The sequence below is a fragment of the Euleptes europaea genome, chromosome 4 (genome assembly GCF_029931775.1).
Source record: "Euleptes europaea isolate rEulEur1 chromosome 4, rEulEur1.hap1, whole genome shotgun sequence".
Taxonomy (NCBI): domain Eukaryota; kingdom Metazoa; phylum Chordata; class Lepidosauria; order Squamata; family Sphaerodactylidae; genus Euleptes; species Euleptes europaea.
Window position 1 is genome coordinate 87,287,879 of NC_079315.1, and position 288,358 is coordinate 87,576,236.

At 42.0% G+C, this 288,358-nt stretch overlaps 7 protein-coding genes across 7 annotated transcripts; 5 read left to right on the forward strand and 2 right to left on the reverse strand.

Annotated features, from left to right (window-relative positions):
* The first annotated feature begins 25,945 nt into the window (after positions 1–25,945).
* Positions 25,946–43,204, forward strand: OCLN (occludin). The gene is made up of 8 exons (XM_056847970.1): positions 25,946–26,023; positions 28,278–28,974; positions 30,669–30,827; positions 34,574–34,707; positions 36,103–36,294; positions 39,115–39,286; positions 40,764–40,805; positions 43,018–43,204. Exons 1-8 carry the CDS (start codon positions 25,974–25,976, stop codon positions 43,117–43,119), a joined length of 1,548 nt encoding a protein of 515 aa, XP_056703948.1. The 5' UTR covers positions 25,946–25,973; the 3' UTR covers positions 43,120–43,204.
* Positions 43,205–56,861: 13,657 nt separating this feature from the next.
* Positions 56,862–70,942, forward strand: GTF2H2 (general transcription factor IIH subunit 2). Its single transcript, XM_056847964.1, has 15 exons — positions 56,862–56,949; positions 57,048–57,125; positions 58,655–58,691; positions 59,009–59,095; positions 59,497–59,547; positions 60,928–60,982; positions 61,300–61,405; positions 62,424–62,514; positions 62,705–62,792; positions 63,733–63,840; positions 64,458–64,521; positions 65,843–65,946; positions 66,480–66,582; positions 69,139–69,178; positions 70,714–70,942. The coding sequence occupies exons 1-15, from the start codon at positions 56,894–56,896 to the stop codon at positions 70,825–70,827; spliced, it is 1,182 nt and encodes a 393-aa protein (XP_056703942.1). The 5' UTR covers positions 56,862–56,893; the 3' UTR covers positions 70,828–70,942.
* Positions 70,943–74,902: 3,960 nt separating this feature from the next.
* Positions 74,903–87,683, reverse strand: LOC130476102 (survival of motor neuron protein-like). Its single transcript, XM_056847965.1, has 9 exons — positions 87,621–87,683; positions 86,193–86,264; positions 84,110–84,235; positions 83,239–83,439; positions 82,205–82,351; positions 81,441–81,512; positions 78,260–78,370; positions 75,961–76,022; positions 74,903–74,995 (listed from the first exon to the last, which is right to left on the reverse strand). The coding sequence occupies exons 1-8, from the start codon at positions 87,672–87,674 to the stop codon at positions 75,966–75,968; spliced, it is 840 nt and encodes a 279-aa protein (XP_056703943.1). The 5' UTR covers positions 87,675–87,683; the 3' UTR covers positions 74,903–74,995; positions 75,961–75,965.
* A 6,582-nt stretch (positions 87,684–94,265) lies between these two features.
* SERF1B (small EDRK-rich factor 1B) lies at positions 94,266–98,515 on the reverse strand. The gene is made up of 3 exons (XM_056847967.1): positions 98,463–98,515; positions 95,108–95,216; positions 94,266–94,809 (listed from the first exon to the last, which is right to left on the reverse strand). Exons 1-3 carry the CDS (start codon positions 98,467–98,469, stop codon positions 94,737–94,739), a joined length of 189 nt encoding a protein of 62 aa, XP_056703945.1. The 5' UTR covers positions 98,470–98,515; the 3' UTR covers positions 94,266–94,736.
* Positions 98,516–100,773: 2,258 nt separating this feature from the next.
* BDP1 (B double prime 1, subunit of RNA polymerase III transcription initiation factor IIIB) lies at positions 100,774–155,916 on the forward strand. Its single transcript, XM_056847960.1, has 40 exons — positions 100,774–101,000; positions 104,182–104,734; positions 109,321–109,430; positions 110,744–110,797; positions 111,915–112,055; positions 112,329–112,462; positions 113,584–113,678; positions 115,700–115,754; positions 116,572–116,730; positions 118,494–118,772; positions 120,711–120,885; positions 121,528–121,672; positions 122,934–123,007; positions 125,352–125,496; positions 125,679–125,770; positions 130,129–130,372; positions 132,065–132,261; positions 133,369–133,591; positions 134,231–134,412; positions 134,785–134,998; positions 135,323–135,456; positions 137,279–137,486; positions 138,576–138,781; positions 139,524–139,725; positions 140,316–140,524; positions 140,713–141,103; positions 141,839–141,964; positions 143,226–143,259; positions 143,590–143,673; positions 144,472–144,814; positions 145,651–145,808; positions 146,768–146,941; positions 147,399–147,577; positions 148,837–148,888; positions 149,936–150,119; positions 150,924–151,143; positions 152,605–152,647; positions 153,170–153,452; positions 154,562–154,781; positions 155,797–155,916. Exons 1-40 carry the CDS (start codon positions 100,774–100,776, stop codon positions 155,914–155,916), a joined length of 7,068 nt encoding a protein of 2,355 aa, XP_056703938.1.
* Positions 155,917–161,226: 5,310 nt separating this feature from the next.
* MCCC2 (methylcrotonyl-CoA carboxylase subunit 2) lies at positions 161,227–211,288 on the forward strand. The gene is made up of 17 exons (XM_056847962.1): positions 161,227–161,358; positions 168,098–168,164; positions 169,528–169,612; positions 175,468–175,569; positions 177,105–177,232; positions 177,960–178,072; positions 182,184–182,297; positions 187,289–187,353; positions 187,617–187,716; positions 187,844–187,939; positions 190,508–190,580; positions 190,845–190,921; positions 191,938–192,004; positions 193,631–193,787; positions 194,797–194,911; positions 195,619–195,704; positions 211,102–211,288. Exons 1-17 carry the CDS (start codon positions 161,227–161,229, stop codon positions 211,217–211,219), a joined length of 1,695 nt encoding a protein of 564 aa, XP_056703940.1. The 3' UTR covers positions 211,220–211,288.
* A 12,853-nt stretch (positions 211,289–224,141) lies between these two features.
* Positions 224,142–226,022, forward strand: CARTPT (CART prepropeptide). The gene is made up of 3 exons (XM_056848809.1): positions 224,142–224,285; positions 224,644–224,727; positions 225,818–226,022. The coding sequence occupies exons 1-3, from the start codon at positions 224,142–224,144 to the stop codon at positions 225,923–225,925; spliced, it is 336 nt and encodes a 111-aa protein (XP_056704787.1). The 3' UTR covers positions 225,926–226,022.
* The last annotated feature ends 62,336 nt before the right edge of the window (positions 226,023–288,358 follow it).

Sequence of the window (288,358 nt, forward strand, 5' to 3'; positions counted from 1 at the left end):
TTTTATCCCTTCCCTCTCGTTGCTTTAAAAAAATTCATTTCCATATTTGGATATAATATTGTGGATTATTTTGTATAATTATGGTTGCAATAAGGAATTTGATATGAAAGAGCTGTATTGTGAACTTATTATCCCCACACCCTTTCTTTATAAATGCACACTTGCCTGGGCACGGCTGTGTACACATAACTGTGCGCACTTAGCCATCCCAAAAGCTAATTACCTATTTGGAGGGGTGGGGCGCCTGAATCACACATCCTTCCTCATCCTTTGAGGAAAATAGCACCTGCATTCACGCTTATTCCCCCCAATCAGGCAAAGCAAGATGGTGAAAAAAAAAGAGTTATCTTACATGTGGGTCTGTACACACTTTTCAATGAAGTGTAGAAAACTGTGCGCAGTGTAGAGTGCTGGAAACTCCTGGAATAATGAAGAAAGGAAATTTTTGTACATGGAATTTGCAAAAAGAAGCTTGCTTCTGTATACACATTACAATCTATAACAGCAAAAAAAAACTCGCTGATCAACTAATTTTTTTATGCTACTGAATTTTATAAAATGCCTTCATGACAGTTGAAGAAATTAATTTTCATATATATAATATTTAGCAGGGAGTTTTGAAACAAATGAATGTTATGCTATATTTTGGGTGCCACAGATGTGATCTGTTTAAATTTAGGAGAGGGGATTGTCATCCTGCAGTTACCAATCACATGTATAATCTGTTTGAGAACCGGAGAGACATGTATCTTCAGTAATATTATTTTTCAGATCTCGCGCATACAGGGTGATGCTACAGAAGGAGATATTTGTTCTGTACTATGTGTACCACTAAATAGACTTGGCGCTGTCAGCTCCGGTAATACTGTAATCTCTGATGGGGAAGGCAGGTTGAATTATAGCTTTCTTTCCCCAACAGATATGTAGCATTCTACTTCAACAGCAGATCTTCAAGCAGAAAACTGTTTCTGTGTGTAGATTGCTGCCGCAGGATACAGGTGCCTAATTAGAAATCCCCTGCAATTTATATGTCTTTAGGGAAAGTCTTGTTGATGAACAGTATGTGCCTGTCTGCATTGCATCTTAATTTTGCAAGCAAACATTTTGCCTTACCATAATATTCTGTATCTTTTTGAGAGCGCCTGTAGCCTGGGACAACCAATTCTTACCTGTTGTAGTGATAGTTTAAAAGTTTTTTTGATAACTGGGAGATTTTTCTTGTTGACTTTCAGTTTAATATTGAATAAGTTATAGATTCTAGAATCTAGAACAGTCAGATCACTTCTATTGATCTATTCTTTGTGAAAGTGTCAGGAATAAAGATGAATAAACCTTAATAACATGTATGTATTATTGTTATTCTACTTGACTCTCAGTGAGAAATATGGGCTATAAATAACGCTGGATTATACAGTGTAAATCAATACTGTCATAGGGCTAGGAATTACAGCAATCTTGAAGCATATAGTGTTAGATGCTGTTAAACGCAGAAAATGGCATTACATAAGCATAAAACAATCAGCATGAGTAGGATACTATGTACATCTAACTGATAATATATACTTTTCATAATGGTATAGTTCACAATCCCATTCCTTTTATAAAAGGGCTTTCCTGAACATTTTGTTTATTTAGAATCCTACCACCTTTATAAAAATGCTCTCCTACACAATTCTGTTGTTCATAGTTTGCGGAATGATAGGAGAAGGGGGATTTCACACATGCTGAATAGTGCACTTTCAATCCACTTTCAATGCAGTTTAATGATCATTTGCAAGTGGCTTTTGCCATTTCACACTGTAAAATCCAGCTGCAAAGTGGATTGAAAGTGCATTATTCAACATGTGTGAAAGCGCCCGAAGAGTTGGTTTTTATATGCCGACTTTCTCTACCACTTAAGGAAGAATCAAACCGGTTTATAATCACCTTCCCCTCCCCACAACAGATACCCTGTGAGGTAGGTGGGGCTGAGAACTGTGACTAGCTCAAAGTCACCCAGCTGGCTTCATTGTAGGAGTGGAGAAACCAACCCAGTTCACCAGATTAGCATCCTCCGCTCATGTGGAGGAGTGGAGAATCAAACCCAGTCCACTACTACAAACCACCGCTCTTAACCACTACACCATGCTGGAAGGCACATGAGCCTTACTGACCACCTCAGGCAGGCCAGTCCACAAGGCGGTGGCCACAGCAGAGAGTACGCCTGTATAGGCTGTTGTCACGTTGCCCATTTGTAGGGCGGTGTAATATTACATCCAGTTCATGTTTTATTATACCTGTTTCAAGGGATCAGCTGTTGATATAAAACAAGTTTTCTGCTGCATTAAGGACCACACAAAGATTTAGATGTTTTGTCTTGTGTGGGATGAGCACATGTATTCAGTAGCAGTTATTACTGTCATAGACAGGAAACATATCAATGGGGAAACTCATCTGACTTAAATCTTGCATTCTTATGATGAGGAAAATCTCAAAACAGGATATAATACCATTCCAGTTGGTTGTTCTCTGTTGTATTATGTGTTGTGCAATTGATTAGTACAGATGTGTAAACAGCATATTTTATACCACCATATATGTAAATATACTTCTAAGAAAAATATGTATCACTTGCCACTTGTACATTTTACCATTGAGATTTTCTTTGGATATGTGTAATACATTTTTAATTTTTATTAATGTATTCAGAGCAATGCTGATTAGCATTTTGTAATTTGTGTTAACATTCAGTGTGTTCCTTGTTTTTCTGATGTCAGCATATTTTATGACATAGTTTCAAAACCACAAATGATTTCTCCTAAGGGTTTTACACAGAGATTTCATAGAGCAACCCTTTGAGTGTGGTCTGTAAGGAATGATTTAAGCCACTCCAAAGCATACCCCCGATACCTGCTTCTGCCTCTAAACTTGTGAACAAAATGGTATATCCTGCAGATAATTCCGGTAGGAGCAACAAAGAGACACGGCCTTTGTCTACATTCAGATGGAGGTGATCAACTAAGGCCAACAGTGCTGTTTTTGTCACATAACCCAGCCTGAGTCCAGACTGTAAAAGATCGAGAGCAGAGTTGGATCCACCACTGCTGTCTCAATCACCAGAAAGGGTATATTAGAAACTGGGTGCTAATTGGCCATATCATGCTCCTGTATACTGGTTTTTAAAGTAGTGGGTGGATGACTGCCTCTTTGAATGGCTGAGAGAAATGGCCTAGATGATATATTATACATTTCTTCTGTAGGAGCTATGTTTCAGCCAGCATTGAGAGATTCTATCAGAATTTTTTTTGGGAAAGCGTCACAACTAATTATCTGTTCCTGTGGCAATACAGCCTCAGATTTAGGAGCCAGCAAAAGCCAAGGTATCTTAAAGAATTGGGATGGTTGGGAACTAGCTACTTTTGTTGTCCCTAGAATTAAGTTGTATAGATAATTAACTTCATCAGCGAATAAATGACGGTAAAATTTTTGGTAAATAAATTGCAGCAAAAATCACATCAAATCCATTTTCTTTTAAATGTGTAGGCATAGATTCAGGGCAGACAAAAATGTGTGTGCAGTAGTGGGCTCTACTCCCATATCTTAGGAAAATATTAAAAGATTTCTATATTTCTAAAATGAGTCTGGGATTACCAATAATACAGATTTGACGCTAGTGGGGATACTGTTATAGGTTTCTATAATGCAAATATATATTGTATGTGTAAAAATAAGAACTGACATGATTGGAATTATAAGCATTCCCTGTGGCATCAAAACTTCATTTATTGCCTCACTTTATTCATTATTGTTGGTTATTCAAAGGATTCCTTTGAAATGTGGTGTTGGAGAAGTTTTACAGATACCATGGATTCTAGATCAAATCAAGCCTGAACTCCCTAGAAGCTAAAATTACTAAACTGAGGCTATCATGCTTTGGTCACATGAAAAGGTAAGAGTCACTAGAAAAAAACAATAATACTAGGAAAAGTGGAAGGCAGCAGGAAAAGAGGAAGACCCAATATGAGATGGATTGACTCTATAAAGGAAGCCACCGCCCTCAGTTTGCAACACATGAGCAAGGCTATTAACAATAGGAAATTCTGGAGGTCACAGGGTCATCATGTGTCGGAAGTGACTTGACAGCACTTAGTACACACATTCTATAATGATTAACCATTTCAATTTGTGATATCAGTTCAACAAAAAATGTTTTGTAGATTATATTGGACACATTAATGTAGCTTAGCTTTAACTCTGCTGTTTGTGAAGGATAGAGAATATTTTGCATGTATACTATCCAATTTCCAACCCAGTTAATTATTGTTACAGCTGATCAAAGAGGCTGACACACTGACACCATTATCTTAAAAATATAAATAGCAATACAATGGCATGTGCTGATGAAGTCACAGCAAGAAGGTAGGTAGGTCAGGTTCATCTAATTAAGTTGTAAATTCATTGTATTTAAATTCTAATAGTCCTTCTGTGGCCCTGACCTGGATAGCCCAGGCTAGCCCAATCTCATCAGAGCTCGGAAACTAAGCAGGGTCGGCCTTGTTTAGTATTTGCTGGGGAGACTTCCAGGGTCGCGACACAAAGGCTGGCAATGGCAAACCATCTCTGAATGTCTCTCAACTTAAAAACCCCATGTGGTCACCATAAGTCAGCTGTGACTTGCCGGCAAACAAAAAAATTGTCCTGTCAAATATTAGGAATTTAGGTTTCATCGGCAAACCTAAATTCCTGATTTTGTCCACCGCTAAATATATGTTCTGAATGTTATAAATATGAATATGAAGCTAGTGATGGCAAGTTAGAACACTCATTTACTGGGCTAGTTTCAGGTGGGTAGCACCACCTAAAAAGTAGAAGAGCAAAATTCAAGTCCAGTAGAACCTCAAAGATTTCCAGGGTATAAACTTTTGAGAGTCAAAGCTTTCTGGCACTGGGAGCATTTACTCTTGAAAGCTTACACTCTAGAAATCTTTTTGATCCTTACGGTGCCCCTGGACTTAGACCTTGCTCATTTACTGGCATTTACCCTTATCTCTTAAGGAGGTAGCGGTTTTGTTTAAATTCTTGGCACAGGGAACATCCATAGTTGAATGAAGCCTAGCAATGTGTTACATGTTTTTCTACTGAAGTTAGGTTATACAAGTTAAGGGCTGAGTGGGGGGAAACAAAATTGGTAAATTTTGTCCCACCACCCAAATTTCCCTCCATGGGCTTGAACAGGCCAATCCGCCTCTTTGGACCTCTTGAACTAACTAGATAGTCCAAGGACAATGAGCATACTTAATCTTCACCCGATTGTGGTGTAATTTTTTGAGGAGAGTCCCCCGCCCCAGTTTTTAAGCAAATGTTTTCTTGCACTACTAGAAAGTCTCAAATGTGCAGAAACTGCTATCCTGTCTGCAGGTGAACCTGTTTTGCTGCCTTTCAATAACTACTTGATTATAAAGATTGCTATTAGAGGGAACAAATTGGGGACTGATGAATCATTAGTGGTAATGATACATAAATGACTTAGAAAAACCTCAGCTACCTTTTCCCCCTACAAAAGACTCCAGTCTCCCTTTCCAGGAGATAAACTTTCATGGGGTTGAACAATTTCCTCTGTTCTCCTCCCCCCACCCTCACTTTAAATTATTGTCAGCATTCTGCGCCTTGTGGAGCATGCTCTGCCAATATTAGGTTTTGGGGATTTAGTCCACAAAGTCATGTTTTGGTACAATCGATTTATGTCGTAAGTCTGTAGACACTATGGATGGCCTGATTCTGCTGGTGTGAATCGCCTACTTTACTCTTAAGTAATAATGATGGGCCCTGACCTGGATGGCCCAGGCTAGCCTGATCTCATCAGATCTCAGAAGTTAAGCAGGGTCAGCCCTGGTTAGTATTAGGATGGGAGACCACCAAGGAATACCAGGGTTGCTGTGCAGAGGAAGGCACTGGCAAACCACCTCTGTTAGTCTCTTGCCATGAAAACCCCAAAAAGGGGTCGCCATAAGTCGGCAGTGACTTGACGGCACTTTACACACACAATAATGATGGAGAAAAATTATGTGTGAAAATCGAAGCGAGTAACAACTTTAGTTCAGTTTGAGGTCTTCATTCTTTCAATACCTGCCAATAATTAGTTTTGAACACAGTTAAATAATGGCAAACGAGTATGTTTGAAGTTCTGAAACTCATTATAGGTGCCTATAAAGTGGATAATTATGGAAGGTCAAAAGACATGAGCAAATTGATTTCTGAGGGTTCAAGGAGTTATGTTTTGAATGCAAGATGACAATGTTACCTCATATAATACATTTGACCCTCAGTGGTAAGTAGAAGAATATGTTTGATATTGCCTGATGACAAATGCCGGAGATGAAGTCACTAAAGTAAAAAGGTAAAGGTAGTCCCCTGTGCAAGCACCAGGGTCATTACTGACCCATGGGGTGATGTCACATCATGATATTTACTAGGCAGACTGCTTATGGGGTGGTTTGCCAGTGCCTTCCCCAGTCATCTTCCCTTTACCCCCAGCAAGCTGGGTACTCATTTTACCGACCTCGGAAGGATGGAAGGCTGAGTCAACCTTGAGCCGGCTACCTGCAACCGACTTCCATCGGGACTGAACTTGGGTTGTGGGCAGAGCTTTGACTGCAGTTTACCACTCTGCACCACGGGGCTCCTACACCAAAGTAAAGGCACCCATATATTGGCTGTGCCCAGAGACAGTATTTTCAAACAATTAAGGCAACTGGGATATTTTGCAGATATTACTACTATCTCTTGACCTGGTCACAGTTCTTTTGGGGATAGTGTTTGAAAGAATTGTGTTTGGAAATTTAAAATGCATTTTTTCTTTCTGGCTGAAGCAAAAAATTAATTAGAGTTTAGTAGATTCTAATTATTTAGTTGACCTGAGAGAGAAATCTAAATAAATGTGCAAAATAAGTTTTTATAACTAATGAGTATATTGCATAAAATGCAGAAAAATAAAAACGACCTTTACAGCTTTCTGGTAGAACATAATTAAACTTGCCCCTCCTCACATTTTTTTTCTTTATTAATATGTGTATGATTGTGTGTGTGTGTGGGGGGGGAGGGTTCTGCTGTTCAACAATTAAATTTAAAAAAACCTCACTGGGTATATTCTCTGAACTTTTAGTGACCCTGGCTAATACCCCAGGGCAAATATTTGACATAGTATAAGACAACATTTTAGTATGTTGCAAGTTGTTGCTAATATCACATAAATATTTTTCATTTTGCGGACTGATCCTATGCTATGCTGTATGAAAAGTTAAAAGGGAACAGGCGTTCAGAAATGTCTGTATTCTAATATCTCCACTAAATTCAGGAGTACTACACTTTTCTGGTTCTACGTCTCGTGGCATCGACTTGAGGTTTATAACCTGGGGCAGCAAGTACCTTTGCTTGGCTTCCAACATGTGGCAACATTTAATCGTATTGAGCTGCTCATATTCTTGACTTACTAGTTTTTCATGGACACCCTGAGCTCCTTGGAGGAAGAGAAACAAAAATATGCTTTCAAGGTAAACATTTTAGTGAAGTACGCCTCGGAAATTATTAGGTCATTCAACAGATGAGAAAGATGAAAGAAATGCCTGAAGAGCAGGTAAAAGGTTTCAGGAGGGTGGTGCAACTCTTATCGCTGCTGGACTGATCCATGTGTAATTATAAGGATGCATCATCCTCTTTAATTACTTGTTTTTGAACATATGAACCGTGGGAAGGATGAGATAATTGCTAAATGTACACTCTTATGTATAAATTTAGGGAGGAAGCATTCTCAGTCATCATAAACAAGGAAGCATATATAACTCTAGTGCAAGATTCTAAAGGCAAAATTGTCCATAAAAGCTGTGAAGGATGATAATAATTTTCCTACCAAACTCTCTTGTTAAGATAAAGCATGCCAAGATGATTTTAGTCAAAAGCAAGCAGAAGTTTACTGAGTACCGTAATTCTTTAATATAAAATTATTAAATCATCCAATATCCAAATCCATTTTATCAGCATCCTCCTATCAATATAGTTTCCGAGTTGAATGTATGGAATTACTTAAGCTGTAAATAGGTCTTTGAGCAACTGTACTTCTGATTCAGTAGCTAATCCTCTAAAGTGGATGGAGGAGGTGACACTGCTCAGTCGTTTACAATTAAATGTTATGTGCAAAGCTAACATGTAAAGCCGTACATCCAGGATGAATGGATGATCCCTATATCATGATTGAGCCTATTCTATCAGGTAGATAATAGCTGCATGTTTGTTGGGGGAGAGTTTGGTCTTCATGTCCCAGCTTACTTCACGTTCTTGGCTTGGTTGAAGCGCAGGTTGTTGCACTTGTCTCTCAGTGGTAGCTGACAGAAAGAATATAAATCCTACCTGCGTTGCTTGTACTAATACAACAAAATGGACCCAGCAATGTCAGTGCTTCACCCACTCCTGAATTTGTTATCTTCTTGTTGGGAAGCATTCAGAACATTTATAATTCAGAATATTGTGTCCTTTCATAGCTATGTTAGTGTGGCTGGTGAAATAATATCTTCTTTTCATTAATGTTTAAATATTCAGCACTATATAAATATTTATGAAAGGATGCTATTGGCAAGTTGTGAAGAAGTAAGCGTGTGAATGAAAATGCATATAATTGACTTTGTAAACTTACCAGACTTGAGTAGCAAGATAGCCTCCCTGAACCCCACCTTCGATTGGAAAGGTAGGGCGAATTTAAAAATAAATATATTAATAAATACATAAATAGTGTTTTAGTCTGAGCAGACAACATGGCATTTGTAAAATACTTTATCAAGGCAATACCATTAAAAGTATTTTTGTCTTAATAAGATTAACAGGACTGAAAAAGATATAAAAATTGCAGAGGTGGTAGAATCACCTACAAGATGGCACTAGACATTTGCATTATGTATGGTTTTCTTACTGTGTTTATATGCATGATGGCAACACTCTAGACTAGAGCAATCACTTTGAGAAGTTGGAGCATAAATGTAATGCCTGGCACTAACTTGGAAACACTCCCCCACCCCCAGCTAATATGATGAGCTGGGAAAATGAAAGGAGGCTGATCAGAGGAAGGGATAGAGGAAAAGGTGTGGTAGATGCTTAATTAACCACTCTTCTCCATGTCAACAACGGGTTAGCCTTTATCTCTCATCTTTGATTTCACTCAATATATTGTATATCATAACATTCCTTAATAAAAAGTATAGAAATAGTTTTTAAAACATTGGCAATAAAAATATAGCTGTCTTTAAGCAATAGCACGGATATGCTCACAGGAATCACATTTATCATTCCTTTAGCATCATCCGGCATTTGTTTTACCAAGAATGCAACTTCATATTCAGTGAACAGGGCTGAGATGCTAGTGCACTCATAGCCTTACATAGAGGAAATGTCAACCATGATAATTCCTGCATGGGACTTGTTTGGGACCAAGTAAAAAAAAGATCATGGATGGTTTTGGTCAGTTTTTTGTTTTTAAAAGAAACCTGGAATTCTATTCCGTATGCATTTCACAATCCATGAAGATGCTAGAGATGTTTGTAAAGAAAAATCTGAAAAATCTGGAGCTTTCCTCCGTTATATCTAAAAGGTAAGTATTATTAATTCTAAGTAACTGTGGCTTCCAAACATATTTTGTTCAAAATATTGTGATCTTGTGAAGTCACAGATATGTTCTAACCTTTCCCCAATAGTTTGAGCAGTGACTGAAAATGCTGCTATGGAAAGTGTAAAATGTCCCTATGGCTCTAAAGAACTAGCTAGTCTTAAGGAAATAAAGAATTGTAAATTTATGGTTTATGAAGCATGATAATTGTAAATGTCTCACTCGTATAACACAGTTCTTTTACTATGAGTAACACCCAAAATCTACTTTGTAATGTACTAAGTCCTTTGTACAATTATTTGGGGTAAACCGTATTCACTTCTATGAGATTTCCAAGTGAAAGTGTATAGATGGTTCTCAAAATGCCTTTTTTGTTCTGCTTTGTTTTCTTTGACAGCCGCGATTAAGTCTCCTGTCATGAATGCAACCCTGGTATGGGGAAAACAATGCAAAGTTTTGGGTGGAGATCTGAGCTGAACCAAAATGTCATTCTTCCAAGATGGGCAAGGCACAAATACATTTAGGATGTGGTACTTTGCTTATAGATTTGACGCTGGGGATGCCAGCCTCCAGGTGGGATCTGGGGATCCCCTGGAGTTACAGCTCATCTCCAGACTACAGAGATCAGTTTCCCTGGAGAAAATGGATGATTTGGAGGCTGGACTTTATGGCATTGTACCCCACTGAGGTCCCTATCCTCCCCAAGCTCCATCCCCAAATCTCCAGGAGTTTCCCAGCCTGGATCTGGCAACCCTACTGAAGTGAACACTACCCCCTCATTCCCCACCGGTGGTCAGGGTGGACCTGGCAACCCTGTTTGACACATGGCCACCTATCAGAATGGCCTGTCAACCTTCACCCCAAAGGGGATCAAAGGAAAGTTTGCTCCAGTCTGACACTGACATCTCTAACATCTGCTCTGTATCCGTCTGTAAAAGGTCTGAGTGCAAAAAATGTATGATCCTGGGGGAAATTGCCTTTTTGGAGGGAAACTTTGAACACCTTCCCACATTTTCTGATTGGCCCAAGGTCAAAGTCTGATGGACCCTCCTTCCCAGAATATTCTTGACATTTGGGATGGAAGGGAGAGAGTTTGTAATCAGAACCCAGACATTTCTGTCAGTTCTATATGGACTATCAGACCTGCATCCAAGTGGAGGAGTAATCGCTAGAGAAATCCTATTTTAAGCTAGCCAGAAAGCGTGTTTTTATTTATTTCCTATGTTTTGTATATCCCAACCTCAGCTCCCCCTATTTCACTTTTGTGTGTGCTTAGCAATAAGCCCTTTAAATACGATCTTTTTGTAATAACTCCACAGCACCCGGTACCAAACCAGAACAGAATTTTATTAGATCATAAGCAAGGCCTGCTCTGGGCCCTGCTAGGCCATAACCAGCCACAGCCAGCAACCAACCACACAAGGGAAAAGTGAAACTAAAGCAAAGGCTTTTACCTTAAGAGATCGTGTTAAAATAACTACCGTATACCACACAATAAGGAAACATCAACAAAAGCAACAGTTGCCCACAACATAACCTATTTAGTCTGAGAGAATAGGTATGCATCATGACTAGTATCCATTTTTACTAGTAGCCATGAATACTCCTCTCTTCCATGAACATGTCCACTTAGGGTTGCCAGGTCCCTCTTCGCCACCAGCGGGAGATTTTTGGGGTGGAGCCAGAGGAGGGCGGGGTTTGGGGAGGGAAGGGACTTCAATGCCATAAAGTGGCCATTTTTTCCAGGTGAACCGATCTCTATCAGCTGGAGATCAGTTGAATTAGCAGGAGATCTCCTGCTACCTGGCAGTTGGCAACCCTATGTCCACTTCCCTCTTAAAACCTCCCAAGTTGGCAGCCATCACCACATCCTGGGGCAGGGAGTTCCACAATTTAACTATGCGTTGTGCAAAGAAATATTTCCTTTTATCAGTTTTTAATCTCTCACCCTCCAGCTTCAGCAGATGACCCCGCGTCAGTTACTCAGGGAGTAACAGATCAGTTTTGCTAGGATTAAAACCTCATATGGTTCCAGTAACAAAAGAAACTCTTGGTAAATTAGTTGGATAGAGGAAGAAGCAGAGCGTTAAAGTACATGTTCAGAGACAGGATATCCAAAGTAAAGCACCAACTTTTTTGGGGCAGCTCCGGTACTTTTAACAACAGCTGATATCAAGCAAGCACCAGTTTATATTTTGCAGGGAGATGATGGAGAAATCTTAATTAGCGCATTGTTTTCATAGTAGCTGCTGTTGAAGACCAGGAAAACGTGGCATTCTGACAGACAAGGGACTTTGAAGCCAGAGGACTTTGTGGTCACAAAGTCATATTCAAACTTGGATCTTTAACAGAAAAATTGAAGAGAAAATTGTGCCAGATGTGTCACAACTGCTGAACAAGCGTGGCAAGCTATGAAGGAAGGGGGGGAGGGGAGGTTCTGATTTGCTCTGTACTTTTAATAGTACCTTGAGCTGCAGTATCCTACAAGTGTAGCTTTTCTCAGCAAAAGCTTTTAGCAGCAAAAATCCCAGCTGCTGTTAAAAAGGCAGGGGCTGGTAAAAAGAAAACTGGGAGACCTACATCTATGTGTACATTAGGACCCATGTTATTCAAACATGAATAAGTTAATGTAAATAACTAGCATCTGATACTAAATGATACTAAATGATTGCATCTGATACTAAATGATGCCAAGAATATTGTTTCAGCATTGTCAAAATCAGTGCCCAACTTACTGGGAGAGAAGAATGCTTTCATCCCTGGGTTTAGCTTTGTTTTTCTGTGCTCAGAATGAGGTAACTGTAGTCTAAACAAGAGTGCTGGCTCCTTCCCCAGCATACTACTATTTGAATTAGATGCTTTCATCTTGAAATTCTACTTGGCTGCACTAAATGGTCCTCTTAAACAGAATAGGTATTTTATAATGGATGCAGTACTGTATCACCGCTGTTTGAACCCATAAAAAAAAAGATTCCACAGCATTTGAATGTGCTCTGTGCACCTTTGAGCTGCCCTTCTTAATTGTGCAAGTGCCTATTTTATTTTAAATTCATTTTTATTGCATTTTGAACATAACATGAAGGCTGCAAGCCTGAAGGAGAGGGTGAAACTCCTTAGGAGCCAGTGTGATCCTGCGCTGGTGTAAGCGCCCATTTTATCCATGATAAGGGGAACTTATGCCATCACGGGTAGCATCCACACTGCCACTGGGACGCCACACTGCAGCTTGGGGCTTGGTTGCATGCGTGCTGCCTCCTGGAAGTGTCCCAGCGGCACAAGTGTCCCATGCCAGCATCCTGGGAGGCGTTCCCGGTGGTGGAGCTGCCTTTGGGCAGCTTCCTAACCCCTTTAGCCCTGGGAATGCCCCTTCCTGCAGTGGCGCAGCAACATCTTGTTTGGTGTTGTAGCCTCGCTGTTTTCAATGGGGGCATTTTCCTTTTATATTTTAAATTCCTTTTATTTTATTTTCAGCAGCCAGGAAGCCTCTGTGGAGGCGGCGTGGTTACACCGCTCCCAGCCGCTGCCTGCCCCCCCTTTCAGGAATGGGCTGCCTGACACAAAGGAGAGGAATGGACACACAGTTACAAGTTTAATATGTGAAACACAAGGACAACATTGTGATGTTATCCTGTTTTTAATAATGTTCAAGAATGTAATATTTGTAGTTTTTTGTAGTTTTAAAATATTTGTAAAAAAACGTTTTAAAAACTTTCAACACTAGTTTTTATTCTCGTGCCTCTTAGTGAGCAACCCTAAACAGGTATATTCAGAATCCTACTTGGAAATATTTATTTAAGAGTCCTAAGAAAAATTGATTGGACTGTCAGACCCCGTTTAGCTGGTTTGAGCTAGTCTGTTTGTTGTTTAGAGGCTTTGGATTTAGTGTTGTGTTTAAGACCAAGTACATCTGTCTGGGTTTTTTAAAATATATTTTTAGTTGAACTTTTGGTTTCAGTGTGGTATTATAAGTCACCTCTTGAATTTATTTATATAGAGCAGTAGGGTACAAACATATAAACGGAATTTTTTATTTTAATTATTGCCTTTATTACCTACTTCATCAATGTCTGCCATTGCATGTGTATGAATTGCAAAAATTATTTTGGATTTGTTAATTGCACCTATTTATCCAATACATTACAGTCCATCTTACTTGACATTGTCCAGTTTCTAGCAAAGTTATCATAAGAACCATTCTAGACTTGTTAGAATTTGGGGGTATGTCACTGTATGGCAATATAAAAAGGACAAGTAGTTGGTGACATCTTGGTGTGAAAAATGCTATTTGGGTTTAGCTTACCCCCCTGCATCCATTAATTGAAGTGACTATCAACACACTGTTAGCCCCAAGTCCACAAAAGAATTTTGATACTCATTGGTGTTTTCTATATGTGGAAGATATTCAGTCCATAGATTAGATAGGAACACTTTAACTGATAATTATATCCAAAACACTTCCTCTCCTATCTCTTCTAGGTCTCATCAATAATTATATCACTCTTCTATTGGGTTTATCATGTCAGTGTTCCATCCACGCTCTTGGCATGTACTGTCGTGTGGTAACTGACCCAGAAAAAACAGGTTTTGTTGGTCCAGAAGAGAACTGTGTGCTAAAATCAGGAAGCTAGCCTTGCAGTCTGCTTTGATCCTATATTGCTCCCTGCCAACTTTGTGGGAGGCCCACACAGGCAAGTAACTGAGTGGATTGTATGCTATCACTCTGCTGTGCTAAATGTAGAAGCATCATTTGGTGGCTCTTCTGCTAGAAGAAGGCTCCTTGGACCAGAACGCTCCATGCTTAATGGAACAAAGTGGTAGGATACAATCCAAAATTTCCACTCACCTTTGGCAAATGGGCACTGAGCAGGCCTACTCACTCTCATCATTCAATAGGGCTTACTCCCATGGAAAGTGCCCTCAGAATTACCACCTGAGTGACTTGCAGTTCCATCCTCAGCAAAGTTACACCCAAAAACCCCACTGATTAAAAAGGGTGTAACCGTGCTTAGGATGCACCTTTGTGCATATTCACAGCTGAGTAGATGTCTGGACTCAGCTGTCCTAGGTTTACACCTGGCCCTGTTAATTGGCCTACAGGTAACATTGATATGTCAGTAATTCATACAATGATCAATATGTAGCGTTATTCCAGGTGGATGCAAATAAAAACCTGCAAAGCTTCTCCACAAGAATGGAAAATATGAAGAATTTTTCCTTGGCAAATGAGATATGCAAGACAAGCAAAGGGCAACTGCAAGGAGGGGCATAACAATGTTTATTGTAAAAAATATTGTCGAAGGCTTTCACGGTCAGAGTTCATTGGTTCTTGTAGGTTATCCGGGCTGTGTAACCGTGGTCTTGGAATTTTCTTTCCTGACGTTTCGCCAGCAACTGTGGCAGGCATCTTCAGAGTAGTAACACTGAAGGACAGTGTCTCTCAGTGTCAAGGGTGTAGGAAGAGTAATATATAGTCAGAAAGGGGGTTGGGTTTGAGCTGAGTATTGTCCTGCAAAAGTATTGTCCTGTAAGTATCAAGATAATGTGCTAATGAGGGTATGGTATGTTAATATGGAACCATTGTATCCTGAAGTGATCTGTTAATGTGTGTAATCCAAAGCTAATCTGTATGGCTATTGTTGAATGTTGTCTTTGTCTGGAGGTTTTTCAGGGCAGGAAGCCAAGCCTTATTCATTCTTAAACTCTCCTCTTTTCTGTTAAAGTTGTGCTGATGTTTATGAATTTCAATGGCTTCTCTGTGCAATCTGACAAAATAGTTGGTAGAATTGTCCAGTCTTTCAGTGTCTTGGAATAAGACCCTGTGTCCTGTTTGTGTCAGTCCATGTTCAGCCACTGCTGATTTCTCAGGTTGGCCAAGTCTGCAGTATCTTTCATGTTCTTTTATCCTTGTTTGTATGCTGCGTTTTGTGGTCCCGATGTAAACTTCTCCACAGCTGCAAGGTATACGATATACTCCTGCAGAGGTGAGGGGGTCTCTTTTGTCTTTTGCTGATCGTAGCATTTGTTGTATACAACAAATGCTACGATCAGCAAAAGACAAAAGAGACCCCCTCACCTCTGCAGGAGTATATCGTATACCTTGCAGCTGTGGAGAAGTTTACATCGGGACCACAAAACGCAGCATACAAACAAGGATAAAAGAACATGAAAGATACTGCAGACTTGGCCAACCTGAGAAATCAGCAGTGGCTGAACATGGACTGACACAAACAGGACACAGGGTCTTATTCCAAGACACTGAAAGACTGGACAATTCTACCAACTATTTTGTCAGATTGCACAGAGAAGCCATTGAAATTCATAAACATCAGCACAACTTTAACAGAAAAGAGGAGAGTTTAAGAATGAATAAGGCTTGGCTTCCTGCCCTGAAAAACCTCCAGACAAAGACAACATTCAACAATAGCCATACAGATTAGCTTTGGATTACACACATTAACAGATCACTTCAGGATACAATGGTTCCATATTAACATACCATACCCTCATTAGCACATTATCTTGATACTTACAGGACAATACTTTTGCAGGACAATACTCAGCTCAAACCCAACCCCCTTTCTGACTATATATTACTCTTCCTACACCCTTGACACTGAGAGACACTGTCCTTCAGTGTTACTACTCTGAAGATGCCTGCCACAGTTGCTGGCGAAACGTCAGGAAAGAAAATTCCAAGACCACGGTTACACAGCCCGGATAACCTACAAGAACCAATGTTTATTGTGCTTGCTTAAATGTCCTATCCCTGGTACATTAGGAAACATTCATATGGTAAGGCAAACCATGCTCACATTTGGAAGGTCATACAGTGCTGTAAAAGAGTCAAGACAAAAATGTTTTTACTCACAAGCCCAAGTGATTTCAATGAGATTTTCTGAAACATGAGCAGATGGAATGGCTAACTTGTGATTAAAACAAAAACCTGGATGCAGGTTTGACCAGTCAGAAGCCAGACCTTGTTTATTGGAGATCATGCAGGTGAATCCTGGTGAGTTTTGACTAATCACAGACAAGATCCGGTGGGTTTGGCAGACCAGTGGATGGATCCTAGTAGTGTGAGGATCAAAGGAAAATATTGCATTCTCCTGGTTTATTCAACAGAATACATTAGACTAATCTGGCAGTTAAAATAACTGATGATGACTAGCAGTTCTAAATGCCATGGCTTGTGTTAACAGGTTGAGGTCTGCACGTCTTCTGAGATGTTCTCTGTTAGTGCTCTGTGTTTCAAAGGGATGTTGATAGGGATGCCAGCTTCCAAGTAGAACCTGGGGATCTCCTGGAATTACAGCTCATCCACAGACTACAGAGATCAGATCCCCTGGAGAAAATGGATGATTTGCAGGCTGGACTCTATGGCATTGTACCCCACTGAGGTCCCTGTCCTCCCCAGACTCTATCCCCAAATTTCCAGGAGTTTCCCAACCTGAATCTGGCAAAAGTATCCCCCCATCCCCAGTCAGTGGCCGGGGGAACCTGGCAACCCTAGATGTTTTTTTTGGGGGGGGGGAAATAATTGAGAATTTGAGTCTTGGTTCAAAAATCCATGTTTTTATTTTCAAACAACAAGAAGAGTTGGGTTTTATATGCCTACTTTCTCTACCACTTAAGGAAGAATCAAACCGGCTTACAATCACCTTCCCCTCCCTACAACAGACACCCTGTGAGGTAGGTTGGGCAGAGAGCTTGAAGAGAACTGCAACTAGGCCAAGGTCACCCAGCTGGCTTCAAATGTAGGAGTAGGGAAACCAACCTGGTCCACCACTCCTAACCATGTTGGCTCATCCTAAAACAAAGCATGTTTTAGGATGGAGTTGTTGTTACATTAACATTTTATTATTATATTAATATTTTATTTTTATTAACAATGTAAATATGTGTTTTTATATCAAAGAAACATGCCCTTATTCAGGAAACTCAAAGTTGTAGAGAAACCAATGGAAAAATGCCAGTAGGGAAAAGATCACCCCTTTCTCTCCCCATCTCATCCTTCCCGAAGGGTAGCCCTGTTAGTCTATAGCAGGCAAGATAAAACGAGAATCCAGCAGCAGCAGCTTCCAGAGACTCACAAAAGATATTCCAGTGTTTGTGAGTCAGAGCTATTTTCAATCAGATGCATGAAGAGTAAATTTGTTGGATGCCTGGCCGATATGCACTTTATGCACCTGCTTGAAAAGAGAGCTTGCGAAAACTTCCGCTGGAATAAATTTTCAGTCTCGAAGGTGCCTGTATTATTTTGAAAAATCCCTCTATCATCCCTGTTTACAGTTCCACTGCCACTGGTCCCATCCTTCTGGGCAGCAGCTGTGGCAGGTTACCTTAGAAGCATTGGGCCATCTCCAGCAGGTGAGCAGTTTGGTTTAGTTTATAGACAGCCTTGGTTTACAACACAATAAAACACATTAAAATGCATCAAACCCAGTAAAATGTATAAAATTCGGTTTTACAGCAAAAGTGGATAAAAGTCAGTTTCCCAAGAGTCCCTAGGGGCCGTTTATGCATGGGAGGTTTTGCTTTGGATTTGCCGCTCTCTAGATGCCCATTTCCCCCGTCCAAATACTCAAAACTCTGCACGGAGTGGCTTATTTATTTAGTTTGGATGGGGAAAATGCGCACCTAGACAGCAGCAAATCCAAGGCAAAACCTCCCATGCATAAATGGCAAATAAAATCACAAAATCAAGTTTTATTTCGATACAATATCAGCTCTGAATAAAAATCAAAGTTAGGCTAAAATAATAAAAGTTGACAATTCTGGGGGGGGGGATGATTTGAAGAAGTGGAGGAAAGATCTACGGGGAGAGGGTTTTCAATTAGCCGTTTACGAACCCACTAGACCGGAGGCAAAATTTGGCGCATAAATGGCACAAATAGAACTGTAGTAGTAGAAAAGGGCAAGAGTCCAGTAGCACCTTAAAGACTAATAAAAATATTTTCTGGCAGGGTGTGAGCTTTCGTGAGCCACAGCTCACTTCTTCAGATACAGCTAGAATGTGAATCCATCTGTCTTTAAGTAGAGGAGAGTGAATTCAGACAAGCATTAGTATGTAAATGTTAACAGTATGTCAATGTGAATAGCAGGCGTGATGGGATTAGGTGTGGTATGCAGAAGAGTCTGTGATGTCCAGGGGAGAGATGGGTGTGGAGAAATCAGCATTGGTAATGAGCCATGAATGCAAGGTCTTTATTCAGCCCAGGTAAATGCATTGACTTTAGTTTGAATATCAACTGTAATTCAGCAGTTTCTCTTTCCAGCCTCCCTTTGAAATTCCTTTGTAAGAGAACTGCTACTCTTAAATCTGCAACAGAACGTCCTGGAAGGTTGAAATGTTCTCCCACTGGTTTTTGAATATTGCTTGTCTGAATTCACTCTCCTCTACTTAAAGACAGATGGATTCACATTCTAGCTGTATCTGAAGAAGTGAGCTGTGGCTCACGGAAGCTCACACCCTGCCAGAAAATATTTGTGTAAGTCTTGAAGGTGCTCCTGGACTCTTGCCCTTTTCCACTACTGCAGACAGACTTAACACGGCTACCCACTGTGAACAAACAGAACTGGTTACAGAACTGGTTGGAGAGCCATTGCCAGTTGGAGTAGACAATAGAGGGCTGAATGGAACAATGGTCTGACTCAATATAATACAGCTTCATGTGGAAGTTCTCAGTAACTAGATCACTGGGTTTTGAACTATATTCTAGGGAACCCTGGGGTTTCTTAGAAGCATTTCTGCAGTACCTCAATGAGGAAATCAATAATGACAGATAAGCTTTCCTTTGTTGTTGCTGTTTATAACAAAACCAGAAATCATTCCAGTGCCACATTGAACAGAGGTTTCCATAAAGTTTTGTTGTTGTTTTTTAACTAAATGTTGAATTTGTGCTGTGGCATTTGACCGTATCTTACTGCTCTAATATGTTATAACTCTTGCCCAATATTCAAAAGATATTGTCAGGTCATAAATTTCTGCACGTTCACAAGCCTTTGATTGTGGGATCCAAAGAAAAAAGACACTGTCCTTCGGTGTTACTCCTCTGAAGAGGCCTGCCACAGCTGCTGGCGAAACGTCAGGAAAGAAAGACCACGGTCACACAGCCCGGATAACCTACAAGAACCAAAGAACTGGTTACAGTTGCACCTAACAGGTGAGGCGCGGCCAGAGCGCAACTCTTCTGCTCCTCCCAGCAGGTCCTTGCCGCTTTAAGCGCGCGCGCCCTCGCCCTGGGGAAAAGGGCAGGTACAACCTGTTTGCCCCCTCTGGGCGAGTTTCAGGCGAGCGGCTCGCGCGCACGCGCAGGGGCCCACCCAGGCCTGGGGCGCGCGGGAGGCGCCGTGCCAGCGGAGGGGCGCGCGGGACGCCTCCCAGGGCGCGCGGCATTCCAAGCTCGCGACCGGCGGGGTTGGTCAAGCCGCCTCTCTCGGCCCCTCCCTTTTCCCCAGGTATGCGAGGCAGTGCGCATGCCCGGCGCCTGGGTGGGGCGTGGGCGCCTTGGCCGCTGGAGGAAGGGGAGGGAGCGGCGCGCTCCTGGGAGAGCGGCTGAGCAGGTGGGGAGAGAAGCCTCGTCTCGGTTCCCAGGTGAGTTTCGTCGCGAGTGGACTTCCCTTGCTTCCCCTTTGCGACGCGCAAGCCTGGCTGAATGCGGGTTGGGTTTCGACGGCTTAAGCGGCCGTGAACTCCCAGCTCCAAGACGGATTTGTGGAGCTATTCTTCTCTGAAGTTGGGTTGTGGTTTGAACTCGCGTCGCGCGTGGGTCGGTTGGCCGGCGGAGCGACCCTTTTCTCCTTCCGTGTATCCCAGGTGAATTTGTACCGCGCGGGAATGAGGTTTGACTTGCTTTTGATGCAACTGATTTAATGCAAATACTCCTCGAACTTTGATTTGTCTTGAAAGAGGTTAAACGTTGGAAGCCTAGATCTGCTGACTGCGAATTCCAGTCCGAATGGAGCCTGTTTTTTTTAGCAAGCCCTTGGGCTTTGCTCTTCCTCGTGAATTTCCTTTGATAGTTTCGGGAAATAGTTTTCCTTCTCTCTGGGCTGTGATCCGTTGAGAGAGTGGTTGGAAGCAAAGCACTCCTCCTTGGTACTGAGCTCAGAGGACCCAGAAATCTTTAGTATCTGGTGGATAATTGGTATTCTTTACTACTCAAAGGTTTTATCAAAAAGTGCCCGCTGTCTGTAAAATTGTGCTGCCACTATGTCACTTTATTCAGCATTGCTTTAACAAGCACACATTCCAGTGCCACTTGCACAAGAATGCAATTGCTTAAGTTGCATTAATCAATCGGGAGCAACTGCCTATTATTAACAAGTCAGTAGGATGGATTTGTTTTGATTTATATGCTGCTTCCTTCTCTGCTCCAGGACATAATTCTCCTTACCTCTTTGGTGCCTCACTTCTCTTTACACACAGGAAATCCACGTATGCTGTATAGGGCTTCCTACAAGATTACTTCCTCTCTCACAAATTTGGCCACCATTTTGCTTGCCCTGGCAATAGGCATCTAGAAATGCTGGCTGAATTCTCAATTCAATAAGGAATGGTGCTGCCCCCCATGATATACTGCAGATCACTTCATTTATAGAATCAGCCCTTGGTTCTGGGTTTGATTCCCCTCTCCTCCACATGAGTGGTGGACTCCAATTTGGTGAATTGGGTTGATTTCCTCACTCCAACACATAAGGCCAGCTGAGTGATCTTGGGCTAGTCACAGTTCTCTTAGAGCTCTCTCAGCCCCATCTACCTCACAGGTGTCTATTGTGGGGAAGGGAAGATATTGTAAGCCAGTTTTATTCTACCTTAAGTGGTAGAGAAAGTTGGCATATAAAAACCAACTTTTCTTCTTTCAACCCATACATCAACAGTGAGGAAAAGGCCTTTACGAGAGATCTGACCTAGACACTCCGTGCTTATGAGCTGTCTTTGAGTCACTTGTTTTCTTTATGTTAAAGATCCTAACTTAGCAGTCAGTGTTGAAAATATTTGAGAGCTTAATGGTTCTGATTTCTGAGTACAGTGGTTCAGAGCTTCTAGTGAGTTGGAGGAATCCTGCAGATACATCATCAGGTGTTACAAGTTGTAAATAATGCAGTAGAAAGCTGTGGAAGACTGGAAGTTTGCCTTCAGGGCCAAGAAGGGCTGAGATTGGAAAGGAGAGGCTGTGGCTCAGTGGTAGAGCATCTGCTTGGCATGCAGAAGGTCCCAGGTTCAAGCCCCAGCATCTCTAGTTAAAAGGGTCTAGGCAAGTAGGTGATGTGAAAGACCTGAGACCCTGGTGAGCTGCTGCCCGTCTGAGTAGACAATAGCGGCTTCGATAGACCAAGGGTCTGATTCAGTATAAGGCAGCTACATGTGATATCCTAAAAGCATAGTTTCCTCAAAATTTGGGGAAAAGTTCCATAAGTAGACCTGCTATAGAACTAAATAACAGCATAAATAAGTGTGGTCAGGTAGGATGAATTGAAACTATAACTACTGTTAATGGTGTGATCCAAGTACAGTTTTTTTTTCTTTCTGATTGCCATAGCCTTGCAATAAAAAGATTAAAATGAACAAACATGTTTCAGTTAATAGTATGGGTATTGTTCAAGGAGTTACTTCTCACCTCATTCATGTTCAGCAAGTTACTAAAAGAGCAACTTTGTTGAGAATACAGGAATTGCAATTAGTTTGTGTATTTTAGCTGTCCACAATGGACAGCCAAATAATCTGACCCTGATGGCAGCATGTTGTTGGGATTGCTGGTTCTGCAGAAAGAGAATGTGAAATGCACCTTCAACAAGGTGTAGAGAGCAATAGCAATTGTATTGGAGCTCATAGTAAACGCACTGCAAGCGCCCAATTTTGGGATGACGTGTGGCTGATATCCCCATGACAAGCAGACTAAGAAAGCCAGCTGGTACCTGCTGAGGTGGCTGTGTCCCCTTGACATCCGGTCACTGCCACCCATATGCAGAATACACCAAGGGTGAGACCAAAGGGCATGGCTGGCATCATCTTACCCCGAGGGGGGGCAGCTGTCGGTGCCCAGGGCTTCTCACAGGGCTTGCCCACGTGCCTTACCTGTTGCCTACTCACCTGCCTTGCCTTCTGCAAGCGTTCTGCCACCCATGTAGCCAGCTGTATGCACCCGGGTTGCTGTTTTCCTAGTGGCAGTGGGCAACCTCCTGCTCTCAGTCCCCAGCCCTTTTAGTGGCTAGAGAAAAATGGGGGGTGGAACAGGTTTTACCTTAGAGATGGGGAAATGCTTAGAGTGGTGGTAATAACTCTGTGGCTCATGAAGAACTGCATTTGCAATTATCAACCAAAAGAGGCACATTTACTGTCATCCCTGGCATGCGACCTGCACCTCAGAGAGACTCTCAGCTTTCCCATTCCTCCAGTGCTGGCTGTTTCAAGATGGGAATGACCTACCAATCACAAGCTGTGCCGGGCAAGGGCCCTGCCCACTCTCCTGAATCATGGAGCGGCTGCCACTTGGGAAATGGTGCTCAGAAGAGCCACAAGTGGCTCCCAATTCACTAATTGAGGTATCACTGTCTTACAGCATCACCTGGAAGTGAGATTGTAGCCAGTGACTTCTCCACACAGAAGTAATATCATTTCTAGGTGGTGCTGTAGGAATTTCCCCAGTCTCTATGATAAAGACCATAGAAATTTAGAGCCTTCCTAGAAGGGCACAGAGGCATAACCAACGCTACTGCTTAAAGTCCCACATGTGTCTTGGGAGGCTTTGAAATGAATCCCACCAGGCACAGCTGAGATCATGCCCTGTCAAACTTAATTACGCATGCTGATTGGTTGTACCACATGCCCATAGTTTTTTTCTGGCTAGCCCCCATGCACCATCTCTCTGCGGCACTTAGGAGGCTAATTACTGTCACCCTTTCCCATTTACCCCAGCAATGATCTGGGAGAGTGAGTAATTTGAAGATCCATCCTACCTTGCAGGAGCCCCTTTATACACCTATTGGACTACTCCCAGCATAAGCTGTATGGTGAAGACAGCTGAGGTCCATAACAAAGAGGAGATGGGGAAGGATAATTATCTGTCTAACCCCATTCATGCACAGCTGTACAGCATTCCACGCATTTATAGATGTGGAGATTTATGGAAAGCAAGCCAGATGAATCGGGTTCCCAATCGTTTTGTTCCACCAAGGGTCTCTGGTGCCTGCTTCAGCTGCACTGACATGCCCATAAGAGGGACCACTGTGCTTGCATTACTGCAGGAACTAGGCTAGAACAAGATTTGCCAGTCCCATGGCAGGGCTGGAAGCATGTTGGTAACTGGCTACTGCTCCGGTGGTAGGCTTGGCAGATGGCTGCCACTGCACTGTGATGGGACTCCATCTTGGCTTTCTCTTTGTTGGATGGCTGTCTGCAAAGAGTCCCAATGACAGTAACGAGTAACATTTCACAGCAGCGGCAACAATAAAGAGCAAGTGGGCTTCAGGTCTGTACATGGTACCCTTGCAGAGTCCATGGCATCCCCCCTCTACTCTGGGGGCTCCCACATGATGGGCTGTACCTGTTAGGGGACATGGTATAACCATTGAGCCAGCACTTACACACATACGCATGCATTGTAGAACATTGCAGTGGAAATGTGTCTTTTGGGGCTTCTCCATGGGGTTGTGATCCTGTCAGGCAGTAGACACTATAGGACGAGCAGAAGCCCAGTAGTAGAGTAGTGTGGCTGACAGTCACTCCAGACTGTAACTGTATCTCCACTTGCAGGGAGGGAGTTCCACCAGCATGATGCCATTCTGCCAGATTATCTGCAAGCCGCCATCCCTCATCTGCACTGTGCAGGCATACTACTTGCAATTGTTGAAGGAGGAGCAGGGTTGGTAGAGCAATGTGTAGGGTAGATGCTGGGGGATGGAGGCTCAGCAGTTGTACCTATCACAGCTTGACACAGGCCCCTTCCCTTACTTACCTGTGAGGGGTACACTATCCTTATATGCCTAGTTGGAAGTGTGGGGCTTCCATCAGTTTTATCTGTAAGGACTCTGAGCAAAGCAATGTTAGATGTATGTTGTTCAGCTATGCTTGTTCTCTCTTGGGCTCAGGGCTCCCTTTTTGTACAAAGTTCCCTTTCAGTGGGATTCCCATTACCAAAGCACCCCCCATGAGGTCATAGAGACATAACCTCATACCATGTGCCCTATCTTCTTAACTATAGGCATCTTGGCTGGGGTTTATATAGTGCCTTAGAGGGCTGTGGTTTGCTGCAGGCATGGTAACCTAGGCTGTCGGAGACATCACTTGGGATGGCGCTTCAGTACGCTTCAAAAGTATCACGAATACAACAACTGCTGAAAAACAAGTGGTCATCCTTTTACCTTTAACAATTCCAAAATATCCTAGCATGTGAATATGTAAAATCCTTTGAGGTAGTCATTCCAAAGGCCTAAAATAGGTTTACAACATGTGAGATTTAGGGATTGTTTGTGTATGTGTGCAGTCATTGTATTTTTGAGTTCACACGCCTGTATAAATGCTAAAATCGTACATGTTAAAATAAAGTGGAAACTCGGGTGTTCCTCAGTTCTATTGAGTGGTGATGGAAGGAAGGAGAAAAACTTTCCTAATACAAAAAAGTACTGCATCACATTAGTGCATCTGGTAATTTTTAGGGAACATGAGTAAATCCTGATCAACTGATTTGTGTGCCCACAAGAATGCATATACGGATCTGCTGACTCCATGAGAACGAGTCGCCCACAGGGGAAGAGTGTGCCTTCCATTGCTTCTGCTGCCGTGTTTTTTTAAAAGCTTAACAAGGTTGAAAAAGTATGAAACCAAATTGGTTTTAGTAGTTTGAAAAGAAAAGCTAATCATGGAAATCTTCAGGGTGGGATTTTGGTACATGGTAAATATTTAATTTAGTGAGCTGTCTATAAATTACAAAGAAGAGGCGATCTTTCCTCTTCAGCATCTCTGATAATACAAGGCTCTGCAGTCCAATGTCTTATGTTGGGCTAACAGTTTGCGATGAAGGTTTTTTAACTTTAGAAATTTACAATTGGTATATAAATACTGATGTTTCTGTTGGCTATGCTAAATATGTCTTATTAGATCAGATATTAAGTGGTTCCTTATGACATTTATTCCAACATAATACTTTGTTGATGCATCTGATAAATTGAGCCTTGACTCACAAAGATTCTGCCGGAATAAATTTTGTTAGTTTTGAAGTTGCCACTTACCTCTGGGTCTGTTTTGCTGCAGCTATGGCTATCCTTATGGAATTAATGTCTTGTTAAATTATATTTTTCATTATAGGCATAAAGTCTTTCCGATTAACGGTCCAGAGCTTCCGCCATGTCGTCCAGACCTTTTGAAAGTCCACCGCCTTATCGACCTGACGAATTGTAAATATCTACTTTTCTTTTTTTTCTTGTTAGTTCAAACTATTGCAGATAAGTTGTGTACACTGTTAGAGATAGGAATTTGTGCAGCTTTCAATGTCGGAAGTATAAACTGTAAGGGCGTCACTGCTGTTATTCTGCTGGATAGCATGTTGCTTTAACTCCTCGTTCTTAAAAGTGGGATCGTTTACTGATTCTAAGGAAGCTGGCCCCTTCTGGATCTACAAACACATGGCATTCTTGATGGGTTGGATCCAAATGTTCTGTTAACTCTAACAGTGCAACCATCCTTCAGGGCAAGGAACATTCCTTTAGTAGAACTCACCTTTTCTGATAGAGTGGCTTCTTGCACCAGGAGAAGACTTAGAAGTTAGTGGAACAGAACCTTTGGAGCCAATCCTCTGTGTTTGGTATTGAAGATTTGGTCTTTGAGATTCAATGGCATAGTTGTTTTGAGTACTCCGCTCCACTGTTAAGCACTTTTGAAGAATGGCTTCTCCCTTTATTTTGGGAAGTATGCTTTGCTTCCATCTTTTTCTGTGACCCTTTCTGTAGGTGTTCCCATCTCCTGGAACAGCTGGGATGGGTCTTCTCTGACACTCCAAAATCTCCATAAAATCCTGATATGCGTGAAGGAAGCTGCAAACCTTATTGCCACCTTAAAACTGTTTTCTCAAGGACATCCGTATCTGCTGAAATATTATCCTTAGGGTTGGAGCTAAGGTTTTTGTTCTGCTAATGGTGGAGTTGTCCTCTGACAGAAGGAGTCTACCCTCCATTGCAAGAAGCCTTGCCCTGGTAGAAAAAGTTTGTTTTGTGTGTCCAGGATAGCTCCGCTGTTAGGAGAATTGAAACTTTGGATCCATCCCAATGTATGTTGTGGTATTCTTTTGAACAGTGTTTGTGCGCTTCGTTTTAAAAATGCAACACCTTCCCCAAAGTCTAATGATTAGGGTATGGTACACATTTTCTAATGAATAGACTTGTAAGAACGTCTGGAATGACTGCAGATTTAGCACCACACAATGAGACACATGGGAAAATATGCCTGTACTTATAAAGGTGCAGTAATGTGGCTTTCCCTTTTAAAATCCATTAAAGTAATGTGTGGGAAGTCTTTCTCTTTGTGCCACGGGTTCATAGGGGAAAGTTACCTTTTTTCCTTGTTCAAGATATACCTTGATGTGAATTCTGCCTACCTCAAGAGATAATTTCTCCCTTTTTTGTTCCTTTATAGATGCATGCATACCCTGCATTTTAGCCAGATGGCTTTCCAGAGCATTTTACAATTCAGAGTAAAGCAGGAGTCTATTGTTACCTTAAAGACTAACAAATTTTATTCCAGCATAGGTGTTTTCTGCATGTTAATATATCTGTAAGGGGTGTTAACTATGTCAGCTATATCTCTCTTAACTTTCTGGGTTTTTTCCTGCTTATCCAAATCCATTCCTGCATTAGGTTTTAACTGTGCCTATCTAACAGTGGTTGGGAGTGTCTCGCACCCATTCTGAATGTACTGGTTATTCTTTTCCAAGACTGGATCTTATATTGACTGGTCTCACTTTGTGACATTTCTCTGCCCCATCCCTTTCTGTTATGTATCTAAATCAGCCTGATGGATGTATACCTCAAGCATTTAATGAATGAGCTCTGGCTAGTAAAAGTTCATGCAGAAATAAAATTTGTTGGCCTTTAAGGTGCCATGGGACTTGTGTCTTATTCTACAACTACAGTCTAATGTGACTGTGTATCTGGATTTCCTTCAAGCAAAGGTTGTTGTGTACACTGACTCTCCCCTTTGGTCCTATCAGAGGCAAGGAAGCTTTGGGGTAACTAAGATGACTGAAGTGTTCATAGCAAGCCTCCTGCCAACCCAGCTACTGTTGCAACTGCTGCTGATCTGTCTGTTCCCTGCTGTATGTTGATGTTAACATGCACATGCCATAAATTAGCTAGATTTGAGTTCAGTAGCACCTTAGAGATCCTTCGTCAGAGCTCTGACTCTTGAAAGCTCATACCCAGAAAATCTTGTTGGTGTCTAAGGTGCTACTGGACTCAAATCTAGCTGTTCTACTGTAGACCGACACAGCTACCCGCTGAAACTAAAATAACCATACGTCGCATATTTCATAGCATTTTATATATATAAAGCATTGTTTTTGAAAGAATCTATAGAAATGACCTTGGTATTTCATAGTGTCTCCATAAGAGGGGAATAACTGTTCCTAGCTGATGGCAATGTTTTTTGTCTTTGTAGCAAACCTTCACAATATGCACCGAGTAATAATACATATGGTGGTGAATTCCATTCTCAGCCCATGTTCTCCCAGCCAGCGTATTCTTACTATCCGGAAGAAGAAGTGCAACATTTCTACAAATGGACGTCCCCTCCAGGAATAATCAAGATCATGTCAATTCTCATAATAGTGATGTGTATTGGTGTCTTTGCTTGTGTTGCTTCCACGCTACCTTGGGACCTAGATATGTATGGAAGTACTCTGGGGACTGGTATGGGATATCCTAGCTATGGTGGATCTGGTTTTGGAGGCGGCTATGGTTACGGCTATGGCTACGGAAGTAATAGCTATGGAAGCAGTGCTTATGGCCTTGGAGGGAATTATATTGAACCTCGGTCTGCAAAAGGCTTTATACTTGCGATGGCAGCTTTCTGCTTTATTGCTGGACTGGTGGTTTTTGTAATAGGCGTTACCAAGAATAGCATGGCCAAGTCAACAAAGTATTATCTCATAATCATCATAGGAAGTGCTCTCTTGCTGTTCTTGATGTTCATTGCTACCATAGTATATGTGCTGGCAGTCAACCCAACTGCACAGGCTTCAGGATCGGTGTTCTACAATCAAATTTATACCCTATGCAGTCAATTTTATGCTCCAAGTGCCGCAGTCTTTGTGAATCAATATTTGTATCACTATTGTGTGGTGGAACCTCAGGAGGTATGTATACACTTAACTATGCTAGAACAACTAAAGCTAGTATAGTAACCAAACAATTATTTGGCTGACTTGTACTACTAACTGTTTGGTAGCCCTTTTTAAGCTTTCACAGCAATGCAGTTATTTTCCTTTTCATGGTGGGAAAAAGGGAGGAGACGGAGAGGTGAATTTCACTTCCATGAGCTGTACTCTAGTAAATTGCCACAGTTTCTCTAGACATAAATGTATTTAAATTATGAGGTAGAAACTTGTACTTTAAGAGAGCAGATTACTATATAGTCCAACATGGATCTCTTTAATAGTCAGAAATATTCAGCTCACACTTGTCTCCTCTAGTTAACATTCTATTTGAGCTTTAATGCTTCCTCTGAAGAAGCTGGACCCCCAGTACTTCTAGCTGTTCATGTTAGGTGCTTGTCAGTAATAATCTTTCCCTGTATAACCTGATTTGTCTGTTATGGACACCGTCTCGAGATGCACTGAATTACTTTGTGCATATCTCAAAGCTGTCTCTGGGGCAGGGATGACCTGAACTTCAATGGTAAGCCTGATACCATTGTTGTGAAGATCTTGGAGAGGATTTATAAAGCCTCATGAGAATCCTCTAAGAATGCCAACATACATGTTTTGGGGTCTACAAGTGCATACTCTTCAAACAAGGATGAAGCACAGAAAACCATGCTTAAATCCTCTCTGAAATATAACAGGCACACGGATTCTCTCTCCATTTTAAGCATGTTTATTCATAAATAATTCTCTGTTCAATAGGGTTTGCTTCCTGATTATAAGCTTAGGATTCCCATCTCAGTTGCCTTTTATTCAGGTACATAACTGTGCCAACTGAAGCAGTTAACACCTTTCTAAGCCCATTGATTTAGAATGGCCCTTTTATTGGTTATGCTTTAAAAAAAAAATGATGCGCAACGTTAAGTCTGAAAGGTGATGAGGGACTGGCTTGGTCTGTAGAACTTTATTTCAGAGGTGAAAGGAACTAAGCAAGCAAAAAACAACAACAACCCTGTGGTGCTAACTTTCCCTGATATATTTCAGGGCCATTTCTTTTATTGCTGTTTGTACTGAGGAACTTCTTTCTGAGTACACAGTGCTCAAAAATGGCATGGTTTTGAATGGTGCACAGGTGTGTGGCTTTTGCCAGTAAAACATACATAAGTTGCCCTAAGGTGCCTTATTTTTTTAAGTACTTGAGTTCAGTTAATGGATAATTGACTCTGGGAGTTAAATACAGTCCTTTAATTATTGGGAGAACAACTCTCAGCCTTTAATGTGTTATCTCTCTCAGCCTTGGTGAGGCTTGAAATTCAAACTGACAAGCTTTGGGATGACTTGAGGAAATGGTCTATGTTGAAGAAATTTCTACCTGCATTGTAGTGCTAGTTAAAGCCTACAGCACTTTGTAGTAGAAATACTTTACAAATTTGAAAAAATAAAAGTCTTGTGGCCCCTTCATCCTTTCAGTGATTCTTTGAAGCATTATTATTAGCGAGAGCTGCATCTAGGAGACAGCTACCAAATCCACTGTGGCTGAAGTAAGATCTCAGTTCTGATACCTCAGATCTATTCACTGGCTCCTCCTGAACTTTCAGTTTGAGAGGAATCCACCTGTTTAAGAATATTATTTGTTTCTCTGGTGATTTTAAAATGGAGTAAAACATTAGTATTTGTTCTTTTCCTAGGCTATTGCCATTGTCTTAGGGTTCCTGATTGTCGTAGCTTTCATCATCATAATATTCTTTGCGGTAAAGACACGGAATAAGATGAATCGCCATGGTAAAATAAATATCCTATGGGATAATATAAAAGATTATGAAGAAGCTCCCAATGTAGAAGAATGGGTGAGTTAACTTGTTTTTGGAGCCTTCATCTTACATTGTGATATATTCATTTGTAGTTTTCTACAAAATTGGGCTTATAATTTTGTTTTGGTACAGAGCAAGTGTAATGTTTGTTAAACCACTTCCTTAGGAGTATTTGTTGATGTAGCAGTTGTAGGAGAAATAGATTCTAGGAGGCCAGGGCAGGTACACTTTTTCTGGCCTGTATTGCATCATGCATTTGGCAAATAGGTTGTCATAGTTGAATGGTGTCAAGCAAAACTTCAGTTTGCACTCCGAGGAAGCAGGATCAGTTGGTCACCATGAGCACTGTAGACTATGAGCAGAGAGAGAGCGCTCAAGCTACAGACAGAGCAGCTGAATGAATCATCCCTTGGTGTGTGTTGTTGTTTATTAAACTTAAACGCCTTTTGGGAACTTAGGTTTTACATCCCAATCTTAAGCATTCTCTTTTGAGGTAACTGTGCTAATGTGAAGATGAGCATTTTCAAATCTTGCCCTCAAGTAAAAAAGCTCCCCGCCTTATTTAAGCTGGAGATGCTGGAACTAGCTAACTTCAGGGTCTGTTTGTTTTTGTGACCTGGCGTAGTGCTGTGTTTTTGAGTGTGTGTGTATAGTATTCAATGAACGCTGGGCTTTTTTAATGATTCTCATGTGATGTTGGTTGTTTTGACCTTTATCTGGTGGCTTGGCGTAAAGAAGCTCTGACTACTTCGTACAGTGCTGTAAATGATATGAGGTAAATGTTTCGGTGAGACAGTTTCGGGGCGTGTTCATTACTAGCTGCTGGAATTGTTTACTCATGTTTCACTCAGGTAGGAAAGGAGCAAGTTCAAAAAAAAAAAAAAAAACCCCGGTGAAGAAACTATATCAGTGGCTCTTTGGTTATGCCTCAGCGGCTATCTTAAAGTATGCAGCTGGTGTCGAAACTTTTATATCTTTTGATACCTACGCTGGCTTTATGTCTCTCAAAACAAATGTATTTCCTCACATAACTGCTGTTTATACTAGAGTTTGTATTTTTCTGCGTGATCTGTGTTTTTATCATTACATCTTAGAGTACTTTCAAGTGTACCCAGAGCAAACGCACCATATATCCATATGCAGCCGTAAGGGGGCCAATTTATAGAGTACATGCCAAGCTCAGCTTGTTGCAACCTGTGACTGTGGCCGACTAAAGTAACTTTTGAGGCTCAAGATGAGGGCAAAGGAGCTAGATTTATGTTGCTTTGTGGGTGTCCTTGAAACGGCCTGGCTCAGCCCTGACTACAGATAGTAACAAACAATTGCTATTGCTGAGTAGTATATTGGGCAGTAGGCCAGGTTGTTTAGATGTGGGTTTCTGTAGGGTTTATGGAGTAGACGTAAAAGTATTATTTGCCACCGCAATTCGCACCTGCAAGAATAAGGTGTGAACAAAAAGGGAATGGTGTTATCATGACAAGCTTTGGTTTAATCCCAGTCGTGTACACACTCCAACATGCAGAGCTGGATTGAATACTCCCTGACTTCACCAGGATTTAATTTTCCATGCTGTCTGAATGCAGGATAAGAGGATCATGCGTGTTATATTAGGTGCTTTGGAACACAGGCAGGACAATACTGCTGCAGTTATGTTGTTTGTGGGCTTCCTAGAGGCACCTGGTTGGCCACCGCATGAACAGACTGCTGGACTTGATGGACCTTGGTCTGATTCAGCATGGTTTTTCTTATGTTCTTAACATCTGGAGATGTTTAAGACACATTAGTGCCACATAGAGTAAACAGTGACAGATTTTTTTTAACCCTTATTTTTTGTCTTCCTTGGAAGCTTCTTCTGCAGATAATAATGTAAAGCTTGAGAAACCAGTTAAGCGACTCTTTTTTCCTATCTGAGAAATTTTAACCTGAAGAGACACAGTTATGAAGTCAAAGCTAGAGCCCATAACACTGACAATTAGGAGTCATCTGTGAATAAAGCAGTCCTTTGTTATGATAGTTACACCAAATTCTTGATACTTTTCTTCATTTATTTTTCTTGTGGGCCCAGTTCAAAGCCCTAAACAACTTGTACCGAGCAACTGCTACATATTCCTTTCTAGATATATAGAATGAGGAAGCTCATCTCTGTGTCCCAGTTGTTAACTCCTGTTAGTGCAGAGATGGGACTGTTTGTGTAGTTGTTCCTGCCCTGTGGTGTGCACTTCCTAGAGTAATTTGACTTGTTGCTTCCCTGGCTTTTTGCTGAAAAACAAAACAGAATGAAAACATGACTGTTTTTGAGGACACTTTTGTTGACTGATTTGGCTTGTGTTTAAGCTTTTAATTGGCCAATTATACAGTAGTGATGGCTTTGTTGATGGACCACAGAGGTTGTTTTTATTTCAGTAGTTAAATGTTGTTCAACTGTTTTTTTTAAATTGTGCTTAGTAGTGTGTGCACTTTTACAGCAACAGGTGTAGTTAAACATCAGAATGAAATAAACTGTATTTTCTTCTCAGTGCTTGTTGTGTGTTTGTGTGTGTGTGGGGGGGGAGTCATGACAGCAAAAGACTTAGATTTAGAGAGTCCTACTGTTCCTAGATGCAAAAAGCCTGCACGATGTGTTGATGCCCAGTGTGATCCTCACCAGTTTCAATCTCCTAAGGATTTCTACAGGAAAAATCTTTTATGAAGTCATTGATAATATTTACAGCAGTTTACACAATCACTTTTCCTCTTCCATATCTGGGTATGAGAGGCTGAACTGATAAATGCAAGAGTTACTGCAGTATGACTTATTATATGTCTCTGAGTGGCACATCTGTGGCTGTGACTGCATATGAAGAGGTTTGAGATGACTTCCTCTTCTCAGGCCTCTCCACATGGGGGAAGACTGAGACAAAATGTTGGGAGGAGCCAGTATGCTATGCTGTCTAGAGTGTAGGACTCTGGTTCAAATCAGTTACTGGGTTACCTTGGGCTGGCCAGTCTGTCTCAGCCTAACCTTACATGGCAGTTGTGAGGGTAAATAGAGAGGAGAACTATGTATACTGCCTTGAGGACCTTGGAGGAAAGACAAGATAAAAATGTACCAAATAAGTGTTCACCATACAAAAACGGTAAAGAAGCAGTGGCATGGATATGACTTTGCCTCATTTTTATGCAAATGTAGGACTTATTTTGAAGTTGAATATTGGCAGTGAAAAAGTCGTAATTCCTTCTGGGGTACAGTTTCTTCTTGTGCTTCCTGAGAGTGGACAGCTGGCAAACATCTTTTTCTCTAGCGATTTTGTGGGTTCAGCCATATGTTGCCGAATTTAATACTTTATTAGGACACAACATTAAGCTCTGAAATGGTGTTGTCCAGTTGCGTTGTACATATCTCTATATCAAATTCCGAGCTGTGGGGACCCCTGGGTCTGCAGAAAAATCCGAAAAGTTTTTAAAATACAAACAAGAGGTTTAAATCCCCCAAAACTACCTTTGGCGGCTGCCAGAGGCAGCTGCTCCATGTGTGTGAGGGAGGTCATGTATTGGCTGCCTTGGCTGACAAGCCTGGAGTAACTCCAGTCTCACCATCCAAGATCGGGGCTGTCTGTGTGTGTGTGTGTGGGGGGGGCAGCCTGGCGGCCTCAACTGATAAGCCCAGAGCAATTTCAGCTTGCCCACCAAGATTGGGACTGTGGGGAGGGGTGGTGGCCTCAGCAATGGGGGGGTAACGATATTCCCCCCTGTCAGTTTCGCAGGCCCCCACTTGTTTTAATATAATATTGTCTGTTTTTCAGGTGAAAAATGTTGCGCCTGCATCACCCATGCCAGTAACTGACTACCCAGACAGAGTTGCTAGTTCTATGGCTTACTCAACTTCTGATGTTCCCGCGCATCGTGCCTATCCTGAAAATAACTACAGATCTACTCCGTAAGTAAATTCTTCCCATTGTATTTTCTCTTGGGCTATATCTGAAGGCTAGTAATTTTTTATATTATAGATTGTTTGATGCTGTAAGCTGCTATGAGGCCTGTTAAAGTAGAAGGTCAGAATGAAAATACTATAAATTGTGGATTGATTGGGAGTAGACATTGGGATTATATTGTCCTTCCCTTTCAGACCATGAATTTGCTCCATCACTTACTGTGGTGTTTGTGATAAGTCTGTTCCAGGCCAGTGTTTTAGACTGCCCAAGTTCACTCCAGGACTTGGTGAGGGCAAGAACAGAGAAAAAGGGAAGTCATGACTGCAGCCCCACACAAAATACCTGGTTTACTAAACTGTGCTGCCTCCTTACTCTGATGGCTTGTGGGGTGTTAGATCTTTTAAAAAAACATCAGAATGAGAGCCAAGATCAGCTTAGATGCATTAGAAGATGTGATCCCAAAGGTAATGGGGTTGGAATCAGACTAAATAGTCTTTTGGGGGTGGAAGAGTCTTTTGTGTTAGTAGAAGGCTCCATGAACAGGAATAGAGTAGAATGTAGCCATAGGATCTAATCCTTTGTGTGTTCACAGTTCACACATTTGTGTTGCAGTCGTTCTTAAGCATTGGTGGTGGAAAGTGCTGGCAAATCACAAACAGTTTTGGCGAGCCTGTGGAGTTTTCAAGGCAAGAGATGAACAGAGGTGGTTTACCATTGTCTGCCTCTGCGTAGCAACTCTGGACTTCCTTAGTGGTCTTCAGGCCAAGTAATAACCAGGGCCACCCCTGCTTGGCTTCTGAGATCTGATGAGACTTAGCCTGGGCTGTCCAAATCCTAAACCTTAGATGGAGCACAAAATAGTGCAGGTCTAAAATATGGCCAACACATTATGTATCAGATTTGTAGATGTCTAGATGGGCAGGCATTTGGAATTCTTCCACTATCGACTACTGATTCTCTGATCCGGTATTTCTAGTGTGCAAATACTTTCAAATCCTTATTTAATTCATCTTTGCAACCATTCATTAAGCTGGGTCATTTTTACTTCCTTGTTGTCAGTGGAGAAGTCTGAATAACTCTTCAAAATAACCAATTGCCTAACTAATTGGAATTCCAAAATGTGAGGTTGGGGTCAATGTCTGGTACTGCCTGCCATTGTGTTTTCTACTGGGCTGCGGTTGCTTAATTTTGTCATATCCCTCAGAGCAATTCCTGTGTATAAATGTCTTTCTGAATGTTTAAGGGATACAAAATCTCTTCCTTTACATACATACCCTTCAGAGAAGGAACTCAGCACCAACAAATTAAAATAACTTATTACCTGTCTCTTAATGATTGTTTAATGTACTGTTGATGTTTTGACTCAAAACTGGAAACTAATTATTCTAATTTTGTAATAGGGTGCTTGGAACTACTGATCCTTTAACAAAACAGTCTCCATTTGCTAATACCAGCAGCTACAATGGGTCAGCTAAGGATCCAGCACAAAAAAGAAAAGCAGGAAGACCGAAAAGAATCAACACTGACAACTATGATGCAGATTATACCACTGGAGGGGAATCGTGTGATGAACTGGAAGAGGACTGGGACAGGTATGGTCATCTCCATAAAGCTGGGTATTGGCACGCAGTAATGTGCCAAAATCAGGTTGGACAATCCTGGTTTAGGCCATGCTGGTTGTGGGTTGTCAGGATCTGTAGCAGATGTCTATGTGACAGGAAGGAATAAGAAGAAATCAGCAAGGATAAGCACTGGAATCTAGTCACCTACTGACCTCATGCCCACTTTCTCACTAGCATAAATTCCTAAAAGAGGCCTTGGTTTCCCCTTGGTAATGGGAACCTAGTGTTTTGGTGGTGAAGGAGAGGCACTATTAACCCTACTATCATATTTGAGCCAAAGTTTTTTTCACAGGATGCTGCTGCAGTCATCTTGTTTGTGGGCTTCCTAGAGGCATCTGGTCAGCCACTGTGTGAACAGACTGCTGGACTTGATGAGCCTTGGTCTGATACAGCATGGCTTTTCTTACGTTCACATGGGCTAGTATACACAAATATAAACCTATTGAACAAGATAGGGCAGTGAATGCTTTGTCAATCTGTATCTAGTTTATCTAATGTTACTGGCTGGTATGGATGCTTGCAACAAGAAATGGAAACACTGTGGGTTGCACCCTACAATACCATTCTGCAAAATGGTAGCTTTTTCCTCCAGTGCAAGAAGCAAAATGGAGTGGTACAATTTAATCGACACAGTAATTTAAAAAGCAGCCAGTAGCAGGATAAAATCATACCTGAAATAGGCAGTAAAATTTTTAAATGCCATAAAGATAAAAATGAAAAAGTGGTACTTCTCCGAAATAAGCAGTATGTAATAGAGCCTCCAGAATAAAGCAGCTTCAGAGAATAAAACCACTGATTGCTTTCTGGAATAAAACCACTCATGGAATTCTGGATGGTAAAAAGGGAAGGGATTTGACAGACTTCCCAGACAGGGAATTTCATAGTCTGGGGAGGGAGGCACAGCTTGAAAAGCCTGCCCTGAAAACCTGCACATCTCATTTCCTATTAATGCAGAAACACAGAGCAGAGTACCAGTAGCTGATCTTAGATCCCAGGTAGGCTTATATAGGTAGAGGTGATTCTTTACTTTGATAGTTGCTACACTATTTTCCTGTCATGTCAATTCAAGATTTGTTTAGGGCGGAGCAGGTAGTTGCAGCCAGATGTTTTATATTTAGGAATACAGCCCCTGAAAACTATTTGTAGAATGCCCACTTATGTTGAGATGCTGCTTACGTGCTTATTGGAAAAGTCTCTAGATGCTTTCAATTCTAGGAATAAAAATGTAGCAAATGGGGCAACCTATGCCTTAATAATGTGGTCCAAGTAGTTAAATGCTGATCAATGAAGCTTTTATAAGTGAAAGTGACATTGAATCAAGTATATCAACTTTGCACTTGGCAAGAATCTAATGACATCTAACTAGCTGCAGTCTCCCTTTTGGTTGATGATGGAGCCAAGGAACAGAAAATTTTGAACAATTTCAATTTCGTAGCCGTCAACCTTGATGTTGTGCAATTCGTCAGTAGTCATTACTTTTGTCTTCTTGATGTTCAGCCATAATCCTGCTTTAGCACCTTCTGCTTTAACCTTCATCGGTAGTTTCAAGTCTTCAGTATTTCCTGCCAGTAATTTGGTGTCATCAGCATATCTTTTCATGTTTCTCAGTCAAAAAGCTTTGCTATAATCTATGAAACACAAGCTGATTTTCTTCTGATTCTCTCGTATGCGCCAGTAAACAACGTAAATTTGCAATATGATCTCTAGTGCTTCTTCCTTTTCTGAATCTAGCTTGAACATCTGGCATTTCTCATTCCATACATAGTAACAGTCTTTGTTGTAAGATTTTGAGCAACACTTTACTTGCGTGAGAAATCAATGCAGTGGTCCAGTAGTTGCTCTAGCCTTTGAGGTTTCCTTTTTTCAGAACTGGAATATTGATTGATCATTTCCAGTCTGTGCATCATTGTTTTATTTTCCATATTTGTTGGCATATTCTGTTAAGATTTTGACGGACTCCATTTCTATGGCTTGGAATAGCTCTGTGATATCCCATCTACTTTTGCTGATTTGCTTCTCCCAATTGCTCTCAGTGTAGCTTTCACTGTATACAATAGTTACTCAATATAGAAACTGCAACATCGTGCACACCCATAATTAGATTGCTGAGCTAGCTTTCCAGTATCTTTTTATTCAGAGATCTGAAACAATATTACATGTACTAGTATTTCAAATGTGTAACTGCACTAAGAAAGAACAGTGTAACTGAAGTCTGTTTGCAGTCTGCTTGATCAAGTCAGATTGTGTAGAATACTATCAGTCATTTAAAAACATACCATGATGCTGTACGTTAAGATAAAAAGTGCAGTCTAAATATTAAGCAGACTAGTATGTTGCTAAGACTGTTTTGCATACCAGCAATATTCTCAGAGGTAAAACTACTCTGACTATATGTTTCTAAAGGTAAAGGTCCCCTGTGCAAGCACCGGGTCATTCCTGACCCATGGGGTGATGTCACATCCTGACGTTTCCAAGGCAGACTTTGTTTGCGGGGTGGTTTGCCAGTACCTTCTAGTAAGGGAATAATTGTTTTGTGTGCTTTGGGTTGGATCCAGTGACTCCCTTCTGTGTTTAAATGGAAAAAAATATTTGCACAAGATTGCTATGGAAATATGAAAGTTCAGTAGCAGAATGAGCACATCTAAATTTTATGCCTAAATTATGGCACAAACTGAGAGATGAATTTAGCTACCAATTATATTAGATATTGTTTCCCTATAAATCCGCTAAGTTACCTCATTGTCCGCTTTCTTCATACAAAAATGACATTTTACATTGTTCTTTACCCAGGGAATATCCAGCTATATCATCAGACAATCAAAGGCAAACATACAAACGAGACTTTGATGCAGGGCTGCAAGAATACAAGCGTTTGCAAGCAGAGCTTGATGAAATCAGTAAAGAACTTTCTCGCCTTGATAAAGCATTGGATGACTACAGTGAAGACAGTGAGGAATATAAGGTAATTCTGTTGATTTAAACTTTATTCACTGTAAGTATGAGAAATCTTGAATTCACAGAACAATTGTGCTTCTTACTAACCATTGTGTGACTGTGTGGTAGTGTTAAATTCTGGTTTTAAGAAGCTGTGTTGGTTTTACCATCTGCTGTTTTTAAACCAGGCTTCTCCCTGCAAAAAAAGGCCCTTTAATTTCTGTAAGTGAAAATAAATGGCTACTGATTTTTCAGCTTTGTCCTACTGATTAATTAGCAATGAAAACTACGGGATTACAAACCCATTACTCTTAATTCCAGACTAATGTGTAGAAGGGAACAACACATATTTTTCATACAGAAAGTTCTGGGTTCAAACTCCAGTGTCTCCACTTAACAAAAACTCTTAGGAGGGGAGGCTTGAACATCGGCTGATAACCCCCCCCCAAAATAAATGACATTGGATAGACCAACAGTCTGACTTGGAGTAGGAGAACTACTTGATATGTTGAGAGGGCTGGTTCTATACAAACATAAAATGAATTGGTGTAGGAGTGAAGTTGACTATGATTGATATGATCCTTCTTATGTAGGCGTCTCTCCAGATGTTTAAAACAAAGACTCAAGGTCAGAAGGTACTTTTTGTTGTTGCCATTGCAACATAGAAATATAGCATCTCAATTGCATTGATTTGGAAAAACTTATCTAACTATAACTCTTAAGTTATGTACTTGTGAGCAGTTCTGTATTAATGAGGAAAGGATGCTGCACTTTGATATGACAAACCTACATTGTAGCCTTAATGCTAGTTGGAAATTCCTTGTGCTACCAAAGATTTAAGCACCTGCAGATATGAAGGAAGTGACATAGTTAATGAAGAAGGAATTTCCTCATCTAGTATACTCAACAAGAAGATTGAGTGGGAGTTCACAACGTGGAAAGTATTTGTTGCTGTTTATGACCTCTGTTGAGCAAGCTCTAGGTATCTAACTCCAAAATTTCAGAGCTGTTTCTTACCATGTATGGTTGAGTCATCAGGACTTCTAAGAATGAGTTCTCCAAATTCTGTGGTGGTAATACAGTACGTCCCTGACCTGGATGGCCCAGGCTAGCCTGATCTCGTCAGATCTCAGAAGCTAAGCAGGGTCAGCCCTGATCAGTATTTGGATGGGAGACCACCAAGAAGTACCAGGGTTGCTGTGCAGAGGAAGGCACTGGCAAACCACCTCTGTTAGTCTCGTGCCATGAAAACCCCCAAAGGGGTCGCCATAAGTCAGCTGCGACTTGATGGCACTTTACACACACGCACAATACAGTTAGTTCTTAGCCTGTTGTACTCTGCTTGTGGATGTTCTGCCCCTGTCAGCAGTCAAGAATAGAACCTGGCAGTTACTTGCTTCAGCCTCGCTCAAGGACCACTATTGATTGCCTTCCATCACTATTGATTGCCTCCTTATATTAGGTTTTGACAAGTGTGTTTGTCTAATTGTCTAATTTTTTCCCAGGCTGCTGCTGAGGAATACAACAGATTGAAGGATATCAAAGCAGTAAGTTTGTTTAAGTCTTGCTTGAAATGTTAATTTAAACAGGGATTTCTGCTGTGCCGGTAGTGTGCCAGCCTAGAAGAGGCATAACTGGATTACTTAATTTTCGCGCATCTCCAGTGTCAATTTGAGTTGCCCGACTGTTACACAATAGAATGCATACTTAGAAGTAAATCTAGTTGTATTAAATGGAGCTTATTCTCAGGAAAGTGTGCATAGTAAAAATCCTGTCTTTTTGAAACAAGTTCATAATTTAAAAGTGTTTCTACTTTTTAGAAATACAGCAGTTACTTATTTCAATATTCCATGGTGACATTATAGTCCTGATTTTGTAACATTCTTAAAGCTTCCACTCTTTATCAGGTCATACTCAACCTTCTATATACATAACACATTAGGATCAGGATAAAGTTGCCTTCAGCATATTAAGGTAACCCCTACACAATTTTTAGGCCAGTGTTTAACAATATTTACTTCAAGTATTCATCTTGACTAATCCATTCAGAAAGAACTAACCGTGTCTAGCCAAGATGCTTAATGCCTTTTGGAATGCCTTGGCAGTCTTTTAATTGGAATGGGCTTCACCCCTTGAGGCAGAATTACTTCAATACAAGTTGATAATGGCACATGTAATTTTCTAAATATTTTAAGGTTAAATCTCCACTAAATGTTAGAGGGCCAGTATTGAGCATTAGTGAATAAGTGTTAAGACTGTATGTGGGAAACAGTGTCAAGTTTCTGTTTAGCTGTCAAGAAGAAGAGTTGGTTTTTATATGCTGACTTTCTCTACCACTTAAGGAAGAATCAAACTGACTTACAATCACCTTTCCTTCACACAACAGACACCCTGTGAGGTTGGTGGAGCTGAGAGAGCTCTAAGAGAACTGTGACTAGCCCAAGGCCACCCAGCTGGCTTCGTGTGTAGGAGTGGGGAAAGTAATCCAGTTCACCAGATTAGCCTCCGCCACTCGTGGAGGAGTGGGGAATCAAACCCGGTTCTCCAGATCAGAGTCCACAGCTCCAAACCACCGCTCTTAACCACTACACCACACTGGCAAATAGGTAGCCTGGGATAAGCTACTATTACCCAGTCGAACCTACCTAGTATGGTGGTTTGAGACTAAAATGCAGCAGTTGAGTGGTTAGAAACCTGTGATAAACTTCTCTTGTATGGATGGGATGCAAATATAACAAGTAAAACAAAATCTTCTGGCATTGGATATTTTGGAGACCCAGCAATAAGATGGAAAATGTGTCTCCCCCTCCCCTTAACTTTTAGTCTAGCAAGTCAAGAGCCAGTGTGGTGTAGTGGTTAGGAGTGGCGGACTCTAATCTGGAGAACCGGGTTTGATTCTCCACTCTGCCACATGAAACCTGCTGGGTGACCTTGGGCTAGTCACAGTTCTCTCAGAACTCTCCCAGCCCCATCTAGCTCACATAGTGTTGTGGGGAGGGGAAGGCATTTGTAAGCCACTTTTGAGTAAGCCACTACTCCTTAAAGGTAGAGACAAAGCGGGGTATAAAAACCAATTCTTTTTCTACTTCAAGTGACTTAAAATCTCAGTATATCTGAAATACAAATTCTTCTCTTAATGCCTCCAGAGATTTTACGTACTATGGCAAAGCTGTAAAATGTGACAGCAAAATCTAATAGTCTAACAGGTACATCTTCAATAATGCCAGTGACTCATCCCATCAATGTCTTTCCAGTCAATACATTTTTAAAAGGCCTGGAGGAAGTATAACATTACTTCTGAAGTTTCACTTACTCTTTCTCCCAACATTTGAGGTCTGAAAGCTTGTTTTTGTTGGCTTGTTTGGTGATTGATAAGGCAGGGTAGCCACTGAACACCTTTGTATAATGCCTTGGCCCATATTTGGTGACTTTACTGCTGTTGCTGTGACACACTTGCTGAAATAGTAGTCCACGCATGCAGCTATGCGTTGTATATTTTGCCACAGCAATTTCCACTTCTTAAGAGGCAAATGCCAGTTAAAACTGCACTGAGGCTTGTTTCTTTGACAATGGCAACTTTTATGGAAAGGGAAGCTCTGGTTCTATGGGTCATTTGTGCTTCTTTTGCATAAATGCTGATATGGAGCCCTTTCTCTAATATAAGAGCCATTCTGTGTTACTTAATCTAGCATTCTCAGCCTTGAAGATTATTTCTTTCCCCTTCCATAGTAACCTTGCATTGCATTTTTTCCCCTCTAGTCAACAGACTATAAGAACCGAAAGGAGCACTCCAAGAAGCTGAAGAGCAAACTATCACACATTAAAAGGATGGTCACTGATTATGATAGTCGGAAGTCATAACAAGGGGTGGGGAGAATGTTTGCTTAAATGTGTACATTTTCATAAAGCTGGGATGCAGTTGTTTTGGATCACAGGTAATTGAAGAAAGCCTTTGTTTCTTTTTTTTACTTTACAACTGCAAACAATTGTGCCAAGTTATTATGAAGCCTGAATTTTGGCACTCCATATATGGGGCCTTTTCTACTTTTTACTGAGTCAAGGAATTTTGCTCTGTACATCCTTAACATCCTGTTGGCCTACTATGTAGTGGAACTGTTTTTTAATTGTTTGAATTGTTTACCTTCCACTTCCATGATGGCTCAAGCTCCATTTTCCTTGGTGTGTTGCTGTGTGCCTTTTAAAATCAGTTGAGAAATACTGGGCATTGTCTTCCAATTCCTTATACAAACTCTACTTGTGTTTGTTTCTGTGTTGTATAATTCCAAATGCCATTTACAATGTGGGTTTGGTGCTTTTACTGAAATGTTAATGTTACTGCTTCACAAGTTTTGAAAACAACCTTTTTTGTAACTAGAGCATCTGTGAATGTCAAAGTAATAGAATTAAATTTTTGAAAAATAGAATTAAATTTTTGAACAGCAGAAAAGTGTATCTAAATTCTGCTAGTGTTGCTCATCTAGTATATTACAGTAATTACAATGTGAAACTGAATGTAAATATATTTACTCTTTTTAAAAAATATATCAATTTTTATTTTTAGACTATGTTTTTATTGTACAAATGTAACTTTGAGTGATCACAGTTTATCATCCAAATGTCTACTGTAGGTTGCTCTTCATGTTCTTTAAGTCCTATTTGATTAATTTAAATTGCCAAAGTGTAGACTACTCTAATGAAACAGATTTGTCATGGTCTAAGAAGAACAAAAACCAAAGTAGATTTGAATGTTCTTTAGAATAACCTTGATGGCTCCCTTTTAAGTTAATGATAGTTATCAAAACACAATCAAGAAAAAGAAAATTGTCAGCAAACTGGTGTCTTTAGAGTGACTACGGTTAATCTAACATCAGTTCATCAATGTTGTATCTGTAGGGTTGCCAGGTCCCTTCAACTGGCAGGAGGTTTAGGGAGGCGGGTTCAAGATGGCGATCAGTGGCACCTATGCAATGACGTCACTTCCGGTTTAGTGCCAACATTGCACTGTGTGGATGCCATAGCACTCGCGAAAAAACTGTGGTTTCCATAGAGTTTTTGGGGAGAGTGCTAGAGCTTCCCTCTATGTAATGCCGGCGCTTCTGCATAAACCGGAAGCGATGTCATTGCAAAGGGGATGTCGATTGCTCCTCCTCCCTTCCCTGGGCCTGCTTCTGCCCGCAGAGCAGCTGAATGTTGGCGGGCAGCTAAACCAATTGACGGGCGATAGCCCCTCATTACTGGGCAATTGGGCACCCTATGTACCTGCTAGGTCTGCTAGGCTGAGATTTACTTTCACCAGTGTGATACTGTAATACTGTCTTGTGTGTCACATTGCTAAAGTGAGGGTAACATTTGGCTGTATACAAACTTGGTTTTGGAGAGAGCTTTTCTGGCAGGGTCACAAATGGGCTGTTCTGTATCTGACAGCAGATAACAGAATGTTGTGGTAGCTTTTTGAACTACTCGGTACATGGGATTAAACTGTGTAAGCATTAGTATATTGAAACTAAACTTTAAAAACCTGAATTGATTAAGCATCGTATACAATTTAACATGACTTTCCATAGTTTTCATAACTGTTCTTAGTGAGGTATAAAGATGATGATGAAATATTGGTGCTCTTAAATCTGTGTTGATTGTAATTTTCAGCTAATGTTGTGAAGATGGGCATTTCTTTAGGTCTGGAGAAAGCCACATTTGCAATCAACCTTTCTGTGATGCTGACTGTATTACAGTGATGCAGCCTTAGGGATGCAAGCAGGTCTCCTGCTTTTTAGCTATGCCAAGGGAATGTATATGGTTCAAAACTGGAATACCCTTATCAGCAAAAGGGAATGTATATGTGAGGAAGTATCCCATATAGATGCAGGGCTCTGGATTCCAGATGGCTTTTGAAAGTATTTCAGTAGACTGCTAAAAAAGAGAAAAATCAGGCAATAGAGAATTAATAAATATAATTAATATGAACAGAACTTGGACTTTCATGTGTCTATCTTGAATGTTATAACTGTGTACATCAAGGCTAGTTTTCTTGACACATGATATGGTGTCAATAAAACTCAGGTTTTTTACATAAAGAAATTTTTAATGAGAATTAGACTGAGCTTAAGAGTGGGAGTGTTTGATTTACTCACATTTATAGCCTTAACCACTATAAAGGCTGGAATGAATGGCATTTCCTACATGCTAACTTACTCCATTAAGAACCTAATTCTGAGAGCTTGCACAAGGTGCTCCCTATACAAAAGGCCCCCTCATCTCTTTGCTTGACAATCCACATTACCCCCCCTTATGCTGGGAAAGCAGCAATTGTTGATTCTAAGAGGAGTACCTGAAAGAGATTTTCCCAGGTCAGGGAGTGGGCAAGGCAGTGCACCCAAACTCTAGTACGTCATTCATGGAGGTGGCAACAGTTTCATTCTTGCCCATTCACAAAAGTTAAAAGGATACAGGGATTTGGGCTTTAGGAGAGTTTAAAATTTGCTAATTCTTAGTTAGCCTTTTCTACTCACAATTTTAGCCAGGAGCTAGTTACTAAGGCTTGATGTTTCTGGAATGTCAGCCAGTCTCTTTTGATCAGCTAACCTTCCGACTGCAGTAAGTGTTGGATGACTTTAAAAGGGGGCTTGGACAAATTTGTAGTAGAGGATAGTCTAACAGTTATTAGCCATACCAGTTAAATGGAACATCTCAAGTTCAGAGGAAATGTACTTCTGGATATTAATTGCTGGAAGTGTGAGTGTGTGTGTGTGTTTAGGAGACAAACAGGGAAGGGGTGTTTCCTTACTGCATATGTTTGGACACTGTTTGAAACAGGGTGCTGAACAGGAGGGATCATTGGCCTGATCCAGCAGCCTGGCCTTCTCAATTTTTTATGTAAGCAGCAGTAGTCCTCTATTTTTTTTCCAGCCTGCAAGCCAGCAGCTCTCATAAATAAGGGTTAAAAAGTGTTACATAGTTGGGGAAGAGGATATCACTGGACATCCCATGTGGTCTTCGCCAATCACAGCATGCCAAGTCAGTGTAATGCTCAGTTGTCTATTTCATGTTTAATCTTAATTCTAGATTACTAGAATCTGGAGCAGTGCCAGTTCAGGTTTTATTCATGTCTCTGGACAAGGTGGCTAGAGGAACTGCTATGAAGACCAATTTATCATGAATAAATTTACTAGATGTGTATTAACGAGACCATCATACTGGCCATATTTTCTATTTGGGCAACAAATGACACCGATATTTTCCCCATCAAGGAATGGGTGGGATGGGGATAGGTGAGTGCTGAGACATTTGAGAGCCAGCATGGTGTAGTGGTAAAGGTCTCAGACTACAATCTGGCAAACCCAGGTTCAAATCCCCTCTCTGCCATGGAAACTTGCTGGGTGACCTTGGGCCAGTCACATGCTCTCAGCGTCAACCTTGGCAAGTATTTGGATGGGAGACCTCCAAGAAATACCAGGGGTGTGATGTGGCGGCAGGCAATGGCAAACCACTTCTGAATGTTTCTTCCCTTGAAATCTTTACAGGGTCACCATAAGCTGCGATTTGATGGCCAAAAAATAAAATAAAAGACGTATTTATTCCAGTTCAGCAAGACTTCTGATTCAGTTGATCAGCTCCAGAGAGCAACAGATGATCAAAACATGGGGAATATGTTTACACACACACTGTATTAACCAAAATGAAGAGCACCCTGAATCTAAGGCAATCCCGCTAAAGATTAGACAGTTTTGTGAAGTGCAACTTGTATGCAAATTTAATATGACCCCTCCCCTATTTTTGTTGACAGCATTCCTTGCCAAAAAACAACAACAAAACAACCCCTAGTCCTCTTCAAGTAAACCAGTTTTATCAAATCATCTTAAGGACTTGATGAATGTCAACAATAAAGACTTGTATGATGGTGTACCACAGGTACCTTCACCATAATGTTCAAACGCAGCTGCTACATCAACTGCGGCCACAAAGATGTGTGCAAGTTTAGTCAAGGATTGTTGATTATTTATAATCCAGGTTTCGGACTTGAAGAGTATCTCTGGTCTAAAAAAGTTTAATATATCTGTAAAACAATCTGGAAAAGTAAGAAACGGAACAAGGCAGAAGCTGTGTACACCCATTAGAATCAACAGTAATGCTCAGTGATGATAAATCCCTGAGAACTTGGCTCTTTAGGTCTTGTTTAAAGGCCTATCCCATGCTTAGGTGGGGAAAAAATGTTTTCCCCAAGATCATTATCCCAGTTGGGAAGGTACTGGCCATTTGTTGAAGCACTTTTGTGATCATGTGTGTCTATCTTTAATTAAAGACCATGTTTTGTTTTGCAATCAATGACAAGCAAACATTTGGTCTGCCTTACATCTGTGGGAGAAGTATTTTTATAAACACAACAGCAATGCAAACATAGTCCTCACCCAGTTTCAAACTGAGTCAAGAGAAAACACTGATGGGTGTGAGCCATGAATTGCACTCAGAGATTCCATGAATGTTGATTAACAAGCACCAAACACTGTTGGTGCTTAATAAACTACTGACTCAATAAGTTTTTCCAGAAGAAATATGGTAACTATTTGCAGAATTTTAAGGATGGCATGGTATCCTGAACTATGCAAATAAATTGCAGAGTGGAAAACCCATCTTTAATTGCAAGCCCTTGTAGCATACCATAACTGTAAATGTACTCACTACAAAGTTGCTGGGAAATGTGAAGGTGCTAGACTATTATGAAGTCATAATCATGACACATTCTTCCAGTATAATGTTTTTAATATGGTGCAACCTAAATGGTCATAACTTTATAATTATGTTTAGTAAGATTTATTTAATATCTTAATAAAAATTAAACCGTTAATGGCTGATTAATCAGGAAAGTTGTACTTCATTTCCATGGATTCTGTGCATGCCTTGTGGAATTGAATGGGTGTGGTGCGGTAGCAGAATTTGATGGGTTGGGTCCCTAAATATGTGATATTTTCTTTCTTACAGGGGTCCTTGGCCTTTTTGAGCCTGTGAGTACTTTTGGAATTTTGGGAGGGGTTGGTGAATAGCATCCCAAAATGGCTGCCACAGCAGTTGGAGTCAAGTGCGACACCTCCCTCCTTTACAAAATAATTGCTGAAGGGGAATAAAAAGGTATGTAAGAGAGCCAGAGGGAAGGGTCAGGAGGAATTAAAAAAAAGAGGAAGGAAAGCCCAAGGGAGGAGGGAGACTGAGGAATAAAACTAATTGAAGAAAATCCAATTCTCCTGTTCCTCCACTGGCTACTCCTGTGTACACCCACTAGAAAACCCTTTCCTTTAAATGTGGGCAGCCAATAACAAGCCCTGCCTTACAATGGCTCTGCCCACTTTATGAAAAGATTGGTGGACACTCAGGGATACCACACTGGGGAACCCTGAAATAGTATATATGACTCCACTAGGATAAATAACTTGGAAGTCAGCTAGTTTCATACTTGCATTTTACACTGAAGCACCACAGCATTTTAACATTATAGCACTGAATATGGTAACATTTGCCATTTCTGTGAATCAAAGATACAACACAATACTTCCAATGTATATGGCATCCAGAGTCTAAAACCTTAGCTAAGAGAAGACCTCTGCTAAGTCCTATATTGGCTTGACATACAGATTGACTACAAATTATTTACCACCACACAGCAACTTATCATGGTGTGCATTTAACCACTTGGTAAACCTTTCATCTGTAATATCATGGCGGTGGAAAGGGCCATCAAGTTGTAGCCAACTTATGGCGACCCTGTAGGGTTTTCAAGGCAAGAGCTATTCAGAGGTGGTTTGCCATTGCCTGCCTCCACATCACGACCTGGTATTCCTTTTAGGTCTCCCATCCAAAAACTAACCAGGGTCAACACTTAGCTTCTGAGATTGCGCTATCATGCCAAGAAATTTCTAAGTTTCTGCATTTGCACAGAAATCCTGATGACACTGCAGAGTAAACAAAACATTTGGAAGAACATGAGATGGCTGTATTTGGTAGGAGTCACATGTTGATGGAAATCCAATGGGTGAATATTCACAACAGTACAATATCCATCAATGTGTGGATCTAGTTCTTGTGAGGGCAGAAGATACCTCTGCTCATGCAAGTGAGATGTGTACCTGCAGTCTGCTCATTTCTCTCCCACCTCTAGCTGCAATTTTCCGTGGAACATCTCACTATTCCAGAGATCTCTAGCCTTTGGGAGCTGCTTCAGTAGCCGGCGGGGAAAGAAGACAGCAATGTCCATTGTGTAAATGGAAGTTTACTTATGTTTCTCGGGGTCAGTTTCCCTCTACAGAACTGTTCTGTCAAAGTTTGTAAATATGGAGCTTTATAACTCCTTTCCTTTGTATTTTGCCACAATTGAAGGGCATATTCCCTTCTGCATTTTCTCTCTTCCACACAATGGGGGTTACCACACTATATTCCCAGCAATGTATTAAGAGTTTGAAAATGTTGTAAAAAACATCGCTTTAAAAGGGTTTTTGGATACTACGACTTATAAATGGTTGGAAGACGTCTTCACAGCTAAAGGGGCCAAACAAAGTGCACAGTATTTTTTATAATGTTTTCAAACTCTTAATACATCGCTGGGAATACAAGTGCGGTAACAGCCAATGTTATGCTACTGCAAGAAACCTGACAAAACAGGTCTTTCAGCATTATCGTTGCTCTCTTAGATCATAAACTGGAGTAAAACTAGATAGTTAACCTGTAACTGTCAGTCAATAACCCTTTACACAGCAATCCCCCCCCCCCCGGTATAACAACATTTAGATTTGGTTTCCTTGTGCAGGATACAGGCAGCTTGGCCTACAAGGAACAAAAATCCCTTTTCCTCCTGTGCTTAGTTTAGTGTAGCCTTGCAGCTGTGCATACAAAAATTATTAGTATTTGCTTGCATATGTTTAGTAACTTGTAATAAATTAACAGCATGCAGTAAAGAATAATCTTTCTTCCAAGCAGCAGAAGCTTCCCTGGTTGGAATTTGCCCTCTCCCCATTCACTTGACTGCTGCTGTGAAATTTATTGGCTCTCCTTCTTCACATGATTTTATTGTTCCTGTTTTAAAATATATTATTCACATCCTTACCTACTTATGGTTTCATGATTTTATTGTTCCTGTTTTAAAATATATTATTCACATCCTTACCTACTTATGGTTTCACTCTTCTGATTTTACTGTGCTATGATATGACGCAGAGTGGTAAGATGTAGTACTGCAGTCCAAGCTCTGCTCACGACCTGAGTTCGATCCCAACAGAAGTTGGTTTCAGGTAGCCGACTCAAGATTGAGCCATCCTTCCGAGGTTGGTAAAATGAGTACCCAGCTTGCTGGGGGTAAAGGGAAGATGACTGGGGAAGGCACTGGCCCTGTAAACAAAGTCTGCCTAGGAAATGTCAGGATGTGACGTCACCCCATGGGTCAGGAATGACCCGGTGCTTGCACAGGGGACCTTTACCTTTACCTTTTTATTTATGCTGCTGCTTTTGCTGTGTATTATTTTACTTTATGGAAGTGCTGTGGGAGTTCTTCATGAAGATTGTGGCTAAAACTGATTTAAATACTATTTCCAAATCTGTTTTTGTGGCTCTAATTATGTTGTTTTGATTGTGTTCATAATGTTTTGTCTTTTATACTCCTACATCAGCTAAGCAGGGTCAGCTCTGGTTAGTATTTGGATGGGAGACCACCAAGGAAGTCCAGGGTTGCTATACAGAGGAAGGCACTGGCAAACCACCTCTGTTAGTCTCTTGCCTTGAAAACCCCATAAGGGGTCGCCATGAGTCGGGTGCAACTTGACGGCACTTTACACACACACGCTTATGAATACAATGCTTATACATTCACTCTTCCAAACCTTTCTAAATTGTGCAGATATATTACTTGAATTTAGAGGAGGGGCTATGGCTTAGTGGTAGAGCATCTGCTTGGCATGCAGAAGGTCCCAGGTTCAATCCCTGGCATGTCCAGTTAAAGGGACCAGGCAAGTAGGTGATGTGAAAGACCTCTACCTGAGGCCCTGGAGAGCCGCTGCTGGTCTGAGTAGACAATACTGATTTGATGGACCAAGGGTCTGATTCAGTATAAGGCAGCTTCATGTGTTCATGATACTTTAAAAACAAACTAAAAAACACATTTTTTTTTAACTTTCCTTCCATCTTGCATTGTTCCAGAATAAGTAGTGTGGACTATTTTTTCAGCTCTGAGAAAACTACTGGTAGTATCACTTTTATGACCATGAATTTCTATCATATAACTTCATTGTTTGGTTTGGGTAGTGAATTTGGTGGGAACATTTTTCAAGCTGCTTGTTGAGCAATGCAGTACAGCAAGAAATTCTTTGTCTGCCTCACCTAGATTCTGCTTTGAAAGTCATGCTTATATGGTCATATTTTAATGTATTTATCTGAGACACCACAGCTAAAAGAGAAGCAGGTTTTGGATTTCTGTCACTGCAAGTGAATAAAAAGAGGAAAAGGAGACTGAGTCCTGGCCTCAATGTATTCTCCATATGGGCAATGAAATGGCTCATTAAAAAAGCACCACAAGTCACCACAACTGTAACTGAACAAAATCTACTGATTTGCATAGTGTGTGGTCCGCCTTGCGCCTCAGTGAGAAAGGTGGAAATGTAAATAAGGTAAACAAAGAAACAAACAAATAAAATAAACTTGCCCATGTTCAGAATGGGGGAAACGGGTAAAGGCGTTGTGGTCAAACTTTTTTTTCTGTTGAGGAGGCAAATTAATAATTTAGGATTTTCCTTGTTGGTATTTGGTGGCAGTGGCAACATGATGATGGAATAAAATTCTGACACGACCATATCCCTGGTTCCATAATGAAAACAAAACGATGGAATGTCCTTACTATATAGACTTGTGCAATTCTGGTTACACCCAGTAAAGGGAAGTGGGACCCTAAAAATACATTATGGATAAATTTAAAACCAGAAAGAATGTGCCGTCGACTTGCAATCGAGTCATGGCAACCCCAACCATGGGTAGGGTTCCCAGGTCCCTCTTCTCAACCGGTGGGAGGTTTTTGGGGTAGAGCCTGAGGAGGGCAGGGTTTAGGGACTTCAATGCCATAGAGTCCAATGGCCAAAGTGGCCATTTTTTCCAGGTTAACTGATCTCTATCGGCTGGAGATCAGTTGTAATAGCGGGAGATCTCCATCTACTACCTGGAGGTTATAATCAAACAACGGCTTACAAGTGCTTACAGGAGTATAGAATTCAAAATATGGCACAAGACAAATATTTCCAATATAGGAAAATAACAATGCAAATCTTGCTTTTAGAGGAATATATTGAGAACAAATTACATACAGTCACACTTCTTAGAGCAACAAATATGTGACAATGGGTCAAAAATGATCCCAAAATTAACACAGACCAAGAGAGCTATCAAAGTCTATACTACCTGGAGGTTGGCAACCCTAACCATGGAGTGTTCAAGGCAAGACAAGAGCAGAGGTGGTTTTGCCATTGCCTTCCTCCATGTACTGATCGTGGTTGACCCTGCTTAGCTCCCAAGCCCGGAGGAACTCAGGCCAAACTGTGATATTTAGGGCGGTTTAGGACCAGAAATGGGAGACAAACCAACCTACTTCTAGGAACATCCAAGGCAACTGGGGACAAGTAGATTGGCCAGTGGCAAGAATACAGGGAGGAAGATTCCTGGGGCCTGTCCTTCTGTGGGGCCAGCAACATGCATGGAGGTAGTCCCTTTCCCTCTTTGCCAAAGAATTCAATGGAAAAAGAAAACACATAATCGCAAGCACACACTCTCAATGCTGGCCAAATTCCGCCCAAATGTGCGTACCAAATAACGTGTAGCAGTGCAGTGAGATTTGTATCTGAGCCAATGTGCTATAGTTACTCTTGTGGGATCATGACCAGGGAGACCCCTGGTTCAATTCATCTAGTATGCTGCTCTTGAGTCTTTTCCAGACTAAAAATACCTCAAATGGGATAAAATATGAAGGAGCTCGATTATAACAGCACTACTTTTCGTGCTCGTCGCGTCTGTTCATCCCAGTTCTTCGGAATACCCCCTCCACGTGGTCTGCCTGCCTATACATATTATCTGACAACTCCTCGTCTCTGTACAGCTTTTTGCTTGGCTAGATTGAATGCTAACCCTTCTATGGTAATGCAGGGCAGAATCCTGAATACACCATACTCAGACAGGATCTGCCCTTGCTCCTCTGGCTCTATTGACTCATTAGCCTTTTTGGAATGCCGCTTTTACGAGGAACTTCGATCGCACTATATTTCCCCCCTTTTAATATACAAATCCAATGCCTCTGTGACTGACACAATGCCTTTTTTACTAAGCGACAGGGACCCCAAGGCTACATGGTCAGTGGCAAGATGTGTTTCAGTCCTTATATCCCTCCAACACTAGATAGATGCTGCTCAAGATCAATGGATCAAGGAGCTTCTAATTGATAAAAGGAAAGGAAAATATGAATGAAGGGTTGGTCTACGCCTTCCTGGGCTCCATGGAGAGTGGGTGGGATAGCATCTATAAAGAAAAAACTATTATCTCCGCGCAGAGGTTTTGGTTTTTTTTTTTTTTTTGCGGTTTATGGCGACCCCTGGTGGGGCTTTCAAGGCAACAGATGTTCGGTTCGCCATTGCCTGCCTCCGGTATTCCTTGGTGCTCCTCCACTCAAATACTGACCAGGGTCGACTTTGCTTTGCTTTCCGAAACCTGATGAGATTCGGGCTAGCCAGGCCAGGGCCGTACACAGGGAAGTCTAAGCCCATTTATTTAAATTGGTGTCGACGGGAATAACTGAAGGGGGTTGGGCTGTAACGCCGCAGGCGTAGGAAATACAGCCTAATACACCCGGCAGCAAAATTAAACAAGTCTTGTGTACCATCAGACCTAGGAACGTTCAGTCCAGTATTGCTTCATTTTTGCACGGGAGGTTGTGCCTTGGATTTGCCGCTCTCTAGGTGCACATTTTCGCCATCCAAATTCTCAAAACTCAACAATAAGCCCCCATGCAGAGTTTTGAGAATTTGGATTGGGGGGGGGGATGTGCATCCAGAGAGCGGCGACTCCAAGGCAAAACCTCCCGTGCATCAATGGCCAATAAGCCCCCATGCAGAGGTATGAGAATTTGGATGGGGGAAAATGTGCATCCAGAGAGCAGAATATCCAAGGCAAAACCCTCCCGTGCATAAATGGCCAATAAGCCCCCATGCAGAGGTATGAGAATTTGGATGGGGGGAAATGCGCATCCAGAGAGCGGCAACTCCAAGGCAAAACCTCCCGTGCATAAATAGTGCACCACTCTGCTGTTGGTTTTTTAAATCGGACTTTCCCCCCTTACCGTCAACTCCTTTCTAGCGGAACGCTTCTTTTCACGCTGGCGCCGCGGACGGAGTGTTTTAAGGGGGACGCTCACCAGAAAGAAAAACCATCCTAGAAGGCACCCGAAGCGCTTGCGAGTTGGTGTTCCGCTCTAGGCCCAGCTCCTTTCGTTTCCCCCACCTCGCTGTAGCGGAGAGACAAGAGAGAGGCGCGGGGGGGGGGGGGAGCTGCAGGATTCCCCAGGTAGTTAACAGCGAGGAAATTCTCTCTGCGGGTAATAATGCTTTTCTGCCTACGAGCGCCTGTTCGTGGGACGAGGGAGCCTTACCATGGCCTGGTCCCTTTCTTTGGGCTGCGATTGCAGCAATGCTGAAGTGTGTGTGTGTACAGTGCCGTCAAGTCGCAGCCGACTTATGGCGACCCCTTTTTGGGGTTTTCATGGCAAGAGACGAACAGAGGTGGTTTGCCAGTGCCTTCCTCTGCACAGCAACCCTGGACTTCCTTGGTGGTCTCCCATCCAAAGACTCACCAGGGCCGACCCTGCTTAGCTTCTGAGATCAGGCTAGCCTGGGCCATCCAGGTCAGGGCGATTTAATGTGTAGACCCTCATAAAGCCTGTCTTGTGATTTTCAACTCTCAGACAGCACCAGCTATGTATGAATTTATTTGCATGTTGTGACTTTTGAAAGTTTTATGGGTGATAGTAGAACAGGGCAAGAGTCCAGTAGCACCTTAAAGACTAAAAAAATATTTTCTGGTAGGGTATGAGCTTTCGTGAGCCACTGTGGCTCACAAAAGCTCATACCCTACCAGAAAATATTTTTGTTAGTCTTTAAGGTGCTACTGGACTCTTGCCCTGTTCTACTACTGCAGAGACTAACACGGCTACCCACTGTGAATTATGGGTGAGAGAATGTGTTGCGAGTGCCCAGCGTACTTGTTAACTGACTTGTACTGCAGGGGAATGCTTGTCAAAAGACGGCACAGCTTCCTAAATGGCAGGGTGGTCTTTGTACTCTGAAATGCTATCGTTAATTTTCCAAAAGTGGCACGACAGCTCTGTGTATTAGCTAGTGCTGCAGCAGTGGAATTAGCTATATGTTCTGAGCTGGCTAAAGTAAGATCCTCAGACTTTGATGGGACATTTGTAGATCCTGCTTTCACGACCTCAGCACCTGTCTCCTTCCTCAGTTTCTGTAATGCTTCATTATAGCCGGTGCAGCAGACTGGCCTCTGCAGTTCCTACAAGACCACAAAATTCCAATAGACCAACTGCCAAATACTGTTGCAGCGTAGAATTACATCCTTATATTCACTGAAGGATTTAGAGTGTTAAGCTGCAGTACTGCAGTCAAAAGCTCTGCTCACGACCTGAGTTCGATCCGGACGGAAGTCGGTTTCAGGTAGCCCGCTCAAGGTTGACTCAGCCTTCCATCCTTCCGAGGTCGGTGAAATGAGTACCCAGCTTGCTGGGGGTAAAGGGAAGACGACTGGGGAAGGCACTGGCAAACCACCCCACAAACAAAGTCTGCCTTGGAAACGTCAGGATGTGACGTCACTCCATGGGTCAGGAATGACCCGGTGCTTGCACAGGGGACCTTTACCTTTTAACTCTGTTTAGGATTGCACCATCATGGGCATTCTTAGGGTTACCAACCTCTAAGTGGTGGCTGGAGATCTCCTGGGAGTCCAAGTGATCTGCAGGCAACAGAAATCAGTTCACCTGGAGAAAACTGCCACTTTGGAAGGTGAACTCTATGGCATTATACCCTATCAAAGTCCTTCCTCTCCCCAAATCCTGCCTTTCTCAGGCTTCACCCCCTAAATCTCCAGGTATTTCCCAACCCAGAGCTGGCAACACTAGGTATTTTGTATATGTTTTTGAAGGAAATAGCTTATTTGCAGAGTCCAGTGAGACCTGATTTAAACATGATGCAGTGAGGCGAAGCATCTCATCTGTGGAATTTTGCATTTGCACAACAGCATCTTGTTTAAACTGCTGCCAATCATGCAAAAAAAGCTATGCATTCTTGATTAGTACAGTACAACTCCCACCCAGGCTAACTAGGTTCTTTCCTTGTGTAGCAGCTACGCAAATACAAAGCCCTGTGTTGCCTTTCTGTATCATGTTTAAATCAGGCCTGTGATACAGCCCTCTGAGAATTAAGCCTCAAGTTTTTGAGTTTGTTTTAGCTAATTATTTGTTGTGGCCTTGACATCAATAAAATATTTTGAAGTGTTGTTTTAAACTAAGCACAATTCTTATATAATCTCATTGTCCTAACCAGGAGGTTTTGGGCTCAGAAAAATGGAAGAGGAACCAGAAAGAACCAAACGGTGGGAAGGTGGCTATGAAAGAACATGGTACGTTTGCCTTTATAAATTTCATTTTAAAAATAAGTCTAAGAATTGCAATCTCTGTATTGCATGAGCGTACAAAACACAACTTTGTTTGCTTGTAGGGAAATACTTAAAGAAGACGAGTCTGGATCACTGAAGGCCACTATAGAGGATATTCTTTTTAAGGCCAAGAGGAAACGGTAAGCACTAAGCTGCACCTCAGCTTTTTAAACAATTGATTGCAAAAAACAAATAATATTCTGAAGTTATCTGCATCCTTGTGTAATTCTACAAGGAGAGGCTGAAAAGTTCTCTGTATTCAAAATGTATTCTACTTAGATTGAGAATATTTTAGCCATTCCTTGTATGAAGTTATAGCCAATCAGGTGACTTTGGTAAGTCTCTATCAACCATAATTACAATATTACTTTAAAACTCTGTGTAAACTATAGCGATGGTAGTATGTAAAAGAATAGTAATATCAGTGAGTTGAAAATGTATGCCCTGAGAAAAGTATATGCCATAGATATGTATTTGTGTATATCACTATCTTTGGCAAAATGTAAATGTGCCATTTACAAATTACTGTATTGATATATAAATGATGTTATAAATTATGCAAATATGTGGTTTACACCTCCGTTTAAACTTATTTTCACTAACTTATTAAAATATTTATGTTCTGCTTTTACTGATGGCTCGAGGCAATTTACAAATTATAACTAAGAGCATCACAATTTAAAACCAGCAAACTAAACCCCCAAATAATCCCCTTCCTATAAAATACACCTGCAAGTTTGTACCCCCTTAAAAACCCTGGCAAATGAAATGGCCTTGCAAAGTCTCCTAAGCAGCTCCCTGGGAGCTGCAATGCACAGGCTCTGGTATACTTTAAGTGGGGCAACAGCCAGTAGGCTGTAGCCTGAGCACCATAGTTGTTGCATAGGGATATATGGTAGGAGACTGTCCTTTAGATATGTGGGTCCTGGCCTGCGAAGGGCTTTACAGCTCTGTACTAGCGACTTGAATTGGACACTGGCAGCCAGTGGTGAGATTGGCGAGATCTGGCAGCCAGATGGGCAAGATTAGCTCCTGTTGGTCAGCCTTTGACAATAATCAGGCTGCCACGTTTTGAAGCTGTTGAAGTTTCTGGGTTGTCTTCAACGGCAGCTCAACATGTAGACCACATAATAATAATCTAATCGTGAGGTTGCGGAAACATGCAGATATTGAACTGAAAGTTTTTTAAATAACACGAATTGATTTAATTGGTTCTTGTAGGTTATCCGGGCTGTGTGACCGTGGTCTTGGTATTTTCTTTCCTGACGTTTCACCAGCAGCTGTGGCAGGCATCTTCAGAGGAGTAACACTGAAGTAACACTGAAGGACTGAAGGACAGTGTTACTCCTCTGAAGATGCCTGCCACAGCTGCTGGCGAAATGTCAGGAAAGGAAATACCATGACCACGGTCACACAGCCTGGATAACCTACAAGAACCAATGAACTCTGATTGTGAAAGCCTTCGACAATTGATTTAATTCTTAACTCATCTTAATTCTTAACTGGATCAGAACCTACCTTCCAAATTTTGGTTAATATGTTTGAATGTTGAATTTCTTTCTGCTTTTTGGAAGCAAATACAACCTTTCATGTTCATGTTAGCTTTGCAGAATGTATGCTATGAAATTCAATAACCACTGTCTCTGAACATAATTATTTCTCCTTCAAGAGTCTTTGAACATCATGGACAAGTTCGACTTGGGATGGTAAGACTCTTTCCCTTGTTTGTTCTAAAGTTAATTTGGCTGCCTTTGAACCTACTTGCACTGGAATGCTATAAAGAAATTAAATGTCTGGTTCAGAGGATATTAAGGACAATGACCTGACACCTTATTTTTCTTCATGGATTGCAGATAGTTGCAAAAAAGACTCAGCTACACCATCATTCAACAAATTTCTAAGTTTTAGAGGCTGAATATTTCCTGTAGTCTGTTATTTGTTGGCTGTGAAGATATCATTTTTTTCAGTTCATAAAATGATTTTGGACTGCTACAAAAAAATTTTTTTTTTAATCTTTGTATAGATGCGTCACCTGTACGTAGTGGTCGATGGATCGAGAACGATGGAAGACCAAGATTTAAAACCGAACAGGCTAACTTGCACCTTAAAGGTATTTATTTTTTCAAAACACATTAATCTTTACGATGTTTAAGTCAGTACCAGTGGTAGGCAGACTACTGGTATTGAACAGGGAAGCTCAAATTTTAAACAACTGCTCAGTCATGAAGGTCACCGGATGACTTAACTTTTAATTAAATATGTGGACTGGGAAGTTAATTTTTTCAAATAAACTTAAATCATTTCACTTCAGGTCTCATAAATCCAGAACCTAGATCAATCATAAATTTTGCTAATATTTCCTGTACTTGCTTTTGAAATAACACTGGTTGATCCTTAAAAACATATTTTGAAGAACAGGTCTAAAAATGATTGTGGAGATATTAGTAAAGCTGTGTTTCATAAAATAACTTCAATGCTAATTGTTCTAATTTAATACTTATATTTCCATAGCTCTTGGAATATTTTGTTGAAGAATACTTTGACCAAAATCCTATTAGTCAGGTAGGTACACTAGGCACCCAGAATATGCTTTTTCTCTAAGTTTTTGCCCTGAAACATGCTTCTAGTTTTGAGTACAATGATAAAGTTAAAAACATATGAAGCTGCCTGGTACTAGGACAGATCTAACAACAGCTCTCCCATGTTTTCAGATAAAGGACTGTCCTTCTGCCTTGGTTCCTAGGGATTGAACCTGGGATCGTTTGCATGCAAAGCATGAGCTCTTCTGGAGAACGAGGGGGAAATGCTGTACACCAGGCCTGGATACATTTTCTTTGGCCCTAGGAGGTCAGCCCAGAAATTAAGGAGCCATCCTGATTTTTCAGACTTCAGGGTTTTGATTACATGAACAAATGTTCTGATGAGCAGTATCATAAAACCTGATCCTAATCTCTTCACTCAATTTTAGCAAAGCTATGACAAAAGCGTTGTAATACTTAAATGAATAAAGGGGTAACCCTTCACATATAAACAATGATGAGAACTTCATCCTTTTTATGTCATATCCCCAAAAAATCCGATGCAAAATTATAGATAAGCTTTGAGTTGGATCTAGCCAACTTTTTCACTCAGTCTGTCCGTTCTACTCTTTTACATTCTCCATTCCATGCAGGGTCTTGTGAACTCCAACATAGCCTTTTTAGTGGTCAGAGAGAACCTTTTCCTCCCTCTTTCACCAGTGGAAAAGCTGGTTGGATCCAACCCTTTGTACTTCCACTGAGAATTGCTAAGAAACGCTACTATAAAATCATTGCTGACAATACTAGCTGCCGCAATGAAATTTCTAGGCGAGGGAGGCTTCTGATGGTCAAGCAGTTCTTCTCTCGCCACCGGCTGATCTTCAACCAACTCTAGGCCCAATCCTGAAGCAAAGAGCTGATGGAGAAGAGCCCTTCAGCTCACACCTCTGGGCACACCCAGACCTTGCACACCTGTGCAGAGAACAAACTCTGCAAGATCTTCCAGAACCATCAGGATCTTCCGTAATTCTGCCCCTGCCAGTCCTCAGAACAGAAACTGATTAAGTAAGGTCATTTCAGGAATGCTGAAAGTAACAAGCTGTTTTTAAAAGAAGCAGAGCCCTCTTCAAGAGAAGGTGCGAGGAGGAAATTGGAATAGTGGTTGCTGGGGAAAGTAACACTTTTTGCAGAATAGCATTGTTGGGCTCTGAGTGTTGTGTGGATGCACTGCCAGCTGTTCAGGAAGGGAATCCATACCGGGTTTTAGTTGGGGAAGCAACCCAATGTTCCCTTGTGTTGGTGTTAGAGGCTAGCACATATTCCTGGGCTCTTCTGCCACCAACAAAGTACATTATTGGACTTCAACTCCTGTGAGACTTTATTATGCTGTGAAACCTATTAACAGCAGGCCTCTTTGTTGCAGGTTGGCATTATTGTAACAAAGGGTAAAAGAGCTGAAAAACTGACCGAGCTTTCAGGTATGATAAATGCATTCCTTTTATTCTGAGCAAAGATCAATGATATCAGCTCTTTCTGAGTGAACCATCAGATAGTTTGGCCTTTTTGGCCATTCCTTCTGATTCGACTAATACAAATATTTATGACTTTGCTCCTAAATACATTTTTAAAACACAGTTAACAATACATAAGTGACTTCTGGTTGCTCTGTGGATAATTAGAGGATGATCAGCATTTTAGAAAACAGTTTGTGACTTTACTACCTTCAGCTGCATATAAACAAAAATTTGAGGTTTTTGGATTAATTTATAGGGATGGATATTTTTTTTTCTTATAGGGAATCCAAGAAAACACACAGCTGCTCTGAAGAAAGCTGTAGACATGTCCTGTCATGGAGAGCCATCACTATATAATGCCCTAAATCTGGCTGCACAGACATTAAAGTGAGTATCTGTAGTCTATTTAATATTTTTATGAAGACAGAAATAGAAGCTAATTCTGGTTGTGATCATACTAAGGAATAACAGAATTATTAACTTTTTAGAATGTTACTACTGAGCAGCAGTATTTCAGTTCAAAATGCCACATGTAGATGTTCCTGGAGGGTAGTTCCTCTTGGGACCAAACTACATATGTCCCCACCCTGTCCTTCCTTCCTCTTCCAGGAGCTCTCTGTTCCTACATTTTATTCTTAGAATAACATTGCGAGGTAGGTTAGGCAGTAAGAGAGTGACTGGTCAGCGTTGATGGGACCAGGACTACCTTACCGCACTACCATGCTGGTTGTCAAGACTGCCCCACTAAGTGGAGGCTTTTTTTTAACCCTTCTGCCTCCAGTGTCCTTTTTCCAATGGAAATCTCCTCTGGAGCTGCTATTAGCCAAGGTGAGAGAGAATTAGACAGACACACACACCTACCTTCTTTCTTCTGCCACTGCTTTTTTAATGTTACGAAAACATGAAGAATGCTAATCACATATCTTCCATGTAATACGCCTGGGCTTTGGCCATTCTCGATTAACTCATATCAAACTGTGGAAATATTCTGGCAACTAACATGTGCTGTATGTATTCTGAGGAATGCATAAGGTAGCATCCTTATGCTCTAAGATGATTTGTTTCCTCTTTTCTTTTCTTTGCTCTCAGCCGCCTTAGATCACTTGCCAACTATAATTTCAGCTCTTCTGAGTTCAAATAATGGGGGGGGGGCTGCTGAAAGTGTCACAGAAATGAGCATGGGAGATTCCATGCTTTGTGCACAAGCTCTTGTATGTGCATCAGAGTCAGGGGGGCTGGATCTGCTGCTTTTTGCATAATCAGGAATTAATCTTAATCTTGTTTTAGCCAATGTGTAAAGTATAACTTACCACTCCTTGTTAAATTAAAACTGAGAAGGCTCTGCCTTAGATATTTAGAACCTGTTTTCATAACAAGTGTAAATGAATGCTTTCTTACTCTGCAGGCATATGCCAGGACATACAAGTAGAGAGGTTTTGGTAATATTCAGCAGTCTAACAACATGTGATCCTTCTAATATATACGATCTAATTAAGGTACAGAAGTTTAAAATATTTTACTATCTAAACAGTCTAAAAAGATGCAGGGCCTTTCTTGACGGGGGATAAATTCAGGGGGACCTGCTTGGTTGGGGGGAATATGTGTCACAGAAGTCTGAAAGCTTTGTGTGTTTTACAGTTTCTTAAACCTCTCAGTGTATGTTTTCTCTTTTTTTTCCTTTTAAAGTGTTTAAAGGCAGTCAAAATCAGAGTGTCCGTCATAGGCCTCTCTGCTGAAGTTCGAGTTTGCACTGTACTTGCGCGGGAAACTGGTGGTATGTATGAGTCTATAAGTATAAGAAAAAGAAAAATCCAGGGGACCATAAACGAAACTCCTCACAGGAAGAGATCTGATGTCCTTTTCTACTGTTGGCCCCTCCCTCTCCTGAGGACTAGGGGACATTCAGATATTATATGAGATGTGAGAGGTTACAGCTAGAGTGAAAAAATGTGCCTTCTATTCTTACAAGGTTGTGTCTGGATCCATACCACTGAATCCATACATAAGCAAATGCTGCTTACACACAAAAAAATGGGATGGTGGTTGATCCCACAAAAGCACTAGTTGCCAGTATTGGCAGGTGTTGTTTTTCATTTCCCTGTGACTTTTAAATTTCTGATTGGAAGTCACATTGAAAAATTGCTTGTTTAATGGCTTATGTCAAATAATTGATATGTTATATAATTTGTTCTACATGAAATAAAGTAATTCATAAATTAGGGACGTTCTTTTTAATTGTTTATACAACAAGTTAAACTTTCCTTATAGCCAGTATATTTTGACAATGAAAAATGGTGGTAGATGGCAGATGGTAACATAACTATGTAAAGTAAAATGAATAAGAGAAACTGCCTAAATTGTGATATACTTTACACAAATAGTCCTATTGAGGGTCATCAAAATTTCTTCAAAATCATAAACTTCTTCCTTTACATATTAACAAGTATTTCAATTGTTACATGAATATTCTCAATCAGCTTAGAAAACAAGTTCACAGTTTACTAACCAACAGTTTTACTAACTCACCTGCCCACATACACCTGCGTTAATAAGTTGTGACTTAAAAGGGGGGAAAAAGCTGCTTGCTTTTTTGGGGTCAAATTCCCTTATTGCCCATTTGGAGGCAACTGTTACTTGGCGCAGGTGGTGAGTGAGCGACTGTGTGCAAAGCTGCCCTCGGAACACTGAACCGTTTGTTCTTTCGTGTGTGGCAGGAACCTATCACGTAATTTTAGATGAAAGTCATTACAGGGAACTCCTGATGCAGCACGTCAGTCCACCACCAGCCTGTTCCAGTTCTGAAAGCTCCCTTATTCGAATGGGTAAGAAATTTATGTTATATTCCAAATACTTCGCGTTTAAATGAGCCTGACAGCTCTGGACAATCTATTTGTGTGTTGAGTGACAAGCCTCTGGCATAGATCTAAAGAAAAACAGAGCTGGAAGATTTCGCTTATGGTTTGTGGTTGGAAGGGATTTTATACCATTGGTCTGCTATTGCTGTGCTGAGTGAACATATTATATTTGACATGCACAGTACTTATTTACAGTATTTGATTAAGATGTTTGCTACAGATTTACCAATGATTACAGTCCATGTGTAACGTGTATCCAAACTGCTTCATCTACATTAGTGATACTCTGTGGCTCAGGAATTACGTGTGGCTCTTTAATAGGCTGCTTGTGGCTCCTCTGACATCATGTTCCAATGTGGCACTCCCCCCATGTTCTTGGTAGAGCTTGTAATAGTCAAATGCTTTGTACCTTGAAGCAGCCTCTGAACTACTGTGTATGAATGTATCATTCACAGCTTCTGGAAAATTATCATCTGGGTTCCTAGGATATTTCACTCCAGGTTTCAGTATGTGAACACATTCACCAAAGCAGTGGTAAAAATCAAGCTTTGTAATAACTGGGTTTCTTTCCTTTTTCTTCTTAGGGTTTCCTCAGCACACTATCGCGTCTCTTAGTGATCTTGATGCAAAACCATCATTTAGCATGGCGTGAGTAAAATGTATTTGTGATACATGGTACTTGAGCCACAGTCCCCAAAAGATATACAAGAGCTTTGGAAAACAAATATGCATGTAGCCAGATCTTTCTTTGAAGTTTCTGTTTTTGCTGCTGTAGGAATTGAAGAAGGGAACTGATTTTTGTTTAACAGAACAGTTGTTTGTCTCTTCAGCTGCTGGAGCTGCAGTGGTGAAAACCTAAACTTTTTCCTGTGCATAAGTTGTCCTCTCTCATGCCTACTTTCGGGGTGGGGGGTGTTACCTTGAATTCTGCCTAAGTGTTGCTCTTGCATATTTATACATCTGCAGATTATCAGCGCATTCCTGAGATTCGGTGTATGTGGGCGGTGGGGAGGAGGCGCTGTTTTAGGATTCAAGTGTTTTTTCCTTCACACATTGCTTCTCCAAGGCCCTAACTCACCACAACCAACTACCATGCACTCAGTACTGGCTCTGCCATAAGGCCAAGTAATGACAGGTGGCAAATTTTGAGGGGCGAAACCCACTGCCACCCTCCATCTGAGAGTACATGGTTCTCCTTGTGTTCTTTCCCCTCAAATCCTCTTTAAAATTGGTTCAGCAATTTGCTTATATCTTATAGTGTTTTCCTAAACTCTCACAAATTTCTTTTCTTGTGCTAGATATTCCCATAATTTTGGTTGCCACAGCCACCAGAATAATGAGCAAACTCTTATTTATTAACCTCTCTGAAATAATGATATCCCACTTTTCTCATGATCAGTGGACTCAAAGTGGCTCTCATCATTAAAACCAGCCAAAATCTCATTCTCTCTAACCTAACTGGAGGAACTGATAACCCCATCTCTGATGATGCACACAGGGGTGGAGGGAGTCCCATGGACATGAAGTTCCTAGGTAATGAAGGGCTCTAAAGGTTAACATGGATATCTTCAATAAATTGGCACCCAATATCGTGGTCTTAAACTGTCAACAATCTAGCAGCATCATTCTGCATCAATTGTAGCTTGCTTGTTGCCTTCAAGGGCAGCTCTTCATAGAGCACATTACAGTAGTCCCTTACTAAGATTACCAAAACATGGATCCTGCAAAACAAAGGTTCCGGAAGCCCTATAATGCATATGTGGCTCATTGGACTGACTTTAATGAGGGCTGGGAGAGAAAGGACAAGGAACACGATCTGCTTGGGTGGAGGCGGTGGTAGAAGGGGAGGGGGTGTTGCGAGGCCTTAGGCAGAAAAATATATCGAACCAGTGCCACACATGCTAATTGTTCTGCATGGGCTAAATATTTCTGTTTAACATTTTCCAGAAAACTGTGTTGTTCTTAATAGGCACCTGGAAAACAGCAATGAACCGGGTCTTACACTGGGAGGTTATTTCTGTCCGCAGTGTAGAGCCAAATACTGTGAACTTCCTGTGGAATGCAAAGTTTGTGGTAAGTAACAGTCACCATGAGACTAGATTCTGGTCGTTGAAGGAATTTTGTTCATTCATAGTATTTGTATCAATAATACAAATTGATAGTGGATTGTATTGCAGAACTGAATGCAGATGGTTCCAAATAGCTTTTTAGGAGGACAGAATTGTGAAGTGTCAATAAAATGGATTAATGTGTAATAATAATATTTATTGGTACAGTCAATCAGACCAGTAAAAGCTATACAACAATAAACCTCGCATGAACAATATTAAAAAAGCATTAAAAAAATTAGACATAATTATATAAATTTTAAGAACACTTTACATAAAAGTGGATGGAGTAGAAAAATGTGCAGTAAGTGCCAATAGCATCATTCTAGCAGAAGTCTACGAAGCTTCATGGAGACAGCACAAAATTTGGCAACCTGAGTTTGTAACCTGAGGGTTCTCGCCGATTAATGTGTAAAAGCTGTCTTTCCCCCCCTAAAGACACTTTGAATGGTTCTTCAAGTATCTTCCTTATAATTCCCCAATTTATTTATTTTTTAGCGCTTACACTAGTATCTGCGCCTCATCTGGCTCGATCTTATCATCACCTATTTCCTTTGGATGCCTTTCAGGAAGTCCCAGTGGAACAGTATAAAGGAGAACGGTATGTAAAGTTGCTCGATGCAATCAATGTAAATTACAGGTCTTTCCTGTAATTTAGTAAACTGATAGTTCAACTTTGTTTAGTGTTTCCTACATATAACTGGGTACCAGCATGATCTACAACCTCTAGCAGTTTTTTGGGGAGGCAGCGTAACAATTTTCTAAATAAATACTGTCCACAATATCTTTGACAATGCATGACAAATAAGAGCAAAGTTACAGACTATTTTATTTGTCATGGCAGCTACAAGCACTAGATCATAAAACTGCTTTTGATAATTCATGTGCAAAATATCAAACATTCATTATCTCAAAATTGCTTTTATCAGACTGGTTTGATAGTTATGGCTGCTTCAGCAGAAAGCAGGAGAAAGCATATGTGTGCCGTTGTGTCTTATGGATTGCTATAGTTTTCTGGTGTTCCTGTTGGGTTCCCTGTTGTTACTTGGAAAAGGTGGGGAAATAGTTTGTAGGTTTTTTAACACTAGCTTAAAAATGTGGTGTTCATAGGTTTTTTTAACACTAGCTTAAAAACGTGTTCATTGACAGTAACAGCTTTTAATACAATAAGCAAATTGGAGTTTGCTGTGATAAACTGGGCCCTTTGTGGAGGAATATAAGTGACTAATGCCTTCTGACAGTAATCTGTTAGCAGTATCTGGAATATTTATAGATCAAAGCCTTTGCTCCTTTATGTTTATAGCAGATATAGTCAGGTGTAATGATAAACTAGTTTATAAACCGTGGATGGACCAAAAACCAAATAGTTGTGCAATTCAGATGCTACAGCAAAACACCACTAGCTACATGCTCTAGTTTGCAATTGTAGTTCAGTGCCCACCAACAAACCTGGGTTTGTTGTTGTGACACCCTTTTCACTCACTCAGAGACCCTACCACTCTCTACAACCTCTGTCACACAGATTCAGGGTTACAGGTAGGTCAGGCAGTCACAGTTCGCTACCTGTCTTACCTCCTGAGAGCCAGCATGGTGTAATGGTTATGAGCGGGGGACTCTAGTCTGGAGAACCAGGTTTGATTCTCCACTCCTCCACATGAGCGGCGGACTCTAATCCCACCTGCCTCGCAAGGTGTCTGTTGTGGGGAAGGGAAGGTGATTGTAAGCCGCTTTGAGACTCCTTAAAGCTAGAGAAAAGCAGGGTATAAAAACCAACCCCTCTTCTCCTTCTAAAATATGTAGAGAGCCATGATTCTTTCACATGCAAGGTCCCCTCTCTCTCATTCACAGAGACACCACAAGAGAGGATAGCCCAGTCCCCTTTATTAATCACTCTGTATATTTATAAAGATTGCGAACTAGTTTGAGTATGTGCGCTTCTTTCCCGAGACCATACACATCCAGCCCACAGGGTTAAACAAACAAGGGTGTTTTATGTATTATGGTTTGAACACAACATTGGAGTGGATCGGGTTGAGATTACAAAGTTTCTTTACAGTGTAACTTTTGAACCATAGCCCTGTTCAGGCATTCAGGATTCTTTGTTACAAGCCGGCTTTCAGCAGCAGGTTGCTGTTATGTTGTTGTCAGGCTCAAGCCACTTCTACTGCCAGCTGGCTCTGATTCCACCTCCCTTAGTGGCTGTTTAATTGTCCCTCTCAGCAATGTTCTGTCAGCTCCCTTAAAAAGTAAAGGTCCCCTGTGCAAGCACCTGGTCATTCCTGACCCATGGGGTGACGTCACATCCCGCCATTTACTAGGCAGACTTTGTTTACAGGGTGATTTGCCTTCCCCAGTCATCTTCCCTTTACCCCCAGCAAGTTGGGCACTCATTTTACAGACCTCGGAAGGATGGAAGGCTGAGTCAACCTTGAGCCGGCTACCTGAAACCAACTTCTGTTGGGATCGAACTCAGGTCGTGAGCAGAGCTTGGACTGCAGTACTGCAGCTTACCACTCTGCGCCATGGGACTCCCTTAGGTCACTCTTAAGTGGAACCTAACCTGTCCATCACTGTTGGTTTGTTGGCGGGCATTGAACCAGGATTGCAAACTAGAGCATGTAGCTAGTGGTGTTTTGTTGTAGTGTCTGAATTCACAATCAGCCGTTCACTGAGCACACTGCCACGTGCAGCTGCCTAGCCGCCGAGTTCCTCACTGAGAGGCAGGAAAGAAGCTAATAAACAGACAAACTAGGTTTACAAACTAGGATTTGTTACTGACATCTGGTAAACTAACCACAATTTGTAGTGCAAACCATGGTTTAAACACAATATGTTTAAGTGCAACTAGCTTGTATCATTAGAAAGACTGCAGTTATCGATGTCACAAAATAATGCTTTTATAAAAATCACTGCAAAAAGCTTGTTACTAGGGATGAATTCCCAAACATCAGATAAATGATTAGGCATTTGTTTATGCAGCTCCTCATCAAAGGTGTCGCTTGTCACTCTTGAGAAGCTAGTTGAGACTATCCAGTATTTTGCAACAAGAACAGCAGCTGCTGTATAGTTGCTCTAATAAGCTTTATTTGCCATAAACATGCAGTATGTATTTACTGGTCTTCCTAAAACATCTTGGTAAACATTCTCTTTTAAATAGTTATTGTCAAGGTTGCCAAGGAGAAATCAAAGATCAACATGTAAGTACTAAATATTCAATATACCAGTTGCATTGTGTTAGCTTTCTCTCAAAGCAAGTCATCTTTAGGAAATGTCTCTTTTGAAGCACATGCCAATAGCCTGGTTATCTATCAGTTTTTTAACAAGGCATCATGATTTAGTAATATGCAAATGGTTAAATTGGATACAAGGTAGAAGATGAACAAAAAGCACCTCAGCTTTTCAAGTTAAATGTACAATGACACTTGGGCCTTGTACCTTCATAGTTTTTAAAATGCTTAAAGTAGTTCCACAACACATGGAGAGCTGAACTTTGGTGCATATGCAAATGAACTCACTCTGCAGAGTAGAAGAGTCTGAATATGGGACAGTTTCCACCTAACAATTCACGCATACAGTGTTAGATTGAAAGCCATCTTCCACTAGTAGAAGGATTTTGTCAGTTCTCCCTTCCTAACGTTGTCCCCCACTGCCCACATTATACTGTTCCTGAGAAATTTCCAACCTCCCAGGAGCAGCAATAAACTGCAGTGGGAAAGGGGAAGTGGGAAAAGATCCACTCTGCCAGCAGAGCTCTGCACTTAAGTCTTTTGGATTCAATCTCGTGTAGAATTGACCTTCTAATAGCAGCTGGCCCTTTAGCAGAAAGTCAGCCAAACTAGAGGTGTAACAGAATGCAGGTATGTGGGAATTCTTCCATCTTCTAATGAGGGAACAGAAGGAAGAAAGGATTTGTAGTGATATATTTGCAAAATAAAATATTGACAGCCCATTCCTGACCCGAAAGGACGAAAGTCCTTAGGAGGCCAGCAAGGGGCTGTGCCGATGTTTGTGCCCCCTGCGCCAGCGCCACTTACGCCATCCAGGGTGGCATGGATGCCGGCGGGGGGACCCGGACGCCATCCTCCCAGTGTCACCCAGGGACACTGGCTGGGCCTCCCGCCGGTGTCCCACCAGTGCAAAGCCCCACACTGGCATCCCGGGGAGCATTCCTGCGGCGTGCTGCGGGGGGTGGAGCTGCCGGTAGGAAGCTTCCTGATCACTTTTGCCCCATGTAAGCAATTGAAAACAACAGTGTTGCTGTACCAGGTTTTTGCTGGCGTAGCCTCGCTGTTTTCTTTGGGGCAGAATGTCCCATTTTCAAAGAGAAAACCTTTAAAAAGGCTTTTTAGAGTCTTTCAGTGGCTGGGGAACAGCTTTGGAGGCACCGGGGTGGTGCCTCAGCCACTCTGTCCCTGGCCACCGAAGGCTCAGGAATGGGCTGCCCGTGTACACACATTTTTAAAACTTCATTTGTGTTTGTCACAAACTCTTTACTGCATGTTGTTTTGTTTATATATAGTTGCAAACACTGATATATGCCAACTAATGTGTAATATAGGGCTGTAAAATCAAATACTATGACGACATCAGAGGCACAGAAGAGAATCAATCTGTTTAAAAATTCCTGAATATAATTAGTGTGTGTTCTCTGCTGTGATTGTAACGCTATTTTAAATCTATTAAAATCTAGATTTTAGAATTTTTAAATCTATTTTAAATCTGTTCCCCTCAGGTCTACATTTGTAAAGTCTGCCAGTGTGTGTTTTGTGTGGAATGTGATCTTTTTGCTCACGATACTCTGCACTGCTGTCCCGGCTGCATTCACAAGCATCCTGTTCCTCCCTGATGACGATACCACCCTTTGCTAGACTGTACTTGTTACATTCCTGCGCAGAGTCCACTGTGTCTATTCAGAAAACGTCTTCAGCAATATGTTAAAGATGAGTAAGAGCAACTAGATTTATGCTTGTGTAAATGAGTATTTTATTTTCACACCAACTCTGTAATATATACATACACAAGCACAACCTCATTTATTTGATATTAATAACATGTTTTTTTAAAGTATTTAACTTTCTTTGGGATTATTCTGAATAATGTGCTCATCTGTATTTGTGAAAATGATAAAAGGGATATCTGTACTAAAATTATGGCTTGTGTTTTCATGGTTTGAGGGTTTTTTTTTGTAAGATATTTTCTCAACAAAGTAAGAAGGAATGTAATCTTTTTGTTTAAGTGCATCAGTTGAAAATATGGCGCGATGCCCCTTCTCAGCTCTCTTAAAGCTTTTACAATGAAACAATTCCTTATTCCCACTCTGCCTACACAGAATGACGTCAGGTAACCAAAAACCACACCCACTTGATTTTTGAGAAACTTTGTTACATTGATGTGTTGCCCACTGTTCACAGGCTAAAAGCAAAAATTGTTAGGAAAAGTTCGGGAACTGCTCTTCAATGTTTGTATGCAAGAAATGGCATTGTAGCACACGCTGCTCTGCCTCTTGTTCATAAGGCCAAAGGTTCTGTGAATGATCTTCTTACTCATAAGCAGAAACACACCCATGCAATCTGAATTGGCAGGCCGAAGGAAATCTGAGCTAAAATGCAGGCTCTAATTAATTTTAATACTTGAAGGAGTGAGAAATACCAAAGTATTTAAAAAACCCTCTCTCCCTACCTTTCACGTTTAAGCTTGCCTTTATTCCAAAAATCCCCTCAACCACACTCTTCTTTTAATTTAAGAAGTGTTTCTTTCCTGCAGTGTGGTTTACCTTTCTAATTTCAGGTATGGTTTACAGTATTAGTATATCTGAGATTTTCTGTTTGACTTTTACAAATAATTAAGTAAAGTGTTTTTACTTATTTAAAATATTTCTAGCCTGCTTTTCCACTCAAATAGGGTTCCCAAGGTAGTGAACATTAAAACATAAAAGTAGCATTTAAAATAAGGTATATATAAAATATTTAAACAATTCAATGAAAACATATCTATATACTATTTCCCAAGTGTGCCCCCTAACTGTGGATATCTAATTTTGCTGATCAGGGCCACATTTACCCAAAACATTTTTTCTATAAATTTGGGGGACCCCCTAGATTTGCAGAAAAATCTTTTAAAAATTCATTGGGGTGGGTTCCCTCAAAAGTAAAAGAAATGGAAGGCCTCAGTGGTTGTTGCTAGGCAACCACAGCATTCAAGGCTTGGTTTCTGTCAGTAAAAGGCAGGGGGAAGGGGGCAGGGCACTCTCCAGGGCTGTTTTGACCATTGAGGAAAAACTCAGCTGGGCCAGGCCTGGCAGCAACCACTGGGTGACTTGTTACCCCCCCAACGTGCCTGACTGACCTAGACCTGGCTGTGTGCTACTGTCCAACAGCAACCACACTATGAAAGCCTGTGTAGTGTAGTGGTTAGCTTCAGAGTAAGGTCACCAGTTAACCATGGAAGTTTACTAGGTGATGTTGGTCAAGTCACATACTTTCAGCATAACCCACCTCTCAGAGTTGTTGTGAATATGAAAAAGATAATGTTGTAAACTGCTTTGGTCCCCAACTGTGGAGAAATGCAAGGTATAAATGATAAATATAGCTGAAGATGGTATACCCTGGCCAGATGTGCAGCCCTACCATCTGCCATATTAGAAGGGAGATTTAAGAAGATCTCCAGGGTGGAGACACTTTGCCCGTGTAACACAGGGGAGCTGGAAACATTGAGCATGTATTTTTTAGATATCCCCCCTACAAGTCCGCCTGCTTCATTATTATTGACCCTTTGATTAGGGAAATAGGCTCTGGTGATGAGGGTGAATGGACCAAAAAGTTTCTGCTGGGAGACAGCTCACCAATCACCACCTAGGTTGCAAAATATTGTGCAGTAGCAATGAAGCTGTGTCTCTTTAATTCCTTAATCTGTGGAAACATAAAATTGGGTGATTCCTAATTTTGTTGGCCTTGGTTGTAAACATCTACTCTGTATGGTCAGTTTCTGTTTCACCTGTTTTATCTGGCACATTAGCCACAAATTAAAATTTATTTATTTATTTAGCTGAAGATGGGAGGCAGATAAAAGGTAGGTTGATGAATGATTGAGGATACAATGAGGCAGGGAAAGAGAAGAGTATGTGGTGGTTGCCAGGAGAACAGAAAGAGGAAATGTGGGGTGGAAGATACAGGGGGGAGTCAGGTGCCTCCTGCATGTTCTTGCAGGTTCCCTACCATGCAACTGGGCCTGGCTCAGAGGCCGGCATCACACAACTAGGCCATTGTTTTCCTAGGCAGAGGCTGCTGGCAGAGAGAGAGAGGGAAAGCTGAAGACAGAGGAACAGATAAAGGTAAGTTGGCCATTGGTTGGGAAGGACAGAAGGAAGCAGAAAAAGGGGAGAGGCTATGGGGGCTTTCAGGAAAGGGAGAAAAGAAGTAGTGGAGAAGGGGGAAATGAGTTGCCCCCACAAGTCTTTGTAGGTTCCCACTTGGAAACATAAACACAACAGAACCAGGGAGGACAAATAAAGAGTTACAGGGGTATGCCAAAGCAAAAAAGTCTTCATGCTCTGGCAGAAGACACCAATAGAGAGAGACGAATCTCCCTGAGGGATTTCCAAAGCTTTGGCATTGTGACCAAGAAGGCCCTTTCTTGTCTAGCCTCAGATGGCGGAGGCCTCTGGCAACAACATTCTGTACCCACTGTACCTTCTGGACAGTCTTCAGGGCAACCCCATGTAGAGCACATTGCAACGATCTAATCTACTTTTACCAGGGCATGCAACATAGTAGCAAGATTTTTCCTGTCCCGGAAAGGCCACAGCTGGCTCACCAGCTGAAGCAGGTGAAAGGCACCTGTGGCCACCACTGCCAGCAGTTTATCCAACAGAAGGCATAGGTCCAGCAGCACCATCAAGCTATGAACCTGCCCCTTTAGGGGACTGCAACCCCATCCAGAGCAGGAGATACCTCAGTTTCTATGTCAAATTTCCCCCAACAGTAGCACCTCCATTTTGTTGGGATTAAGTTCCAGCTTGTTAGCTCTCGTGTATCCTAAAACTGCCTCCAGACACCTGTTCGTATTTCCACGGCCTCCCTGGGATCTGCCAGTAGTGTAAGAGTCAAGTGTCTTCTGCATATTGGTGGCAACTCAGCCCAGATCTCCAGATGACCTCTCCCAGAGGCTTTAGATAAATGTTGAAAAGCATGGGGATGACAAGACAGAACCTTGCAGAACCTCACAGGCTAGAGGTCAAGGGGCAGAACAGCTGTCCCCCAGCACCACACTCTTAAACCTACGGTGATTCCATTATATCTTTCCTATATGCAAGTCCATTCTCTCTGCTAAGATGTAAATATCATCTAAACTGTCAAAGAAACAAATGTTTTACAAACTAATAACATTGTAAAGAAAATTTGAAAAAAAAAGTTTATTGAGTATTTTAAACAAGTTCAGTGACATCACTGATAAGCAATAGGTTCACTTGAACAGAATTGTTCTAGCCCCATTGTCTAGACCACTGGGTAACCAACCACAAGCATCTATAAAAATCACTGACTGGTGTCACTTCTAGAAAGTTAAGTACATAAGCAGCGATGTGAACCTGTCAAAATATTTTACTGTACACACACACGGATCAATTCTAACCAAGATCTTAAAAACGGTGAAGAAAAAAGGTTATTCTTTCTATGTAGTCTTGAAACCAGCAGCAAATGCTTACATTCTCTACAATTAGTTTCTTTACGCCTGTTGTCACTGCCAAGCTTAGACATCATTTTGTCATCATAGAGGACTGGATAATCAGATGCACAGGAAGATTAATTAGTCCAGCACAGGCACTCATGAATGGGACAATGGATAACAAAAGCAGGGTTAAGCTAGCAATCTTGTGAGCAAAGTATAATTTGTGCGGTATGTAAAGTGATGCCTCTGAGGGTTTATACAGTCAGTGATCTTCATATCAGCGAACACTTCATCTTTGTTGAAGAATATACACGTGGGACATCCTTCTCCATGGGAGAGATTTTTTACACCTGGTGTTTAAAAGAAGAGCACACAGGTAAGTTAAATCATTTTAAAAGTACGAATGCCAGTCAAGTTCTGTCTAAGATTACTTATTAGTATCAGAAATAGGTGAAAATTATGTCAATAGCCACCCCGTTCTATTCCACATGCATGCTCAAAAATGAGGTGTATTTAGCAATAGGCAATTGTATGTTACTTTTTTAACCCTCTTTCAGCCTCCTGAACTTATTTATTTATGTTACTTTATTATCTTTGAAGGAATAGCTAGTGAATCTGTTGAACTGATTTTATGGATGAAAATTCATTCACATTGTTATTGCTCGTGACAGAGAGAATAGTGACTTGCTTTTGTTTACAAAAACTCATCTACAGCCCTAAACCCACAAAGCAGCAATAAGTCAACTCCTCACTGTTTTCACAGCCACACTTCCCATGGACTGCCAAGAAAGCATAATGCAGGATGGTTCTTCCCACCCCTACCCTTGCATCCACAAGAAAATCTATGTCAATAGCCCAACACTTAGAATTATAGAGTTGGAAGGGACCACCAGGGTCATTTAGTCCAACCCCCTGCAAAATGCTGGAAATTCACAACTACCTCCCCACTCCACACCCCCAGTGACCCCTTCTACATGCCCAGAAGATGGCCAAGATGCCTTCCCTCTCATCATCTGCCTAAGGTCACAGAATCAGCAGTGCTGACAGATGGCCATCTAACCTCTTCTTAAAAACCTCCAGGGAAGGAGAGCTTACCACCTCCCGAGGAAGCCTGTTCCACTGAGGAACCGCTCTAACTGTTAGAAAATTCTTCCTAATGACCAGACGGCAACTCTTTTGATTTAATTTCAACCCGTTGGTTCTGGTCCGACCTTCTGGGGCAACAGAAAACAACTCGGCACCAACTTGTGCTGTGTCTCCATGATACAGCTGGTACAGCCTGCTCTCTACTAAAACAAAATGAATAAATACTTACAACAGCTACTTAGAATGGGGATGTCTCCCTGATGTAGCTTCCATTCGGCTCTGTTTTAAACCCTGTGCAATACAGGATACAGAATTGTTTGTAACTGAAGACCAATTTGTATTACAGACCAATATGTTATTAACGGGGTGACAATAAAATCTGATTATCTATGTCTGGGTCCTTGACCTTTTTGAGCCTGTGGGCACCTTTGGAATTGTGAGGCAGAGTGGTGGGCAGAACCACAAAATAGATGCCACAGGAAGTGCAGACAACCACAGAGGAAATCCAAGTGCAGGGAAGAAGAAGGGTTATTTTTAAAAATCCACTGGGAAAGAGGAGAATAAAACCAATGCTATGGTATGCTGCTAAAACCCAACACTATGGTATGCTGCTAAAACATTATTTTAATATGCACAACCACTCATATCTCCATTGGCCAATCAGAAGCCCTGCTTGGCAAGTGCCTGGCCCTACCCATTTTCTAAAAACACTTGAGGGGCACCAGGAAAGGTGTCGGGGGGGGGGGTACCATGGCACTCATGAGCAGAACACTGAGACCTATGATGTATACTTTCTTAAAGCGATGAGAAGGTCTTCGGTTACCAGATTAATCATCTGGGGCTCCCTGTTGTAAAAGAACAGTGGATCCAGGATGGCTACGTGTTTTTTAAGAGGATTTAAACATGACCTCCCACTCACCACTTCTGAACCCCTATGCCTTTTGGTAGAACTACTCCAGCAGTGAAAGTATAACAATTTGTGACACTGAAGGACAGCTCCAGAAAAGCCACCTCCATGATGTGTTTGTATACAGCTTTCTTGGGCAATGAGGAAAGCTGAGATATAAATGAAGTAACTTTTGCTGTTCCAGGAGAGCAACTGCCTCTCCCTTCTCCACTTTTCTGTGCACAAAGTAGCACGGGTTGAGGAGGGGGATGTGCAGGGAAAAGCCCAGGACACCTGAAGACTAAGATCCATTTTTAAAAGAGGTTCATTATTTTAAACTTTTGCTAATGCAAATGTTCCCTCCCAAAAAGTCCAGATCAATAAAATGTATCCCCAGGATTATGTGGGTGGTGCATGCAGCACTTTTGGGGTTGCGCGCAGAGCTAACAGCAGACTACAGAAGCAGGGAGCAGGCTGCAAAGGTTCTCTTGGTCATGCACAGCAGAGATGTCATGATGGGAGGAGGGAGGGGGAAATGTTTCTGAAGTGGGAAATCAAGTGTAGATGTCTTTTCCATTGCCCTCCTCCGGCAACCAAGTGTGGGACCTGTCTGAATATTTAGCAGCTATCCGGGTGACAGTCAGGAGGACACAACATCATAAGATGGATTTCTGGTCATCTAAGTTAAGCTGCAGTACTGCAGTCAAAAGCTCTGCTCACGACCTGAGTTTGATCCTGACGGAAGTCAGTTTCAGGTAGCCGGCTCAAGGTTGACTCAGCCTTCCATCCTTCCAAGGTCGGTGAAATGTGTACTCAGCTTGCTGGGGGTAAAGGGAAGATGACTGGGGAAGGCACTGGCAAACCACCTCACAAACAAAGTCTGCCTTGGAAACGTCGGGATGTGACGTCACCCCATGGGTCAGGAATGACCCGGTGCTTGCACAGGGGACCTTTACCTTTTATAAGATGTTCACAACATTACATCTCAATAGTGAAACACCACTCATTACTCCTATAACCAAAGACACTGGAAGAGAGCAGCACATGGTCAGTTTCTTCCAGGTTCTCTGTTCGTGCAATAGGTCTGTAAACAAAGAACTTGGGTGATTTTTAAAAAGTAGGTCATAGATAGTGAGTTAGTGTTTAGTTTTGGTTAGCTAGGGCAATGTTGATCTGACTCTCAATTTTTGCTTTAATCTTAAATTAATAAGAAAATGGCAGAAACATTTGGACAGCATTTCCACTTCCATGAACTCTTTTGTCTATAGCAGAAACCAAGACAAATATCAACACCACACTGAATTAATTCTCCATGTGCAGCATTTCCTCTCATGTAAGACTCTTGTTTTTGTTGCAGGAAATAATGCAGACACATATGATGGGATGGATCTGGACCAACTGTGGTTCTCTTGGATCTGGGGCTTTAAGGTCAAACTACACATTACGGTCATCCATGGGTTGTCTGGGTCCCCAAGCTGATGGGTGACAGCCACCCATAATGATCTGATTTAAAACTTGCTTTTTATTAGGTTAAGATAATGAGTCACACAAAAGGCTATTCTATTCAAGTTGTGTTAATAAAGGAAGTGGTTGAATAGGTAAGCAGCATTTCAGGAAGAAAAAAAGAAGACTTCTCTCTTACCAGATAGTAGCCAGTGTGATAACCACTCATATACCAGGCTATTAACATACTTCCTAATGCTTCGTCATCTTCAGAAGAGTCTGGGCTCATAGGTGGTGGTGGTGGAATCAACTGGGAAATGAGAGTTTAAGCTGAGCTGGTTACTTTCTCTTTAGAACGATTCAAAAAGCAGAAAAACTCTAAAATGCATGCTTTTTTCCCAGGTTTATAATCTGCAAGCTAGTAGAGTATTATTTTAGTCATCTAAAATTAGCACCCATATTTTCAAAACATGTTTTAAGAGCTAAACGCTCAGGTCCTACGGTGATTGCAGTTCTAGAATCTTACATCATGGTTCATTACAAGCAATCATTTAAGCAGCTTCTAATTCCAAGTTAACTGAATTAGGGGGCTAATATTTATTGGCAGTCTGCTTGCATCATGTTATCAGATTCACTCTAACTCAAAAGCTATTACTAGAGCTTGCTGAAATCTTAGACAAAAGAACATGGGAAGGAAGGTAAAGAAAAAGATCAAGACTTCAATTTGACCAAAGCACAGAGAGACACTTCAGTGCAGTCTCAACAAATTTACAAAGCGGAAGAGCCCAGAGTAAGCAAATACAATCAGCAGTATGAACATCCAGTTCTTGCCAAATAGCAAGTAAAATAATAAACTTGTGCCTCAACTATGCCAGACTAGGGATGCTGCACATTTCATGGTGAGCATATGCAACTGCTGAATATACATTTTCTCAGCTGTCCCAAACACAGGTGATCCAATCACCACCTGGCTTAGCTGTTAAGGAGAAACAGAGCTGGGGTGTTATCTGCATACTGGTGACAACTCACTCCAAATTCCTATTCCACCACTCCCAGCAGTTTCATGTAGATATTACATAGCATGTGGAACAAGATGGAACTCTGTAGGATCTCACAGCACCAATGACACAGGGCTGAACAGCAATTCCTCAGCATCACCTTTGGTAACTGGCTGGTCAAATAAAGAGTGGAACCACTGAAGCACAGCAACCCCCCCCCCTTCTAATACAGCTAGCCTCTCCAGAAGGATATCATAGTCAAGGTACTGAAAGCCACTAGGAGGTCCAGGATAACCAGCAGGGGTTCACTCCCTGTCACAGGTCAGTCAGGGTAACCAAGGCCATTATCATCCAAAAACCAGGTCTGAATCTGGACTGAATGAAATAATCTGTCTCCTCCAAACTGCCTAAAGCTGTATAGCCACCACCCACTTGAACACCTCGCTCAGGAATGGAATATTAGCCACTGGGTGATAATAGTTTAGGTCACGTGGCTCCAAGGATGCTTTCTTTAGAAAGGGTCTCACAACCACCTCTTCCAAAGTGGTTGGAAGTACATCTTCCCACAGAAAGGCACTTTATTATCTGGACCCAGTCAACCAACCCAGCCTGGCATGATACTATTCGCCATGAGGGGCAAGACCAGAGACGGTGGGCCACACACTCCAAAGCACCTCTGTCCACTCCATCAGGTCTCCAAAACTAAAAGTCATCCATACAACTAGGATGAGACTGGGCACCAATAACACCGGGTCCGACTGTGGTGAACAACCCAAATGGCTTCCAAGCAGAAACTGAAACTTCTTGCTCAGTCTCCACTTTGCAGGGACCTAGTGAGAAATCTGGAGTTGGAGTTCAAAAGCTGACTCTCAGGTGATATCAGCTGAGTTGGTCCATTTGTTCTCCACCCCCACCACCTAAGCTTCTCTATTGCAGCAAGGGTGGAACACAAGGAGAAACTTGGGGGTGGAGAGAGCAGGAATGACTGGCTTCTTTCCCCCTCTGCCCCAAAGTGTCAGCTTGGGTTGCCAAGAAAAGGAGCAGACCACTCCTGTACCCTGCAGCAGAAGTGATTTTGGCTGGTGATGAGTAGGTTTTCCTCATGGACTGCAAAGAGTGGAAGCAGATCACTCCTATTCTCTGCAGCCCATACATCAGTTTTAGGGAATGATTAAAGGATTGATTGCCTTTCCCCCCAAAACCCAAAACGGACAAAAAGGGTTCCAGAGAATAGGAAGAATCTCCTCCTGTTCTCTGCAGCCCAAACTAACAAACTGGAGCGGGGAGAAGAGAAATCCCCCCACAACCTTGTTGAGATAGAGCAAACTATCCCAACTGGGACAGAAGAACCTGATTTTCAGCTGATCCCTGCAATCAACACAGTTGATTTCCCCAGCAGGAGTTCAGAAGCTTTCTCCTAGTTGATCCCTCATCAACTGGCAGGTGGGTCCAGATAGCTGCAAGTAACCTGTTCCTACAAACAGATGCAAACAAGATGCAAATAGCTTGTTTGCATCTGTTTGCAGGAACAGGTTACTTGCCGCTATCCAGACCCAGTTGAGCTTTTGGCAAAGAAGCTCCTATTAGGAGAAGACCCTCAGCTTATGCTCCAAACTGCCAAGTTCTGCACTGTTGCTATTAAAATACGCAGAGCTTTATTAGAGAATGATTATTAGAATATTTTACAATTTTATCAATTTTAATGTGATAATTTTAACCAGGGGTTGCTTTTATTGACCTTACACCATTATATGTACAGGCAGTCTGTGATTCTGCGGTGCAAAACTATTTTGTCTGGAAATTTTGATGTGTTGGCACGTGATTGGTCAGTTGACCGTATTAATAAACGTGACTTGAAGATGCAAATAGCTGAACAGCCTGTCAATCAATCAGCTGCCTGATTGCCAAGATGACTCAAACCAGTAGTTGTTTGAGCATCCCTTTTCTAGGCTGCATGTAGCTGACTGAATTTATCTAATGTTCCTCCTATATGTAGAAACAAGCATGTCTGTGATAAGCTAGACTAGATCCTTTACCCACACCTTGCCAGTTTTCTATGATAGTGAATTTTTGTATGCAAGAACATTCAGTTATGTAAATGCCTTCTTGCAGTCTGAAGTAGTGCAGATCAGAAATAGGTTAGACATGTTGGCTTGGATCCCAAGAAGGAAAATCCATCTACTATAGCCCCAAATGATAGCATGCCGGAGGAGTACAAGTGGCAGGTGGAAGTCTGTAGTGAGATGAGGGGAAAATCAGCAATAACCACCCCCCATCCATCTTTGGAAATCCTCCATTTGATCCAAACCCTTATCTACTCTTTGAAAGAACAGGGTCTAAGAGCATGCCTTTTTACTGTCACACGTTTTCCCTATTACTCACCGGTGGTCCTGATGGAAATGGAGGAGGCCAGCCTGATAAGAAAGATGGAGGTCCACTGAACTTTGACCCAGACTACATTCATGTTGTTTAACATGCAAAAAAAGAAGATTATATCCATGATTATGAAACTAAGCAAGCAAACTAACACAATGCATTCCCAACAATGAATTATGTCACAGGTTTTAAACATTTCATAACATTTCTGGACCTTAATGAATATTCATGCTCAAAAGGCACCAAGTTCTGTGATTAGCTTTCCAAAATACATTAATCTTATGTGAAGGACACACAGAACAGAACAAGGCTCTCATTTCGTTAAGGTAAGGGTCCCCTGTGCAAACACCGGGTCATTCCTGACCCATGGGGTGACGTCACATCCCGACGTTTCCAAGGCAGACTTTGTTTACGGGGTAGTTTGCCAGTGCCTTCCCCAGCCATCTTCCCTTTACCCCCAGCAAGCTGGGTCCTCATTTTACCGACCTCGGAAGGATGGAATGCTGAGTCAACCTTGAGCCGGCTACCTGAAACCGACTTCCGTCAGGATCAAACTCAGATCGTGAGCAGAGCTTGGACTGCAGTACTGCAGCTTACCACTCTGAGCCACGGGGCTCCTCTCTTTACCTTGGTAGAAATTATTATTCTTAAAGCTGTAGCCCTTAGTCTGGTAGTACAAGGCCAATTACGATTAAGCCTTTTAAAAGTAGGCACTACTCCACTAAAACAGTTGAATGCTGCCATACAGTAACTAGATGACTTTCTCTTACCCTTCCCAGTCCCGGTGGTGGAGGTGGCAGTGGTGGCAGAGAGAAGTGAGAATTCCATTGTGCTGATTTTGTACGATTATGTTTACTTCCAGGTGACTGGAAGGACAGGTCGCTTTCATCGGTTGAATACTGAGTCTCGTTTGCATTCTAGAAGATATAATTTCAATTAGAAATTCGTCATAAGACATTTTCAAGCTACATTTACAAGGTCCAAATAATAAATACACTCTGGCCTTCCTGCTTTCGGATCTTGGGATGTCACATAACACAGCTTTTAAATGCAACTACCCAAGGACAGCAAGTAGCGTTGAAAGGACTGCCTTTCCCTATATGGACCTGTGTGCCTAGTTACACCCTCATAACAAACTATTCTGGCAATGCCCTCCCTTTGCCAGGTGTATTCTTCTGTGGCAAGGTCTCATGCCTTTTCTGATGTGGCATTGATCCTATGGAATGGACTTCCAGAGGCATGGAGGGCACCCTCAGTGGAAGCCTTCCAGAGTACAAATAAAGTGCTCCTTTTGGATAGAGGCTTCCTCGATGGACTATATCCATCATTTTACCTGCAGGAAGGAAAACCTTTAATGGCTGTTTAATGTAATTTTTAATCTGCCTTTTCTCTATCAGGGACTCAAAGCATGTTATAATGATACATACACAAAATATAAAAGCAATAATTTGAAACCAAACAGATAGTTGGCCAGCCAACTACTGCTGCCCCCAGCAACCATCTAATCCTTATTTAAAGGCCGGCCTCAATTACTCAGCCTTGCGTGATTTGTAGATTCACCCCCCGCCCCAATATCATTACCACCACCACCAAGAAGGCCATGCCACAATGTAAGTGCTGCCACCAAAAAAGCCTGTGTACAGGCCAAGGCTGATTTAACTTGCATGCACAAGGGAACAGAGAGCAAACCCTGGTTGGACGAACACAACTGCCATGTGGGTACATATCGTAAACCCTGCAAAAACTGTTAAAATAAGACATTTCTCCCATTTCAGTAAAATGGGAATTTTATATTGGCTCTCACCTCCCCGGCACTTCTTTCCTCATTTGTTCCCTCAGCATCTATTGGTGGCAGCAGATCAGACAGCCGGTGCTCTTCCCTATTTCCATATCCAGTATAAACCACTACACACGTCCCTTTCTTCCAGTTAATTGAGGTAATAGTCGCTTGGTACACATTACCATCTTCAGACCAAACTGCACTGCACGCATCATTAACTCTCCACTGCATTGAAAGAAAAAAGTTACACACGTAACGTTCCAAAACTGGTTTCTGCATTGGCCTCCTACATTAGCAAAATTTCTTTTGTGGAAAAAAGACCTTTACTTCAAGCAGACAGTTTGTAAAGTATACTTTTATACCTTCACTGAACAGTTAACATAAAAAGTTTGCTTCCTTTAGTCAAATATATGCTAGTTTTAAAGAGCTCTGTTTAATGTCATGCTACTAAGTGACCTGCCACTTTTTAAACTTTCAAATCAGTTTAAAACTGTAATAGTTGTCACCCTGGTTTGAGACCTTTCTTCAAGTGCACCACCTGAAAACACTGAATCAAAAGTGGTTCTCTCTCCAGCAGCTTCTATTCTGATTACAAAAAGGATCATTCCCATTTCAAAAACTGAAAAATGGAACAATACCAGGGAAACAAACATATTATCAAGACAGCAACATATCACAGGGCTTCTCAAATATCAGGCTATCCTGTTCCTGTAAAATTTCAGGTGCAGCATAACTGGAAACTGAAGATAGCTGAAGAGTCACGTTCGTATCCTCATGCTTATATTTGGGAACTCCAGTTTCGATTAATAGGGTCTATTTCATATGAAACAGGAAAAAAAGAAACATCCTAAGAGTTTTTTGAATTTTGTCAAAAGCACCCCCCCCGCGCAGTGACCTGTTTCTGTGATGCAGCATTACTTTTCTTCCTACTCTTGTTCTTTTTGTTATTTTTTCTTTTTGTTCCAGCATTTTGCTCAGTTTTATCCAAAGGCTCTGAACAGTCACCATTTTTCAAAGCATTCTGTTAGAGAAAGAAAAAAAAATTGAGTTATTTGTTCCTTGAACTCCATGTCAGAGCAACTGCTCAGCACAAGTCCAGCCATACCCAAGAACACATGATGGGAAGAGTGATTCATATTCTAATTACTACTTGGAAGGTATTGACCCAGGTTAGCCCAGGCCTTTGAGGTTCACACTAGCTAGACTGCTTGCATTTTTGCTGCCCAGTCTTTTGAAACAGACTAGAGCAACACTACTTTTAAAATTGCTGTTCTAGTATCTCGTTCAAGGCTGCAAAGGCAAGCAGCAGCTCTTACCAACTTGTTCAGATTTTAGCACACAATTCTCTAGCACAGGTTTAGCAGCCCTCCCCACCAGCTAAATGAGACTGACAAATGAACCTTGATGATTACTAACTGACAAATCTGCATGTCTTTTGGCTGCTGCCCTCTATTTAAGAATGCACACAAGAAAAAACACCACAAGCTGCCCAGAATCAGAACTAAATGACAAGACGACTCCCATGGCCGTTCGGTAATTAGCAGTGCATTCCAGGCTGAAGTGCCCCACATATTTTTTTTGTTTTTCATGCTAAACCGTCATTCAGGAAGTGACTGCGAAGCCGGAGCATACCTGCTTCACATTTCTTAAGAGCCCCTTTAACACGACCTTTTCAGTTTGCTCTGCCCCCGCCTTGAAAAATCCTCTCAACGAAGCATGCAAAATCACAGCCAAGTCGCCTGCTAATGGCTATGCAAACAAAAGAAGGAAGGAGCAGGCGAGTGGGGTGTGTGTGGAATTTCTCTGTGAATAGGCATTTTAAAGGTCACATTTTTAAAAAGAGCTTTCAGCGAGCATCAAAATTGGCCCTGCATAAATGGCCCCATAACTGAACTTTGTCAATTATAGAATATTTTGTTTAAAACTAAGTTGGCAATAGAAGACTGAATTAACCATAAGCAATATAGTTTAATCACAAGAAAAATGCTGGTAATATTGTCTGAATTGTATTTTACTCAGTGATGAGGCACTAGAAGGGGATTCTCCAATCATGAGCAATCTGTATGCCACATCACAGACTGTCAGATTAAACAGAATGGTGGTATCCTACCTATGGCCAGCAGTCTTTTTCACATTCTCATTTTCCCTGAAGCCCTGAAACTTGCAGGAGAAACATGGAAAAAGAACCATGTTGACTAAGGGACTGGCGTAACAATGGGGAAAAAATCAAATGATGTCACCCTCACTCTTCTGCCAGCAAAAAAGAAGAAGTTCAATTGAATGTCATTACAGTGATATCACAATCTATTTACCAGGTTCTTTGTATTCCCAACTTTTATGTAACCGCCCCGCCCCCCTTGGTTGAACAGAGATGCTTTCCCACATATCTCCACAACAAAATGAGACAGAAACTTACTTTGTAAAAAAAGAGTTAAACCTGGGAATTCAGAGAATCTGATACACATATTGACATAACAATAATCAACTGCTGATTAAAACAAAATTGCCCTTGGTGGTGGGCAGGGCGGATGGCTGCTGCAAGAAGAGGGGGAGGGAAAGCAGCTGCCATAAAGGCGGGACCAGGAAAATCTGAACTTTCCCACACATGTAACTATCCAAGCTTTGCTGCGATCATTCCCAAAACTTTGCACCAAAAACAGGTTTGGGAAAGACTGAAGAAAAGCCAGGGGCAATCCAGGAGATTAATGAATGCACCTTGATGCTGTGGAGAAGCAGGAGAAAAACACTTCCCAACCGCATCAAAACTGGGGCAAATAAACTTTGTGGAAATGGCCCTAGGACATACTGCATCTACGAGGAACTTTTTTGCCTGTTGTTCAACTGATGTCTCAGCCCTGTCCAGCCTTCTTTCCTTGACAACTGCTGCTTCTGGAAACATTCGAAAGAGCAGCTTCCATGGAAGCTTAAACCTCTGCAGGCCACATTTTGCACTGAGAACCCCTCAGGGTGTGCTTTACCTTGAAAGATGCCACTGCTTTATCGTACGCTTTTATGAGGGCTGTATCATCCCATATATCAGAATCATCGCTCTGCAAAGGAAAGAGAACAACATAGAGAGGCTTATCCCACTTTTAAGATGCTTATAAAAGCATTGAGAAGTAAAGCCTAGAGTTGCCAACTCCTGTTCGGGAAGGGACAGAGCTTGGAGAGGTCAGGGTTTGGGGAGTGGAGTAAGCACATTGGAAATATGCTGAACAGCCCACCCTCTGCTATTTCCTCTAGGTGTTTCCTCTAGGGCAGTAGTTCACAAAGTGGGCGGTACCACCCCCTGGGGGCAGTGGGAATACCTAGGGGGGCACTAAGAGGCGAGGGGGCAGCAGGGGGACACTAGAGGTGGGCCCCTTCAACTGTGTTGTTCACTAATTTACAATAGATCAAGCTATGGCACCATGCTAGCACATTTGGTGGAAACTATCAGAATTTTTTCCCCATACTTTGAAGAGCTAGTACCACCGGATCAAGTTCATCAGTTTTGTTGATATGCAATTAATTGTTGCTGTTTTGAAATTTTATTGTTCGTATCTTCTTTAGTGTGTCGTGCAAACCCCTATTCTGAACAATGCTTTTTATAGGCTAGGACAAGGGGGGCGCTGGGGTTGAGTTTGTGGGACCAAGGAGGCGGTGTTTGGGAACCACTGCTCTAGGGAGAAGTCATCTCTGCAGCCTGGGGATCGGCTGCAACTCCTGGAGAACCCCAGGCCCTTACCTGGAGGTTGGCGACCTTCTTCACGTCTTCAAATACATCAACAGCTTGCTAAAATACAATATGTCATGTAACGCCACCCCACTAATTTCCTGATTCCAAGATTTCCTTGCCCTGACCTGGATGGCCCAGGCTAGCCTGATCTCGCCAGATCTCAGAAGCTAAGCAGGGTCAGCCCTGGTTAGTATTTGGATGGGAGACCACCAAGGAATACCAGGGTTGCTGTGCAGAGGAAGGCGCTGGCAAACCGCCTCTGCTAGTCTCTTGCCTTGAAAACCCCATAAAGGAGTCGGCTGCGACTTGAAGGCACTTTACACACACACACACACACACACACACACACGATTTCCTTAGTCATGCTTGGAAAAGTTGAGGGCAGCAGGAAAAGAGGAAGACCCAACAAGAGATGGACGGACTCAATAAAGGAAGCCACGGCCTTCAGTTTGCAAGACCTGAGCAAGGCTGTCAAAGATAGGACATTTTGGAGGACTTTCATTCATAGGGTCGCCATGAGTCGGAAGCGACTTGACGGCACTTAACACACACAACACACACACGATTTCCTGCCACCTCCGATCCACGAGCAGCAACACGCGGTAGATGAGCCCGGCCGCCCACGAAAGGACCCGCCAGAGCGATCCTCGCAAGGGGAGAGGGAAGCCCCGCCGGGGCTCACCAGTACCTGCCCGGCCCCTCGGCGGAACAGCGTCGCCTCGTCCTCGCTTCGAGCAGCCATGAGATCTCCCGGATCCCGTCGACCGAGCAAGAAAGCGCCCGCTCAACAGGCCGCCGCCATGGCTACGTCATCAGCTAAGGACTGGCGGGGAGGAGCGAGCTGGGCGGAGGCGTCTCCCAGCGCGGCTGCCTCGTCGGCGCCGCTCGAGCAAGCGCATCAGCGACCCCTACCGGCAGGGAGGCCTCAGCTTTTTCCTGGCCGCTTTACCACGGCGCTTCCTTTTTGGCTGCCCCGCAAGAGACCGATCCCGGAAGCTAAGCAGGGCCGGCCCTGATTAGTCTTTGGATGGGAGACCACCAAGGAAGTCTAGGGCTGCTGTGCAGAGGAAGGCACTGGCAAAACCACCTCTGTTAGTCTCTTGCCATGAAAACCCCAAAAAGGGGTCGGCTGCGGCTTGAGGGCTCTTTACACAGACGCACACATAAGAGCATCTCGGCGCAAAGCGCGTCAAGTCGGGCATCCTCTTCAGATGCTCCTTTTTGGCTTTGCGTGAGCAGTTGAGAACGGGTGACACCTCCGTTCCGATGGCATCGACTTATTCATTCATTTATTTAAAAAAATTATTGGAGAATAACAATAACAGCAACTGAAGCAGAAAAAAACGGCAATCTTCATGATTTAAAATACAATATATCTATAAACGCAGTGGGTAGCCGTGTTAGTCTGTCTGCAGTAGTAGAAATGGGCAAGAGTCCAGTAGCACCTTAAAAGACTAACAAAAATATAACAAAAATATATTTTTGTTCGTCTTTAAGGTGCTACTGGACTCTTGCCCTTTTCTATCTATATACAGTATAAGATAACAGGATTCCTATGTTGCAGCTTATTTCTTCATATTCACCGTTCCGCCCTGACTGAGCACAACACATTCCCCTTTCTCACCCTTATTTATAAAATTCTCTATTTATAGTTTGTGACCACAACTCATCTAAACTTATTGTATGTTGTTAGCTTAATGATGAAATCGACTTTTGATTTTATCTTTTACTCAGTGTTTATTTATTTTAGCCTTGAACATAAGGAAAGCCATACTGGGTCAGACCAAGGCCTATCAAGTCCAGCACTCTGCTCACACAGTGGCCAACTAGGTATCTCTAGGAAGCCCCCCAAAAAATTGAACACGTGAAGCTGCCTTATACTGAATCAGACCCTCTCCATCAAAGTCAGTATTGTCTACTCAGACGGGCAGCAGCTCTCCAGGGTCTCAGGCGGAGGTCTTTCACATCACCTATCTGCTTAGTTCCTTTAACTGGAGATGCCAGGGTTGAACCTGGGACCTTCTGCATGCCAAGCAGATGCTCTACCACTGAGCCAAGGCCTCTCCCTTAATTGTGTTGCAATGAGACATGGCTATTGCTTGTGTAGGTGTGCATACGATTTGTAAGTGGCGTTGCCACAAGCATTGTGTTAGCCTTTCCGATACCACATGATTCTCTTTCGCGGGGCCTTTTAAAACGGAATTTTGACTGGGGGAGGCAACGTAGAGGGGGGACCCATTCATTACAGTCCAAATCTAAATTAAACTATACCTAATTGAATACACAATATGAATCAGGTGAACTATTTTACATTACATACCAGTTACAAATGGGACAGAGTAAAAGCATTAACCAAGGAATAGTACCATAAAAAATAGTGGGATGCTTTACAGTTAAACATAGGTAATGAGGCTCCTTATTCATCTACACATTTCTCATGATTGCAGTCTTCTCATATTCACTATATGCTCTAATCTCTGCCTGTAATCCTAAAGTTGCTACACAGTCTTGTTGTCTTATATTTTATAATCCATTGATAGACATTATATCTTGTAATCAGTTTACTGATTAAAAGGTTTTACCCTCATCTGCCTTGAGGCCCAGTGAAAACAATAGATTGGGGGGCGGGGGGAGAAAAAAAGACCAGACACAATTCCTGATTACTTTCAAGGGAGCTTCTTAATAGCTGTTCGGAGGAAGAATCCACTAGTTAGGAACTTGGCTGCCTTAATATTCTGAGCCAATAACTGGCAACAGATGAGTTGCTAGCATCTTTTTTGTGAGTGCCAACCTGGTCCCCATGATACCGTTAATTAAGCCCCCAAAACATGCAGTCCCTTTGGACAGCCACTCTAGCAGGCCAGTAAATAAAGCCTTAGTGTTTCTCCTCCAAGAGTGATCAACTGATTGGTTTAACAGCTAGAATCAAAAAGAACACATCCTGTAAGGTGGTGTGTGTGATCACAGAAAAAAAAAGGTTAAAGCCCTGAAGGAGGAGTTACACTTGCCTTTCCCAGGAACAAGCAAGGAAGAGGAGCCCTTCTTGCTGGACAGGCCGAGGTCAGGCCCACATGGCTGAGTAACTAGGGAACCAGTTTATTCAAATTGATTTTATGTTTTTCATTCTCCTATATGTGGAAAACTTCCCTCAAGTTTTTCTCCCCTGCAAGTAATTGCATCCAGCTTATTTTGTTTCCCCCAAGTAAAACTTCTTGTTTAAGAGCATCTGTATTGTTCCCAGATCACTGTATTGGGTTATGAGTCAGCTCTCAAGCCAGATTCATATTTAACTGAATGAGGTGTGACAAGATAGGCTAAAGTAGATCTGTCAGACACTGACACAGCTCTCAAAGTGACAGGTAGGGCCAACTTCCCAGTGTATGTGGGTTATTGTTTAAGGGGCAAGCAATAGGAAAATGGGCTTCAGGAAGGCTGGAAAGGTCAGGCCCTCCATCTCTGCCCTTCCTTCATGAGGGGGCCTGTGACAATCTTAACAAAAGATCATTAGTGTTGCCCAATTAGAAAAGACAAATCTTTTAAGTTAATGGGAGAAACAAAGGGGGTGATCATAGCAAGTTTGAAAATGAGCTTGGAGTTGCAGCTGTTCTGTCCTAATCCTTGGGGTGATGTTCTTTGATAAACTGCTGCAAAATTACCAATTATGCAGCTTCTTTTGGGGACCTTATTTGTTTACAACTGTACACAAGTATATTACAAACCTACCACAAGTCTCCAGCTTTGCCTCTCATTCAAAGCTACCCTTGGACTCCTCACTGCTCAGGGAAATATGAATTACTTGACATTACTTTTGGGATGATAAATGTGTGTGATGCCCTTTCTCCACTCACACAGAGTGCCTACCACCCTACCACATCTCTGCCTCAGGTTCAGGGTACATGTAGGTCAGGATGTCACATTTGCCACTCTTCCCTTTTAAAATCTCTAGAGAACCATGACCATTTCACACCTCAGGCCCTCTCTCACAGAGATATCCACAGACAGGGTAGCCCAGCCCCTTTTAATGACGCCCTCACTCAGTTATTGGGGTTGAAGCTCAGTTCCATTCACATGGTGCCACCATTTACTCACATCTTATTAATACATATACATAGACCAAGATATTAACTTGTGTTTCTTTTCCTGAGACATAAAGCCCACAGGGTTAAACAAAATGAGAAGTTAACTTTTATTTATGGTATACATAACATCGAAGATCGTAAGGTCAATGTCACAACTTTTCATTTCCAATAGAACTTTTGAACTGTTTCCCTATTGCAGAGGTGGGGAGCCTCAGGCCTGGGGGCTGTTTAAGGCCCGCCAAATCATTTGGTCTGGCCCTTTGTGGGTCCTGGCAGACCTCTAGCTCAGAAGGATCTAAGACTGGTGATCCGCCCCCTCCCGCGGTCAGGAATAGCCTCTATTCAAGGCGGATGTCAGTTTGTTTTGCCGAGAAAAGGAACCTTCTTTCCCCCTTGCAGAAGAGTCCTTAGCTATGGAGCTGCTAGGACTGCCCAAGAAACCGTGTTAACCCTTTCCCACCCAAGCTGTGGAGAAAGGTATTCCCTCTGTACAAGAGGGCTGGGGGCGGAAGTGGTGACAATGGAGGGTGTGTGTTAAAGGGGGCAGGGCCAAAATGCAGGGTGTGTGTGTGTGTGTGAGTTCTTAGCCAGTGTGTCCTCATTTCACCCCTGCAGGCGGAGGTAGCAGGAGCTGGCTGTAGAATCCAACCCCGACCATGCGGAGCAGGAGCGACTCGTGTGTGTGGCTGGACGGCTATGCCCAGCTGGTGCAGCAGACCATCCTTGGCCACCAGGTGGGCAAGTGTGCCACTGGTTGGATGCCTGCCTGTTTACCTGTGCCAGGGGAGCATCTGGGGCAGCTGCCTGCTTGGGGCTTGGTTGGCTAATTTTTAAGTTGATAATTTTGTATGGCCCTTGGCGAATGTTATAAATATCCAAATGGCCCTTGGCGGAAAAAAGATTCCCCACCCCTGACCTATTGCAGTATCTTGGATCTTGTGTTACAAATTGACTTTTTAGTCAGCTAGCTCTAGCTTAGGCTTCACCTAATCAGACATCCTTTTTCCTCTAATCTCCCAACTGCCCTCTTGACTCCGTTTTCCAACTGTTTCTTCCCAACATTCCATGAGATCCCACTGGTCACTAACCTGTCCGTCACTGTGTTACTCTACACATTACTTGTTTTATAATCAAACTCTATGACTGCTTATTCAGAAGTAGGTCACAGTAGAGCTTACCTGCAAGATTGCATAAGATTACTGGTCCTTCGGGTACCTTCAAGGTTTTGGCTTATTGCGTCACATAGGGCTGAATTCATTATAGTGTATTTGAGCATGCCTGTTGTATTTCACTGTGGCATGCTGCAAACTTACCTTGACTCCCTTTATTTACACTTGAGGCAAGCTCCTGGTTATTTTCAACAGTTTTGTGGTATTTTCAGGACACTGAACATACATTAGATATTTAGAAACAACTACCCAGAAGCCACCTTCAGCATGTGCTACTTATGCTTGGAACATGAAGAACTATAGAGGGTTGATTTTGGAAAGGTTCTTTCCATACAAACTAATTAAGGGAATTGTATACTAGTGACAACACCTCTCTGCTGAACCACAGGTGTTTTCTGTGACTAACACTAAATTGAAAAACATGTTGCCTGCATGTCCCTAAGACAAGGGAAACATACCGGAATGATACACAAGGTTGACAATCTGTCTTCCTACATCAGAAAACAAACAAACAGCAGCTTCATCTCAATCTATAGACTAGACAGGTGGGATACAGAAGGCAAACATGGACAGGGATGAAGAGAAGCACTGCCTTCCCTCAGCAGAGAACAGACCACTATCTTCACCACCACTGCTGCCCAAGACCCATGTATGCACTGCAGGCAGCCTCTTTCTTGAGTGGAAGGGGTATTCAGATTCACAAGCCCAAGCAGTTGGCTCTAAGCCTTCACTACTCAGTCAGCAAGTTAAGGGATATCATTAAGAGGCTATCTTGGAAGAGCAAATAACTATTTGAGAGACCAAAATAAGGGATAGAAGCTGCAGATACCCTGAACTGCCTGATGGCTGCATGTCCCAAGTTCCTTATACTGATACATCCCCACCCAGCAGTGGAGGCTAATCTGGTGAACTGGATTTGTTTCCCCACTACTACACATGAAGCCAGCTGGGTGACGTTGGGCAATTTACAGCACTGTTAGAGCTCTCAGCCCCACCTACCTCACATGGTGCCTGTTGTGGGGAGGGAAAAGGAAGGTGACTGTAAACCGGTTTGAGTCTCCCTTAAGTGGTAGAGAAAGGTGACATATAAAAACCAACTCTTGTTCTTCTTTGAATGTAGGATATCGCATAGGTGCATGTGTAGTTACTTATCTGCTTTAACATATAAGCACAACTCCCCCCCTCCCAAGAAAAGAACTATGAAAACCATCAAGAGGTCGGATAATCACCTTCCCTTCCAAAGAGTTAGGACTTCAAAGAAATATAAATTGTGGAGAGAAAATTAATCTACTACACTAGAATTCAGGATGATGAGATTATCCAAGAGCTTATGACTGTATTTTAGCAATAATAGGCAGTACTGCCCAAGTGAAATTCACCTATGTACCAAGTAGCCAAATTAACCTATGGAATGACAATGTTTATATCTAACTTTAATTACTGTAACTGAACAAATTCTGCATTATAACTCTATTAGCCTTTAAACTTCATTCCTTTCCACAGAATAGTTCAAAGTATTTTGCTTTGAATGCTCATGCCTGAAGGATCCTACAGTTTCAGTGCTTGCTCCACACTCAGAACTCATCAACTTGGTATCCTGTAACAAACAAGACTTTGAACTTCAGGACCCAGAAAGTTTATCTTGACCCACCTCAGTCCCCAGTCTGCAAACAGACTTCACATAACTATTGTTTGGGATAAACAGCAGGGTACAAAGAATAACTGTTTAATTTTTAGTCAGCTGACTTTCTTCTGCCTCACATGTAGTTCTACTTGGACTTAACACAATGTGTGAGAGGTTCAAGGAACCTATGCCCTGGCTGCCATTCCTATGATCAACCAGCTTTAGTCAAAAGATAAAAGTTTAGATTTTTATTCATATTAGATTTTAATTGAAGTTTTCACACAATATATTTAGGGAACTTTGTTCAGTGGTAACTGAAAAATTAGGAGTACTTAGGCTGCCCAAAATAAGGTGTTCAGTTTGGCTGTGCTGACCCAAAAACTTTGGATAGTGTAAAAGTGTCAGCAACAACTAGAGCCCATTACATCTGTCTTGAGCACCCATTCCAAAGTACACAATACTTCATGCAACATTTTTATTGTAAAAATAATTTAGATTAACTTTACAGCTGACCTTTACAAATTGGAAAGCAAGTACAGAGCAACTGGGCTTTTTAGGTATTCCATATTTGAATGTTAAAGGTTCCCAGTTTATCTGCATATATGATAACTGGTACAGTTACACAAGCCATTTACTGAGCCAACATTGTAACAATGAAAACTGCAGTCAAGCTACTGCTACCATTACTAATAGACATGCAAAGGGAATTGATAATCCAATTTTATTGGAAGAGATTCTAGTAATTCAATTAAAGCCAAGTCAGCTGCAACTGCACTATACTAACAAGTTCTAAAATAAATGCATACTGGACAAGTGAGCAAAGAGAAGATAAACATTAACCATTTAATGGCTGGCTACTTTAACAAATATGTCTTTAGGCCCTCTATTTCAAGATGCATTGCAGCATATTTAGGTCTTTTTGTAGCCATAATCTATTTTGTTCCTGACTGAAGAGTCTTCTTCTCATCAGCAGCTTTCTGCTTTTGCTGCATTATTTCAGAATCTCTGTAAAAGAAAAGCAAAGAGTGAGTTTCTGTATATTTTCTATTTTTACTTCTTCAGTTGAATCAATAGACAAGAAATCTGTTTTTAGAGCCCACTGTTGTTCTTCAAACCCAAACCCATACTACTCAGCATTAGCAAGTCTAATTATCACATTATAATTAGGCAGATCCTAGCCCAAGCCACTCTTTTCATTTTAAGCCCTTCCTATCCAGTGGTTTACAGTTAAAGATAAGATCACAACCATTCAATGTTGTTCTTGATCTTTACACATTAAGAGTCAGAACTTTACGCTACTTACCTTTGTTTCCTCTGAGAAGCAGACAAAGCATCCTCTTTTCTTTTTCCTTTGTTATGTTCTTGAGTTTTCTTCATGTTTTTCTGGCGAGCAAGTTCACGCTGGTTCCCACCTATAAGTGCAAACAGTGGTAGGGTTATGTGCCAAGTACCTTACTTGCAAGTAATTTAAAAGTACATTAGGATCAAAGGTGCCCTACCCTCTAGCTGCAGGACAACAGGGGCTGCTGTCAATATTCCACATCTTCACTACATAGCCTCTTAAGTACATCAAAAGGAGACAAGAATAATCCTGGGAATTAAAAGTCAGTCCGTTCCATGGTTTAACATGCAACTGCCTCTGGTATCTCACTTCCTTCCTTATATAGCCTAGACATGATTACAATATGTCACCCCTGCTAATAAGACCCAGGAAACAAAGGTATCAGAGAGTTTTAGGAACACTCAAGCAGGGATCCATGACACTTGCAGTAGGGGAGAAGGAGGATTCTATTCTTTTTCACCCCTCCTTGCTCCCTTGGACTAGCTCACCAGCACATGGATCCAAACTAGTAAGTTTTTGTTCAGTGGGATGGAACTACATCATCTGCACTTTTGCAGACAGCTCTTCTCCACATGGGACTTTTGTAACCTCCCCTTTTGTAAGATTTTGGATTTTTTTGCACAACTGGGTGTCCCCCATGTTTGCTGAGATCTCTCTTCAACGTATATGCCCCCAATCTGTGGCTATAAATCTGCCATGTTAAGAATCAGAAATAATGATGCCCTGATAATCCCCTCCCTCCTATGGTTACAAGCACATTAAGCCACCCTTCTGTTTAACTGTGCTACTTTCAGTTCTCTTGCTGAACCTACAATTGCTTTATTTCTGCTCCAACCTCCTTCATATCCTCCCTCTCATAACCTAAAGTTTTATCTACTGAACAAAGGTCACTGCTGCAATACTGTACTATTTACACTTCCATCCAAATTCTGCATATTTTTATCACTACTTTACTATGTTCAGTGCACACCCACCCTATCACACTGAACACTATGGTTCACCAAAATAAGGCCTCCCACAGGACACAAGTCTATACACTTGTTCATAAAAGATGCAATTGAGTGTTTATAGCAAACCTATGCATTACATAGACGCTTAGCAAGGAAACAGAACCATGACAGCTTCCTGTCAAGAGTGCACTTGAATTCCTTAAATGCATCCTAATCCCATTAATCCCCCACACTGGGAAATTCCAGCCACAAATTTCCATTGCCCAACAAGGTTAGAAACCAGCACCTCAGCTCACAAAGCCACTACAAAACACTGACTGTGTAGGCATCATACACAGCTATGGTTTAATCAATTAACCTACCGTTTGTGTGATCAACCGAACACAGATAATTCCATTAACTATTACTAGTTGAGTATAACAAATATGGATGTCAAACCATAGCCATTAGTGCATTAGCTTCCGTTAAGTTTTGGTTATGACTTTTTGTGTGACATATGAATTACTGACTTAACCCTGGTTTGTTTCCAGGTATCATTTGCACACCAGGACACTAGCCAGACCTATGTAGGAGAAAGAATGAAGGCAATCCAGAATCATCATGATTGCAAGCAAAAGCTTGCTTTAATAAACTAACCATGGTTGACATAAACTATGGCATTTTCTAAACAGCCACAGCATCATGATCCACTTCACTTTCTTAAACTAATCTATATCCACACCAAAGCATTTCTACAGAAAAACAATTACTGACCATAGAGTGCAGTATTCTCCCCTGTCCCACTGCAGCCATGAAATACTGCTTCTGGGGGACCAACGAGAAGAAGCATTTCAAGCCTGCAGTGGGACAAGGGAGAATACTGCACTCTGTGGGCAGAAACTGGTCCATCTGCTCCAGCACAGCCAAGCAAAGGATTGGCTGTTACTGCACGAGGTATTCCCAGCGATGTATCAAGAGTTTGGAAATGTTATAAAAAACATTGCTTTAAAAGGGTTTTTGGATGCCACAGCTTAAAAATGGTTGGAAGACGCCTTCACAGCTAAAGGGGCCAAACAAAGTGCAAACGGTATTTTTTATAACAGTTTCAAACTCTTACTACATCCCTGGGAATACCTAGTGCGGTAACAGCCATTGTTGATTCCTAGAGAAAATGCCAACATCAGCACAACCAGTTTCATTCAGCATTTTATAAAACCAAACTATGTGAACAAGTTTATGTGCACTCAGAAGGTAACTTATTTGAGGGCCAGATCCTGGCCAAACCAATGTATTAAGACATAGTGTACCATAAACACCAAACTGTTCTGTCCGCTCTGCAGCCACCATAACCTGTACAAACAGCCTAAAAGTGTTAATAAAGCTGCATCTGCATTCGTACATTTCATCCAAGTTATTTGCACACCAATGCTTGACCAACAACCAACTTCATTTAGTTACATGAAAGTAGCTCCAGCTGAACTCCACAAAGCTGGCCTTCAAATAGGCCTGCAAAGATCACACGGCTGGCACCCACCTAGCATTTCAACAGAGTCACTTGCCAGTACCAGAAGCAAACCAAGCGTTCCTATTTAAAGCAGTCACCCTGAACAACAGCTTTTGTGTCAGTTCCAATTACAAGAAAGTGAAGTGAAAGCACGACCATTTCCAAGCATAACCAGAGGGCTGAAAGACCCATTCCCCCCCAAATAGGCGTTTCAGACCACATTCACTATCCCCAGGTCATCAGACTCCCCACCGTAACCTTCACTACGCTTATATAAAGAGTTCTTCCAAGAAGAGGCTCGTTTCAATAACGGCCTTTCTCAAGACTGGCTGGAACAGAGACCTACTGACTAACACTGCAAAGTGACACCATCAAGAAAAGCTGCCTGCTTCCCTAACCACCACAGCAAAGAACTACCACAGCAGAGGAAACCCAGGACCTGGGCCTAGTTTTTCTTCAGAAACAACCTTTCACGCCTATAGCCTGTGCATACTTCTTCGGAAATAAGCCCTCCCCCCGTGTTACTGCCAGGTCGAAGACCCCCCCACACTCTTCGCCCTCCCACCAATGCAGATGCTGCTTAACAAGGAAGGCCGAGGGAAACCCACCCCACACAGAGGAGCCTATTGTCTGCCCCCTGCCCTGCCGCTTGGCTTAAGCGGCCCCTCTGCTAGACAAGCTTCCACCTCCGCAATCGCCGCCCACAGAAGAGGCGGCGCGCTCATCGGGGAGCGGCGGCGCCTCCCCCTGGCCGAGCGCCACCGCCGGGCCCGACCGCTCCGAGCCACAGCGGCGTTCCCAACCCACGGGACCGGCGACGGCGGCGCGCTTCAGCGGGCCGAGAAAGTGGCAAGGGCCGGCAGGCTGCACGCCCGATACTTACGGGCCATGGCGAAACAATAACCCCAGCGGCGGCGGCAGTAACCGTTACGCGCGAGCCACGGCAACTCCCACCAACCGCTCCGGCTGCCAGAACCTTCTGGCTGCCCCGCCCGCGGTGGCGCTGCTTATGTAAGGGGCCGCCTTTGTGACGTCACGGCGCTAGGTCCCGCCCGCGCCGCCCCCTAGCTCCGCCCTTAATGACGCTATTGGAATCTGGGGCTCAATGCGTGGCTCTGTTGTTGTTATTGTTCTGCAAGGTGGGGGCGTCCGTTGGGTTAACTCGTTTAGTCTCAGGACTAGCGTGATATTTTAAAGACTTGCAAAGTTTTATTGTACTATCAACTTTCGTGGGCTACTGGCCGCTGATTTGTTGACGTGGGATCTCACCCACGATAGTTTATAGTAGTATAAATTCCAGTGCCTTAAAACTCCGTGGATAGGTTTTTGTTCTGGATTACTTGTTGCCAGCACATAAAGCTGCAAACCTACATACCCTCGCCTGGGATTGAAAATGGGATTTACTTCCGAGTAAACCCGCATAGAAAGAGGCCGTGACACGGCTACGATTCAGACATTTGCACAATGGGGTTTGTTTATAATTCGAAGGTACAACTCATAGAATTCGAAGGTACAACTCAAAAGTAAAGCCCACTTGAATCCAATGCGGTTTACTTTCTAGTAAAGTCATCTATGCATTATCACTTGGGACTAAACTCACTTGGGATAGAAATCAGAATTTACATTCATGAATTATTTTGGAATAAAGTTGTCGACTCAACAGTTTTATAAAAATTTAAATCATAATATTGACACATTGCTATTATCAATGTTTCCAGTATTTGGAGAACACAACCTAGAATAAATTTTTCCAACTTTCCAAAAAAACCCTCAAAAAATCCGTATACACCCATCCCATAATTTTGTACACTATCTCCTTAGTCCTATACTATGTGGAGTAAAGAAGAGCCTGTTGGATTAGCCCAGAGGTCAATCCAGTCCAGCATCTTATTTCACACAGGCCCATTTCACACAGTTGCTGTGAAGGGACAACAAACAAGGCCCAGAGGCCCAGGCCCTCCCCTGCTGCTTGCCTTCCAATACAACAGGCTTCAACTAATTGAAGTCAATGGTTTGTGAGCCTTTGTATAGGATCAGGCTTTTGCACTATACATAAACAGAAGTCAAGTGGCACCGTACAGACTGACAAAATATAATTGTACCATATGCTTTCATGTACCAAAACGCACTTCTTCACATGTAATGATTGGCTTCTCACTAAATAGATTTTTTAAATGCAGGAGATATCGAAAAAATAAACAGAAAGGTCAAAGGATCATGAAACCTAGGTGAAAATTGTATAAATTAAAATCTAATAATGAAAAATGCATAGAGCTTTCATTGGTTTTGTTAAACTGTAATTAAGCTCAAACTATTTTAGCAAAAATAAGGAACAGTTTCTATATTTGTTCTTTATTAGTTTTAATTTTTCATAATTACATTTATTCCTGAACTTCCTGCATGTCATGGCCCAGCGCAGCCCTATGCAACTCGGATTTATTAACGATTAAATTCGGACACGATCACAGCGTTCGTTTTCAGTTGAAAGAAGTAAAACGTCTGCAGCAGCTTTTAAGATTTAAAAAACGGCGAAGCAGAGCTGTCAGGCAAGGGGGATCCCTTTACTTCATGAGGACGGAGAGTCTACAGACAAAAGACAAAAAGGGTACACGCCTAGAATCGCGACAAGCAAACCAAGCAGCTTTTCTTTTTTCTTTTTTTTAAATAAATTTTTTATTATTTTCTTTCATTTAAGACATCCATGTAAAATTCAATATTTAACGCTAAAAGTTAATAAAAGTAGTAAAAAATCTATAATAAAAATCTATAACAAATCATTAGACTTCCCCCTCACTCTCTTCCATTACTTTTGCCAATTAAACTAATTCCCATATTATTTAATGAATATATATATATTTATCTTATATAAGCAAACCAAGCAGCTTTCCTCCCTTTCTTTCGAGAGTTTAACGGGAAGGGGGGGCGTTATTCAATCGTACTGTCGCTTTCCGCATGCCTGACACGTAGGAGGCGTCCTGATCACGTGGGGCTGAATCCCCGCCCCTGTTTTGTCGCAGTGTTATGACGCGAGCGGCGCGCCCTCTCGCAGCAGCTGACAGGCAGCGAGAGGAAGGCGGGGGGAGGAGCTGGGCTCGGACCGTCTGGGGTCGGTGACATGAGGCGGCCCCGCCGGCCGGAGGAAAAAGGGGACGGCGGGCTTTAGCTCGAGTCCGGGGCCTCTCCCTCGCGCCGCCATGTTCCGCCGCGCCAGGTTCAGCGTGAAGCCCAACGTAAGACCGAGCGCGGCCGGCAGAGGCAACAGTGGCCGCGGGAACGCCTCAGTCGCCCCGGCGGCGGACCCGAAAGCCCGGCATGGCCCGGAAACCGCCCCTGGTTCCGCCGAGGCTGCGGCGAACTCGGGTTCCCAGCCGGGACCTGCCGAAGACCTTCAGCAAGGCCGGAGTAGCAGCGGCGGCAGCAGGTGAGCTCGGCCTCTGGCTCTAGCTGCCGTTCATTTTTCTTCTCCCGGAATACGGAGCCTGTGTCTAACGGAAAGCGGACGAGTCAGAAAACGGGGTGGTGGTGGTGGAGATCCACTTGTGAAGAGTCAGATACAGAGCTGTAGCTGTTGATAAACCATTTCTCCGTGCGCTTCTTTAGTCCCCGTTTAATCCATTTAAACTGGTAGTCGTCACCACATCTGCTGGATTCTGTGCATTCCAGAATTATATACTGAATGTATAAATCCAGATCCTAAGATCTCTTTCCTGGTCGATTGCTGCCAGTCCAGGCTTCATCAGTGTATATGGAAAGCTAGAAATATTTGCTTCAGTGTGTATCACTTTAATACTTTGCAGTGGGTAGCCGTGTTAATCTGTCTGCGGTAGTATTAAAGGGCAAGAGTCCAGTAGCACCTTAAAAACTAACAAAAATATTTTCTGGTAGGGTATGAGCTTTCGTGTGTCACAGGCTCACGAAAGCTCATACCCTACCAGAAAATATTTTTGTTAGTCTTTAAGGTGCTACTGGACTCTTGCCCTTTAATACTTTGAATCTTGTTGGCCATTTTTGGTTCATTTATTCAATGTAGAGAGGTCTTTGCAGTCTGGTTAATTTGTCTGTTCAATTAACTGAGTTACCTTTCTTGAATATTTTTCTGTCATTTACAAAACCTTCAATGTCACCTTCAATGTTCACCCCAATTTCACATCATTTATGAACAAGTTAAATAGCAATGGCCTCAGTACATATTTTTGAGGCATGTCACTGTTTGTTTCCTATCATTGTGACAATTATTTGGGACTGTTCTGTGCATCTTAGTGTTTAACTATTGTCCTGTGAGGGGGCAGATTAAAATACTGCCCAGGTCTAGGGTATATTGGTTCTTGTAGGTTATCCGGGCTGTGTGACCGTGGTCTTGGTATTTTCTTTCCTGACGTTTCGCCAGCAGCTGTGGCAGGCATCTTTAGAGGAGTAACACTGAAGGACAGTGTCTCTCAGCATCAAGTCCTGCAAAAAGTATCGAAGTATCATGATTAGCACATTACCTTTGATACTTTTTGCAGAACAACTCCCTGCCCTCCTCTAAGTGACAGCCTTTCAAATACTTAAAGAGAGCAATCATGTCCCCCCTCACTGTCTTCCTCTCCAGACTGAACATTCCCAAGTCCCTCAGCCTATCCTCACAGAGCTTGGTCTCCAGGCCCCTGATCATTCTCGTCGCTGTCGTCTGCCCCCACTCCATTCTGTCCACATCCTTTTTGAAACGAGGCCTTCAGAACTGCTCACAGTACTCCAGGTGCAGCCTGACCAATGCGGTGTACAGCAGGATTATGACATCTTGCAATCTGGTTGTTATGCCCCAGTTAATACCCCCAAGTCCACATTAGCCTTTTTTGCCGCTGCATCACATTGACTGCTCGTATTCAGCTTACAGTACATCCAGACCCCTAGATCTTGTTCACACACAGTAGTGGTAGTGGTGTTTGGGATTATGTTAAGAATTTACATTAATAATAAAAAAAAATTACATTATTGTTTAGCTAATTCTATGGTAGGCATGTTATCTGTAATCAGATTTCTGTTAATGCATCATGTAGCATTAGCAGAATTTGTCACCATAGGGAATGTCTCTGGGGATGTGGATCACTAGCTTGTAGCTTGCAATTCTTTGAGGGCTTTTGAACAATACATGATCTCTTCTGAGCAATTTTGAGCTTGTATTCTAGTTTTTTATTGATGTGGAAAATGTTAGCTCTCAATGTCACTTTATAGTTTCCACGTGCAACGCAGAGAAGTTATATGTTCTTTTGACCAACTGATATGTTATCACTTAGGGTTGAGAATAAATAGTGTTGAGCTTGAAAATGTATAGGTGTAAGCATTTTAATTGACCTCACTAAAACTGCTGAAGATACTGAAATACTCAAGCAGTATTTGTCTAGCAACAATTGCAAATGAATATTTTGTTAGGTGAAAGAGTGGAGGACTAGTAATTAAATTTGAGTAGCTGTAAGTGGAGAGATTATTGTATGTTTAGAAGTATATTTATTTAATGCCTATTACTTAATCTAGGGGCTTTAATCAGGAATTATGTGAAAATAATGTTGGTGTTTGTTCCTGTGTCTTTTACTATCTCCTTTGCAAAATTATGTAACATACTAAAAACTATTTGGAAGGATTTCCAGGAAATCAGACTGTGGAAGGTGTTTATGCATAGAAAGCCTCTCTTGTGTAGCATAAAAAAGTTAGAAAGGTCTGAAATGCATTTTGTATTTGAAAGGCATCTGGAGCAGGCAGAGCACTTAGATGAATGCAATTTTTTTTTTTTTTTTAAAAAAGCTGGGTATTAATCTTGTACTTGATAGGTGTATGAAAGGTTGTGTCCAATTCCCAAGTGAACCCAGTAGTATGCAACAAATGATTGTACAGGTGTCCAAAGAAGTCCTAGGTCTAATTGACAAATTAAAAATTAATAAATCACCCATGAGGTTCTTAACTAAAAAAAATAAATTGTTTGTCATGAACATCAGCCTCTGTGCCAAAAGATGGTAAAGTAACCAATTAGATACCATTTTTTGAAGAAAAAAACTAAATCATATGTGAGTAGCAAGCAGTGTTATGCTTTTTATGCTTCCGTAGTGTTTGAATCCTTGTTCCTGTCTTTCTAAGACTGCTACCTGTTGCACATTTACACAGAAATAATCCCACATATATAGGATCTGGTTTTAAATCGTGGTTAAAGTTTTCAGTGAATAGGCTTATTAAATAAGGCTTAGCTGTATTAGGGTTATGAATAAATTCTTTCACACACTTTTCAAAAGTATATACATCATTAGCATGTACTATAATAGTTTCTTTTTAAATATATGTTTTCATATGAGCAGTGAATATGAGTTTGCCTACTGCTGATATTAAATCACTAACAGTAAAAAGCTGGGTTTATCACTCTGGAAATATATTTGCATTCAACCAGATGTGCAGCCTCAACTTTATTGAGTTACCGGTAATTTTGATGTCTAAACCAAATAAATGTGTTTTCAAAAATGAATCCCCTGATATTCTATACTTTGGGGCATTCACTTATTTTACTGATAATTGTCCAACTGCCCTTTTATGACAGGTTTGTTTCCTGACAGTTTTTTTCACTCTGAATTTTGCAGAGATGAAAAGAGCAGCATCCCAAGTGGTGATGGAGATAGTAGTAAACTCACAGACACCCCTTTACAAAGACGAAAACGAATATCCACGATGCCCAATCTTGCTAAGCCAAGGGTTGCACCTCCTTCTGCACGCCGTGCTGTCAGTTCAGCGTCAAAATGTTCTCAAAAGGAGGTACCTCATTCTCCTCCTCCTGGTAACTCTGCCCTTCAGAAGGAATCATCTTCATGTGAGAAAGTTAATCTTGAAAAGTCTCCCATATTACCTGAGAAGAAAACACCTCTTCCCCAAGTACCACAGTTTTCTCCATTTAAAGCATCTGTTAATAAGGAGACCAGTCTGACTGTGACGGCTCATAAAAGTGATGAATCTCAGCAGAACAACATGTCCTCACCCCTCAAAGAGAGACCCACACAAGAAAGTTTGATTCAGGAGGAAATACAACAGCCAAAACCAGCAGCAGCAAAGGAGAAAAATACATGCTCTGATCATGAGAAAATATTCAAAGCTAAGAAGCTGAGGCGGCTGCTCAAGGAAGAATTGAAGAAAGAAAAGGTATAGTAATTTATTTTTGCAATATTGTTATGAGGATGCTGATGATGGGTCTTTTGTAGGGGTGTGTGGCTTGTGACATGCTTATCGCATTTACTTACAAACATCCCCCCATGCCATGATTAGAATGATCTTCTAGGCCAGTGATGGCGAACCTTTTAGAGACCGAGTGCCCAAACTGCAACCCAAAACCCACTTATTTATCGCCAAGTGCCAATGCGGCAATTTAACCTGAATACTGACTGAGGTTTTAGTTTAGAAAAAACAACTCATACATTCACATCTTTTGCCTCAAAAGAAAAACACAATAACAGAGCTTTCAATGATACAAACAACTTTTTATTGAAAGGTAAAAGTTTGCATTTGGCATGCATCTCTCCAGGACTCGTCCTCTGCTCAGCCTGAACCTCCTCAAGAAGTGCTTGAAACTGTCGACAATTCAGAGCACGAGCCATGATGTAATTCACCATTTTTGTGACATCTTTGAGGACATCGTCAAATTTTTTGAACAATTAATGTGATTTTTGCTGTTGTGTGCATGCTGATAATTTGTCTAACCTTGGCTCATACTTTGTAAGTTTGAGAGCAACACATGCAGCACTCAGGTCATCTGTTAGCCTGTTTCTGGTGTCAGATTTGATATAATTCAAAGCTGAAAACAGCTGCTCACAAGCATAAGCTGATCCAAACAAAGTAAGGAAAGCAATCCCAAGTGCTTTCATTGACTTAAAATTATTTGGCAGAGAATTCCACATTTTAAGGATTTCCTTTTCAGAACTAACTGTGCTGTCCTTTGTCATCCCTTCTATCTTCTCAAGTGTTTCATGCAGGTCATAGAATTTATTTTCCAGATAGAGCTTTCTTGAAATTCTATTAGCTCCATTTTCAGATTTTCTAAATCTAACCAGTGTAGGAAGGAAAGATCAAGTTCTTCAAATTTGGCTTTATCTGGAGAAGTAAGAAAACACAGGGTTGTCTCCATCTTACGGAACTGTACAAATCTGTTACTAAAATTCACCTTTGCAGCTGCTACAATGCTAGAAAATTCCTTGTAGATTTCCTGATGGCTTGTAGGATTGTCTGCAAATGTAGAATTTTCTAAATGCATTTTTAGATTTAGAAAATATTTCAGCTGCCCACTTTCAAGGTCTCTTTCAAAAACCTGCAGTTTTCTCTCAAATGTTTTGATATCACAAAACATTCTTTCTGATGTTTTCCCTACACCTTGTAGTTGTTTGTTCAGTGCATTGAAGTGTTGTGTAAAATCTGTAAAAAACATGAGTTTGGTAAGCCAGGCCATATCAGTGAGCTGTGGATATTCTTGCCCTTTTGCATTCATAAATGAATGAAATATGAACCAGGAAGCTCTATTGGTCAATTCTCGCCAATAGAACATACTCTTTAGCCCAAATTACACATTATGAATTTCGGCATGTCAGGTCCAGGTTTCCTGGACCTGACTCAGTTTCCCCTCCCTCTCTCAGCTGAGCCGCGGCCGCAGCTCAGCTGAGAGAGGGAGGGGCCCAGACATAGCCTTTTGGAGCCCTGGAAGAGCGGGGCAGAGCCGGAGAGGCGAGCGTGCGCCCAGGAACAGCTGAGCCGTGGCCACAGCTCAGCTGAGAGAGGGAGGGGCCCAGACGCAGCCTTTTGGAGCCCTGGAAGAGCGGGGCAGCCAGAGAGGCGAGCGCACGCCCAGGAACAGCTGAGCCATGTCCGCAGCTCAGCTGAGAGAGGGAGGGGCCCAGACGCAGCCTTTTGGAGCCCTGGAAGAGCGGGGCAGAGCCGGAGAGGCGAGCGCGCCCCCAGGAACAGCTGAGCCACGGCCGCAGCTCAGCTGAGAGAGGGAGAGGCCCAGACGCAGCCTTTTGGAGCCCTGGAAGAGCGGGGCAGAGCCGGAGAGGCAAGCGCGCACCCAGGAACAGCTGAGCCGCGGCCACAGCTCAGCTGAGAGAGGGAGGGGCCCATACTCAGACCCGGGAGGCCTTTGAAGGACGGGAGGCTCGGGAGGGGGCGGACGCTGCTGCCGTTCTCCTGGCCCTCTCATGCAACCGCAGCGAGCCACTTACCCGCATGTGCCCACAGAGAGGGCTACCCGTGCCGGAGTCAACACGCGTGCCATAGGTTCGCCAACATGGTTCTAGGCCATGTAGCCTGGCACTGAAGGCTCAAACTGTGATGCTATAATACAGTGGAAACCATACTTGTTTAGTGCAGAAGAGGCCCCATGCTCAATGTGGGGCAGGCATCTTTCAGAAGACAGTGATTAATAAAAGAAGTTGTTTGATAGGCTCACTCAGCAGCCTGTCCCTCTCTCAAACTCTATCCGTCACCTTTGTTCTGGCTAGCCTTCCACAGCCACAAGTGCCCCTTTTTGAGTGGCTGATAATTATTGTCCTAGTAGACCACATGATCTGTCTCCTCCCATCTTCGCTTCAAGCAAGTTCATCTGCATTGCTGGGGATGGGTAGGGAACATGCTTTAACAATACTGGGGATGGTGCCTGAAAAAACCAAGAAACAATAATGATGAGTATGACATCAGCTAGGTTAGTGGCTAAGCTTAGGGAAGCATTGCAAAAGGCATGGGACAGTGAGAGAGGGCACAGAAGCACCTTGGTTCTCTTCCAGCTCCCATGGCTTTGCCACCTCCTTCTTGCATGATAGTGCTGTCCTTAATTAGGGGAATTACTGTAGTTACTTAAACAACATTCACCAGTAGAGCACTTCCAACCAGCATGTTTGAATCTGGCGTGGTTTTTCTCTTCCCCTGCATGCTAGGGATTCCTTGCAACACCTCAACCAAGGTCAATGCATGTGGGGGGAATGTTCAGGCCTCAACACCAAAAATGGTGTATTCACGTAACAGAAGTCCTCATTTGTCCATTCTAAGAGCCAAAATCGACGTTACTTTTTTGCACTTACGTACAAGTTCATTTAAATGTTCCCCGCAGCCTCATAGCAGCTGTGGGGAGCTTCTTTAAAAAAAAAGAGAGCGAGCTCGAATAGGCTCGGAACAGCACCGCAGGCAGATGGACGTGTGGGGAATTATTTTGACGGTTTTTTGGTTCCACATGGAGCATCTGTGCACATGAAGCAGAAAAACCAGCAAAATAACTCCCCCCATCCAGTTGTTGCTTGAGAAAACTGCTTGGGGGGGAAGGAGGCAGGAGCCCTTCCTCCCCCACGGTGCCATTCCAAGTCCATTTGGGCTCTCTCTCCCTCTCTCTTTTTTTTTTTTTTAAGAAGCAGTTTCCCACAGCTGCTATGAGGCTGTGGGGAACACTTAAATGCACATGTATGCAGGTGCAAGAAGGTAAGGTCAAGTTTGGCTCTAAGTGTGTGTGGAGTGAGAACAGAGTGCTGTAGCTCCACTCCTCACGTCTTTCCTCTGAGTGACGAGCAGCCTGATAAAGGTCCCTCCGCTGTTGTGCTGTGATGGGCTGCAAAGTTAGTCGGGGGTCTTGTGCTCTGCTGGAGCTGTGTGGGTGTCTCAGGAGGAGCTGGTTTAGTTCTGATCCTACCCTTGTCTGCCAGACAAGGGTAGGATTTCACCATTAGCATGTTTGAAGTTTGAATATAACATCAATTTTAAAAAGCTACAAGCAGGGAAGAATTTTTTTCCAGTGATGGAACTGACTTTAAAAGTGAACCCTTTCCATATTATTCTATGGAAAAATACAGAAATTAGATATGCTCAAAGAACATTTGGTCCAAATCGTAAGGTGTATGTACATAATTCCAATAAGTAAACAATATTTAACAGCATGTCTGTATATTTAGGATTGTGGTACAAATATGGTATCAACTGTATGATCAGAACATTAAAAATCTGGGGTGGATAAAAATAATTTTTTATCGTTTTAAAATTGCAGCTTCACTAAGTCACTTAAAATATATATTTATATATACACTGTTTTAAAAATGAAATCTAGTACAAGCAGACCAGTTAAAGGTTATGTGTATAGCCTCTTAAAAAATATCCATATTCTTCTCCTAAATACTTTTTACTGCTATGTAAATGAAATGTGAGGGAGCTTCAGGCTCATTCATGCAGACCTTCCTTCCCTTCACTTGTGAGATAATATAGTTATTTTCACTTTTTCATTAAATCAGTTTTTTGTTTTATCTAAACTGTAAAAATATGTCTACGTATGTTTTTCTTAAGAAGTAAGTGCTATTGACCCCTTTCTGGGTTTGCTTCCAAGCAACGGTATCTCTGTTTTTAGCCCCACCCTTCAGGTATATGGCCTTACTTATTGTGTCTCAATTTGCACAAATGGTGCCAAACAGAACTCTGTTAATGTCACTGCTGTGTCTCTTGGTTCTAAGCAGACATCATTCTGCAATGTAAAAGGCATATCAGTGAATATATTACATTAGGATATTTATTTGGTTCCTAATGACTATACACACTTTTAATTATTATAGAATCCAAACAGTATGGGCATTTGCACAGAAAACACATTGATGATACAATGGGAAACATTTTGTCGTGTTAAAAGCCGCTTCATAACTTTCACAATTGCCACCCGTTGTTAGAGAAACACTGCAACAAACAAAATACAAATAAAAATTATTGTTTGTGTTTAGCAACAACGGAAATACAAGTATCCGATAATTGAAAAAAATATGCCAGAGGATCGTTCAAAAATGATTATGAGAGATTTCATATATTATCTGCCCGAAAACAATCCCATGAAGTAAGTGTACACTTTTATTATAAAAGTAAATTGCTTTAATTAACTAATTAATTGCCTTGATATTCTGACTTTCCTCCAAAGATATTAGGTTGGCATACATAGCCCCTGCTGCATAGGCAAAGAGTGAATGATTGGCTTAAGTTACTGACTGGGTATTTGAACTCAGGTGTCCTAGTCCAAATACAATACTCTAACCACTGTGCTATAGTACTAGTAATAGTAGTTGAAAAATTGTAAATACGCGCAAGTTGTGGCTTGAATCCTAAGCAGTGTAAGCGGAGTCATGTTAAAGGAAGGCAACATGCCCCTCAGCCTCCTCCTACTGTAGTCTTCTATGCCCCCAGCACTTGTGCTCCTGATGGTCAGCGGGCCCAAAGCATCAGCTTGGGGAGTAAACTGGGATTCCTCAGCATGAGGAGGAATCGGCAAAAAACATTCCTTCACAGATGTAAAAGCTGGTCCTTTGGAGAAGCTGCCGCTGCACGAATGGAATGGCACCTTAGTATCCAAGCCTGTATATCGACTTATTCAAGCATCCCCTCCAATTCACTGCCACAATCCCATACACGTATGTATGGAGGGTTTGGTGCTTATCCCCTTCTACCTCACTGGAGGAGAGAAAACATGAATGGGAGTTGGGGATCTTGCATGTAGAGTGGCTGTTATGCTATTGTAGCGTATTACACTATACTTTGTTCTCTCTTTAAATAATGATTAGCTTGGGGAAAGTAGTCATGCCTTATTTCAGAACAGAGAGACACAGTGCTGTTGCTTGTTTAGAAGAATGGTTTTCAGATCATCTACTGAATTTCATGGTGAGCGGGGATTTGAACCTGGTTTCCCCAGTTTTGAGGCCAGCTCTTTAACTGCTGTGCCACACTGGCTCTATTTCACTTCCAATCAGAAACATTAGTATTTTTAGTTATCTTTGTACAGTTGTCAAATTGTGTTGCTATTCTCAGCTGTACAGAAGAAACTTCCCTAAGAGCCCTGCCTAAATTGAGAATACAGTTTATGCTCTGGCCCTGGGTGACTGATATCAGGGGGGTTTCAAATAACTGGATTCTTAGCCCTTGTTGGTCCTCATGAACAATTCATACACAGATTTGAGTCCAGTACGTACGCACTTGGCTTAATTCATGGGCCTGGGGAAAAAGGTGAATTTAAATCCTAGTATTTCAGTTAAGACTGTTTTTTGCCAATAGGGTTATAACTCACACAGGAAGATTAGATAATTTGCTGTAAAACTAAGACCCAATGTTTGAAGGTTATTTTTGAATAAATGATTAATAAAAATGTTTGATATTAAACAGGTCTTCATTGGTGGAAGAAAAGAAATCGGAAAAGACTTCGGCCCAAGCAAAAGAGTAATCTTTGTATTTTCTGTGGGAATAGAATTGGTTACATGTCTGATCATTAATATAGAGGGATTTGTAATTTGTTTAATATTCTAAAGCTGTATGATTGTGATAAAGATTATAATCCTAGTATCTTTTTCTGAAGAAAATGTATTGGGTAATGTTGCTGTTAATTGCTCAATGTTAAAACTTTGCTAGGCGTATTTAGAAGAAGTACTAGACATTAATTTAATTAAGGAGCCAGGAACAAGGTGCTCTGTTTCTCTTTTTTGTTTTGTTTACTGAAATATTTTATAAATTGCCTTTCTCACAAATATCCAAAGTGGTATACAGTTAAAAATGCTAGAGAACAATGGTATACAAACGAACTGAAAAAAACAAACAGATTAACATCAACTAGACTGCTAAAAGCTCTTCTTTCCCCTTCTTTTTGTACGCAGATTCTCTCACTCTGCTGTTATGCCTCCTTTTAAATTCTGGATTAGGAAGACCCCCAGGGTTAAATTTAATGATGGCTAACTTCTGTGGTTAATGGCAGAAGGAAGAATTTGTGCTTTTAGTCACAATTAATAGTTGGCTATCATTACATTTGTAAAGGGGATTTTGCTAGTTTTTGCATTCTTTCAGCCAAGGGTTAACAGAGATTCTTAAAAGCGAATGCAAAAAGTCATTTTAGATAGAATGCTGCTATATATCACCCTAAGAAGAGCATGTACAGTAAGACTGTAGACTAACCTACACAAGCAGTACAAAGAGGTGGTAAAATAGACTGTACCATTTCAGACCAGGTAAGGGATTACGTTTTTTAGAGTTTCTCCACACCAATAACTCTTTGTAACTTGAAAACTAATAGGACATTGCAAAAGGCTAGGATATTTTTTTTCTTCCTGATGTAGTAATTCTTAATTTGAGGAGAGATTTTACATGGCGGAAGCCTTAAGCATTTGACACCCTATACTCTGAAGTGGTTCAGCTCATTATTCCATCTCATTCTGCTGTGTGTATTCTAAGGCAAGACAGAGAGAGAGAGAGAGAGACTTAGAGAAGAACATGAGTTAGAAAAGAAAACAAGTACTGGGGAACTTGGATGAATATTTCTGTGAAGTATTACTTTCCAAAATTTCAGACCTGAGGAAAAAATTGTTGCTGACCATGAAGATGAAAATGAGGAAACGGAGGAAGAAGAGGAAGAAGAGGATGATGGCCCCCTTCTAGTTCCTCGAGTAAAAGTGGCAGAAGATGGCTCAATTATTCTAGATGAAGAGAGGTTAGACTTTGACAGTTTCTAGAACGGTTAGGGATTTTTGTTCCTCTCAGTGGTCTTTATGGCTAATGAACTACTTTATGGTCACCATGGAAAATGTAGGGCTTTGTTGGAGTTCATTGAAACACTTTAAAATTATTAATTGTAAATCTCTGTAGATGCAGTGCATAGCTTCTCATGTAATCTTGGTACCAACACTGTTAAAAGACCATTGGTGCATTTGACGTATCATTATTTTTTACTGCATTTCTTTGTATTCTGTATGTCCTGATTTAGTTTGACTGTAGAAGTTTTACGGACCAAAGGGCAATGTGTGGTGGAAGAAAATGACCCCATATTTGAGCGTGGTTCTACAACAACCTACTCAAGCTTTAGGAAAAGCTATTATACCAAACCGTGGTCAGAAAAAGGTAGGCACACTTTTAGCACTTTGAACATTAATTACAGTGATGTGTTCTTTCTTTGGATTTGCTAAGGTTACCAGATGCTGGCTTAATTTAAGAGGACGCAGGCAAACAAAATAGAGTGGAAAGAGAATTTGTTTTATCCATGTGTTATTTTTACCCTGTATCTTGATCACCCATGAAGGGACAATGTATATAATTCATAGTGTGGTACAACACTGACCTGGATAGCCCAGGCTAGCCTGATCTCATCAGCTCTCTGAAGCTAAGCAGGGTCAGCCCTGGTTAGTTTTTCAGTGGGAGATCGCCAAGGAAGTCCAGGGTCACTACACAAAGGCAGGCAATGGCAAATTACATTTGAACGTCTCTTGCCTTGGAAACCCCTCGGGGTCACCATAGGTCAGCTGTGACTTGATGGCACTTTCCAGCACTACCAGGTTACAGCAATATTGGTTCTCGTAGGTTATCCGGGCTGTGTAACCGTGGTCTTGGTATTTTCTTTCCTGACGTTTCGCCAGCAGCTGTGGTCGGCATCTTCAGAGGAGTAACACTGAAGGACAGTGAGAGACCACGGTTACACAGCCCGGATAACCTACGAGAACCAATGAACTCTGACCGTGAAAGCCTTCGACAATATTTACAGCAATATGTTTGGGAAGTGTTTGATGTACCTACATAATGTGCAAAAAAATAATAATTAAAAAATCAAACTCTTGTCTATTTCAGTTCAGTTCAGTTTATTTACGATCATTTGTCTATTTATATTATTGTAGACCCACAAAGTTAACTAAGTCTCCAATTTATTAAGCAACTATGGTCTCATAGAATCAAATTGTAAATTAACTGTATGGTGTTAATACCTGAATGCGTTTCAGCAGTCATAATCAGCTGCTTTTCCAAATACTTTGAAGAATGGAATGTGATCCATTGAATTTGAAAGTTTTTCTGAACATACTAAAATATGCACAACAGTGAGATAAGAAACATTATTGTGAAATATAGTATATTTTATAAGTAATTTATAAATGTTTTGATAGTCAATTTAATCTAAATCTACTCATCCTTTTGTTCAGATTAATTTATTAACTGTTATGCTCATTTTAAAATGTCGATTTTTTTTAATGCAGAAACAGAGATGTTCTTTGTAGCCATAAGCATGGTAGGAACTGACTTTTCAATGATTAGTCAGCTTTTTCCTCACAGAGCAAGAATAGAAATTAAGGTAAACATTTTAAAATTATAAATCACCAACGGCATTCTCTTCTCATGAATCTCTAATATTTTATGCTATTCTATTTAATATATAACACTGATAATCTGAATTAATGTTTCCTATTAGATTAAAGCACTGATATCTGCAAATGATCAAAGCAGGGGCTACATAGAGCTTATTTTGTAAAATTTCAGGCCTGTGGGCTAAATCTATTCATCACAGCCTTTTAAAATGCTTTCTTCATCTCTGTTTTCATATTGTTTGCATTCAGCTTGCTTATCATCTAACTTCTGCTTCGCCTGCACAGACCATATTAGCTAGGGGCACCTTTAAAAGAAGTCATGGGACACTTCCTAGGGACAAGGCCTCTTATATTGTTTTTCTCTACACACACTTAGGCTGCAATCCTACAGGGGGGATGAATCTACTTAGGAGCTGGCGTGACCCCGCACCGGCATAGGTGCCATTTTATCACAGAATAAAGGGGCACCTACATCGATGCAGGGGCAAACATGCCGGCATCCAGGAGCCACGGAGCTCTGCCTGGTCCCCCGTCAGCGCATCCACTCCAGGAACTAAATCCTGGAGGAAACCGCCCATTCAGGCGTGTGGGAGGCATTCCCAGTGTGTGTGTGGTGTCTGGGGGTGGAGCTGTCTTTGGGCAGCTTCCTAATCCCGTTCGCCCCAGGAATGCCCCCTTGGGCCACAGTGTGGCTGTGCCACCTTTTTTAGTGGTTTGGCCTCACTTTATTCAATAGGGCATTTTCCCCCTTGTTTTGTTTTTTTATTATTTTAAACTACTCTTTTTCCCTCTGCGGTGGCTGGGAAGCCTTGGAGGAAGCAGCACAGCCTCACTGCTCCCAGCTGCTGCCTAATTGCCCCCCCCTTCAGGATTGGGCTGCCCCTTGATCTGTACTTAAGCAGTGGAAGAATCTTCCCTCTGCTACCCAGGAAAGCGTCTACATGGATACTGGAATGCACCCCTCCTCATCCCTGTCCTATTTCCTACAACATGGTCTACCTTTCTACCTCAAAAGTGTCCCAGGGCAGCCCTTCAATTGCAGTAAAGATTGCCCAACCAGGCAGGATGCTGGCTTTCCAGTGGGAGGAGTACTTGTGTTTGCAAGGGTGACTGATTTCGAGGCATACCCATCCCTGTGTGTGTCAGAACCCACATCTGTATTCTTGATGTGTTCCATATGCTTATTTAAAATGGGCAAAGTGCTCCTCATACCTGCAAGGCAAGGCAAAAAATCTATGTTCTGCCTTCCCAGATTTAAAAAAAATAGTTCTAAGCCAGTATCCCTTGAGAACTTGTGTGCGTGGCAGGGAGAAGGTAGGAATTTAGAAATCCTGCCCCATCCCCAAAATCTCCTGTCCAGCATTCTGAAAGTGGGTTCAGCAGACTTTCCTCTCTCCATTTTCTCCCTTTGACTGACTCTGCTACTCTCAGCATCTCTCCCCTTCTGGAATATATTTACAGTGTATTCATAAGAAAAATTACATTCTTCCAAGCCCGTTGACCTCGGTGAACTTAGACGGGTATAACTCTACTTAGGTTTATGTTGTTAGGCCATTTTTGTGGGGTTTTCCCTTTTTGGGGGGTAATTTATAGAGTTGTGTGCTTCCTTATGCGTGTGTGTTGTGGAGTATGTAGACACTCCTACCTTGTCTGAGTAGTCTGGTTTATAAGGCTTTTATCATTCATGTTTTGTGTCTTTTAATAAAATAAGCTAAATATTGGGACCTCTTGTCACAATATAAAGATTTTGAGTGAAGATTTTGAGTGAGTAGAAAGCTCCTTTTATCAACCAGATTGGCCAGCTGATTTACTATTAGATACAGTGATTTTATTCTGAATAAAAATAGATGAACTGATTCAGTGCTGAATTAAAAAAAAACACTTTTGTAAAAACACACATTTGTCACAAGCCCTAAGGGGAAGGGGAATATATTCTGTAGCTCAGACTAAAATAAAATTTCATTTCCTTATTGAAAATCAGTAACGTGACACAACTTTCTATTTTCAGAATAAATTTAAACGGGAAGAAAAGGCCAATGGATGGAGAATAGATAAAGCATTCAGTAAGCGTTTCTAAATTAAGTGTTATCCTAAATGGAAAATTGTATGTGTGCCTTTTAGTAAAAATAAGTGAAAATTAAATATTGATATCGCTTGTAACAATGTAAAGGTTTTGAGTGAAGGTTTTGTTCACCGCTTGTAGAGTGGAAGGCCTGTTTCAGTATTAGCATCTCTGAGATAGACAGGTTCAGATATCACTACTATTGAGGATTGTTTAGCTCTTCCTGGTACTATTCAGTTAGTGGGATTTTTTTGTCAATGCAAGTCCAATGTGATTTTTAAGTTTCATCTTAAATCCTCCTGCATTTCTGCAAGAATTTAAGCAGCAAACTAGACCTGGCCGTCATGAGGAGAGCACTGCTGCTGCCGCTGCTTGAAAGTCAGTTTAAAATGTCACGAGGGCCCAGTCCTGATTGGGCCTGCAGCATGGCACTCTAGTTTCCCCCACTTGTCATTTCAAGTGACGAAACAGCTGGAGGGGGGAGGGTGTGGTGGTTTCAGACCTTGATAAGGCTTGGGGTTGGGGGAGTAAAAGGGTCTTAGCCTGCTGCGCTGCAGACCCAATCAGGATCGGGTTCACCTTGCAGCATTTAAAAATGACTTTTACATGGCAGCAGCACCCTCATCGTGGTCACAAGGACACCGTCATGTCTAGTTTGGCCCCGAGTCACCTACTTATTACGGCATGAATGTTAATTTGGTCTAAGAGTCTGTGTTATTAAAAAAAACTTAACGAAAGATCGTGACATGAATTTATAATTATTTGGACTATTTGTTTTCGTATTACATAAACCTTCACATTATTTTCTTGTTGGACAGAAGAAAAAAGGCCATTTGATTTTGATTTATTTGCAAAACTCCTTGAGAAAGTCCTGGAGAATGAGAGAAGGAAAAAGGCAAATGATGTAAAATGTCAGCCTCAAAAAGAAAAAACAGCCAATGAAAAAAAAGTGGCCAAGTCTCAGAAAAAGCAAAAAGGTATTTAAAAAGCGAAAAGGTATACATCTTTTGCTAAGTAATAAATACATCTCTTGATTATTAAATCTCCCACCCTTTGAGATCTGATTGGGAGCCTTTTGTTCCTTCCATGTGGATACTTAGTGTGTGCTGCGTGGTGGTTGCTCTGCAGTTCTGGAATTCCATTCTAAAGGAGCCTTGCTTAACACCATCCTTAAGGGTAGGACTTTTGTTATCTTCCAGGAATATCTGAATATTTAACTGCTGACATTAGAATACCATTGATTTCTGTGGAATTTTGGCTGCTTTTCTTGCTTCGATAGTTTTATTGTTGTTGTATTACTATTTTTGTTGTATTGTTAATTTAACACTATGATTTTGTTGTTGTTGTAATGTAGTATATAAATTGTGCAGGTGATTGAATAAATGGTGACTGGGCAACTTCAGGGATTCTTGAATGAAACAGATTGTTTGGATCCATTCTAATCTGGTTTCAGGCCTGAGGATGGAACTGAAATCTTAGTGGATGACCTTTGCCAGCAGATGGATGGGAGGAGTCCAGCCCTGTTAATTCTCCTGGACCTCCCAGAGGCATTTGATACCATCAGTCATGGTATCCTTCTGGACATCCTTTCAGAGTTGGGTCTAGGAAGCAGTGTTTTGTGGTGTTTTGTGTCCTACCTTGAAGGTTGTGCCGGAGGGACACTGCTCAGCCCCTTGACCTCTGGCCTGTGGTTTGACCCAGGAATTGGGCTATCTGGCACTGTCCCTGAAGGAGCAGGGGGTATATAGCTTGGGAATGTTGCTGTACCTGGGTCTACAGTTTGATAAACAGGTGGAAGCTATGGCCAGGGGCACTTTTCACCAGCTTTGGATGGTCAGAAAAGATTTTGCCGCTGTGGAGCATGTCCTGGTAACATCTAAATTAGATTACTGCAGTGCACTGTACATGAGACTGCCCTTGCAGATTGTCCGGAAGTTACAGTTGGCACAGAATGCAGTGGCCAGGATGTTGACTGGAGTGAATCAACAAGGCTCCAGTCTTGTTCCATCTGTACTGGCTCCCAATTGGTTTCTAGGCCCAATTCAAGGTCCTGATGTTGACCTTTAAAACTCTTTATGTGTGGGGGCAGGATACTTTAAGGACTGCCTACTCCCTTCTGAATCTACCTGACCACTTTGGCCATCTACAGAGGTCCTGCTTTGGGTGCTCCTACCATCTGAGGCTACATGGGTGGCAGCCTAAGAAAGGGCCTTCTTGGCTGTGGCACCAAAACTTTGGAACTTCCTCCCCGGTGAGATTAATCTGTCTTCCTGGCCTGGGGCAGTGGGTGAAGACTTTTTTGTTTTGTTTTGCATTCCTTCACTAACTCTTATTAGCCCTCCTCCCTGTTCGGGTACCTGTGTGTTCATGTGTTTAACTGTTTTGTTTTAAATATTTTATATATATTTGTATTTTAAATGCTGTTTTAATGTTCAAAATGTTCAAAATGCTCACTGCCTTGGAAACCCTCAGTTGGGTGGAAAGGCACCATAGAAATATTTTAAACAAAAAAATATTTTTTAACATAATATGGGAGGAGGATCAAGGAGTTTCATATGTAGTCAGTGCCGGAGTAGTTTCATGATGGTGGGAGGGGAACAGATGGCATACCAGGCATTTTGAGAATTTAACATGGAGAAAGAAGAATCCTACTGCTTCTTAAAAATGCGGGGAGATTATTTTTAGTTTGCTTATTGGAGCTAAATGACTGTAGGTGTATTTATATTGTCTCTTTTGATAGCCAAACTTACCAATGGACATCCCAGCCTTGGACAGGATGATCAGAATGTCAGAATTTCTGACGCAGAAATAGAAGTGGACTGTGGGACTGCAGAAAAAGAGAATGAAGAGTCTCTTAGCATCTTGGAACAGACTGAAGGGCAGACAGTAACTGAGTCTGGAGTGATGAAAAAGAAAAGAAAAAAGAAAAAAAAGGATTCTGAACAGGGAGCCGAGAACCTTCCTGAAGGAAAATCTATTCCTTCAGAATCTGTGGAGGGAGAAAGACTGAGAATGGAAAGTAAGAATCTAAATTGCTTTAAAGTTTGTGGTTGTTTTCATTGTGTTGATATATTTTGATATTATTGGGTTGTTGTTTTTTCCATTGACTAAACACTGTATGGTATAGGCTAATTGGCAATATGTGTAAAACAGCAAATACAGCTTGAAGAACCACTATTGTCCTGGCACACTTACTTACTTTCCTGCTGCGTGCTGGTCATTGACCGTAATAAAGATCAATGAATTACTTTCCTTCCTTCCTTTTATCCCTTAGAAGCTCCTTGATCAATTGATCTTGAGCAGCATATATCTAGGGATATAAGGATTGAAACAAATCTTGCCACTGACAATGTAGCCTTGGGGTCCCTATCGCTTAGTAAAAAAGGCATTATGTCAGTCACAGAGGCATTGGATTTGTATATTAAAAGGGGGGAAATATAGTGTGATCGAAGTTCCTCGTAAAAGCGGCATTCCAAAAGGGCATGGGCTAATGAGTCAATAGAGCCAGAAGAGCAAGGGCAGATCCTGTCTGAGTATGGTATATTCAGAATTCTGCCCTGCATTACCATAGAAGGGTTAGCATTCACTCTAGCCAAGCAAAAAGCTCTACAGAGATGAGGAGTTGTCAAATAATATGTGTAGGCAGGCAGACCACGTGGAGGGGGTATTCCGAAGAACTGGGATGAACAGATGCGACGAGCACGAAAAGTAGTGCTGTTATAATCGAGCTCTTTAATGCGCTTTTTAATTTTGGTAAAAGTTTCAGTTTTCCCAAGATCTAATAACATATCCTGCGAGAAGCCCAACAACGACAGTTTCTCATCTAAGGTATTTTGCCATGAGGATTTAAAAGGGTCATGCTTCAGAGAAACTAGGAGCCCCTCAGTGCTAAAGCACAGTTTAAGGTGTAGTTTAAAGGCGGCCAACCACGCCCTAGCTTCAAGTGACATTTCGCCACATTCAGAACGAAGAGTAACGCCAGCAACACATCGAGGGGCATTTAGGAGTTTTCGTAAGAACTGAAGCAGTGGACGATCTATAGATTCATTGATGACTGTTATCCAGATGGCAACACCAAAGAGGATAATTGGGGTAATTTTCAGGTTAAAAACCTGAATAGCCCCTGGAATATATTTGCCACCTTTGGTGTGAAAAAAGTTGACAGTAGCACCAACCCCAGGGTTAATTTTGTTGGACACTGCTTTTTGATGAGCATTCCAATTTAGGTTATGGGAAAACAGAATGCCAAGGTAAACAAACTCCTTGACTTGATCAACCTCAAAGCCATCTAATACCCAGCGTAAAAGAGGCATTTTTCTCCTCTTAGTGAAGATCATAATCTTAGATTTATGATAGTTTATTTTAAGACCTTCTCTAAAGCAGTACTCAGAAAAAGTTTGCAAAGACCTTTTCAAACCAATTCTTGTGCGGGACAGGAGAACTGCATCGTCAGCATAGAGTAGAATTGGGGTGAATTACTTTCCTGCTGAGACTAAAGGTGGATTGCATAGTGTAAAGCAGTGCAAGCAAATAGCATGAGTTACCCTATTAACAATGCAATAGGACTAGGATTACAATTTTTTTAAACTTCAGGTGTTCCACAAATTACTTTGGTGCATATTGCCAAAACTAAAGCATTTTTCTCAGAGTACTGCAAGAAGTAACAAAAGATCCAACTTAACAAGAAATGTTTGAACCACCCAAATATTGGATAGCAGCAAGAGGAACACTGAATAGTTTTCGTCTTCCTTCCCCTAAGCTCACACTAGTATAAAATAAAACAAAGAGGTTTGCTCAAAGCGGTGTCTTTTAAAAAGAAATCTATTCCATAAAGTTGCATGGCTAAAGCAGGCGTTTGGGCATCACTGATCACTTTGAATAAGTATGCCTTCATTTTGTACTTGTAGTTGAATTACTGGCTTCGTGGGATATATAATGCTTGACCATTTGTTGTTAGGAAAAAGTATATCGTCTAGCACAGAGAACTATGGCATCGATGAAACTGGTGATGAACTAGAGGCCCCTGATGGGCAGGCACTTGAAGAAATTTTTCTCCCAGTGGAAGAAGATCCACAGTGCTGCATACAGCTAAATGAAGGGATAGAAGGAGAAGATAGTCTGATTGTATCCAGGTAATGCATTACATTGGGGCTTAATTTAAGTTTTACATATACAGTCCAATATAGCACATTCATGGCAATACAGTTTCCTTTGCTGGAACTACTTATATTACAATACTGCATAGTCCCCGTTACATTTGTGGCTTAAGCTCACAAAGGGGATACAAAACTATCAGTGCAATCCTAAAAAGAATTATACCCTTCTAAGCCTCTGTTTAGGATTACACTGTTAGCTCCCAATCCAGGCTGTAGGTCAACATGTTAGTGACACTTACAAGTTCAGGACTAGCTAAGCAACTTTCTGCTTCCATATCCCCAAACCTTACTGAGGTTCAGAACGAGGTGGCTAGGACGCTATTCATCTAGCCCCAGAGTTCAACAGTGGGGCGGGGGAGGGGCTTCCTAATAGTTTATCCCTCCTTCCCCTCATGGGCCTCCAGCTTGTATGATATGCATGCCAGTATGAGGTCTGAGCTCAGGGGATCCAAGCAGAAAACCTTTCACTCACAGTGTAGCTCATTGGGTAGCTTTGGGTAAGTCAACTTGCAGCGTTGTGCGAAAGAGGAAATGTGAAGCTCTAATCCTGTATTAGCCCATGAAATAAGGCAGGAAAATATTCCAATAGCACGTTTTCTTGTGTTCCAATATTTCCAGTGTTCATGGTGGTACATATGTTGAAGAGGAGTCCAAGCTACAAGTTTCAGAAGCTAGTTCTGAGCACCTTGTTGGGCAGCTTTCAAACTCTCCAATTTCTTCAAGCACAACTAAAGAAGGATTTGAAGGAACCCATGCAGAAATGGTAACAATATTTGTGCAGATTTGTAGCATACTGATTCTCCTTATTCCAGCAAGACATTTTGCATGTTGCATTATGGTGTGTTAAAGATTTACATTCTGATCTAGCAAGGGCAAATTAGTACAAAGCTGCACATGGATTGCCCTTGTGGATGCGTTCCGTTGTACACAAAACAATGCTGTGGTGGGGAGGAACTCTACTTTTGCATGCATGCATGCGTACTGCCAAATAGCTGATATTATCTTTTCTGTATCAACCTGTTCAGTTGAAGGCTAGTTCTGGGAACCTCTCCCCTGCCCCATTCTAACAATTTAGTAATAAGGGTGGGGGAACTTTTCATGCGCAACAGACAGAATACATTTCTGTCTCAGTGTCATGTTTTTAAAGAAAAAGAGGCAGTGTGGCATAGTGGTTGGGGCTGGACTAGGGAGACTAGGATTCAACCCCCCCTCCCCTGCCTTGAAGTCCACTGAGTGACGTTGGGCCAATCAGTATATATCTGCCTAACATACCTTGCAGGGTTGTTGTGGAGATAAAATGCAATTAAGGAGAGGGCCATGTATTTTGTTTTCAATTTCTTGAAAGAACAGCAGGAGAAAAATCAAGAAGTAAGTATTAGTACTGAAACAGATGGAAGAGGCACATAGTCAATTGATTAGTATGCATAAGTTATTGACGTTGGAAATTTTGTTTGGAAAGTGACCATTGATACAGGGGATGCATGTATATTTTATTTTTCTAAAAAGTTATGAAGAACAATGAATGGGTTTATTCCATAATAACCTAAGCAAGCCTGCCAAAAGTAATCTTTGTACAGATAGTTTGTACTTGGTAATTTATTTTTCTTCATTAAGGCCTAATGCTATAAACCTGTGGGAAACTTACCAGCTGACTGTGAATTCCCTCCCCTTTTTGTCGAAGAAGTTGGCTTTCTGTTGCTGTCCCATAACAGTAGCTATGAAAGAAATCAGAAGCATTATATGTACTGCTTTTGGTAAGAAAGGTAGTAAAAGTGGAAATCATGCTAAGAAAGTAAATAATACTGAAGAAATTATAGTTTATAGCAAAAATGACAGATATATACCATAACGCTAAATGTAAAGCTTAGAAATATTAAGATGGCTATATATTGTGACTTTAAGAACTGTTAAACATCAACTCTGGAAGAAGCCCAATCTGTATATGAATGGGATGTATGTAGTGTTTGTTGTGTTAAAATCTAATAAAATGTTATGTAAAAAAAGAAACACTGGTTTCCTTACAGAATGAAGTAGCTGAGTTAGGTACATTGGATGAAAGACACAGTGTGCCATCAAGATACAATGATAAAACTGAAACGTGAGTAGTATCATTCTTCATGCACATAACCAAATGTATTAAATCTTAAGACCAGGAAAGCATCCACACACTGATGGGTGTTGTGTTATTGTGGCTCTGTAGAAGTCATTAATGCCTGGATTTTCTTGTCTGCACAGGAAAATTCAACTGTGAGTGATTGCTATAGCACAACTATAGTTCAATATTTAACGGTGTGTTGCTGCAGCCCAAGATCCTCCACACCATGGGTAGGAGCCAAAGATTCCATTCCTGCTGGTGGCAGAGTCTTCCTTTCATGGCGGAAGAGGTGTCCTTGCCTTGGAGGAAAGCTCCACCATTAGTGGAACCGAATTCTGGGATCCAATCCCATTAAACTAGTTCTGTGAGCTTAAAAGGGCCTTTAGACTTCTTTAGCCTTTTTTAGAAATATGGGCTGGTCGTCTCTGCTTTTGGCTAGTGCAGTGGTCGGCAAACTCATTAGTCAACAGAGCCAAATATCAACAGTACAACGATTGAGATTTCTTTTGAGAGCCAAATTACTTAAACGTAAACTATATAGGTAGGTACACTGTTTATTAACTTAATAAACTTTAATTAAAGTTTTAAGTCTTAATTAAACTATATACACTGGGGGGAGATGCTAGGGTTGCCAGGTCTCCAGCCACCACCTGGAAATTGGCAACCCTAGTAGAGGAAGGGAGGTGGGAGGGATGGAGAAAGGAAGGAAGGAACTGGGAAAGGAAAGAGAATGAAGGAACTGGGGAAGGAAGGAAGGAAGAAAGGGGGAGGGGCAGAGAAAGGAAGGAAGAAAGGAAGGAACTGGGAAAGGAAAGAGAAGGAAGGAACTGGGGAAGAAAGGATGAAAGGGAGGAAGGAAGGAAGAAAGAAAGAGTGGGGGAGGGACAGAGAGAAAGAGAAGGAAGGAACTGGGGAAGAAAGGATGAAAGGGAGGAAGGATGGAAGAAAGAAAGAGTGGGGGAGGGACAGGATGGCTGGGGACGGCAGGCCTTTCTCTGGCGGAAGCGCGGCTGTTGAGGGGCTGCCTGGCCCTCCTCGAGCGCCCTGAGGAGGAGGAGGAGGCGGGCGAAAACGGGCAGGGGAGAGGCGCCTGAGGAGGAGGACGATGGCGGCGGACTTTTGGGAGCGCCTGAGGTGGACGAGGAGGAGGAAGGCGGCGAGGAGGAGCTGCTGCTGGAGCCTGGAGGAGGAGGCCCGGCCTCGTTGCTCCTGGCCTCCCTGCCGCCTGTCAGCTGTTGGGGGGCGAGGGGGGGGGAAGAGGAAGAAGCCAGCCGCATGCGTGCAAGGCAGGAAGCCTTCAGCCCTGCTGACGCGCGCACGGTGGGGGGGGAAGGTGTTGTGTTGGCGCTCTTCCCTGCCGTCCCCCTCGAAGGCCCCCGCCAGTGGCAGCGGCACCGAGCCCAGCCCAGGGGATGACAGCGGGGGCGGCGAGGCCAGAGGCAACATGGCCGGGCCTCCAGGCTCCAGCAGCAGCTCCTCCTCGCCGCCTTCCTCCTCCTCTATCCCTTCAGGTGGCTCCCAGGCCTTCGAGGGGGGCGGCAGGGAAGAGCGCCAACACAGCACCTTTCTCCCCTCCCACATGAGCACGCACGGGTCCCAGAAGGGCTGAAAGCTTCGTGCCTCACGCAGGCACGCCCGCGGCTGGCTTCTTCCGCTTCCCCCCTCCCTTGCCGCCCAACAGCTGACAGGCGGCAAGAGGAGGTTTAAAGGGCGCCGCAGCGTTCCTGCATGCTGTGGCTTTCGGAACAGTTTCGGGGAGAGCCGTGCTGGCCCACATTTCAATGGATGGGCCCTGGAGCTCCCCCCGGCCATTCTCCACGGTGTGTGTGTGTGGGGGAGAAAGCGCGCCCGCTCGCGTGCTCTCTCTCTCTCTCTCTCTCTCTCTCTCTCTCTCTTAGGCGCGCCGGCTCTGGACAGGAAACTCACCTCCGCTCGCTCTTGCTCTCTCTCCGGCGCAAAGGGAGCAAGCGCAGCCCGGCTGCCGGCGCGAGCAGGCGCGAGATCAGGGGCTCCGAACCAAGTGGAAGAGCCGCACTCAAGGGGCCAAAGAGCCGCATGCGGCTCGTGAGCCGTGGTTTGCCGACCACTGGGCTAGTGAACCAGATAGTCTAGGCAGGGTTGCCTTTGTAATATAGTCTTGGGGAATGTTTATGGAAATTTAGTTATATCTTAGTCTTTACAACAGATCTTCTCCTGTGGAGGAGGATGATTTGTAGACCGCTGAAATCTGAAAACTTAATTTATTTGGGGCTTTGATTTTCAGTGAGTGGGCCTGTTTTTGGAGGATGCACTTGGTTGTGCAGACTATACATTTCATTGTGTTTAAACACATCCAATTTATTTTCAGGGACACCGAGAGAGCAGCTACTGAAAAGCTCACCATAAAAGGGCAGCTGCAGAGCCTCGAACCAAACTTAACAAGAACCTCAGAGAAGAGTGAGTCTTTAGAGGACGGGCTCTCTCCTTCAGAATCTGTGGGTGGTGTAGGAAAGGTATGATAAAAGGATTTTAAAGTATGTATTTTGCGTTGTCTCAAACCCATTAACTTTATTGCCTTCTGGAACTTGCAGTGATTTTGGTGATTAACTTTGCCTTTCAGAGTGCTCAAGAAATTGTTTGCATCATTGTGGAACACGCTGATAAAAAAAAAATTCTTCATGTTTCTTTCAATTAGACTGTTTTGGAAGATAAGGCAGCTAAAATAACTGGATCTACCACAGATGAATTGACAGAACGATCAAACAGTGATGTGGGCAGGGAATCCCAGTAAGTATACAGAAAATGCATTTTTTTCAAAACCTCCACTGCTTCACACCACCGCATAAGTTATGTTGAAGGAAGCTGCTTCTATGCATGTATGTAAAGTGCCATCAAGTTGCAGCTGACTTACACAACCCCTGGTGGGGCTTTCAAGGCAAGTGATTAAGCAGAGGTGGTTTACCATGGCTTTCTACTGCAGAGTACTCCTTGAAAGTCTCCTGTCCAAGTACAGACCCAGCGTAGCTTCTGACATCTGATGAAATCAGGCTATATTATTCTATTCCACATCCCAGCTGCTTCTCTAGGCACCCATATAAGATGGTTGCCAAATCAGGCATTGCAGGAAACTATGATTAGTCTTTGCTTGGATAGTAAGAAATGGAAGAAATGTTGTTGTGATTTTTGAGGGAAAGACTTGCTTTATATGGAACCAGGTATCTTCCTTTTTGGTAAAAGAAAGGTAAGAGTAAATACAAATATTTCCAGAAATTGAGTGATAAGAAATTATTCCATCTACTGAAAATGGCAGCTGTTTTTTTTAAAAATCATGATTGCCATTTAGGATTCATACATTTAATTTATTTATACATTAATTCAGGGGTCCCCAACGTCATTTTGTTGCTGCTCCCGCCATGCCGTGCCAGACTTCCAAAGGCGCCCACTGTCTCAAAAAGGTTGGGGACCCCTGCTTATCTTTACCACTCTTCATATTCTGTCCATTCTAAATGGAGAATATAAGTCACCTCAAAGACATATTTTGCTTACGTAGAGTTGGCATTTTAAATTGTGAGTGTGAAATGGTTCTTTGTGCAGAGAAACTCAGAAAGCTCCTGAAGAAAAGATGGAAGCAGGAGGCTGTCGGCAAAGACCTAAACCTAATATAAAAGCATCTTGCAGAAAAGAAGCTCCTCTCGAGGGCAAATCAGAGTACAGAATGCTTTGTCCAGAGCCTGATGTATCAGTGAGAAAGGTATTTAGTATTTATTTTTCTGTATCCCACTTTTCTCTGCGATGCAACTTACATTGTTCTGCCTTCTTCCATTTTATCATCACATCTTCCCTGTGAGGTAGGTTAGGCTGTGAGTGACTGGCATAAGGTCACCCAGTGAGCTTACATGGCAGAATGGGGATTTGAACATGGGTCTTGCAGATCCTAATCCAGCACTCTAACCACCGCACCACACTGGCTGTTTAGTTTGCCTAATTTAAATATTTATTTTTCATCTGAGAACTAGAGAAATAATAATAATTATTATTATTTAGGAATTGAAGTCCATTTGGGGCAGGAATCTGGGAATGTACGAGGAGGTTGCAGTAAACTATAGTAGGGTCCTTTATGCCAGTCCCTTTTTTGGTTTCTTGGCTTCCACCAGATACTATCTACATGTTTCCAAGCTTTTCAACAATGTTACCTGATTGAAGGAAACATTTTTAGGATGCCAGATCAATTCCTTTTAAAATATATATATTTATTTATTTTTGAAAACCATGCATTATCCATTATAATGTCATTATATAAATTATAATTATGCAAAACAAGATTCAGTTTGAAAATCAGCTGACATCCATTTATTTCTGTACCACCAACTTTGTGTCTTTTAAAATGTCCTTAGTGTGTTTCTCTTTCTCACCCATTGGTGAGCCAAAAAGGACTGGAGACTGAAGTTACAAATCCGTTATAATCCAAGGGAAGGTAGGGGGGGGGGCAGAAAGTTTCTTTTATTTCATTTCATTCAGAACAAACCACTTTGGAGAGAACAATCACTGTGACCACTATAAAGTTTCTATGCCATGTCACTTAATTATCCTCCAATTCTTTTCTCTTAGCTCAATGGTCTTTAGTTTTAAAAGAAACTTTTTTTTTTTTTGAGTGCGTCACTCAACTGGCAAAAAGCCAAAAAACAGAACAAGAAAGCCTAACTGAATTATAGATAGTTTCAGAACTGTCCTTCAAGAAAAAAAACTGCCACACACCCCAAATAGTGATTTTTAAAAGTCAGAAAAAAAACTTTATTGATAATCCATAAAACAAAAAGTCAGGTCCCACCTCGCTCTCTCCTGCCGTCTTCTTAAGATGGCGCCGGCTCTTCGGTGGAATCTGCCAGAGCGACCGCCGCCGATTTCTCGGCGACTATCGCTCCCATGGCAGCTCCGCCACCGGCACCCAGGACCGCATCCCCTCTTGTCCCGAGGGGTGCCGCTTGCAGGCTCTTCCCGGGGCTAATTGTGTGCCCCGTAGCAGCGGACGGCGGGAGCGCGGCTTCGCGCTTGCAACGGGGGGGGGGGTCACCTGACCCGGAAGTCCACATCCATTTATTTCTAACTAACAAATCACACTATTTTATGCATTACTCTACCACTAAGTTTAAATATCTAATTAAGGATTGCCAACTTTCTTCTTCATACTTTATGCTCCCAAAATGTTACTGTGCAGTTAATTTTACCCTTTGCAGAGTATCATAAACTTTTAACAGCCATTTTCTTTTATTAGGAAGTTTCTGGGTCTTCCAAAGTTCATTGAAAATAATTCTTGTCTTGCTGTGGAAGGGTGCACCCGTTTACTTTTATTTCTACTTAATTCTCAGAGCAACGATCAGGATGATGCAGTTGATGCCACCCCAGGGGAGACTACAGAAAAAGACTGCCAGGTTTTAGATGCTGGATCTCTGTAAGTATGGCAAAACAGGGAGCTCTTGTGCTGCCTTCCGTTTTGTATCTTGCTGAATTCCGTTCGGGCACAAGCTCCTTTTCTTTGAACAACAAAAAATCATGGTTTCTAAGTGTCCTTCCTCTTCTGCTACTGCTTCCCTGCCCACGTATCATGCCATTTTTGAGGGTGCCAGTACTCAGAGATTTCACAAACAGATGTCTGCGTACACTTCTCTGGACCCCACCTATGATGGATACTTTTTTTTTCTCCCCTTTTTTCTCTCACCACGCTCACTCCAGAGATGTATGAAATGCCTCTCACATTGTTTTTCTGCCCCACACTTAGAAGTATGAGGGATCCAGCCCAAAATCATTGTATAAGTCAGAACGTGGCACACGAGAGGCTGATTGAATTATAAACTCAGAACTATTTTATATTTCTCTTTTGGGGAAATGATAAATTCAGGTTGTCAGGGAGATTTCAAGAATAAACTTGGCAAGTAAAACAACAAGAAGAATGAGGAAATAGACAATACATATTTTGTATTCAGTATGTCACTGATGGTCCTAAGCTGGATGGCCCAGGCTAGCCTGATCTCGTCAGATTTCAGAAGCTAGGCAGGGTCGACCCTGGTTAGTACTTGCATGGGAGACCACCAAGGAATACCAGGGTCGTTATGCAGAGGAAGGCAACGGTAAACTACCACTGAATGTCTCTTGCCTTGAAAACCCTACTGGGTTGTCACAAGTCAGCTGCGACTTGATGGCACTTTATACACACACACGTCGCTGATGTATTTCACAAACTGGTGTTTGTTCAATGGGAGAAGATGGCAAAAACAGATCAAATTATATTTCTGGGGCATATCCTCCTCCCTACTTCCAAGTGGCAGCTTGTGTGGTTCATTCTGGCTAGTTCTAGCCTCACAACAATTCTGTGAGGTGGGTTAGGCTGAGAAAGGCTGACTGGCCCAAGGTCATTTGATAAGCTTCATGAGTGGCTGCAGATTTGAACCCAGGTTTCCCAGATCCTGATCTAGCATTCTAGCCACTGATGTTCTAATTTTTTTAAGTCAGCAGGCTGTATATATGATTTTTTTTCTACTAGGGAGAAAATACATCTTGAGTACACAATTAATACACTGCTTTAGTTTTTTCACATGTGTGAGTTTGCAGACCCCTAGCTTATTGTTTAATATTATATCTTTTTGCCTTTCTCCCTGCCAGTGGTTCCCCAAATTAAAGAATAACAGACATGCTGTAGAATTCAGACATGCTATCTGATGAAGGAAGATTCATGAAGGACCATTAAAATAGGCTTGCTTCAGCAACTGTAATATATATAAACAAATTAGCATTTAACCCTACTGCAATGAATATTAGGAAAAAATAGTCGAAATAATGCACATGGTTGGACTTACAAAATTTGAACTGGTAAGAGCAAAACATAAGAACTGATCCCCACTGTGGCAGAAACCTTCTTTGTAGTTTATAGTAGGTGTTTGAAATAGGTTGCAATCCTAAGAACACTTTCCTGGGAGTAAGCCCCATTTAATAAAATGGGACTTTCAAGTAGACTTGCTTAGGATTGCGCCCCTCCCTTCTTAATGTTTAAAGCATAGTATAAAATGAAGGATGTTTGCATTATTTAACACATACCATACTTCTAATTCTTAAGAATAGCACATGATTAAAAAAAAAAATTGGTCTTTCAGGACTTTTGAAAAATCCACATTACAAGAAAACACCAAACAGACTGTCCAGAGACCTGTGCTTATAGCAAGAGGGCAAATGAAGAAACCAAAACCGAATTTAAGAACGGCTGCTAAAAGGCAAGCAGAACCACCAAGGAGGTCAGCAGCAGCAGAAGAAAAAGCAACAGAAACAACTGTGGAAACCAAGAACAATCTAACACAACATGAGTGCAGCAGGAGTGACCTCCTCACTATGCAAGCCACTGTAAGTAGACTGAGTTGGAACTTTTCTCCAAATGATGGTGCTTTCCTCCAGTACTAAGAGTCTTGTGCCAGGAGGAAAGCCTCTTGCACTGGAGGAGAACACTGCAATTAGTGAAAAAGTTCCTTAGGATCCAGTATACTGTACGTAAAACGTTCTTGGTGAACTTTGCATGTTGGATGAATAACAATACAATCCTAGGCAGAATTACTCCAGTCTAAGACTTAGACTGGAATATTTCTGTCTTGTATTGCACAATTAGGCCCTTAAGTCCCAAGGTTCATATCTTTATGAGTTAGTCTCTAATATGCCATTGTACTCATAAATGCAAGCTTATCATCAGGCTAATTGGAGCGTTATTTATTTAATTCCTTTAGACCCTGCATTTCTCCCCAATGGGGGCCAAAGCTGCTTACATCAGTCTCCTCTCCTCCATTTTATCCTCACAACAACCCTGTAAGGTAGGTTAGGCTGAGAGAGTGTGACTGGTCCAAGATCACCCAGCGACCTTTCATGGCACAAGTAAGGATTTGAACCTGGGTCTCCCAGACACTAGTCCAGCACCTTTAACCACAACACCACACTGGCTCTAGCAATTGGTTGTGAGCAGGTAGTGAGTGGTCAAGAGATAAGAAATGGTGGAGATTGTTAAAGGCTGTGGAAGCCAAGTAGATAGTTTTAATAGTGGTAGTGAAAGGGATTTCAGCCTTAATCACACATTACTGTGTGCACTTCTGTATATGTGGCTAGTATAGCAATGTAGTATTTTAAGACTGAGAGCAACCTCTACAAAAGTCCCAATCTCACTTTCTCTTGGTTCATGTGGACACAGATTAGACCTTGAATTCAGAATCGTGGACAATTGAAATTCTGCTGAATTCCATGCATGCACTGCGGTTCTTCTTCCACCATAGTAGACCACAGATAAGCCCTTTATGTAAGCTTATGGACATAGAACAGAATTGTAGCCTAAATTTCAAAACAAATCTGATATTGCAGCATTGTTTTGTTTAAATATGGTATGAGCAAAAAACATTGTCTGAATATATTGGACTTCATAGAGAATTTAAAATTGGATGATTTATTTCAGGCAAGATCTAAAGTAGCTATGTTAGCATGATAGAGCTGCAAGTCAGTTTCAGGTAGCCGGCTCAAGGTTGACTCAGCCTCCCATCCTTCTGATGTTGGTAAAATGAGTACCCAGCTTGCTGGGGTAAAGTGTAGACTACTGGGGAAGGGAATGGCAAACCACCCCGTAAACATAGTCTGCCTAGTAAACGTCATGGTGTGATGTTATCCCTTGGCTCAGTAATAACCCAGTGCTTGCGCAGGGGACTATCTTTATCTTTTATGTTAGCATGGTAGAGCTGCATCTTTTTGAATTTCACTGAATAATTTTTAATGCGTGGAAGAATCCTGTGTATTCTGAAAGCTTTGCAGTCTTATCCTAACAGCACAGTTTGGTCCGCTAAATCACTTTGGGGCCTAGATAATTTCATATCTGTAGAGCTGGAGTGGCTTTTACTTTTGTATGTTCTCAATTGTCCTGGATTTTATATTTGTAATCTGAAGCATTAATGTGTATTAATGAAGTTTGTACCCTCAGCTGGGTAACTCTAGTCTAATGTCTTTATATCATATCCTCTAGAAACGCTTAGACTGTGGAGATTTTAGAGAATTTAATCTGTTTCCTAGGAGGCCACCAAGTATGAAGTTGACGCGCCACACTCGAAGACCTTAGAAAACAAAGCTGCTGCTACTCCCAATCAAGTGGGTTTAATACACTCAATCAAACCTTCTCTAAACAAGCTATTAGAATGTGCGAGTTCTGAGCTAAGAAAGGCATCTCTGTCGAATGACACTGTGGAGGATGCGTCAGAGGCTGTTAGTGGGTAAGTTTATTCTCTTTAAAGATGGAGAATATGAAGTACAAGAAGCCACCTCTTAATAGAAAACACGGTTTGTGATGCAGTCTTCAGTGTGTGAATTCTTCACTTGTCTTAGCCATGTGCTTTAATGCATGAAGCTTCAAAAGTGGGATTTTTACTGCTCTTACAACCAAGTGAAAATGTTACCATCCAGATTTAACTGCTTTTGGGGGTTATTATAGATTATGGAAGGGAAAAGATTAAAGTTCCTAACATGCATTTTAAAAACATTATCCTTCCCCTGCAACAAGTGGAATATACGAAGCTGCTTTATTTTGGCTTAGACCGTTGGTCCGTCTAGTCTAGTACTGTTGCCTCTGACTGATAATGGCTCTCTAGAGTCTTAGCCCTGCTACCTCAGATAGTTTTAGGGGAAGCTGGAAATTGAGCCCGATGCATTGCAATCCAAGGTGTTTGCTTTTCCACTGAGCTGCAGCCTTTCCCTAAAAATGTTATGCAAGCTTGTGTTGTTCATGTGCACCCCCTTCCCTCTGCAGATGCCTTTGATAATTTCCTGGGTCTCACAGTGCAGCGGGACCAGGCAGTCTTGTCCCCCATGTGCCCTTTCAAATGCTGAAACAGCCGAAAGAAGAATTTGGCCACAAGGGCCTTTTAGAATGGCCAAATTCTTCTTTAAAATGGCAATAGCGGCTATGAGTCAGACCTGTGGCCACTGTACTGTTGAGTTTCTCTTTGAGATCCTAGAGAAAAGACAGCTGGGAATTGCTAGAGAATAGAAAATTTGCTACAGCACGTTTTGTCTGTGTGATCATCATTGAAACAGCTCATTGAAAATTACACATAAAGCATGGATAGGCCTATATTGTATGACTCCTTTGAAGCCTTGTGGGTGTCTGTTCATCATTTCTAGTTAAGGAACAATCTGTTTTAATATCTGGGAACTTAGTGTTTGTTCAGTTGGGCTATCTTGTTTAGTGATGTGTTTTAGAAAATGTTATATGTTGACTTTTACCATGATGCAGAGATTTAGAACATGAAAAGAGATCCTTGCATTCCTGCTAGGCTATATAGTAGCCGCTGAAGTTTCAGTGATTTTTCTTGGTCTTCCAGAGCTGCCAGCCTTCAGGAAATAGAGAAAGAAACAGCTTCTGAAACACAAGATTGTTCGGAGAATTTCACTCAGACTCTAAAGAAGAATTTAGGAGAGGCGGCTGAAAGAAAGGAAGCTTTAGGACCAGAAAAAGAGATCCTTCAGGACAACCTCTTAACTGGAAGTGCCGAAAAGAAAACAGTACATCTCAGCAATGAATGTGGCAAGCTGACTGACCTAAATGTAAGATGTCAAAGCTGCTACTTTTTGATTGGCAATTAGTGTTATTCTTGAGTCTGTAAACAACCAGTTGCTGGTGAAAATAAATCCACTGGTTTGTAGAATTTACATTTGCTTCAAACTTTACTTGTATTTCATTGTTGGACCTTTCAAGGCTTTCTCAGTCTTGGCAGTCAGTTTGTATGTCGCTTCTCACAGTAGGTGATTTGTTGGCTTTGGGCCATAGTTGTGAGGGAAAGGAAGAGTGATAAATTAGAAGTTGCGCTAGGCATTTGGCAATGCCTTTACTATACCCAAAGAATCTCTCTAGAATTGTAGTTTTAAAGATAGACAGCAATTCAGTTTAGCAAAGAATCAGTAGCATATTTACAGGGCTAGGCGTGCAGTAAACCCTTTACAGAATTAAAGCAAAAGTAAGTGCTGAAAGTATTGGAAGCCATTAAAACACCTTGGCAGATTGACATTTTGTTTTTTACTTAGTTTCAGAATTAAAAAATATTATCATGTGGTAAAAGGGCAACACGCTAGTTCCTGATTAGTATTAGTTTTAATAAGCTTGGTTTTATTTCCTACTTGGGCTGTTTGTGTTATTTTTTTCCTGTGCTTTGTGGATTCTGCTTTGACCATTCTAATATATTCTAGGAAGGAGCAAAATGTGCAATCCTGCCAGCTCCACGTTTGACAGAGGGAAACCCTACAGATGCTCAAGAGTCAATTGCAAGGCATGCAACACTTCCGTCTCCCCCAAATGTTTCAACTCTAGACAGTGGTTTTCCTGTTGAGGTTTCACTGTCCAGAGATAGCCAGGAAATACCTTCACTTTGGTAAGGACCTGTTGACTGTTGAGAAGGAAGCTTTCTCACAAAGCCCTAGAGATCTCTGGCCCCGTTGGATGGCTGTTTATCTCACTCCACCATCCCACAGTGTAATGATTTGTGAGCCACCAACTTGTAATTATTTAATATGAAAGCAAGCTGATATCACACAATTTAATTTGGAATGAACAGAAAAGAAATATAATCCCTCTAAAGTTCTGTTAGATGTTTGAGGATTCTGTCAATAATTTTAAACCTATTAGCTTCTACTTTCAAAAAGCCTCTTTTCTGTTTAACTAATAGTTTTGTCGTTTAACTTGTCATATATGGGTTCTTTGATGTGTCAATAGAGAGCATGTATTCTCTCCGCTGTTTCTCCAGCAAACAGAACACAGAAGAAGAAAGCAAGCAAAGTGCTGTCCGACCAGTGCCACTTCTCAGAAGCAGACTTCAGAGACCCAAACCTAATATTGGAAGAGCAGTTGGAAGGAAAGAAATACAATCTGCAGAGAAGGATGAAGTAACTGCAGCAATCTTAGGAACGGAGAAGTCAAAACTACAAAAATCTGAACCTAACAGAACTTCCTCTACAGCAGTAAGTCCCTGGACTTTTTTTGAACAGTTCAGCAGCAAAGATGTCTTGAACTCAAAATATGCAATGTGGGCAAACTGTTTCTTAGCATTCCCTGCTATTATGTTTTTCAACTGTACTGCACAGCCTTCTCCAAGGCAGTTCCTTTATTTGGAGTAAGTTTTGTAAATTAATAGCTACTACTGCTATCAGCATTATATGCAGTTTAATTTTTTTTTGCTGTCAAGTCAAATCTGACATATGGCGACATACGGTGTCAAAGTTGAGCTTATTGTTACTAAAACAATTTTTCAGGTTTGTAAAATTCATGTTGCTTAATATTTGCAGCTTCAGTTAATGCTTGGCAATAAAGTCTTACCTGAAGAAGCCTCAGAGGATAACCTTTTGGACTGTGAGAAAACGGCTCAGGAAGATCCTCCAGTACCCAGTACCTCTCAGAATATTTCAGATTGTCGTGCCATGTGAGTTTTCAAGTATCGTCTTGTTAGTTTACCTTTTCATCCATCACACTGTTCTGTATTCAAGTAAACATAGTGTGCATCCGAATAAATACAAGTTTCATGAAGGTGTATATAATAATGTATTTATGTCTTTGGAATCCCATGTTACATGTGTGGATGTTCCCAATTAGAGTTTGGTACTAAAGTATTTTCATTTTCAGTTAAGGATAAATTTCAAGGGCAATGGAAAGGGATGAGTGGATGGAATTTGTCCCCATCCCCTATAATAGTGAACCTGAAAGCTGATTTAAGCATTGTCGCTTTTGTGCGGAGTTTGCAAAATGTATTTTGGTGCAACGGCAGTCCATGAGCAAGGTTTAATGTCTGAAAGCCTCTTATTGCTTGCATTAGTGGCATCACTTGTCAGTGCTGTACCTCCCTGAAGACAACTGACACTACTGTAGAGATGTTGCGCATTATTTTTTGTATTTATTTAAACAATTTTTATGCTGCCGTTCCCCCTGATCAGGGTCCCCAAGGCAGCAAACATGAAAACATTAAAATGTTTTGAACAATTAAGAGCAACGTTTAAAATTATAAAATAATCCAATAAAAACCCATCAACATATTAGGTGGCTACATGTGATAAGGGGCTTTCAAATGTAATATCTGTTGTGTGAGGGTCTACTGTGTGTAAGTGCTTTTCACTGACTCAGTCTGTTGCTAAAGGTATTTGGCCTTTAGCAAAGAGCGGTAAGTAGACTCTCTTGGCACAGGAATCCTTGGCTCAGCCTGTCACTGCTTCTCTCATCTAACAGGGTTCTTTCGGTTCTTTCCAAGAATCTAAACAGGTTTGCTTGAGTTGGCTCTGCTACCACAGAGCGAAGGTTGTCTCTTGCCAGTGCTAGATTTGACCTCAACTTCAAGTTGGCTGTGGCTGGAATAGGTACTAGGGCATGAGATATGCTGGTTTTGAGAAATGCAGCAGTGTTTGCTTGGCTTAAGAGAGAGCAAGCAATGGCTCCTTTTATGGAAATTTTTCTGCCTTGTTCTGTGAAATATATTCCTTCACTTATCTTGATTATTTGTTTAAAGTTTTCCCGTAATGGGAGGAAACAAATTGACATTTCCTAGTTTAATGGTCAGCAGTAGGTAATGATTTGTTTGTTAAACAATGAGAATATCTCACTGTGAGTAGCAGTCTCCCTTGCTATTACCACTGCTTTGTATTATACAACTATGTACATTATTCAGAACAGAGTTCTTCAAGTGCCTGAGTCTATATCATTAAATACACTGGGCCCTTCATAGAGGGCCTTCGTTGAGTCTCCCTCCCTCATAGTACTAGAACGCAGGGTCATCTGCTGAAGCTGGAGGGTGAGAGATTCAAAACAGATAAAAGGAAGTATTTCTTCACACAGCACATAGTTAAATTGTGAAACTCCCTGCCCCAGGATGTGGTGATGGCTGCCAACTTGGAAGGCTTTAAGAGGGGAGTGGACATGTTCATGAAGGAGAGGGCTATTCATAGCTACTAGTAAAAATGGATACTAGTCATGATGCACACCTATTCTCTTCAGGATCAGATGAGCATGCCTATTAGGTGCTTTGGAACACAGGTAGGATAATGCTGCTGCAGTTGTCTTGTTTGTGGACTTCCTAGAGGCACCTGGTTGGCCACTGTGTGAACAGGCTGCTGGACTTGATGGGCCTTGGTCTGATCCAGTATGGCCTTTCTTATGTTCTTATGAGGTATCCAAGTGGCTGTTTGCACACTTGTTGAATCATTTCATGTAACTTTTTTGTCATGAATTTTAAATCCTTCTTTCCAACTAAACTGTAGCAGAAAAACCCAAGAGGATAAACCGTGTACTATCAAGCCAGCTCAGTTAATGAGGGGGCGGTTCCAGAAAGCCAGACCTAATTTGGGGAGGTTGAATGGCAAGAAGAAAGAACCTATGTCTGAAAATGTTATTGTTCCAATCGAAGGAGAAAAAGAAAAAACAGAGACCGAGACTGTCAAGAAAGGTGATCTTCACCCACCTTTAAAAGTAAGCTATTTATCCATTTTGTCTTGTTTTATGTATTAGAGCTTACATACATGGGAGAGATGTTTCAGGGCATAGTGGAAGTGCCAGCAGCTTCAACTTGTGTACTTCAGAAATGAAGCATTGACTGTGTTGCAAAAACAACTGGATTAGTTGGGTGCGAACCAGATTTTCAGTTTGCACCAAAGGACAAAGACAGAGGGCAAATGCTTTTTTCCTTTTGTGACTATAAAAGCCAGTAGTTAATGAAGTAACTTCTAGCTTTATTAATGTAAGGATAGTAACTTAAGTTGTTGCATTAGGTAAAGAGTCAATGGAATGAAAATTGTAGATGGTCTTTAAAAAACAGTCAAATTATCATTCAGCTGTCAAAGAGAAGAATGCTTCAACTGCAGGAATGTTAGTGGGACTTTATTTATGAAGGTTGTTCTGACTTGGATAGCCTAGGCTAGCCTGATCTTGTGAGATCTCAACAGCTAAGCAGGGTTGGCCCTGGTCAGTATTTGGATGGGAGACTACCAAGGAACACCGGGGCTGTGACGCGGAGGCGGACGATGACAAACTCCTGTGAATGACTCTTGCCTTGAAAACCCTACGCAGTCACCATAAGTCAGCTATGACTTAACAGCAAAATAATAATAATTTTTTTTAAGGTAACATCCAATTTGACTTCCATTGACTCTGCAGCTAGAGAGGGGAACTGAAGAAAACTGCAAAACCACCTACTTTTTTGTGAACAGAAGTACCTTTCGCTTATGGACCCAGGCTAAGTCTGAAGATTTTCCTGCATAGTCTCTTGTATATTAAAATCATTGTGAGTTATATTTTAAAAAGCCTTTTTAATGCAGAGTTAGGTTACCATTTGAGGTATGTGACAAAGTGGCTTCTAGCCCATTAAAACATTAGGACAAAACAAATTTGTTATTTTTATAATTTGTTTTGTTCTAAAGTTTTCATGGGCCAAAAGCCACTTTGTCATGTGCCCGAAATGGTAACCTACCTCTGTAGGACTGCGTGTGTATGTGTGTGTGTATAGACTTTAGCTCTATTTTCTGTTAAACATACAAACTTGTCTTGGTTCTAAATATCTAGGATGAAGGTGATGTCTGTACTTCCTTGAGTAATTTGGAAGAAAAAGTCCGGTCAGAATCCATTGAAGCCATCTTGCCAGAAAGATGTAGTGATCAGAAAAAAGTTTCTTCTCCTGAAATGTCACAAAGCTGTGATTTTTTAAAAGACCAAGTAGAAACTTGTATGTCTAAAGATGCTGAGGAAAAGCGACTAGATACTCGTGCAAGGTAAAGTAATTATCTGACTGAGTTTCTGATGTCATCTCTGTTGTCTGGTATCAAGAATGGTGAAAATTGTCTTGGAATCCCTCATACAGCTGAAAATAATTGTGCCTAACAGCCTATTCCTGAGCTCTGGGACCGAAAGAGCTCAGGAGGCACGCAAGTGGCAGCACCAGCATCCGGGCGGCTTGTACCTGAGCTGCTTGCACCACTGAGAGAGGCAGGAATGCCGGGGATGGGGTGTTCATGCCGGCCTCCCCAGTGTCCTGGGGGCATTCCCAGGGCGTTCCAGGGGGCGGAGGTGCCAGTAGGCAGCTTTGTGACCCCTTTCAGGCCAGGAACACCCCTTCCAGCAACAGTGTTGCTGCGCCAGGTTTTTTCTGGCGCAGCCTCACTGTTTTCAATGGGGGAAAATGCCCCATTTTCAGAAAAAAATATTTCAAAAGGCTTTTTAAAGTCTTTCGGTGGCCCGGGAACTGCTTTGGAGGTGCCACAGTTCCACCTCAGCCGTGCTGTCCCCAGCTGCCGAAAGGCTCAGGAATTAACTATTGGACTGATTTCTTGTGTCATACTTGTTTTTCTTAAACTACCCAAATTGTACTTACGCCTTAATTCATTCAGAACAGTTCTTTTGAAGTGTACATTTAATCTAATACAAGCAACCAGAGGTATATTTGTAAAAATGTATTTTGGGGGTGCCTGTAAGCTGGTAGGATCTCAGTTTGTTTTTGTTTTGTTCTGGGCTTAGTGGTGTTTCTGCCTCTCAAGAAAGAAGTCCATCAAAAAGTATAAAGCCTACTTTGCTTATGAGGGGTCCTCTTCCGAGGCCAAAGCCAAACATATCCAGAGCAGCTAAAAAGAAAGCAGTTTCTTCAGAAGGAGAGGGAAGTACAGAAGACAAAGCTGGAAAAGATACGGAAGACAAATTAGGAAAAATATCCTCATTAATGGTAAGTATTGATCATTCATCCTAAATCATCTGTTGACTAATGAGCGTGCCATTTTGCACAAACATGCTTGCTTTTGAACTAGACTCAGTCACCAAGTCATCTGCAGCTGTTTATGAACAAACATTGTAAAAACAGTTATTTTTGAAATAATGCACGGAGGGCCTGAGGCTGATTCCATTTAAGGTGTTACTGAAGCCCTCTTTGGGCAGAAGATCCTTATTTTAATGGCACTTAATCCTTCACATTATTTTCTCTCCCTTTCTTCTCCCTTTCATGTTCTCCCTAATTAAGAGCTGTTTACTTTTCTCCTTCACTCTCTTCTCATCTGGATGTTGTATGCTTTTGATTTTCCAGATGACTTTCCTACTTGATTATAATAGTTAGGCATGTACTTCAGATGTGCATCAGCTAGCATAACTTGGCTCAGTTTCTGTAATATTTGTGTACAGAAAATGACATTCTATTCTACATATTGGCCTAAGTGTGTGGGTTGGCATTTTCTATAAAGCCGGGTAGGGAGGAGGAGGAGATAGGTCTCAGATTGTCGTCGTAAAAGAAACAGCTAATTTGGCAGGGTTTTTTTTCTTCAGCATGATTCTGGAAAACAGGTGGCAACATTTTCTGAAACTTGGAGACCAGAGAATTGTGCAGATGATATTAAACTGGAGGATTCCAAAACAAACAAACACTCTGAAATATATGCATCTTCAGAGCAGTCCCTAGGAGGTGAAAGTCAAATAAGAAGAGAAATCTCTAACTCCCATTCTGTCCAGGAGAGAACATCTGAAACACTGAAAAGGTAACCTCTAAACATTTATAAAACCTGTATTGGTATCTTAAATTCAGGGCCTTAATACCAAGACAGATTTTAGAGTTTCATCCTTCCTAATATGGGAAATCTAGCCATATACCCTGATATATTATTCCTTGACTTTCTCCCCTCTCTTATAATTCTGCTTTACCAAAACAATCTTGATTTATACCCAGAAAACAGCCGGAAAGGACATTGAAGCAGAGGAAACCCATCCGTGACTCGAGGGCAAAGTATTCTGCTTCTGAATGTGAGATTGATCATAATGAAAAGGGAAGACGCCTCCAAAAGGTTAAACCAAATGTCAGCAGAGGTAGACGCTTAAAACCAGCCCCTGGCAAGAAACCCAGAAAGGAGTATGGAAGTTCAAAGGTTAATCTGGTGACCCTTAGGGCTTCTTCTCAAGAGGAAGAAGATGATGACGATGATGATGTGGATGACTTTGAGCCAGACTACGAAACTGAATGCTTTTTGCCAGAGGAAGTAAACAAAGCGCCAGTGTTTGTTCCTAAAGGGCTTCGATCTCCAAATCCAGTTCCTGTTCAGATTGAAGAAACTATGGAAGAGGTATGCCTGAGATACCTGTAAAGAGATGGTTGTAGGTATAGTGAGGCACATGCATCTGGGTGCAAGAGTGTGGTCATAGTTACAAATAGCTGTTCAGAATCTTGCAAGCATTTTTCAGCAAACTTCAAATGTGAAAGAACAGAGAGGATCTGTGTTTTCTGTAAGTTGACTAGTCACTATGTCATGAGAAAGCGGGTCTAGATATAAAATGAGTTTCCTTCCTTCCTTCCTTCCTCCCTTCCTCCCTCCCTCCCTTGGATTGTCTTTATTGGTTACAGTCTCAATCCATGACCCATTCTTCTCTGTGTGCCACATTGTTGGCAGCATGGTGACTTGCTTCATAAAGTTCCTTTTCCAACAGTTTGCCTGATGTGCCCACACAAACATATGCCCAGTTAAGCACTGGCCATTTAAACCAATTCTGAAACATAAATATTCCCAGTTGCTTCAGGTTCATATTAGAACTGCTATCCTTAGCATGCTTACTAGTAAGAAGAAAACAAGCTTAGAATCAAATTGAATATTGATAATTGCATAACGTTTGGTCTTTCTGAAAATACAATGAAGCATTACTTTAGAAGTAAAAAAAATATCTTACATGAACATAAAGTAATTACAATACATATTAAAATCTGTTAGACCTCTTTTGGCAGTGGGGAGATGTTTGGTAGAATGCCTGGTGTTTTTAGCACCACTAAGTTGAAGTGATTTTTATGTTCCCTCCTCCTGTCCCAGCTTGAGATATATGAGAATATCCCAGAGGAGGTGTGTGTTGCTACTACTGAATGTCTGTCCCATGAACAGAGTATAAGTGCTGAGGCTGTTATACAGGAAGATACAGAATTGTGGTCTTCACAATTAGTAAGTATTTTTCCCTTTCTTGTGCTATTTATTTACTCGTTTAACATTTATCTTCTCTGTTAAACGTGAGTGTACATGGGGCATAGGAGCTGTATTATTAAAAGGGTGAGGAGTATGAACTTTGTTTTTAGAATAGCAGCTTCTTCGCACAGGGACTTGCCCACTATTCTGTATTCACCAGAGGATACCAAGTGGGTTCCTCCTGTGATCATATAAACAACATTTCAAAAAAGAGAGTGGAAAGAAAGGGGGTATTATGCTCTGTGGTAGTCAGCGAGTGAAATTGGTGTCAGAGGTATTCATGTTATGTTCCAGGTAGGTGCAGATGTTGCTCTATGAGAAGCCTGTACATAGTAAGGGGGTGAGATAGTCCATGCCTGTTTCTCGTGCTGTGTATCATCTTGGAACAGGCATCCTCAAAATCTTTGTTCTGTGAATTTATCAGGGTCTTACTAAGACTGAATCTAAAGTGGAGCTGTTGTCACCTCCCGGTCAAGAGCTGTCTTATTTAAACAGAGGGGTGCATGAGGCACTAATTTAGATAATATACGAGCAGATAAAACCTTCTTAGAATGGCAGGCGGCACTGTTAGTTGCCTGGTGGTCTTTTTAAAGAATTGAAATTTCAGTTTCACTACCGACACATCAAAAATATTCACTACAGATCTTGCACTAGAGACTATTTGTGGCATCACAACAGTGCTGTACTAATGTTATTAGAGTAGAAGAATTAGGTAGCGAAACAATGTCATTTTTTATCCCTACTTTTACGAATTTCAGTTTGTTTTCTAAGTTGATCAACAAGTCTGATTTACTTTCAATTTTGGTTTCTGGATGGTTTTTCATTGTAATTTTTTTTTAAATTGAAAAGCGTAATGTGTCAATGTGTCTGCAGTAGATTTAAAAGACTGTTAGTATATGGCTAAATTTTAATTGTTGTCCACCAAGATGGGAAATCTTACAGATTGCTGCTATCAAGCCTCTGTTCAAGCAATGAGAAGAATTTAATAACATTTTGGAATCAAATAATCAAATCAAATATATTCTTTTCCTTAAGTAAATCCCCCTAAACTCATTTCTTAATTTTTGGTTTTGTGAGTTCTCCTATTTGTTTTAGTGTTAGATCCTATTTTAAGGTAGAATCAAGTTCTTAATTGTTTATGGAGGCTTATTTTAATTGTCAGCAGCACTAAGCTACAACCTAATTTAATTTATTTGAAGATAAAATTCATTCATGTTCTTCTCTTTTTGTCTTTTACTAGGTGATTATACAAGAGAGGCCAGAAATGAAAAAAGGTAAATGTCTGAGTCTAGTCCACTAAGTTGAAAACGAACAGCTGACTCTTATCAGTGAGAGCCTGCCTTGTTAAATTTGGTTTTAAGTAGATGTTGTTTTTAAGAAGAGAGCCTTGCACGTGAAATTTGCTAAAAGAAATAAAGTGGATGAAAGTTGCTTAATTACGTAAACATTAACAATTTCATCTAATATTCAAGGTGATCTGTGAATTTCTTTTTTTAGAATTAGCAAAAACAATCTTGTTTTGCGGAATTATTTGTGCAGTGAATGGTGCTCGGCTTTGTTTTTCCTTTGGGTTTTTAAAAAATTAACATACATACGTTTTTCAGGGGAGAATGATGGCAGCACTGAAGCAGCCATGACTCTTCTTGCTATGAGAGATCCAGCATTCCAGTTGAGCATCAGCACCCAGGGTATGACGCGTATCATTGGGCTTTGTAACTCTATTGTTGTTACTTTTAAACTGTTAACAGTCCCTCATGACAAATGACCATATCAATTTTTGTAACTTTCTGCAAATCTGGCATCTCGTCCTCATGTCCCCTTTTTTCCTTGCTTGTCTGTTGCTATGACAGCAAAACTATGCAAACTTTGAGTCCCTCAAAAGCAAAGTCAAGTAGAGGAAAGGAAAGTAGGGTGAGAGAGAGAGAGTCTAGTGTTGTAGTTCAGTTGTTTTAGGACTAAGTGGGGTGGAAGGTGTTCATCTAGTCTCAAGCCTGATTGAAGAATATTTTTACCTTTGGCAGGATAATATTTTTACGTCTCCCTCCCCATGCTTTTTTACCACGGTGCACACCTCATGCGTCCTATGAAAGTGTCAGTGGGTGATTGGGCAGGCCAATTTCTTCTCTCCATCATTTTTAATGCTTACTAGCCTCCTGATCATGCCTTTTGGGGGCTTGTTTCTTTTCTTTTCAATTTACAAAGTAAATTTTGCATACCTTGGTAGTTACCGAGCACTGTATCCCCAAAATTCCTATCTTGCCTGGGGAGTGGTCCCATATTGCTGTACGTCTGATAGGCACTTTGTTGATGAGCAATTGACCATCAACTTTGCTGTTAAAAGAAACACCTGGCTTTCTTTTGGGGGAGAGGGGGCAATAACTTGCAGTTCAGTTGAATTTTTACAATTGTTGAATGCCTCTGTTTGAAAAGCCATGCAAATGTTATAATTATTCTAACTTCTTTTTTTCTTTTTTTTGCAAAACAAGAAAACCTGCAGAAATGTCCTGATCAAGATGAACAAACTGTTGCTGATAGCTTCCTGAATAAGCATAATGAAGAGCAAAGTGTATTGGACAGTAATGTGCCTCTTTCTGCCCCTTCAAAGCCTGCGCTGATATCCTTCAACAGTGCAAGCAAAACTGCTCCAGAGGATCACAATATTGAGCGATCGGGTTTGGAAGGTGACTGGACTGCAGCCACTGAGGTGATACTTCCTGGCCCTTCACACCAGGAAGCGGTTTCGTCACACAATGTGAACAAAGCTGCTCTTGCAGATCGCAATGCGTTTGGTTTGGAGGGATGCTCGCAAAAAGCCAGTAGGGTCTGCAGGTTTGTATTACTCTGACAAGTAAGTGGCGCTGCTGACATGAGTAAGGAATACCACCCCCGTTTTATAAACTACACGTGCCACAGCACACCACCATTCTACAACTAACTTTCCTCCTTATTATGTAATTTCCATCCATTCAATCTAAATATAGGCAAGTATAAAATGACAGTGCTGGGCTTTGCATCCTGAAACTTTAAGATCCGCAGGGCTTGCTCATGCATTGAAACGAGAGGCACAGCAAGCATCAATAGTCAGAAATAGTATTGCCCTGTAAGATGCACATAGTTCAGAGTGAACAGGGGCTGAAATACTTAACTCATCATAGCTTATGCTCAATGTGGGTAGCCGTATGTTTTGGCTGTACCTGATAAATACAGGAAGAAAAGTTGGCTTTTATATGCCGACTTTCTCTGCCACTTAAGGAAGAATCAAACCGACTTACAATCTCCTTCCCTTCCTCTCCCCACAACAGACACCCTGTGAGGTGAGTGGGGCTGAGAGAGCTCTGACTAGCCCAAGGTCACCCAGCTGGCTTCATGTGCAGGAGTGGGGAAACTAACCCGGTTCACCAGATTAGCGCCTGCTGCTCATGTGGAGGAGTGAGGAATCAAACCCGGTTCTCTAGATTAGAGTCCTCTGCTCCAAACTACCGCTCTTAACCACTACCCCACAAACCTATCAAATGCGATTCTAAGCAGATGGTGAAGGCGGCTATCAGGAATTTCTGAACCATCTTTGGCTCCTTTATGAGATTCCCTGTGTGTGATATTGAAACAGAAGATTTTTTTTTTACTATTTTTGTCTGATTTCCATTATGTTTTCTGTCTGTTTGCAGTGATGGTTCTTCTTCAAAAGGAAATAAAATATTCAGACCAGCAAGATGCAGATTTCCTAAGCCTAAACCAAATCTTGGCAGAGGCATAGGGATAAATAGGAGTGCGTCTTCAAAACGTTTGGGTGTAGGTGTGGAGCAATCTAATCAAACCCAGAATGGTAAGTCTTAATGATGAAACAATTTCAGAAACAAGAAATAGAGAGCTTAATGTTGGGTTTCTAGTTTGAAAATATATTCAGTGGGCTCTTAATTGCATTTACACTTTTGAGTAACATTTGAGAACATTTTAAAACAATCTTTTATTCCTCAGTGGTTGTGATCCACAGATAGTGTGCAGCTAAATTTGCATGTGTACATGTCTCCAAATGGCATTCTGGAGTGCTTCTCTTTGTCCCTTATCATACCACACGGTAAATGTGTAGCCAATTTCTGTTGAATCCTTGGAAATAAAAGAGCATCTTCTAAAGGAAAAAATTATGTGATTGGGAAAAACATATCTTCCCCTTCTCAACTCCCTATTTTCCCCATCCTGTTCCAGCCAATGATTCCCTGTTCCTTTTCCTACTCCAGTTTGGGTCAGAACTTTGTAATCTTTCAGAATCCAAGTGCTGTAATAGTAAACTATTGTCATTTGCATGATCCCTTGTGTAGAGTTAGGATTTTTGTGTGTCTTTTCAAAACTTTAAGCACACAGTATTTTTTTAGCTGTATTCTTAATCATACGTAGTATAACTCTGTGCAATCCCTTGAAAGTGACATTCAGATATTAGCTTTCTTGGACTTACTTGCTTAGTGCAGCTAAAGAATGCTGTGGAAGTGGGGACTTAATCATTTACTGGGATGATAAACGTATTTACTAGCTAGAGTATTACTGCTTCTGTACATCAACTGTGCGTGCTAAGAAACAGCAGCATTGTGTATTACTGCCGACTAGACGAATATGATTTTGTTATTTTGGAATAAATACTGTGGAATATATTAAAAATGTGTTTCCGTGAACTGAGCATAATATGCAGTGCTGTTGTTTCTCATACATAGTTGATACACTGAAGCAGTGAATTGCTGGTAGTAAAATATATGTTACAAATGATGTTGACTGATGCTTCTAAAATGACAGAGGAGAATGAGCCACAATATACTGCAGAAAATCAGAAAGTTGATCTGGAACAGAATCTCAGAATGGATGCACTCCCTAAGAGCAGCTATGTAGACAAGCATGATTTTCAGCTTGGAAGATCCAGCCATGCCACACAGAAAAACAGCAATGAAAGGTACACACACAACTTCTGTAGTATGTGTTAATACATATGCATACATTACATGTTCCCGTTAGATGCTTTGAGACGATTTGTTTGGATTGTGTCTTATAAAATAAGGGCATATGCATGATTCATTTCACCAAAATTAATGGAAAATAGTCAGCTGGGCATGTACCTGCTTTGAGTACATGACTTCCAGCATGTCCACTTAGCTGTAATTTTCATTGAGTTCAATGAGGCTTATTCCCTCATTCATCTTTATTTGTTAATATCCTGCTTTCTCTCAGTAACTTTTTATGTGGAACATTAGTGAAATAGCTTTCTGAAAAAATACTTAGGGAGGAAATCTTTTTTACAAGAGCCATTCTGTTTCCCATTAACTTTAAGCTATTTTTTTTAAACCTTTGATATAGAATACTTATAATCCCTGAATGTCGGGTTTCAAACTATGTAGTTTGTAAAATTAGGGATGTTAATCTTTCAAAAGAGAGAACTCGGCAAGGGAGGCTTCACAAGTCATATCAGTGTCCAGTGATCCAGAACCTTCTCCACGAACAGAAGCTTGGCCTTCTGAACTGCCAAATGACTCCAACTCAAGAATAAATGTTGAACTCCCTGAAAAAGATTCTGATTCTGTTGAACACCATTTGTCTTCAGAAGTACGACAGGTAAGAAGTCTTGTTTGTTGTTTACATACCTGCAATTCTTATTTTGTAGAAGTTGGGCTCCTCACAGTTAGTGAGAGCTCTTTGTGGCAAGAAAGGAACTAGGTGAGGACTAGGGTGTGTGTGGCTGGTCTTCCCCTAGGTGGCATCAGCCTTTGATGGTCTGCGCTGGCTGGCAGGAGAACTGATCAGGCTGGGCAATCTGAGAGGAAGGGTTGCTTCCCTTACTTCCATTCTGACCCCATTTAAGGGAAAGGCCTCCAGTAGGGATGCCAGCCTTTGGGTGGCACCTAGAGATCTCCCGCTGTTACAGTTGGTCTCCACACTACAGAGATCTGTCCCCCTGGAGAAAATGGATACTTTGGAGGGTGGACTCTATGGCATTGTACCCCGCAGAGGTCCCTGTCCTTCTGGAATCAAATATATTATACTCTGTGTATTCCAGATACTTAGATCCTGTGGGTGGCTACACTCATTGGGTATTCTGATTTGTGTTCTTCAAGAAAGACATCCCCTCCACACACACACAGTTTCACTTGCTTTTCTGAAAAAAGGGAGGTGGCTTGTGGATGCTTTTTGTTTAAGAAAAATTAGAAGTACATTTTAACATTTCAGTGAATTTGTATGTCTGATAATTAAAAAGAATAGTTTTATCTTCTTCATTGACAATGCATGTCAAACTGTTCTTATGGCAGGCAATTAGGGTAACATTTTTGCAAGTCACTAATGAACAAACGCCCCATAAGAGAAATGTCATGTGTGAAGCAGCCCTAGGCTCTGTGATTTTTGGATAAACATTGCAATAATTGGAAGTTGAAGAAATGAACATTCTTTGAACTACTGAGCAATCTTTTCTGTGAGTCATCTGCGGTAAAGATTGAACTAGAGGCTAAAGTTTGTTATTCTCAAAATGTTATAGGCTAAATAAGGAACATTCTAGACAAAAGCCAAGATTTCTTTCTTGGCTAATGTTACATAAATGTTAGCATTAAGAGAGGCTTTCTCTTGGGTCATAATTTTTACTGGCTCATATCCTTTTTCCTTTCTTTTTTTTTTGGGTTAATGTTTATCTGGAGAGCAGAGGAATTGGGAGAAGCAGTATTTTGTATAGATTCTAAGAACTCAGTGCCTTGCTAAAATATGCAGTTAGTTTAAAGTAATTATCACAAATTTTTCATTGTTTTATCATCTCATTTGTATTCCCTGAATGCTAGACTTATTTGGCATGCGTGGTATTTTCATTGTGACGTTTTTATTACTAGGCTGAAGAAAGCAAGCATTCTGGTAGTTCAGCAATCACAGAGATGACTACAGGTACATTTTTTGTTTTATTATCCAGAAAATTGCTGCTTTTGGAACTAGCTTTACATTTCAAAGCTTCATTCTTTATACACAAGCTTTATGAAAAATAAAAGATGGACAAATATAAATATGAATCAACATAAAAAAGTTTGGAGTATCATTAAAGTGCCTCAGATACATAATGAGCTACTAGTAAATATTGCAGTAGTATGAATTCTACTGGTGATGATTGAAGAGTCCTGCCTTCTTGAAGAAGTTTTAGGTCCAGTTCTGATCAATAACAACTATGTACAGTGAGAGAGTGGTACCTTGGCCACCCACAAAGAGTGCCTGTTCTACCTTAGGGCCTATCAGAGGTCAACACTATAGTGTATTTTGTGTAAAAACTCCTTCTGTGGTGTTCCAAATTCACAGATGTATGTAGAATATTGATCTCTGGCTTTAAGCCTTTGCATACTGAACAAGTGCATCAAGATACATGGCTAAGAAGAGAAGATTTCATAGTGAACTAAATCCAGGATGGTGACTTGCGTTCTGAATATGGAATTGTTACTTTTTCAAAACAGTCATTATTAGAATGCCTCTGTCATCCTTAAGGCTAAATAAAGTAGTGATATAAAAGCTTTAAGAATCTCTTGATGTGAAAACTTTTGTTTCCCTTCTAAACAAATGTATTTGCAGTTCTTTCTGCCTTTGACAATGAGATACATTTGTGAATTGTGCTTTGGAACAGACTTATTTAGGCATTTATATGCCATTTTTCCTGTCTCCTGGGGACCAAAGCAGCTTACAAAAAGCCCAGCAAATATAATTTAAACAAACAGATAACAAACCAAAATAACAACACAAATGTCTGGGTTGGTCATACATCCTCTGGGCACCTGACTCATAGCCCAGGCCCTTTGGGTCTGGAACCATGTCTGCGCCAAACAGGAAGGGAAACAGAAGCTTACCTTTCATGCTGTGCAGCTGGTAGAGTTGCCCCCAAACCTCCCCTCATTGCACTCTATAGATTGCTTTAAGCTTTTAAATTGTTAATCCCTTGTGTACCTTTGGTAGTGAGTGCAGGAGTCAAAGAATGCCCAGTAGTAGAAGAGGAGCAGACAATCATTTTAACATTGGTGGAAATCTCAGCTGATTCGCAAGATTGCTGTGGCATGTCTGCTTCTGAGGAGCTGCTTCCAGCACCGGTATTTTTCACATCAGATAATATGGTACCGGTGGAATTGACAAGAGAAGATAGGTAAATATTACGCTTCACTTATCATTTTGAATCAGACTTCTTTATTTTGGGGATAGTAGGGGGACTTTATGCAGGGGCTAGGTGCTTGTGCCGAGCTCATTCCAGTTAACAAACAAAGAAGGAAGACAGTCTGCTTCTAAGCCTGATTCAGAATTTTGCTACAACATATTTATTTAGAAAATTTATATGCTGATTTTCCAGAATCCTGCTCAGGTGGCTCACAAGATTAAAAACAAAACAATAAAGCCATAAAAACATTAAATTTTCAATGTTAAAACCATAAAGCCACAACCCTTCTGTAAACGAGACATTTCTGTAACACTTCCATCCATTCAAAGTCAAGCCTCTTATGTGTACATTTCAAAAACCATTCTAAAGGATAATGTGGGAGAGGCGGTTTTGACTTGCAGAAGTTTTAAGGGAGGCACTCCATATGGCCATCTGAAGAAGGATCTTTTCTCTACTAATTGTGATTGTATAAACATACAAGCAGACTGGTGAAGAGGACTGTATGGCTAGCCATGGGTGGTTATGGTACTTTGTAAGCCTTTCCTTGAAATACAAAATAGCATTGTGTAAGCTCAAGTCAAGGGAAAACAATCAACAATATTAGTGTTCTTAGAGCCATGCCCTTATCAGTAACTTGGAATGAAGTCCCATTGACTTCAGTGGAACTTTTTCTGAATGGTAGTGACAAGTATCTCAGCCTTAAAACTCCTTAAAATGTTTTTGTTAATATGACTCACCCTGCCTTAAGCTCTAAATGTCAGTAATTTCACAATTTAACATGGCAACATTATACAGCAGTGGATCCGTAAGAGCTGCAGCGGAAGAAAATACAGTCTCTATGGTCAATATTACTGGAATAGGTGGACTTCAGACTACCCCAGCAGAGAAACCAGCTGACTGTGGTTCAACCTCTTTGAAAGATCGGAAGAGACATGCTGTGGATCTTGAGGGAAGTAGTGATTCTCCTGAGAAGAAAAAACTTTCCACAGGGGAAAGCTTGAAATGCTTAAATCAGGTCAGTGGCGAATTCAGCAAATCACAACATTTAAGCATTGTTTTAGATATAGATGCTGGATCCACTGTTTGTAGCTTGAGTGAGGAAAGCTGGGCAGCAGCATGACAACAGCACCTCTGATTTGTGAGTGCTCTTTATTGATGGCAGCAACTGCTGCAGTAGTGGAAGAAAGAGGGGAATAAAACCCAACCTAAAAACAGAAGCTGGGTACCCAAGGTTGGGTAGAAAGACAAAATTATATATATATAATTTTCTGTGTGTATCTATATCTATATCTGACCAGATGTTTGAGCAGATGTTTGAGTCATTTGACCAGATCTGGTCAGTAAATCTGACCAGATGTTTGAGTAATTTTCTGTGTGTGTGTATGTATGTATATATACACACACATATACACACATATACACACATGTATACACACACACACACACACACACACAAAAATAATTACTCAAACATCTAGGTAGATAGGTTAACTAGTAGAACTGCACCACATTCTATATGAGAGACATATACAAACCAGTCATTACAACTAGTAACCACATTGACAGAAGTTTGAGTAATTGGTAATACATTTTAAACCTATACAGATGCCTGGTTTGATTTTAAACTGTATATGTATATGATTTCTGTAAATGTGTGCAGGCTTAACATGGGTTTTAATTGACCACTGATGAAGGCCCAATAGGCCGAAACACGACTGGTATGTGGTTACAGATATCAACCCTAGGAAATGCCATTGTGCTATTTTAATGTTTTAAACTATTTTTAACCTTTACATAGCGTTTCGAATAAATTATATTTTCAGTGTGTGTGTGTGTATTTAAATTTCTACCCAACATTGGCTACCTAGCAACTGATGCAGACCTATTTCAAACTGCCCCGTAACCTGGTGAACTCTTGAGTAGACCTGCATCATAGTGGCTGCTGAAAATGACACATGTTCCATGGGTGAACAGTGTCCTAATAGTGGTTATATGGTGCTACAGGCTCTGACAAAATGTGTATAATAGGCAATTAATTTCTAATAGAGAATGTCAAAATTAATTGGCAGTTTCCACCACACATTTGGGATCTTTGCTCATTATAGAGATGAGATTTTGCTTTTGTTTGTACTTATTTTGGGGTTTTGAAATTGGCTGGATTTGATGAAGTGGTGAATGTCGCAGGCTATTTCAGCATGTTTGCTGTTTGTTTGTCGTCTTACTCTTTATTTGTGCACAAACTATATAGAAATAAAAACAGTCTTATATCAGGGAATGGTGCCTTACGATTTCTGATGCAATTGCAATATAGGATGAAGCTGTCCACCACAAAGTCAGAAAGCTTATTAGAAAGTTTAAACTGCATCCTGTTCTTTGACATGTTGATCATATTACAAAGAAGTGATTTCAATGGGCTCTTGATGCATACTTGAAGAAACAAAATGTTGTACTTATTTTTCATATTTTTTGTATTCAGGAGGTCTCGCTTAAATCCCACTCCATAGCAAGGAAAACTGCTGGTAAGTGAATGTTACATTTGTTTACATATATAAACAAATGTGAGATTTATTTTTGTGAGGATCTTTGTCAATATGGGGCCAGGATTGATCTGGGGAACTGCTGGGTATCTCACAAGGGGTTGGTGATTTCTGGACTTTTTTCTTTGAACAGCAGACTCCTCCATGTCATATCGCAAACTTCTTTTGCAACTCTGTGAGTTCCAAATTAGATTGTCATGTGCTATGGGGGGCTACTGTTTAAGAAGCATTACCTGGGCACACCAAATTAGCTTCACAGCTTTTTGGATCTTGGATATGGATTGTTACATTGGTATCTGGTGAAGTGAACGTTGACTCACGAAAGCTTATACCCTGGAAAATTGTGTTGGTCTTTAAGGTGCTATTGGACTGATTTTATTTTACTGTGGTAAGTTGCGTTTATGGGGAGATGAATGAAAGAGCTTGGCTTGTTGCAGATAGACCAAATAGCAGATAACAGATTCTCCATTTCTACTGGCTAATCATATTTTCCTGTTTTAATAGAAAGAAGCTCAGAAAAATTGAGCATTTCAAAGAAGCAAACCTCAGCTACCTCTAGATTAGTACCTGAGCCTACAGAGTCACACACGATAGAAGAAAAAGAGAAGACTCTGTCTTCTCTGCGGCTTGGTGTACCACCTGATGAAGATGAGCAGGTGTCAAGAACACTGTATTCAGGAAAAGCAGGAACCAGTGAAGAACAAAGAAGCATTGTTGACATTTACAAACCTGTACGATCACGGCAAATTGGAAGCACAGCAGTCCTTCCAAGAAAACCATCATCCAGGTATCTATCTTGCAGTTGCTTTTAGCATAGTAGGCCCTGCCTTACAGTTACCATTGCAGTAAAAGACTGCTCCTCAATTAAGTGCCTACGTCTACCACTGTCTGTTTCTGGAAAGTCACACTGCAGCTTTGAATCTGAACCACTCTGTCCTGACAGCCAATTTCAAAGTTCCAGTGATCGAAGTATTTAGAAGGGATGTCAGTGTGTGTCATACAGAATATATGGACCTCAGGAGTATTGTGTGTTCCTCGCGTCAGACTTGGCCTCCACTTTCCAGCGTATTGATGACTTGTGGCTTAAATAATTTTAATCCACTTCTGAACCCAGTGTATATGCACTGATGTGTTAGTCCTGCACTGATCCCTGTCATGTTTCCAGTATAGTGCCCTAAAACAAGACTGTACTATTCCTACCATTAATACAAATTGATTTGTTTTTAATTGCTATTTTAAAGACTATTTCCATGCTTCTGGTTAAGTGCTGCTGTGCTTTGTCAATAGGATAGAAAACAGCTTTGCCAGCATACCAAAAAGTGCAGAGATTTTGCTCTCCTGTCTCACTTCCTTTGGATGTGGGACATTATATTGTTCTTTGGATCTGGTGGTGCATGTTAAGTTATTACATCATTAATGTTTAGAGAAAATGTTTGCAGTGTTTGATTTTTGGTTGAACCTCCATATTCTGGGATTTCCATAACTTAGTCTTTCCGGTCATGCATTCTCGTCAGCTAGTATTCATGCAGAAATGTACAGTGCATGCAAATATAGCCACATTCACTCATTCATTCTACTTCATTCCAGTCGGCCCTGTCCTGTTGTGTCACTGTAATGTTCTGCAGGAGAGAGAGAGACAGCAAGTCCAATCCAAGTGATAAGATAGTTTACTTAATCTGATATTCTTAAAGTGAATAATTATTCCACTGTAGGAGCCGTAAATTAGCTAAGCCTGTATTCCATAGCAGAATATTAATCCCGTCGTGGGAGAAATATATGTGGTGCTAAAAATAATTCACATTAAGTCCACTTCAGGAGGTTTTTTAATATAAAACATTTTTAGTACTATACAAATTATCTTGAAAATTTTGTGTTAATGTTGATTGTCTTCAATAGGCCATATCAAAGATCTTTGGGATTCTTACCTTTAATCTGCAAGACTAATACTGAAGAAGGGAATAAACAGAAGAAGCCTCATAAAGATGTTTCCAAAAGCACTCTTGAACGTCCAATTTTGTCCTCAAAGAACAAGGAAGATATTCAAAGGAACAGTTCCTTTCCACTAGCTGTCTCAGCATCCTCCAATTGTGAGAATGTAAGCTCTTCTGCTATTCAGGTATGTGTGATCTCTAAAGCGCACATCTGTTGTGTTATATATGGGATGGCGCTTCTGATGCATTTGGGCCATAATGATGTTTTAGAGTTTGGTAAGAATTGTTTTATAAATTAGGACTTGAGATGGATTCTACTGTGATACTTGTTTAACCTGTTTATCGAAAAGATGGAGGTTCATTCTCCATAGTCTTCTGGGACATATGGCTTCTTGATTCTACTAGAGTTATTAATTATACAGCGTATTACAATATTCATATAGGATGAGATACATTTATGGTGCCCAGGATTTCAGTGATACACAGATATTATCAGATATAAAGAAGAAAATCCAGAATAGTTTTCAGTATGAAATGCCCTGTAGAAATGTTAAAATTTATCCAAAGAAAATAAACTGTTTGAATTAAGATGCACCTATAAGTAGTCTGTCATTATGTACAACTCAGATGATGGGCATAGTTATATGATGATTGGAATTCGTAAGACGCTTCAATTACTTCTGATTAGTTGGTGCAGACTACAGCTCAATAATGTTTACTGTTTTTTGTTGAACCTTGTGGGTCATATCCCTAAAATATTTTAGAAGGTTGCTACAAAATTCCCAAAATAGTAAGGATGGCTTTGTATCAGAAACCACACCATGAAACATATCTAGTTAGATGTGCAACATTACAGGTGTGTACCTAGTGCACCTGGTGTTTTCTGAAGCAAACGAGATGTAAAAACAAGCTGGAGTCTTGTGGCATCTTAAAGACTAACCATATTTTATTAAGGTTTTGTGGGCTCAGTGTACTACTTCAGGTGGTTGTGAGTGGAGCTCCATCTGTAAAGGTGGGCTGTAATCTATGAAAGTTTAGGCCGGAGTAAAATTTGGCTGATTTTTAAGATGCCACAAGACTCCATTTTGCTTTTGCTACAACAGACAATGCACACTGGAGTTAAACCCAAGTATAAATTTGTTCAGTATATACATAAGAAGATTTCAGACCTGCGGACATAATCTGTTCCTTTTGTTGTAGGTTTCCTCTGAGCAATGTGAGAATGAAAGTTCTAAGCAGCAGGAAAAAAGTGAAGAACCAACTAAGATCTCAGAATATTTCTTTAGAGATATTTTTATGGAGGTGGATGATTCAGAATAATTTAGAAATGTAGGAGATGTCTGGAATCCAAGAATGCATCATAGCAGCTGTGTAATATTTTTGATCAGTCACAAGTTCTCAGTTAGCCCTGGCACTCTAAATGGCATATAAAGCACTGCTGAAGCTGGAGGAATTCGTCTGCAATTCCAAATAGTCTGTTACTTTTAGAACAATTAGGACAATGAAATAATTAAGTTGAAAAGTGCACATGATCAGGACATCTGTGTGCATCAAATGCACAGTTACTAGATACATGGCTATGCTAAAGACATGTAATGGAGAAGACCTGTTTAATCTTCATGTAATACTGATGTTTGTGGGGCTGGTTGTAAATTATCTATACTTCTTTTTGTGAAGTAAACTTTTAAAAGGGGGGATATATGTGGATTCATATTTATCTCTGTAAATAAGCAAGTTCTGAACATTTCAGTACATAAAATATTTTTATTGTAAGCTTATTTTTATAACTACTGCACATGTGAATTGTTTCAAAAACTATTAAGTTTAGTTCCTTTTAAATGTACAGAGAGATAAATGTGAAACTTTTATTTATTTAATTTGTATGTACCAAAAGATAACTCACCCAATTTAATTCTGTCTGTCCTGGAATAAAAGAGAAATTTATCATTAATCTAAACTCTAAAGTCTAAATTCAAAAGCACCATAAACGGACAATGCATTGTGATATTCTTTAAAAACTATACATGCAACATCTTTGACTTAGAAAAGTCTGATGCTAATATCAGGCGTGAGAGAAAGATAAAAAGATAATACCATGAGAATAATTAATTTGTAAGACTAGCGGGTTTACAGGGTTTTTCCTATTTGTAATCTATTTAGGTGTTGCTGAATTCTTTTTTTTTTTTTTGTTACAGCTCAGGTACTTCATGATTTTGCCAGAAAACAGATCCTCAGTTTTGTTGTTATTGAGTGAGTTAGTGAGGCCGAAAGCTGCCCAGGGCCTAGGGGGACTGCATTTAAACTGTGCAGGCAGACCAGAATTAAAGCTGGCTGCCTGAGGTCCGCCTGCTTGGCTACACCCTGCAGAGACAGCCCTAGCAGCCCTTTATTGGCTAGCTAACAGGGAAAGCCGCAGGGGCTCGTGCAATCCAGGCGGGACCCAGAAATGCCAGTGAAGATGGCATCTGGCCCAGCAAGCTACCCACCCTCGTGCGGCTCAAATGGGCCCCCCCAGTAAGTCAGGGACCCGTTCTTGTCAATATTGGAAAACCTGTCTAGATCAGTCACATGGTAAAATCTGAAAAATTTATAAGAAAACTTTTTTTCTCTGCATTCTCCTTCAACTAATGATTTGATTCTAAATTCTAGTTCTTCTGCCATTGCTCACTGGAGATAATATAATTTTTTTCATCAAATGTGTATTAATGTATGCAGTTCCTATGAGTAGTTTTCCGTTTGCAATTATTGCTCAGTAGCACATACCATTTCTATATAATTTAGGAGCTGGTTTTCTAGGTTTTGAGATTATACATATACAACATTGATATCTACTAAATTGGATATTCAGATAATTTCTGTAAGACTCTTGTTATTTCCTGCAAAGGCAGAGTGCCAAATAGTAGCAAATCAATTATCTTCGATCTCAGAATAGCAAATGCATATTGACTGATTTGAGAATTTGTTTTTGCTTAACGTTTTATAATATCGGAAGAAGTTCTAAACAGAGCAAAAATAGCTCATAATGAGCCTGAATCTCATAACAAATGCAGTGAACTCAGAGAAGCATTTTTCAGTGTTAAAAATGATGGGGGAATCAGTTCCAGGATGGAGAAGTGTATTTCATGCTTTTAATGTATGGAGAAATTGTTGAATAATGTACTCGGAGAGTCTACTGAAATAATAAAAAAAATCTTTCCAGTGTAAATTCCTGGAATAATTTAAACAACAGTTCAAAACAAATGCATTTTTCAGAAATCATATAACAGATACACTTTGGTATAAGGTGCCTTATCTTTTCTTACTCAGTGGAAAAGACAAGAAATCCTGTTAATTTTCACTATAAAACTATGTTGTCTTTGGGATCATTAATTTCAATAAAGAGGATAATGTATGTTTCTTTCTGGTATGAATAGTGTACAAATTAATGACAGGAGGAAACAGCAGTATCCTTGTTTAAGGCACAGTGCATTTCATTTCTATTTAAACGTGATAACAAATTGCTTTCCTGAAGTTTGACACATTTTCTCAACTGCAGTGTTCATGTGTAAGATTTCTGTTTCAAAGAAAGCAGTCATGTTATATATGTAAACTATGTGAATAAATAATTTTATAGCACCTCCTTGTTAAGTTTTTCTTTAACAGCCTAATGTAATCAGATTCCTATAGCTGATAAGGATTGCTTAATATTCCTGCAATAACAATTTGTTTGATTTGCTAGACTTTGCATCAGTGGAATCTGTGAGACCTAATTTTCCATGTTTCTGATTTGATAAATATTATGCAAGGTTCCTAGCCAGCTAAGTGCTTGTCAGGCTCTGCAGGGAAGGACGGGTAAAACACCCTCTCTGCAGAGACTGCTCAGATCTAGGCAAACTAAAGTCAATGCATTTACCTGGGCTGAATAAAGACCTTGCATTCATGGCCCATTACCAATGCTGATTTCTCCACACCCATATCTCCCCTGGACATCACAGACTCTTCTGCATATCACACCTAATCCCATCAAGCCTGCTATTCACATTTACATACTGTTCCTCTACTTAAAGACCGATGGGATTCACATTCTAGCTGTATCTGAAGAAGTGAGCTGGGCTCACGAAAGCTCATACCCTACCAGAAAATATTTTTGTTAGTCTTTAAGGTGCTACTGGACTCTTGCCCTTTTTGACTACTCAGATCTAGGCAGTAGCTGTAAGAGTCTGCTTTGCCTAGTGCTGAGGAGAGAGCAAGAAAGCAGAGAAGGAAGTCAAGGGCATTCAGGCTTCCCACTGCAGGAGCCTGCTTGGGTCCGGCCATGAGCATTCTTAAGGGACAAACTAGAAGTGATGGCCACCATGAGGATGCTGCTACCATTTTAAGGTCATTTCAAAATGCTGTGAGGACTGAGCCACTCTTGTTTCCCTCCCATGTCTTTTCAAGTGCCAAGGCAACCATACTCACCCCCCCCAACAGTTCTTTTGGCACTTGAAAAGGCTTGGGGAGGAACTATAGTGCCACACTGTGGGCCCAATCAGATCATGCCCGCGCAGCATTTTTAAATGACATTAAAATGGCATCCTCGTGGCAGACACAAGGACACTGTCATGTTTCGTTTGGCCCAAAGTGAGGCCCTGTGGCTGGCTCAGAGCAGGCATGTGCACTGGAAAATGGCCTTGCCCGCTTCCCTGAAATGAGGTAGTTGCTGCATTGGGAAACAGGGCCCAGAAAAGACACAGGTAGCTTCCAAGCCACTAGCATTGCTGCAAAGCATCTGCCTTCCTGACCAGCATTTCCTCTCCTCTGGATTCAGTTTATTCTGTTTTAGCCACTTGACTACAGCTTCAAAGCACTGGTTCAGAGTCAAGACAGTCTCTGCTACACCAACATATTGATAGACTTAGTGAAACAAGACGTAGGTATGACTACCCACTGAAGCAAAGAATTGTTCTTTCAGGTTTCTGAATTCACTATGCTACTTTTATCTAAACCGCTTCCAGAGCAGATTTGTGTGCTATGTGGCTACATTAATTGCAATATTGTAAAATATTGGCTTTGGGAAGCAGTATCCTTTTTGAATTGTTCCAATTTCTCTTTGAAAATAATCTGTTAGTGATGATTGTGGACCACTGGAAGACCGCATCAAGAGTGGATGTGTGCGTAAGAACGGTTTACGGAACAGTCATAATACATAAAAAAGTCTATAGGTGTATTATCTGCATGGGATACAATAATATAGCTGCAGTTAAAGTTTTTTGGGGCTCACTAAATTCAGTGGAAAAGATTTAAGTATGTTCTTAACTTTCCCATTGAAATTTGTGTTACTAGACCATACTTAACTTGGGCTGCATTGTGTTATTGAAAGAATGCCCCCCCCCCACCCTGGCCCAGGTCTTCAGTTCTAGCAAATACTTACTTTGGCACTTCATTTCTCCTAGATTACTAATTTGCTAGAATCGCTAAACCAAATTTGCAAAAACCAGCCTACTACGGTAACTATAAGTCAGTTGTTACTTTACGGCACACAGACACACAAATGTACCTCTGTATACTAGACAGAGGAGGACTGGTCCATTTTCAAAACACAGTTAAGAAGCAGCCCTTGGCCTCATCAGAACATAAGAAGCGCAGTCCTGGATCAGATGAGCGATCTATCCAATCCAGCATCATCTGTCCCACGGTGATCAACTAGCTGCCCTCGAGCACTAGCAGTATGTTTAGGACATAGGAGCATTGCTAAGAGGAGAGAGTTAAAATCCACCAAAGAAGAGAATGCAAAAAATCTTCAATGCAGGAAGGCAAATGCCAAATAATGCAGTCAATGCACTTTGCAGCTGGATTTTACAGTGTGAAATGGCAAAATCCACTTGTAAACAATCGTAAGGTGCCTTGAAAGTGGATTGAAATTCTTTTCATATTTTACTGTTAATAGATGTTTTTAAAACTGTTTTTAAAACACGTTGTTGATTTTTATTAATTTTTATAACACCTAAAACAAAAACAAATACAATAAAATATGAAATAATAATAATTAAAAATTAATTATAGTAATATAGAGTGATTGATGGCCCATACAAAGTGTTTTTAAAACACTTCTTCGGAAGTCGGGTGATGGGTCACTTTTTTAAGGTGGGTGGAGGGGTATCTCTTTGGTTTTTATAATTTTCTAATTATGACTGTATTAATTAACATATATAGATACTCTTGTGTTTTTTATGTAAATTTTTAATTATTTCATATTTTTATTGTATTTGTTTTTGTTTTAGGCGTTATGTTATAAAAATTAATAAAAATCTATCTATCTATCTATCTATCTATCTATCTATCTATCTATCTATCTATCTATCTATCTATCTATCTATCTATCAAAAGAAAAGAAAGTGGATTGAAAGTGCCTTATTTGGCACGCGTGAAAGTGCCCCAAGAGACGCCTTCCCAACCGGGAGGGGACTTGGGGGCGGAGGAAAAGGGCTCCACTTCCCGTTCCTTCCAGCTCTGCGCCTTGAACGCCCCCGCAGGAAGAAGCGCCTGCGCAGGGAGGCCGCGCGCCGCCGGGGCCCGGCTCCTTCCCCCCCATTGGCTGCAGCAGGGGGGAGTGGCGCGCGGCTGGCGCTCGGCCCGGGAAGCGGCGGCCCGGGGTGTCTCGGCGCCGCGATGCTGCGCGCCCTCCGGCGTCCTCCCTGCTGGCTCTCCGGGCGGCCCGCGGCTGCCCTGAGCCGAGCTTACCATGGGGACCAGGTGGCCACGGTGGGCTCGCAGCCCGACCCCACCTCCTCGCTTTATCAGGTAGGCCGAGGAGGCGGGGCTGGCCAGGGCTGGGCTGGGCTGCTTGCTAGCAAACTGGGGGCGTCCGGAGAGCAGAAGGGAAGCCGCCCCGCCCTCCCATCCCGCTTGGCTACTGCGCCGCTTTTTCCGTCCTTGGGCCGGGGTGTGTGTGTGTGTAGAGGGGGGCTCTTCCTGGCTGTCGAATGAGCTTTCAGCTTGCAGCGCTTTGCTGTGCTCTCGTTTCTATGACGGTTTGTGCAAAAGCATGTATGCTCAGGAGTAAATCCTGTTGACTTCAGCATGGAAGCAAGTGGATTAGGAGTTCCTCCAGGACATAACCACCAGAAGTCTTGCTTTATAAGAAACAGTGTCTTTTATTTACAATGCACAGATAAAACATACCATCACGTACACTACTCCACTACTACTTCCAGGCTTCTTCCAAATAGGTTAGGTTTGGTTACAGAATCACAGTTACATAGTCTTATATGCACCCACTGCACCTGATCTGTATTAGGCCACCTGTGGACCTGCCCAAAGCATTGCATAAGCAAACTGCCCAGATCCGGATTCCTGCAGTTCCCTTTGGTACCAGCAAGGCTATTGCTTCTGCTTGACCTCCCAGATCTCCTAGATCTGACAGCTATCACACAGCTGTTACTGTCAGATTATTACAACCAACTTGATTCTCTGACAGTTACTCCCTAGTAAGACCCTAGAAGCTAAAATGACTAAACTGAGGCTATCTTTTTTTGGTCACGTCAAGAGACGACAAGAGTCCCTGGAAAAGACAATCATGCTAGGAAAAGTTGAGGGCAGCAGGAAAAGAGGAAGACCCAACAAGAGATGGATTGACTCAATAAAGGAAGCCACAGCCTTCAATTTGCAAGATCTGAGCAAGGCTGTCAAAGATAGGACATTTTGGAGGATTTTCATTCATAGGGTCACCATGAGTCGGAAGCAACTTGACGGCACTTAACACACACAAGCATGTTTAGGATTGCAGTGTTCCTTGTGTAGAAGCTGTCTGTCCACGCATTCAAATCCAAAATTCCTGTGTCTTTCTAGTAATTGCCGGTCAGGCAGAAATTCAGCAGGTGAGCTTTTCCCCATCATGCAGTTGCACACGGCGGTGAGAGCTTCCTTGGTTGAATGGCTGCTCTTAGGCCCAGGAAGGTGTAGGCAGATTATTAGGTTTGTTTGTTTAATCCTGATTGAAACTTTATTTTTGCTGGTCTGAGTAGACAGTACTGACTTGGATGGACCAAGTATAATTCAGTATAAGGCAGCTTCATGTGTCCAGGACTCTTGTAAGGGGCACTTAAATTCTCCTTCAGTTTTTCTTTTTTCTTGCAGGAACACCATAAACTGCCCCAAGAGAACACTTTAGATTAGTGGTTATCAACTGGTGGGATCCAGAAGTTGGTGGTGTGCAGGGTTTTCAAGACAATTACTAAGCATTCTCCCTCAATTCCCTTGTCCACATGATACCTTTTGGCATGCTGCTGGTAACATTGGACGCTCAGTGCTTCTCCTGATACCCCATTCTCCCCACCCACTAGCAAGTGTCATTGAGGTGCTCCTTCCCAAGGATTATCCATTGTGCTTAAAATTATCCATGTCCTTGAAACTTATGGTAAATTATAAATATAATAGCAGGATACTTGTAAATGTTCTCCTTGGATGAAGCAAATCTTTTGTTCCAATCCTGCTGGGAGTCAGGTTCTTTGACAGAGTGATTGTGTCAATGTGGTTCTGGCCAAATAGACACTCTTCAGCATTCCTTGTTTAGCTCTGACTTGCTCAACGAGGCTAGAGACAGATGGATAAAGCCTTTTATTCGGGAATCTGTCTCTAAACTGGATTATCTGAGGGTTCTTTTAGCAAGGGTGGATTTTAATATTACATTGGCAGTTGCCAAATTTCTCTCCCAGTCCATTAAGATTAAAAAAATACTAATTTCCTTATGGGGTATTCAGATAGTTACTTTTTTCTTCCTTTTTATTTTGATCTCAGTGTGACATCGTTCAGGCCATATGAACAATATCATTAAAGTAATATAGAGTGATTGATGGCCCATACAATATGGAAGGTTGAGAACCTCTGCTTTAGATGAATCGTCTTATTTCTCCTGTTTCTCCTCTGCTTGGGCAGCAGTGAACTGGAGCATATGTTTTGTCATTCCCTGCACTGAGTCTAGTGTAGAGTGCAGCATTTCCCCCTTTATGCTTTTTAAAATAAGCACCTTCGGCTTTTCCTACTCCACTTACCCAGCTATGCTGCAGAAGGGAAATAGCCCACAGTCTACCTAAATAAACAGGTTGAGAAGGGACCTCCACCCCCATCACTCTGTTACTGATAAAAGGGAAATATGTGATCAGAACTCTCCTTTGCACAACAATCCACCCATTATTGGGGGCAATGGCAATATCGGAGCGAAGAAAAGTCGACCTCCTCCAGTCATCTAGCATATCAACACTCTTGTGTAGCGTTTGTTTCCTACACTAGGAATTGCAACCTGCTGTCCAAGCTAGTACTGTGCGACTCTGAATGCTCGTGTGTTTGTGGACAAAAGGCGTGCGTCATTCCTTACAAAGATTCCTTTGGTTTTTGTACACACATAAGAATTTTCTCATGATATTTTTCTGGGTCATCTTTATGCACTGGGATTTGGGAGCACCATACTCTGGTGGTTTTGTTCTTATTTGATGGGCAGATTCCAGAAATTGGTTCTGGGAGGTCACTTTTTGGCTCTATGGTATTTATGCTCAGAGGTTCCCCATGGCTCTGTCTTGTTCCCTATGCTATTTAACATCAACATGAAACCACTGGCCTAATTTCTCTGGCTGCATCCTGTAAGTCCATGTATCTACAGATGAGAACATATGTTTCAAACTGAAGCATGAATGTTTATCGCAAATGCCCAAGAGTCCAGAGTCTATGCTATGAGGCTTGCGATATGGTGTGATCCTGTGGAAAGTTTCTAGAAAGTTTTGTAGTGTTCTGGAAGGCAACTTTTGTACTAATTCTCTCTCTTCATCATTACTTTTAACCAGTTATTGCTTTAAATGTTTGTTCGTTAATGATCAATGATGAGAGTTCCCAGGGCTGAATCCAGCTATCTAAAGTGAACCATTTAGCACCCAGTTGCAAACCTAGAGGCAAAAACTGGCCCGGAAAGCCAAGTGGCTTTGGCTGTGGGAGTTGAACAATAGGGAGAAGGGGTTATTTATTTATTTATTTAACTTATATCCCGCCCTCCCCAGTAAAACCGGGCTCAGGGTGGCTTACACAATACACACTGTACAATAAAACACAGTAAAATCAATAACACATCATTAAAATCTGCCCCCAAAATCAATAAATAGAAACCCATATCAAGTAGTAGATGGTGCACATAATTTGTGACATACTTGTCACGGTAAGGCCTGCTATGTTACAACCCCCATTAGGTAGTAATTTCAGCCAGGGTTGGGCAGGATAGGGAGGCCAGAGATTGATGGAAAAGAACCATAGCTGGCCTCAACCATAGGCCTTGTGGAATAGCTCTGTCTTGAAGGCCCTGCTGAAAGCCCTAAGATCCTACAGGGCCCTGGTCTCATTAGACAGACTATTCCAACAGTCAGGTGTCAGGGCAGAAAAGGCCCTGGCCCTAGTTGAGGCCAGCTGGACACTGGGCCGGGTACCACTGGGCTGATCCAACACTGTCTACAGGCTTTCATTGTGTGGCCTGATTGCTTTTTTTCTGGGGGGTGGGAATTGTTGTAGAAGTTTCAAGTCCACAGGTCAAGATTGATAGGTGTCTCCAGCTATACTTTATAAATAAAGTACATCTGGTATGACAATCAAGGAGCAAGATGGCCCTCTTTGTCAGCGGTTACACAGACTCATCTATTATTGAGAAGGGCACAAAGTGTACACAGTGTTTTACCATCAATGAAATGTGAGGTCCCTTTCAAAAGATGGTTATATTCTAGGGGGGAAAGTACAGTATGACCAGATACTGTGCAAACTCAAAAAGGCGCAAGGCAAATGATGAGTATTGCCCTTCCTGACATCAGTTGTTTGTCCTGGTCTGCAAATTTAATAAGACAGGGTGGATATAGAAATTTAATAAGACAAGCAGGATATAGAAATGCAGTTTAGTAAGACAGAAAGTGTATGGAATTTAAGGGCATAGCCAAGAACAAATGTTCAAATTAATCTTCAGGCTTCAGTCGCCCCCAGCGTGTTAATCATTACACATTTGCCATTCAGTTTCTGCTTTTCTGGTCCCCCTTGTAATATCAAATGTTTTTCCTACTTTGTGGCTTTGTAACATCAAGATAATTTTTGCTTTGGGGATCTGGTGCTCAGTAGAAATGTAGTCCACAGTCTAGAGCAACCTACCCCTGGTTTCACTTACTCCAAGGGAGCTAATGTTTCTGGCATAGCAGCATCCAAAAGCACATGAACACATGAAGCGGCCTTATACTGAATCAGAGCCCTTGGTCCATCAAAGTCAGTATTGTCTACTCAGACCAGTAGCGGCTCTCCAGGGTCTCAGGTAGAGGTCTTTCACATCACTTACTTGCCTAGTCCCTTTAACTAGAGATGCTGGGGATTGAACCTGGGACTTTCTGCATGCCAAGCAGATGCTCTACCATTGAGCCACAGCCCCTCCCCAAGACATGTAGGTCTTGGAAATCGGACTTTTAGTAAGAGAGAGAACAAACTAAAGCTGCATCCAGATAAGACCCTGCCAGTAATTTTGTTAAGTTTTTAAGGTGCTACTGGACTCTTACTCTTTTTCAGATAAGACCAAGGTGATGCTGGCTGGAAGAGCTATGGCTTTAGAGGGCATACCATCGATGGTATGCAGCTTTTGCTGAAAGCCTTTGTTAAGAGCTTGTGAGTCTTGCTGGATCCTGGTCTCCAGTTGGAGAAACAGTTGTGTCTCTGACAAAAAAAAAAGGTTCCAGCTACATCTAGTTAATAAACTGGCTCCCTAGTTACACATGCTCAATCTGACCATGTGGATGCATGCTTCAGTAACCTCAAGGCTAGATCACTGTAATGTGTTCCACATGGGGCTGCCTTTGAAGATGATCTGAAAGCGGCAGCTTGTTCAAAACTCAGGAGCCTGTTATCTGGGGCCTATTAGTTTCCAGGTCCAATTCAAAGTGGTGGTACTTAGCTTTAAAGCTTTTAATGACCTGGGGCCCACATACTTGCAAGATCATCTCTCTGTGCGTGGTCCCATGTGGCAGGTTTGATCATCCCATCTGGGTCTATTGTCAGTACCCCCTTGTCTAGAACATGTTTGGCAACAGCCTTTTTAGTGGCCACCCCATGCCTCTTGAACAGTCTCCTGGCAGAGGTTGGGGGCTCCTACCCACTGGCTTTCTGGTAAGGATGTAAAACACAGCTGTTCCCAAAGGGGCAGCCTGAGCCTGGGCAGAGAGGGAATACCCATGGGTGAGTGGCATAAAGTGATTTTTAGATGGTTTTTATGTATGTTGTTTTTACCATTTGTTTTTTAAAATGGTTTTTACATTGTTGTTTCCCACCTTTGATCCTGAGATGCTAAGGAGAAAGGTGGGCATAATGTTGCTTTAAAAAAAGTGTCCAAGCCATTCAGTACACCTAATGTAAATCTTGCATAAAAATAATGTTAAGCTATTCAGAAACAAAAGTGGGCTACTGTTGCTTTATAAAGTAATTTACACATTTCACTCAGATAAACAAGTCTGTAACCCCATGATCACTAAATATTTTAATAGGCTTTCATGCCACATAAGATTTTTCTCCATTTGGCCCAACATTGGGTACTCATGGAATAAAAATATATTTGCACACAGCCAATATGAAGCAAAATGGAAATCATCAAGTTGTGAAAATCCGAGTAAGCTGCAAAAACAAAAGTTTACAATATCATTTCAGTGTAAATTTTTTAAAAAGTCTTGATAGGTATGAATAACTGAGGCAGATATTGATCCGAGGTTGTTGTCCTGTACGTGCACCTTCATCTTTTGTTTTCTCTTCTGAAGTGCTCTTTCCTTTCCCCCCTTCCCTTTCTGACACTAAATAGGTAATTTGGGATATTGTGCTGAGCCCACGAGGCTTCATTATTGTGAGAGTTATTTTAATATCGAGGGGCAGGTTAACCTGGACTGGTTTTATGGAATATGTAGAACATTCAGCACCGATGATCTATGATTAAAGCAAATTTCATTTTCTTATTAAAATGTGTTCTGGGATATGTTTCATGGTTTTCCTTTGGACACATGGAAGGACGTGTGCGCTTACACTGGGCTTTCCAGATTTTTTTTCCTAACAGCAATTCCTTATGTTGCATCAGAAACTGCTTTTGAAAATACCTCGTGTATCAAAAGCCATTTGTTAAGCACCATGCTGAGCTGTTGTTGGGAAAGAAGAGTCAGAAATCCTTCTGTGTATCGACAGCTTGCCACAGTGCTCTGCAGATCATGGATATGTAGTTTTATAAGTTGAAATACTTGGATATTGTTATACATTGTAAATTAGTAGAAAGTACAACTATATCAACTTAAATGTATTAAACACTTATTTAGTTTACTTATCTGTACCCAGCTTGGAGTGACACCATTTGGAAAAGGCAAAAAAAGGTGGCTGATAACTTTCCCTTTTCTTTATTAATTATTTATATTTCCAGTTAAATGTTTTCTTTTCCCTTGGACACAAAGCTATATAATAAACTAACGTTGAGTCATTCTCCAGCTTACTTTAATCTTCCAACCAGGAAAATTACGAGCGAATGAAAACGCTGGTGACGGAACTCCAACGGCAAGCAGAAAAAATCCGATTGGGTACGTCCTGTACTTCTCTTATTAGATCATCTTATGTAGCAGCTTGATTGGATTTGGCTTCCAATATTGTGGCAAAGCGGCAGTGCTTGAAGACATAAAAGAGAAAAGGTATAACAGTACTATTTAACATTTATCTTGTGTCAGTGGCTGCTGAGCACCGTAGAAAATGTAGAAGTGATCCAGCCCTTGCCAAGAGATCTTCCATACTGTATTAGCCAAACATGGGCTGCATTCGCATGGGAAGGATTCTCTGTTTTGTATTCTTTGCCACTGTGATTGCAAGAGATGTTTGCACTTTGGCAACATAGCTTCTGCACAGGAGTTATCTGAAGCCAGCGTGGTGTAGTGGTTAAGAACAGTGGTTTGGAGCGGTGGAGTCTGATCTGGAGAACCGGGTTTGAGTCCCCACTCCTCCACATGAGCAGCTGAGGCTAATCTGGTGAACTGGATTTGTTTCCCTACTTCTACACATGAAGCCAGCTGGGTGACCTTGGGCAAGTTAGAGCTCTGTTAGAGCTCTCTCAGCCCCACCTACCTCACAGGGTGTCTGTTGTGGGGAGGGGAAGGGAAGGTGACTGTAAGCTGGTTTGATTCTCCCTTAAGTGGCAGAGAAAGTCGGTGTATGAAAACCAACTCTTCTTCTTCTGAACACTTTCTTTGTGCGCGGCCATTTTTTCTCAGTGCGTCAGAAGAGTGCATAGAATAATCATAATTATATAGTTTTGTACTGCTGTATAAATTACCATTAATTTTTTTAAAAAGCTCTGAAAACACTCTGAAAAGTCTGAAATGCATACCTCGATGTGAATTCCTCTAATAATTGAAGTTTCAAAGATTTGTTCTGCATCCATAGCAGTTTGGAATAGGAAGGTGATTTCTTAATGTGAAGAAAAGTCTTTAAAGAGACAAAAAAGGGATTTCAGGTTATTAGGCAAGCTGCTGGTGGCAGTGAAAAAATTCTGTATATGTAGTGGAGCTAGTGGTAGAATAAAGCTAGAGAGGTGAATTCCTCAAGAGATCTAACTGCTTGAGATCTGAGCCAGCTGAGTAAGCTTCACATCCCCCATAGTAGAATGAATCCCTGTTGGATCCATTTCACCACAGAACAACCCAAAATCTCACAGAAACTGTGGCAGCAACATCAGGAGAAGAATGGGTACTGGCCACAAGGAGCTGGATTTTCTGTGGCTTGCAAATCCTGGCAGGTCCCCCAATTGTAATTCATAATAATAAATGATAATACAATTCAGATAAGTTTTTCCCCTAAAAAAATAAGTATTTCCTGTATAGCTGTTCATGAAAATGGGATTTTTTTTTATTCAGCTGCTTGTATATATAGCCTAATCAAGGTCTTTCATGACAGGTGGTGGAGAGAAGGCACGAAACCTTCACACGTCAAGAGGAAAATTGTTACCTAGAGAGAGGATTGACAGACTTATAGATCCTGGGTAGGTGTTTTCATCTTCAGTATTAGTATTCTAACACACAATATTTAGAAGTTAACACAATTTTTTGTTTCCTTGCTTTCAAATGTAATGGTCAATAATATTGCAAATTATAGAAATATCTGTTGTTTGGATTGAAAAACGTAGTTAAGCCTTTTACTAAAACCACACTGTGTTTTGTATAATCGGATCATTATAAACCACAAACTTTGCAAAATTGTCTAGCTGGGGGTAAGTGACATCACTCCTATTTAGTCAGTTGTCTGAGTGCTGCACATTGCTCCCTGACCCGAACTTCTTTTTTGTAATTAAAAAGTCACAACTGAAAAAGCAGTAATATCAGCAAAAAATGGGAAGAAGTGGAGGGGTAATAAACAAAGCAACTTGAAGTAACAGCAAAACCTCGAAGATTCCCTCCCCCCCGAATGGAAATAACACTGAGCTAAGAGCGAAGCATGGGGGAAGGTCTTAAAATGGTGGTACAAACAGCAGAGTAGTCATAGCCCGTCAGACTTGGCCATGGGAGGTGATATTGTTATGCTTACAGCAAATCTTCATAACTTTATACTAGAAAAATTGAGGATACTTCTTGAACTTTTTTGACCCGGGCAATGGAAAACAAAGACTTCTTGCACAATACTGCAGCAGTGGCTGAATCTGCAATAGAATTAGCATCGCTGTTGCAGGAAATGAGAGAGCTGCAAAACAAATGAAAGAAAGAAAAAGGGATGTTTGAAATACAAAATGCAAGACTTTGAAATCTAGTTCCAAATAAACAGTGTATCATTCTATGGGATCCGAGAGAAGGCAGAAGAATCTGATCCTGTGCCGTTTCTTTCAAGGTGGCTGGCTCAAACAATATAGTGGGAGGATGGGCAATTGAGAGAACTTACAGAGTGGATTCCTCGATAGAACAATCTACTAGTCAGCTGACGCTGACCTGGATGGCCCAGGCTAGCCTGATCTAGTCAGATCTCAGAAGCTAAGCAGGGTCAGCTCTAGTTAGTACTTGGATGAGAGACCACAAAGGAATACCAGGGTTGCTATGCCGAGGAAGACAATGGCAAACCACCTCTGTTAGTCTCTTGCCTTGAAAATCCTACTGGGTTGCCATAAGTCGGCTGCGACCTGATGGCACTTTACACACACACTAGTTGGCTGAGGGATCTTACAACCAACTTCCTCCATCACAGGAAGAAAGAACAAATATTAAAGGATGCAAGGGAAACAGGGTTGGTTCCATTCCAAGATGTCCAAGTACTCATTTTTCAGGACATTTTGGCAGATACATTGTCCAGGAGATAGCAGTTTAATCCTGTAACAGAAGCTTGGTGCACAGCTAACATTCAGTACATGTGGAGATTCCCATTGAAGCTCCTAGTGAGTTATAAAGGCTCAATATTGTTTACATGTTGTATTCAGCAAGGAATTTTACTTCTGGAAGCACTACAGACTAGTGTACCTGCTGAAGCATATAGAGTCATAGAAACTGAAAATAAAAATAGCATACAGGAAATGCAATCTTCATGGAAGAAACTTCTCCAAGAGGTACAACCTAAACAGGAATTAACTTTTCACATAGGGATGTTACAGTGCATTCCTGAGATATAAGGGCAAAAGCCCTTAGGAAGTCAGGAAGGCACCAAATGCTGGCGGGAAGGCCTGGGACGCCGGCGGGGCCTTCCGGCGGCATCCAAACACCCGGTGTCCCGGGAGGCATTCCAGGGGCATTACGGTGTCGGGCTGGGGCAGGGCCGCCTTTAGGCGGCCTCCAAAGCCCTTTCGGCCCAGGAACATCTCTCTCTCTCTTTTTTTTTTGGCGCTATAAGGGTTGCGCGGATTTTTGGCACTGGGAAGAGGTTTCGGTGGGGCCAAAACCTCCTTTGGAGGCAGCGCAGCCACGTTGCCTCCTAAGCCCAGCGCAGGCATTCCTCCCAGGAATGCACTGTTAGTTCTATATCATATGGGAAATGAGTTCCTGTAAAATAAAAACACCCTTTTCTCCCCCCCTTTTCCCCCTAAGAAATACATGTAAGATTAGTCTGAACAAACTGATATGGAGTGAAACCTAGGTAAATTCTCTATCAGTCTTTGTCAAGTTCATTTTACTCTCTACAGCTCTTATTAATAAATTACTCAGGAAATGAGTTCCTCTTGAAATAAAGTTTTCTTATCACATGGTAAACAAGGTCTTAATGGAATAGAATTTCTCCAAATGATGCAGTCATCTCATAAGAATCATTACTGCAAACCATCAAACAAAGCTCTTTTAACCATATTACATGGGAAATGAGATGCTGATGAAACAATAATTTTAGGAGATACAATTAAGACCAAGAAAGCAAAACAGCAAATTTATAATAAGTTGCTCAAAGAGTATTTTTGTTAATATTTTCAATGAGGTGTTCTTCAGCCTTTCTGGAGTCTCCAATTTTTTCTCAGTGTATCACATTGGAATTGTGATCCCAAGGAAGCAGACACTCTTTAAGAACATATCTCAGATCTGATGATCACAGCTGCAAGCAACTGAATAAGATGCAGTGGAGAAAAGTCTAGATAATGCTCCCATCAGAATGTCATGTAAGCTTTTCTTAAGATTTGCAAGAAGTTTTGGAGAAGCTGGATATCTTTAAAGATGATATTAATTGAAGGAAAGTTTAATTGCACTCAAAATGAAGATTTGGAATAGAATAAGGGACTAATCCTAAATAGGTCTACTCAGAATAGTATCATTTTATTCAGCAGGACTTACCGTATATACTCGTGTATAAGCCAACCCGCGTATAAGCAGAGGTGCCTAATTTCACCCCAAAAATGGGGAAAAATTAGGCACCCATGTATAAGTCAAGGGTCGGCTTATACAATGCCCCTGCCCCGGGTCGCCCTCCCGCTTGGGCCCTCCAGACCCACCCCGACCCCAGCGCCACCCCTTCCTGGGACCTACAGACCCACCCCGACCCCAGCGCCACCCTAAGGGGGGAGGGGAAAGAGCCCCTGAACCCCCTACTCACCGGGAGAGGCAGGAGGACGAGGCCCGCTGATCAGCTGGGGGCGGCGGCGGGGCCCTGCCTGCACGCAGGAAGGCCCCGCTGGCCGCTCCCAGGCCGCAGGGAAGGCACGCGGGCCGGCAGTGGTGGTGGTAAGTCCCCCCCTCCCCCCCCTACCGTATTGACCCGCGTATAAGCTGGGTTGGGTTTTTTCAGCCCTTTTTTTGGGCATCATTAGCTTTAATTATGGAAGCACATCACATGGACATAGTCTGTAAAATGTGGTCAGATAGTGCCTTGGACATCTTGTTTATTAACAGGTAAGGGAAAAGGGGGTAGACTGGAAACCAAACACATTTATTTTATTGAATAAATATCAGAATATTTTAAATATAACACACATGATGGAGTTCATTTTGAAATTAACTAGGATGCATCTAAGATGCTCTACAGAGGAAGGATTACTTCCTTGGCATTTAATCAAATACAACAAAGGGAAAAAGAAGAAATAATTGAGTATATAAAGGAATTAGACAGTAAACACTTGGGGATACCTAGGTAAAAATAAAAGATGCTTAAATTTTCCAGATCTGGGCGTTTACTGTACAGCATCTTCCTACCATATTTCATTATGTTGAATCAGCAAGTATAAATTAATGGACACAGACATGTCATGTCTTTTTAGAATAATTAGTATAGGAAAAAACTCGTGATACACCTGAAGTAATAACACTAAAGATATGGGATGAGTGGAGAGGAAAGATAGCCTCACCTGCACCGATAGGGAGAAACATTTCACCCCTACTAGGTCAGATACTGGGGGCCTTCAAAACCTGGGAAAAGTCAAAGATTAATTGATTAAAATATGTGTCTGTAGGAGGTAATTTACAAAAAAAATTACAGTTATAACTAGGCAATGTGAAAATACATTGGTTTCAATACCTAAAACTTCTGTAATTTTTCAGTGTTACAGGTAGTAAGAAGAGTGTAGTAAGGCCTTTGAAACAATTTGAGAAATTAAATCCGTGTAGACAAGCACACTATAAAGGAATGGTGTCACTGGTTTTTGTAGGTTGTCCGGGCTGTGTAACCGTGGTCTTGGTATTTTCTTTCCTGATGTTTCACCCGCAGCTGTGGCAGGCATCTTCAGAGGAGTAACAGCTGCGGGCGAAACGTCAGGAAAGAAAATACTCAGACCACGGTTAGACAGCCCGGACAACCTACAAGAACCAATGAACTCTGACCGTGAAAGCCGACAATATAATGGTGTCTCTGTTATACAAAAATTTTGGAGAGATGACATGGCAAGGAGAACCCTCATATACAAGTAAATAGAAAATAGGAGAAAAATATTGGGAAATAGGACCAAGCCCTATGAGGAAAAGCTGAGGGGCTTGAGAATGTTCAGTCTGAAGAGGAATAGGTTGAGGGGGGCATGATGGCTCTAAGTATTGGAAAGGTTGTCACTTAGAGGAGTTCAGGGAGCTGTTCCTGTTGACAGCAGAGGATAGGATTCACAATAATTGTTTAAATTATGGGCAGAAAGGTGTGTGTGTTAAATGGCATCAAGTCGCTTCCGACTCATGGCGACTCATGGGCAGAAAGGTACTGGCTGGATATTAGGATTTTATTTTTTTACAGTAAGAACAGTAGAATAGGCTGCCTAGGGAGGTGATGAGCTCCTCTTCATGGGCAGTCTTCAAGTAGTGGCTGGATTAACACTTGTCAGGGATGCTTGAGGCTGATCGTGCAATAAGCAGGGGGTTGGACTCGATGGCCTGTATGTCCCCTTCCATGATTCTATGAAATATACTGTGTCAGATAGGCCTTGGAATATTAAAGTATTAATTTATAAAACACTCTGTAAACTATAATACACATACAACCTTCTCTGGTGGCTGCTTTCATTTCCAGTCATTAGGCAACGTTTGTTCATCCAGTCCTTGACTATTATGAATGAGTCAAGGACACATCTAATGCTTTATGGGTCCTCTTCCTTTTCCCTGTGCTCTTTCCTCAAAACAAAATAAAAATCTTCATCTACTAGTGGAAAACAGTAATAATGAGCGAGTGGTATTTAATATCTCTCAGATTGCATCATATCTGGCCAAAGGTTTGATGGAGAGGATGTGGAAAAATAGGTTGTTACATGCATTATTGTTAGAACTGTGAAAAAATACATCAGTTCTGGCTCAAAGTGGGTTTACAAATTAAGAAAATTACTGGTTACATAATGATGTTAGATCTAGATACCATTTTATTAGAAAACTTTCCAAAGATAAGATTAGAATTAACCTCACTATTATTGCACTAGCTGCAAAGTCTGAAAGAGTATCCAGATGGGGGGAAATCAAAGGTAATATAACAAAATATGGGAAATATTAATCCTTGATAAGATTTCAACAAAGTTAAAAATAGCAGCTCGTCACAATCCACAGATTTCCAAAACAGATATCGCATTGGAAAAATCAGTCCATCATGTAAGGGTCTACCGAAATATAGTCCGTTTTAAGTATATCAATCATATAAGTGTTCCTACACTTTAGGAAGCTATGAATGACCTTTAAATTTTCCATAACTACTATTGTTACAGTGCATTAAGGTTTTAGTTTTAAGTTTCAGTGTTTGTTTAAAACATGATGCTACACTTGATCTTAGCCAAAAGGCCGAGAAGGCGTTTTATGGACTCTGTAGTATTGAGAATAAATTCTGATATTCTATCATATATTATTATATTTATCATTATATTTACTGCTTACGGTTAGTATATTGCAAAACCACAGTAAAATTAGTTTTAGAAAGTTGTCTGCCCTAAGGCACTGACTAGTGTCAGGCAGTTTTCATGTGAATAACTTCCTTGTTGTTTCGTAGGTCTCCATTCCTGGAGTTCTCCCAGTTTGCTGGTTTCCAGCTCTATGGCAGTGAAGAGGTCCCTGCAGGAGGCATTATTACAGGCATTGGATGTGTTTCAGGGTGAGGTGCTACTGGTAGTCTCTTGTCTTTTAATCCCATTTTTGACTTGCAGTCGTCTTGTTTGTGGCTTCCTAGAAGCACCTGGTTGGCCACTGTGTGAACAGACTGCTGGACTTGATGGGCCTTGGTCTGATCCAGCAGGGCCTTTCTTATGTTCTTATGACTTCCTTGTATTTTGGAAGTGTTTATAAAACTGTCAAGAGACAGGGTGTAATAATAATAATAACAATAATAATTTATTAGGCCACTCTATCCAGACAAATCGGGCGCAGAGCGGCTTACATCATTGTTATATATTATAAAATCAGTACAATACATAAATTAGGTAAAATGTCAATTAAAATGATAGCGCCCTTCATTCATTTATAACATCCCAGCAGTAAAGGAGGAAGAGGAGGAAAGAGGAGAAGGGAAGCCAGCAGGATAGAAACTGTTGCTGTCCTCAGCCATACTCCATAATAAGGGAACAATAATGTGTTCTCTTGTTTTTAAATCATACTGCTTGTTATATCAGATGTGTCATCCAATATTTTATTTTGTTAGCGATCCAGAGTGCCTTTTGATAGTCAAAATGAGCTTATTGGAAATTGACATGTTTATACCTCAGGCACTCAGATGAAGAAGCTCAAGAGGAAGGTTCCAAATTGTAAATAGCAACAAAAAGCATCTTAGCATAAAAATTCATCAATATCTTGAACAAGCGAGCTAGCAGTAACCGTCTGCAACAACAAAAAGGCCAGTTTAATTGTTTTGCTCTTTTTATATTGTCCAGGTATTGGCTGGCAAAGAATGCTGCTGCCATTAAAGCAAATGAGGTACAACATGCTAGTTTGGTACCTGTGAGAAAGCTGAAATAACGATACATTGTAGCTTGGTGAAGGTAGGGACCAGACATGAGGGGTCAAACTCCGTTTTCCATCAGCAGAATGGCAGTCCTTTGCCTCCCTGCTCCCACTTCTGTCTATGAAATGCTGCTCCTGGAGATGAAGGACCCTCTATGAAGGTGGTCTGTAGCGGAAAGGGAGAATTGGTGGAAATGGCCAGTTTAGTCTGGCTCCAACTTGTTGTAAGTGGAATTTAGCATTTCTGATCATTCCCATGGCAATCTTAGGGTAGTATTGAATTTGGGTGCTTATAATAATGGTGTAGTGATAGCCAGATGTGCTTTTCACTAATTCCATGTTTATATAAGGTGATAGCCCTTTTATTTCAAACTTGTAATTTGACAGTCATGGTTTTTGTGGGTAGTTTACTACAACGTGCTGTAAATAGAACTGTTTGAAGATTCGTAGGGATGTGTGAAGCAGGTACAGAGGGTTTTGCTGTAATATATGGTTGGGTGGTTATGTTGCTGGTTTACATTCTTCCCAATGGGCTATTCAGTTTTATGCTATGGTTTCTTGGGATTGTTTGGATTTTCATTGGTATTATTCTAACTAACTGGTTAGCAGCTTTGGTGATTTTATGACATGAAAAGGCTGGATGTAAATATTAGAACAATAACAACAGTAAACAAACTGAGAATTGTATTGCAGAGTGGAATGTTTGATTATTGCCAATGATGCAACTGTCAAAGGTGGAACGTACTATCCTGTCACGGTGAAGAAACATCTACGTGCCCAAGAAATTGCAATGCAAAATCATCTCCCTTGTCTATATCTTGGTGAGTTTCATTGCAGCTGCTATTAATCATTAATGGACAAAGACCAGGAGCTTATTTTTAAGGGGGTAGTGTCATGACACATCTGTTTTGACCTATGCATGTTTTGGTTGTAGGAGCATGATGCATTTTAAACAGTACACATAGGTTTTCTTCATCCTTAAACATAGTTGGGGTGAACTGAAGGTGCAGTTGGTGGATTTTTGTACATGTTTCCTACTATGTCATAATGCAGAACAGGATAATAGGGGAGTATTGAGCATATGCATGAAATAATAATTCAAGCATTATATATGTTTAGTTTTATCTGGGGGTGTTTTAACTATTATTGAAAACCACCTTGAACCAAGAAGAAAGGTGGGATATACATGTTTTAATAAATAAATAAAGGTAAGTTCTTAAATTGGGGAGGGGATAGATAGAAAGACTTCAAGCGGAGGCTGGCTTCCTTTCATTTGTAGGTCTGCCTTGCTTTTTTCCTTCCTTTGTGGTACCATTGGCTTGAAGGAAGGGCTGTAGATGAAAAAAATGAGGAGAGCCCTTCATCCAAGGCACCTCTGTGCAAATGCTGCAGTTTGTAGTGTAGCAGTGACAGCAGGGGCATACTTGGATGGAGGAACAGAGTGAGGCTCTCCTCACTCCCTAGTATGACACATAGATCAGTTTTTTCACTGTCTTTCCCTGATAAGTAATGATTAGATAATTATATCATTTTTAATCTTTACCTTAGTTGATTCTGGAGGTGCAAATTTACCTCGCCAAGCAGAAGTGTTTCCTGATCGTGATCATTTTGGTAGAATTTTCTATAACCAAGCTATCATGTCCTCAAAAAGAATTCCACAGGTAACTTTGCTTAGAAATTAAATAGCTAAATATTAGATTGTATGTGTGGTTTGCTGCTACTATTCTTCAGTTCATCTCTGATGTTGTCGTGGCTCCTGATAGATTTCAAAGTGAACAGCTAGGCAAGAGTTCCTGATTTCTTGATTCTTTAAACCTTTTCATAAGCCAGTAAGGACTACTTGTGGCTGCTTTCATTTCTAGCTTTTCTGCTTCCTGTCGCTGACTAGTATGAATGATTCAGGGACACAGCTAATGGTTTACAGACCATCTTCCCTTCCCCTGAGTTCTTTCAAATCCTCGAAACACAGTTTTCAACATCGTGAATAAATTAATGCAAAGGAATTCTCATAAACAGTTCATAGGAAGGGATGGATATAGATTTGAGATGCAGGAGTACTAGCCAATTGGTGCTCTGCAGAGGCAGCTTTTATTGCAAACTTTCCCCTGAGATTGAGGCCTGGAAAGAAATAGTGTGTCTGATGATAATGCAGTAAGTCCTCTTAAAGAGTACTTCAGTGACTTCTGTTTTTAGATAGTTTTAGTTTTCTGACACCATCTGAGAAAACCATTGTTTTCTCTCCACCCATGCAATATTGATGTATATAATTTTGTGGTTAAATAACTAATGTTCCTTTCTATTGATATTGAATAGCAAAACTTTTTTTTGGGGGGGGATAAGTATAGTGGGGTTTCTCAAACTAAGATAAGACTTTTGTGCCTTTAAACCTCTTGATGGTATGAACAGTTACCTATAGTGCTTTGTACATTTCTGTAGAAGACTTAATGGGCATAATGCAGGCTTGTTCCGTTAATGGTGAAGCCTGGTTGACCCTCTGTTTTATTAAATGCATTTGCTTTTAATAAATAGCTATTGAGATTGCAGGGGTGGGAGGTGACATCATTTTCCTTTTCTTCCCTGCTGCCTGCAGTAGTGCTAGTAAAAATGTCATGCTTTGTTCTTCCCATTTCAAAGCCTGAGTGCTTCAGTTGGGATGGTGTTTATATCTTGTACTGCAGGCCTTACACTAACGACCACCTCTTGAAAGAGTGTGTTTGAGAAGAGCTCTCTGCTAATGCCATATTGCAATTACATTACAATTTTCTTTGTCATAAAAGGCTATCCATCATCGTTGCACATGTAGAAATAAATGTCTCTCATCTAAGGAAGAAATATGCATTTTGTGTCTTGTCTGTCAGTGGGTTTGTGTGGATCTATTCCAGTTAAGTGTATGAAGAAATACTTTTCCGCACACACGTGTGTGTGGAATTTTCTGGTATCTTCTGGTATCTGAGCAACATGAGCAGTGCCAAAGATGATTGGTGCTTTCAATTGTTCAGTTCTGATCACCTATTGAGAGCACATTGAATGAGCTACGTGGCCCATGAGGATCATTACCACTGGAGTTGATTATACTAATCATTGGTGTAGTAGCTGAATGTAGTCCACTGCTGCATGAATGAGGTACTTTCTACCCTTGTGGTTCTCAATGAGTTGAGGACACTGGCCTGCTGTCTTTATTATGGCACAAAAGGTCTTGCAGAGGGCTTGCCAGTCCAAATCCCTGTTCTAGGTGAGCCTTCTTTCCTTGATCAAAATGTTAAACAGTGTAGTGCTACAAGAAGAAGGAACCCAAAGAGCCCTCTGAACAGAGATCAATAGCTTGTTGAGACAGAGGGGGAGAAGAAGAAGAGTTGTTTTTTATATGCCGACTTTCTCTACCACTTAAGGGAGACTCAAACCTGCTTGCAGTCACTTCCCCCTCCCCAAAACAGACACTTTGTGAGGTAGATGGGGCTGAGAGAGTGTGACTAGCCCAAGGTCACTCAGCTGGCTTCGTGTGTAGGAATGGGGAAACAAATCCAGTTCACCAGATTACCCTCCACCGCTCATGTAGAGGAGTGGGGAATCAAACACGGTTCTCCAGATCAGAGTCCACCTCCAAACCACTGCTCTTGACCACTACACCATGCTGGCTCTCAACCCTCCTTTGCTTCTCCCCTCCCAAAAAAAAAAATTACAGTAGATCACATAATTAAAATCCAACGCTTTTTCCTAACAGTGGAAGCAGAAAGTGAAGCATGAGTTTGGCCAGGCCAGTATTAATAAAAAGAAACACTGGCAAGATCCAACACTGGGGTCAGTAGAATTTAAAATGTGAATGGAGAATTAAAATAACTTCAAGTATTACAAAACTGGTCAGAGGAATGGACAAATGTAAGGAAAATAGAGAAAAAATGGGTGTGGGTTTCTCCATGCTACAGAGCGTGAAGGAGCACGAAAAAGTTCAAAATGGCTACTGGAGCCCGGGGCGGGGGGATGTTTGTGTTTAAAAGAGGCCCAGTGACCAGTTTGGAAAACAGACAGAGATGAGAACTCAGTCCTGAGGAACACCCACAAAAAGTGCGAAGGAAGAAAACAATCGTCACCTAAAGCCCTGTACTAAACAAAATGGCCAGAAATATAATGATGGAACCAATCCAGAAATGGAGCATTGAAAGACAAGTCTAGCAAAAGAGTGTAATCAGGAAAACAGGAACTTATTATCAATCTTGATTATAACTAGAAGACTATTGGAGACTTCTGCAAAAGTGTGAAAAGACAAAAATGGAAGAATTCCAGATGGCAAGAGGAGTTTATAAGAAAAAGTGAAATATGGTTATCTCTGTTTGCAAGATGGGTCCAATGAAGGTTTATTGGGAAGAGGGGAAGGAATAAAAGGGAAAAGAAGCAGTCAAAAGGAACGGGTTAACAATATTAGTAAGAACATCCAGAATAGATTACAAGAGATGGGAAACGGTGAAGCCAATAGGAAAGTTGAATTAGCAGAAACAAGGTGCAAGAAGCCTGAGGAAAAGTATAGAAATTAAGAGGAAAAGGAAGGATAAATGTGAGGAGGTGAGAGTAGAAATTAACTGGAGTATTCTATTTGTTTTTGTTTTTTTAATGAAAGCACATGATCTTATTGCTTTTCTCCTGCAACCCAGGAGATTGTGTCTGTTATTTTCAAAACATGGAGCCCAAAGGGGAATGTGCAGGTGTGGTTCCTGCCTTGCAACTCTTCCTAAGGTTCTGTTGGGGGAGATGGACTATTGGAGATGCACCGTTGAGAAGTGCTGCTGCATCCTTGTGCTATTTCCAGGTTTTAGGGTATCCTGGGTTCACACCTAGTATCCCTTCACTGACATCAGTATGAATATTTTAAAGGACTAAAATAAGGGAGAAATACTTCTACTGAGCAGCTGACAGTAGGTTCAAGTATAATGCCGAACTGTGTTTTGATAAGCATGTGAATGTGCCTTTGCTCGCATGCTCCTTCCTCATCCTTTCCTTCCTGGTGCACTATGAATTGGTTAGCGACATCCAGTGTAGTACAAATCATGGTTTGCTAAAACATGGATTATGAACCAGTGAGCTGTGGTTGTCATTGAACCAGTGTCATTGAACCAGAGTGGTTAAGAGTAGTGGTTAAGAGTAGTGGTTTGGAGTGGTGGACTCTAATCTGGAGAACCGGGTTTGATTCCCCACTCCTCCCCGTGAGTGGCAAAGGCTAATCTGGTGAACCAGCTTGGTTTCCTCACTCCTCCTCATGAAGCCAGCTGGATGACCTTGGGCTAGTTCTCTTAGAGCTCTCTCAGCCCCACCTACCTCACAGGGTGTCTGTTGTGGGGAGGGGAAGGGAAGGTGATTGTAAGCTTGTTTGAATCTTCCTTAAGTGGTAGAGAAAGTCGGCATATAAAAACCAACTCTTCTTTTCCTTCTCCTCCTCCTTCTCCTTCACACCATAGATGGGATATGGCTTGCAGTCCTGGTTTAGAGGGCAAGTGCAAACTGTAGTATGTCAGGTTGGATGGGACAGGGAGCTGTGGTTTGCACTAAAAAGTATTAACTAATAGAATCACAGCTCCTCATGAGAGGAGTGAAGGGGGTGCTTGCCTGACATTCAAGGCCAAACCATGATCATTTGAACTCACCCACAGTTTAGATAAGAAAGGGAAGGAAGAACCTGTTGTTGTATGTTGATTTGTAAAACTGAAAATAAATGTGGATGGGTCACTTGTGTCCATTAATTCCTTCTGTTCTTTTTATTACTATTTCTGTTTAATGTGCCAGATAGCCTTGGTTATGGGATCGTGCACAGCAGGAGGAGCCTATGTACCTGCAATGGCAGATGAAAGTATAATAGTTGGCAAGCAGGGGACAATTTTCTTGGGGGGACCACCATTGGTGAGTGGGTTATTTTGAATATACTGTGGAATCTTTCCTGCTTTTTTGTTACTAGCAAACATTATATAATTCTGTTACAGACTTTCTTTTTATAGGAGTTTGATGATGATCAGAGAGAAAAAATACATAGATCATACACTAGAAAGCGTGGTAAACTTAAAAAATATATTTAGTGAAACAAATATTGTATCTTGCAAACTAAATGTATAAAAATGGGCATGCCTTGTATGTTACTCTACATTGTTTAGCTGTGTCAATAAGTGGCTAGTTGGAAAAAGTCTAGAAAGTGTTTGCATGCGAGGCTGAAAACTCATCGCTAAGTTCATATTTCAGCTTGTTTAAATGGTGCTGCAAACTATGCAATGTAGCTACATGGTTCTTAGCACATCAGTTCAATATCAGGAAGGGCTGTGGCTTTCTAGCATTCAACCTAAACATGGGGTTGCTGCTTTGAGTGGGTTGCAGCATTGCTCGGATGAGTCACTGAGCCTTTGCAGAATTGCACAGGAACACTCTTTTGTCTTGCCAGCATCACATTTCCATCAGGCCTCAGACTAGGTGCTCTGTTGTTAGATAAAGAGGTTCTGTTGGATAACCAGAACATTACGTGATATGATGTGTTTTAAAAGTTAGCATACAAAGGAAACAAAAACATTGACTGTAACTTTTTAATATTTGATGTACCCTTGGACAATATGACTTGTTTCCTCTTTAAGCATCACCTATTCTTCCTTCAACAGATGCAGTCTGTTACCTTGTTTTTTAAATGCTGCCTATTCAATAAACTGGAATGGTCTCTTAATTCTTGGATTGGTGTAGCATTGAATTGTTACATTAAAGGTTAAATGTGATATTTTGATGCACTGTTGGACGCCATAATAACTATGAAATGAGGGTTTTATGCTGTACATCAATCCATATCTATCCCATTAGATCAGTATTTTCTTGAGCATTAGCTTTGATTCTTATTTAATCCAGTGCATTTATTTCACCATGCTATGGATGCTGGAGTTCTGTCACATTGTAAAAGGGAATAACAGCAATAAAATAGATGATGCAAACTCTAAAACCTTAAAGCTGGAGGTGTGTTAGCTAAAGGAAGACCACATTTTGTAAAGCAGCATGGTAGATATGCTGAAGTGTTGTCCACTTTAGATATTTTGAAGTCTTTGCTTGTTTCTAAGGATCCCTGAGTAGTAAGTAGGATCTTTTGATGAAAGAAACCAAAAAGTACTGAGTCATTTAGCAGACAGTCTTTGCTTTGCTCAGTGTTGAATTTTATATTGGACTCTCTTGTTACAAATGAAGAAGGGAAAATCATTGGCCAGCAACTTAAAAATCGGTTACTGTGAATAGAAAGAGAGAAAATTTGAAACTCAGTACGGCACCGAGCGGGCTTCACAATATTATGCATCTCGGGGCAGAAAATAGATGTCATGAAGATCAGTGATCTTTCTCTGTCAACAGAGGATGCATCAGCTGCCTGACTTTATGGACCTGTGGGTTAGAGTTGCTACATGTGAGGACTATACAGCCCTACACTGACTGGCAATGGGGTTCAAATCCAGCATGTCCAGTACCTCAGGGGAAGGCATTTGCAAGTCTTGCTATCTGAAATGCCTTAGCCGGAAGTATCAGCGTTGGTACCCGGAATCTTATGGACACGTGTACATACAGAATGTACTCTACAAATTAAATTGAGGATACAAACAGGCATGATGGAGACCTCAGATCTATTTCTGTCTGTAAAAGGCAAATTTTACCTGTGCAAAGCCCTGATTTGAGAGGAGATTTAAGCTTCACTCAGCTTCATTAATTGAAACTATGCTCCCTATTCTATTGCCTTTGTTAGCATCTTAAAGGGGATGAGAGATGTGCCCTTTAAAAATGTCTTTTTTCCCTTTAACCCCTGCTAATAACAACACATGTTGCCCAGTTTTGATTAACAAAACCAAGTGGAGGAGTAAATTCCCTCCTTTCCCCACAGGATCACGATTAATATCAGGGTAGTGCTATACACTGTTTTTCTTTTTAAAGTATTATGTTAGTCCCCTGCCAATAATACCGTTTAGCACTTTAGTAATTCTTTGCTTCATGTCAATAAGAAGCATACAGTATAACTTTTTGAACACATGCAGTTGTTGAGAAATGCTTGAGTGAATTTGATAACGATCACTCAGATTTCTTTTTTACACACCAATGCGTCTTGCAGCAGAGTTAAAGCATGCAAACGGTATTGCTTAAATTGCAAGAATGATGATTTTAGTATGCATAGTGTCTTCCTGTGTCAGTGTTGGTTTTCTGGTGTAAAGTAATCAGCAAAAGCAGACATAGAAAATCAATAGCAACCTCTGAATGACGAAAGTGTGCCATTTAGCACTAATTAATTTGTTATTTAATTTCCTCTAGGAATTTTAGGCACTGATTGTGTCATTTTAGAAAAATGAGAAAGAACCAGAGCGTAATGATTATTTGCAAGCATAACATCATTGTCAGAATCAAGGATTTTTATTCAGGTGGACTTGGATGCTGCTGGAAGGAATAGTAATAGAGCATGAGAGCGGGCAGCTACTCTTTAATATCAGTTAATACTAAAATTGTGCTTTATGGAAATTGTTCAACATGCTATCAGATGAGTAGTAATTGAGAAACTCCCCTATTTGACCTAATTTGTGAATCTCATTCTGTCTCTGTCAGTATTCAACTTGGCAACAGCTTAGAACCCAACACATGCTGAAGCAAAATATGTCCCATTGAAATAATTCAAGGGAAGCATAACAATAATGCTAGAATGGATTCTACACTTCCTTTACGCTTTTTCGTATTTTCTAGGTTCCCAGAATGGCAACATTACATTTTTCATGATACAAGCTGATACAACATTTGAATTGTCTGTTTTCTTACTCTCTGTTAGGGTCTCTCAGGGATCTGTGGGGTAACTTTCAGTACCACATGTATTGTCATAGCTACATCTCCATCCCCAGAATTTCTCCCTTCCATCCAAATCAGTACCCCCCAATTACCTGCCTCTTATTTCCAATAGGATGTTCCATTGTCTTTTTTTACTCAAAATTCTAAGACCAGGCTTTTCATCTTTCTTCTCAAGCATCCCTCTCCTTTTATGTTATCCGCATCCATTGATAGCATCACCATCCACCCTGTTGATCGGATTATCTTTAATTTTTCCCATTCCTTTGCCCCCATATTCAGTACATCAGTAAGTCTCGTTGCTTCTTTCATAAAATATTGCAAAGTTTTTGCTACCCTCTTCGTTTCTGTGGCAAAAGCTCTGACTTCTGCTGTTGTCATTTCTCACTTTGTCTCCTGCAAGCCTCCATTCTCTAGCCTTCTGTTGATGCCCTGTGCCACTCACATTGGTATCCAGAACTGAAACAGAAATTTACATCTCTCATCATTTACACTAAAATTCCTGTGCTGGCTCTGTTTCTGCTCATGAAACTGGCACAAACTCCTGATCTTTGCTTTCAGACCCGTTCAAGGCCAGCCAGATATCAGGTGCCAGGCTGCAGCCACGGCAGGAAGGGCGAGTAGTAAACCCCCCATACACCAAAGCAGCCGAGGGTGTGTGTTGTTGTGACGGGGGAGGCCGAGGCCAGGGATGAACCTCTGCCGGTTCCTCTGTGTATGGGAGGGACTCATGGCCTGAATGTTGTCCCTGTTACTGCGGGACCATCTTGTTGCAGGGATAGGCACCTCCCCGATGGGGGTTGGAAAGGAGAATGACAGCGCAGCCAGACTGGAGTTTCAGCCGGAAGGCCAGCACCCACACAAGCCGCTGCTGTAGCCTGAGGGGGATGCACTGGTGGCGCTAGTGCCATTGATCCGGCTCCCAAGGCACCCAGGCTGGATCACGGGCGCATCTCCCAACCTTGGTGAGCTCTCAGTGGGCAGCCCCTGAGCTCCTGGTGTGGCCTCACGTCCCACTGCTTCTTTCACTGACAGATGCAGGGCACATCTCAGATGGTGCTGGCAAGCGACCAGCTCCAGGAGGAGCGCATGGAGCACCCAGCAGACAAAGGCTGCTGTTGGGCTCCTTGTGGGAAGCAGCCGCAGCCACACCATAAGAAGCCCCCCAACATCCTGGAAAACACGTTCATTGGGGCAGGACAGGCACCCAGCAGGACCCAGCATTGTTTCTCTCCCCCTCCCCCCAAATAAAGCTATCTTGCTTCCAACTTTGCCCTGAATGCAGCTCTGTCAAGGAAGGGGATTAGCTTGCTTGGATGGGGTGGAGTAACTTGGGACTGGGGTCCATCCTGGCGGGTGGCAGGCCGTTTGAGAGAGGCCACCTCCTCCCCCCAGGTTCCTGGTGGCCAGAGATATTCCAGGCACCAAAAGACCCCACACACCTACAACAGTGTTAGGGCAAAGGGAGGGATAGAATCATAGAGTTGGAAGGGACCACCAGGGTCATCTAGTCCAATCACTTGCACAATCCAGGAAATTCACAACTACCCCCCCACACACACACCCAGCGACCCCTACTCCATGCCCAGAAGATGGCCAAGATGCCCTCCCTCCCATGATCTGCCTAAGGTCACAGAATCAGCCTACTCCTCCCCTTCCTACCTCAGGGCTGACTTCGCCATCTCTCTCCTCCCCCATTCCTCCACCACCTCAGATGCCCTTTCCATTGCAGCCCCTGCTCTGGCCCCTCTGCACCGGCATTCTAGGTCTGCAGACTTCCTTTTTGCTCTGTCGTCCCGGAGCTGGCCTCGGCACATCAAGCTGCTTAGGAGGCAGCTCAGCTGTCACTGAGCTATGTCTGGCCTCAACACAGCTTCCCCTCTCTGGATTGGGCTGCCTGTCTTGGGAAACATAAATAGAAGATCCTAAAGAGTCAAGAATAACAAGAATTTGTTCAAAACTTTGCTAATTTATTGCAGGTAATTTGTTTTTTTTAATCTGAAGGATGACTAAAGGCCCAACTCTTATCTACTGCTGTTCTGAAGCTCTGCTTTTGTCTTTAGGTTAAGGCAGCAACGGGGGAGGAGGTATCAGCAGAGGATCTTGGAGGTGCTGATCTTCACTGCAGGTAAATTGTGGTAAATTGTCTAAGTATTGCTAGATTGAGTGTGTTTCCTTAATGGTGGCATCTGCTGTTGCTATCAGTGGATTTCATTCTCATACTGTTGGTGTAGTTAAAATATTTCTCAGGTGTTGTTTGTGTCTTTGGTAAGACCAACAGTGTTTCAGGTTTTATGAACATTTAACATATTATTCTGGCAAAATTTCCTCAGAATAGAAGATAAAGGTGTCTGCTTTTTAATACACTATTGTGCTGTATTTTATCTGCAGAAAATCTGGAGTTACTGATCACTATGCTTTGAATGATGATCATGCACTTCATTTAGCTAGAAAGGTGGTGAGAAGCTTGAATTACCAGAAAAAAGTAGATGTAAGTATAGTTTTTTAAATTCTATACACTCCCAAGTACTGTAACAAAATTTTCTGCAACTGCTAGATTGTTGTAAAATATGGCTATTCACGTCTTTTTTTTTTTTTGTATTTTGATTTCATTGCAGGTGACAATGGAACCTTCAGAAGAACCTTTATTTCCTGCCGATGAACTCTATGGGATAGTTGGAGATCAGCTTAAAAGAAATTTTGATGTCCGAGAGGTATACATTTAAAATATAGTTACAAAACCACGTGTACACATAGGTAGTCCTGTACACACATATAGAGGCTCAAAAACTATAATTAAATTAGCCACCCCATCTTCAACAGACCTTCACTGGTCTTACATTTCTTTTTCAGGAGCTAAGTTCACACCTACTTAACAAGCAGCCCTTCCTTGAACATTCCAGCTACCTTTTCTCGAATCTCATTTTCCCCTCCCCCACTATGTCCTCCTTCCCTTCCCTTCCCTAGCCACTCCTGCACCTGTCCATTCCCCAGTCTCCAGATTTAAGGATCCACAGATGGCACCACTGTGTACTGTGAGGATGCACTGTGTGGATGTACTGATTATATTAATAACCTCTGCTAAAAGCCAGTGACTTGGATTTAGCAGTAATTTTTGCTGACTGAAGGAATGTCAGTCAATGGAGTGAGTCTTCCCTGCTGCCCCTCATACACTGTAAACTCAAATTTTCCACACACCACCAAAATGCTGAGCTGGGATCCTGCAGGCCTGCAGCAGGAGCAGACAATCAGTACAAATAGTCTCCCCTCTCCATTTGCAGAAATCCTCCACTGGATCCAAGCCAGTGCTCTCTCAATGCTAATTCCAGGTGGCCTCAGATTCCCATTTAGGTTGGTATGCTTCTCCGTCAGAACGAACGTGGATTATTTTGTTGTACAAAGAACGTTATGATTCATACAGTGTAGCAGAAAGGAAACTGGCAACTTGATAAATAAATTTTGGATTTGATCCTGACTAATCAATTTCCATTGATTCTCCCTTTCTGTTGCAGACTCCCCTCATATTGTTCATCAGTGTCCCCTAACCCTGCAACATTTTGTAGAGATCGGTGACTTGAAGTAGAAGGGGGCAAGGCCAGAATGATCCGTTCTACTGATTTAGTCTGGATCTAACCCATTAGGCTTTTCTGCTGCATTGAGGCCACCTTCATTTTTCTATATGATACTGGGCACAAAACATTAGATAGTACATTCTGCTTTCCAAAGATATAATAGTATTTCAAGATATAATAGTATTTCCAATATTATGACAGGGGTCCCCAACATGGTGCCTGTGGGTGCCATGGGTGCCCGCCGACACCTTTTCTGGCACTTGCCAAGTATTTTTAGGAAGTGGGTGGAGCCAGGTAGGTCATTTGCTCAACCAGGTTTCTGATTGACTATTGGAGATTGGATTGGAAATGTTGCTTTGGCAGCAGTTGCCACCACAGCACAAGGATGTACACTTTGTTACTGAAGTTAAGCTATGGCAATTATGTTGTGGCTGGCTTCACCTGTGGCAGCTATTTTGTGGCACCCAATTTGTTGCTGCATCCTCCATACCGTGCTTGAATTCCAGATGTGCCCGCAGGCTGAAAAATGTTGGGGACCTCTGATTATGGTGTTTGAAAGACACTGAAATATCATTGAGCTGTGAAAAATGTAATAATGATAATATTTTGCTAAAATATTGTTAAGAACGGTCTAGGTTAAATTTTTTTAAAAAAAGATTGCAAACATTACATTACACTTTGGATTTATCTAACTTGCAAAATATATATGTATATCATCTAGACCACTTTGCCATGTTTGCTGTCTGTATAATATTAAACGTTTTAAAAAATGGTGATCTAGAACCACCTGCTACCAGCCTTCTGGCTTCATTTAAGAGTTATCGGTTGTCACTTAGATTTACCCTACAAATTATCGGTGTGGCTCCTACAAAAGTTGATTCCCAGGGTCATGGGACTCAAGTTGATAAATAGCCATGTGGATGAGGGGTGGCCTTGAGGAAGAGATTAAAGAGTGCATCAGTGGGGGCTGGTGCTTGCAGGGGAAGGGGGTGAAATCACTCCCCCCCCCAGTGCAGTTTCTTCCAGGCCCATTGTGGTTATTAATCTATGTAAGTCCCACAACCCTGTGAATCAACTTTCCTGGGGACAGACAGGACTGCTGAGGAGAGGGGAACACGGGAACAATCTCTGATACTTTCACCAGTAGATTGTGTGTTTTTTTGTCCCATTGTCAGTTTAATTGCATGTGCGTGGATTTGTAGGGCTGGATCGTATATTTTGTTCCTCTCAGACAAGCAGCACTTCTTGCCACAGGGGATTTCTATCAATTCACCCCTTCTATTGTAGGCATTCCCATGCTGTTCCCAATCCCCATGAGCAGGGTTTAATACAGTTGACTGCCTCATAGATGACTACTTCATAAAGGCATAGGTGGGAAAATTCCATTCTGCAAGTGCTCTTATGCCCGCAGTGCCTAGGATACAACCCATGGAGATAAGTGAAGAGGAAATTGGTGATATAAAATATCTAGCATATTGACTTTAGTGGGTATGTTTGGGCAAGAGATCTTTGGGCTTACTTCTCATAATAATGGGGCTATCAGTTTTAAGCTGCAGTGAACCATCTGGTGTCATTAGAGCTCATTGTATTGCCTGGGAACCCAATTACTATGCATCTAATATCAATCTATTGTAAAGAGAAGATGTGCTTAAAAGCATCTTAAGTTGTAGTGAAAACTACTAATAATGGGTTCTTTTTTTCCTACTTCAGGTCATTGCTAGAATTGTAGATGGAAGTAAATTTGATGAATTCAAGGCTTTATATGGGGATACATTAATCACAGGTATTATTTTAAACTGTATATTTTAAAACTGTTCTCCACCTTTATAGCTGTATTTGTTTTGCATGCTGAATTTCTGTGCTATCCATTAATATATTTTAGATAATTTTGGGGAAATAAACATTTGTATTTTTTTAAAAGGATTACAGCCACAGTCCTCAAACGATTTGTACAAATAATGGTGAAATGTTTTAGGTTTGGTGGACTCTACGTTGTAACTATGAAATAAATATGCAATTTCCTCTTAGTACTTTTCATTTTATTCAGGATTTGCTAGGATATTTGGTTACCCTGTAGGAATAATTGGAAACAATGGTGTCCTCTTCTCTGAATCGGCAAAGAAGGCAAGTATAACCCAGAAAATCACTAAAGCTCTGATTTTCTGATCTATTTGTTGATGAGAGCCAAAATAAACTAAAAGACTAAAAGCCAGAGGGGATAATTAACTTTTTCATAATAACTGAAAATAACATAGGCTTGTATCTGGAGAAATTAGGGAACAGGCATTGTCAGCTTCCCCTCCTTGCTAAAGGCCCCCCTTCTCCTGCATTCCAAGGTTGAAAAGGCCTTTTAAAATCCTTGCTTTAAGACTAGGCCACCCTGCATAACAAGAAAAAATGCAGCATATAGAGATGTTGAGTCTCTAGATTGATCCTTTTTTTTCAGTTGAGATGTAGCCCTTCCATCAATCAATCAAACACACTATTTTTGAGATCGATCACGATAGGTAACGCTGCTAGTCTGTCTAGCAGTAGAAAAGGGCAAGAGTCCAGTAGCACCTTACAGACTAACAAAATTTCTGGCAGGGTATGACTTTTTGTGAGTCACAGCTCACTTCTCCATTTTTTAAATGTTATACATCTCTAGTTCAGCCTTTCTGGAACAATTCCTCATCCTGATCTGTTTCCTAATAGCAATAAGCTTGATATGCTATTTCTAGCATTTAGAACAGCAGCAAACTGTTACCTCAGTTACTACCACCTTCCGTTTATCACATCTGAATGTGTTAGAACTGACTTTAACGCAAATGCAATTATCAGGGAGTAAGTGCTTTACGTATCAGCTTTTTATCAGATAAAATGATAAAAAGGAAAAAGTATTTTAAAAAACCTTCCTGTTGCAGTAAGGAAAAATAACAAATTCCCAAGTGTTAGGTCAGTTACAATGGAGGGAATTGGGAAAGTGCAATTTTGTGCCTGTATGCTTGTTTTTTAATTAGAAACAATAGTATTACGTATAAAAGGCAGCAGCTTGCTAAATACTGGCTTGGAAGCACTTGTTAGTTTTAACAATAGGACTGTGGAGGAGCTGTTTGTTATCTCTCAATAGATCAGCTGTCAATCTTCTATTATTTTCACAGGGGACCCACTTCATTCAACTTTGTTGCCAGAGGAATATTCCCCTCGTGTTCTTGCAAAACATCACAGGTGAGGTGTGCCATTATGATTTATGTGGCTAAATTTTCCAAGGATAAATGTATTATTTGAAGCTGCAGACTTGTAATTCACTGGTGAGTCAGTGTGCAGTAGTAATAGAGCCATTCCTATCCATAAATATAACAAACATTATCTGTTCTGGGGGATTGCTGTAGAACTGGCATTAAGAAACCATTAACAACAAGCCGTATTATATTAATATTATTATATTAAATTATTATATATTATTATCTGTCTAATTTATAAAGTGTCCTGACCTGGATGGCCCAGGCTAGCCTGATCTCATCAGATCTCAGAAGCTAAGCAGGGTCAGCCCTGGTTAGTATTTGGATGGGAGGCCACCAAGGAATACCAGGGTTGCTGTGCAGAGGAAGGCACTGGCAAACCACCTCTGTTAGTCTCTTGCCATGAAAACCCCAAAAGGGGTCGCCATAAGTCGGCTTCGACTTGACAGCACTTTACACACACAATTTATAAAGTGCCATAGAACATTCATAGTGCCAAAATACAATCTTAGCAACATTCCTGAAAAATTTAGATTTGCATTACTAAGTTCAAGTGAATGTGAACCAGAGGAACGATGGGTTGAAACCAGACATATTTATTTGTTTGTTTATTAGACTTGTGTGTCACCCTTTCCCGACTTACATTCAGGCTCAGAGTGGCTTACATCATATTAATACAGTTAAAAACCCAACGTTTTACAATTTAAAACCACAGAATTGCTTATCAAGGAAGAATGCTTAAAGACTTATTCCTATAGCTAAACGAAATGAAAAGCCTCGATGGATGACTGAGGAAATTCTTAAAATTGCTAAAGATAGACGAGAAGCAAATGTAAAAGGCAACAGAAATAGAATAAAAAGTCTAAATGCAGTGTTCCTTGTAGAGACAAAGAGAACTATTATCATAACCAGTGTAAAGAAATAGAAGAGAACAACAAAAAAAGGAAGAACAAGAGATCTGTTCCACAGGATCAAAGGGAAATTTAAAGCATGGTTAGGCATGTTGAAATATTAACATGGAAATACATTAACAGGACAAAATAAAGAAAAGGTGGGAACAATACACTGAAAAACTATACAGAAGAGAATGACAGATTCCTTTCAAGAAGAATCTTTTCAAGAAGAACCTACAGTTTTAGAAAGTGAAGTGAAAGCTGCACTGAGAAGACAAGAGTCACTGGAAAAGACAATAATGCTATGAACATAAGAAAGGCCATGCTGGATCAGACCAAGGTCCATCAAGTCCAGCAGTGTGTTCATACAGTGACCAATCAGGTGCCTCTAGGAAGCCCATAAACTTTTGCTAGGGAAAGTTGAAGGCAGCAGGAAAAGAGGAAGACCCAACATGAGATGGATTGACTCTATAAAGGAAACCACAGCCTTCAGTTTTCAAGACCAGAGCAAGGCTGTTAATGATAGGACGTCTTGGAGGACATTGATTCATAGGATAGCCATGAGTCAGAAATGGCTTGACGGCACCTAACATACGCAACACACACATAGAAATTCTGCCCTGCCAAATGATTGAATAACAAAAAGAACAAACCCTGACCCTTGGGCTTAAAACATAAAAAGACACAACTGTGATTATGTTGCTCTTACAATTCATTAGGTTTCATGGTTGGTAAAGATTATGAAGCTGGTGGAATTGCAAAAGATGGAGCCAAGATGGTAACTGCTGTGGCATGTGCCAGTGTACCGAAGATAACAGTAATTATTGGAGGTTCCTATGGTGCTGGAAATTACGCAATGTGTGGAAGAGCATATAGGTAAGCATGTGTCCTAAGATAAGTGGTAAAAGTTATTTTAGATGAGTTTGTGATATCCCAGGTTTCCATTATCATCAGGCAGAGACTGTTGTGTTTATTTTCAACTAGTACAGGAAGATAAGTCAACTCAGGGTGACCATAAGGCCCTGTGGCTCTTATATATCTATGAAGAATGAGATGGGCGTATGTGATGCTGAATTAGTTCTTAGGTGGTTCTGCATACATGAGGCACTCGCCGCTTTGTATGTGATATACTATTTATTTCTTTATTTTTGTGATTTATAGTCCACCCTCCCCGTCTGAAGCCAGGCTCAGAGTGGGTAACATCATATAAAATACATTAATATAATCAATAATAAAATTAACCAAAAAAAATCTAAATTTAGACAATAAAATCCGAATTTAAAACTTAAAAACTACCAATGGCACCTAAATACTCCTCATGTTGCCGGATATAAGCAGCAGGTTACCCCTCAGTTGTCATCAGTATTATAACAGGAGTGGGATAGGGAGGCCAGCAGATGACATTTGCTGCTGTCCTCAGCCATAGGCCTGGCAGAATAGCTCTGTCTTGCAGGTCCTGCGGAACTCTTTAAGGTCCTGCAGGGCCCTGATGTCACCAGATAGAACATTCCATCAGGCCGATACCAGGGCTGAGAAGGCCCTGGCTCTCGTTGAGGACAGCCACACAGGGCCAGGGACCACCAGTAAGTTGTTATCAGATGATCATAGAGATCTTCGGGGGGTATACCAGGAGAGGCGGTCTCAAGAGCTGTCTCGAGAGCTGTCTCGAGAGCTGCCAAGAACTCTGATAACTGGTATTTGTATTGAAAATCCAAGGATCTCTGGCTTGGGGGTTGAAGCTAATGGCTCTGAATATCTTCTCTGCTGCATTCATATGTTGCAGATTGCACTGGTAGCAAGAATGCCAGTGCATAGTAGCTGGAGAAAGTAGTTTGCCGGCAGCAGGGATTTTAATTCTGTGTTAGCTTACGTTCTCTCTCTTCAGTCCAAGATTTCTTTTTATGTGGCCAAATGCTCGCATCTCAGTGATGGGAGGAGAGCAAGCAGCAACAGTTTTGGCTACAATAGCCAAGGACCGAAAAGCAAGGGAAGGGAAGCAGGTAAGCATTCTCTCCTGTTAGGCTTCATTAAGAGGATGGATTGAATGTTCATAACTTGGTGTCTTTGCTCTCTGTGATTTCTTGGTGTGACCAAGCCATTGGTAATATTGTGCCCAACTGGACTCATTTGAGGACATTGAGACTGGGCTGTAAGGGGAAACAGGTGGCTTCGAATAAGTACAGAGGAAGTAGTATATTCTTGCCCAAGCTGTAGTTAAAGGGGACACCTTTTGCCATTCTCCCTCATTGCATAGGGTCAGAAACCAGCTTAGATGTGCTAATATGTCAAAGGATGCAAATGCATACTTATAAAGTCAAAGGAAGAAGAGAAGCAGGAGATTCACTGGGGATAAAAGGGGTGTTCCTTGTGAAAGCCTGTCATCTCCTATAGGAGTATAGAAATATCCCATCAATTCTGACTACAGTCCAGAGGTATTTATGCAGGAAAAACTCGATTGGCAAAGAAAGTTTCCTTAACAAAATGATTTAACCAATCCCAATAACACCACTTCAGTGAATTTAAATATTATTTGTATTGGTCTTTATAGCTTTCGAGTTATTTACCTCTGAAGCTATAGAGATGAATATTTTAGTGTCATGAAAGTATTGGTTGTTGGTTTAGTGGAGAGCCTACTATAAAATATGGTCAAAAATTTCCAGTATCTTTTAATACTTGAAGTTGAGACTTAAAGCTTAATCTTCTGCAGTTAACTGAAGAAGAGGAAAAAGCCCTGAAAGAGCCAATCATCAGAAGGTTTGAAGAGGAAGGAAACCCTTACTATTCCAGTGCACGGTAAGACAAAAATAAATGTTGAATATGATCTCTATATTAATACACATGGTAATTATTTTGGCTGGTGATAGTGATGAAACCTCTTGGCAGGAGTGGCTGAGCTGGCTATATGTCACAGTGGAGCAGACTATGCTATGCTTAACTTTCTCATTCTTAACCCTATATAGTTTGGGACCAGCATGCCTGAAGGACTACCTCCTCCTTTATAAAACTACCCCATCTCCTATGGTCATCTTCTGAGGCCTTGCTTTGGGTGCCCCCACCTTCTGAGATTAGGCAGGTGGAAACCCAGGAGAGGGCCTTCTTGGTCGTGGCACCAAAAACTCTGAAACTCTCCCTTTCAGGGAGATTTGTCTATCTTCTTCTGTTGCCATCTTCTTTCCTTTCCCCTTAGAAGCTCCTTGATTCATTAAACTTAAGAAGCATAATTCTAAATCTATTGTTTAAGGGATATAAGATGACTTTTGCCACTGCCAATGTAACCTTAGGATCACTGTCACTTAATAAATAGGGTATTAACTCAGACACAGAGATACTAGTCCAATCTGTTAGAAAAGGAATAATATAACTTGATCTTAGATCCTCATAAAAACAACATTCCAGGAGAACATATGCTAGAGAATCAATAGGACAGGAGCAGGTCATTTCTGAATATGGTAGGTTCATGTATCTACCTTACATAACCATAAAAGGGTTAGCATTTAGTCTAGCAAGAAAAAAAGCTCTTAAGAAACAAGGAGTTGTCAAGAAATAGGTATAAGCGTCTTCTGCCAGTGGGTGAAGACTTTTTTGTTTTGTTTGACATTCTCTTAGTGCTTTTAATGTTTTAATTATGATTTTATTATGTATGTTTTTAATTTGTTAGGCATCTCAGTAGCCCTTGTGAGGACAGAAAGGTGGGATATAAATTTTGTAAAATAGATAAAATTCAGATCAATCAGTGATTAGCTGGATTGGATGCATTTTAGCCATTTGCATAACATAATTCATGTACAAGTGGTGTTCAGTCTTGTACATCTATGAGGTTGTTTATTACCCCCGTTAGTCAGACAAGGAGCTTAGATCAAATCACACAAGATCATGCAGTGTGTGCAAATTTGCAGAGAATATGAGTTTGGATATCTGGGAACCAAGTCTAGTACTCTGTCGACTGAACCATGCTGGCTTTCTACAGTCTGTTGGAGATAGATTTAGATTTGTAAAACAACATGAAAGTAGCAAACATCTCTCTTGATGCATGTTAGTGGAGCACAGTACATCTTGACAATGTAATTTACGTATCTATTGGCTCACAGTAGTAAATCCATATTTTACATGAACAGTTGGTTTGTGATGATCATTTGAGAAACACATTCAAACAACCATGTAGAATGAAAGTATCAATAGAGCTGTCTTTTTTGATAATACTAATATGTTTACCAATGCTGGTAGATTTTACTGAAGTTTCAATTGGTCTTTTGTAAATGAGCTCATTGTAATTTATTAGAAAGTGTAAGCTGAAATGCAGAAACCTGTTATTGACTTTTCCTGTCCATATGCCAAAACCAAATAATTATGCTGAGCTAGAGCAGTCTGCTGTTTTGAGGGGATGTTGCCATAGCGATTACGAATTGCTACTGATTTGTTGTGTGTCTTGGTAGTAGCCTGTCTTGTGTTCTTTGCAACTAGTTGAAAAGAGATGGTTGTCAGCCCTTGGCCCACAGAACCAGAAATCACCACAAAGTCGTATAGAGTCCAAACAGGTGGATTTTACTGATCAAATAGGCATACAGTGCAAACGAATAAAATGACAGCTATGAAAGGCTCACTAGCTGGGAGATATTATAAGGCAGGAAAGGCGGGAGATTACACGTAGGAATACAGTTTCCCAGGAGCTGAGTTCCCAGGCTTAGGCTTAGGCATGCGACCTTGGGGGGCAGACAATACAGCACAGAGACAGAGGCAATAACGAAACCGAGATAGCAGCCTGACATTCTGCTCCCCTCAAGGCCCCCTCCCAGTTCGCAAGGGGGCTGGCCTGTTTGGGTAAGCAATGTGAAAGGCGTCAATGAGGTCGGGGGCGGAGACATCCCGTGCGCGCACCCATTCGTCATAGGCAGGGGGGAAATGTTTCCAACGAACTAGATACTGGAGAGTACCATGGTGAATACGGGAGTCAAGGATCTTGGAGACTTCGAAGTGTTCTTCCCCCCCCACCATGATGGGTTGCGCAGGCGGTGGGTCCGGATGCCACCGTGGAGAAGCAACATGGGGTTTGAGGAGGCTTATGTGGAAAACAGGATGCACACGCCTCAAAGATTTGGGGAGAGCCAGTTCCACTGTGACAGGGTTTATGACCCGAGTAATGGGGAAAGGGCCAATGAATTTGGCGCTGAGCTTATGGCACGGTTGGGTGGAACGGAGGTTTTTGGTGGAAAGGTAAACCAGAGCACCCACTTGCAGATCACCCCCGGGGGAGCGATGTTTGTCAGCTTGCGCTTTGTATTTACGTTTGGCCCGGTCGAGGTTGCTAACGAGCCAGGGCCAAGTGGTACGGAGGGCGTGTGCCCAGGAGGCAATGTCGGGGTTCCCCTCCCCCTCTACATCATCTGTAGGAACGATGGGACTGAAATCTTGTCCATACACAGCAAAAAACGGGCTAAAACCTGTGGATTGATGCATGGTATTATTGTAGGCATATTCTGCTAAAGGTAGCAGTTCCACCCAGTTATCCTGGTGGTAGTTAACATAACAACGCAAATAACATTCGAGTACAGCATTGACACGTTCAGTTTGACCATCGGTTTGAGGATGGTATGCACTAGACAATCCCTGTTCCACCCCCACCAACTTGAGGAAAGCTTTCCAAAACTTAGAAACGAAACCACTTCCGCGGTCACAAATTATTTTACGCGGAAACGAATGTAAACGAAATATATGCGTCACGAAGAGGCGGGCCAGTTTCTGAGCAGAGGGGATCCCTGCACATGGAATCAAATGTATTTGCTTAGAAAACAAATCAGTAACAACCCACAACACAGTTTTACCCCCACTGAGAGGGAGATCAGTCATGAAGTCCATAGCGATCACTTCCCAAGGTTTGCTGGGCGTTTCAAGAGGTTGTAGCAGTCCCGGGGGTTTGCCCTGCGATCGTTTCGCAGCGGCACAAACGGGACAGCTGCGGATGAAGGAGTCAATGTCGGAACGCATTCCCCCCCACCAGAACTGTCTGCGCAATAAGTGAAGGGTCTTCAGAAACCCAAAGTGCCCAGCTGTTTTGGCTCCATGAGCTAAATGTAAAACGTCCTTCCGGAGAGCTTTGGGTACATACAATTTTGAGTCTTTGTACCAGGACCCCCCTTGTTCCAAAACACCAGGAGGTAGGGTATGAGCGGAACGTTCTAAAAGGCACTGGTCCCGAAGGACAGTTAAAAAGGATTCGGAGATGGGGAGTTTGGAGGGAGCCCCCCCGTCGGTTCTGGAGATCTGAGAAATAGTTATAGGGCTAGTGCTTACGTGTGGCGGCGCGCAGACTGCAGGCGGCTGAGCGGTCGGAGGGGTAGGAGGGGCGGGAACTCCGGTCTGTTGCGGTGGCGGCTGGGCAGCCGGTTGGGCTGGCGGAGCTTGCGAGGTGTGTTGATGCTGGGATCGGGTTTGCACAGCCAGCATAGGTAGGGCCCCACGTTGCATAGGGGTGAACAGAGAGTTGGTGGGTCTTTCGAGTTTTACCGGATATTGTGGTAAACGGGAGAGGGCATCCGCGAGAACGTTCTGCTTCCCAGGGACGTGCTTCAGGGTGAAACGGAACTGAGCAAAGAACTCCGCCCACCGTTGTTGTTTCGCCGATAGCTTATGGGACCCCGTGAGGGCAGCTAGATTTTTGTGATCGGTCCAAACTTCAAAGGGTATTTTAGACCCTTCCAAGAATTGCCGCCATAAAGTCAGTGCATGATGAACTGCAGAGGCCTCTTTCTCCCAGATGGGCCAGTTTAATTGAGCGTGCGCAAATTTTTTTGAAAAGTAAGCGCAAGGGTGAAGAAGACCGTCCGGTCCTTGCTGGAGGAGAGCCCCTCCCATGGCTACATCGGAAGCATCGACTTGCACAATGAACCTTTGATTTGGGTCTGGGTGCCGTAGCACCGGCTCCGAAGTGAAGAGGCGTTTGAGGGCCAGAAAGGCGGCTTGGCATTGCTCAGTCCATAGGATCTTTGCGGAGGGCAAGGCAGCCGAGCTTACTTTTCCTTTAGTTTTCAGCAGGTCCGTAATGGGTAGAGCCACTTGGGCGAAGTTAGGGATGAATCCCCGATAGAAGTTTGCAAATCCCAGAAATTGCTGTACTTGCTTACGGTTGGTGGGGGGAGTCCAATCGAGGACGGCTTGGACTTTGGCGGGGTCCATGCGAAGACCTTGGTGGGAGATGATGTATCCCAAAAACGTGAGTTTGCTTTGGTGAAATTCACACTTAGCTAGTTTAGCGAACAGTTGATGGTTACGCAGGCGTTGTAGAACTTCTCTGACCAGAGTCACATGCTCGTCCATAGTTTTCGAATAAATGAGAATGTCATCTAAGTAGACCACCACCCCACGATATAGAAGGTCATGTAGGATTTCATTGATGAGTTGCATGAAGACCCCCGGGGCCCCTTTTAATCCGAACGGCATTACAAGGAATTCATACATTCCGAAACAGCTAGAGAAGGCAGTGAGGTGTTCATCTCCTTCGCGGATACGGACTCGGTAGTAGGCTTCCACCAAGTCTAATTTAGAGAACACACGGCCTTCCTGTAATTGTCCCAAAATATCCGATATTAATGGGATAGGATAGGCGTTGGTCTGGGTAACCGCATTGAGCTTTCTGAAGTCAATGCACAGGCGAAGGTCGCCCTCTTTTTTCCGGACGAAAAACGCGGGGGCCGAGTTTGGGGCATTCGAAGGGCGAATGAACCCTCTGGCGAGGTTTTTGTCCAAAAAGTCCCGGAGGACAGTGCGCTCGGAAGCGCTCATAGGGTAAATCTTACTTTTGGTTAACGTGCAGTCCTTTACTACTTCAATCGCACAGTCTGAGGCCCGGTGGGGGGGTAAGGCATCACATTCCTTAAGGTCGAAGACATCTTCAAAGTCCCGGTATACAGCGGGTAGAGCCGGTGGTACTGGGGCAGTAGAGGTTAACGCTGGAACGGGCGGAAATGGCAGAGCAAAGTTTTGCCGATGCTGGTCGCAGGTGGGACTAGCGAAAGAAATAGTGTCTGTTTCCCAATCAATACTGGGACTATGTCCTTTAATCCAGTTAATTCCCAAGACCACTTCAAATCGGATAGGGGCTATAGTGAAGTCTATTTGTTCCCAGTGGGAACCAATTCCCATTGCCACCCCTATGGTGCGATGATCAACTGGACCCCCCTGGAATTGGCTCCCGTCCATTTGAGCAAATTGGACGGGGGCGGGTAAAGCCTCTGAGTCGGCTCTGAGGGCAGCAAACGTGGCTTCGCTTATGAGAGTGCGACAGCAACCGGAGTCAATTAGTGCTTTGACGGGGATTTGTGGACCTCCGTTAAGGTGTTGTAAAACTGCATCTACGTAGACGGTGGAGTCCACTTCTTTGATTTTGGTAGGAGCATTCGGTTTGATAGGAAGATCCTGAGAGGTCTGTGGAGATGCTCCATTCACCACAGACCGGAGCCGTTTTTTGACAAGTCGAGGGGAGATTCCAGGTTTAAGGCTGGAGAAATCCAAGGGTTTTCCTCATCCGAAGAGGGAAAGCTGTCCCCCAATGGGGCACTTGTAATCCGAGACCCGGCGGGGTCGTTGGAAGCAGGCAGGGAGGCTGGGTCCCCGGCATGGAGTGCAGAGGGTGTGGGCCTTCCCGGAGCTGCGCTGCGGGTGGCCGCGGTGCCTCTGCGTGGTGGACGACCTCGGGCGCGGGTTGTCGTGCTGGGACGAAATAATTCCTGGCGGCGTGGGCAAACGGCTGCAAAGTGGCCCATTTCTCCGCATGTAAGACAGGCACCCCTCTGAAATCGGACTTCACGTTCCTGGAGCGGACGTGGGGGATTTCGTGGGACGAGCAGTGGTGCCTTGGGTTGAGGCTTTTGGGTGCCCTTCTCCTTGTGCTTTTGACGGACGAGAGAAATAAAGCGGCGGCGGCTTTCCACTTCCTCGGCTAATAGGATCCAGCCTTCGAGGGTATCGGGATCGCCCCGCATGTAAGACCAGTTCAGAATGTCAGGATGCAAGGCTTCCCTGAAATGATGGATTAGGGTGGTCTCGGGCCAACCTACAATTTTACTTGCCAGTCGCTGAAATTCGTCGGCAAATTCCCGAACTGTAGCAGAGCCTTGTTTTAATTGTAAAAGTTCCGTTTTGGCTCTTTCTCCCAGGAAGGGGTCCTCAAACCTCCTTCTCAGGGCAGTCATGAAGTTGTTGAGGGAACGAATCGCACGAGAGCGGGTGTCAAACTGGAGGACCATCCAGTCAGCCGCTTTGCCTGTCAGGAGGGAAGCTACGTACCGCACCCGGCTATCTTCCGTGGGGAAAAGTTGACCTTGTTCTCGCATATAACTGTCCACTTGATGCAAGAAACAAGGCAAAGTCTCAAGAGATCCGTCATACGTAGTCCTCAATTTGAGTTGCTTCCAAGGGCCGGGCGCGGGCTGACCCGGTTGCACGGGTGGTCCGGGCAGAGGAGCAACAGGAGCTCCAGGAGGCAAGGGTGGAGCAGGCACATTAGCAGGTGGTTGCACGGGTGGTTGGAGCGGAGGAGCAACAGGAGCTCCAGGAGGTAAGGGTGGAGCAGGCACATTAGCGGGTGGTTGTACGGGTACCGCCTGACCCGGTATCGGAACGGGCTGTCTCTGAGCTATCAGGGTTTGTTGTAATTGCCTGTTCTCGTGAAGCATAAGTTCCATTACTTCTTGGAGTTGATCCACACGATCGGAGAGCTCCCGATTCTGGGCTCGTAAAAGATGAACCTCCTCACTTGGGCCCCCAGTAAGATGAGGCTTACTGGTTCGGAAGCTCGTGGCCCATTGAGAGCTATCCCCATATAAATCCTCGTCTTCAGACTCATCTGAGTCTCGACGTCGGTCAGCCAAACGGCGTGCGCGTTGGGTCGTACGCGACGGGACAAACGCCGGGGAAAAGGTGAGACCTGATAGTCCCAGTACATAGTCCTTGGGGCGCGTGTCCACGTTCGCCTGATTCCTTGCTGCAGCCGCCCTGGCTGCTTCCGCCGCCTCTCTCTCTCTTGCGACCCTAGCCGCTTCGGCGGCTTGCTGATCCGCAAGAACTTTGGCGTTCTCAAGTCTTAGGGCAGCCTCTGCCGTAATGCGCGGCAAAAGTTCTGTCTCGAGGAGCAAGAGTATGGGGTCAGGTTCCCCGCCCAGCAGAGGTTGTACTCGAACCGCCAGTGCGGATGCCTCGGCTCCAAACGTCGGGGTCAAAACTTGAGCCAAGGTGGCTACCGGGGTGTCCTTTGTACATTCCACAAGGAGAAGAGCGGTGCTAATAGCGACTCGCTTGGCCTCAGCCTGGCAGCTGGCCGCATCCGGGATCAGGGAAAAACCCTCCGGTGGGGCTCCCGCCATGGTAGAAAGAGTTTGTCGAGAAATAAGATTATCCAGAAGTCCAGTTAATATTTGTAAATCCTCAGTCGCCAATCGGGCATCGTCCAGTAATTGATCCAAGTCCTGAAGATCTAAACGAGCATCAGTATCCTCCGATGTTAACATCCAGAGACGTCCTGTAAGAGATTGCCACTGCGCGTGTACCAGTCCCCTCAAGCGGCAAACCTCTCGGTTCGTCCGGAAAAGTTCAGCAATTAAGTCTTGTAACAGAGTAGGGTCCTCTGAGAAGGGCTCCAGGGTAGTAGATCACCTGGAGAGCTGCATAGCTCCCATCCAAGTGGCAGGCGAACCCCCCTGGGCTCCAGCCTGGCTAGGAGAACGGTGAAGATGTGAGATAGCTGTCATAATGTCAGCCCTTGGCCCACAGAACCAGAAATCACCACAAAGTCGTATAGAGTCCAAACAGGTGGATTTTACTGATCAAATAGGCATACAGTGCAAACGAATAAAATGACAGCTATGAAAGGCTCACTAGCTGGGAGATATTATAAGGCAGGAAAGGCGGGAGATTATACGTAGGAATACAGTTTCCCAGGAGCTGAGTTCCCAGGCTTAGGCTTAGGCATGCGACCTTGGGGGGCAGACAATACAGCACAGAGACAGAGGCAATAACGAAACCGAGATAGCAGCCTGACAATGGTCCTGAATGAAGATGGGCTTTACAAGTGGCGTAAATCAAGAACACGCCATTAGAATTGGGAGAAGTAATGTGCATTTAGATCAGCTGAGGATCTAGCCTTTCGTTTCTGTTGCAAAATGTCATCTGTCTCCCTGAGGCAGAAGGAACAAATGAATGTATGTATTTTCATCTTTTATTAGTGGATTATACTTAAGTTAGGAAGTTTTTCCCCCCATTGAACTAATTGTGTTAAAAATTGTCATGAAGCTATCGATGTTTAGACAAAAACCTTAATTTGTGGCTGAAGATAATTTTTTTTATTAAGCATGTATTCTTTTTTGACACAACCGCAAGAGGTCCATCAAAAATGCTCTGTGAGCTAAAGGGCTGAAAAGGTAATTGGATTTTAATCATGCAGTATTTGCACAGTTTTGATACAAGAAGCAGCACCGGTCTTTCTATATTTGGAGCAGTACAAAAAAATTTTTTTTGCTGTCAAGTCACAGCCGTTTCATGGTGACCCCATGGAGGTTTCAAGGCAAGAGACGTTCAGAAGTGGTTTGTCATTGCCTGCCTCTGCATAGCAACCCTGGACTTGTTTGGTGGTCTCCCATCCAAGTACTAACCAGGGCTGACCCAGCTTAGTTTTCAAGATCTGACAAGATTGGGTTAGCTTGAGCTATCCAGGTCAGGGCACTAATCATTTGCTCAGAGATTATTTTAAAGTTTGTGTCTATAATTAGAATAATTAGAATAACAATGACCAATGTGTCATCACCTCTTTTTCTTACTCCTAAGTGTAAGAACACTTTAAACATATTTGGTTTGTCCATGTGACATTTGACCTAACTGAAGATAAATTGATTTAGAGATTAGTGATATCACTCCTTTGAATCCATAATCCCACATATGTTTAGTGGATGAGACACAATTCAAACATAAAGCCAAATTATGGTTCAATACTCTGTGAATGAGCAAGGTTGTTCCGTGGGCTAATGTACTTTGCCTCCCTTCATGCCCCACAGTCTAATTAGTTACTTCCTGGTTTTTGGCAAACACAGCTTGCTATTACTTCAGTGCAGCAAACTATGGTTAGAACTCTCCCTGCAAGCCAGGATTGCAAAGAAATAATGTGTTCCCTGTCACCTCGGTTGCAGATCAAGTTCAAACAATTCTGTTGACGCTTGGTGTTATGTCTGAACCAAGCCTGTGGGCAGGGTTGTCTCAAACTAGTGAGCCAAGTGCTCTCCTCCCAAACTGTCCCCCTGACAGCATCCAAGGCAGGAGCAACATGAGGAGATGCATCCCTCCCCTCCTTTGATGTCCTTCTGACAGCATCCAAGGCAGGATGCGGAGGAAGGGCTTCTGCAGCCAGGGTTGGCCACAGGAGGCAACAGCACTGGCACAGGCAGTGCTAGCCATGCATGCCGTATCATCTCACACCATTACCCCTCACTGCTGGTTTGGCACCCCAAGCACTTGCGTGGGTTGGTTGGGTGGTAAACTGGACCCAAGCCAACAGGCTTAGCAGGCATAACCTAATTCCCAAGAGTGCCAAATCAGTTACCAACATCATACATTTCTGCTACCAAAATATATAATTGCTAGAAGAAACATTATACACACAGAGAAGAATAATATTCATTGATTGTTTCATAAGAGTACCAGCACTTGACTGCCCAAAAATGTCAGCTGGCAGTAGTAATTTCTTACTTTGGGCTTGCAAGATCTTATACTAATTACCCCAGTTTGAGCCGATAGATGTCCTTGTTTCCACTGATGGTTATGGAAAGAGCAAAGGCAGTTATTCAAATAATCCGGTTATGTTGTAAAGGTTGCAAAGGCAATTGGCAGAGGTATACAGGCTTCTATATTTGAATAGTTTCTGGATTAGAAACAATACATACTAAATGTCTGGATCATTGCATGGATCCTAGTTAATGTTTTGGGATCCCACACACAGCCCCCAACATATGGCCTGTGCTTCTGACAGTGTTAATTATCTGTGGAGTATTTTGAATGGATTGATTCCAGACCTCCTCCTTCCCTCTCTTCTCCAAGAGGTGGTTGATGCTGTCAAAAATGACAGTATGGACTGTCTGCTGGGTGACAGCTTGTCCTTCTGTCAAGATGCACCTCAGGTCTTTGCATCAGGGTGCATCTATTTGAGCAAAAAAGGGGGGAGCTCTAGGATGGCAAAAGTTTTGTAAACGGGAGCATTTATTAGTGTTACATGTGAACTATATCTTCTTTGATGTACAGGATGTCAGTAGTGAGCTCCTTAGTTGTAATTCCTAATCTAACATGCTTTAAATAAAAGCTTTCACATACAGCATTCTTAATTATCAAGAGTCATTAGCCAGATGTCTTTTTAATGAGTTAGATTAATCTGCGTACAGGTCTCTAAAAGCAGTTTAATCAGTTTACCTTGTAACAAATGAGATGAGTGGTTTTCTTCCCTGAGCCATTTACTTCTTTTCCTTGCAGAGGTCCTGTTATGAATTTTTTACAAGCAGAGACGTGATTCATTTTCTCACCATGAGGTTTGATAGCTTGCTTAATAATTAATCCGTTGCCCCATTCCAGAAGGCAGCTTTCACTAAACAAAGAGAGGAAGTCTTCTTTATTTTACAGCGGAAAACCTCTCAAGTTGTCAATAAAGTCTTTATTTGCCATGACAAAAAGTGTATTCGAAATGATTAACAAATGGAAAGATTTTTATAACAGCATAAGACTCTTACAAGACTTACTTTCGAAGGTAATTGGAAAGAGCCAGTGACACTTTCTCTACTTATACAGTCATGATTCTTTTTTTATTTAATTTTGATATCTTGCTTAAAATATTGAAACCATCCAGGTAGAGGCAGAAGGTTGAATTCAGTGACTCCTTTTTGCTAAGTAAGGACCACGTCATCCTACTGAGATGTTTTGAGGTAGAAGTAGGAATTAAGGGATGTGCTTAAATTGTTCCTTATGGGCAGAACTCAGAGAGTTGCTGTTGGAGCCAGTTGTCCTTGGTATGAGACCTACGTTGTGGGGTTCCCATGCTATTCAATATCTATGTCAAGCCATTAGGAGAAATCATTTGTGGTTTTGGGATCAGTTGTCATCAATAGGCCAATGATATCCAGCTCTACATTTCATTATTCAAATCATCTGGTCATGTTGTAAAGGTCCTGAACCAATGCCTGACTGCTGTGGTTGAACAGTTAAGGGTAAACAAGCTGAAACAGAGTCCAGGCAAGGCAGAGGTAATGTTGGTTGGGAAGACCAAGGTCCTGAAGGTCCTGGTGCTTCCCACTTTTGATGGGGTCCAGCTGGCACTAAATGACTCAGTTAAGAGCCTAGGGGTGATACTGGATCCAGGCTTTATTGCTGGAGAACAAGCTAATGCAACTGCAAAAAAAGGCATTCCATCAACTTCACTTATCTCAGAAGATAAGAAGAATAATTGGTTTTTATATGCTGATTTTCTCTACCTTTTAAGGAGAATCTAACCGGTTTACAATTTCCTTCCCTTTCTCTCCCCACAACAGACACCTTGTGAGGTAGGTGAGGCTGAGAGAGCTCGAAGAGAACTGTGACTAGCCCAAGGTCACCCAGCTGGCCTCATTTGTAGGAGTGGGAATCCAACCCAGTTCACCAGATTAGAGCCCGCCTCTCATGTAGAGGAGCGGGGAATAAAAACTGGTTCTCCAGATTAGAGTCCACCGCTCCGAACCACTACACCATGCTGGCTGTCATAACAGGAATAGCCCTGCTGGATCAGACTAGTGATCCATCTAGTCCAGCAACCGGTCTCACACCATGGCCACCCAGTTACTCTGGAGGGCCGAGCATAGTTGCCTCACACCATGGCCAACCAGTTACTCCTGGAGGGCCAACAAACCTGCTGTTGCCTCCTGGCAATGGTATTCAGAGGTTTACTGCCTCTGAATGTGGAAGTTCCCTTTAGTCTCCGTGGCTGGGAGCTACTGATAGACCTATTCTCCAACAATGTGTCTATGTCTACAGCAAGGTCCCAGGAATGCAAAACGTTTGGCTCTAGTCAGATAAAACATGGGCAAGGTGCTTTTGCAGCTGTCAAAAGGTGTTAAGCAACATGCAGCTCTAGCTAGAAGGCATGATGTTCCAGGTTGTCAGTGGAGTAAAATGCTCATAGCATTACAGAGAGTAGACCATGAGGTCCTAAAGGCTTCTTTATCATAGCAGGTATGTTCAGGCAAGAACAGGCTCTCTGATGAATAAAAAAAGGCACTGCTGACTTCCATCTAGTAAGTCCTTCTCTGTACTATCCTCAGATTTATTCACTGCTGGCTGGTGTACTTCTAGACGCAGAGTGGTCAAGAATTAGTTTTGCAAGCCAGGGACACTTCAGATATTACAGAAGTATTCCGACTCTGCATTTGCACTACAAGTCAGCCTCATCTTCTTTGAAAGGCATCTTTTGGGTGAAAACCCGCAGAGGCCATGTGGGATTTCTTTTTCCTGCATTTCTTTGGTGGCCTATTTCAGCATTCGCTGCTACAAGATCTGAAAGACAGACGCAGAGGAACTAGGATGCAGGCACATGTGGTAACAGAGGAGAGACATCGCTCAGAAAATTCTTTTATTATATTTCTAGATGAGTTTTGTACAATCTTTTAATGTGCTTTAAAATTGTAACCTTTTTTTGGGGGGGGTTGCTCTGATTTTTGTGTGACTGTGCAGGCCTTGATGGGTCAGGCTGCCGCATGTTCATGTACGGGACCAAGATTTGTCCTGTTCTTTGGAATATTAACACTCTGGAAGAGGGCTGCACGTTTCCCATGTAATCGGATTTAAAATATAATCTTCAAACAATTGAGAACTGAAGGCTTGAATCTTTTTTAGCCAGAGGAAAATACTCTGTTCAAGGCATCCGGTTTTGACTGTGGATTAGATGAGTATTCTAAACCACTTAGTTTTTTCTTCACATGACCTTCTCTCCCCATCCCACACCTTGATCATAATAATGTAAAGTTACCTAGAGGGTATAGGTGGTTTTAGTGGTTTTTCAGTTGAGCAGCACTTAATAATATCCACATACCAGTTACACATTTAAAGTTACAGATACTTAGAGGGTTGGGATATTTTTTTTAACCTTTACAAATGGCATTAATGTCTTTAAGGGAATTTACTGTGACAGGGAATTAGTCTTCATCTGTTCAAGAATATTCTTCAATAAAGCAGATTAATGAAGCGATTGTTGGTTGGGCATTACAAAGAAATATATCACCACTTTAATTAGCTTTGTGAGTTTAAAGCTAAAATCATACTTCATTAACAGCTGAGTAATTAGTCCTAACTTACATTTCCTTTTTAGTATATGAATATTGTAGAAAAGTTAATAACTGTGGACATGTGTTTAGCTGTACATTTGTAGGGAATGATACTTGAAAGTATTTTACTTTGGTCTGGGCCCTGTATTTCTGCAGTCAAACCTGGATTTGGAACATAATTCTTTGTTAGTTTAAATATCAGTTCTTGTATGTAAGTGGCTGGAATGTGGCACAAATCACCTCAGAATGGCATTAACTTGTTACAACAATGAGTGGAGATAGTGCTGGTATAAATATTTAGAATCTGAGCATCACAGTGAATAATCCCAGATGACACTGATACACTGTTCAGATACTAGGTCCATCTTTTAACACAGAAATGAAAGCAATTAGTTTTGCTTAATTTTGTGTTGGGTTATGGTCTTCAGGAAAATGGTAGTAAATTTATTCCAATGAGTTGCAAATATGGACAAATCGATAATCTTTTATACCGTGTGGTCAGTTTTATATTTAATTTTTTCCCAGTTTAGAAGAAATACTTGTTTTAAATATTGTGTGGCATCTGTGGCAATGTTGAGACCACATTTACTGCATAGAATCTACTGAGGTGGTGGGACCCTTTAAATATTTCTCTAGTCTTGTGAGAGCAACTTTTCTGTAACTGGTTTCCTAGATAATATTTAAATGATCCAACAACATGAATTGATAACCCCGTTTTCCTTGCTTTCCATGAACTTCATAATTAACCCATACCTGGGAGGTTGGCCCACTTAAAAGTTACACAAAAAAGTGGCTGCAACAGCTAGGAAAATATGTTGGATCCCACGGAACATTTTCACAAGTGTAAGAGCTCTTGTGTACAAGTAGCCCTCACAGTAAATCATCTTTGACTGTATTGCATCGTGTTTCTACTTCCAAAGAACTAATTGCAAGGTATAAGCCAGCAACCCCACCTCACTCCAATAATGACTTTCTTTGATCCAATCATATTTCACATCCAAATTGGACTGTTAAGACTATAAAATATTTATTTATTTAGGAATTACCCAGATTTTCTTTCCAGTGGGGACCCAAAGCAGTTTACAACGTTCTCCCCTCCTCCTTAGGGGACTAGAGCAACTGCCCTATGAGGAACAGTTAAAAAACTTAGGGCTGTTTAGCTTGGAAAGAAGGCGGCTGAGGGGAGACATGATAGAGGTCTGTAAAACTATGCATGGTGTGGAGAGTGTGGACAGGGAGAAACTTTTCTCCCTCATAATACTAGAACACGGGGTCATCTGCTGAAGCTGGAGGGTGAGAGATTCAAAACTGATGAAAGGAAGTATTTCTTCACGCAAAGCATAGTTAAATTGTGGAACTCCCTGCCCCAGGATGTGGTGATGGCTACCAGCTTGGAGGGCTTTAAGAGGGGAATGGACATGTTCATGGAGGAGAGGGGTATTAATCGCTACTAGTTAAAATGGATACTTGTCATGATGCATACCTATTCTCTCCAGGATCAGAGGAATATCCCTATTATATTAGGTGCTGTGGAACACAAGCAGGATGGTGTTGCTGCAGTCGTCTTGTTTGTGGGCTTCCTAGAGGCAAGTGGTTGGCCACTGTGTAAACAGACTGCTGGACATGATGGGCCTTGGTCTGATTCAGCATGGCCTTTCTTATGTTCTTATATTCTTATGTTCTTTTTGTACACGGCAAGACTGATCAAAAGTGAAAAATCAGTGGTTGATCTTGCAGTAGCTCTTGCACAGTGTCTTGTGCAGAAGGAACTGCCTTAAGTAAAACGTATATTCCGATATCCCAGTGATTAAAGCACCCCTTTGCATATCACGTATATATAAAGTGTAACCCTTTACCATTTGCTTTGTCTGCTCTAGGTTATGGGATGATGGAATTATCGACCCAGCTGACACAAGACTGGTTTTGGGTCTCAGCTTAAGTGCTGCACTCAATGCACCCACTAAGAAGACTGAGTTTGGAGTATTCAGGATGTGATTGGAAAGCCTTGGCATCTCTGGACTATTATAATGTGGTTTTTAATTAAGAGATGAAATCTGAAGGACAAAAAAAATCGGAATGTGAAATAAAGATTTGCACAATACCATAATTCAGTTTTATTTTTGTATATTTGTTAAATGAAATTTTACAAACCTGAAAAAAGCCCTAGGCTTACAGAAAAATCTGAAATCTTAAAAAACAAAACTGGGACCCCAAAATAATAGAAGAAGTACCTGTAGCTATAAGAAACATATGCCTTCCATGGTGAGTGCTAGGCAACCACAACAGTATTGCCAGCTTTCAACTGTCAGTTTCTGTCAGTAGAAGGCAGGGCCCTTTTTTCCATGGTGGTTTGGGCCTTTGAGGGGAGGACTCATCAGGGCCAGGTTTGGCAGCAACCACTAAGCAACTTGCTATCACCTGGGTGCATGACTCACCTGGTTACAGCTAGGATACCCTGGTTTGAATCCTCACTGCCGTGGAAGCTCACTGGAAGATCCTGGGCCAGTCACACATTTTCAGCCTAATCTACCACAGAGTTCTTGTGAGGATAAAATGGAGGAGAGGAGAATGCTGTAGGTTGTTTTGTGTCATATTGTGGAGAAAGGCGAGGTGTAAATGAAGTAAATAAATACAGTGGAAGATGGGGGGCAGATAAAATGTAGGTAGGTTTGTGAGAAGAAGAGAGGGAAGAAGGGAAAAGTTAGAATAAGGGGGCTGCCAGGAAAACAAAAAGAGGAAATAGCATGGGGAAGAGAGTGGGGTGCCCTTCAAATCCTTGCTGGTTCCATTCCTTGCAACGGAGCCCATGCAACTCCTGTGCACTGGGAAGGAGAGAAGAAAGCAGAAAAAGGTGGAAATCTATGGAGGCTTTCAAGGAAAAGAATGTGGAAATAATTGAGATGGGGAAATGTGATGCTCCAGCACGTCCTTGCGGGTCCTCCACTGGTTTCTGTTTTTCTTTAAATTCCTGTATTAATGTATTAAACTGCTGACATCAAACCCATTCTGGCACTTTTTAGCTACTGCTTCTTACCATACAACCCACATTTTAATCTAAATCATATAAATTATTGAGACATCAGACAGCTGGCACTTCTTCATTAATATAATTATCTGCTTAGTGCATATACAACATCATATAATTAATATAATTTAAAAGAGCTAAAATTAACTGTGATTAGAAAGAACAGAATGAAACTATACATCTGTCTCGTTGCACCCCCCCCAAGAATATTACAAGTAATAGCAGAATACACAGCTTCTAGCAAAGACTGATTCTATTTGCAGAAAAAAATGGACATAATATTCCAGTGCAACAAGAACTGCCAGATATTTAGCCTTTTTTTAATATGGTGGCACTAACTCTGCTCTACTGCAGAGTAAGGCGTGTGGGCAAATTGCATAACAAACTAGCCTTCGATCCACGAATTCTAAATGTGACTCTCAGGCCTTATTTTAATAAGGCTAAGAAAAAAAGTAAGGTCTAGTTTCATTGTTTACCATTAAAAATAACTCACTGGCTGTCACTAAAGCCCTGAGTTGAGAAATCACTGTTATTTCCATTTTACAGGTAGGAAGCAGAGGTTGAGCAATAGTCATTGCTGAATAGGATTTTGAATACTACATACAAGTCCAGCTTTATGAGCTAGCTTGCTGTTCCGTAGTCTGCATGAAGAGTAAGCTATTTGTTTACAGAAATCATTGGTGAATAAAAGCAGGCCTACAATGATTAATTCATTTATCAAGAAGTTTATAACCCATATTTCAAAGAAAATATTCTCTCAAAACAAACTTCAGTGAACAGTAAAAAACAACAACCCTCCACGTGCATAATAAAATAGTCAATAGATCATTACTAATAAAACAGTCAAAAGAAACCAAAACAACCATCAATTTAAAGTCTGTAATTCAAATGCACATTTTAACTACTAAAGGCCTGTGCAAATGGATGAATTTTCATGGCGTTATTGAAGTCACTGAGCCCTCTCAATTGACACTAGAAATTAGGGCAACAACAGAGAATGCAAGTCTGCTGATAGCTACAAATTTAATAAGCAAAATTACTAATAAAGTCTTTAATGCAGATCATTGTGAACAAGAAGGGAGATGATACTAGGCAAGTGCATAAATGGCTAACGTATTGAATATGGATTTATATCACTGTTGTGCACAGACATTTTCCTAAACTTTCACATTATTCTATACAAAGTTTTCCTGCTCATGAGGATGGACCTAATTTGATCAGTAAAACTGACAAACTATATTCATTCATAATAATAATTTTAAAATCAGAGCCCGGTGGCCCCTTGCACGTGGACTTTGCTTTTGGTACTAAGGGAAATGAGAAACCCCTGAAACAAAAATGTCCTGTGGAAATAAGGCTTAGATAGCAATCACAACAAAGAGCCATAGCAACTGGTCCATCAGATGTTACATTTCTTCTTTCCTAAGGTGAGCATACGGGCCATAGTGAACAATGTCTCATTTAACCATTAATAACATTGTCTTTTGATTAAAGGAATGGACAGGCTGGGTATTCCACACACACACACCCAGCACTAGCCATATGCTGTAGAATTACATTGTCAGCCTGCAAGTATTTCCACAGAGGGTGGTAATTAAATCTCTTCTTGAGCAGGGAAGAAATTCATCAATAATCTTGATATGAAGATAATGAAAAAGGATATATCTCTGCGGAGTTCATGCTTCTGAGAATATTACCTCCTGTTCTCTTATTATGATGTGAAGCAAGCTATTTATTTTCACTGAAGTGCCCTCATTATAATAAGTGTAGCCTGAAGCCAAAATATGCCTTGGAATAACTGTAAGTGGTAGCATTCTGCAGTTCGGCTTATTGTTCCTAAAACATGCTGGTTTAAGAATTAATGTAAGTTTTATTTACAGGGTTTTTTGGATGGCAAAAATGTGGGAGAATGTGGAGCAAAACCATTTAACTATGAAAGCCAATGGAGTAAAAAAATTTCATTCCATAAATTATTAAGCTTCAAAGGTTGTATTTTCATGTGGATGTTTTGTCTTTTCTAGAGTAACATCTGTCACCTCAAGATAGTTGGCAGGTTTAAAATAATATGAACACCCGAGGCTACTAGCCACACTCATCCCTTTGGACCGACTTCTGTAGCTTCTGGACAGTCTTCAGGGAAACTCCAGGTACAGCACATTGCAGTAATCTACTCTAGATGTTACCAGAGCATACACCACAGTGGCAAGATCTTACCTGCCCAGGAAGGGCTGCGGCTGGCTCACCAGCTGAAGCTGTTGGAAGACACTCCTGGCTACATCTGCCACCTGTTTATCCATCAGGAGACCCAGGTCCAGGAGCACCCCTAAGATATGAATCTCTTCCTTTAGGGGGAGTGCAACCCCATCCAGAACAGGGGATAACCCATTTCTCGGCTCAGACTTTCCCCCACCAGTAGTGCCTCCATTTTGTCGGAATTAAGTGTCAGCTTGTTAGCCCTCATCCATTCCCAAACTGCCCCGGTTCACAGTTTCCACAGCTTCCCTGGGATCTGCTGGTAGTGCCAGATAGAGCTGTCATCTGCATATTGGTGGCAGCTCAGCCTAAATTGGCGGATGACCTCTCCCAGTGGCTTCACATAGATGTTGAAAAGCACAGGGGACAAGATAGAACCCTGGGGAACCCTGTAGGCCCGTGTTGGCGAACGTATGGCATGTGTGCCGCAAGTGGCACGCCGAGCCCTCTCTGTGGGCACGCGCTGAGCCGTCGCGTCTGCCTAGGGCTGTGCCGTGTTGCCGTGGTGCGGTGCTCCTCCACAAGCCCATGCTCCACAAGCCTGCGCTGGCGCCCTCCCTCTCCTTGCACCGGGGCAAGCCCCTCTCTCTCTCAGCTGAGCTGCGGCCGCAGCTCAGCTGTTTGTCAGCCGCAGCTCAGCTGTTTGTCGGGCCCCGCCCCTCTTCAGTTTGGACGGGGAGGCTGTGGCCGAGCACCTTGCCACGCCCCCCCTCTCAGCTGAGTTGCAGGGCAGCTCAGCTTTTTGTCGGGGCCCCTGCCCGTCTTCATTTTGGGGGCCCCGCCCATCTTCAGTTTCTTCCATTCTGCTTTCCTAGGTAGGTATTACCACATTGATTGCTTTGCCTTTTTTCTTTTTATCCCTGCTTATTCTGTCAGCTTCTCATCATCCCTTACCATCCAACTGACTCTCTTCACCCCATTCCAACTGCCTTTTCAAACATCAACATTGTTCCCCCCCCCCTTACAGAATGTTAAGCGCCGTGCTGACTCACCTATATATCTAATTCTGAACTTGGTCCCAGGGTGCAGCTGTTTTAAAAAGGCCCTTTACAGAGACAACAAGGTACTAACTTCTCAGCTGAACCTTCCCCTCCACACCAGGTACAATTATCTCCTAGCAAGGAAAGAAGGAAAAAAGATTTGTCTACCAGGAACAGTAGCCACCCAGTTGGGGAGGACATTTTCAATTGGGAAAATGAAGAAAGTTAATATCCTCCCAGCCCAGTGTGGTCTGTCCCTATGGCTGCATTTTAGGGTGAAAAAACCATGTGGAGATCTAGTAATGGATCTTCAACCTAATGTGTAGTTTGGCCTTTAGTCCTCTTGGTTTCAGTCTGAGAGCTAAATAGAAGAAAATACTTTTCTCCCCTTGAAATCTATGGAATTCAGAAGTACTTGAGGAGCTGGGGGTGGTGGACATGGTTCAACGGTAGAACACCTGCTTTGCAGTGAGTAGACAGTACTGACCTTGATAGACAAAGGTCCTTGAAGCTTCAGGTGTCCCATGTGGCTGGTACTACAGTGGCTTTGTTCTCAGACGTGGGCCATATCTTTGACCCTCCTGTCATGCCAGGATGTATCTCTGTCTGTCTACCTAGCTTCCCCCAAGCCTCATTTCTAGAAGAAATTTCCAACTCTTTCTAGAACAAATCATCTGACAGCTGCCAGTTTTCAAATTTCACTGTGCATAGCAAAACATGGTAAGCCCCTCTCTGATGGGGATATTATCAAAACAGCCATGTTGTCTGGGAATAATTCCCTTTTTCATGATTTCCCAAACAAGAATAAAATTATTCAACGCATCTCTGAGATGCCACTTAGCAGAAATACTGTTAAAGATCGAGTCCAGCACATGGCAAGTGATGTTAGTCAGCAGTTCACCACTGACTTACAAAAGGCAGCCTGTTACTCCATGTACTTGGATGAAAGCACAGATATAAATAATCATGCAAGGCTAGCGGTAATTTTGTGTTATGCTGTTGGTGACATCATGAGAGAAGAGCTGGTGAAACTGGTGTCTTTGCCTAAAAGAACACAAGGGATAGATATCTACAATGCTGTGATGGAGGCTTTTTTGTCACAAGACATAAGACCAGAAAAAGTGGTTTCAGTTACTAGTGATGGGGCACCTTCTATGGTGGGGGCAACATCTGGTTTCATACAATTCTTTGTTAAAGAAACAAAACATCAAGTCATTCAGTTCCATTGCATTATACATCAAGAAGCTCTTTGTGCCAGGGACAGCAGCAAAAAATTTGATGATGTCCTCAAAGATGTCACAAAAATGGTGAATTACATCATGGCTCGTGCTCTGAATTGTCGACAGTTTCAAGCACTTCTTGAGGAGGTTCAGGCACAGTATAATTGTCTACTTATGTACAATAATGTCCGGTGGCTGAGCAGAGGACGAGTCCTGGAGAGATTTGTAGCCTGCTTGGATGAAATTAGGCTGTTTATGAATGAAAAAGGGCAGGAATATCCACAGCTCACTGATATGGCCTGGCTTACCAACCTCATGTTTTTTACATATTTTACACAACACTTCAATGTACTGAACAAACAACTACAAGGCGTAGGGAAAACAGCAGAAAGGATATTTTGTGATATCAAAACATTTGAGAGAAAACTGCAGGTTTTTGAACGAGACCTTGAAAGTGGGCAGCTGAAATATTTTCTAAAACTAAAAATGCATTTAGAAAATTCTACAACATTTGCAGACAATCCTACAAGCCATCAGGAAATCTACAAGGAATTTTCTAGTACTGTAGCAGCTGCACAGGTGAATTTTAGCAACAGATTTTTACAGTTCCGTAAGATGGAGACAACCCTGTGTTTTCTTACTTCTCCAGATAAAGCCAAATTTGAAGAACTTGATCTTTCCTGCCTACACTGTTTAGATTTAGAAAATCTGGACATGGAGCTAACAGAATTTCAAGAAAGCTCTATGACCTGCGTGAAACACTTGAGAAGATAGAAGGGATGACAAAGGATAGCACAGTTAGTTCTGAAAATGAAATCCTTAAAGTGTGGAATTCTCTGCCAAATAATTTTAAGTCAATGAAAGCACTTGGGATTGCTTTCCTTACTTTGTTTGGATCATCTTATGCTTGTGAGCAGCTGTTTTCAGCTTTGAATTATATCAAATCTGATACCAGAAACAGACTAACAGATGACCTGCTGCATGTGTTGCTCTCAAACTTACAAAGTATGAGCCAAGGGTGGACAAATTATCAGCATGCACACAACAGCAAAAATCACATTAATTGTTCAAAAGCATGCCAAATCCAAACTTTTACTTTCAATAAAAAGTTGTTTGTATCATTGAAAGCTCTGTTATTGTGTTTTTCTTTTAAGGCAAAAGATGTTAACGTATGCGTTGTTTTTTCTAAACTAAACCTCAGTTAGGTTAAAACCTCAGTATTCAGGTTAAATTGCCGCATTGGCACTCGGCGATAAATAAGTGGGTTTTGGGTTGCAGTTTGGGCACTCGGTCTCTAAAAAGTTCGCCATCACTGCTGTAGGCCGAGGGGCAGAGCAGCAGTCCCCTAAGACCACATTCTGAAACCTACCCTCAACACAGGACAGGAACCACTGCAAAACAGTGCCTCCAGGTCTGTAGTGGAAACTGCGGAAGACCATTGTATTACGAGGAGGTAGATGGTGATCAATGCAGCCCTTCCCCATGTGAGAGCAATCTCAGGTCATTAGGGAGTTAACTTTCACACAGCACTGTAAATGATGAGCACCTGGTGATGGGGAAAAAGGTTATTTTTCACTCTCTGTTAAAAGAAGGGGAGGGTGTCAGATAAGGAGCCAGCCAGGAGGAGGGCGTCTGGAGAACCAGGACGGCTGCCAGAGAAGAAGCGGCTTGCTTTCCTCCCAGGAGACAACTTCCCATCCTTATTTCAGACTCACCCTGGATAAAAGGTTATTTTTGTTGAAAAATTACTTAGCTTGGGTAAAAGGGTGTATTTTTTGTTTAATAAAACTGTGTACTTTGTTTTCCCCAACACTTGCCTGTTGGAATCATTTCTTTACCGAACCATGGGTAATACACCGGTCCCAGTCCCAAAAGGTGATAGAGAAGGATACCGTGACCGATGGTATCAAAAGCCGCTGAGAGGTCCAGGAGAATCAACAGATTTGCACACCCTCTGTCTATCTCCCAGTACAAGTCATCCACCAGGGCAACCAAGGACACTTCAGTCCCATAATCAGGCCTGAAAACAGATTGGAATGGATCTGAACAGTTCATTCAGGAATCTCTGAAATTGGCCAGCGACCACTCCTTCAATCACCTTGCTCAAGAATGGTACATTTTGAGACTGGATGGTAGTTAGGTTACTTTAGGAGTGGACGCACCACTTCCCGTCTCAAGGCAGAAGAGACCACCTCATCTCTCAAGGAGGCATTTTATTGTCTCCTGGACCCAGTCTGCCAGCCCCCCCCCCCAGCAGATTTAATCATCCAGGAGGGGCAAGGGTTATACAAACAGATGGCAGGTCTCAAGTTTCCAAGAATCCTGTCCACATCCTCAGACTGCACAAGCTGAAAGGTATCCCACACAACTGGACGCATTGCAGCCCTGGAACCATCCGATCCTGTTGCTCTAACTGGCCTGTGCCTTGACCGATTCATCCTGAGCCTTTCTCCACCAACGTTCTAGTCGTCTCCCCTGTCAATATAAGCTTTACCCTGTGTTAAAAGTGGTTTAAAAATGTGTTTAAACATGCAATAAAACCATAACACAGAGAGTAGGAATCAATGGTCAGTTCTCACAATGGCGGGATGTGAGCAGTGGGGTGCCTCAGGGACCTGTGTTGGGACCGGAGCTTTTCAACCTGTTCATCAGTGACCTGGAGTTGGGGTTAAACAGTGAAGTAGCCAAGTTTGCAGATGACACCAAATTATTTAGGGTGGTTAAAACAAAATCGGACTGTGAAGAGCTCCAGAAGGATCTCTGCATACTGGAAGAATGGGCATTAAAATGGCAAACGTGATTCAATGTGAGTAACTGTAAAGTGATGCATATTATGACAAAAAAATCCCAACTTCACATATACACTGATGGGATCTGTGCTGGCAGCAACAGACCAAGAAAGGGATCTTGGGGTGGTAGTGGATAGCTCAATGAAGATGTCAACCCAGTATGCGGCTGCTGTAAAAAAGGCAAATTCCATGCTGGCCGTAATTAGACGAGGAATAGAGAATAAAACTGCTGATATCATACTGCCCTTGTACAAATCTATGGTGAGACCACACTTGGAATACTGTGTACAGTTCTGGTCACCACACCTAAAAAAGGATATTACAGAACTTGAGAAGGTGCAGAAAAAAGCAACCAAAATGATTAGGGGACTAGAGCAACTGTCCTATGGGGAGCGGTTAAGATGCTTAGGGCTGTTTAGCTTGGAAAGAAGGCGGCTGAGGGGAGACACGATAGAGGTCTATAAAATTATGCATGGTTTGAAGAGAGTGGACAGGGAGAAGTTTTTCTCCCTCTCCCATAATACTAGAACATGGGGTCATCTGCTAAAGCTGGAGGGTGAGAGATTCAAAACAGATAAAAGGAAGTATTTTTTCACACAACGCATAGTTAAATTGTGGAACTCCCTGCCCCAGGATGTGGTGATGGCTGCCAGCTTGGAGGGCTTTAAGAGGGGAGTGGACGTATTCATGGAGGCGAGGGGTATTCATGGCTGTTAGTTAGAATGGATACTAGTCATGCTGCATACCTATTCTCTCTAGTATCAGAGGAGCATGCCTATTATTTTGGGTGTGGTGGAACACAGACAGGATGGTGCTGCTGCACAGTGAACAGACTGCTGGACTTGATGGGCCTTGGTCTGATCCAGCAGGACCTTTCTTATGTTCTTATGTTCTTAACACCAAAAGAAAGTACTCTTGAGCATCTGACTAGCATGTAGAATTTGTATTTTTATCAGCAGAAGCAGTTTGTATAGATTAGATAGCTGCAGTTTAAAATAGCTGAATCTTTTGCCCATTTTTATCCATATTTTATGACATCCAGGTCTTAGGCTGTGCTTCTTCATTTAGCAGGTGCAGAATGCTATCTTAATACCAGATACATTAATGAACACTTTGCTACATATAAACATTGTATGGTATAAATCCAACTTTATAACTGTTTGCTGTGTATGGCAAATTATACCAGTTATAGTTATTCCAATTACAGTTAGTGACTGTAATAATCAAATGTGATGTTATTGTTTCTGGTAGCAATCCTAAGTAAATCTACTCAGAAATAATTCTGATTTTATTCAATGGGGTTTACTCCTAGGAAGGTGCCTGTAGAACTGCATCCTCTGTTAGTAAAAATTACTCGAGCTTCCCTTAAAAGCTCACCTGACTTTATGTAAAGAAGGGGGGGGGGAATCTATCTACCCCTATAGAAAAGCAGACACTCTTTCCTTGAAGAAAAGTGGCAAATAATACCATTAGCCTGCATTCTTCAGTGGAATGGAAATCATATGAACAGAATATGTTGTACAATAAAAAAAACCTCCTGGGTTATTGTGACACAATATTAAATTTTGTTGGGTTCATGAAGCCAGGTTTTTAATATCAGTCCATCCATTCAGTCCTGTATTCAAATCCTGTAGTCTTATATGTGTCTTGAGCCATTGTTTCCCTCACACAATTCTGAATATTTACTGTAGACAGCAAAAGTCTTTCTCCATGAATGGAAGAGTTAGTGGAAGGAAGTAATAGATTTAGGCCAATATTTATACCCCATCTACCAGCCAGTGGTTCTGAAGTGCATGTGTTGCTGTTTGCTTCCTATAGTATGCAATGTATTACTGGTTCACACATATCCCCCACTTTCTCTCTCTTGTTCCAGATCCCTACAAAAATCGCTTCCAACATTTATTCTGTTTGAAAGGCACTTCCACCAATGTATACGATATCCCTCATTATTACCCTGCTGTTCAGAAAACTTCCCTGCTATTCGCTGTGTTTCAAAATTAAACTTTCTTCACTGTAGCAAGGATCCAATAAATGCTGAAGAACTTCATAATTCATTTGAAAATATATAGGAATTGCTACGGTTTTTGAGCATTGTATAAGAGGAGGCAGGTAATGGCAAACAACCTCTGAATGTCTTTTGCCTTGAAAATTCTGTGGGGTCACCATAAGTCAGCTGTGCCTTGATGGCAATAAATAAATAAATAAGAGACTCTATCCCCTTAGCATGGTGCCCCATCCAGGTCACCATCTGGGGGTGTGAGATCTATTAAAATGATCTACCCACAGAGCCAAATGGCTTTCTGATGTGGTTGGTGCTTCTGTTGATGCCCTGGTTGACACAATCACTCCCAGGTGTCTTAGGTGTTAGAGTCCAGGACTTAGTGAGGTGGTAAGGTGATGAAAAGACAATGGAGACTGCTAGAGTGACAGTGGAAGAAGACTTGGGATGAATCCAATAAGACATGGGATAAAGCTTCCTCTGGTGATGATGGTGGCAAAGGAACACTTTTCTGCCACCATTGTGTCTGTACAGTGTAGGCCAGCAGAGCTGTCCAGGCAATCAAAGGTCTGTTAGGATCTAGTCAGTAGGTGGAGGTGGACTGCTCAGTGGCCCACTGTGATCATTTTGCTCAACACTTTGCAGATACAGTCTCTCATATCCATACCAACTTCGCCTCTACATTAGCAGTGACAGGGTCAGATGGTACTAGGGTGCTGACTTGTCCAGCTACTTGGGATACTTTGCAGTTTATTCATGTGAGGAAGTGGACAGGATCCTTGGAGATTTAAGGCCTACCACCTGTTTGTATGACTGTTGCCTTTCCTGGCTGCTTAAATCTGACTGGGGGGGGGGCTGTCTGTTTGAGTCCAAGAGGTAGTTTATTCCTCCTTGAGAGAGGAGGTGGTCGTTCTAGCCTTGAAATAGGCTGTGGCATCCTCTACTAAAGAAGCCTACACTGGACCTAGGAGATTTCAATAAACAGCTGGGTGAGGTCATCTGAAGATTTGGGCTGGATTGTCACCAACATGCAGATGATACTGAGCACTCTTGCACTCCTGGATGATCCCAGGGATGCTGTAAAAGCCCTGAACTTGTGCTTGGAGGCAGTTTTGTAGAAGGTGTGAGCTAGTTAACTGAAGCTTAATCCCATCAAGACTACCAGTGAGTCAAATGTCTCACCTGGCACTTAAGATGTCACCTATTCTGGAGGAGGTTGCACACCCCTTGAAGGAACAGGTCCATAGTTTGGGGGTGCTCTTGGACCCAGACCTACTGCTGGATAATGAGATGGCCTCTGTGTCCAGGTATGCCTTTTCCAGCTTTGACTGATTATCCAGCTGCAGGCTGTCCTGGGCAGATGAGATCTGGCCACTGTGATGCATTCCCTGGTTACATCTAGATTAGACTGCTGCAATGCGAGCTATGTGGGACTGACTTTGAAAAGTGTTTGGAAACATCAGTTGGTGTATAATGCTTCAGCAATTATGTTGACTGGGGTCATAGGAATCATATAACTTCAATCTTGGAACATCCACACTGGTTCCCAATCTGTTTCTGGGCACAATTCAAGGTGGTGATGTTGACCTTCAAAGCTCTATATGGCTTTGGACCAGCATACTTGCAGGACCTCCTACTCCCTTATGAACCTACCCAACCACTATGGTCATTGTTGGGTGCTCTGTTTCAGATACCCCTGGGTGGCAGCTCAAGAGACGGCTTTCTTTGTGATGGCATGGAAATCTTGACACTGTGTCCCCAGAGAGGCTTTCCTGTCCCCTTCTGTTGCTGTCTTCCCCAGCAGGTGAAGACTTTTTGTTTTGTTTCATCTGCCATCCGCTGAGGCATCCTTCCCACCATCCCTATATTGTAACTGCTGTTTTATGTATGCTTATTTTATTGTGCTGTGTGTGTGTTTTAATTTGGTTTTAAGTATTTTAAATATGTTTTTGTTTGTTCTAATGGTTTTTTAAAGATGTGTTTTTATTATGTATATTCTTAATCTGTTAGCCACCTTGGTGTCTCTGATCAGGGCAGAAAGGAGTTTGTAAATAAGAAAAACAAATCATCAAGTAGAATGCTCCCGTTTCCACTCCTTCAGCTTAAAACCGCTTTAAATGATGCGTTGGGGAAAGCTGCCGAATACATACATTTTAACAAATGTAAGACATGTCCAAAATGTGACACTGCATCTGGTTTGATGCCTTTATCACTACTTAAACTCCCGTTCAAGAATAGCACTGCTGCTGTTTTAAAGATTGAGGCAAATCAAGACTTGTTCCCTCCGAGCTCTACCGTCCCCTTCTCTTCTCTTCTCTTCTCTTCTCTTCTCTTCTCTTCTCTTCTCTTCTCTTCTCTTCTCTTCTCTTCTCTTCTCTTCTCTTCTCTTCTCCTCTTTTCTTTTCTTTTCTTTTCTTTTCTTTTCTTTTCTGCCTTCTGTCTCCTCGCTGCTCCTCTGTGCCCTGAAGGAAATTGAGATCATCGCCCAACTCATCTGTCAGGTCCCGATGCGGTCGCCCCCTCCCCATCCCTCCCAGACACCCGCGCCGGATTGACGTATCGCCGCGCCGGGAGCTTAGTCAACAGGTGCTGCCGCCAGCCGTATAAAGGCAAGGGCTGGGCGCGGCGGAGCGGAGCGGCACTTCAGCACCATGGAGAGCTCTCGAGCGCTGGCTTTGCTGGGAGCCGCTTTAGTGCTGCTGCTGGGCGTCCGCGGCCAGGAGGAGACGGAGCTCCAGCCGCGAGCCCTGGACCTCTACTCCGCCGTGGAGGACACGTCCCACGAGAAGGAGCTGGTAAATCTAACGCGAGGGGAGCAAGCGTGGGAGAAAGCCTGAGTGTTAACAGGGAGCAGGAATCCTGCTGGGATCTTGTGTTAATCGATTTATCTGTAAAGCTTCTGTGGGCTGATCTTTTCTTTTGCATAGTGTAAAGGGCGAACTTGGGCGGTTTACAGTTTGTAAGAGTAGAGGGTCACTTATGCACGGGAGGTTTGGCCTTGGATTTGCTGCTCTCTAGATGCACATTTCCCCCATCTGAATTCTCAAAACTCTGCATGGGGGGGGGGGCTCATTTTTTCCGTCTCCAGTGCCACACACACACCCCACACACAGATTGTTCTGTCTATTGATGGGAAGGTTTGTATATTTGCAGATTGAGGCTCTGCAAGAGGTCCTGGAGAAGCTGAAAAGCAAAAGGCTCCCTCATTATGAGAAGAAGTATGGCCAAGTCCCGATGGTGAGTGACTTCTGGCAAACGTTGAAGGAGCAGGTAGTAGTCTGGGATCGCAACCAGGTTGGAGAGAGTCTAGAGGGTCTGTGAATCTGAAAATTGCACCACTGCTCCAAACACAGCAGCAAACAGATGGACTGGTTCTGACTGGGGTGGGACGTTGAAGAAACCCAGAGATTTTTCTGAAATCATTGCTACTGGGACTTGCCCATTCTCTCCCCTCTTCAGTTTCTTTGTGGTTTTTCAATTTTGTTTCTTTCTGGTAAACTTCTGCGTGTAGTTGCCACAGTTCCAGGCATTCTGTCTTTTCCATTCCGGATGAATTCCATCCCACACATTGTTACGCAGCAGTAAGTCTAGCTGTGTACAGAAGTGCTTGTTTCCATGTGCAAAATGCGCACAGCTTTAATATCAGCTTTAATGTCCCCCCCATAGAATTTTGGTGAATCCTGGATCACATTAAAAACAAATCTACCCCCCACAACAAAAAAACAATCTGGCCATAGATTACAGTACAGGATGAGATCTACTGCTGCCCCCTCCTTGGGTTAGTTTGTATGTGTCTTTGTATGTGTAAAGAAGGATTCCTAAATGAAAGGTGCAACCTATAGATAAAATCCAGTGGGGATGGAGAGATGGAGACCATCATAGAATCTGAATGTTTGCATGTAGATATCTGGATGTTGAGAAGCCAGTGTCTAACATTTGACAAGTTTTCACTCTGGGTTGGAGTGCTCTCAGTTTTGGGGTTATATATATAACACTTGATATCAAAATCTGGGTTTTGGTCAAAAAGATAAGTTGGTTAAATTAAAATATATTTATCTCTTCTTTAAAAAACGAGTATTCTTAGAAAGTGTGCTTGTGACTAAGAGATGTATTAAGAATTTTAATATGATTGCTGGATTCTCCAATAGTGTAACAGAACTTCAGATATACTGATTTCCCCTTCCATACCTTTGGTCCTCTCTTATACTATTAAACATTAAATTTAAATCCCAGAGAATTTAAATTAGCAGGAATCCAGTTGCAAAATTTTGCTCTAGTTCTGGTTCTTCGATGTGTCCTTTGTCTAACGGTTGGTTACTGTCAACAGTGTGATGCCGGAGAGCAGTGTGCAGTGAGAAAAGGAGCCAGGATTGGAAAGCTCTGTGACTGTCCCAGAGGAACATCTTGTAACACTTTTCTGTTGAAGTGCTTGTAAAGAAGTACCCCCTCCCTGAACCACAGGAGAACAAAGACGGATCCTGTTGCCTTGCCTGAAAAGTAATGCCTGTGATACCATGGGGTGGGTGGGGCAGAAAATGCTACCCAGCAGTCTTTCACAAAAGGGGAGGGGGGAAGAAAACTGTTATGAAGTTTAATTGTTATCATGTATCACCTTTTCGGATGTCTGACATTTTCTTTACCATCATTTCTTCTCCATCTTGCCCTTTGGTTTTCTTTGTTCCCATCTCTTTCATTTCCTGCATATGTATCCTTGTGTAAAGACACCAAACTCGTATTTTGAAAACTGCATTTTTGTATGTGGAAGATCCTTATGCAAACTAGATCTCGCCAGCACTCATTAGTCAAGTCATTTACCTTCTTTTAAGTAAATAAGTGGAGAGAGAACAAGGACAAACACAAGGGTACGGCTTATACACAATATATAGTATGGTTTTCTTTGTACATTAAAATACAATCATCTCCTTCATACCTTGGGAAATTTGTATATCGATATACGTTAACAATGGCACCCTGCCAAAACATCCTCCTGACTAGCGCTTTTGCCTGAGTTTGGTGGTACTTTTACTCCAGTGACCACATGTTCCTCTGTTGGTAACCAGATTTTTGTGCAAATAGCAATGGACACCACTTAGATTCAGCATGCTAGGACTCTTTGGGCTGGGATGTAACTCATGTAAAAAATGGATACTTTTATTTATTGGAATTCACAACCAATTGGTCCATGTTGGTGTCACTTTAAGGGCAATTTAATGCAATATGTTGTCAGTAACCACAAGAGGAACATGTGTTAAGACAGTGACTAGACAGTGGGTGAGTGTATCTGGATTTATCTACACACAGCTGACAACTGCCTTCCTGTTTGCAGCTTGGATACAAAGTACATGAGATGTGATAACAGTCTGAGGCTGACATGCTGGGTTAATTTGCAGCAGGTTTCAAAAATCTGAAATAACTGTAAAACCTGGAATGGATTTATAAGAGAATTATCAAATTGTGTCCCAAGGGAAGAAAGGGAAATGTTTCTTGTTTTCTTCTGTATAAACACCAGTTGTTGGATCTTCCTTTGAATGCTGGAAAGTGCGAATGTTCAAATATATTGTGGGCTTTCTTTAACTCCCTGCTTTAATGGTTTGCCAGTGAAAAGCTTTGCTAGTGGATGTGTTTTAAGCACATCACATACTGGTTTTTTGTGGGGGAGGAGGGTGACCCAATGTACAATTCAGTGCAGCTGACCATTACTGACCCCATAATACTTGTGGTGATATTTAAACTGAGTCTTGGCAAAGGATTCATTGGAACCTGGCCAGGACGTAGGAAACCTCCAGTGACTCAACTGACAGATGGAAAAGTTGTAGAAGCAATGTATGTGCCACCCAAATATGTTGCACAAAATCTTATATAATTATAGAGCACTCTCAGTTATCAGCATCACACACATTTAGTATAACATTATGCCATCAAATGGGCAACTTCTGCCACTCTTTGTATGGAGACTCTTGTAACATTAACATTCTAGTTTATATACATACATACATACTGATGCAGCTGAGGGGAGAGTTAAAACCACTGAGACAACACAAAAATATGGAAAAATATGAGTATTTTATAAGATCACTGAGATAACTGAAAACCTGTATGGGATTGGTAGTAGGTCTTGCTAAAGTAATCAGGATCTAAAACTGGGGTGATGGGTATACAATGAGAATGTTCTAATGATTTAAAAGCACATAAAATTACTTTTATGTACTACTGTAACAAAAATGTACAGCTCATACATATAGACGTTTTTCAACAATGTCCTATTGTGTTTTAATATTTATTTCATTGTTAATAAAATCATTGTCACACAGCCCATCTTTAGCGTTGTAATTTCCTTGTCTAAACATTTCCAATGATTTAAGAATGATTCTGATCTAGATGTTTTGATGTTCTGCAGTTGCCGTGGGTTTGTTTGTGTTGGTCTTCTTATTTCTCTGCTATAATTATAGCGTGTGAGTGCAACCTTGAAGCCATTTTTTGTTCTGGTGAGAAGAGCCCACACTCAATCATTGGTAGCATGTTAGTGTTAGACAAGTTGCCCTTCAACCTTGCATCTGCTTCCAACTGCTAGCTGCACGGCTCTCGCAGGAGCGGCCGAGTCCGTGACAACGGGGCGCGCAGCGACCGTCCCGTAGCGTTTGGGGCGCACGCGAGGCCAGAACAGTAGTCGAGTGCCTGCATAGTGGGTTGCCAGGTCCAGTCCAGGAGTTTTAGGTGGCCTGTATGCTATCATTAGACTGTGAATATTAGAGGACTAACCCCTACACCACCCTGCCTCACCACCAGGCAAACTTAAATAATAACTCAGCGGGGACAAAGATTTGATTATGAACTGACCTGTTAGTATTTAGTAATGCACTGAATGTGAGCCACCGGTGAAGTAAATAATGGAGGCAGATTACACCTGCCTGGGGCATGCTGTGGAAACACTTGCCCTCTCCCCTGCCTGGTATTTTGCCTGTTATAATCTTGTCTGCTCATATATACCAAGGAAAGGTCCAGGGATAAAGTTCATTTATTTCCCTGTAGGGGTAAACAAAGATTTTGCTGGTCAGGAAAAAACCCCACATTGTATATAGTTGTAGCTGTGAGAAGGACAACTTGGAGAAACAGGGTCACTAATGGATAAGTTGTAAGCCATATCTACACTAGTCTAATTGCCATGACTTCTCCACAAAGAAACCTGAGATTTAACTTTTTGTTTGGGGGGGTATTAATTCAATACTTGTTTCTTCATTCAGTTGGAACCCCATTGCATCTTAATTGCTCTGAACAGCACACACCAATATTTTATTCTTTCATGGTGTTCTTGCTGGGAGGGGGAAATTCCCAGCAGCCCTTCTTTGGTTGGTGACTGGGTGCTTATCTCATGCCTTTGCAGCCACACAACAACATCCATTGCAAAACAACAGTAGGCTCCTAGCAGCTGGTGGTATTCTGGTGATATTCTGGAAAGTGTCTGGCATCAGCAACTTCCCTTTGCAAGAGTTCTTACTGGGAATGGGAAGAGAGGACTTCCGGCCACCCTTCTGCCTCTGGCTATTAAAGGAATCCTTCCTTTGTAGCCTGTGAGCAGTTCATAGAACTATAATTACAAGAGTTCCTTAGATGAGTACCACAAAGATTGAGCAGGTTTAAAACATTTTAAATACGTTTGAGAGCAATGGCTTTACCAAAGGAGCATATTCCTTAATTACATGTATTTGGCAATCCTATGGGCAGCGGTTCTAACAAGCCATTGTACGAACTTTTATGAGCCTATTTTATATGCCTAAAAAGATTCCTTTTAACGCAATCCTTTCTCCTGTGTCTCTGACATTTAGTGGGGAAGGTTCCTTGGGTGAGGGATACAACCCCTGCATATTTCATCCACAAGATGGGTGGATATTATAAAATGTCAGAAGGATATCTTAGATTTTGTTTGGGAAAGAAAGACACCAAGAATTAACTGGAACAAGCACAATAAAAATGGATGCTGGGAGGTCTTACAATTCCAAACGTTTCTTTCTGCTATCATACATCTAAAGTTAAATGGTTTCATGAGCAAACAGATCCTTCAGTATTGATAGAGCAGACTTTTGTCTCTGTGGCATTAAGAGAATGGACTTTTCTAAAGTAGAATTTGAGACCAAAGTGTTAGCCGAAATGCTCGGTTATGAATATTTATATGGGGAAATTAGCAAATCAATAACCGGCAATGGGCATAACTGCAGGATCTAACCTATGTCTACGGGAGTCCAATCCGTGATTCAAGGAATAAAGCGGAGTCAATGGATTTAGTTTCAACTTTTTACTGATTATTTGTATGTACACAAGCACTCCAATTACATGTACACCACAATACACAGTCTAAGAATTAAAGAGAGGAGTATAGAGACAGTTGCCAATGTGGCAGGCCCTTTGAAGATGGGGTAATACTGCACCCGTCCTGAAGTGGAGTTGTCCTGGGTTCCATGGGCTAAGTGGAATAAAAAGGGGGCAGGGGGAGTCCCCTGCGTGTTCGAGCATCTCTGCCTATTCCAACAGAGTGACAACAAGTATGAAAGGGGAAGACCTATGGTAAGGTATGGAGTACAGGAGACCCCAGTTATACCTTTTTCCTGGGGGCGGGGTGATTGGATTACCCCTTTGTGGTTCCCGTATGAGACAAAAGGTGACAAAAAGACTAATGGTCGGCTGCCGGGGTGAGGCAATAGGGCAATTGAAACAACTATTCTATTCCTATTCATTTGCGTAATTCCAGGAGGACCGGGAGTCGTCTGCAGATGGGATTAACGAGCTGAAACAAAGACACGTATGGATAGATCCGGGGCGCGTCGCTTTGCATAGCTGGGGGAGCGATCCTCGTTGCGGCTATCTCGATGCTTGTCAATGGGCCATCAATCATGCATATGAAGGAGGAGAGGACTGCGTGCGTGCCTGGTCATCTCTCACAAAATGACAGCTCGCTGGAGACTGGGTCAGAGAAAATGGATTCCCTCTGGTTCTTTCCGAGAGGCTTCTCCGCCCGTGGTTCCTCCTTGTCAGTTTCAATGGCTGGTGCGGGAGAGCTCTCCATTGCGTTTGGGGCTTGGTGCACGCCTGGAACAGTGGTGGCACGCATCTGTTGGGGTTGCCACAACCAGTCCAGGAGATTGGCAACCCATTTGCTTACAAAAGTTTTATCTGAAAAAATCTATGAGAATCGATAGTATTATGTCTTCATAGGATAAATGGCAAAGTAATTTTTTCTTATTCTTCTCCTATGACGTTGGCTGTTCTTGAGTAAAAATAGAATGGTAATGTAACAGTTGGGGAGTTGGGGAGTGATTAAACTGGATCACATTTATGAGCTAATTAGAATAATGAGTTTGTATCCTATGAAACAGTTAGTCAATATAGTGGATATGCTACCTCATGGTTTCAATATTTACAGTTACGTAGCTTCATGAATCAAAAAAATTCATAAGGGACAACTGAGGGTAGAGTTGAATAAGTTTGATTCATATCTTGAGCAAAAACAAAACAAAGCATCAATTTATTATAGTTACATGTTAGAAATTAGTAGTGATGTGACCCCTAGTTACAGTAAGTAATGGCACAGATCTTTAGGACATGCTATAGATCTGAAAATATGGTCTTACCTTCTATTTAAAGACCTTTCGTTCTCTGTTTCAACTATATTTAAGGAGAATATATGTAAGAAGCTGCATCAATGGCATTTGTTGCCAGTTAGGATATCAAGAATTTATAGCAATGTCTGTGATAATTGTTGATTTTGTAAGAAACCAGGAACTTCTTTCACATGTGGTGCTACTGTGATAGGGCAAAAATGTTTTGGAATGAGTTATTTCAATCTTTGACAATGGCTTTTTAATGTAAAGTAAACAATTCAATTGAATGTGCATTGGTAAACTAGGGCCATTTATGCATGGCTGTTTCCTTGAGGTCACCCTGCTGACTACTTTGGGGCTTTGCCTTGATTATGTATGCATTTTCTGACTGTCAGAGGTCGCCTCGCTCTCCCCGTGCATTTCCATGCATTTTGCCCTCGTTTTCTGAAAGAAAAAAGTGTTTGCCATTCCTCGAGTAAACACTGTGTAATTTGCTGACTGAAAATGTCCTAATCCAGTCCACTTCAGTTCACTAACTCCCCAAATTGCAATGTTTAAATGTTCCATATCTCGCTTTACAATTTTGAGCTTACCTTGATTCATACTTCTCATGTTCCATGTTCCTATTATATGTATCAAACAGCTTTGGACTTTCTTTTTGCATCCATTCACATCAAGAACTGAATGACATTTTGGCTTTAGTCCAGTTTCATCATTAAGAATAGTGCTAGTCATAGTTTTCCTCAGCTCTTCCCCAGTAGCTGATTGAGTGCCATCTGACCTGGCGGTTCCGTCTTCAAGCACAATATCTTGTTTTGTTTTGGATTATCTCATCATAGGGTTTTAGAGGTAAGAGATGGTCAGAAGTGGTTTACCATTGCCTTTTTCTGCGCAGCACTAACCAGAGTTTGCTGAAGTGGCACTGCTGTTATCTATGAAAGATCCTCTACCAGTGTCACCTTCCACTACTGCTGCTGCCCAGTAGCTACCCTTCAAGGATTCCTCTACCCCCATCACCACTGGAACTGCCTGTTCTCTTCAGCTGATGTACCCATTGATCCCTGAAGTGGATGAATACATCTTAGTATGATGTCTCAGCTGTGACCATTCCACCTTGATTGACTCTGCTAGGAGTTTAGCCTCTTGGCAGAGTCTAAACTCCTTACAGATTTGTTCTCACCTTTGCTGATTCCCCCCCCCCCCGGTAATCCCGGTAAATATCGCCATTTGGCTTATTTTCAGGTTTACCAAAAAATTTGGGCCAATTATATTCTATGGGGATTCTTTGTAGCTCCTGGGGGGCATTTTTGGAGGTAGAGCCCCCAAATTTGCAGCATAGCTTGAAGGGACTGTCCTTGCACAAACCCCAAAGTTTGGTGAAGATGGGGTAGAAGGTCAATTTTATGGGGTCCCAAAGGGGTCGCCCCCCTCCTCCATAAAGAAACATTGTGAACATCCAGCCAGGGGTCAGGAATATGAAGAAAGGAGATAGCTCTCCTTTAAGCATAACAAGAGCCACAAAAGACTACAGAAGGCAGCTAGCCGAAACCCAAAAAGCTGAATATTCTGCTTTTTTCGGGAGGTGCCTATTCGACTTCAGGCTTCTTCCCAGATTTTGGCATTCAGTAAACCCGAAACCTGAACGAAGCCGAAACGGCTAATTTCAGTTTTACTTTCGGTTCAGGTTTATCGATATGCACAACCCTAATCACTTTATATTTTTCTCTTGACACCCTAGTTTAGCATCATGTCATATCAGACCTTTGGGCTATAACAAATGCAAATTATAATACCTGCAAGTGTTATCTTATGGGTGCACAATTATCATAATGGAGAAATACAAGGACTACAGGAAAGTGTCACACTTCTCCTACAATGAAGCTGATATTAATCAGCCTATTAATAAATATACTGAAACTCCAGTCTGAAGAATGTTGATCTACATATACTATTGCGCTATGATACTCTGCCAAAAGCTGCTGAACAGTAACACAACACAGCTGGACCAACACCCTTTGGAATGGAACCCGGAGTGTCCTTTAAAAATCCTCCAAGTATCACTTGCATATTAATAACATTTAATTATTTGGCTAAATTTCACTAACCCCAAAGCAAGCTTTTTGAAAAAGAAAAGTCTTTTTTTTAAAAGAAACATTTACTTTGAAAAAAAAGAAAAAAACCCCAATATGATTGTGTCAATTAGGTGTATGCTATATATATAAAAGGTGCTTGGATGGAGGTCTCTTTTCACAGTTCCTTGACAGTGACGTTTGTGCATGCCGAGTTCCCTCCTCTGCAATATGTGCTTTATCTTTTTCAATAAGAAGCCTCTGCTGTCACCTAACACAATGACGCAGATGGTGGTGAGACATCACTGGATGATTTAAGACTTTAATTCAATCTCGCATTTGCAGGTGCTTGCCAACCCAGCATCAATGGGGTGGGGGGAAGGGGCACCAGCAAAGCCCTCAACAAGCATGCAAATGACCAGGACCCACCGTTGGGATGTAAACGGCTACAACATTTATTGGTTACAGCTGACAGGGCCTTGGAGAAAACCTCCTACTCTCAGCCCAGCTTAGGTTTACCACCGGTGGGAGGTTTTTGGGGTGCAGCCTGAGGAGGGAGGGGTTTAGGGAGGGGAGGGACTTCAACTGCCAAAGCAGTCATTTTCTCCAGGGGAACTGATCTCTATCGGCTGGAGATCAGTTGTAATAGCAGGAGATCTCCAGCTAGTACACGGGGGTTGGCAACCCTAGCCTGCCTGCTGGGAAGTAGCATAGGATGGCACTATATGGGACTCAACCTGGGCTTAGGCCACTGCATGATTTCCCCTGCAACTTGGAGGGAGGATGCCCCGCAGCCTCCGAGTTGCGCATGTCCCCTGTGAGACCTCCCCCCAAATCCCTTAATGGGATCCCCAAAGGTGGGGAAAAGAGGCACACAGGCCAGCTTTCCCCCCAAAAATGGATGCGGCCCCATGTAGACACTGACAACAAGTTGTGACAAGGAACAAATTAATAACCGATGAACCGTAAAATAACAAATGAACAAACATAATTGATAACGGGTGGGAGGGCAGAGCAAAGCTGTGAGGCCAACTGACCCCAGATGGTGCAGTGAGGCTGAATAATGCAGAGCCAGTGGACCAGAGGAAAAACGTCTTTGATGTGGTCCACTGCCCCCACCCCACCCCTCTGGCCTCATGATTGGTCCGGACAGAAGGGGGAGAGAACTGAGGAAGAAACGGCCAGATAAGAGGGAACAACTGCCAGGGAGCCTGTGTAGCCGGACAAGCTCCCCTGGCTGTTTCCCTGGAACTGTGCCGCCACCCAGAACTGTCAGGAGCCGCATTGCCTCTGCCCCCTCCAAGCCCCCTATACGGGCCAGAAAACAGGGCTCCAGATAAGCCTGGGGCCTGCATTTTGTGTCAATAATCTATTGGGTAACAAATAGCATGTTGTATGGAGGGGGAAGGATTAATGTTCTTTGTAATAATCATTCTGTGAAAACATTGTAATGTGCACAGCTTTGGCTATCACTGTTAAAATCTGTGAGCACTCAACTCTTATGGTAGCTTCAGACATATGCTTACCAAACCAAAGTGAACTGTATAATATTCCAACCATATACCAATATGTACTTAAGCATGCCAATTCCTATGTCTTTACCTTACCAATTCTGTAAGTAATTGACCAAATAGAGTTGAATCCACAATACGTTATGAAGCAATTTATTATTTCAGAAATTATTTTAAAAGTGATCATGCTGGAATTATGCTTTTTATGAGTAGATGTATGTTTCCAGACCAAAGATAAACAGTTCCATTGTCAATAGCAGTCCCTCCCAATGAATAATACAGCATGAAACAGAATTCAAATAATTGGCAAATGCAAATGACTAATTTTCACTTTAGGATTCTGTGGTATGTCATATCACAGTCAACGGACTTATTTCCAAGCAAGTGCGCAGCACAGAGGGAGGTGGAATCTGTTAAAATATAGGGTAAGATTAATATAAAATAACAGTAATCCCAGGGATCATAACATGCCCTACTGAAGAAAGCTGTTGAATACTCATTGTTTTTCTCCTTTAGATATTTGAATAAAAGATGTACTTGTCTTCAGGTATCATGTTAATAATACATTTGCTACTAACATAGTAAACTAGAATTTAAAAATCCATCTCTGTGAGCACTCAACTCCCAGGGGAAGGGCAGGTGATTGTAAGCCGGTTTGAGTCTCCCTTAAGTGGTAGGGAAAGTCGGCATATAAAAAACCAACTCTTCCTCCTCTTCCTCATCCTCTTCTTCATAATCTACCTAACTGTTTCCTGTACTGGGCCAACTAGTCAGGCAGAACTGTGGGATCTCAATGCATGGATGACATAGTATTGGTGAGAGGAAAGGTTTACATCTTGAGAGAACTGTGAGACAAACTACAAGCCAACCTTTCTCCCAACATTTTTGAAAATGACAAGCTACCTCAAGCTACAACCAGGAGTAGAGGAAAGATAGATGGAGAGTGATTACCGTACCCTCTCCCTAGCAATGGTTTTTCCTCTCAAAATTGCCTCCTTACCTGTTCTTTATGTTCAGCTGAAAAGCACAGGCCCCCAACTATTTTCCCCTAGGGGTAAAAAAGTAGCTGGATGGTGGTGGTTAGATTTAGAGGAGCTTTAATGCTCAAGTCTTCATATGGGCTAAATGTGAAAGGTATTTGGAGGAAGCAGGGCAGGTTGCAGAAAAGCTAAACAAATTCTTTGTTTTGGGCTACACAGCAGAAGCTGTTGGATGAATACTTATTCCTGAACCACAGTGTTCTGAAGAGCTAAGTATGACAGAAAATATTCAGATTGTTTCAGCTAGGGTAGCCTCATTTTCCAGATCCCTGTCCTGGAGAAATAACACAGTTTGGAAACAATGGTTCTGCTTCTTTTCTTCTTTTGTTTGCACTATATGTGGATATGTTAGCTGAAGCCCAAATTTATGTGTATATATGTGTGTATATATATATATATACTGGTCCCTGCAACTAGCAGAAAACAATTTGAATCTGAAGTATAAGATTCTCCTCTATAATGTGTGTGTGTGTAAAGTGCCGTCAAGTCACAGCCGACTTATGGTGACCCCTTATGGGGTTTTCAAGGCAAGAGACTAAGAGAGGTGGTTTGCCAGTGCCTTCCTCTGCACAGCAACCCTGGTATTCCTTGGTGGTCTCCCATCCAAATACTAACCAGGGCTGACCCTGCTTAGCTTCTGAGATCTGACAAGATCAGGCTAGCCTGGGCCATCCAGGTCAGGGCGGCCCAGTTCTACCCTGAGTCTACTCCTCCAATCCTGGGACCATTCCTGGACCACTGAAGGATTCTTGACTATGCTCATGCTTCAGATCAGACAACATAGCTACATTTCCCCCCTCCTTCTCTCTTAATCTCTTTCCTTCTCCACCCTTCTTCCTCACCCTCCTTCTCTCTTTCCCCCTTTCAGCCATTCTCTTGCATTGTGGCACCCACATCCTGGTTCCCTTGCCCCTTTTCCTCCACTCACTTGGAGCCCAGCTCCAGAGATACCCTCCTCCTTCTCTCCATTCATCCAGCAGAAACCTTCTTTCCCCCCCCCCCAGAAACCTACTCCCCCTTTTTATCGTTTTGCTCCTGGGGTTTGTAGTGCTTGCCTCTCTTTCTCTCTTCTCCTGAGCTTCAAAACTCACTTCTGTGCCTTTCCACCTCTCCTCTCATTTCTCTCTCAAGCCTAATCTCTTGTTCTCCCTTACTCATAACAACATCCATTTCCCTTCCCCATTTCTCTTGTTCTGTTTCTTTTCTGGGGACACCATACACAGAGGTGGGTGGTTACATCTAGTTTAATGGAGTAGCTTCCACGAGTACTTGTCTAATTGGTTATTGATTGCTCATTCTGCCTCAGTGTCTGTGATTTGTTTCCCCCCCAACTGTGTGATTTATATTATTGCATTACCTCTGGCTTCCTGTTCTGCTTTTCTAACTGTTCCTGTATCCAATAAAAGTTGATCTAATTAAGCTGAAACCTCTGCCATGCACATACTGAGTGTTTTCATTAAACTATAACTCCAAGATAGTGGCTGTGTTAAACAGGCTTAGGATCCCATACCAGAATCAGGGGTACACTTTTAAAGGCTACACCTCCCCCTGCTTCCCCAGTAACACACTCACACACATCAACAATGAAGGTGAACATGACAGAATAAGTTCCTTCTTCCACAGTACTGGTGAGTTTTTAAGCAAAATATCTGTGCTGATGGAATGAGAGATCTGGCAGAAGGGAGAAGAAATGAGGAGTGGATTTCTTTTTGTGGAAGGAGTTGTGAGCTAATTTCTTATACTTGAAAGCCTTGCCTAAGTTTGTGCTCACAGGGAATCTGTTTCTGAATTCTGACTGTGTGGGGAGGCAGGAAATGGCAGTCATTCAGTGATGGGTGGACAGCAGGGTTGCCAACCTCCAGGTACTAGTTGGAGATTTCCTGCTGTTACAACTGATCTCCAGCCAATAGAGATCAGTTCACCTGGAGAAAATGGCCCCTTTGGCAATTGGACTCTATGGCACTGAAATCCCTCCCCAAACCCTGCCCTCCTCAGGCTCCACCCCAAAAACCTCCCACTGGTGGCAAAGAGGGACCTGGCAACCCTAAGGGACAGGTGCTCTTCATACGCTCAGAGGTACATTCCTGAGCTGTGGTGAGATCTTGGAATAAATTAAGTCAGGAGGAGAGAAGAGAATAGGCAAGGAGATATTTCCTGTAACTAAAAAGTGTGTGTGTATGAAAAAGATCCTGTTTTTGCCGAAGCAGATTGTTATTGTTTTTTTGGAAACATTTTGGAAACATTTCATATGTTGTCTTCGCATATTTTGCTGGGCTAGGCAAGTGCCTAGAGAGGCAATGGGACTTTAATGCATGTGGAAGAAAATCCCACCACATTGTAAACCCGGCTTCCTAATTCTAAGTATGTGGGGGAGTGGGGAAAGTGCAGTTGCTCAGTGGGGAAAGAAAAACACTCTGCATATGTTCAGAGGTACTTCATTATTTTAGCAACGGATGCACTTATTTGTGTTCTTCAGGTGTAAAATGGAATAGGTGTGCTCTGAAAGGGATGAATACCACTCCACCAAGCAAAGTTTGAAGCCTTCCTCCAGGCTAAAGAGCCCTCCTCCAACAAAGTAGTTCTTTCTCCAATGGCAAGAGGAAGGCATCTTAGGCTGGAGAAACTTTCTCTACCCTATGGTAGGATACTGCCCCATCCAGTGCATATAAATGGATTATAAGTGTTTGATGTCTAATTGCTTTTGTCATCTAGAGTTATCTGCTTGCATGCAGTCTAAATCCCTGCTTTTTGCCTGTGGCTTAGTTGAGTTTAGACTCTGGATGAACCATGTCTGCTAAACCATGCTGCTAGGGTATCAGAAATGTTTGCCAAAAGATGTGCTGATGACAACTGGTTAGACGACTTTAAAAGGAGGTTTAGCAAATTAATGGGACAGCTCTTCGTATGTTCTTAAGTATTTTTACAATCTAGCCTTTTGACTGTAACAAGGGAACATAGCTGTTTATTTTGTATAATAAAGTAAATAATTTTAAAGCAACAAGTTGAATAGAAGTTGCATGGATGCATTATATCAGTTTGACCTCTTAATTAGATCTGGTTGCATTGCTAGTTTATCCATTTCTCCTGTATACTGTTATTTTTTCCCTAGTAAGTTTTCTTTTTCTTTTCCTGTGACCAGATCCACAGAAATGAATTTCTTATACCCAGATATGCAAGAATATGTATTGGGTAGCTTCTTGTTCAGACACCAGAAAGATTCAGAAATGGAGTCCATTGGGTACCTTAAAACTATTCAGGGCTCTACCTGTTGGCCTTGCTTCTGGCATGTAAAACAACGTTCTAAACCTAAAGGAGCTGGGATGTAAAAATATCTACATGCTGTTTATATTATGTTCTCAGTTTCACACTAGGCAGCATTAGACTGTCACTTATTTGCCAGAGAGACATACTTCTTTCTATTTTGGGATATTATTCACTCCTCTTCCAACTCAATTAAAAATAGTTTATTTTCCCCTCTTCAGCACATTTGAGAAATTGTAATGCTGGTTGTGGAGATGCTTAAAAAGCTTAGAGAGAGGAGGGGCCATTGTCTCCCCTTGCCATTTTTTGGAACACATGTAACTAATTCTTAGGAGGATGAGATGAGAGGGAGGGCATCTGGGCCATCTTCTGGGCATGGAGTAGGGGTCACTGGGGGTCTGGGTGGAGGCAGTTGTGAATTTCCTGCATTGTGCAGGGGGTTGGACTATATGACCCTGGCGGTCCCTTCCAACTCTATGATTCTGTGATCTTTGATCAGTTCTACTCTTAGAATGTTATAAATAATTAGATGCCTATATACCCCTTCAACATGCCAAAATCATAAGCCCCTTAGCTTTAAAAAAAGTATGTGATTTTTATGGACTAACATTGATGTATTGCTGTAGCTATTGTGAAGAAAAGGATATTGAAGAAGATAGTCAGAGAACACCACTTTAAAATATGAATCTTGCCCTACTTGACAGAAATATCTTTATCTCTCTTCTATTGAAAATTGACTCACTAGCCTCGCCCCCTAACCTATGGATGTGAACTTGACCCATGTTGTTCAATTACATGACAACTGGACATGATTCATTTTGTGGTAGATAGATGTTGATTTTTGTCCAAGGCAGGTTCAGCAAATGACTCATACATTCTTCAAGATCCTAAAGCAGTGAACAAATTGATTCCTGTGGATCCCTGCAGACAGGAAGCTTTCTAGTGCATTTAAGACTGGGATGGGACAACGTGTACCATGGTGAAAGGACAAGTGGATTTTTGGGTTCTGAGGCAAGTTAGTGGCAGAAGTTACCTCAAGGAAGAAGAAGAGTTGGTTTTTATATGCTGTTGTTTTCTACCTTTTTTAAGGAGAATCAAACTGGTTTACAATCTCCTTCCCTTTCTCTCTCTACAACAGACACCTTGTGAGGTAGGTGAGACCGAGAGAGTTTGGAGACCACTGTGACTAGCCCAAGGTCACCCAGCAGGCTTCATGTGGAGGAGTGGGGAAACAAACCCAGTTCATCAGATTAGAGTCCACTGCTCCTAACCACTATACCACACTGGCTTTCAAGAATATTTCATCCACTGAGAAATTTCCAAAATCCTCCTCCCCCCAAAATGGCCTAGTGATAGAGGCAAAAAACCTAGACAAGCAAACATGTACAAAATAAAGCAATTGTATGAAAGGTTGCCATTCTTGCAGTGCCATCCTAAGCAGAGTCACACCCTTCTAAGCCCATTGAAATCAAGGGTGTTAATTCTGTTTTGCCCTTACCTGGATAGCTCCAGGTTAGCCTGATCTCCTCAGATCTCAGAAGCTAAGCAGGGTCAGCCCTGGTAAGTATTTGGATGGGCAACCTCCATAGAATACCAAGGACATGTCATGGAGGCAGGCAATGGCAAACCACCTCCGAATGTCTCTTGCCTTGAAAACCATACAGGGTCACCAAAAATCAGCTTGGCTTGATGGCACAAAAAAGTCTGCTTAAGATTGTGAATTTGTTTACGAGAATGGCGTTTGTTACTCATGCCTTCCTATGTTATTTGTATCCTGCCTTTTTTCCTGAGGTAAAATCATCCTAAGATAAAATGTTCTGAATCTGAGTATTGGACAGGATAGGGGAAGAAAGCTAGAATTGCAGGATGTGTGAAGCCCTGGATAATGAAAGTATGCCCTCCTAAAAAAACAAAAAACAAAAACCACAATTGTATGCTGGGTAGCTAGGAAGGGGAGAAGTAAGCTAGCCCCTGTACATCAGAAAGAAGAAATGGTAACTTCACATGGAACCAGAGCCTTAGTGCAATTAGACTGGATTTGCAAAAAGAACATTTATGAGATGGAAGCATATCTGTTTAGTTATGTTAAAATGGTGTGCAGAATGAAGAGGTTCGGTTTATTTTTAGATGCATTCCTTTGTTTCTTATTGTTTTGAAACCTGGTCTCCTGCTTGTCTGACTCCGAGCTCTTCTTTGCCAAATAAATGATCCTCAATAGCCTTTTGCTTTTCCCAGCAGAAGCACATGAGCTTGACTCCCTCTCCTGGTCATAAGAGTTAGTAGCAAGAAGTTGACAGCAGCTGTGTGGGTCCCAAAGTAAAATGACAACAACAACAGCAACGTTAATGGAGGAAAGGGGTATTCATGGCTATTAGTTAGAATGGATACTAGTCATGCTGCAGACCTATTCTCTCTAGTATCAGAGGAGCATGCCTATTATTTTGGTTTAACCACCACATTATGCAGGCTCTCAACATTACGCTATCACAGGTTACTTTGGGTATATATACATATGTTTCTACCAGTTAAACTGTCATTAGTTTCCTGAAGGAATCCTTGGCACTGTAGTTTGACGAGAGAGCTAAGAAAAAATCTATTATTAATTTAAAAAGAAAGAAAGAAAGAAAGAAGTGTATTAGAGATCTCTATACTTCCAAGAGTCCTTTGGGGAGAGAAATTTGCTTTTAAACCATTTTAAATGTGGCACACTTGCTATTTTCCCTACGCCAGTACTTGTTATTTCCCCTGTAACCATATTACACGCCCTTATAAGGCTGCTCGACATTCCAAGTTCAATGCAAAACCTAAGATGTTGTGTGCTAATCTTTTCCACAAGCAGCCAGTTTCTAAGGCAGCTGTGGATATTAACAACTAGCCCTTTCCTGCCCTAATAAGAATGTCAGCTTGCTGGGGGATTTTCTCAATATGGCTACAGGATTTCTGGGAACCTGAAGTAGTATTTCTATTCTGCTAGCGTGTCTTGCCAACATTAGTCCACTGCAGCAGTTTCTGCCAGCAAGGGATTGCAGTGTAGTCATTGTTCTGGGGGCTGTCTTGACACATTGTTAGATACCAGCTTTTGCTCCTCTTTGTGCTGGCTTAGGCTCATTTGCCTTCACTTATTAGAAGGAGGCAGCATCAAAGAAAAGATTTCCTTTCACGTCTGTTTGATTGCCAGGAAGCTCAACAAGAGCTGATGGCCCCAGTGTCTAGGGATAAGAAATAAATCTGTTCTATTGCTATTTCATTTGTATCCCCCCCTTATTTCAAGGAGCTTTGAGAGATGTTTCAGCTTCAAAACAACCCTGTGAGGAAGGTTAGTCAGACTGAGAACAATTTGTCCAAAGGCTCCCATTGATCATCATAGCTGAATGGTATCGTTTAGGGAGGGTGGTTGGGGGGCAATCTCTGCTTTGCTGTGCTTTTGATCACAAGTCACAATTCCTAGAAATTGTTATTTCTCTAGTTATTGTGTGTGTAAAGTGCCGTCAAGACGCAGCTGACTTATGGTGATCCCTTATGGGGTTTTCAAGGCAAGAGACTAACAGAGGTGGTTTGCCGGTGTCTTCTTCTGCACAGCAACCCTGGTATTCCTTGGTGGTCTCCCATCCAAATACTAATCAGGGTTGATCCTGCTTAGCTTCCAAGATCTGACGTGGTTGGGTTATACCATGCTGCCTTCTCTCCCTACTAGTTATTACAAGCTAGGAAAAAAGCAACCAAATGCTCTTAGAATTACAATAATGTCTTCTACTTAGTCTTGATTATTTCCAAGAGTAAACCTTTGAACATTGCTATTAATCTCTTCTTGCGCCCACACATATACCTGAAATAGCATTCTTGAATAGGTTTGCCAACCACCAGGTACTAGCTGGAGATCTCCTGCTATTACAACTTATCTCCAGCCAATAGAGATCAGTTCACCTGGAGAAAATGGCTGCTTTGGCAATTGGACTTTATGGCATTGAAGTCCCTTCCCTCCCCAAACCCTTCCCTCCTCAGGCTCCACCCTAACAATCTCCTGCCTGTGGTGAAGAGGGACCTGGCAACCCTATTCCTGAGACAAGCAGAGATTAATATGCAGGTTTTCCACATTAAGAGCCAACATTATATATATTGTTGTTGGTGGTGATGGAAAGTGTTGTCAAGTAGCAGCCGACATATGGCAACCTTGTAGAGTTTTCAAGGCAAGAGACATTCAGAGGTGGGTTACCATTGCCTACCTCTGTGTAGCAACCCTGGATGTCCTTGGTGGTCTCTCATCCAAATACTAACCAGGGCAACCCTGTTGTGCTTCCAAGATCTGATGAGATCAGGCTCACCTGGGCCATATATGTTGTTACTACTTATTGTTCAGGAAAACGTCTAACTCTTCTTCCTATTAAAAGGCTATTCCAAGAAGTATACAAGAATTCAAAATAGACAAAACGTACTAAAAACCCAATACCTAAAACAAAACTGTAGCCTCCACCCACCCAAGGGCAAACCAATCAATTTAAAACTTTCCAAAATGTATCAATCGTTTCAAGAATTTTGCATCCTTTCCAAGGCAATGACCAATCTTGCATAAAGTATCCCGCAGCCAATGAGGGGCAAGGGCAATCTGAGATGTTACATACATACATGTATTGCAGAGCTTGAGAAGGTGCAGAAAAGAGCAACCAAAATGATCAGGGGGCTAGAGCAACTGTCCTATGAGGAGCAGTTAAAACACTTAGGGCTGTTTAGCTTGGAAAGATGGCGGTTAAGGGGAGACATGATAAAATTATTCATAGTATGAAGAGAGTGGGCAGGGAGAAACTTTTCTTCCTCTCTCATAACACTAGAACGTGGGGTCATCTGCTGAAGCTGGAGGGTGAGAGATTCAAAACTGATAAAAGGAAGTGTTTCTTCATACAACACATAGTTAAACTGTGGAACTCCCTGCCCCAGGATGTGGCGATGGCTACCAACTTGGAAGGCTTTAAGAGGGGAGTGGACATGTTCATGGAGGAGAGGGGTATTCATGGATACTAGTTAAAATGGATACTAGTCATGATGCATACCTATTCTCTCCAGGATCAGAGGAGCATGCCGAATATATTGGGTGCTGTGGAACCCAGGCAGGATGGTGCTGCTGTAGTTGTCTTGTTTGTGGACTTCCTAGAGGCACCTGGTTGGCCACTGTGTGAACAGATTGCTGGACTTGATGGACCTTGGTCTGATCCAGCATGGCTTTTCTTATGTTCTTATGTTCTTAATTCGGAGGCATAGAAATATCGAGAGACACCCCCCCCCCCATAAACTCTTAAGTAACTGGAGCCTGCCAAGCCTATTGCTTGCACCACTTTGGATCCCCCCGTCTTTATTGTTGATTTTATGTGTTGGTAATATCCTCTTGTGAAGCAAAGATATGTTCAACCCTTTTGCATACTAGCCTTTTAAATCTTAATGGATGCATTATGAATTGTCTCTGCTGAACAGGATGAAGAGGAAGAAGTCTACAGAGGGTGATCCTATGTCAAGGTAAGAAACGTTCAGCCTGAGTTATCCCTTGGCAATAGCTTTCCATTGTCATAGTTACATTTTTAAGGTCATAGATTTACCCAAAGTGGGGAAATAGAATAAGGCAGATGTTTCACATAATTGCATGTGACATTACCACAATGACCATTTTAAACCTGCAAAGCCACTCCTGGAGGAGCAATTGTGACTGGAGAGGTGGTATGCAGAAAAGAGTGCTTTAATTTTTCCTTTCCTTACCTTTTCCTTACCTGATCCCAAATTCTCCAAGTGGCTTTTGCACACAGTGATACCACCCACATTGAGACCTTGAGTGAAACAATATAGGTGGGCATGGGTATGTTGGAAAGGCCAATAGTGGCTAGGGAAATGGTAAAGGATGCCTTCTATACACTGCTTCTCCAATTCATATCACCTCCTTGAAATTTTTTGTTATAAAAAGGGGCGGATCTACTGTGAAGCTAATGAAGCTTAAGCTTCAGGGCCCCTAATCCCAGAGGGGGCCCCTGAAGCAACTTTTTTTAATGAGTGAATTTCTCATCAAAATTGATGGAGTTTTTTAGTGACAGAATCATAAGCCAGTGGGTTGAAGTACTTAATATTGTCTTTAGAATATGCTCTAATACCCATTTCATATGGCCTGAAAATGTCCCTGTAATTGGTCAGATTTCAAAATTTTCTTGCAGCACTCAAACCCCCAGCTGTAAGGGCTCACTGAGCTCACCAGAATCTATTCTCAGCCTACATTTGGACAGCTGGATCCTCAAATCCTTCGTTGGTGCACGGCTTAATAGTTCTGTGGTTTTATTTCGTCACTGGATGGCCCATTTTCAAGGACTCCACCCCACCACCCTGTTCTCCACCATTTGGGCCTCAAGGTCCTTGCAAGGGCAGCAAGGCCCTTTGGACCTTGTTGGACGTTGCCCTATTGTTGCTGGTTGTGAAGGAGACCCCATAACAGCTCAAGCTTCAGGGCCCCAAAAATGTAGGTCCGCCACTGAAAAGGGGCCACTGGAATAATGATCCTTGAATCTGCATGTAATGTCCAGTTGGCCATTAAGGGAATAAGGGAATGGAAGAAAGGAAGAGCCCTGACCTGGTTGGCCCAGGCTAGCCCAATCTTGTCAGAGGTCAGAAGCTAAGCAAAGTTGGCCCTGGTTAGAACTTGGATGGGGGACCACTAAGGAAGTCCAGGGTTGCTACACAGAGGTAGGCAATGGCAAACCACCTTTGTTTGTCTCTTGCTTTGCAAACCCTGTAACGGGGCAAGTGAGTGTAGCTATGCCACAATCCCACTAATAAGACTGTTTGATGGTTTTGAACAGCATGGGTGTGGTCTTTCTCTGCACCATGGAAGGAAGAGCGTTGTGCAGTTTACAGTAAGAAGCTGGGTCATATACCACTGAGCTTGAACAACGTGGTACTTAGGGTTGTCAGGTCCCTCTTCGCCACTGGCGGGAGGTTTCTGGGGCGGAGCCTGAGGAAGGCGGCTTTTGGGGAGGGACTTCAATGCCATAGTGTCCAATTGCCAAAGCGGCCATTTTATCCAGGTGAACTGATCTCTGTCAGCTGGAGGATCCAACCCAATATCTTTATTTGGACCCATGAAAGTAACAAAGTGCTGAGTTTTTGTTTTCATGCACTCTAAAGAAGAGCAAACAGAAAAGCACCAAGACATCTGAAGGAATGTCTTTGGATAGTTTTTTGTAGCCTGGGGACAGTTTTACAAGAATTGTTGGAGGCTGATAATTTTTTCTGCTGGTTTTGTGCTATTGCTGGGGTTTTCTTTTGCTTGATTTTTGGATGGTTTGTTAATTTTAACTTTTAATGTTGTTTTTTTGATTTTACAATGTTTTACTTGTGAGCTGATTTGAGCAAGCATCTGGAGATGCAGCATATGCATTTTCTAAATTAATAAATAGATGGACAAAAGTATGACTTGAAGATTTTTTGTGCTTCTTCCCAGCCAAATCCTTAGTATTTTATTTGTTCCACACTTTAAAAACAAACAGCTTCTTGTAACTCTAAGAGTATCAGGAAACCCAGCTTGTCAGCCTAATTATGTGTCTCTTAAAAATAACAAGACAGAAAGGTGAACAGTGTAAAAATGTGAGATAACAGTCTACCCAACAAACAAATTTTTTAAAAATGTATAATTTCATATAACAGTATATGAATTGAAAAGACAGTCAAAGCCGCAATGTACATGCAAATTTTATAAAAGCACAAAATTCCAACCAAGATGGATATAAATATAGAGATCCTGTGTCCATAGTGACTGTGTATATAGTTAGGCAAAGTGGGGGACCTGCAAGGACTTGTAGGGGAGCATCTCATTGCCACCTTCCAGCTTCTTCTTTCCCAAAGCCAGTATCTCTCCTTTCCCTGCTTCCTTCTCTCCTTTCCAACAAATGTACCTTTATCTGCCCCCCCACGCACCCATCTTCAGCTTTCCCTCCCCCTGGCAGCCTGTCCCTGGGAAAACTCAGTGTTGTTGATTGTGGAAACTAATTCTAACAGTGAGCTGGTCCAATGACCTAGTTCAGTTCCTCCTTAGTCATGCAGTAACTTCTCTGGTGATCATCATTTCTGTAATTTTGTTGAGTGGTCAACATTTACCAAGACAAACTCTTTATGAACTGTCAGGGTCTTGCTGTTCTCGTGGAAACAGACTGATTTACTGTTTTTAGTAACCTGTTAGCCAAAATTAGGACGCTATTGTCTTCTCTGTTGTGTTCCAGCTGCTGAGTTTGCCCGGAGGTGGTATTCTAATGCCACATATGTTTCACTGAGTAATAGGTTCCACAGAAACCTATTCAGTGCAAGCTTCAAATTCAAGTTCCTTCAGTTCCTTTGTAGTTTCATCTGCCTTCACCTCAGGAATCCAGTTTGTCTGTCAGATTAGTAACAACTGGACTCAAGAGGAAACACTGGGCCATTAGCTTCTAGCATTTTTCAGAAAGCTTTTTTCACCTTTGCCTCATTCCTCTTAATTTGCTTAACTTGGGCAAAATTCTGAATTTAGTGGGCATAACTTTGTAACACATGGACATGCATATGTATTTAGGAAATCAAGTGATCTGAAGAGTAAGCAGCAGCTGGTTGCCTCCAAGGCAGGCTTATAGACTGAGAAGACTCGGCCTATCTTTTGTTCATCCTGCTAACCATCACTGAGCATTATGAGTACAAAACACAAGCTAGAGGTTGGATTAATCTGGGGGGGGGGATCTGTAAAATATCTCCAAACTAAATGAAGATTCTGTATCAAAAAAACACTCTTGTGCAAATAAACTGAGGGAAATGATAAAAAGGATGAGAATTAGCTGTTTTTTCCCTTTTCCTTAATGCATAGGATTGCCAACCTCCAGGTGGTGTTCTAGCAAAAACAACCTATTATAATCTTAAACAAGTTTCAATATCAAAGTTACAAGTTTTTTGTGGTTACTATCCTCCTGGACGAACCTGAGGGGGAAATTGTACTCTATGGCATTAAAGTTCCTCCCCTCCCCAAACCATGCCCTCCTCAGGCTCTGCCCCAAAAACCTCCATCCGGTTACGAAGAGGGACCTGGCAACCCTATTAATGCAGTTCACTCCCATCTTTGAGTGCTTCCAGGAAGGTGCCTTATAGAATTTTTGGTTTCCCAAATATTTCTGAATATCATCTGTAAGTTGTGGAACAATTCAGTTGGAATAGATACTTAAATCCAGCGACTGGAGTTGGAAACAGGCAAGACAGATCTTACTACAAACCTGAAAAGGGCCTCATGTTTGCTGAAAAATGTGAAATCTAAATAGGGGCCTGGCCTGACTAGGGTTTCCAGCTCCAGGTTGGGAAATTCCTGGAAATGTTTTGGTGGAGTCTAAGGAGGAACAGAGTTTGGGGAGGGGAGATGCCTCAGCTGAATATAATGCCATAGAGCCCACCCTCCAAAGTTGTCATTTTCTTCAGTAGGGTTGCCAACCTCCAGGTACTAGCTGAAGATCTCCAGCTGATGGAGAAGATCTCCAGCTGATGGAGATCAGTTCCCCTGGAGAGAATGCATGCTTTTGTTGGCGTATGTTAGAAAGCGTTGCAGCTCTACAGGCGAGTAAGCACAGAAGACTCAGCACGTAGTACAAAAGTGCTCTTTTATTCACAGTGACAGAATGCTCCGCTTGGTCATCAACTCTCCACAACCCACAACCCAATACATATATAACACACCTATATACATATCTGGCATAGTCTCTCAGCCAATCACCTGTTGGCTGCCTTGTCTCCAGGACTATCTAGCTCAGTCCAGTACAAGCCAGTTTTTCTGCTCAGTCATTGAGCTGTCATGTGACACCACCAATCACCTGGCTGTCACATAGATCTTTTACATCTGCTTGCCATCTGCTTGCCATGTGCAGTCTCATATTCCAACACTCCTCCTAGACTGACATTGCAAGCCCCAATTTGCTTCTAAATAGTTCAAACTTTTCAGTAGACAAACATTTGGTGAAAACGTCAGCAATATTTACATTTGAAGCACAATGTTTCAGAACCATTAAACCATTGTTTACCGCTTCCCTGACATTCTGGTATCTTATTGTGATGTGTTTACTTCTTGTTCTTATACCTTGATATCCAGCCAATTGCTGTGCTGCAGTATTATCACAGTAAACACTTACAGGCATTTCATATTCAAGATTTAGGTCTTTAGCCAATTGACACAGCCATTCCAGCTGAATCTCACTGTCGCTTAATGCAGAATATTCTGCCTCACATGTGCTGGTAGCTACATGAGTCTGTTTTAAAGACTTCCACATAACCAGTGCCCCATGTAGAAATAACACGTACCCAGTGGTAGACTTTCCTTCTTCTCTTTCCCCCCAACTGGAGTCACTATACACTGTGATTGTTTCCTCTGCATCAGCCTTTAAACACAACCTGGCTGAAGCTGAGCCTTTTAAGTATCGCAGCACCCTTTTTGCTGCATTCCAGTCTTTCATGTATGGACATGCACATTTCTGGCAAAGCAAATGTACTGCCATACAAATGTCTGGTCTTGTCCAACATGACAGATATAACAATGAACCCACCAACGATTGGTATTGATTTTTATCATGGAATACCTTATCATCCACCTCTTTCACATACCCTGTTGTCATGGGAGTCTCAGTGCTTTTGGCCTCTGTCATTTTAAATTTTTCTAGGAGCTGTTCAATCTTTTTCTCCTGGCACAATTCAAAATATCCTTCTGGGTTCCTGGTAATTTCTACCCCCAGATAATTTTGAATGTCACCAAGATGCTTCATTTTAAACAGTTTTCCAGTTGCCTCCTTAAACCAGTTTAGTTGTTCTTTTGTATGACACAACAAACAAAGATCATCAACATATAAAAATACAACACAGTCAGAGCCCTTTACACATTTGGTAAACATACAAGGATCAGCAACACCTTGCTTAAACCCAAGATTTGCCAATGCTTCACTAATGCATTGGGACCATGCACGTGCACTCTGCTTTAATCCATACAGAGCCTTATGCAATTTTAATACTCCTTGTTTACCCTTGCATTCAAACCCAGGGATCTGCTCCATATATATATCTTCACTTATTGTTGCATTCAGATATGCAGTGGTGAAGTCAAAATGGTGCACTAACATGTTATCTCTGACAGCTTTACACAATGCAGCTCTTATAGTATCAGCCTTCACAGTGGGAGCAAATAATTCATCAAAGTCTTGCCCTTCAACTTGGGAATAACCCTTAGCCACAAGCCTGGCCTTACGGAGTATCTTCCCTTCTGGACACTGTTTGACTTTGTAAAGCCATCTGCACCCTATGGCTTTTCTTTGAGCTGGCAGTTTTGTTACAGAGAATACCTTATTCTCTTTCAGGGAATCAAACTCAGTTTGCATGGCTTCTAGCCAGGCCTCCTTTTCCCTGCTTTCCAAAGCCATTACCTCCTGAAAGCTCTTTGGTTCTTTGACTTGTACATGATTTACATCAGTGGTCTCAAAACCATACCTCTCCGGGGGAATTCCTTTAGTGCTCCTGCTTGACACCCTAGGAATCTGTCTCCCCTCTTCAGCCCTTGGCGATGAAGCCCTTTGAGGAGACCCCTCCTGCTTCACCCCATCTGCATCCTGTGAGAGATCTGTCAATGGTAGCCCAATTTCTTTTGGCTCCTCCTGTCCATGAATTCTGGCCCAGTTATTACCCTCACAAAAATTCGCAGCTCTGCTGTAGCTGAGAGAATTATGTTCATCAGCAAACCTGTATGATTTCATGCCAGACTGATACCCAAGGAAGGTTAGTTTTTTAGCTCTCGCTCCTCCTTTCCTTCTCTTGGATATTGGCACATCAACCCAGGCTTTTGTACCAAACACTCTGAGGTAACCTAAGCTAGGATCCCTCTGGTACAAAACCCTATAAGGTATGTCTTGTATGGACCTGGTCCAGATCCTGTTGGAAACATAGGAGGCGGCCTTTATTGCTTCTGCCCAGTATGTCATTGGCAACCCTGCATCCTGCAACATGGAATACATTTTTTTTTGTAGCATTCCCCCATGTCGTTCAGCAACACCATTTTCTGCTGGCACCGCCACGTTGGCAACTCTGTGCCTCACACCTTGCACCTGTAACCATTTCTTAAACTCATTTGACATGAATTCTCCCCCAAAATCTGTTTGGAGAGAATCCAAGGTACATTTAAGTTGTTTCTGCACTCTTTTGGCCCAATACTTAAATGTTTCAAACACCTGTGACTTCTTTTTCAAAGGATACACCCAGGAGAATCTGGTGCAATCATCCACCAGAATCAACGCGTAATGGTTACCTGAGTGACTCTCCCTGTAGGGGCCTATTACATCTGCATGCACTACCTTTAATGCAGTGTCTGAGAGTCTCTCACTATGCTTAGCCACTGGGTAAGCCTTAGATTTGGAACTTTTGCATACCTCACAATCCAGGTAGTTCCCACACTCTTTAACTTTTTCCTTCCCCAGTAAGGCTAGCGTTTTCTTTATGGTCTCATAATTTGCATGAGCCAACCTTCTATGTAGCAGATGTATGCAATTGTCATGGGGGCTCTTATTAGTTATCATCTTTGCCTCCACATGCCTATTTTCTACCACATACACATTATTACACATTTTCCCTGTAAGAAGCACTTTCCCACCTTTGGATATCTTACAAGCCTTGTCTGTAAATGTTACAGTATATCCAGCCCTGTCAAGGGCACTTACACTTAACAGATTGTTCTCTAGTTCAGGGACACATAGCACCTTTTTAAATGTATAGTTCAAAGCTGGGAACCACACACTCCCCTCACGTGTCACCTCAGAATTCCTTCCATCAGCGAGGCTTACGTGCGGCAAACTTGAGTCCCGTGTGTCTTTTAAAAGTTCCTGATGCCGGCAAATGGTCTGTGACGCACCAGAGTCTAAAATCCAGACACCGGCTGTGTCACTGTGCTCAGTCAGCACCAATGATGCCTTCTGACCGCTCACAAACTCACGTGACGACTGGTCCCTTCGGCTTTTCTTCCTTGCTTCTGGGCAGTCACGCTTTAAGTGATTTGTAGCCTTGCAGATGTAGCAACGTCTGACCCTCAGAGCCACGTGCTGCTGTAAATCACCCGGCTTTCTCTGCTCCGCATTCCTTTCTCCGCCGGCAAACCTCCGCGTCTCCTGGCTTGGCAGGTTTCCCTCCGGCTTGGCAGGCTTCTCAGGATTTCTTGCAAGCAATCTCTTTTCATGTTCCAAAATTCTTCCAATAACATACTGTAAAGTTAGTTTATCAATTTCAACCGACTCCAGAGCTGTAATTAGCATGTTATACTGCTCAGACAGAGAGCTCAGGAGTATATAAACTTTATCATCCTCCGGTAGAGTCTTCCCCCTCTGCTCCAGCATTTGGAAACATTCAGTCAGTTCATTTATATGGTTTCTCACAGGAACTGACGGCAAAAGAAAAGTTCTGTACAAACGTCTCGTTATGGCTATCAAAGAGCCAGCTGTTTTTTGGACGTAGACCTGTGATAATGAGTTCCAGGCTGCTTTCGCTTTCAAAGCTCCCGTCACATGGACAAGCTGGTCGTCAGCCACGCTCAGCACTATGCTTGCCAGTGCCTTCTCATCTTTCACCACGTCCTGCGGCGTCTCAGGATCCGGTGGGTTGGAGACATAAATCCACAGTGCCTCTCTTTTAAGGTAGTGTTGCATTCGTAACGCCCACACATTGTAGTTGGTAGAAGTGAGCTTCTCCACAAGCAAGGACATTGCAGCTTGAGCCATAATTTCTCCCGCTCCCTGCTGCTCCTGCTCCGTGTCGCTCTCCTCCTCCGCCTCAGACGCACTGCTGCTGACAGACCTGCTGGGCACCTCCTCTGCTCCGTCTGACTCAACCTCAGACATCCACTCGCCTTCTGCTCACTACAGCCCTTGTTCCACAGATAGTACCTCTGCTCAGAACCTCCAGGATGTAGCGCAGTTGAGCTGAACTGGGCCCATAACCCTGTTGGCGTATGTTAGAAAGCGTTGCAGCTCTACAGGCGAGTAAGCACAGAAGACTCAGCACGTAGTACAAAAGTGCTCTTTTATTCACAGTGACAGAATGCTCCGCTTGGTCATCAACTCTCCACAACCCACAACCCAATACATATATAACACACCTATATACATATCTGGCATAGTCTCTCAGCCAATCACCTGTTGGCTGCCTTGTCTCCAGGACTATCTAGCTCAGTCCAGTACAAGCCAGTTTTTCTGCTCAGTCATTGAGCTGTCATGTGACACCACCAATCACCTGGCTGTCACATAGATCTTTTACATCTGCTTGCCATCTGCTTGCCATGTGCAGTCTCATATTCCAACAGCTTTGAAGTCCCTCCTCTCCCCAAACCCCGCCCGCCTCAGGCTCCACCCCAAAAATCTCCAGGTATTTCCCAACCCGGAGCTGGCAACCCTATTCTTCAGGGGGACAGATGTCTGTCATCTGGAGTTCAATTGTAATTCTGGGAGGTTAGCAACCCTAGGCCTGGAAGAGGCAGGATGCATAACCAATTGGCTGGGAGCTACTTTTCTCACCTCACATGGGGCCAGGTGTTACCTTCCTCACCTGGTACAGGCTGAGCCAGGAGCCAGCACTTCCCTCACCTGGTGTGGGCTGATCCAGGCAACAAAAAGACCCAACATTACAATGGGCTGCTTTAAATTCCCCCATGCATTCCTCCTAGATTTCTTACCACTGTCTACTTGGCCCTTGGCCTGATAGTGTATTGGCTTCCACAGTGGTGCAAGGCAGGCAGAGGTGTGATTGACCCTCTGGCTGCATCTAACCTGCCTGTGTATGTCCGAAGTAAAGTATTTCCTTTTTGCTTCCTTGAATATATTTTCAGTTTTCATCAGGAGCAAACCATAGCTCCAGAAACTGAAAGGTTTTGTTCCCGTTTACATCAAAAGAATCAATAGGTTTTTATTGATGCACTTAGGAATGTTGAACCATTTACTTCTGCTTTTTATGGCTATGTTGATCAATAATGTTTAAAAAGCAATGTCTGTCAACAGTTTAATATGTGCTTTTTCCAACGCATGTTGACAGTGGTTTTACAATCACAAGATGAAATGAGGAGGTAATATGATATATGGATATTTAGAGAAGCATTTGAGTTTCAGATACCACAAGTTTGGAAGTTCTAGTGTGCTTTCTCCTGAATCTTGTAACTATTATGATGACAGATATAATTATTTATGTGACGTTTTTGAAAAAGGACAGCTCCTGGCAGGCTTCGGATTGAATTTAAACTCATTACAGTGCCTTGTGACTAATAACTGCTGCATGTGGTGTTATCCTGGTATCTGCCACAGAAGGGCAGTAGTATCCTATTGAAACAATTATCTTGAGATTCCAGGCTACAAACAAAGAAGTCATTTATTAATCTAAGAGGGGATGAGAACCCATATATCATAGGAATAAAACCCATAAGCTGTAAAGTAGAAATGGCTTAAGTGGCACTGGGTTCATCCGTTCAAAAAGAGTTGAACTGGACTTCAGAGCCTGATGTATGTAATAGTTCTTGCTGTGTCCAGACTCCAGAACAATATCCATTGAAATTGGAAACCTTGAAGCCAATACTCAAAGTGACAGTACCATCCCATTAAAAAATTAAATACAATAAATTTTCTACAGTATTTGGATGTGAGCATAAGAACATAAGAAGAGCACTGCTGGATCTGACCAGTGGTCCATTTAGTCCAGCATCCTGTCTCACTAGGGTTGCCAGCTTTGAGTTGGGGAATACCTGGAGATTTTATAGGTGGAGCCTGAGGAGGGTGGGGTTTGGGGGAAGGGAGAGACTTCAATGTGCTATAATGCCATAGAATCCACCTTCCAAAGCAGCCATTTTCTACAGGTGAGCTGACTTCTGTCGCCTGGAGATCAGTTGTAATAGCAGGAAAGCTCCCGCCACCACCTGGAGTTTAGCCACCACCTAGAGTCCTACGTCTCTCACAGTGAAGGCCCAACAATAGGACACAGAGGTCAAGGTCTTCCCCTGATGTTGTTTCCAGGCACTGTTCAGAGGCAGTAAAGATCTGAATACCAGTGACTGGAAACTAGCCACCAGGGCTAGTAGCCACTAATAGACCTATCCTCTATGAATCTGTCTAACCCCCTTTTAAAGCTCTCTGTGTCTGTGGCCATCACTACATCCTCTGGCAGCAAATTTTATGCAATTGTTGTGTACAGAAGTATTTCCTTTTGTCCATTTTGAATCTGCTGCCCGTCTGCTGCCCGTCAAGTTCTAGTATTTTGGGAGAGGGAGAAAAAAGCTCTATCAGTCTCCCCCTTAGTCATCTCTTTTCTAAACTGGAAACTCCCAGACTCCTCAGCATTTCCTCATAGGGAAGGTACTCCAAGCCCTTTTGTGTGCGTTTTCCAGCTCAACTATATCCTTTTTGAGATATGGTGACCAAACTACATGCAGTATTCCAAATGAGGCCACACCATGGATCTACATAGGGCCACTATAATATCAGCTTTCTATTTTAAATCCCTTTTCCTAATAATCCTCAACATAGAGTTTGCCTTTTTCACTGCCACAGCATACTGGGTTGACACTATCATTGTGCTATCTACTGTGACCCCAAGGTCTTTTAACCTCTCAATCTCAGTAGGTTCGGACCCCGTTAGCTTATACTTGAAGTTGAGATTTCTTGTTCCAATGTGTATCACCCTACACATACCAACATAGAACTTCATCTGCCACATTGTTGCCCACTCATCCAATTTGTGGAGATCCTCTTCACAGTCATCCTTGATGTTTACCATCCTGAATAGTTTTACATCATCTGCAGACTTTACCACTATACTACTCACCCCCAGTCCCAGATCATTTATGAACAAATTAAATAGTACCAGCCCCAATGCCAATCCTTGTGGGACCCCACTGCTCACTTCCCTCTATTGTGAGCTCTGTCCATTTATTCATAACCTTTGCTTCCTGACATTTAACCAATCTCAGCGGTGATGGAGAGGGACCTGGCAACCCTAAGCCAGGCCCACTTGATTAGCTTAGGTATGTTGGTGCATACCATTCTGTGTGTTTCAGCTCTGCATATATATAAAATGGAGGTGCCACTCGTTCAGATGTAGAGAAGTCTTATTATTTGTTTGGTTAGTGTTTTTTAAATCACGAACCATCTGCTGAGTATAAAAGAATCAATCTATCTTTGTTTTACTGCTGTGTTTAAGGGAAATTCGTTACAATAAGAACATGAGGGGTTGTATTGAAGCCATAGACATGAGTACACAAACAATACTTTGAACAAGAACATTGTTGCCATGTCTTTAGGTGCGCATAGAACCTTATCGGTTTCCTGTCCAATCTTCTAGCGAAATGAGTTGGCAGCATGGCCCACACCTCTGTAATCTGTCACTGTTTAGTACTCTGCATCTATGTTTCTTTATGCAGAAGAGTGGCAATTATGTCATTTTCAACACAGCAAGTGTGCATACATACACACACTTGCATCGTTATTCGGTCCTTAGGGGCGGAAATGTAATGACATTAATGATCCCATGCAAACATCCAGACTACAGTAGTCTGTGAGGTGCACCCATGCCAGAAAATTTCAAGCAGCATGCATAATGGGGGTAGTGCTTAAAATGCACGAGGTAGGCATGAAAACATACACAATACACAGGCTCACATAGGAACAATACACAATAGGAGCAATAATAATAAGCTCACGCTGGCAAAGAGATGCAAGTTTAATATAACACAGTGAAGTGCGAGAGAAGGGATAGGGTTTCGGAGAAGTCAAAGAAAGGATGCCATGATGTATGGCAATTACTTTTACCAAAAGAAGACTTACAATACATGCACACAGACTTCTCAAGAACATTATCACCAGAAAAAAAGAAAAGAAAGCCATTTTCATGCTTCTGCTCTTTAATAAGAGATGTCTGTAATTTAGGGATTAAGCAAACCCAGATCCCATTAAAGCCACTAATGGCTCTTGTTGCCTTAGTAATGGGTGTTTCTATGGCTCCATTTACCACTTGGCCTCCATCAGTCCCCCAACCATATTTTACAAATGGTTAGTCAAACTGAGTTCAGTGCAACACACCTTGTTTGCACGTGAGATACGGCTTAAATGAAAGCTTAATATTTAAAATAAATATTTTTGGTGAGTTTAAATACATGAGAACTGGGAGGGAAGCTAGATGTCTCAGAATCAGCTCTTATTCAGCTTGGATGGTCCTTCTATGGGCAGAAAGGCAGGATATAAATTTTGTTAATAATAATATATTTTGATTAGAAAAGATTTTTGTATTTTGGGGCTTATTGTGAATAAGCACATTTGATAGAATCTGTTGATCACAAATTCAGCTAAATGGGAAAGAAAACTCTTACACAGTTTTCATTGATTCCAGATCAGCTATTTTCTATGCAATTGATATATTAGAGATTATTTTGCTGTAGAAATTACGTTGCTGCCAAACTGTTGCATTTCAGTGTTTTAATCATTGTCCTCTTGTCTTTTTCAACATGTGGTTTGTGGAGATCCCCCCATCAGTTCCTGCTGTTTCTGATGAGAAGCAAAATGCTAATGATTTATCTATCATCATATGTGCCCCTTTCTCCACTACATTTAAACAACTAACTTGATAGTATTTATTTTGTAAAAAACCTTTTCCTTCATAAAATAAAGTGATTTTACATCTCACACAGGTAATGTGGGAGGCCTTCAATTTTGAATTAGGAGCACAGATTTTCGACACACATCCCCAATCTGCTTCCTCCATGGAGAGTCTGGCGTTTCCTTGGCAAATTCTCTGCTTCCCTTGTTGGAGAACTGACCAGGATCTTCTTTTTTATTCTCTGATGGCCTGCAGTGCATTCCCTGCACCCTCTTATGCCCAAACTTGCTCAATGGCAAGTTTATTTAAGTCCTCCTCAAACCCTATTTATTAGGGTTTGGGGAGGGGAGGAACGTCAATGCCATAGAGTCCAATGGCCAAAGCGGCCATTTTCTCCAGGTGAATTGATCTCTATCGGCTGGAAATCAGTTGTAATAGCAGGAGATCTTCAGCTAGTACCTGGAGGTTGGCAACCCTACTATTTATACCCCAAAATTTCCCTCAACCCTCTCTTCTCCCTTCAAAGCTAAAGAATCTCGAGGAACCCTTGGGCAGAGTGATCTGTGAATCAACTCTGCAGGCAAATACATGAAAGGCAGGAGGGCTAGTAACAGGGGTGTAGGGAAAAGAGATATAAGGGAGCTTTGCTGAGGATTGCAAATGCCCTCCCATGTTCCAGCTACTTGCCTGGCAAGTCTGTCTTATTTAATGGAACATTTGATTGTACTCCCTTCATTTGCAGTCTGCCTTTCTCACTGAGACTCAAGGCAGATTGAAAACAATTCAGCATAAAACATCCAATACACAATGCAATTGAATTAGGATTACAGAATTAGAAAACCACACAACAGTCTAAGGCATGACATACCATAATGCAGAAAGTGTATTACAAAGGTAACAGATAATGCAGTAAAAAGCAAATATATGATACATAAATTGCAGTAGACTACAGTCCTGTTTCCTTATAAAAGTGTCCTCCTGAGCTGTTCTTTTTATACTACAGTTCTAATCCATTTATAAACATGTCCTCCTGAACATTTCTGGTTTGCAGATCCTAGGGAAAGATAAAAGTGTGGGGGCCTTCCTGACCTCCTCAGGCAAGCTGTTCTTCAACAGCAGAGAAGGTACATGTAGGGGTTGTTGCCAATTTTACCTATTTCCATTGTAGCATCTTTGGGAGGTTTTGCTCTGATGAAGTTTCTTTTAAAAATCAAGAGGAGTAGAGGAGACAAAGAGATGAATGGAGTTATGTATAAGAGTGAGAAATTTAACAACCTAAGCAAGAAGATGATGGCTATTCTGACCTGCAAGTATAGTCAATAAACATTCATTTTATTGGCACATTTATTACAAAAAAACCCTCTCCAGGTGATTGCTTTTTCCATGTTTCAATAGTCAGCTTTTGTTTCTTTTTGTTTTTCCTCTGGACTAACATTCCTGGTTCTTAATGGGGAAATAATGCTGTATTATGGAACAGTGTGGAACCACTGTTTCAATTTCATTTTCATGTGACTGAAGAAGAGGAATGCTACCACAATGCAAAAAGTGCATGAAGACCCAAGACAGAAAAAGCTTTGCCAACATAGTCAGAAGATAAGGTTTCTTTGTAGCAAAACAGTCAACTGATCAGTTTTTCCTAAGTGATACCTGCAAACCCTTTAAGATAGTTCTTAAACTGTGCTTGTCAAGAAAGTGGAAGCAATCCCTAGTCCTCAGCTTGTACAAAGAATGGCACTTAGTGTTCAAAACATTGGCAGCCTCTGGGATTTGTCTCCCTCCCCTCTAGACTTCCTGTCACTTACCACCCACATTCACACCAGGGGATTATGTAGGCTGAAATTTCCAGCAAGTATGCTACAGGGTTTGGGCATTTATAGATGCACAACAAAAAGAAAACAATACTTAACTCCAAAAGCCTTTTAAAGGCTAAAAATCATGCAGAAAAAAATGTTGATACACAACAGCACTACAATAACTTTTGTATCAGGATCAGCCAAATTATCACAAAACAGTAAACAAAAAACTAAACAGAAATTAAATAAATTTGTATGGAATGGCAAAAAACCAAGGATTAGATTTAAAATTCTACAAGATGAGAAAAAGAGGTAGTTTGGTGTTACCAAATGTTAAACTGTATTACCATGCAGGATTAGTATGGATTTTGATTGGATCAATAATCCAGAATCAAGACTAATGAAACTAGAGAAAGCAAAATTTAAAGAAGGCCTGTATTATTATTTATGGAAGAAAGTAACATCAAGAATTCTCTCACGACTGGATTCAGAACATATAGTTAATGAAAGTTTATTGAAAATATGGCGGAAAAACAAAAAGAGACTCAACCCCTCACCATCCCTATTAACGTCTCCGATTGAAGCATACTATGATAGATCACAAAGAAAACAAGATTATATTACCTACAAGAACATGATTAATGCACAAGGAGAAGTCAAAACTTGGCAAAGGATTAAAGAAGAAAATAAAAACATAAGATGGCTCACATATTGTCAACTTCTTGCTAGACAAAGACTGCCTTTCCTCGGGGACGCTTAGAGAAATGACAGAATTTGAACTCGTGATTGAAAAATACAGCCATCATTTGCTAGGAAGGATTTACAAACTCTTACTTAAACATGACACCGAGTTAGACCAAGTACATGCTACTTGGGATAACACCAGCAATGTTGGAAAAGGAGTCTGAGGAATTGTATAGCTATGCGGTCACACAACTGCCTGAATAGTACTAGCCATGAAATGGAAATCGGATGAAGGTCCCAACCTAGAAGAATAAATTTGCAGAATGTGCAGTCATGGCAAAACTAACTAATTTAGTAAACAAAAGACCTAGAGAAGAATTGTTTCTAAATTGGAGGCTTTATTATGCTTATGTAAAAACAGCATAAGTTATGAGGAGCTCAATATGGGTAATATTAAAAACTGTGTTTTTAAATGTATTTTTGTTTAACTTAACAAATATATACAAATAGAGAATAAATGTATCACATTTTAGAATGTTAAAATTGGGATAAAAGACATATTCCTACCCAGTGTATATACTTTTTCTTCTATGTAATTGGAATATTTTTGATGCATTATTGTAATTCCCTATTTCCCCCATCCCTTTTCTTTTATGTTCACTCCTTTATTCTTTTGAAAATAAAATAATAATAATTTAAAAAGTAAACAAAAAACTGTTGGTCCCAATACCAACCAATATCCACTAAGAAGATGTTACACTGATTTGTATAATGTGGTTTAAACATTTTTTCCTAATAGATCAACATAACAATGTACATTTTGTAAAAAATAATAATACTATTATTGAAGTTTTTTTTTAAACTGCATGATTTTAACTTTCTTCAGCATTTGGTGAACATTGATTAACACCACTATTTAATTTTTGAAATGAAACCTGCCAGGGATTGAGCCAGCCTCAGATCAAGAATTACTTAAAATCCCAGGTTTGAGGGAGCTGTTTGTGTTTATTAAAAGTTTAGATTATCATTTCACATGTTCCTCAGCTATGCAGTAACATTTAGAACAAGTGTGGGACTGAGACCCGATGCATCCTAAGCCCTACACAGAGTAGACTTCAGAGACTGAGGATGAGACTTAAATGTTGAGCCATTTAGGACCACAGATTCTTTGGACTCAGAACCCTTTTGAGAAGACTGTGCAAAATGGTTCTCTTAGTATTAGGAAGATATTCATTTCGTGGACACCCTGGCTCAGTTTTGAAGTTGGTGTTTCTTTTGTGGTTTCTGCATTGCAGTCATCTATTCCTTAACCAAAGTAACAAAACTGAGCAGTAAAGCTGATGCTAAAACAGATGACTAGTTTACGTATCAATGGAGTAAAATGGCATTAAAATAATACACATAAAATGGATGACAGAGGAAAAGTAGCAAAGAAAACACGTGAGATGAAACTGTTCAAACTTAATATATTGGAAACAAAAACAAATGAAAAATGGAATATCTGTGCCTCCCTACTGAATATGGGCATCATCAATAAACAGGCAGTGGAGATAATTAAACTGATCAAGCTAGGTATTTATTTCTTTAGGCAATTTGTATACTACCTCTCCAAACCTGCTGGAGTTGGCTTGCAACAGTAGTACAAAAAGACCTCAACAGGTAGCTAACCTTTGGCCTTTGGCACCTGGTTGGCCACTGTGTGAACAGACTGCTGGACTTGATGGGCCTTGGTCTGAACCAGCAGGGCTTTTCTTATGTTTCTTATGTCTGGTGAACATATCTGCCTATTGTTCTACAGGATCATATATGAAATAAATAATGGTGTAGCAATGGTTTGAGAGAAATATTGATGGGATTCCTGGAAACAAATGAACAAACAAAGGGTGTTCATACTGGAAAAACCGCTAGTGTAGAAAGCATCCATTGATATAGAAATAAGGATTGCTTATGCTTAGTGAATTAAAGGGCTGAATAGTTTAAAGTAATCTTAATACTGGCTGTCACTCTAGGAGGGTACAAGTGCTCTTTCCAAATATTTAACTACTACTATTTAAAAGGGAGCGATCATATCCACATCCACATCTAGTACCATAAACTTTAATGAGCCGTAAATAGATTTGGGTCACCAATAAACTACCTGATAGCTTTGTGAGCACAAATGACAGCCAGAAACACATTTCCTCCTCCTTTATCTCCTTTCATTGGCGTGGCATGGCTGAAATTGATGATGTGTGCACAACTCTAATTAGCAGTTTCCAAGCATCCTTGCAAAGCCACAAAGAAAGCTGTGGAATGCAGGCATGCAGGAGGCCAGTGGGACAGCTGGAAGCCAGAGGCATGCCCCAACCTGTGCTGAGAGTCTGTTGACTGCCGAAATGCAATGGGATTCATCTCATTTTGATTTGCAACAAAGATTTAAGCCAACCTGAGTGCTAGATCATATAAATATCCAATTTACAATATTTTACTGAAAAAGAGAAAACAGAGAAAAACTCTGTGGGAAGGATGTGGCAGACAAATAAGTCTCTAGCATTAAAAAAAAAAAGAATTCCTCCTTTATCTTTCCTTAGATCAATGTCCAGAATTCTATCATATTGATTGGAGAAGCTGAAGTAGCACTGTCCACAGGAGAAACAAAAGGTGCAGTTGTTTGGCAGGAGAAGTTATTAGTTTCTGAAGAATCATCTGCTTAACCTGAGTTGAACTTGGATAGGAAATTAAATTTGTGTTAAAACAGGATTGGGAAGATGTGAGGAAAGCCGGGGTGAAACCGAGTTGAAGCTCGAGGGAAAGGAAAGTCATGCATAACCAAAACAAACTATCGGGTCAGAACGTGGTGAACGTGAGTCAAAGTACCCATGCATAAATGACTACTGTGAATTTGCTATTCTCTCCACCCACCTACCTTTTTCTATTTCTCTCTCTGGCAGCCTCTGTCCCCATTCCTTACCCATCTACCTTTTCTGTTTCCCTTCCCCATTTTCACCTTTCCCTCTTTAACCTTTTCTTTATTGATTTACAGAATGTGTATCCTGCCTTTCAGCCCTTAAAAGGGCCACTAAGGCTGCTATCAATTGAAAGCATTCATTACATTTTAAAACCTTTAAAAGTAACCCCCATAAAAACATACATCATTAAAACAATTTTAAAAGGAATGGAAAAACAGTTAAAATATATACAAAGCACAGGTAAAATATATACAAAATTTAAAAGCATTAGTTAGGAAGGAGGGATCATTGGGGAATACCAAATGAAACAAAAAAAGTCTTCACCCATGGTGGAAGAGTGTTCCAGAACTTTGGTGCCATGACCAAGAAGGCCCTTCCCTGGGTTGCTACCTGCCTACTCTCAGAAGGTGAGGGGAAGGCACCCGAAACAGGGCCTTCAAAGATTACCCTAGTGGTTGGGCAGTTCATAAGGGATTAGGCAGTTCTTCAAGTATGTGGGTCCCAAACCATATAGGGCTTTGAAAGTCAACACCAGTGTCTAAGGTTGCCAGGTATCCCCAGGCAACTTGCAGGGGGTGGGGTGGGACTTACCAGAAACAAAAAGAGGTCTAGGCTAGCATGGGCAGTGATGTCACTTTCAGCGTGCACTGGAAGTGACATCGTCATGTCACCGGCAACACAGGGACACTGGTGTTTGGGCAAAAACTGTAGTAGAAGTCATTTTTACCATAGAGTTTTTGACCAAATGCCAGAGCATCCCTGCATCTCTGGTAACATGATGGCGTCACTTCTATTGCACGTCGGAAGTGATATCATCACATTGCCAGTGACTCAGGGCTAGGTCTCCTTTTGCTGCCAGTAGGGCTGTTGATTCGGTTCGGCCCGAATTGAAAATCAGCCGAATTTCCCTTGATTCGGTGGTTTTTAGTTCGGGACGAACCGAACTCAAAAATGGCAGGAAAAGGGGGGGCTATTTTAAGCGAGTTCGGGAGTTCACGAATAAATCCGGCAAATTTGGGGCCATCAGTAAGCAGCATAACCTTCAGTAAGCAGCATTCTCCTCCCCCGGCTAATCGGTGGCCAAGCTGGGTCTTCTTCTAGCCAATCAGTCAGGATTGAGTACTGGAGGAATCAGCTGATGTGCGGCCCGGCCGGGGAGAGAGAGAGAGAGGGAAATCCTTGTGTGTGTGTGTGGGGGTGCTTGTGCACATTCACTCCTTTCCGTGGCTGCAGGGAGCGCATTTTTTGGGGTACAAACCCCAAACTTTCAGGGGATATTCAGACAAGCCTTCTTAAGAGACCACCCAAGTTTTGTAAACATTGGGTCAGGGGGTCCCGAGATATGGGCTCCCCCTTTTTCTTTCCATGGCTGCAGGGGGCGCATTTTTGGGTGTGCCGACCCCAAACTTTCAGCGGAGCATCAGACAAGGCTTCTTAAGAGAACCCCCAAGTTTTGTAAACATTGGGTCAGGGGGTCCCGAGATATGGGCTCCACTCCTTTTTCCTCTCCCCCCTTTTCCATTTCTGTGGCTGCAGGGGGCGCTTTTTTGGGGGTGCAGCCCCCAAACTTTTATTATAGCTTCAGACAATCCTTCTTAAGAGACCACCCAAGTTTTGTAAAGATGGGTTCAGTGGGGGCAGAAATATCGGCTCCCCCCTTTTCTCTTTCCGTGGCTGCAGGGGGCGCATTTTTGGGTGTGCCGACCCCAAACTTTCAGCGGAGCATCAGACAAGGCTTCTTAAGAGACCACCCAAGTTTTGTAAACATTGGGTCAGGGCCCCCCGAGATATGGGCTTTCCCCTTTTCCCTATTGGGATGAATGGATCACCCTCGAGAGATGCATACATATGGATCTCATATTGGATACAAATGGAATCATATTGGATTACCCAGCCTCCCAGCCCCTCCTGATGGAACAGAAGACAGCCACAGTAAGACCCCTTTGGGGGCTTTAATCTGTAATTTTTCTTTTCTGTGTGTGTGTGTGGGGGGAAAGCAGAGTCTGTGTGTGTGTGGGGAGGGAGCAGTTTCTGTGGGTGGGAGGGGGAAGCCAAAGGGGGCTTTTGCCGGTTCTGCCTGGGGTGTGTGTTCTCCCTCCAGTCTCTCTCTCCCTGGTTTGAGGGGGGGCTTCATTTTTATGTCTTCAGGTTTTCCCTCATTCATAAGATCAGTTAGGTTATTTTGATGCTTGCTCAAAACTGGTTTTCAAATGGTGACTTAAAGAATGCATCTGCCTGGTCCCAAGTCCAATGCAAAAGGAGAAATTCCACCCCCTCCTGCTCATTATGCATAGCTAGCTGCCTCTGTCCCTTTCCATGGTTTGCAAACTCCCAGGTGTCAGGTGTTGCTTTGCACTGTTGCAAAGGTGTTGCATTGTGTGCTTGTGTTGCTTTGCAGTTGTATTGTTTTGCAAAATTCTTCACACCTGCCCCGCCCTTTTCATGTTTGCAAAGGTGTTGCTTTGCAGTTGTGTTGCTTTGCAAAGTTCTTAGCACCTGCCCCGTCCTTGCTCTCATCAGCTGTTTGTCGGGGCTGGGAGCTTTGTGTGTGGGCGGCAAGCTCTGCCCAGAAATGCACATTAAGGGTGGGGGGACCCCTTTCGGGGCCCATATCTCAGCCCCCCCCGACCCAATCTTTACAAAACTTGGGGAGTCTGGCAAGAAGGGTCCTTTGAAGCTCCTCTGAAAGTTTGGGACCTCTACCCCCAAAAAGGCCCCCCCAGAGCCACGGAAAGGCGCGGTTGTGTTTTTAATGGCTTTATTCGGCCAATTTTTTTCCCCGAACTTTGAATTCCCGCCAAATTGCACGGACCCGAAGCGGGGGAGTTCGGACTTCGGCATATCCCGAATCTAAACGGGCCGAATTCAGCCGAATCTGAACTATACCGAATTTTTTTAAATTCAACAGCCCTAGCTGCCAGTAAGTCCCCTGCTAACCAGTTGATTGGTGCCGGGTGGAGGGACCCAGCAGGGGCTTGGCAAGCCTACCAGCACCTTGAATTGGGCTTGGAAACCCTGGGAGCCAGTGTAGATGGGCCAAGACTGGAGTGATGTGGTCCCTACGACCCACTCCAGTCAACATCCTGCCTGCAGCGTTCTGTACCAATTGAAGTGTCCAAACATTTCTCAAGGGCAACCTCACACAGAGCACACTGCAATAATCTAATCTAGATGTAATCAGGGCCTGTGCCACAGTGGCCAGATCTTTTCTGCCCAGGAAATACTGCAGCTGGCTAACCAATCAATATTACCAAACAACAAACAATTTAGTCAGTATGCTCTATTATTGAATTGTTCATATATATAACAACTAATAAAGTCACCAATTTCTGTCTATGTTACAAGTTACAAAACAGTATTCCCCTATACTAAGGAGAGAGAAATTGGAGAAGTTCATGAACTTCTTATTATAGGGGAATATATTATATATTATATATATTATATTATATATAATATTATATATATTCTCCTCATTATAGGGGAATCAGTACGTTGTTGTTGTTTTGTTTTGTAACTTGTAACATAGACAGAAATTGGTGACTGTTTATTAGTTGTTTTATATATATGAACAATTCAATAATAGAGCATATTGACTAAATTGTTTGTTGTTTGGTAATACTGCTGGTATATCTTTAGTCAACACATAATACGGCAGGCTAATGAGTGTATACCCTACCAGCTAACCAATCAAAGCAGGTAAAAGGCACTCATGTCAACAGCTGCGAGCTGCTTATCCAGCAGTAGGCCCGGGTCCTCCCTTCTCCAGCTTTATTTTCCTTTCATCTCATCTTTTGGTTTTTTTTTTAGTCTCTCTCCCCCTCCCCCATTGGTGACACTAACCAAGGCTTGAAAGTAGGGTTGCCAACTGCCAGGTAGTAGCAGGAGATCTCCTGCTAATTCAGCTGATCTCCGGCCGATAGCGATCAGATCGTCTGAAGAAAAATGGCCGCTTTGGCAATTGAACTCTATGGCATTGAAGTCCCTCCCCTCCCCAAACCCCGCCCTCTTCAGGCTCCATCCCCAAAATCTCTCGCCAGTTGAGAAGAGGGACCTGGCAACCCTACTTGAAAGCCTTGGCCAAGGTGGTTGGTGTTGCCGATCAATCACCAAAATGGCCCCTGAGATCTTACAGTGTAGTCTCATGAGATCTCAGTGGTATTCTTTTCTTAAAGAAATAGGCGTTGCATCTATGATATTAGGGTTTTTACATTTGATATTATCTGCAAACCTGGAGCTTTCCCCAGACTTTCTATACATGGTGCAGATGTTTTGATTTACAGTGTGAGCCCAGCCTCCTGGCTGGGAGGACGGAGAACAACAACCACTACAACAACAGCAGCAGCAGCAGCAGCTAAACTTGCAGTTTTAATTACTGGGAATGGTTCTTTCTTCCTTGTCAGGAATAGTTTTACTGAGAAGTACTATTTCAATGAAAATGACATATTATTTACAACTGTAGGAAGATTTCATGAGAATACTTTTGTACATTGTTTTTATTTGTGATGCTTTGAAATTAAAAACGTTATCATAACGTTATAATGGAGGACTTTCATTCATAGGGTCGCCATGAGTCGGAAGCGACTTGACGGCACTTAACACACACACACACACATCACAACGTAAGATGTTATTCATTGATTTCTGCTTTGTGAGCATATTTAATATATTTAATATATAATAATACATATTTAATATATAATTTAAAAAAACTTTTTTTACGTTTATGGTATAGAGGGGCTCACACATACCATTTTGGAGATGATCTTCCTTTACAGAGGTGAAAGCCTTCATGGTAATAATTGCATTTGGCAGTCTTTGTAAATACTATATTCTACCCTCCCCCCTCCAATTCACTGTCAGTTTTTACAACCCCAGAATCTGCCTGCATTATACAAAAGTCAGCTAGATGGAAGAATGGGCAAAGATAGGGACAGTACATTTATGACTCAACTGTATTATATGTGATAACTGAAATGATGCACTTCAGTGTTATAGAAGAGAAGTGCTCTTTATGGATATGAATAAACATGAGGCACTACCATGGCAATCTGACCTAATTAAAACTTGACTTCAGGCCTTCAAATATAAAAGATTAATTGGTTAAATGTGTGAAAACCTCCTCCTGACTTCTTTTTATTAGTAGGGAAATATATTTGATAACCTAAAGTGGTTATTCAAATATTGTAGAAGAAAGCTCAGCTTATCTGACAAAGCAAAATGCTCCACACCCACTGCAAATCTACTTAATGCCAGTTTTCCCTACAGAAATGAAATGAGAGCACAGTCCCACCTGGAGCATTGCTTCACCCCATCTGAGAATATTAGCTGTGGAAGACAAGATTTGGAGGAGATCAGGAATGGCACAAGAATAGAAATTCGCTGGATTATATAAAGAGCAAGGGAATGCAAGGATTCGTCCAGATTTTTCTCAGACTTGCACTAAATTAGATGGCAGCTTTCTTGTTCTGATTATGATGGAAAATTAGAGCCCCTCTCTGGCATACCATGAATGGATATTCAAAACAGCATACGGTAGGGTTGCCACCTCCAGGTGGCACCTGGAAATCAACCGCTATTACTATTGATCTGCAGACGACCAACATCTGATCCCCTGGAGATAATGGCTGCTTCGGAGGGTGGAATCTATGGCATTAAACCCTGCTGAGGCCCCTCTCCTCCTCAAACTGCACCATTCTCAGGGTCTACCCCCAAAATCTCTAGATATTTCCCAACCAAGAGCTGGCAACTCTAGCATATTGGCACAAAAGATTGCTCCACACACTTTTTTTGGGGGGCAGGGGGAGCTTGGTCTAAACAGCTATTGGGAACCATTTGTGAACTGATGATCAGGAAATAGGCAGAGACATTTCCTATGGAAGAGAACTGGGTCTGGGAAAGCTTTGTGCCAGTAGTGTTATGCCAATTTTCAAGGAAATTTCTATGCAAGATGAGGGAGGGCATGTTAGTCCAATCATGTACTCCTGCATGTGTAGCATATACCCAGGATGAACAGATGAGTAATAAGCATTATAGAACAGCACACCTTTTAAAACTATATTTATATTTTTTATAAAATATTTAAAACTCTATTTAAATATATCACAGAAAGAATATTGAATGTAATGACAATGTTGTAAAGGTTCACACAGATCTAATGATTTCCCCTTACTCTCTGCCATAATAGTCATTCTTAACAGGCATATGCAAGGACCAGGGCTGGTACTAGCATTCCTTGTTGGTGGGACTTCAGAACTTTAAATAGTAGAGATGTGCATTCTCCGCAGTCTGGAAGAACTTCTAGAACCCTCTCTCTAATGTGCATTTTAGTGCCAGAAAAGAACCATAAAATGAAGAACAGTTATTTTTAAGTTCAAAGGCTTATTCAAACACAATGAGGGTCTCTTATGTAAATAATCTAAATTATCTCTTCCTTTCTTTAAGCCATGCTCAGTTATAACAGCAAAAGGAAGATTTTTATCATTACCAAAGCATGATAAGGGTGATAGTGATCTTGAAAAATCCACTAAGGAAAATCTTGGGTGGCAGAGTTGAACAGGTCGTGTGTAGAGCTTGGAACCTCACCATATTTGTGGAGTTGCTGCTAGGGTTGACAACTCTGGGTTGGGAAATACCTGGAGGTTTTGGGGGTGGAGCCTGGGGAGGACAGGGACCTCAGTGAGGTACAATGCCATAGATTCCACCCTCCAAAACATCCCTTTTCTCCAGGGGAACCGATTTCTGTTATCTGGAGCTGTCCTGCAACCACCTTGCAACCCTAGTTGAAGCTGCCACCACTGATTTTTAGTTGTTACCAGATTTTCCTGTTTTAAAAATAATATTTAGCTCTTAAATAGAAGCTTTATGTCATAAATATAAAAAGCCCTTTCCTCAAAAATATTCTTTGAATCAGTGCTTCAGATAGGGTGGTGAACTCATCCATAGGGTTGCCAGGTCCCTCTTCACCACCAACAGGAGGTTTTTGGGGCAGAGCCTGAAGAGGGTGGGATTTGGGGAGGGGTCTTCAATGCCATAGAATCCAATTGCCAGGTGAAGTGATCTCTATTGGCTGGAGATCAATTGTAATAGTGGGAGATCGTTATTGTAGTACCTGGAGGTTGGCAACCCTACTCACCTGCCCCACCCTGGTTACATCCCTGCTGTGGGCCCTGTGGTTGCAGATCTACGTCATTACTTCTTGGCAGTGCTCTCAGTCCCCATAACCTAGAAAATAATTGTTGCTGGGAGTTGTCAGTAGAACTGCTTTTTGGAATGTACCAATACCTTTCTCTTATATGATGCTGACATATATTTCTAGGATGGTTACACTGCTTGGTGTAGCAGCTGCTAACTTCATGATTTGTTACATTTCATAAAATGAACACTGTTGTTATTAAATGTGATGACCCATAAATTTTATTAATTTATGCTTGTCAGTTTCCAGTTTTTTTCTGTATTAAACTTGTAAAATTTCCTGAGTGTTCTGGCCTTTGGCTGAGTAATACAGTTTTGATTGGCTGATGATAGGTGGTATTGCTGGCTAATCCTTTCTTGTTCTGCTGTGAGTTTAAACTCTGATAGCTAAATGGAGGCACCAGACTGTTTTCTTAAATTATTGGCTCTTTTCTGCCAGAACTGTGCCTGAAATTTAGCTGATCCATATTCTAAGTTGCCATGGATTGTGTTGCGCTAATTTCCTGAAGTTTGTCTTGTCTTCAGTCTGGATCTATTATGGGCAAAAAGGAATTTATATAGTATAAGACTTGCCTGTTTTAACGTCTCTCAATACTGCTGTAATGTCACAAATGAGTGTCTTGTGGTCTTAAATACTGATGTGTTTTGACGGCGGGCACAGCTACCATTTGATAAGACTGCAGTCTCGATTAGACTGTGTCTCTAAAGGCAGCTTTGTTGAGTCATCCTGGACTCTGCATTGAGATACAGAGTGACTGCAGCTGAGTCACTCCTCTGTGCTTCCCAAGCCACCAGGAGAAAAGGATATGGCCTTTTCTGTGCTTGTAGGAAGGAAAGGCAAAAAACTAAAGCTGAATTGAATTTGCGAATCTTACTCCAGAAACTATCATAAAGTTTCATTATGCTTCTGTTATGCTTACCAAAATTGAGTTTGAGAAGGAGGCGCTGAAGCTAGTGTTGCTTTTTGTTTAGTTCTCAGTGGTGCTTATGTAGACAGCTCTACCACAAAGGTATGCAGATAGTCAGCCTTCTCAGATCTTTGATTTTGGTTGGGGGGAGGGAGAGAAAGAGAGAGAACTCTGCCTGAGTTTTTGCGTTGGCTATGCTCCTAGTTGTCGAAGGCTTTCACAGTCAGAGTTCATCCGTTCTTGTAGGTTATCCGGGTTGTGTGACTGTGGGCGAAACTATTCAGGTTCTGTGACTGTGGGCGAAACGTCAGGAAAGAAAATACCAAGACCACGGTCACACAACCCGGATAACCTACAAGAACCGATGTGCTTCTAGTTGTTTCAAAGGATTTCATGGGGTTTCTCTCAGAATGGTTTTCTATAATATAGGAGTAGGGTTGCCAGCTGCAGGTTGGGAAATGCCTGGAGATTTCTCGGGCGGAGCCTGAGGAGGGCGGGGTTTGGGGAGGGGAGGGACTTCAATGCTATAGATTCCAATTGCCAAAGTGGCCATTTTCACTAGGTGAACTGATTTGCAATTGGGGGCTGCCATTGTCCTGTCATCTTCTTCTTCCCAAATGGCTTGGCCGATGCAACCTAATACCAACTCTACCCAGCTTCAAATGCAGATAAGAGGTTTTAAGCTTATGCCTGAAATATTTTCCCCCACCTTCCCCCATATTTTCTGGTTTTTAATATCCAGCCTGATGAAGACTTCTGGAGAACTTGAAAGCTTGGAGTTTGTTTTGGCTAGTCTTAATAGAATGTATCACATGGCTTTTAAAAAATTGCCTGGACAAATGTGGCTACTGCAAACTGTCAATTTTGTTAATAACTTGTATCTGAATATGCAGATTTGCTTCAATTAAGACCAATTACAATGCACCTTAAGCAGACAGCAATTGAGAACAAAAGGGCATTGCTGTAGGACAGAAGGCCTATTTATGAGTCAATGTGTATCTTCATCTTTTTCAACGTTGTTCATAAAGAAGAAAAAGAAATAAAACTTATGGATAAATCAGCTGCGAGTTCATTTTGCTTTAATGCCTACCCAGTGGCACACTACACTTAACAGAGAGCGACAATACAATATCGCCAGGTTGGAATAAATTTTGTGTGTGCATTTTTTGGGAAAAGGTCTATTGATATAAAAGCCTAAAGAAGTTAGAGTCTCAGAACCAAGCTACTTACTACATCTGAATCAATGATTAGCAGTGCAATCCTAAAAACGCTCCTCCAGTAATAAGCCGCATTGAGTAGACTTCAGTAGAATTCTTAGTAGTCCTGTTTAGGATTGCACTGCAAACCCAACATGTAGAGGATGTTATCCTGAAAACAACTTTTAGTGTAGGTTGCTATGAATCTAGCTTGCAACACTTGGGAAACAGAGTTTAACACTTCCCCCTCATGTTGTTTCCCAAATAAAACCATACCATCCTCCCTGGGTTTCTTTTAGCAATAATAGGGGTGGGGGAAGACAGGCTGAGGGAAGGTGCTTATAATTTCCCCCCAGGTAGGGCTAAAAGAAACACTGGGATAGAGCAGTTTCCCAACAGCCCCAAACCACATTAGTCTTCCTCAGCTGCCTTTTAGGGCTCAACTATGCACTAAGGGATCCATGGAATAAGGTGTTGTTTGGCCCTCAGAGTCAAACTGTATCTCAGATGTATGAATTTAGCTTGTCCTGTCTTCAAGGTGTTTGTTTGCTCTGTGGCATTATTAACACAAGCTGGGGATCTGCAGGGAATTACAGGCGGAGGAATGCAATTTGGGAATCTAAGATGACTGAATAGCAGGCTATTGTCAGAGAATGAGCCACTGGGTTAGGAAAAGGTGATGTTTTTAAACTGTTGGCATTTAAAAGCAGAAAAGAAGTTGTGTTACTGAATTGTCAGTAGATGGTGACAAGTGAGGTTGTAATTTGCATTACAGTAATTCTTCAGGGTTAGTAGTTTTTTAATGGCAAATCAGTTTGAATATATTATTTCAAGACTGTTTTTCATAATGTGTTTCCAAGATCAATGTTCTGGCAAACCGCTGAGTCACAGTCATCTTCAGTTGTTAGTTTTTTTGCTCCATTTTCTCTCCTAAGTGAATTGTTTCTTTCTTAGAGAGCAGTTGATATTTGAGGTAGAGATGTTTTACTGCATTGCTTGGGTAACAGCGGAGCAGAATGGGACAGTAGCTGAAGTAGTCAGGCATAGTTATCCTTAATTGAGCTGTCTTTGAATTTCAGTGACACATTTACAGTTGTTCCAGAAGCAGCCTGTGGCTTTCTGAGCTGTACATGCTTTCTAGCCTTGAAACAAAATCTATCAGACAAGGAAAGCACCAGCCAGTTAGAAATTTGCTGTGCACAAAAGGCAGTGATGGAGTGAAAAAGTACTGGTCTTAAAGAAGGAGTTAAAGATCAGCGGTGGAGAATAAGAGAGTAAAATTGTAATTAGTGGGTTCAAGGAAATGGGGTAATATTAATTAAAATAAATATTATAAGAGACACGGATGTGCCATTCCTTCATATATAGGATTACCAACCTCCAGGTTCTAGCTGTTACAACTGAGCTCAAGCTGATAGAGATTAGTTTACCTGGAGAAAATGGCCACTGTGGCATTGAAGTCTTTCCCCTTCCCAAATCCTGCTCTCCTCTGGCTCCGCCCCAAAAATCTCCAGGTATTTCCCAACCTGGAGCTGGCAATCCTATTCATATCTCTTTTGCATTCTTCCTTGTAATGCCTAGTTTTACAGAAAATATGATATGTCTCCTATTATCAATGGTTGGCAATGGGGCAAAGAGGTACATTATAAATGATGCCATGTCACACACTGGGTTGAATTCAGCAATCCATTTGTGCAAGTAACACAGGCCTTTTATGCATGGCCACCCCTACGATGACTTTAGGTCTTTGTTATAATAATACATGCAGTTTCTGACCGTCAGAGGTTGCCTTGCTCTCCCCCTGAGTTTCCCCACATTTTGCCCACGTTTTCAAATTTGACATAAAACAGTTCCCTGAAAACGCAGGCAAAACACAGGGAAACAGTGAGGCAACATCTGACGGTCGGAAACAGCTTGCATAATCAAAAGAAAGACCTGAAGTCATCAGAGGGGTGACCGTGAGGAAAACAGCCATGCATAAAAGGGCACAGATCTTTGCCATGTTCCCTTCCAACCAGTAATTCTTGCCAAATGCCAGGAAAATGGATTCCCAAGATCACAAGACCCACAAGAATGAAAACTTCTCCCTCACCCTCTTCCCCGGGCACAATTTTGCTGTTGAAAGAGGGAGGAGGAGAAATTCTACCTTTTCCCTTCCTCAGTGCAGACTGCAACCTGCACGGCTAGCCCTGCAACCCCAGAATCAAGGGCGAGGACTGCTGTGCGAGGGAATGGAATATGGCAAAGATTCTTGTGACAGACAATGGACAGGAAAAATAATCCCCAGCAACACAGGAACCAATGAAATCAGAGCTCCAACAACCAAAGAGAGGTGGTGAGCTCTCCTTTCCTGGAGGTTTTTAAGCAGAGGCTAGGTGACCATCTGTCAGCAATGCTGATTCTATGACCTTAGGCAGATCATGAGAGGGAGGGCATCTGTGGCATCTTCTGGGCATGGAGAAGGGGGTCACTGGGGGTATGGGGGGGAGGTAGTTGTAAATTTCCTGCATAGTGCAGGAGGTTGGACTAGTTGACCCTGGTGGTCCCTTCCAACTCTATGATTCTATTATTCTATTCTATGAGAGATGTGGGCTGAGAAGCAGTCAGTTAAGACTTTACATTTAAGTTTTGACAGTTGGGAGTTTGAAAGGAGAGTTTGGTGAACAGGTTAGCTTAACAAGTTTAGGACAATCTAGGGATCAATTTTTTTTTCATCAAGTGCCCCTGGAACATAGAATATTCCTGAATTATTGCTGGGAGCTGTGTTTAGTTGTAATAATTTGATCCAGAGTGTAACATAGTATTGAAGCCTGCCTTGAAAGGGCTTCCTCCCTTGACTTGTACAGTTTAAAAACTGTATACTGTATGTCCATGATACCTTGTTAATACCTGTTGCATTATTTAAAATGAACGTTATTTTTGTTCACTTTTGAAAAGGAAAATCATTTTGTCTTTGTCAAGTTACTTCACACCTCACTTATCAGCCACAGTTGGGTTGGTTTTCTATCCAAGCCAAATTTATCTCCCAGAACAATATGCCTGCTGGGATGGGATGCCTGGGGCAGTGGAGAAAGCTGGAAAGTGACATACCTGGAGCAGTGTCTAGACTTCGCTGGGCATGACTCAGTGACCCGTCAGTGAAAGGCACTGGTGGATGAGGACTGTCACAGTTTTCTGGGCTAAGTCTTTTTCATACTTACCCCAGAAAACTGTCACAGTCCTCATTCACCAGCGCCTTTTACTGATTGATCACTGGATCCAATCCATTGCATTAAACTAGCAGGAAGAGTTCACTGTCAATTGTAACATTGAGTTCTACCTCCTAGGTTTGGTTTAGACGTTAGGCGTACCACACTGCACTGTCAGACCTTTTATTTGATCTTCTCTTGTGGTCGTATGGATTTTTTCCTTCCATAGATGGGATTGTGCATTATTCAGGCCGGCGTACTTTTTAGGCAACCTAGTAGACACAAACTGTAATTGATAAACTCAAGTCAATCCCACTTGTGGGCTGCAAAGGCCACTTTTCTAGGAGTAAGCTCTACTGAATCAAACGAGACTTACTTCTGAATAGACCTGCTTAGCATTGTTCCCTAGTGTGTGATGTCTTCCTTGCATTGGACAAGACCAGTTCCTGCCCTCTTTGATGCAGAGACTGAGTCTGCCCATCCTCCTCTTCTTTAGAATGAAAATGCCCAACCAATCAGGCGGTAGTCTCGGAATATGTATACAAATGCCCCCTGCCTCCTTTGAGCACTTGCCATTTGGATCTGTTGTAGAGAGGGAGATTTAGGTAAGAGCAGCCTTTGCAACTGGGAACTGGGATGGCTTCAGAAAAGGGTTACCTTATGCTCCACCAGAACAAAAGATTAGGCCATCTGTGGTAACTGAGCGATATATCCCTTCAGTAAAAACCAAATAAAATGATAGTCTGACTTGTGTGGGTTGTGCTTACAGGTCCAGAAGTCCATCCCACATCTAGAAATACCAATATACAGCATATACTGGCTGCATAGAAAAATGCAGTAGAGCAATAGCATCAAAATGTCACCTTGCTGGTGGTTTAATTTTTTTTCAATCAAGAAACAATAGTTCTTGGAAATGATGTTGTACATCTATGATTACTATAGACTAACTGACTCTAGTTGTCTATATTCTGTTTTGAATTCAACAAGTGAGCTGTTAAATTGGTTTCAGAACAGACTATCAGCGGATACCCCCTTAGGAGACATATATTAGAATATTTATTCTAGAGAATGCATGAGTGACTATGACTGAAATTGGTGTGGCAGCCTGTGTCACTGCAGGCTCACTTGAAGCAATCTTGCATGAAAACATCTTATTTGACCTTAGAAAGTCTTAGAAAGGCTTAACTCTGATTAGGACTACACGGTTAGGAACGTTTTAATAGGAAAACGTTCTGTATCTGCAGAAATACCAGGTCAATATGTTTAATGTCAAAATGTGTGCAATGTTGGCAGGACGTTCAACTTAGGGTTGCCATATTTCCTGTTATAGCAGGAGACCTCCTACCAGCAATCCCATGGTTCCTACTGCTGCTTGGTAGGCTTGGGGTGGGGGTGGGGGAGCCAGAAAAAAAATCACTGTTGCACAGGACATCATAAGTGATGGCATGCTGCTCTAGGATACAGTAGAGTTTCTGCTGAATCCTAGAGAACACACTTTTGAACACACGATACGAACACCGCTGCCTTATACTGAATCGGACCCTTGGTCCATCGAAGTCAGTATTGTCTATGCGGACTGGCAGTGGCTCTCCAGGGTCTCAGGCAGAGGTCTTTCGCATCACCTACTTGCCTGGTCCCTTTAAGTGGAGATGCCGGGGATTGAACCTGGGACCTTCTGCATGCCAAGCAGATGCTCTACCACTGAGCCAGAACCATGACATCACTTTTGGGTTTGCCCCAGAAATTACATCACACTTCAATGTGCTAGCACCCCCATCCCTACCCTCCCAGTCTCCCACTGGGTGCAGAGACTGACTGGCAACTCTAGTTCAAGTACAGGTAGCAAATTCGGATGGTCATATGGGTCATTTTTAGTAGTGGAAGTGGCTAAAATGGTATTAAATTGCTAGCTAGATAAAAACATCTTTATCCACCCACTTAGAGTGGACCGTCTGGCACAACTAGAGCTCGGGCTTTTTCCACTGTGGCTCCTGCTGTGTGAAATGGGCTCCCTGAAGAGGAGAGGGAGCTCTCTACTTGGAGATCTTCAGAAGATGCTGCAAGGCTTGCCTGTTTGCCAGGGCTTTTGGCTCTCCCTTCCTCCATTTTCTCTCCACAAAACCTTGTGAAATAAGTTAGACTAAGAGAAAGTGACTGGACAAAAGTCATGTCTTAGTTTTACACTCTGACCGTTACACAATACTGCCTTGAGGAATCATTATTATAAATTAACTATGATAAAATGATAGATTCCAACTTACTATTAAAATTCCCTAGTCTTCATCACCAAGCACACTCTGGTCTTTAAAAATATATATACAAAGGTTCTAAGGTTAAGATTGCCCTGACCTGGATGGCCCAGGCTAGCCTGATCTCGTCAGATCTCAGAAGCTAAGCAGGGTCAGCCCTGGTTAGTATTTGGATGGGAGACCACCAAGGAAGTCAGGGTTGCTGTGCAGAGGAAGGCAATGGCAAGAGACCTCTGCTAGTCTCTTGCCTTGAAAACTCCGTAAGGGGTCGCCATAAGTCGGCTGCGACTTGACGGCACTTTACACACACACACACACACACACACACACACACACACACACGGTTAAGACTGCATTCGGATAATATCCCTAGGGAAGCAAGGCTCAGAATTACCTACAAGCCCAGTTTTCTGATATGCGCTGGGGAGGGTTGGGAGCTGGCACAAGGTTCAGGGGCTTGTCCAGTGAGGCAGGGGTTCAGCTGGGCAGCCAGCATGCTGCCACAAAATGGCTTCTGGTGGGGAAGCTGGAGAAGGAGCCATAGCAACTCCAGCTGGAACTTTTCCTGCCCTGCAGTCTACCTTCCTGGCCCACCCTATATTTCAGATGGACTAGTCAGGCCCTGGCTCAGTAGGGGAGGGGCTGGCAGACAGGCTCAGACCTGAGCTTTTGCACTTGGCTCCTCCAGCTAGGTATTCAAGAAGCCGGCTCGCCCAGCTGAGTCTGCTTCCTACTGTCGTGTAGTAATAGATCTTTAATGGTAATATGTTAATAGCATCATATTGACACAGTGGTCTGGGTTCATTGGTCAGAGGTGAACTTCCCAGTGTTAGTATTCTAACAGGTCTGGTTCTCTGTGGCAGCCACTCTTTATAAATCACAGAAGTTCTAGCAATCTTCTGTATGTTATTTTATTAGAGAGAGAAAAAGAGTTATGCCTGATAAGAAATAACCTTCAGGAATAACGAGGAGCTAAAGATTGGTTTGGAACATGTACAAAAACTACAGTTCAATAGACGACACTGGGAAAAAAGCTCTTTCTCAGCCCTAATGGTAAATAACTGAGGCCAAGAACACTGAAAGCTAAGAAGCACATTATATTTTAAAAAGCAGCACTGATGTCAAAAATATGGATTTTTGAGACGCTTTCCCTTAGCTACTTAAATACCTCAGCTGTACATAGAATAGAATCAATCGACAGCATTTATATGCCAACTATCCCTGTAATGATAACTCTTTTAGCATTTCCCAAGGGCAAAAGGTTCTTTGTGAAATATCTGGCAGCTGAAAAGCCTTATCACACAAGAACATTTTACTATGGAATCATCAGGAAAAATATCATGAATTTAACATGAATGTTGCATAGCGGACACAGTGAAAAGAAAATATTAGGCAGCACTAAATGGAGAGTTTATGAAACAGTGGCTATTTTCACATTTAATGAACCTATTTTTATATTCACAGAAATCATTAGAAGAATCCAAAGATGAAGAGAGTACCCGGCTTCCTGTGAGGCTAAGTGGAGGGACTGGGGCAAGATATATCTTGTACAGCAGGGGTCCCCAACTCTTTTGAGCCTGTGGGCACCTCTGGAACTCTGACACAGCATGGTGGGCTCGAACAGCCACCACATGGCTGCCTCAGCAGGTGAAGCCGGCCACAAAATGGCTGTTTCAGCTTACCTTCGGCTGCACAATGAAGATCCGTGGTGGCAGTTGCTGCCAAAGCAACCATTAAAAAACAAAACCCTGCACAGCCAATAAAATCTGCAATGGCCAATCAAAAGCCTTGCTGGGCAAAAGCCCCACTTACTTTCTAAAAACATTTGGCAGGCACAAGGGGTCAGTAGGCACCGTGGCGTCCACGGGCATCCCATTGAGGATATCTATTGTAGATAGGGTTGCCAGCTCCAGGTTGGGAAATACCTGGAGATTTTTGGGGCAGAGCCTGAGGAGGGCAGGGTTTGGGGAGAGGAGGGACTTCAGTGCCATAGAGTCCAATCGCCAAAGCAGCCATTTTCTCCAGGTGAACTGATCTCTATTGGCTGGAGATCAGTTGTAATAGCGGAAGATCTCCAGCTATTACCTGGAGCTTGGCAACCCTAGTTGTAGAGCAACCCCAAGCAGGTCCTCTCAGGATCCTACTCAAGTCTACTCAGTGAGGCTTACTCCCAGAAAGAGTCCTTAAAGTGGCCCAGCTAGTTTCTTTATACTTACAGTTAGAACAAAAACATTCTATCTGGCCAACAAGATAACTATCACTGCTTGTGGAATAGCTATGCCAATGTGTATCTAGAACTTTATTTGTGTAGATTTTTATTCTGACCCATTCCATCCAACGAAGCCTAAATATGTATGAATGCATTTTGTTCCCTATGCCTTTCTTGTCTATTACTAGGACTGCAATGTTGCATTTGTTAATTGGTTAGACTGTTTCGAAAGCATTTTAACTGACCTAAAATATGCCATTAATTGTTCAGTAGATTTTTAAACCAATTAACTACATTAAATACAAGTGCTTACAAAAATTGCAGATAGCATAAAGGACTCATTCTCTTATGTGTGAGAGAAAACAGGAAATGCTTTTTCTACGATGATCCCTACTGTGACACACGTTAATTAATTAAGCAACTAACGGTACTATCCTAACCCCCATTCTAAGCCAACTGATTTGGGCTATGGTTTGCATAAAAATCTCTCACTTGAAAACTAGAACAAGTAGAGAAAAGATGCTAGTCTTTTTCAGCTTGCAGTGCAGGTTTTCTGTTCGCAGGCAGCTCTAAATACAGATACATATTTTAAAATCTAATCCGCCAGCAATCTGAAATGATGCAGGGAAATCTAGCGCCTCACCATTCTGTCTCCTCAAGGGTTGCCAGCCTCTAGGTGGTTAGTACAGGAGCGAAAAGATACTTGAAGTGCAAAATATATTTATAAGCTACTGTGTCTAAACAAATACGCACAAACAATTATACACAAATCTTGACAAAAATATCATACATCAACAGCACATGCCATCTCAAGGACGGCAGTAAACAAGGAAAGTATATCTATACAAGAGTGCAATGTCTCTCACTGTATGTACATCATTTTCTGTATAAGTATCATACAGGTAAGTAACCAGTTTTGTAAATGTTATTGTACAGTTCAAGGAGGATTTACTTCAAGGAAGATTGCTTCAAGGAAGATACGGCCGTTTCAAATTCTTTAGATTCTTCATCAGTCTTTCAAGCATATTCCTCTATATTGCACATCTCAAATAAGTTAATTTCAAAGTGCTGCATGCATTTCAAATCCCACAAAGGGTAATGTTGGTAAGTATAATAACTTACCTGCATGATACTTATACAGAATATGATGTACATACAGTGAGAGACATTGCACTCTTGTATAGATATACTTTCCTTGTTTACTGCCATCCTTGAGATGGCATGTACTGTTGATGTATGATATTTTTGTCAAGATTTGTGTATAATTGTTTGTGCGTATTTGTTTAGACACAGTAGCTTATAAATATATTTTGCACTTCAAGTATCTTTTCGCTCCTGTACTAATTTCCTTATCTGTTGATACTAGTACAGTGGTGTCAAATTTCTCCCTAGCCTCTAGGTGGTGGCTGGAGATCTCCCAGAATTCCAACCCAGAGCTGGCAACCCTAGTTTCCTCATTGCCATCTCATTCCCCTGCAGGTGTAGGCTTCAGATCTATTTTTAAAAATGTGATTCCTAAATGTGCAAACATGACCTAAAAGTGGATCCAAAACACTTAACACAACAGGATCCTCTGCTTTAGAAGCTCATTAAGAATCGCCAGCCAAGCCTGGAGGAGGCAATTATCTGCAATTCGGTGTTAGAAATTACTTCTATGACTGAGGTTAACTATGAAGACTTTTGGACAGCAGTCCTTGGTAGGGCTGTTGAATTTAAAAAAATTCGGTATAGTTCGGATTCGGCCGAATTCGGCCCGTTTAGATTTGGGATATGCCGAAGTCCGAACTCCCCCACTTCGGGTCCGTTCAATTCGGCGGGAATTCAAAGTTCGGGAAAAAATTCGGCCGAATAAAGCCATTAAAAACACAATCGCGCCTTTCCGCTGCTCTGGGGGGGCATTTTTGGGGTTAGAGGTCCCAAACTTTCAGCAGAGCTTCAAAGGACGTTTATTGAAAGACTCCCCAAGGTTTGTAAAGATTGGGTCAGGTGGGGCTGAGATATGGGCCCTGAAAGGAGTCCCCCCCACCCTTAATGTGCATCTCTCAGCAGAGCTTGCCGCCCACGCACAAAGCTCCCAGCCCCGTCAACAGCTGAAAGCAACACAACCTTGTAAAACAACACCTTTGCAACAGGGAAAACCAGAAGACACACAACTGAAACCTCCCCCCTCAAACCAGGGAGCGAGAGACTCGAGGAGGAACACACACCCCAGGCAGAACCGGCAAAAGCCCCCTTTGGCTTCCCCCCCCTCCACAGAAACTGCTCCCTCCCCACACACACACAGACTCTGCTTCCCCCCCCCCCACATACACAGGAGAAAAATTATAGATTAAAGCCCCCAAAGGGGTCTTACTGTGGCTGTCTTCTGTTCCATCAGGAGGGGCTGGGGAGGACTTGTAATCCAAGATGATTCCAATTAGGCACGGGACGTTTTGCTCTGGAGATGCACACACAGGATCAGCTGATCCATTCATCCCAATAGGGGAAAGGGGAAAGCCCATATCTCGGGAGCCCCTGACCCAATGTTCACAAAACTTGGGTGGTCTCTTAAGAACACTTGTCTGAAACTCCGCTCAAAGTTTGGGATCTGCACCCCCAAAAATGCGCCCCCTGCAGCCACGGAAAGAGAAAAGGGGGGGAGGCGATATTTCTGCCCCCACTGAACCCATCTTTACAAAACTTGGGTAGTATCTTAAGAATTATTGTCTGAAGCTATGCTGAAAGTTTGGGGGCTATATTCCCAAAAAAGCGCCCCCTGCAGCCACATAAATGGAAAAAGGGGGGGAGGGAAAAGGGGGAGAGCCCATATCTCGAGACCCCCTGACCCAATGTTTACAAAACTTTGGGGGTATCTTAAGAAGCTTCATGTGAAGCTCCACTGAAAGTTTGGGGTCTGTACCCCCCAAAATGTGCCCCCTGCAGCCATGGAAAGAAAAAGGGGGGAGCCCATATCTCGGGACCCCCTGACCCAATGTTTACAAAACTTGGGGGGTATCTTAAGAAGCTTCATCTGAAGCTCCACTGAAAGTTTTGTGTCTGTACCCCAAAAAATACATCCCCTGCAGCCACAGAAAGGAGCGAATGTGCACAAGCACCCCCCCCCACACACGAGGATTTCGCTCTCTCTCTCTCTCTCCCTGGCCAGGCCGCACATCAGCTGATTCCTCCAGTACTCAATCCTGACTGATTGGCCAGAGGAAGACGCAGCTTGGCCACCAATTGGCCGGGGGAGGAGAATGCTGCTTACTGACGGTTATGCTGCTTACTGACCGCCCCGAATTTGCCGGATTTATTCGCGAACTCCCGAACTCGCTGAATTCGGCTCCCCGGTTGCCCGCCAGTTTTGAGTTCGGTTCCTCCCGAACTAAAAAACCACCGAATCAGGGGAAATTCGGCTGATTTTCAGTTCGGGCCGAACCGAATCAACAGCCCTAGTCCTTGAAATATCATTTCTTTTTCTTTTCCCAAGAAATTAAATCCATGGGTCAGGAATAATTGAATAGATGCATTCAGTGAACTACTAATAACTGTCTTCAATAGAAATGACTTTGCTTGTTTACATTTTTCCCTTCCTAGGTCTTCAGATAATCTGCATGCCTGGTATATAAGAGAGTAACAATCCTATGCAGTCTAGGCCCTTTGAAATCAATGGATTGGGGGCCAAATTAGATATGACAGTGTCCTTGTAGCGACAATGTCATTTTAAAGCCATGCTCTTCTTCCCCACTGCACCTTTTGAAGTCCTGAAACAGCCTTGGGGGTGGGTTGGATGACCATTTTGGAAAGGGACAGGGAACAGTGTTTGATAAGGAGAGGGACTAAAGAGCACCTGAGACCTCTGTGCTGTGGGCCCGTTCGCGATCAAGCCTTGCAGCATTTTAAAATTTAAAATGCCATTGTTGTCCTTGTGACAGCCATGAGGACACCATCACATCCAGTTGGCCCTTAGAATTGAGTAATTCTACATAGGATTGCACTCTCAGTTTGAGAAGGTAAGTTGAACCTCTCGCACCTGAAAGTAGCTGAAGGGACTATGCTGGAAAGAGAAAGGATCTTAACTGACAGGGTGGGGGAAGAGAAGAGGCAATCATTTCACTCATGATGCTTGTTATACATCAGTGTTTGGAAATGGCCTGTGGAATGGGTTTCCTGATGGGGAGGGTAGTGCCATCTTTAGAAAGTTTCAAGAGGCGCTGCAAGGCTATTTTATTTGCCAGGGCTTTTAATGTGGGATAGACTTCAGGTATGTTATAGGTCTTTTATGCATGGGTACTTTCACTCACATTCGTCCCTGGAATGACTCAGTTATTCCTTGGAGTTATGAATTTTCCGTCCAATAGAGATGACTTTGCGCCCAGCCCCTGCAAATTCCAGGTCTTCTTGTTCCTGTTAAAACCTGATTCTTCGATCTCCCCAGTGATCAGCCTGGGTGAAATCATCCTCATCTCCACACATAAGCCAAAGCGTGTGACAGGGGAGTTGTGGGGGGGGGGATGTTTTTCTCACAGTAAGCACTACAGCCAATTACAAAGCAGCGTTTCAAGGGAAGGGGACACAAATGTGTCCTGATTTTTGTCTCCCAGTTCTTTCTGAGCAGACATTTACGTCACATAAGAAAGGATTTTAAAACAACACTTGAAACCTCCCCCTTCGTTCCTTTTAAAGAGTTCAGTTTTTTAATTGTTTTTAAAATGGCACTTGGGTTTTTGCCAGGGAGAGAGGGGAACTGGACCTATGCTGCTGATCTGACCCAGGGCTAGCATTGGGAGGATAAGCCCCCAAACCTTAAGTATCAAACCTTAAGCCAATAAACACTCTGAATAAAATATTGGAATGGCAACGGCCACAACGTATTTATTTTTCCAACAGCTGTATAGCCTTGGCACAGCCTATGGGCTGAATCCAGTAACATCAGCCGACCCCAGTGCGGCCTGATGTGCAGATCCCATCCCAGCGGTTCCGCTGGGAGTGGTTAAGGATTGCAGTGTCAGGATACCACCTGGACGAACACTCCCACTCTCTTTCTCCTTCTCTCTCCAGGATTGTCCTTGGCAAATTCCCTTCAGTTGGATCAGTTAATTAAAACACCGGTCCCTCTTCGTTCCCCACCCCCTCTCCTTCCTTGTCACCTGAATATCATCCCAAGTACACAAGATGTGAAAATGAGGCTGAGAAGGTGAGAATGGCAAGGCACCTACGTGTGTAGCTCCAGCCTAGGGTAGCAACATGGGATTTTTTCTGATGTACACATGAATCTATAATCAAATCTGCCTCTGTATAACTGAGGGAAATTTAGTCAAAATAAAAACAAGGGAGAATTCTCCTTCAACCATTGGCAGTAATTTACCTAATAAGTAAGATGATTTAAATTTAAAAATGACAAATGAGCCGATCCAAGGGTGGGGGTTAAGGAAGCTGACCATAGGCAGGTCTAAGCATAAGAGCAGAGAAGAGAACATCAACCAGAAACTCCCTGGGAATTAGCAGCTGGAGAGTTCTTCCTGTAAAGGCAGCTCCTGAATCCTCAGGCTGGGGAAGGAGTGCCACTTGCCACAGTACCAGAAGGTTGAGCCAAATAGCTTTCTTTGTGACAGAGCTGGGGGGGAGGGGGCCATATAAGAGCAGGCCTGAGTATGACCATAGGCTAGTGTTGCCAGATCCCTCTTCGCCACTGGCAGGAGGTTTTTGGGGTGGAGCCTGAGGAGGGTGGGGTTTGGGGAGGGTAGGGTAGGGCCTCCAATGCCAATTGCCAAAGTGGCCTTTTTCTCCAGATGAACTGATCTCTGTTGGCCGGAGATCAGTTGTAATAGCAGATCTGCAGCTAGTACCTGGAGGTTGGAAACCCTACCATAGGTGTGTGTGTGTGTTAAGTGCCGTCAAGTCGCTTCCGATTCATGGCGACCCTATGAATGAAAGTCCTCCAAAATGTCCTATCTTTGACAGCCTTGCTCAGATCTTGCAAATTGAAGGCTGTGGCTTCCTTTATTGAGTCAATCTGTCAGCCCTTGGCCCACAGAACCAGAAATCACCACAAAGTCATATAGAGTCCAAACAGATGGCTTTTACTGGTCAAATAGGCATACAGTGCAAACGAATAAAATGACAGCTATGAGAGACTCACTAGCTGGGAGATATTATAAGGCAGGAAAGGCGGGAGATTACACGCATAGGCTGAATACAGTTTCCCAGGAGCTGAGTTCCCAGGCCTAGGTATGCGACCTTGGGGGGCAGACAATACAGCGCAGAGACAGAGGCAATAACGAAACCGAGATAGCAGCCTGACATTCTGCTCCCCTTAAGGCCCCCTCCCAGTTCGCAAGGGGGCTGGCCTATCCGGGTAAGCAATGTGAAAGGCGTCGACGAGGTCGGGGGCGGAGACATCCCGTGCGCGCACCCATTCGTCATAGGCAGGGGGAAAATGTTTCCAACGGACTAAATATTGCAGGTTGCCATGGTGAACACGGGAGTCAAGGATCTTGGAGACTTCGAAGTGTTCCTCCCCCCCCACCATGATGGGTTGCGCAGGAGGTGGGTCCGGATGCCACTGTGGAGAAGCAACATGGGGTTTGAGGAGGCTAATGTGGAAGACAGGATGCACACGCCTCAAGGATTTGGGGAGAGCCAGTTCCACCGTGACAGGGTTTATGACCCGGATAATGGGGAAAGGGCCAATGAATTTAGCACTGAGCTTATGGCACGGTTGGGTGGAACGGAGATTTTTGGTGGAAAGGTAAACCAAAGCACCCACTTGCAGATCACCCCCGGGGGAGCGATGTTTGTCAGCTTGCGCTTTGTATTTACGTTTGGCCCGGTCGAGGTTGCTAACGAGCCAGGGCCAAGTGGTACGGAGGGCGTGTGCCCAGGAGGCAATGTCGGGGTTCCCCTCCCCCTCCACATCATCTGCAGGAGCGATGGGACTGAAATCTTGCCCATACACAGCAAAAAATGGGCTAAAACCTGTGGATTGATGCATGGCATTATTGTAGGCATATTCTGCTAAAGGTAACAGTTCCACCCAGTTATCCTGGTGGTAGTTAACATAACAGCGTAAATAACATTCAAGTACAGCATTGACACGTTCAGTTTGACCATCAGTTTGAGGATGGTATGCACTAGACAACCCTTGTTCCACTCCCACCAACTTGAGGAAAGCTTTCCAAAACTTAGAAACGAAACCACTTCCGCGGTCACAAATTATCTTACGCGGAAACGAATGTAAACGAAAGATATGCGTCACGAAGAGGCGGGCCAGTTTCTGAGCAGAGGGGATCCCTGCGCATGGAATCAAATGTATTTGCTTAGAAAACAAATCAGTAACAACCCACAACACAGTTTTACCCCCACTGAGAGGGAGATCAGTCATGAAGTCCATAGCAATCACTTCCCAAGGTTTGCTGGGCGTTTCAAGAGGTTGTAGCAGTCCCGGGGGTTTGCCCTGCGATCGTTTCGCAGCGGCACAAACGGGACAGCTGCGGATGAAGGAGTCAATGTCGGAACGCATTCCCCCCCACCAGAACTGTCTGCGCAATAAGTGAAGGGTTTTCAGAAACCCAAAGTGCCCAGCTGTTTTGGCTCCATGGGCTAAATGTAAAACGTCCTTCCGGAGAGCCTTGGGGACATACAATTTCGAGTCCTTGTACCAGGATCCTCCTTGTTCCAAAACACCAGGAGGTAGGGTATGAGTGGAACGTTCTAAAAGGCACTGGTCCCGAAGGACAGTTAAAAAGGACTCGGAGATGGGGATTTTGGAGGGGGCCCCCCCGTCGGCCGTGGAGCTCTTAGAAACAGTTATGGGGCTAGTGCTTACGTGCGGCGGCGCGCAGACTGCAGGCGGCTGGGCGGTCGGAGGGGTAGGAAGGGCGGGAACTCCGGTTTGTTGCGGTGGCGGCTGGGCAGCCGGTTGGGCTGGCGGAGCTTGTAAGTTGGGTAAGGTGTGTTGATGCTGGGATCGAGTTTGCACAGCCAGCATAGGTAGGGCCCCACGTTGCATAGGGGTGAACAGAGAGTTGGTGGGTCTCTCGAGTTTTACCGGATATTGTGGTAAACGGGAGAGGGCATCTGCAAGAACGTTCTGCTTCCCAGGGACGTGCTTCAGGGTGAAACGGAACTGAGCAAAGAACTCCGCCCACCGTTGTTGTTTCGCCGATAGCTTATGGGACCCCGTGAGGGCAGCTAGATTTTTGTGATCGGTCCAAACTTCAAAGGGGACTTTAGACCCTTCCAAGAATTGTCGCCATAGAGTCAGTGCATGATGAACTGCTGAGGCCTCTTTCTCCCAGATGGGCCAGTTTAATTGAGCGTGCGCAATTTTTTTTGAAAAGTAAGCGCAAGGGTGAAGAAGACCATCCGGTCCTTGCTGGAGGAGAGCCCCTCCCATGGCTACATCGGAAGCATCGACTTGCACAATGAA

Coding starts and splice junctions, on each gene's coding strand:
- OCLN (XM_056847970.1), top strand. CDS start 25,974: ATGTCGTCCAGACCTTTTGAAAGTCCACCGCCTTATCGACCTGACGAA. Junction 30,828..34,573: donor CTCCCAATGTAGAAGAATGG/GTGAGTTAACTT, acceptor TCTGTTTTTCAG/GTGAAAAATGTTGCGCCTGC. Junction 34,708..36,102: donor AATAACTACAGATCTACTCC/GTAAGTAAATTC, acceptor ATTTTGTAATAG/GGTGCTTGGAACTACTGATC.
- GTF2H2 (XM_056847964.1), top strand. CDS start 56,894: ATGGAAGAGGAACCAGAAAGAACCAAACGGTGGGAAGGTGGCTATGAA. Junction 58,692..59,008: donor GACAAGTTCGACTTGGGATG/GTAAGACTCTTT, acceptor ATCTTTGTATAG/ATGCGTCACCTGTACGTAGT. Junction 63,841..64,457: donor AAGCTCCCTTATTCGAATGG/GTAAGAAATTTA, acceptor TTTTCTTCTTAG/GGTTTCCTCAGCACACTATC.
- LOC130476102 (XM_056847965.1), bottom strand. CDS start 87,674: ATGGCTGCTCGAAGCGAGGACGAGGCGACGCTGTTCCGCCGAGGGGCC. Junction 82,352..83,238: donor AGGAAAGAAGTGCCGGGGAG/GTGAGAGCCAAT, acceptor TATATCTTCTAG/AATGCAAACGAGACTCAGTA. Junction 76,023..78,259: donor ATCACACTGGCTACTATCTG/GTAAGAGAGAAG, acceptor TGTATTGCACAG/GGTTTAAAACAGAGCCGAAT.
- SERF1B (XM_056847967.1), bottom strand. Junction 94,810..95,107: donor GCTTCTCAGAGGAAACAAAG/GTAAGTAGCGTA, acceptor TTTCTTTTACAG/AGATTCTGAAATAATGCAGC.
- BDP1 (XM_056847960.1), top strand. CDS start 100,774: ATGTTCCGCCGCGCCAGGTTCAGCGTGAAGCCCAACGTAAGACCGAGC. Junction 112,056..112,328: donor ATTATTCTAGATGAAGAGAG/GTTAGACTTTGA, acceptor GTCCTGATTTAG/TTTGACTGTAGAAGTTTTAC. Junction 138,782..139,523: donor CGACTAGATACTCGTGCAAG/GTAAAGTAATTA, acceptor TTCTGGGCTTAG/TGGTGTTTCTGCCTCTCAAG.
- MCCC2 (XM_056847962.1), top strand. CDS start 161,227: ATGCTGCGCGCCCTCCGGCGTCCTCCCTGCTGGCTCTCCGGGCGGCCC. Junction 178,073..182,183: donor CCTCAAAAAGAATTCCACAG/GTAACTTTGCTT, acceptor TTAATGTGCCAG/ATAGCCTTGGTTATGGGATC. Junction 187,354..187,616: donor GGTGCTGATCTTCACTGCAG/GTAAATTGTGGT, acceptor TTTTATCTGCAG/AAAATCTGGAGTTACTGATC.
- CARTPT (XM_056848809.1), top strand. CDS start 224,142: ATGGAGAGCTCTCGAGCGCTGGCTTTGCTGGGAGCCGCTTTAGTGCTG. Junction 224,286..224,643: donor CGTCCCACGAGAAGGAGCTG/GTAAATCTAACG, acceptor GTATATTTGCAG/ATTGAGGCTCTGCAAGAGGT. Junction 224,728..225,817: donor AGTATGGCCAAGTCCCGATG/GTGAGTGACTTC, acceptor TACTGTCAACAG/TGTGATGCCGGAGAGCAGTG.